Source organism: Polyodon spathula, chromosome 15 (assembly GCF_017654505.1).
Source record: "Polyodon spathula isolate WHYD16114869_AA chromosome 15, ASM1765450v1, whole genome shotgun sequence".
Lineage (NCBI taxonomy): Eukaryota > Metazoa > Chordata > Actinopteri > Acipenseriformes > Polyodontidae > Polyodon > Polyodon spathula.
In genome coordinates, this window is record NC_054548.1 from 34,846,420 (window position 1) to 35,134,777 (window position 288,358).

At 39.1% G+C, this 288,358-nt stretch overlaps 3 protein-coding genes and 1 pseudogene across 9 annotated transcripts; all 4 read left to right on the forward strand.

The window, feature by feature from the left end:
• The first annotated feature begins 4,001 nt into the window (after nt 1-4,001).
• Nucleotides 4,002-36,832, forward strand: LOC121327804 (SR-related and CTD-associated factor 4-like). The gene is made up of 20 exons (XM_041272013.1): nt 4,002-4,163; nt 17,053-17,136; nt 18,187-18,231; nt 18,330-18,491; nt 18,649-18,790; nt 19,234-19,373; nt 20,101-20,250; nt 20,351-20,445; nt 21,082-21,199; nt 23,291-23,476; nt 23,870-23,958; nt 24,493-24,683; nt 24,860-24,960; nt 25,881-25,994; nt 27,131-27,287; nt 28,412-28,518; nt 29,719-29,866; nt 30,810-30,890; nt 33,715-33,921; nt 35,719-36,832. Exons 1-20 carry the CDS (start codon nt 4,134-4,136, stop codon nt 36,594-36,596), a joined length of 3,225 nt encoding a protein of 1,074 aa, XP_041127947.1. The 5' UTR covers nt 4,002-4,133; the 3' UTR covers nt 36,597-36,832.
• Nucleotides 36,833-49,373: 12,541 nt separating this feature from the next.
• On the forward strand, nt 49,374-53,850 carry LOC121328016 (superoxide dismutase [Cu-Zn]-like). 2 transcript variants are annotated; one of them, XM_041272441.1, is made up of 5 exons: nt 49,374-49,558; nt 50,551-50,644; nt 51,091-51,160; nt 51,317-51,434; nt 52,104-52,217. In XM_041272441.1, exons 1-5 carry the CDS (start codon nt 49,487-49,489, stop codon nt 52,128-52,130), a joined length of 381 nt encoding a protein of 126 aa, XP_041128375.1. In that variant the 5' UTR covers nt 49,374-49,486; the 3' UTR covers nt 52,131-52,217. The 2 variants fall into 2 exon arrangements, with proteins under 2 accessions (XP_041128375.1, XP_041128374.1); XM_041272440.1 differs by lacking the exon at nt 52,104-52,217 and adding an exon at nt 53,386-53,850 and having other exon boundaries at nt 49,378-49,558.
• A 52,353-nt stretch (nt 53,851-106,203) lies between these two features.
• On the forward strand, nt 106,204-215,077 carry LOC121327843 (T-lymphoma invasion and metastasis-inducing protein 1-like). Of its 6 annotated transcripts, none has more exons than XM_041272099.1 (27): nt 106,204-106,304; nt 161,777-161,847; nt 164,252-165,224; nt 166,173-166,623; nt 167,172-167,344; nt 167,960-168,184; nt 170,278-170,463; nt 177,621-177,767; nt 178,839-178,910; nt 179,577-179,747; nt 184,196-184,300; nt 185,839-185,920; nt 186,167-186,253; nt 187,090-187,302; nt 188,185-188,285; nt 205,521-205,700; nt 206,356-206,424; nt 206,854-206,979; nt 207,790-207,898; nt 208,913-209,092; nt 209,514-209,632; nt 209,775-209,883; nt 210,671-210,729; nt 210,938-211,040; nt 211,453-211,540; nt 212,691-212,863; nt 213,533-215,077. In XM_041272099.1, exons 3-27 carry the CDS (start codon nt 164,262-164,264, stop codon nt 214,021-214,023), a joined length of 4,782 nt encoding a protein of 1,593 aa, XP_041128033.1. In that variant the 5' UTR covers nt 106,204-106,304; nt 161,777-161,847; nt 164,252-164,261; the 3' UTR covers nt 214,024-215,077. The 6 variants fall into 6 exon arrangements, with proteins under 6 accessions (XP_041128033.1, XP_041128032.1, XP_041128038.1 ...); XM_041272098.1 differs by lacking the exon at nt 106,204-106,304 and adding an exon at nt 145,656-145,791; XM_041272104.1 differs by lacking the exons at nt 106,204-106,304; nt 161,777-161,847; nt 164,252-165,224; ... (10 more) ...; nt 187,090-187,302; nt 188,185-188,285 and adding an exon at nt 201,265-201,511.
• Nucleotides 215,078-273,853: 58,776 nt separating this feature from the next.
• Nucleotides 273,854-274,534, forward strand: LOC121327565 (annotated as a pseudogene).
• The last annotated feature ends 13,824 nt before the right edge of the window (nt 274,535-288,358 follow it).

The window sequence follows — 288,358 nt, forward strand, 5'->3', positions numbered from 1 at the left end:
TTGGAGTCTCATATGGTTTCTGTTGCAAAGAAAGTTGGCGTGTCAACATCGTAGGTGCCGTGCCTTGTGATAAGATGTGACTTCATTGTTTTTCATTTTATGTAGAAATAATAATAATAATAATAATAATAATAATAATAATAATAATAATAAATAATAATAAAAAACAGTGATTAATTTTGTTTAGGAGTATTAAAAAAATAAAAATAAAACATTGACTCATATTTTAAATGATGTAGATGATTTAGTAAAAAAAAAGGGGGACTAAGGACTATCATCAATATCTATAGTCCACGATTTCATCTTGGCCAACCGTGCGGCGAATACAAGATCACTTTGGGACTGCAGCATTGTCTCTTCGGGGACGAAGAGAACTGAGGAGCGGGGGAGCTGTGTAGTGATCTGGGCTATTTGTGTTATGTGTTATATGGTTTGTGTCGCAATTCCGTGTTTTGTCAATGTCCTGAGTGCCTGTGCATGTGAACGAGTGCATCGGTGGGGTGGGCGGGAAGCGTGATCGAGTGGTGGACCCAGTGTGCTTGTGAATGTTGTCCAATAACGTGTCTTGTTCAGTTATGTGGGCTGTGTTGTGGTGTGCTGACCTTCTTACTAAAACATGAATGAGATCTTGCTGAGGTCACCTGCCTCCCTTTTGTTTACCTTGGAACGCTACAATATCGTTGTAGGATTAAGACAACACTTTTCAGAGAAATTAAACCACAGTATGCACAAATGTATTACCACCTTTATTTCAGGGAAATTATTCTTTGAAATGGCTTAGTAGCCTTATTATAATCTTTTAGTATTTGGTCTATTTGTGATTGTAATTAGACATAAGCACTCTGGTTGGACTGTTAGCTGGTGAGTAAGATCTGACTGGGTGTACCGGGTCCATGGAATGGTCCAGGACCGAGTATAAAACTAGATATGTAACAAAGAATAAGACAGAGAAAATTTAACAGTACATAAGAAATGTACAGCATATTGGTTGAGCCAGTAAACTATGGTTCAGAGAAATAATCAGCAAATCTATGACAAGTATTCTGTAATATGTGAAATATGCATTCCCCTTTTGCAAGACAATTTCTGTCAGTGGGCCTTTCTGGAGAGCTGACTGCACTGTACTTTTGGTTTGTTAACGCATAACGCTTACACTTACTCACCAGTACCATTTGGCCATTATAAATTGCGCAGTAGGGCCACACAAAAAACTAAACAAAACAATAAATAAATAAAAGCACAAAAAAATAAAAAAATTAAACGTTGCTCAATTAAATTGGTCCTTAGCTGTCCATCCACATAAAGACACAAAGTCCCACTAATCTGGAGTGAGTCTGACCCCTAATCATATGCCAATGCAATTTAACAGAAAGGCCTATCACAAATCTCACTTGTATTTTTTTCAGTTCTCATTGACACGTATGTGAGTTCCATATGAAAATCCTCTGTATTCTATAACACGAATACGGTATAGCTGTGTGTTCGAAAATGATATTGCCCTACATGCCTGGGGCATGTACAAATATAAATGCTTACATGCCCAAGTCGGGCACCTACAAATTTTCAATGCCCTAAAACAAATGCAAGTGATTACTTTATTACCAATTTAAACTTCCGTATTTGCTCCCACATCACTTTTTTTTTTTTTTTTTTACCTACATCACTTCCAGTCAGCATCTCATGTGTTCTAGTATTGCATCCCTGTGCACCTGTGCCTACTGCAGTAAATGTGATGCCCAAGTGTTTTGAGTTGCTATTGGTTAATCAATTTTGCTGTCGGAGTGATAACGGATTGTATTTGCAATGGATTACCGAAACTGTTGAAAACGCGTTTAATCAGAGATTCAGCAAATGTTGAGCATTCTTTAAAGTTCATTTTAAAATAATGTTATTTTGTGTCATTGAGTACACCATTGTTATACTATTTTACGCGGTTTTTTTTTTCTCTCTCTCCAACACTTCTTTACGCGATAGTATTGTCGCGATCTGGACTATCTGTGTTATGTTTTATATGATTTTGTGTCGCTGTTCCGTGTTTTGTCGGTGTACTGAGTGCCTGTGCATGTGAACGAGTGCACCTGTGTGGTGGGGTGGCGCGTGATCGAGTCATGGTTCCAATGTGCTTGTGAATATTGTCCAATAACGTGTCTTGTTATGTCTAAATGTTACATGTTTTCGTGGGGTTTGGGGGTATAAAGGGCAGCTTGTAATGTTTTGTTGTGTGCTGACCTTATTAATAAAATTTGAATGAGATATTGCTGCGGTGGTCTGCCTCTCTTTTGTTTACCCCGGAACACAGTGAACCGGATATATGCAGTGCTTAATTTGTAAGGAAGTGTCGGGGCGGAAACAATGACAGTAATACCGTCCGAACGGCACATTCAAAATCATAATACGTTTATTTGAAAGACTGTTGTACGTACTAATGTTAGATGTTTACATTCTCGTATTCTACATCATATACAAATTAGTAGTACGTGCAAAAAAATAATTAAAGGCAACCGCATGACAAATAATAAATACATTAAAAAAGCTTGTATACATGTTTTGTTTTGCTTTTCCATTTTAATTGTTTAAAAAACATTCAGAGTACTTCAAGACCTTGAATAAAAATAAGTATGCACCCCAACACGAACATTGGTTTGACACACGGTCTGCACTTATCAGCGATGTGTATGCAGAAGCCGCTGGTAGATTATAAAATAGTGTGTACTAATCATTTAATAAAACCAATTAGTGTAAGAAGTTGCTTGCATCGTTCATGCCGTTTTTTTTCAAAGCTAAAAAAACGACAATGGAGTTGCAGCCAGTGTCATCTTACTTAAAGGCACTCAAGCTGAAATCGTAGTAATTTAAAGGTAGATACAAACGTGGCGCGTGTAATGAATGAGCCGGGCAGGGATTTCCCTTTAGCGAAACTGTAGAATGTCTGCCTTTAGGGCCGAGGATGAGAGATTCAAAACCGCTGAGAAAATAAAAATATAATAAATAAATAAGAAGCATTACAAATGGCGCCCAACTAGTGGTACGACTCACACGGGATGTGTATCTCATTGCTGAGTTCAGATATATGTTGCTCTACGCTCGAGGACGAGCTCTCTAAGCAGGGAGATGGGCACATGTGTGCATAAAGACACGACCTTTAGCGAAACTGTCTGCCCCGAGGGTCAGAGGTGCCAATCCAGACCGCGGGGAAAATAAAAATACAATAAATAAAAGGAATTACACGCGCACGGAAGAAGCTTCAGACTTTATATAGCTGTGCTGAGAATTTAAAAAGAAAACATTTTAAGAGATTTTTAGCTAGAGGTACCGGGAATATGACTCTGCACGTCCACGTGCACCAGGTGCTGTGCCCCGGCACAAATTAAGCACTGGATGTATACTTATTTGATGGGAAAAGGCGACTATGAGGATGTAGCAGTGGAACATTTGATATTTGAGAGTGCTGGCACTAGACACACTGCTGACATGCAGCCCAGAAGTCCTCTATCCGTGTGGAATCACCAGCAGCAGAAAAATGTTTTTCAGTTTCACACTTGGGTGTGTCAAATTTTGGTTGGGAATGTAAAATTAAGAGCTACAAGCCCGACTGGGCATGCTAAGATTTTGACGATTTTCTACCTGTGGTGCATACTGTACAACTGTTGGCAAATGTTGAATACATCTTTATTTATGAGTGGTTAAGTTATACTTTGCAGTAAATTCAAGGATCCAGTACAATAATGAGAAAATTGTTGTCAAAAACCAAAACAAAAAAACCCCCCCAAAAAACCAAAAAAAAAACCAAAAAACTTATCTAATGATGAAACAAACTATTTCAAAATTAATAGGGCCTAAAGTTATTGCTCCTACAACAACCGCCACTGAAATCCCGTCTATGATGATCATTACGTAACATACTCTTATGAACCCTATCTCATTTTTCTGAGGTTGCTACAGTTGATAGCACAAGCTCGCCGCTAATGGAGGGTGGCAGCAGTGCGCTATCCCATGATGCCCCGCGCTCTCTGCCATACCGCCGTGTGTCTACAGCTGAAAGCTATTGGGAGCGGACATGTTAGACCTGCCTGGCCGGGGATAAACATTGCACATACGGGGGTGAAAGGGAAAAATCACCGAGACCGGAAACCATGGATGCTGTTAACGCTTTCAATCAGGAGGTGAGCTGAAATTTTGGACCGACTTTTCATCTAAAACAGGCCTGATATTGAGGCTCTGGTTACCATCACGTGAGCGCGCGAGTGCCTCTTCCTGCAGTGAGCATGGAGGCCGCAGGATGGACTCTTTCCCAGGCCGCAGTAACAAAACACACAATTGTTTAGGGGGCTGAGTTCTTCTAGGGGTGTATATGTGGAAATCGGGATCAACATAGTTTATTTTAGTTCTTGTCTGGTTCACCAGGTTTTGTGTTGTGAATGAATGTCTTACAAGTCAAACGGGATGCGTAAATGAATGGGGCTGCTGTAGAGTAGGTGGTGGAGTACTATGATCAGCACGATGTGGTCCTGTCATAACTGTCATATATGGTGTTGTTTCTAGTATTGTACATTGTGTTTTAGTTTATTTTAAACGATCACTGGCATCTGTTAATGGTTCTTTATTTGTATGATGAACGCAGCATCATGGAGTGAGTTGGGGTCTACCAGGAGGACGTTTTGATAGTTCTATCACTAAATCTATGTCAGTTGTTATACTATTTACTTAAATATCATGTAGTCCGAATGCTTTACTAAAAGTGGACAGTATGAAGGTTTTTTTGATTAAACTAGCCGCTGGCCTGCCATTTTAAGATTAGCAGAGGATTGGTATCCACAGGAGCACCTAGTGCATTTGTTGTTGTTATATTGCAGGATAGGCCCGACCTTTCTTTGAGGAATCCCCACGCAAACCTATTGAATAATCCCCCTTCATCAAAACTAGAGAGAATCCAGTTTTAGATATCTTAACATAAGGACTGGTTTCACATATCAAGATTATCATTACCTAATGTTAATTTAGGTAAGGAGGTCCAAGATTAGAACTAACATGGTCTGTGAAACCGCTGTCCTTACAAAGGTACCACCAAATGTTCCTGTCAGGATGCTGCACTCTGATCAGTTATCATATTTTTGTTAATAAAACAATTAATAATCCTCTCCCAACACTGAAATCTTAAAACTAAGGTCAGTATTCTATACTGCAGCCACATCTAAAGTAGCTCATGTTTGGCAGTGAATAATTGTTTTTGTTACTTTAAAAAAAAAAAAAAAAAAAAAAAAAAAAGTGACTGGAGGTGCTGACTTCCTCCGTTGTCCTGACAGGAACATTTTGTGGTAACTTTGTAGGCACTGCCTGTGAAAACAGCCGTTAAGGGTCTACAAATCAAGTCATGTTTGCATGTTTATTGTTGTTTTTTTTTCATTACTACCTGATTTCATCTTAATTTTTATTTTGTGTTGTATTTAACAGCAGTTAGAAACAAACTTACGACATTTCTTTAAAACAAATTGTCATACTAGCTAGCTAAGATTGTGTAAGATCCCTGTAGCATCTGTACCCCATTTACTGTAGAAATGGAGGAATCGATAACTGTTACTTTGGTTTTAAAGTTCAAATTAGGTTGGGGAAAGTTGATCAGTTTTGTTTACCCAAGTCCTCAACAAAGCCTACATCTCAAAACGTTACAGTATTTGTGGTAAACATTTTAAAGTAAATATTTTATATGTATACTTGTTGAACCTACATTAGAAAGACAAAAGCTTTCATCACAGAAATGGCAACAGGTGTGGGCCTCTCAGTCATTCCTATTTTCTGTCATCCTTTACAGCGGGCACTGGTCTCCACAGAGTGGGCAGCAGCGCTTGGGGAGGGAAACATGACTGAGCTATATAGTTTAACTGACGGATTTGAGCCTTTGCTAGCATTTCTGTATCTGCTGTATACCTTTTATTACGTTTTTAGTCCGTAGCCTTGTACATAGACTACAAACGTTTTCAGGCATGAAACTTTCAAATCGAGAATCTAGATAACTCTCACTTTTCTTTTGAAACAAAAATTGTGCAAATGTTTGTTTTGGCAAGTGCTGCGGTTTCTGATGATGCTTGAGTGAATTGGCAATGAGATTATTATTAGTGCTGGGACAAATATCAGAATATTCAAACTAATTTTTTTTTTTTTTTTTTTTTTTTTTACATGTATTTGGATACAAAAATCAGATGTTCGTATTCACTACAAATGACAAAAATACCTTGCACTTATTTATTGTCTCACCAGAATTTGTGCTACAGTTTCAAAAATGGTAAATGAAAAAGAGCATAGTGATCTCTATGGAAAGCCATCTGGGACAAAAACATGTTCTGCTGCTTTAGAGGGAGTCAGAATCTAATGGGAGAGAAAAAAGGCAAGCACGTAATTCTGAAATGCCTTGCTTAAACAGTACCCAACTTCCTGAAAATGTTGTGTAGTGATTTTTATGTAGATTGTATATATTATTTTTGTTGCAACTTTCTCTTATGTGGAATGTAATAAACGAGAACCAGAATGGTGTTTTTTCACCTTCACTTTACAATGCCATTTCCACGTAAAATAAAATAAAATGCAGTGTCAACTTTATGTACTATTTATTTCGGAAATAAATGAAACAGCGTATAACTTGAACTGCTGTTTGACATCCTTTGTTTTGTAGTTCATTTGCTTGGGTAAAGTAAGCCCTACACAACATATTCATTACTCCTGGAATATTTATATATTTTTCATACATATTGTAAGGTTTTGCTGTAAAACAAAAAGGCAGACACACACACACACACACGCCACGCCCCCCCCCCCCCCCCCCCCCCCCCCCCCCCCCCCCCAGGCTTTCTAAGTCTTCTCTGCTGCTCTCTCTGCCTGCATTCAGAGCAATATAATGGCTTTTCATTACTTTTTGAAAAACGAACCAATATCCAAAAGAATATTTAAATTATGAGCAAATATATTTGTCCTAGCACTAATTGTTATGCAGTTGTTTCCTTGATCAAAAAAAGTAGTTTTTAGCTATCCAGAAGTCATAGCAAAATTATCAGAAAACAGCCATTTGAACAGTCTAAAGTGCATAAATCTCAAATTGGACTGTTACGTTTCTTACAAATTAATTTAGCCTTTCTGTGGTCAATGTTGGAAATTAGGCTGCAGGGTAGCAGAATATTCAAAATACTCAGCAAACAAACCTCCAAACCTTCAGGAAATTAAGGGGGGGGGGAGGCGTAATATTTCTAATTCACTTTGAATCTGATAAGAGAATCAATTGGGGGTGCAAAAAATAACTAACTGAAAAGCACTGTAGTTTAATAATTTTTAAACTTGTTTACAATTATAACAAATAATTTTGACTTAGGACTTACTACACTTGTATATTTAGTTTCAATATATATATATAGGCTACACATTACTCTGAATGCTAACAACCGTTATCTCTTGTATAAAAAAAAAAACAGTATCAGGAAATCTAAATATGATGTCAAACAAAATGCGGATAACATTTATAAGGGGAAGGGTACACATGGGAGTCTAAATATTCACTCTCATGCAGAAAATAAACAGATTAACATTGTGGGAATTATATATTTAAAATATTATTTATCATTGAGCAATTAAACATTATTGATGGATCAGTTTTACAGAATACAGTAAAGTGTAGCACATTTAAGTAAATGTATACACCCATATATACACACACACACACACACACACACACACTGTGTTTGTCGTGAGAAGGCAGTGTAAGATCAATTTATGCCCGTGCCAAAATTACTTTGAGGACCACTGCTCTAAACGGACCCAGTGTGAACAGACCCTAAGTATATGGCAAATGTTTAAAAAAAACAAACAAAAAAAAAAACCACTCCCACACAATGTTACATAACTCCAAAAACTAATCTTTCTGTCTATGAAGATAAACAGCTCTCAACTGTTGTCAACAAGCATAATTCCCTGTACCTCATGTTATCTTATTTATTTAAATGCAACCAGGGCTCGTGAAATTTTGGTACTGGTACTTGCCCTTTGGGCAGTCCATTGTCGACATTTGGTTGTCCAAAAAAATGTGAAGTTGCTCATAATTGACCTATGGACTGTGATTTGTACAAAGTACACTGTACTCAGTATAGGTACAGTAGTATCGCAGGGTTCATATAAGTTTTTCAGATTTCCATTTGTTTTTCCCAGACTTATGTTTTAGTTTCTACTAGTTTTTTGCTAGTTATCTACATAGGCAGGCAGCCGCAGAGCATTGCAGCTTTTTGCTCAAGAGCAGAGGTGCGTATCTAACACTGGAGGTGCATATCTAGCAAGAGACAGTGCAGGTATGCAAAAGAGAAATAAGATACAATCTAAGAAATGTCCAATATTTGAGAACTACGTTGCATTATTTAAAAAAAAGAATATACTAAGTTGTATACTGCAAGTATACTTGTGCCAAAATAGGATAGACTAATGGTACCAATAGTATAGTAAAACCAGACAATTCTGGCAATTCTTGCGGTATGTTACTTTTTTGTAAGGGATGATATTGGATTCTGATTCAAACTTCTTTATACCCTCAGTTAAATGTTGAACATTATGGGTGGTGAAAAGTAACAAAAATGAGCTAACAAATGTGCACACATTTATTAAAATGTGCAAGTGTCATATATTAAGCATATAAGTCAAATACTAAATACAGTACACACTCGCTATAACAACCCGGTTTGGGTCCAAAGCCTTTTGTTTGATATAGTAAAATGACAATCCAAAACTAACAATATAAGTTACTGGAGTAAGTTAAGGAAGTCACATTGGATAAAGGCATTAGCTAAATTATTAATAATATTAGTACTGTTTTATTCTTTGAATTTCTTTATTACAGTATTTGTCACTATTCTGTCACCCCGTGAGCGTCGTCATTGCTCAAGGTTGACAGGCACATTTATTTGCTGTGTGGCAATTAAAAAGGGGTGTGTGAAATTACAACAGAGAAGCATACACAAATAAAGTTAAATAAGACACCTGCTAGACTAACATACATACATTTCTACATTGAAGCTAGCATACATACAAATGAACGTCATGTGGAGAAGTAACGTTAACATAACGCGCACATAGCTAGATAGATGGCGTGTATAAAGAGGCTGCGTTAACCTATCAAACTTAACGTTACACAGAATTACGTTACATATACACGATTTAACTAATAATTTACCAGAGGTAGAAAACTAATTACATGACTGAGTACAAATGAGTGTGCTAGTTAGTTAGCTGACAAGAATGTAACATTAGCTTTTAAGACTTTTTTTTGCTGCTGAAAGATGGCTTGTTTTCAGATTGTCAAAATAGCAACAATGTACCTTGTACCAGAACAGTCATTACTAGCACTAATAATAGCAATGAGATTGTGAATAAAAGTAGAATTACAAGTACAGTACCTATTTGTGGCATGCTGCATGTAGCCATTTTATGGCTATATCCTATTAGTTGAAGAACATAGTAAACCCCCCCCCCCCGTTGTTAATTGAAATCTTGGTTCCTTATTTAAAAAAAAAAAAAAATAATCAGTTGCTTTGTCGTGTCGGTTGCATAGACCTGTACGAGCCAAAATCATCAACATGATTTTTTTTAAATTTTTTTTTAAATCAGTATTTAATAGTATAATTAAGGCCATATAGCGAGGATGTAAATACTGTATCTACACTCGGCTGACAGTTTGGACCCGAGACTATTCGGTACAATAAGTTACAAGCAAGCACCATACATTTAATATAAAATTACCGGTACGTTTTATTAATCACATTAAAGGAATGAAAAAAAGCAATGTCAACATGCTATGTGCTAAATCTGAGATTTTTTTTTTTTTTTTCCCTGGGTTGGGAAATAACATTAACGATTTAATAAAGGTAACACAATGTGAATCTTGGTTAGCATACATACATAGTTTTAGGTCTTTAACATCCTGTAATCAAGCAAACTACAAAATGATATTGCAAAAGCCTACCGGAAGCATAATAGTAGTTGATAGAGGAGAAAAGCGTTTATGGCTCGAGGCAGAAAATATTTTTGTTTTGAATGGAGTACTTTTAATGACTTTAATACATACTGTAACTTGTTCTACATGTCAGTGCAACTGAATGATACACTTGCGAAGTATGTTTGTGGTTCTGGTTAAGAAAACAAAATGAATGTATTATTGTACAACTGGAAGTTTAACCCTTTTAAGGTCTGGGATTGTGTTAACACGATCATACTAAAGTGGGCTTCTAGGACTGTGATCGTGTAAACATGATAAAACATTTTTAAAAAGCACTTTGTTTTTTAGACTTGCAGGGCCATCATACTTTGCAGTACAGGCTTGAAACACACCCTGATGTTTTTTTTTTTTTTTTTGTGACCTGACTGAGAGGGGCATGTGGTGTCTAAAGGGCGGAGACTGTTTACAGCAGCCAGGAAGAAACAAAACATCACAGAAACTTGTTTAGAGCTAACAAAAAAAGGGGAAACACTATAAGTCTGATGTATTTGACTTATTGTTATATTAGAACATTTATTTTAATATATGTTTTTACAACTTTTACATTTAAAAAACATTGGCTGTAAGCATATACTGTTTCATGAACTAAATGTATCAGGTAGGTTTTTTTTTTTTTCATTCTTACTGATAATTAAATGAGTAACTTTTTATTTGTAAATATTTATTTTTAGAAAAGTAGTGTCCATTATTGCTTATAAAGACCCTGAGAATAAACATGTATTATGTCACTGCAGTCACTCAGGTGAAACAATGTCTTGTGATTTGCCCAAACATCAGTATTTTTCAACAAAACTTTCAGGAAGTATTGTAAGGTCCCTCTGGTAATAGAATAACACATTTTTTTGCATGTATCTCAATGTCTCATGTGTTTTATTGGAAGAGAGTCAACTACAGCCAAAAAACACCTGGTCCTGGGGGAGCATCCCACTGAAAAATGCTTGGTCCTGAAAGGGTTAATGCAACACTAAGATGTTTTATTTACTGGTTATTAGATGGTGCACTGTTTTGTTGTTTTGTTTTTTGCTTGTTTAAGTGATGCAAGTAGCACTGTTTTAATACTTTTCTTTAAAATTGTAATTAATACAACAAATGTGTAAAAAGCAATGCAGCTGGAACTGTATTGTCAAGTGTGGTTTTGGAAAGAAATGTTCAGTAACACGAAGATATGTTTTTGAAGTTTTTGGATGCTTGATAAGCTAAAATAAGTTAATACAGATTTGATGTGGAATATATAACTAGATTGTACTTACTGGTTCTCTGTTCATTATTACTTTTTAAATCCATTCAAGTGCCACTTGCCAGTGGTTTACACTGTTAATACTGGAATTTACAGCAGTAGTGTTATGTCTATTTTGTTGTATTTGACATTGTACTTAAATTGACTTGAACCAATTATTTTTAAATTTTGAAAAACTGAATAATTTCTATTAGCAGTTTAAGTAAAAATGAAAAACATAAAATTATTAGTGGAATAAAAAATTGCAAACAAGGGTTATTTTCAACTAAACCTATGTATTTTTCTTTCTGTGTTGAATTGGTGTAGGAAGAGAAAGTGTTTTTTTAAATAAGTCAAAGTGGGGGAGAGACTTTTAAATCCAGTTGCGACCTATAAAACAATTTTTACAGTAATTCTATAGGATGATGCAATACCTTTGGCAGTAGTGTACTTGGCAATACTTTGTTTAGTACAATTTGAAGTGTATAAGGCTGAGGCGATTTATTGATGCGTTCTGTCGTTTGACAGCTGTTGATAGTCCAGCTTGTGCATCGTTTTTGTGTAAGTGGTTTAAGCAAAGGAAAGTTTTTATTTTTTATAAAATTTGGATTCTACAATTTTATTTTTTTTGCATTAAGTGCAGAGCTTCTCTGCTCCCCTCAGGTCTGACTCGCTGAATCTGCATGCGATTGAGCTCACCTTCACCCCCCTGCCCCGCCCCCTTTGATTGTTTACTGATGGGATAGGATCTGTGCAGTCTTCAAAATAACAGAGCAAGTTAAGAGCATTGTGTTAGAATTAAATGCTGTATTGACCAAGCTACAAATACAACATGCCTTCCAATGTTTGCCAGTTATTTTCTAAAGTTAGATGGTGAGAAAGTAAAGAAAAAACAAAGTAATATTTGGGATACTCTGGTAACACAACTAATCTGCGTGACCATTTAATGAGATGGCACCCTACAAAACTTCAAACAAAATCTGCATTTATTCATCTGAACTACCCTGGAGTAAAAATGAAGAAAAACAGCCAGAAGTCTTTGGTTCAGAAGTATTATGCATCCCGGCACAGTCAGTCCCTGGTGAATCAGGTATTCAGTGCCAGTCATCGCTTAAATTAAAACAAAATGTGGATACTAATATGTTCCTTAACACAATTCAAATGTAAGCAATGGACAACACTCTTGTCACTAAACTGCTGTGGACAGTGATAACTTCTTTACATTTTTTTTTTTCCTCTTGATTTGTTGTTACTCTTGACTTGTTACGGATTTTGCTTTGACCCCCAACTGGTACAAATAAATAAGGTAAAAAAAAAAATAGTGTAGTATGTAATTATTATATGCATAAACAGATGTAATCAATTCAATATGCATAGTAGTTTTTAAAGCGTTACTAGCAATGTCACACCGTAAGCTACATGTATTACTGCAATTTATTTTATTTATTTATTTAGTTTACCCTTTCATAATGTCGATAAATCAATGCATCTGCTTTTTTTTTTTTTTTTTTTTTTTTAGACTGTTGTGTTGATAGTGAAAAATTAGGCATCGCAAATTAGGCATTGCAAGCACATATTCCATACATAAGTGTTTCCATGTAGAATCAAACAAAATTTAAAAACAACACAGTAAAGCCAGTTACTCAAACCCCTTTGATCCGAATTGCCTTATTCACTGCACTGCGTGTCCCTGACAAATTCAAAATGGTACTAACTCCAGCTGAAAGTTAGTCAACGGTTGGAAAAGCATGAATGTGCTGTAAAACCTGCTAAAGAGTATGGTGTGGGAAAGTGGGTAAAGCTGCAGAAACACTTGGGGGACGTGGTTCTTAATGTCAGCCACTCCTCTCGCTACCCTACTAGCTACAGCGGTGGCAGTAGGGGGGGAGGTCATGCCAGCATAATCAGTAAACCACAGCTTTGATGTGTTTCTCATTGGATTTGCAAGTACTCTAAATTGGAAGTGCTAGAGTACTCTTTTCATTTGAAATTCAGCCCCTAGTTTGAAGAAAAAAAGTAGGTCTAATACTGTAATGGAGGTTGTGAAGTCCAGAGGGCAAACTATATAGAGCTGTTCAGTGTTAACTGGTGTGTGTGTGTATATGTCTGTGTGTGCCATTTTTGTTTTATCTGTTTTATATTGCGTGCCCCAGTTGCTCTGCAGAGGAGGCATCAGTGTAAGCTCTGCAACATACTCGAGGCATGAGGTTTGCAGTTGTCTGCGTCCTCAGAACACGTGTCTGGCCATCTGACACGGGCACCCCCACTGCGGATTATTATCAAGGATGGAAAATAAGACTCCTGTTGCATAGCAGTTCATTCCTTTCCTGGTTTTACTATGAGTTTAATAAGACACACCTGTGCTTGTTACCAATACGCTGTGGCTGATCGAAAAAAAAAAAACTGCTATGTTTATTTATTTATTAAACTGCTATATATATGTGCTATATTTATTTTCATAACTAGAATAAATAAGTCAGGCTAAAACATTTTATTGCAGAAAATGCATATTTTATAACATTTTATACCAGATAATGATCAGTAAACTACTTACAGTAAATTGTCATTACAGAGAGATGAAAAAGAGAAAACATGCAGTAAGAAAACTAAACTGTTAGGCAACATGCAATACGAACAGTGAATGAACAGAGAGGCAACATGCAAAATTTCTGATTTAAATTCCAAAAACTAACAAAATGTATATCATGCAAACACACTTTTTGGAAAACCTATTGAAATAGCATACTGCACATGTGCACGCTTTGACGCTTTTCTCCTGCACGTGGTTTTAGAAAACAGAAAATAATAATCTGTAGTCATGCATACATCCATTTGTCTAGTTAGATAAAGTAATACATTTGATAAAGTCTGTATGTATTTGTTAATAGCCCATAGTGAAGCAGCAAATGTTTTTCAGTTTTAAAATGATGTGATCATTTTAAATAATGTCTGCAAAAGAAACTGGTAATATAGAACAGGATGAGCTGTTGGAAAGGCTGATTACACATTGTGGGGAATCTGAATAGAGGTATAGTATAGCAAACTTTGAATTTAAGACATGACATTTCAATAAAGAACTAGTTAATGGATTGGTCTCTGTTCTATCGCAGAAATGTCCGGTCTGTTCAAATTGTACTTTGGGCTACAAGGCGTTTTCCGGAAACTTCGATCCATGTATACAGTTGAATTCTAATTAGATTTTCTATTATTAATCGCGTAAACACAGAAAAGTGGCGTTTTAAGAAAATTAGTTTTCTGATTCAGTTTTCCGAAAACATTCGTTTTCGGAAAACGCTTTGTCATGTAAACGTACCGAGTGAGGCAACATTCAATAAGAACAATGAGGTAACATGCAAAATGGTGAAACTGAACAACAAGCACCCTGTTCATGTATGGAGACCTACTTTTTTTTTTAGTTAACAAGAAGAATCACTTTCAGGGGAGTGCCAAATCTGAAAATCCTCCTGTAACAGCTCTTCGTCAAGGAGGTCCTCCTCCTCAGTCAGGGCCCTCCTCATCTTCAGTGACTGAACCAGATGTTTACACACACACACAGTTAAAGTAAACTAATAATACAGTACAGTACATGGCTAAATAATAATGACTACCTCTAAGTAATGTCTCTGTTCTTTACACACACATAGTAAATTAACAATAAATGACTACACTTAATGTCTAATAATAATGTCTTGTTCTTTAAATAGGCTACATACACAAAGTAAAAATAAAAACTAAACCAATAATTAAAAAAAAACAAAATAATTATTGCTCATTCTTTTACACATCGAATAAAAAATTATGCTAAAAAAAGTAAATGCATAGCTAAATAATGACTACAGATAAATAATTAATCGACTAGAAAAAGTAAACAAAAATTAGCTAATACACAGATGTACACAAACCTAGCTTTTTTGACATCGCATGCAAGAGACCTATTTAGTTTTGCCTGCTCTCCTGAGGAGAAATAAGTTCAAAAAATGGAAAAACAAATCTAAAATAAAAACGTATATGTGAAACTAACTATAAGAGGTTTAAAAAAAAAAAAAGAAAAAAGTGATGTTGGTACAGTAGTTACGCTTATCTACAGTCATAAGTTAGTTCTGCCCAGCAAGCATGCAAACACACACACACACACACACACACACACACACACACACACACACAGACAGACATGACACGACACAGTGAAAAAAAAACAAACACTGCAGAAGTACTTGACACAAAAAAACGAATATAAAGTTGAAAAAAAAAAATTGAATTAGCCCAAGTATTTTACCATTTAGATGATGTGTAGATTAGCACTCTTGGAATTGTTATACCGGAGATACACAACTTCGAATCTGCTGTGCACTCAGTCATAGTGGCGCTGGCAATGACACTCGTCTTCATCTTGGAAATATTATATAGTATCTGATATGCAAATTAGTGTAGTCGACTATGCTGTATATTAACTTAAAGCAAATCTTACTCCTGTCACCCCCTGGTATGGGGGTTCTGGTCACCTCGCTATAAAAAAGATATTGCTGCTCTAGAAAGAGTGCAAAGAAGAGCGACCAGAATTATTCCGGGCTTAAAAGGCATGTCATATGCAGACAGGCTAAAAGAATTGAATCTGTTCAGTCTTGAACAAAGAAGACTACGTGGCGACCTAATTCAAGCATTCAAAATTCTAAAAGGTATTGACAGTGTGGACGCAAGGGACTTTTTCAGCCTGAAAAAAGAAACAAGGACCAGGGGTCACAAATGGAGTTTAGAAAAAGGGGCATTCAGAACAGAAAATAGGAGACACTTTTTTACACAGAGAATTGTGAGGGTCTGGAATCAACTCCCCAGTAATGTTGTTGAAGCTGACACCCTGGGATCCTTCAAGAAGCTGCTTGATGAGATTTTGGGATCAATAAGCTACTAACAACCAAACGAGCAAGATGGGCCGAATGGCCTCCTCTCGTTTGTAAACTTTCTTATGTTCTTATGTTCTTATGTTCTTATGTCAAAGTTTTTAGATAGCGCTGTATGACTGGTGCCTTTTATTTAAGCTTGCATGTTATTGGAGAAAGTCTACTGCTATCTGGTGATGTGTGTTGTTAATTGGCTTACTTCGTGATGTGCACATTAGTAAGCATTGGACACAATTGGGAAACTATTGTTTGCAGTTAAGTTTGTTCTTTCTACAATGGACAGGTGGCTAGTTCTAAAACACAGACAAAAAGATTAAAACACAACAGCAGTGACATATAGAGAAGCCAGTTGAATTTTGTTTACGGGTATGTTTACATGTTTGTGGGGGGGTCAAGTACCACAGACAAGAGGAAGGGTGGCATGGTCCAAAAAGTTTGAGAAACGCTGATTTTTTAGATCATTTTGATTATTGTGACCCAATTTTTACCCAGTAATCAATCCCTAAAAAGGTCACAATTGCGCAAACCTAAACCATGGTTGACTTTTTTTTAAACATTTTTTTATAGACTGTCTATCTGAATAAAGAATAGTAAGCCTGTTTTTAGCACAGTGATTTGTAGCTATTATAGGAAAATAATTATTGAAGAAAAATAGCACTATTACAAGGTGGTTGTGTTGGGTGTTCTTGTCTCATACCAAGGTTTGTGTAGCAATGGGTCTGTCCTAATGCATAGAAATGTGAGCATCAGAAAGTCTTGGGCTTGCCAGTAGTTTGTTGGTGACTTCTCATGGAACAATAGTTACATTAAAATGGAATGTCCAAGTATGAGAGATCAGAAAGGTCACCTTCCAAATCAGAGGTTCAGTAAATATATCCAAACGTGCCTTTTTTTTTTTTTTTTTTTTTCTTGTATAGCTTTTCTGCTTGATGGACATGAAGCCCCCGATTTCACGGGCAAAGATGATCGCAATTACAAAGTCAGCAATCAAGGCCATTAAGGTAAGATGAGGGAAAACTAATTATAATGTTGCATCCTCATTATCAGAAAAATAGTATATAGTGAGAAGTCACCCTGCGGGGGGGAATGGTGGTAAAGCAGAGGTCACCCTGCAGGGGGGAATGGTGGTAAAGCAGAGGTCACCCTACGGGGGGTATGGTGGTAAAGCAGAGGTCATTCTGCGGGGGGAATGATGGTAAAGCAGAGTCACCCTGCGGGGGGAATGGTGATAAAGCAGAGTCACCCTGCTGGGGGGAATGGTGGTAAAGCAGATATGTTCCCCAGTTTGGTATTTAGGAGGGCTGCTTGTAAATGTATCAGTTGCTACAGTGATAGCTGGGAGAAACTGGAGTATATTGGATAGCTCTGGTTACCAAAGCTTGTTCAACAATCTTCCTTTAGATGTTGTGTCCATTTGTAACACAGTTATTGTGTGTATAAACAAAATTCAGATATGTAAATAGATGCATGTAAAAAAACAAACAAAAAAAAAAAAAAAACTTGAATGACAGCATATATTAAATAATAGACCAATCAAAAGCAGAATTTGTAGTGACATAATATTTTCAAGTTTTTTTTTTGTTTTAGCCAACAGCTTCTGTTTAAAGGTACAGCAGTCTGTTGCAAACTTACACTACTGGAACAGAGCTGCTGGCATACAGTGTTAAGTGTACTAAAATGTACCTGCCACTATTGCGTATAAGTATGTGAAATTTACCTGCCATAGACCAAATTAAACCGTGTTTGGCGGGTGTTCATTTCGATCCCTGGTGATTTTAGTATTCAGTAGACCAAGACAAGTATTGCCCAAAATAAGACCTGCGACAGAAAAAATTAATTGGCCATGATTTTCTAATTTTTCAGCTCCACTTCATTTTAGCAGGCGATGAAAAGTGTTCAGTTGTCCGATTTTGTCTGAAAAATTTGCAGTGGCATTTGTAACTATGCTATTCTTGATGATCATAACATCTGTCGTGTGTTTTATACCCTTAGCGGGTGTACTGACATATGTGATTCCATTTAATTTATACTTATTCCCCTTTTCTCTCTAGCTTTACAAACATGTTGTCCAAATAGTAGAGAAGTTCATCAAAAAGGTAAGACAATCCAACCCTACTCTGTCTTTAGTTGTATTTTATTATTACATTTAAAGAACTTTTGTTCCTGACTTGTATCCTCCTTTATTTACTTCCAGTGTAAACCAGAATATAAAGTTCCAGGATTGTATGTTGTTGATTCTATTGTCCGCCAATCACGTCACCAGTTTGGACAAGATAAAGATGTGTTTGGGCCAAGGTTTATTAAAAACCTCACTGGAACTTTCCAAAACTTGTACTTGTGTCCTACTGAAGACAAGGTAATTCAGCTGTCATCTGAGGTTTTATAACATTTCTGTATGGTTTTTACTGTACATATATTTATGACTTATGGAAATATCATTGCCTTCTAAAGAAATGTAATAGGCACCTTAGATGCACTAAATTAATAGTACAATTCAAATAATTTCTTTACAGAGTAAGATCGTGCGTGTATTGAACCTTTGGCAAAAGAATGGAGTTTTCAAGATTGAAATTATTCAGCCTCTACTGGATATGGCAGCTGGAACTGGCACTAGTGCTGCGGTGCCTGAATTGGATAATGATACCAGTATACCAGGTGAGTTTTTTAAGTAATGAAAAATGTAACTTATACAGTTTGTTTCTGTCTAGTTGCATGTCTTCAAAACTTTTGTGGCATACTGCAGCCAGACTTGCCCAACATGATCGAAAAGCAGTGGTACTAAAATTGTGTATTATACTAAAATTACTTAATTATAATCAATGTCATGTTTTATAAGCTAATGAAATAATTATCTTCTCTAATACCAAAATATAAAAAATAAAACCTGCATTTTCTACAATAGCATACATGTAATATTATTCTAAAACAAAACATTTAACTGGAGCCATCTTTAAATGAAAAATAAATAGTTGTAATATGGAGGTTTCACTTTAAAAATAAAGAATAGTAATTTTTAATTTCAAACAATAGGAAAGGCAATATTTGTTATTGGTATTTAATGGTTTATATGTTCCTAATTGGCCCATTTGCCTCAATAGAATCACCTCCCTCGCCTGTGAAAGTCCCAACAGAACCTCCTCTGGTCACCACTAACTCGGCTCCCATCGTGCCACAGCTACCCAACTCTGATGCCTTTGCTGCTGTCGCACAGTTGTTCCAGTCGACACAAGGACAACAGGTAGGAGAACTGTGGGGGTGGGGGGGAATCTTAACTCTTGCCATGCTGCAGACCTGCAGTCTTACAAAGACAAGTCCACGGATGACAGGAGACCAGGTAACTGGAGGCCCAATTAAAACATTGTATGATGCATAGTTCTGTATAAGACACTGGACATTTAATTATTTATCAAAGATAATAGTTTCAGGTACAGTAGCTAATACTTTTATAACATTTTATAATGTCCTTATTGGCACAGCATTCTCACAAGTCCCCTTTCCTTACCACTACTTTTTTTTTTAGTAGTAGTTCTAATTCTGTTTTGCAATGTATAAAGTTTTTTTTTTTTTATGTCATATGTTTAATGTACCATTTAAAATGTTAGTATTATATTTTCTCACAGCAGTTGTGAATATGAAAAGAAAGCTTATGTAGGTGGAGATAAAATACTAGTAATTTATATAAGTAGTGTTTATACATCTTCTGTCTTCACCATTATGGTTATGTATTCTTGTTATTGCCAACTGGTTTCACCTACTGCTGTAGGATAATATTGCAAGTACAGCTGTACAATAATAATAATAAACATTTTGTATAAAATCCTCAGCTGGCAGCATGAGGCAGAGTAATCCTTTGCTGCCACCTGCTGTCCTATACTGAAATACACTCTTTACTGAAATTATTGGTAAGAAAAAAAAATACAAATTTCTTGTAATTGCACCTAATCTTCATATTTGGTCTTTTTCAGCTACAACAAATTCTGCAGACATTTCAGCAGCCCCCCAAGCCACAGTCACCTGCTCCTGACAACAAGGTGTTGACGCAGGTACAGGCTATCGCTGCTCAGTTGAAAGCCCCTGTTTCTCAAACTTCAGAACAGAAAGCAGCTTTTGATAAGGTAGCTATTTTGTTTTCTCAAGTCAAATCAATAAATAACCTTAACCAAGCATGAAGTGACATTTTGCTGATTTTAAGTCATTTGTTTTGCTGATCTACAGAAATTGCTTGATCGTTTTGACTATGATGATGAACCAGAAGGAGGAGAGGATGCAAAGAAGGACGATTCTACACCATTTCCTGCTTTACAGTCTTTGTAAGTATTATTGAAGCCATTTTAAAATATTTGAGTTTAGTCAAAAAGAGGGTTTAGTGAAAGCACCAACCATTACCAAAAAAATAAAAGCAGGAAGGTACATCAGTACTTACTCTTCATAGTTTAGTTACCAAACTGAAAAAGGTAAAGTTTTAATAATTCAGGATGTGACAGTAGGTGTATTTGGTTTTATATCTGCTGGTTTTATATCCGACTCCATGATTGAAAGTTATGACTCACTCCAGACTTCTAAACTCTAAACTGATACACAAGATCTGCTATAGACCTTCTCAAGATAGCTGCAGCCACCAGCAGCGCTCCATACCACATAACCTTCTCGACATGATGGCCTGCATAGCTGCTAGATAAATTAATGACATTAGTGTGTAATGATAGTTGTGTGTCTGGTTGTATGTTAAGAAATCAGTGACCAAGTGCAATGTTTACAGAGCTATTAAAAGCTGTATTTTAGGAACCTGTTGCCTGGTTTAGATTAAACCTAGGGATTTATTATGAGTTGCCATTTTACTTGTTTTTACTTGGATTTAGATCCCAGTCACTTTTTCATGGTACTGTTATCTCTGCAAATGGGTTTATATCCCTTTTCATTGTTATTTTAATTGTTTACTTTTTAAGTGGGTTCCCTGAAGGTATGCAGCAGCCTTTGTATCAGCAGCTTACTGGTCAGATTTCAAACATGGAACATTTTCAGCAGCATATGTTAGGAATGCCACAGGAACCGCCCCATCACCAGGTAATTAAACACTACTTCATTTTCAATGTGAATGTATACTTTTATATATAGGGTGATAACTAGACATCTTCACACTACAGTCTACAATGTCTGTGTACGATTAAAGTGGTTAACTGCAGCCATGCTTTCAGTTAGTGTTGCATTTGCTTGGTCATTTCATCTGGAGGGTGACATTGTCTCCACCCCTTCAGTGGCTTTTAGTGGTACCAGACCTGCTGTTTTAAAATTGAAATACATGTGCTGTAACATTGGATGTCCATCTCTACTCATTCTAAACCGTTCCCTTACAGGGGTCTTGGTTCCTTTGCTTGCTATTTTGTATTAGACACGGTAAGGGGCTCTGTAGTTAAGTTGCGTTGACGCTTCCATTAAAAAAACACAATTTGAGAACAACTGTGGTTTAAAAGCCATTAGACGTACAAAATTCAGTGTACATGGAGTCATCCAGATTGAATACGTTCAAATCAACTGCACCCTAATTAGAATGCTGGTATTATGAAAATTCCAAAACCCAATCATCAATCTCAAAACTTTGGTATGCCTGTCATTACACTTTACATAATACAGTATGTAAAGTATGTAATATAGTAAAATAATGTAACACTAAGGAATACCCACTGATAATGTAGGTCTGTTGAACTGTATGTGTAAGATACTACTAACTATATTGCTACGTGCTGATTGAGTCAGTCCGGCACACATGAGTTTCCTGCACCAACAGGAACCTAAGAGGAAAATATAGTCGATAACCAAAAAAATCCAGCGAATAACGTCAGTTTATAATGGTGTGAAGCGGAACCAATCGTACATCGGTCTAGATGGGAGTTATTAAAACAGACACGTACAGTTGTGGTCAAAAGTTGACATACCCCAATGGAAATTTGTAGACATTTCTCGAAAACAAATATAGGAAAAATCTTTTGCAGCAAAAGTTTTGCTTTTGTGGATGAAGAAAAGGTTACAAGAAATAGATCAGCATTTTTTTTTTTTTGGTAAAAGTCCAAAAATGCTAATTCAAAAGTATTCATGCCCTGAAAAGGAAAAATAAATTAGTAGCTAATTGAGGCACCTTTAGTAATAATAACCTCTTTTAAACGATTAGGATATTTGCAATGAGGTTTTTGGCATGATTCTTTAGTGATTTTTTGACCATTCTTCAATGCAAAATTGTTCAGTTTCATTCAAATTCCGAGGACTTCTCTTGTGCACAGCCTTCTTCAACTCATACCAAAGATTCTCAATCGGATTTAGATCAGGACTTTGACTAGGCCGTTCCAGAACCTTGATTTTATTCTTCTTTAACCATTCTGAAGTATGTTTTGATGTGTGCTTTGGATTGTTGTTGTGTTGGAATGTCCAGCTGCAATTTAAACCAAGTTTTGTAGCGGAGGGTTTCAGATGATTTCCCAGTATTTTTCGGTATGCCATGGAACCCTTTTTACCATGTATTGGAACTTGTATTTTGCAAACTTTAATTCTTTTATTCTTGCGACGTTTTCCTAAGAGTGGCTTTTTCCTTGGCCAGTGACCCCCGTCCTACTTGCAGCCAGTTCACTTTGAATATCTTTGGCAGCCAATCTCAGATTGTTGTTAACCTTCATCACAATTCATATACTTGTTCTTGGTGAAAGATCCTTCTTTCTTCCAGACCGAGGGAGCACTGTGACAGCAACATGAGTCTTGTACTTCTGGATAGTAGAAACAATAGTTGAAATTGGGATACTCAAGTGCTTGGTAATCTTGTGTCCTCCTTCAGCTTTGACAATAAATAAAGGTTTTCAGATAGCTCTTTACTTTTTCCCATATTGACTTATTGGTAATGACAGCAATTATCCTATACCTAACCCTTTTATACTCTCTTGGAATGTTCACCTACAATCCAGCATTTTCTAGACTTTTCTAAATTTAGGTTCTGCATTATCATATTCATTTCTAAAACCTTGCAGACAATACTGTGTTGCAATGTTTAGGTATAACACTTTGTTAACATTATCTTAGTTTTTTGCAATGCGTATTTATATTGATTGGCTCTTGGATTACAATTGCACATGCCCAGGAATGTGATTGGAATGTACTGTACTGTCTTTTTAGGGCCCTCTTCCTCCCAATGGACAGCTTCAAGGATATAGCATTATGCCTGCTGCATCTTATCCGCCAATGGTTCAGCAAATGACGCAGTCTATTTTGCCACCACCAACTTCTCAAGTACAACATGGATATCCACCAGGTTACTCCACACAGAACGAACCTTATCCACAACAGTTGGCCCAACAACAAGTAAGTGAAATGATTCACTTTTTAGAACTTCTCCAAGAATCCTTAAATGTATCTAAGAGAAAACATACATAATTTATGCCTATAAAAAATTACGACTTTTTCTTTAAGGTTTTCTCTCTGGTCATGTATTCATAAACCAAAATGTACTTGATATTTTACTTATTTGCTGTATCTGCTCTATTTACAGATCTTATGTGGCGAGATAAGTGCATTAGTTTTGAAATGTACTGGTTTAAAAAATATTTCAGTGCTATAGCCTTCTGAGACATCTACAGATTGCAATTTTCCAGGTGTTTAATTTTGTACCAGTCCTCGTTTTGGATTGCAAATACTGTATATTTTCTGAAACCCACTATTCACAGAAGAAAAACTTTTTTTTTGTTTTCCTTCCAGGATGTATCTATGGAAATTGACCCACCTTTAATGAAAGAAGTAAAACATCGTACAGAAAACAGAATGTCAAGATCTAAGTCTGCCTCCAGGTTAGCGATACAAGCGTTAAGCGTCATGTTGATATTGCCCACTATTTCGTTGTGCATTTTAACTTTTTTTTTTTGGGTGGGGTGGTTGGATAGGTTCTGTCTCCTGTTCTGGCAGTTCAGCACCTCTTATGAATACCAAGATGAATGAATGCATTGCTCGCCAAGTAAAAGCATTGCACTGCACTGCAGTGCGAGTCATGTGAGCGTTGTTTGAATCCTGCTTGCATTTGCATTCATTCATGAGGTGATAAGTTAGGACTAGATCACCTCATCACCCTCCAGTGGCAACTAGGCAGAGAGGAGCTTTGTTGCCTTGGTTTGGCAGGTGAAAAGATGCAATTGGTCCTAATCAGTAGGTGGGCTGCAGTGTTGAGGAGACATTTGAATTAGTTATTTGAAATGGGATCAAATAAAACAGATTTGAAACAAATGAATACAAAGTAGTGTTTGAATTTAAAACTCACAATGTGAATCTGTTATTCCCGTTACTGATTGGTTTGTCTTTTTGCTTTTTGTTTTTTTCTTTTTAAATAGATCCCCAAAAAGGAGACGTTCTCGCTCAAACTCCAGGTCACGAAGGTTGCGGCACCGCCGTTCTCGGTCCCGGTCCCGCGATCGACGCAGACACTCGCCGCGCTCCCGTTCACAGGAGAGACGAGACAGGGAGAAAGACAGGGAACGCAGGCAAAAGGGACTGCCTCAGATGAAGGCTGATACGCTCAGTGGTGAGTGTCTTTTGTTTAGAAATGTAGTAGTTGATTTTCATGGTAGCCTGCTCTGTTTTTCAAGTGTGGTGGCTCCAGTACCTGCATACCCACAGTAAACCACGTATCCTTTGGTATAAAAAACAACCAATACTAGCTATTTTTCCATGTTCCAAATATGTGATTTTTGTCTCTAGTTTGTAGCACTACGTTGTGGGTAGGCCAACTGGACAAGAGGACGCAGCAGCAGGATGTGGCTAACCTTTTAGAGGAGTTTGGACAGATAGAGTCCATCAATGTAAGTAGATTACACTTTGAAATGCTTACTTTTTTGTGTTAAATATGTAGTCTTAGATGATAATTTGTTTACCTTCTTTCTGGTCTTTTTGAGGGAGGCATTGGGGGTGGGAGTACAGTTTTTCACTGCTCGTTTTCTCAGTTCAAATCTTCAGAGTTATTCTTTGAGTATTGTCCATTCAAATTTGACATTTTTACAGACAAAATTACACCAGACACATGCCCAGTTAAATGTTTTTTTACAACCTTGGTACCCACAGAGAATATTTAAATCAATTGAATAAATTGATTAAATAAAAATGTCTGCTTTGATTTGCGTACAGATCAATGTTGACATTTTTGGAGTATTGGGAAGGTTCTTGGTTTTTTGGTTTTTATTTTTGGTCCCTTTTAAAATTATATTGAGCCGACTCTGTTTCTTAATTAAACTCTTGGAAAAACGTTGATTGTGAAACTGATTCTGTTTTAATTGATGAAAAAAAAAAATCGGCGCCTGATTTTTAATTCAAACCGAACACAAAAAGCAAATTCCCTTATTAAATCTTAACGACTTGCTACAAATATGTTATAACCTGTTTTGCAAATAATAGTTTCCATTTTATTAAATTAATTTAACTTCACTCGCTGGTTGTGTTCGGTTTGAATTCAGAATAAGGAGCCGCCTTTCTTTTACATTATCAATGAAACAGAATCATAGTTCAATCAAGTTATGTGAGAAAAAAAAATAGTGAACTTGTCTCACATTACACACTTGTGAGGCAAGTTCACTATTTTTCTGACATAATTTGATTTTGAACAGTCGGCTTTAAAAAAAAAAAAAAAAAAAAAAGAGCCCTGAATAGTGAGTAGCATAGGTCAGATTATAATCTGGCCGCATTAATATTAGTGAACCCAGTTTATGTTGTTTTTTATTTATTGCAGATGATTCCTCCTCGAGGGTGTGCATACATAGTTATGGTTCATAGGGAAGATGCCTACAGAGCCTTACATAAGTTAAGCAGAGGATCTTTCAAAGTAAACCAAAAAGCTATTAAGGTAAGGTAGTGTTTGTTTTTGCTTTTTTTAATTGTAAATCTCTAATTATGTGGACAATGAAGTGTTACTCTGTAGTATCCCTGTCACAGCGGTATGCATTTTAAACACATCATAAATAACCTGGGGAAATATTTCTCAACTTCAAGTGTTTTTATAAGAGAAAAAAGGAATACTCTTATAAACACAACAGTGTATCCAAATCATGCTCCCTTCTGCAATGCTGCGGATGTCTTTCTGTTTTCACAATTCACCATTCCTGTCAATCGAAGCACAAGCATTGCAGGAGGGAGCATGGACTGGATAGCGTAATGCTCATAAGAGAAACTCTTTTCTCCTGTTAAACTCACAAGTGAATGTTGAGAAATATTTCTCCAGCTGATTTATGTGCACAAAAATATAACAAATAGCGGGGAACTGAATGTTTTCACGAGTGAATATGAAATGAAGTAATCCCAGGTTAGCTGCTGCTGCAGTGGAGTAGATGAAGGCAGCAGTCTGGACTTTGCAGTGCCTCCTAAACCATGCCTGCAGTTCAGCTGTAGCCAGCCTAACATTGTATTGCTTTTATTTTTTAGGGGAGACACTTTAAATACTGGAGCATAAAAAGGAAAATCTGTGGCCTAAATTTCAGTTTTTGTTGAAAACAACATACCATATATCCTAATTAACTACTATTAATTGCGTGCATTTTCTACTCTTTTTAGATATGTAGTAACACTAAAATGAGTGTCGGTAATGTTCATTTTTTTTTTTTTTTTTTTTTTTTTTTTTTTTTAAGTATTTCTACAGTTGTTTTTCCTGCTTGGACATAATAATGAAATAATTAATATAAATAACAACCCATTTTAAATACAAAATATATATTGTGAAGAACAAAGAATATGCATTTCTGCTTGTCTGTGCAGCTTAGAAGTAACTACTGGGACATAATCTAAATGTGTTTCTAATTTAAATATACACATGATTTTAACTATATTATACAAACATATTGCTTGCAGAATCTTAACTATTTAAACCTTGATATTTATTGTGCATATTACATTCTATGTAAAAACCCTTTTGTTACTTGCAGTTTAATAGTGTTTAAGGTTTTGTGTTAATTGTCATGCTATACAATTTTATATTCCTTTTTGTAGATTGCTTGGGCATTGAACAAAGGAATAAAACCTGAATACAAGCAGTACTGGGATGTGGATCTAGGTGTGACATATATTCCTTGGGCTAAAGTGAAAACAGAAGATCTGGATAGCTTTTGTGAAGGAGGCATTTTAGACATTGAAACACTATGTCCAGGTAATGCATCTAATTTGTTAGACATGAGCATAGTAGTTAAATTAACTGTTAATAACTAGATTACTAAGAATGTTCTCAAATCTCAGTAAGCTAGTTTATTAATTAGCCAGTTCTATTAATAAACTAAAAAAGTGACAATTGAAATAAAGCTTGACCATTACTGTTGACTAACTGTTGAAGGCTTATATGTTCAAGTTCTTTTCAATGATATGATGGTTTTATATCGTCCTTTTGTCAGCTGCCAATGAAATAGAGGCTCCGGTGACTATAAAAAAAGGAAATTATTTGTATATGTTGTCAAACTGTGTGTGCATATATGTAGATCTATTTGGGCAGATGATCCTGAAAGAGTGGTCTGTATCTTCGAGAAGAAAGTCCCCTCACCAATGGTGAAAATAAATTGGTCCTTCAGATTCAAAATCCGATATTATAAGCAGCGTTACTGTGCAAATTGGATGATCCATTTATATTTTTTAGCTCTGGGTGTATTACATGGCTTACACAGTACTTGAATTCTGTGTTATTTTCAAGTTACATTAGTTGAAGGCCATTAAGCATGGCTAAAAGAGAAGATAAGAAAGCTATGCGGCTTTAGTTTAATTCACTAAGTGCTTTCAACATATGAATAGTTTTAGGCAGAAGTTGATCAGACAACATGAGCGAATGAATCTACGTTGTGATTTTTGCTCTGGATTTTACATCACTAACTGGGGAATTACCAATAACAGTTTCAGGCATATTGTTTTCTGAGAGGTAGTGAATAGGGCTGATTCTTACCCATGCAGCTGCTGGGCTAGTGTAGCGTCACAGACTGTATCATAGAATGCTGCTGTTGTATTATTATTTGGTCACACTGTGATTATCAGAATTTGTGCTTTGCAGGAATTTCAGTTTAGAGGTTCTTTATTGCTCTGCAGGGTTTATGATCCATTGCAGGCAACTGATTAAAGCCCCCCTCAAAAGCATGTGAGCAGGTGGGTTTTCTCAAACGAAAAGTAGGTGCTTTGTTAGGTGTAACTCATACTCCTGATTCCTGTAAGGTTGTAGCTTTATATATATATATATTGGCAGCTCTCTGAAGCTGAGATATTCTTTTTAACTCTGTATTTGATCTCTTTGTTCAGAGTGGAAAAAACATTCAAATGATGCTGAGAAAACTGATGAGGTATCTCAAAATGGAGGTTCAGAAGCTGCACAGGTTGGAGATGCTCCAATAGCTGCCCCAATACAGGTAAAATCTGTACAGTTTAATATTATATGTACTAAAAACCATATTGTGTTATGTTTGGATTATACAAACAGTGGCAGATCTAAACAGTGCTGATATTTTTTGCCTCAGGGTAATTTTTGCCTAGGGTGGATAATTTCCCCATAATCAGCATCACTGATTACAATATTACAGATCAACAGTGTCATTTATATGTAACCTTACAAGGAAGCAACAGAAAGTAATGAGTTTACTGCATACATCAGGGTTCTCCCCAAGCTTTTTCAGCCGGGTGGGCCATCTGGCTAAGTGGCTGTCGCTGCCCAGCTGAAAAACCCAGAACTGCCTGACTTGCAGATGCTGCGCCTTTAACGATAAGGCTGGATTGTGCTGCTGCTAGATCACTTGCACGCGCTGGGTGAAAAAATAAATCTTGGAACCACATGACAGCGGTGTTGCTGTGTTACGTCTTGACACCACCTTGAACCAGTCGGAGAGTGGAAGGGGTGGGTTTTCCATTTGAAGCACTTTAAGAGGCTGAAAAGTTAACTGAAAAAAACAGCCAATTTTCTAAACAAAAATAGTGACAATAAATATGGAAATTACCAAACTGAAATGAATGATGAAAAAGAACAAGAAAATGAAAAAGAGCAATCCAATAGTCAGTGAAGAGCCACCTGTTAGAAAGCGAATCAGAGGAACTGCAAGAGGGGCCAGTGCGTAAAAATAAAGAAACGTTGTGATAGTGGGTAAATGGAAATGGCTTTTTACAGAAAGGAATTGATGTGCAAGCTCTGCCAGAAACACAAAAAAAGATTGCAAAGGATCATGAGGTAAATGGAGCAGTGTAGCATGTGTAAGAATTAGAGTGGATTATTATTCTATTTCTTCTTATTAAAATTATTTGTCATCTTATATATTTAAGGTAAGGCAATTTTATTTTTCTGTAAGTGGTCCTGGATTTAATGCTCTGCCACCCAGTTATACAGAACTCCTGGGGAAAACCATAAGTAATGATGTGCAACAGCATAGGCAAATCGAGGGTAGGAGGGTGGGGATTTGGCTTTTGTTGCAAGCTGTTGTATTCAGGTTTGTCTGTACGCATTAGTGATAAATCAGTGCCTTATGTCTATGTCAAGCCTTTTCACAAAGTGCTAATCATTTACGTGTAATAAATCTTTCCTTTTCATCACTTAAACGGCAAGTTTTTATTTTGAAATTCAGGTTCCTGGAGTTCAGCCAATGCAGGCTGTTGGTGCCCTACAGCCTCCGAGTTTCCCAAGTCACATGGGAATCCCTCCTCCGGGATTTCCACCAGGGGTCCCTCCTCCATTCATGCGGCCTGGCTTTAACCCTCTGCAGATGCCTCCAGGTGCTTTGGTTAACTCATTTGAAAACAAGTTTGAATGTATGTGGCTGCTTATTTAAGGTGCATCTGTCATGGGTTTACTGGATTGTAAGACCAGATGATCGCTTAGTTTAGATGTCTGTCAATGCAGGTTTTTCTGTATTCTGCTGCAAATTTTGCTGATTTGAGAGTAAGAACATTGTAACTAGCATTTTAAGTTTGAATATATGCCAGTCTTCAGGTATTTCTTATTTTTTATGTTTTTATGTTCTTGCTCTGAGTGAGTTGTGAAAACAACACATGCAGATAAGAGAATGTTATTGGATTAAAACTAAAGAAACAGTTTAGTCTAGTAAAGATTGTGGCATGTTTAGGATACCATTAACAATCCATATCTCCACTGACATGTAATCGCTGTAATACCAAGGTTGATTTTTAAAACTTGTCGAGTAAGCAAAATAACTAACAGCCCTGTACCGGGTGTAGCAAAGAAACTAATAAGACAAAATGTAGTGAATAAGCACACCTTCAACTACTTTAGTCAGCCACAACTGGTATAGACCTGTTAGAAAACCTCTTGAGGAGCAATCTGTTTCCTGACATGGAGCCTGGAGAGAATCCTCTATAATGGGAAACCCATCTTTCAGTACTCTCTGTCAATTCCCCAAGTCAGGCATTACTGTTTGTGAAACTGTTATTTTTAAATGGTCTGTAGCTTTGAAAGTGACCCTGCTTTAATTGGAGAATAACTAAACAGAATCTCAACTAGTGCTCCAGATAAGCAGTCCTTTAAACCTATTTCCTATTGCTTTCCATACATGGTTATGGTATTCAATAGTCCTACTCTAGCCCGTCTCCAACTGGATGCATTATTTGGGCTTCAGTTTCCAAAAGAAAATTCATGATTTTGAAGTGAAACTGAAGATTTGTGTTTTTCACTAAGCTGACTTGGTTTTGCTTTCTGCAGGTTTTCTCCCTCCTGGTGCTATGCCTCCAATGGGATCTGGAGCGCCTTTACTTCCTAATCCAGTTGCAAACATCCAAACATGTAAGTTTCCAATTGTGTATTTGCTAAACCAGATTTTGATCAAATGTATTTTTTATAGGACCCACTCATACTATGCATGGTGGCGAGGTACTTAAGAATTTTTTTGGCTGATTTTCGTTATTTTCTGGCATTCTGATAGGTTTCAGGTTATTATAATTTTTTTGGTTGGTTGGGGTTTTGCACAGGGTGCGCCCAGCTCTCTGAAAGTTCTAGACCAAATAAGCGGGAACAGTATTATGCAATAAGGTGATGCTGTTTCAACAGCCTAAATTATCTTTCAGGTACGAAACACTAAACATAAGAACTAAATAGGTTAAAATGATTGTATACTGGTCCTGATCCCTGTTAAAAAAAAAAAAAAAAAAAAAAAAAAAAATATATATATATATAAAAATATATATATATATATATATATATATATATATATATATATATATATATATATATATATATATATATAAACCTTGAAACCAGGTTTTTCATAATTACCTATGCTTTTAACTGTACAAACTTGTCTATAAACATTTAATATTTCATTATATGATACGTGTACTTCACATGTGATGATAATCATAAGTGAATTGCATTCAAAAATGTAATTTTTAAATGAAAATGTAAATCTTGTCAATATCAATGAAATGGTCACCCAAAGCAAGGGGATTTCAGTCTGAAGCCCAAGTCAGTTAAAAGTCTGAAATGTGTATAACACGGTGTTAGAACACTGGCCTGAGTATAAAAGTGTCTTTGTTAGATGTTCTCCGAGTTAACTAGCATGTTACCTAATTAACCTTTTGTCACCAATTATTGTTAACAGGTGAGGGTCCATGATTACTATAAATATAGGTAGCATAGGCAAAAGTCTGTCATTCCTGAATGTATGGGAGCAGAAAATGGCAAAATACGCTCAGTTAAGCAAAGAAAAAAGACAGTCTGTGATTACTTTAAGAAATGAAGGTCAATCTTTAAGACAAATCAAAAGAACTTTGCAAGTGTCTGTAACTGCTGTGGCCAAGACCATCAAACGATTTGAAGAAACTGACACTCATGAGGACCGAACAAGGTCGGGCAGGCCAAGGGTGACCTCAGAATCGGAGAACAAGTTCATTCGAGTCACAAGTCTGCAAAACCAGCTATTAACTGCCCCTGAAATACAAGCTCAGCTAAATGCTACTAGAAGTACAGATGTTTCAACATCAACTGTTAAGAGGAGATTGCGTGAAGCTGGCCTAACTGGAAGAATTGCTGCAAAGAAACCATTGTTAAGAGTGCAGAATAAGAGGACGAGACTTGCCTGGGCCAAAAACACAGAAACAAAAAACAAAGAAAGTTTGAGGAGTGGAAGTCGGTCTTATGGACCAATGAGTCAAAATTTGAAATATTTGGGTCCAACCGCCGAGTATTTGTAAGACACAGAGAAGGTGAGCACATGAGTTCTGCATGTGTGGTTCTCACTGTCAAGCATGGAGGAGGCAGTGTCATGTTCTGGGGTTGCTTTGCTGGTGACAGAGTTGGTCTTTACCAAGTCCATGGCAAGCTCAACCAGCATGGCTATCATATCATACTTCAGAGGCATTCCATCAGGATTACAGAACTTGTATGGGACGAACTGGATAGAAGAGTCAAAGCAGAGTCACCCACAAGTGCCCTACATTTCTGGGAATTGCTGCAGAAGAGCTGGGAAGACATATCGGGTGATTTCCTGCTGAAACTTGTTAACCGAATGCCTCGTGTTTGTGAGGCTGTTATTAAGGCAAAGGGTGGCTATTTTGAGGAATCCAAGATTTAGAGACAATTTTCAATTTTCTTGAACATTGCTTTGATACTCCTTATGTTTTGTTTTGTATATTGTACCATGTGTTTTCATTTTCAAGTACTTACAGAAACTTATACGACGTAAAACATTGTCAATTCTGTAGATGTAACCGCTGTTGTAGTTTATTAGTCAGTAAGAGTAATGAGCTATATATTGTAGTTTATTTTTGATTGGTAACGAAATGGTCAGCAAATATGATTGCGGGAAAGGGAAAACTTACAGGGAACTTCAGGTAGAGGTCTAGAGAAGTAACCAGAGTGTTAAAGTACAGTAACTGTCATGTAAATATTCTAACAAACTGCATAGCCCTGTATGTTCAGTTTGAAATTGCTTGCTGTGAGCACCCAAGACGGCGAGCCACAGTACGCTGCCCTAGGCCAGCCTCCAACATGCCGATTTGCACAAAGGCACTGTTCTCTTGACAGGCATGGCATGTTTTTTTTTTCCTGTGATTTTCTTTATCGCTTTTATTCAAGCTTGCAATTCAACAGCTGCAATCACTCCATATCCAGTGTCCAATCAGCTGTTTCACTAATTAGGTGATTAAGTGCATATGCTTCAATCATAGTCACTCAAGCGTGTCATGGTCAAGGGTGAATGATCATGTGATTAAAAAGAAACCAAAAACATTTTGTCAATGTCCATCATTTCTATATCTTATTATATTACCGAAAATAAATAAATGTGTCATAGTAGTGATAAGTTTCTTTTGATGCTCGGTATATGTGTATTACTATAAGCAGATAGCTAGGCTGCGGTTTATTTGACCGTACGTATTTGAAAAACAGTTGCATAATGTTAAAATGAGTATTTAATAAAAACAGGTACTGTAAGAGAATTAGCCTACCCAATGATCGCTTCAAATATTCGTCACAGATGTCCCCTTCAGTTTAGGTGTTTTGTGTACTATTGACATGCCATGGCAATAGAATATATATATATAATATATATATATATATATATATAATATTATTTTTTTTTTTTTTTTTTTTTTTTTTTTTTTTTCCCCAGCTGCTTCTCTTAGAAGTTCAACAGCAGACCCAAAAAAGGATTCTTCAGGTGGGAACTCAACTGTTCTTACTGGCCCGAGAAATAATGCAGAATCTGCTGAAGGTGCAAAACATTACAGTTCTTTACCAGGACAAAATCCAGGCATGAATCCAGGACTAACTTCTCCCAACCTTCCTGTGTCTTTACCACAACCTATGGGTGCTCTTGGTAAGTTTAAATCAAACAATTTTAAAAAAATAAAAATAAAAGTCAAGCTCCTTCCTCCTATTTTGGTTCACTATCACATTTTAGCATTAAACCCATATTCTTTTTAAAAGTTTTTGAGTATGTCAGAAAATTATCAAACTGTCAAACTTGCCAGGAAAATGTTCACTTAATTTTTGTTCCTGGGTAGTAAGTGTTATTTCCTAATTGCTTATGTCTCAAAAGTATAGAAAATGGCTATTATTCCCCACAAACTTTGCTTTTGTGACCAGGACAGTGGTATTTTGAAATGTACCTATTTCCAGTGAGAAAATGGTCTTTTAGTTCACATAGTCAGAAAAAAACAACATATGAATCCAAATTAACATGCATTTATACTAAAGTAATACAAAAAGTGAGTAGTTTTTCGAGATTTACGATTATACTGTAAATCACTTTCACGAATCAGCCCCCAAATGTAGTCTCCCATCATGTTCTCGTTATACTGTCCTTGGTAGCGGTGTTCAAAGTCCAGTTTATCCTGGTGGAAGCGCTTGCCTTGCTCCTCCGAGTACGCTCCCATGTTCTCCTTGAATTTATCAAGATGAGCATCAAGGATATGGACTTTGAGGGACATCCTACAGCCCACTGTGCCATAGTTCTTCACCAGAGTCTCAACCAGCTCCACATAGTTTTCGGCCTTGTGATTGCCCAGGAAGCCCCATACCACTGCGATAAAGCTATTCCAAGCCGCTTTCTCCTTACTAGTGAGCTTCTTGGGGAATTCATTGCACTCCAGGATCTTCTTTATTTGTGGTCCGACGAAGACACCGGCTTTGACCTTTGCCTCAGACAGCTTAGGGAAGAAGTCTTGAAGGTACTTGAAGGCTGCTGACTCCTTATCTAGAGCTCTGACAAATTGTTTCATAAGGCCCAATTTGATTTGCAGTGGTGGCATCAGCACCTTCCAGGGGTCCACCAGTGGCTCCCACTTGACGTTGTTCTTCCCCACAGAGAACTCGGTCCGCTGTGGCCAGTCCCGCCTGTGGTAGTGCGCCTTGGTGTCCCTGCTGTCCCAAAGGCAAAGATAGCAAGGAAACTTGGTAAAACCACCTTGGAGACCCATCAGGAATGCCACCATTGAAGCCTCTTGATGCCATCTCAGAAAAATGCAGATATGTATCCACTTAGGCAGCTGGAACTAAACTGAACTGGTGGGCTTAAGGCCCCTGTATTTATACTACTAATTATATTACTGGAAAGTTCTAGAAAGTTCTAGAAGTTACTCCAAGTTTACTCAGCACTGAATCTATCTGGAATGTTCTGGAAAATAGGTAAATTTCAAAATATCACTGTCCTGGTCACAAAAGCAAAGTTTGTGGGGAATAATAGCCATTTTCTATACTTTTGAGGCATAAGCAATTAGGAAATAACACTTACTACCCAGGAACCAAAAAAAAAAAAAAAATTGTTACAAGGTGTAATTAGGGTTTAATTGATTTAAATGTTGAAACCATTTAAATTGTAAAGTACCTTTTTTCTAATGTTACATTGATGTTAATAATGCAATAGTATACTATAAATGATTACAATTTTTTTTTTTTCGGATAATGAAAATAAGCATTATGAATAGTAATATGTTTAAAGTAGGAGTACATTTTGTAAAAAGATTCAATGGATTCTTGTTTCACTCTCCCTAGTTTGGGTAAATGAGCTCTTTCAAATATTCAGACGTGTAGGATTTGTTATCTTTGTAATACTGGTTGGTTGGAGGTCAGTCGATATTGAGTGGTCTCACTTTACAAATTGCTTTGCCCACAGGTAACCAAGCAGGAGCTCCTGGGGGGCCAGTGATAGGCCATCATCCTGCATCCGGGGGTCTTTTAGGAGCAAGGCCTGGGATGATACCTCTTCAGAGGCCTCCTGGAGTGCCACCACCTCACCTGCAAAGATTTTCACTCCTTCCACCCCGTCCAAATATGCCCATGCCTCCACAGCTCATGCATAGAGGTCCTCCACCTGGACCAGGAGGATTTGGCATGCTCCCCCCGCCCGGACTCCGGGGCCCCTTTTCACCACATGGTCCTTTTGTCAGACCAGGTGGCCCCGGTGGTCCTGGAGGTGCGGGAGGTCCAAGAGGTCCTGATGGGCCAGAAGATCGGGACGGGAGGCAGTTTAGAAATGATAGACAAGGTTTCCCTCCAGGAAGAGAGCGAGACCAGGAGCGGTTTGGAAGGCGGCCCTTTGGTGGGGGTGGCCGAGGTGAGCCTGAAGGTCGGGATCGCTACAGCAACCGCCATGATGACTATGACCGGCCTGGCGGAGGACGAGACAGAAGGGACTGGGGAAGGAGCATGGAACCCGACAGAAACAGAGACTTGGAGGACAAGAACAGACGGTCTAGTGGGCATAGAGACAGAGATCGGAATTCTAGGGATGGGGAGTCTCGTAGGGACAAAGATGACAACCGTGGAAGGGAGAAACCTGAAATGGCTGATATGGAGAGCACTGACAAATACCGTGACTCAAATAATACAGAGGAAGCAACAGACTCCGTCAAAGAACTGACTGTACCAGATTCTGAGTCAAAGGTTTCTGAGGTGGCTGCTGAGCCAGTGATGTTGTCGGTGAAAGAATCAGCAGCTGAGCCCACATCATCTACTGAACAACCAGAAAAGCCTGACGAGACCCAGTGCTAGAAAATGAACTGTAAGGCGGATGTGGAGCGCTGCCCTTGTGAGCCATAGTGTCCCCTTCTGAGCTTGAATGTTGTATAAAATACTGTATATTTGCTTATGCCACTCAACACCTCTTTGTAGTTTTTTGGGGGAACCTTGTAAGCATTTTGTTTACACCCCCATGTGTTTCAAGAAAATAGGTTCAAAATTAACTAAGAATTAATACAAATTAAAAAAAAAAAAAAAAAAAAAAAAAAAAAAAAAAACACCCATTTGCTGTATTTTTTTTTTTTTTTTTTTTTTTTTTTTTTAAACATAGGAAAGAGCAGTTTCTGTCATTTTTTAATTAAAGGTAAAATCTCCTCCAACGTTTGAGCTTTAGGGATTTGTTTTTAATAAACTATTTTCGTAACAAACTTTAATGTGTGATATTTTTCCTTTGTAACGGCAAAAGCTTTTAAGAGTTGATGTCTGGAAATGCCCTAAAGTTAACTGTTGTTGTTTAAGCCTAGATTAGTGTTGCTAATGCTTTTGTATATAGTTTGCTATGTTTTCTTACCAATCAAAATATCACTTTTTAAAATGAGTTTCATTGAGAGTTGTACATGACATAGTAAGATAACTGACAAGCAAAATGATATAATAGGATAAGTGTTTTATTTTATTGATTTTGTGCTCAAATATTTTGTAAACTTGATGCTAACTGTACAAAAGAAAAACAAAAATTGAATTCCTGAACATGCAGATCAGTTTTGCTTTGAAGTGGCCTGTTGTCTTTTTACTATATAAAATATTGATTTACTACAGTTCACCATTTGATACTTGAAGCTTGTATAATTATTAAAAAGGTAAGTGTTGCTTTTAGACACTACTGCTCAGTTAATGTCGAGCTTTCCTTTTTTAATGCAATGACGTTTGTCTCAAGAAAAGAACCTGTTTCATCTAGTTGCATCTTGCATCCAAATCTTACGACATCCAAACAGTTGTTCTCAAATGAAGGTCAACAAAAAAAATGATCCAAAAGTATTTCCAGGAAGGTTACATTTGCTGTTGTTCAGAGTCCAGGGACAGCTGCACTAAATGTTCAGATTGTGTTAGGTTCCTAAAGGATGTTTATAAGGTGTAATAAGATACATGCCATGCAAATACAAAAAATAGTTACTACAGAATGTTTGAACTGCCCTGACACGTGTGTGAATTAAAGGGAATAGACCATTTAGCACTGCCCACAGCACTCAAATATTTATTTTCCATAAATATTTATATGGACTGTTATATCCCCTGTGTGTCATCTAAATCCAGCCAACTTAGTTGATTCAACAATGGTTTGTGAAGAATTAGAAATTGCAAATATTTGGCCCTTTTTTAAAAATTTTTTTTTTTCTGAAGATGGTAACAATTACTGTGCTCAACATCTTGGCGCACTAACACAGACAGTGGAAGCATTGATATTGATGGCATGTTTGGTAACATACCAGGCTGTTGGCATTTTGAGAGGGCAGTACATAAATATGTAGTGCTTGACAACTGCTACCTGTATGAACCACTATTTGATGTAGGTTGGCAAAGCAGGATAAAGTACAGTATGGTACAGGAGCTTGAACCATCAGGGGTGGGGACAAGCTGTCTGCATTTACAACATCTAGTTTTGGATGCATGGTAATGAATGGACCAAACATACAGTAGTCACAACTGTAAAGTCTTTCATTTCAATCAGACAGGAAACAAAACTAAAGTGTATATTTTGGTTTAATGATTTAACTATTACAGTTCCATAACACAATTCAGGTATGTAACAGACTCACACTTTGCGCTATGATTTTGATCGATGCAGAAACAGGGGTGATTGACAGCTTATTTTGCCAACGTGACCAGGTTTTTTTTTTTTTTTTCATTCATTACCCTAAGACCTCCAACTACCAATCACAAAGATAGTTTGTAGTGATGGGCGCTTTTCAGTAAGTATTGACCGAATTCAACCCGAGAGAGTAGGTGACTTGAGAGGTAATTTGATCTTTTCAGTGTGTATAGTTGAGAGAATGGAGTCGAAACGGAGAAGTTTCCGAGGAATGATTTGTATGGAGAAGGAGGACTCACACTTTTAACAAAGTCGAAGCGTTGTTTTTTGATCCAGCTGAAGATGATCTTGACTAAGAATTACTGAATCAGCAAAGGAGTCATCTGATGAAGACTCGTCCCCTTCTATTTCTGGATGCAGCGCATCCACATCAAGGTTGCGTAAAAAACAAAACAAAAAACTAACAAAACTGAAGTACCGGTGTATATATTCATGTCTTTTGACAAGGTATTCTAGCAATGGTGTTAAAATGTAAAATATGCGTTTCCTTGCTTGCTTTTTTTTTCTTTTTTTCCTGTAGATCAGCTCTGTTTTGGTTGTGCGTTGTAATCGTAACCATTAAAATGCACCAAGCCGTTTACTAATTGTGTTTGAGTAAAGCACGGCATTATACATCTTGGTGGAAACACGCTAGTTTTTTTTTTTTTTTTTTTTTAATCAAATAATACTAAAATATAAATGTACATTAGCTACAGTTTTATTCATACAGTACTACTGTATTTACATAAAAAAATGTGCTACACTTGAGCCGGCATTTTAACTTTAAATGCTTAAACTCAGTGAATATCAAGCCATACAGATGAATAAAATAAGGAAATGCATTACGTTATAAAACAGTTCATTTAATATTATGGGAACCTTTTTTTAGCAGCAGCCTCCGACGATGGTTCCAGTTTGTAACAGGACTGGGATCTTTATGCTTCAACTTGTGTAGCTTCGAATTTTTCTTATTCTAACGAACTTGCAGTTAGTACAGACCTGCCTACTAAGTTGCGTACCAGCTAGTACTCAGGATCATCCCCGGCTGCGTACTGACTTAATACCAATTGCAACGAAAAAAGACGCAGAACAAAGTTGGGGAGTAGCTGATCCCCAGTTTTAGTACATTACTAAGGATTATGGTTTGTTTTGGTGTGCTTCCAAACAGGAATTGAAGAGGGCCCGAGCTCAAAATCTGAGCTAGTGTTACAATTTTTTTTTTTTTACGAAACCTAAACATCTTATTTATTTTAATTTATTCATGCGTAAGTTTGACACTTGAAGGGTATATTTAAGCACAAACAAACAGGCTGAATTGCCCATTGCGGTAATATTTATTTTATTTTTTTATTTTATTTTATTTTATTTATTTATTTTTCCCCCCTAGTAGGCACAGGCGCTCAGTTGCCAGAGAGACGCCAAAGCTCAGCTGAGCGTCGCTTTGAGGATCTTGCTCAGACAGTGAAAGCCCAGCAAACCATGCTGGAGACCCTGCTACGATCTTAGGGTAGACTGCCCCCCACTCCCGCTCTCCATCCCCGGCCCCACCTAGACCCCCAAGCCCTGACGAGCTGTCTTTTACAGCATCGAGGTCGGACGTGTCCAACCCCGCCACTTCAGTTGGGCAGGCTACATACCGCCCATACCGCACACTTCTCAAAGGGAGTTCCAGGCCCTGATGCAGTGTGCTGCTGCTGCCACGAGTGTTCCCTGCCTGGCAAAACAGGAGGCGTAGGGGAACTGCTTCCTGAAGCAGAAAGAGCACGCACAACACACCTTCCCTCTGTGTCAAGACTTTGTCTGCTCCCTCGAGCTCCAGAACTGCGTAGTCCCTGCTGCACACCGCCGGAGCCCAAGAAGTGGACCTAGGCACGTTCGCCAAGGGGCCCATCCAAGCCGTGCAGAAAGACTGACGCCATGCTAAAAAAAGGTGTATGCGTCAGCAGCACTATCAGCCAGGATGGCCATTTCAATGGCTATACTGGTCCTGTACCAGACGCAGCTGGCTGAGAGGCTGTAGGAGCGGGCAACTGAGGCAGACATAGGGGAGCTACTGGCGGTAACAAGAGCGGTGACCGACCTAATGGGGGAGTTAGGTCAGGCAGGTCTCTAGCGGCACAGGTAGCGGCTTGCAGACACCTCTGGCTAACCCAGGCCAAGGTCATCGAGACTGAGAAGTTAGTGCTATTAGATGCTCTCATTACATCGGGGCAGACATTTGGAGCGACCATTGATGTGAGCCTTGAGAGGTCCCACAAGGCCACGGAGGTCGCTTCCAAATTCTCGTGCCTTTCTGCCTATCGCCAGTGCCCTGGGTGGCCTTCCCAGTCTGAACACCACCCTCCACCCCAGACTAAACAAGCAGACAGAGGAAAACCCGGTGGCAAGGGACCACCGCCAGCCAGGGGTAACCGGTTCTCCAGCTAGAGACCGAGGTTGAGGCTTAAAAAACACGTGCCCCCTCCCAAACCAAAGGGAGACCGCCCCTGAGGGGCTCCGGCTGCCACCTTCCCCCTTCACAACAGGACTGACCACTGGACACAACCCATGGCAAGGCTTTACCCAGGACTCCTGGTTGCTATCGACTATGAGACACGGTTATGCTCTGCAATTCTGCTTAGGCCCGTCACCCTTCAAGGGTGTGCTCTTTACCACTGTTGAACCAGCGTGCACGATTCTCCTTCAACAGGAGAACGCTGTGTGCTTGGTAAACCCAAGCAATGCCCTCAGTGGCTTCTACTCCAGGTACTTCCTGGTGCCCAAGAGGGATGGCGGTTTCAGACCTATCCTGGACCTCAGGGTCCTCAACATGTTCCTCAAACAAAGGAAGTTCAACATGTTGACCGCACAGCGTATCCTCCAGTCTGTCCAGCCGGGCGACTGGTTCACATCGATTGACCTGCAGGACGCCTATTTCCATGTCCTGATCCATCCCATGCACAGAAAATATCTACACTTAGCCTTTCAAGGCAACACATACGAATTCTATGTGCTGCTGTTTGGCCTCTCGCTGGCACCCCGCACATTTTCCAAGGGCTTGGATGCAGCACTGGCTCCACTCAGGCTGCAGGGTATTTGGATCTTGAACTACCTGGATGATTGGCTAGTTTGCACGCGTTCCAAAGCATGCGCCAAGGCTCACACTAGACAGGTCATAGATCATATGATGAAGTTACAGCTCTCCATACATCAACAGAAGAGCAACTTCATACCGTCTCAGTCCACAGCGTTCCTGGGGATCAAATTGAACTCTGTGAGCATGCTTGCTTCACTGTCCGAAGACAGGATTCGGTTGTTAGAAGTCACACTCTCCCAATTCAGAGAGGATGCTCTTCTACAGGTCAGAATATTTCAAAGGTTGTTGGAGCTGATGGCAGCTGCCTCGAGAATCCTTCCCCTAGGGCTGCTGAGAATGTGCCCGCTTCAAGCCCGGGTGAATACAAGGTGCACCCTGTTGGAGATCGGTACCAGCTGGTGCGAGTGTCCAGACAATGCCGGAAGACATTGGAGTGGTAGCTCCATCCTGGCAATCTGCACCTCGGATCTCCACCCGGCTCCTCTCACAGAAGGGAAGTGATCACTACAGACACTTCCAGCCTGGGCTGGAGAGCGGTCTGGAATGGGAGGGGAATAAGAGGTCAGTGGAAGGGACATTGGCAGCAATTGCATATGAATGCTCAAGAACTGCAAGCAGCATCCCTGTCGTTATCTCACTTTCGCCAGCAGTTAGCGCACAAACATGCTGGTCCGGACGGACAACACAACAATGGTAGCCTACATAAACCACCAAGGCAGCCTGCCGCTCGTCGGGCCTTCACCACGCAGCACACAGACTCCTGTCTTGGACGCACAGAAACTTGCGTTCCATCAGGGAGGTTCACCGCCTGGGTGTGGACAACAGAGCAGCAGACTTTCTGTCCAGAGGAGCTCCAGACAGCTTGGAGTGGAGACTGCACCCTCAGGTTGTGAAACAGATTTGGGAGAGGTTTCCTACAGCACAAGTCGACCTCTTCGTCACAGCCAAGTCCACTCATTGCCCCCTTTAGTTCTCTATGGAGAGAGACGGGGGCCCCCTGGGAGTAGACACGCTAGCTCACCTCTTGCAACAGGGGCTTTTTTATGTGTTCCCTCCGCTATTACCCCTGACACTAGAGAGGATCAGGGTGGAGACAGCCCAGGTTTTTCTGGTTGCACCCAGATGGCCGAGGCGCCCCTGGTTTGCTCTCCTCTCCAACCTGTTGTTGGGCCAACCGTGGCAGCTCCCGCTCTGCAAGGACTTCCTGAGCCAAGTGGAGGAGTTATTATGGCACCCAAACCCAGCCCAGCTCTAATTCTGGGTCTGGCCATTGAACGGAGTCGTCTATCCAGACGAGGTTTGCCAGAGGCAGTGGTAGAAACACTTCAGTCTGCTAGGGTGCCTAGCACTAGAGCCGAGTAGTCATATAAATGGAAAGTATTCCAAGACTGGTGCATTGCTGAGGGTCATGATCCTGTGACCTGCCCTATTGAGACAATTCTACAACCTTCTTACAACACCTGTTTGATGCGTGAAAATCCACATCCACTCTAAAGGTCTACCTGGCAGCAATATCGGTGTGCTATGATAAAATTGACTCTGTGTCACCTGGGACACACTTCCTGGCAGTGCAATTTCTTAAAAGCATGGTTGAAAAGCATGGTCCCTAAATGGGATCTGGAGCTGGTGCTGGGGGACCTTACGGGTCCCCCATTTGAGCCCATGGCCTCAGCAGAGCTGTGCCCTGTTTCCCTCAAAGTGAAGTTTTTATTAGCTGTTATGTCCATATTAACCAACCAGTGGTTTTTGAAGCTTTCAGACCTCCCCTGCATGAGTCAGAGGAGGACCATAGCCAGCAAACGCTTTGCCCAGTCTGGGCTCTGCGCTGTTACCTGGATAGGACATCGTCCTGGAGACAGTCCAACCAGCTGTTTGTCTGCTATGGGTCCCGCTCTAGAGGTCAAGCCCTATCGAAGCAACGTCTAGCGCACTGGGTGTCAGATGCCATACGCTTGGTGTATGAACAGAGGGATTCCCCTGTGCCGGGGGACATTACGGCCCATTCTACCAGAGGCCAAGCGACTTCATGGGCTCTCTTTCATGGTGCCTCCTTGGATGAGCTTTGTAATGCTGCTACACGAATGTTGCAGGCGGCATGCCCTTAGGCGTCATGAGGGCTCTGAGGCTATCGACCTGAAGCTGTACTGTCGGTAATCTGGAGCCACAACAGCTTTGGTACAACTTCCCATTCGGTAATGGTTGTCGTTCCACTTGAAAGGGAACATTCCTGAAAAGAATGACAACCATTACCCTTTGAGGTCGTGTCCCCAACAAACCTTCGATTTCGAAAATGGCGATATGCTTCTGTGAGGACGTCCATCTTCAGCAGGAGGTGGCAGGGACTTCCTCCTCACAGCAGGACCCTGACAGGGCAGCTTTTTTATATATGCTCAGTGATTTACTGGTCAGAGAGGCTCTTCCCATTCGGTAATGGTTGTCATTCTTTTCAGGGAACCAGGGCTATGGTAATAACCTAACGTTAATAGTTCAAAGATGTTTATGTTTTTGAGACTTAGCCGTATTAAAACGTGTTTTTTTTTTTTAAATGTTTGAAGAAGGTTACGGTTTCGAAAAACTGCCCCAAAGTTTTAAATTGAGTTGTTTTTAATATTCTGATTGGGGGATTTCTTCCAGACAAAGGGGATAAAGAAGTCAAAGGGTATTGTGCATATTTTAAAAAGTTCTGAGTGAGTGCTGTATTGTTCCTTTTGTGGCCAGACCAAAATAAAGAGCTTATCAACCGGTACCGCGGAATATGACACATCGGCTAAGTCTTAACGGCACTGTATGTGCTTTTAAAAAAAAATCAACTATTATATTGTAGCAGCGGTGGAACTGGAGAGCCAGTCCTGTCTGGGAACTGCAGCAGCACTCTCCCAAATAGGGCATCACACAGTAAAAGAGAGCAGAAGGGATTAGAGGGGTGCTAGAAAAGAGGAAGAGTCAGCTCTTCTTAATGAAAAACAGGGGAGGTATCCGCTCTTTTGTGTCCAACCTCAACTAGAGACAAATGGAACGATGCTGAGAAATAGAAGAGAACTGGATTAGAGAGCATGGCTGCAGCTGATAGCAACCGGAGAGTCATATAACAAAGCAGCACTCAATTGCCTGTTGATCAGTTCTGTGTTGGCAAATAAAAATTGAGTTAGCCCTGAATTCCTGTCTCGCCTTGCTCATTTCGGAGAGCGCTACATTGGTGTTTAGAAGTGGGAGATGGAACGTGAGATCTTGTATATGGAGGGGAGAATAAGGGAGATGGAGGAGGAGGACCTCGCGCAGTGACGGTGTTGAATGGTGGAAGCAAGCGCAGGTAGGAGAGGTCCAGAGGAGCCTGTACGCAGCAGCAGCAGCCCGGTACAGGGTGAGTTAGGAGGCTGCAGGTAGAGAAGATGAACATGGCCTGTGGGAGGGGGCAGAAATGGCATGGCAGTGCCGCTGATGGAAAGGAGCACATGGCGCAATGGCATTTTGACTCTGGTGCCGCACCATAAAAAACAAGATGGCGGCGCACATTGTGGATATGAGGGAGGGCCCACAACCCCCTACTATACTACCTCTATACCACTCTAGGGGCGGAGGAACATCAGAGGGAGGCCCGCAACCACCACCGGATATGGCAGTAGGGCTGAATGGCAACCCTATTTACAGATGGATAATAATGAAAATAGGCCAATAGAGGGGCTGAATGCTGCTAGCGGGAGAATAGAGAGACCCAGCAGCCACATTAAGATCCCGAGCTTTGACAGTGCCGGGAGCTGCGAGACCATTAAGGCCCAAACAGAGCGGATGGCTGGACTCCAGGGCTGGAGTGAGAGGGAGTGCTTGCTTAGGCTAGCAGTGGCACTGAAGGGGGATGCACAGCTGGTTCTCTTAAACCTTCCCCTTGCCCAACGCAAGAGTTATGCGGCCCTCACCGAGGCGCTTGGATGTTGTTTTGGCTGTCTGACAGACCAAGATGGCCTCAGGCTGGATTTTAGATGCCGACTGCGCCAGCCTGGAGAGAAACTAGAGAAGCTGGCCTCAACCTGCAGAGAGCAGGAAGACAACGCCTGATACCAGTTTGTCGAGGCACTCAGGCCAGGCCCCTTGTGGAGCTACCTGAGGTTCCAGAAGCCACAGTCCCTATAGAGTACGCTGCAGATGGCTAGGGACTGCGAGAAGGTGGCTGAACAGGGAGGGGCCTACAAGCCTCGGGCTCAGGTGCATCAAGCTGCAGCTGAAGAGGGGACAACAACAACCCCGCCATTCCAGACACTAACAACGACAGACCTGGATGCCCTTTTGCACGCTGTGACTAAGGGGGACTGTGGGCCACGCCGTTCCTTCCCTCATCATTGCTGGACCTGTGGCCAGGCTGGACACCTTCAATACCAGTGTGCTGGGGCCAACACCCCCCAGGTCCCAGGATCTACAAACCCACCCTCGGGAAACGGCTTGGGGACCATGTAGACGGGACAGCACAGGCCCCGTCTTACCTCCCTAGGACTGCAATACAAGCAATACATCTACCAACCACCACCAGTCATCCAGCAACCGTCGGGCCTGCCCCTGCTTTTCAATTAACCTCACCCCCCACAGTAGTCACAGCAGTCGTGGAGTGGACTTCAGTGGGGGATTTTTGCCATGTAGCTGTGCAGGTCGAAGGGGTCTCCTGCACAGCCCTAGTTGACACAGGGTCAACCGTCAAGCTGGTGCGACCGGATGTCCTCCCTGGAACCGTCCGATTGGAAACCACCTCAGTCCAACTGAAGACAGTGATGGGGGAAATTGAGCCAATGAGGGGCAAGTCCACCATGGCTTTCTAGGTTGGTGACTGTTGCACCACCCCGTATGGGTAGCAACAGTCCAGGATCCTTGTATCCTCGGTCTTGACTTTTTGAGGAGCGTGGGGGGACAGCTGGACAGACCAGGACTCTCCACCTCCAGGGGGACTTTATACTACCTCTGGCTACCCCTGTGGAAGTCAACACTAACCCCCCACCTTCAGAGGGAACCTGGGATCCCCGGGCCAGTTTGCTTTCACCAAAACCACTACAGCCGCTGCTGTCGCACCCCGACCTCTGGCGGCCCCTTTGATCAGCTTTGGACTGGAGGCTAGAGCAGACTCGACCACCTCGGAGTCCACCTTGCGACCGTGGTTAAGGGGGGGGGGGGGGGGGGGGTACGGGTGGTTGGTCCCCAACAGCAGTCAGCACCACTGGAGATGCTGCTCTAGCTGCAGTGACCGCTGTCTGGAGCTTGTTATTGTGAGGGGCTTAGCCTGGAGCAACAGGCCCAGCTGTGGGAACTGCTACTAGAGCACCGCTACAGCTTTGCCAACAGCCCTGAGGAAGCCGGCCTGACTCGCCTAGTTGAGCATCAAATCAGTATGGGGGAGGCCGCTCCCATCAAGCTGGAACCTCGCCGCCTGCCCCTGGCTAGACATGACGCCATTGAAGAACTGCTTAAAGAGATGAAAGAAACTGGCCTGATTGAGCCCTCGGACAGCCCCTGGTCGGCACCAGTCGTGAAGGTGCCAAAGAAGGATGGGGCTTGACGGCTGTGCGTTGACTACCGTCGCCTCAATGAGGTGAAAAAGAAAGTTTCATACCCCCTCCCTCATATCAATGAGTCTCTGGACTTGGTTTCGTCCTGGTTCTCCTCCCTGGACCTCAAAAGCGCCTACTACCAGGTGGCCTTGACACCAGCCGCACGTCCCAAGACAGCTTTCTCCACTGGCAGGTCAACGTAATGCTGTTTGGGCTTTGCAACGCACCTACAATGTTCGAGTGGCTCATGGAAAGGGTCTTGGTCGATGTACCGCCTCAAGAGTGCCTGGTGTACTTGGACGATCTGCAGGTCCATGGAGCCACGTTCCAGACAGCCCTTACAGCCTTGCGCCGAGTTCTCCAAAAAGTGACAGCGTCAGGACTCAGGCTCCACCCCGAGAAGTGCCGGTTCCTGTGGAGGGAGGTCACCTTCTTGGGACACCGTGTGGGAGGAGAAGGGATCAGCACTGAACCGGGAAAAGTAACCGCTGTCCAGGAGTGGCCTACACTAACAGACCCACATCAACTCTGAGGGTTCCCGTCCCTGCGATGAAACAAACAACCTTACAATTTGCAGGCCCACTGTCCTGCTACATCTGTTACTATATATATGACAATTTTTTTATTACTCTGTTACAAGCGAGTCTGAATATTAAGTTTCATTCATTGTGTTGGGTTTGAAAAATAATCGGACTGACGAGCACAAATAAAAGCTGTAAACCGGATTCATTCTCCTGCTTCTTTTTGAAACCTCGAAACCGCTCGGGTGCTACCCATATATTTGACACTGTTTTTTTTTTCCAACATAAGCTGGCCAAATAAATGAGGTTGGACATTGCACTAGCTTGTGCTTTAAAAAATGTTATTGCCGATTTAAGCAAATTAGAAAAACAGTAAGAATAACAAGCTGCACTGTTTTTTAAAATCTTTAACTCCGTTAACCTGTTCTGCAGTCCTACAGTATCTATACCAATTTCTAACACCATTTCCATCACTTCACACCAACTTAAATCAATTATTAATACTGACTGTTAAGCTTCTAAACACGCACTTACTATCATATACTCAAAGGGCATTCAACGTATTTCATAGGGTATATTGGCAAAAGAAAAATCTGCACTCTAAACCTTAAACTTTTGAATATCATATGGTGCTCAGATCAGTGGGAAGAATGGATGTTAAACCAGCCAAGCATGTCTCCTCAAATGAAATGCAACTAAATCCTGTATTTTTGATACTGGTGCAAGACCCGAACGACTCCTTTTCACCCCCATCATAGCCTTGTTTACCTGTGTATCTGAAAACTGTCTTTGGTAAGCAAAACCATTCATTCTCATCAGAATATTAAAATAAGTTTTCATATTTAGAGTACATTAAGCAGGCAGATGTGGTTTTCTGCTTTCCTTGCAGACACTTTTTCAAAAGGTCAAAAGACCCCGGTTTCTGAAAATGGAGTGAAGGACTGGAAAAATCTAAAGAAAAAACTTCAGAAACATTCATAATCTGGTGTTCTGAAAGGTGACATTTGTTCAAACAGTCGAAGGAAGTATTCTGACTGTAGTATCACACGCAGTCATCAAATTCTTACAAAATGTGGTGTGTTAAAGCAGTATGTTATGAAAATATTTCAGAACAATTTCTTGTGAGGCTTTGGGCCTATCTAATAGACAGCAGTGGATCGAAACACTGCCTTCATTTATACATGTGATCCTTCTTGAGGTTTTTATTCTTCACATTTTCAGACAAAAATAAACTAGACTAACATGCACAGTTGGATTCATTTCATAACACTGAGAAATTAAACCTCTTAGGACAGATCTACAAATGTGGGGTTGCTCATCCATTGTGCACTATGGGGTATGGGCTTTTCCTCTAGTGCAACAATAAAAGTTTAAAACATAATATAATATAGATGAGGATTTATTTTATATGGCTTCAGAAGAACTACAACACAGTTCAAAGCGATTTCTCATCTTCCGGCTCCAAATCAGCAATATACATCCACAACTAGGGTTGCCAACTACTTTTACAAAAACCTGCCCAAAACCAGCTTAATCAAGAGAGTAAGTTGTGACATCACATCTGATGTTGTTCCCCATTGTAACAAGCAACTGCACTGTTTACAATTGTAGCTTTTATTGTTTTATGTGCTTAATATTATTAAACATTCACTTGAAATACAAATCAATCGATTATTCCTTTTTTTTTTTTTTTAATCAGGTAAAACCCTTCAGAACAAATTCTCATTTGCAATAACACCTGTTACCACACTGTGTCTTTAAGAAAGTGCATTCCACACGCTCCATTTACACCTATTACGCCTGCGCGTAGGCGTAGTCTATTCAAAACCCTGACGATTGGCTGTGCGCAGCTGAAGGTTGAACTTGCTGGTTTAGTTTATACAGTATTGTTTTTCAGAGACATTTGAACGTTGCTAGGCGAAGTTGCACTGGAACTGCAGTCCGAAAATATGGTGTTGAAAGCTGTTTGCGTTCTGAAAGGCTCCGGCGACGTCTGCGGCACAGTACATTTTGTGCAAGAGGTAAAATATTAATAAGAATATAAACAAGAACAAACGTCTGATGTTTTGAGTGCATGGCCTACAAACTAAAGAGCCTTTCATTTCTTGGATAATGTGTCCACACGAGAGCAGCCCAGTACCTGTTTTGTAATTCGTTTAGAGAAAAGTAATGTTATGTGGTTTTATGTACTAGTTTGCAGGTTCCACCCAGTCATACTGGACCACGATCCGTGTGCTCGGGAGTGTTTTGGAATTGGCCTTTTATTTTATTTTTATTTTTTACATTTATTAATTAAAGGGATCGTTTTTTGTTATTTTTAAACTATTTCCAAAAAAAAAAAAAAGAAAAAAAAATGCATGGATGTTTTCAACAGTATTACATCTGTAACTCGTGTAAATGAACTCGGACTTTGAGTTATGAAAGCATCAAACCTGTTTAATTGTGCATAGTTAGTATTGTTGTATCGCAATAATTTGTATGACTCGGGAGTCGTGCACTCTTAACATCTATGTCACGCCCACTGGATTATGTTACATAATTTAGACTTTGGGTCAAAGATCAAAAGCTCTAAATCGTAGTCAAAACGCATTTATCGCACAATATCCTTATTTGTAAAATTAGACATACCGGGATTGTGCAATGATATTGTCCGGTCAGGGGATGGATCTTAAGTGGAATTTTGCTGAGTCATTTTAGAAAACGGTAATACGACGTACCCACAAAATAAACGTTTTTTTTGTGTGTATGGTGCAATCAATCATATGATGTCGGAGACGTTCAAAGTATTCGGAAACACCTGTCTGTTGCATAAGCTTTTTTTTTTTGGGGGGGGGGGGTTACAGTTTGATGTCTTAAATTATGATGGTTGTAAGTTGTTAATGAATACATATAAGCAGGTGTTAAACACATACATTGTAAATCAGATATTTGCTTCAATTTAGTTAACAAATCTGCGCATTACAAAACCTCAACAGTCAGTATTAGCATGCTAACTCGCATTTTGTTTTGACAGGAGAATGGACCAGTGAAGTTAACGGGGCAAATAACAGGTTTAACTCCTGGAGAGCATGGCTTTCATGTTCATGCATTTGGAGACAACACCAATGGTATTTATCCTTATTTCTCATGACAGAAACTTGCAACAGCAGACATCTAGGCAGCTGTTGATGCTGGAAACATCTTGGCTGCTATTGAGTTATTTGCAAAATAAGCTGTATTATTATTATTATTATTATTATTATTATTATTATTATTATTATTTTAGAAATATATCCACAAATACTGCATTTTTCACAAATACTCTGACAGGTTTGTTCATACGGCATGTATGTCTGGGAAGTATGTCACAACATTTTAGTAAGTAAATTCCATACTAAAATCATTTGTAATAGATACATCAGTTACAACAGCACTAATTGTGAACAATTAATATTGTGGAATGAGACCTGAAGTGAGCATTCTGCATCCTTCAGAGTCCAGAGGGAAAACTGAAAAATTAGAAATTTGTGCATTCTAATAATTTTTTACATTTTTTTTTAAAAATTACTTATAGGTTGTGTGAGTGCTGGTCCTCACTTCAACCCACATGCTAAAACTCATGGTGCACCGCAAGATGAAGTTAGGTGAGGTTAATCTGTGTAAACCATGTACAAATATAATTTTTTTTTGTCATGTTTGAGTCTTGATTTTTTTGTCATGCTTTGTCTTTGCGTAATGTTATATAGTTACAGTACATTAAGACTGTATCTTTACAAATGTATCTCTCTGTGTACTTGCAGGCATGTGGGAGATCTTGGTAATGTAGTAGCTGGAGATGATAAGGTGGCAGTCATTAATATTGAGGACAAACTTATAAGTCTGTCAGGACCTCATTCAATCATAGGTCGAACTATGGTGGTAAGTAAAAAGGCCGACCCATATCATCGCCACCTGTATAAACTGTTGTACAAAAATGTAATCGTACTGTATGTTTAGCTGGCTACTATGACAGTGTTTATAGTTCATTTGAGTTTGAATTATCCTAATTACATTGTCATACGCCATGTAGGACCAGTTTGTTACCTGTCCCTTAGCTCGCAGTATAACTGTGGAGGACTGTATTAAGTTACTTATTGCAGGACGTTTTTAACACAACTTACATCTGAGGATCCTTTTTCAAAATAAAACAAGCAGAAAAAAGGTAAAATACACATACTGTATTTCCTCTTTTTGATTGGTTTGGAACCGTGATTAAACATAGCTTGAAAAATAACATTCAAGGTCCTTTACCAGAGATTAAAGCCCTCGTATTGACCAATCAGGTTAAAGGAAATCGCAGCTCCATTTTGTAATGTACCTTAAATTGATTCTGGCTTTCAGCACGTGCATGTATCCAATGGGAATTAAAGTTGCTGTAACTAACTAAATAATGGAATTATTATGCACTGTTAACACTTTCATTCACTATGTATCGCAAATGTGCAGTTTTGAAAGAAACACGTGTTAAAATAAACATTTATTTTTAAAGGACATCTGGTACTACACAAGGTTAAATACATTTATAGGTTTTCTTGTCTTGCCTTCCAGGAAATCTCTTGCTGCTTCACATCCTAGGTCAAAGCATCTTACTGGCTACAATGCATGTCAGTCATTGGGGGAAGCAGGTGGTTGATTACTGACAGGAATGAAGGGCCAGAAGTGGTGGGGACAATTTAACTTTTCAGAAGAAATGACCAAGAAAGTACAAGACTATCAGAAAGCAATGCTTGCAGACAGATTTATTTAACAACCAGATATCACATTTTTGAAAATGAAAATACATATTTGCTCATGTGTTTCTTTCAATGTAGCAAGAGATTGTGTTTGTTACAATCACATGAACTACTTGTGGAAGGATTGTTTTGTTCTTTGTTTAGCTTCTCAGGTGTGACGAGACATGAAGTGATTAAAATACAATATTGAAAAGTTGCGTAAATAAGAAGCAGGATCAGAAGAAAAGATTTTGAACAGTGAAACCTGAAACAACGATACCATAGTCTCCATCATCAATCGTGCATATGTACACTTGAGTAGAAAATGTTTGAATGCACATTTTTTGTTTCCTTCACTCCCTCCTCTATATATGATAGTAGAGGCTCACGAAAGTGACATTTTTACATATAATATGAAGAATGAAGAATACCTAGGGGGCGATGTAAGGATATGCGCAAAGTGGTTTGCAGGTGCAAGACCTCCATGATTCTGCCGGAAATTGTGTTTGGCAGTTGTAAAGTCTGATTTTACCGGCCGCTAAATATGTAAAATATGGGGCTCCCGAGTGGCACAGCCAGTGCAGGATGCGCCTTATACTCTCATCGTCGCCGTTTGGATCCAGGCTACTCCTTTACTGACCGAGGACAGGCGCTCCCAGGGGGCGGCACACAATTGGCTGAGTGCTGCCCGGGGGCAGGAAGGGCTGCGCATCACCGACCCGTGTGGTCTGGCTGGGCGCCTGTAGGATTGCCTGTAAGGTGCCCAGGGCTGCGTTGTCCTCCGACGCTGTTGCTCTGGGTGGCTGCATGTTGAGTCTGCAGTGTGTAAAGAAGTGGTTGGTTGACGGCACACACTTCGGAGGACAGCGTGTGTTTGTCTTTGCCCCTCCCAAGTTGGTGTAGGGGTGGTAGCGTGGGCTGAGCCTAAAAATAATTGGGCATTACTAAATTGGGGAGAAAACAGTAAAAAATAATTGGTGACCAGTAAATTTAAATTTCTGGATGTCATGCTAAAAAGGGCAGGCCTATTCATATAATTTTCTAAGGATACTAGCATAACTGATGTTGGCTGGCTTTTCCAAACATTTTACTGGATATTTTGTTTCTCATTATTTTAGATCCACGAGAAAGCTGACGATCTGGGCAAAGGAGGAAATGACGAGAGCCTGGTGACTGGCAATGCTGGTGGTCGCTTGGCATGCGGAGTAATTGGAATTGCTCAAAGCTAATCTTCAGTGTTTCTGTCTTCATTCCAACTAGTGGCACTTATACTAGAATGTAGTAGACATTAAAGGGCAATATCAAAGCCCACTACAAAGTAAAGCACTTGCTGATTTAATGTGGTTATTCTTTAATGAAAAAAAATTGTTTTGCGTGCTAGAAATCACTACTAATAAACCATAAAATAGCTGTGTAAGTGCCATCTGACAATGTCACAGATTTATATTGTTACAGCCTGTTCAAGTTAATTGCTGTTATGCCATGAAATGTTGCAGCATTTACTTAACATTGAATGTATGTTTGATATGTATTTTGCTGTACGGAGTAACCAAATAAACTGGTTCAACTGGTTAAAATGTTAATTCAATAACTCTTTGTTTCTAGAAAAGGGATCAACTTTGTGGTGCATGCTGAACAGAGAAAGTAGCATACTAAATCACTTTAATGCCATTCATCTCAGCAGACAATTGACATGCTTGGCTTTGTAGTGGATTTATTTATTCTTCAGGATTCAGGTTTATTATCAGCTCTAGATATTTTAATCAATGTATACAATGGAAGAGTCTAGAAGAGACTGTTGTAGAAAGATGGGTTACATTAGATTTTATACAGTGTTACAAGTTCATTTTGTGATAAGTCCTTTTGTTTATTAAATGTGGTTCCAGCTGTGCTGAAGCCTACCAGAACCGATTGTTCTGGGCAGTTCTTTCCTGGGGACAGGGTGTAAATCCTTTGATCTGATGGGGTGTCGACTGTGGTGTAACTTCTCTCCTGTCTCAGGCAATCCTCCGTTATCACAGCACAAGGTAGAATCAGAACAGAGACAGTCTCAGAGTTGTCAAAGTTGGTGTCCTGGGGATGGGGGAACATTCTTGTTCACAAGCCCAAATCGCCAGCTGCAGCTGATGCAATCACTGTTTGCTACAGTCTCAGTCATGTTCAATTTAAATGTATATAGAAATGCAGGATGCACACGTAACACACAAGATTTAAAGTTCATCAGAATTAAATAATTTTACACTTCAGCTTATAGGAGGCCCTGAATGACTGGGATGTTAAAGTCAATATAGAACATAACACGTGGAAGAGTAAAACATTGAAGTAATGCTGCAACAGTGTGGCACATTAGCACTTTTATGTCTTGTGTGGAGGTGTTTCATTTAAACCACTTTTAAAAGGGGGCATAGCAATCACAACAGGAATTATCTGGCAGAGTGCAGTTCAAGGGATGTTGTCTGATATTCCTTCCATTTTTATAACAGTTAATAGGTACTAATAATAAAAGCCATATAAAAAAAAGTGGCCTGGAACCATTGTGAAAAGTATGGTCCCAAATTGGCAAGTACCAGATAATGCCAAGTCAATGCCCAGCTCCTTGGGTAGTCAAGGGAGGCACTGCCACCTCTAAAATTTAAGCAAGCAATAAAAAAAAAAAAAAAAAAATTATTTGCATAAATATTACTTATTTTGCTCGCAAGATGCTCCACAAACGTGGTTGAGTGCAGTTAGAATCAGTTGACAGAAAATCTTGCTTCTTTGTTCTGTAGCCCTACTGCTTCCCATACAGTCACTGGAGGATAAGGGAGAGTCTGCCTACTCCTGCAGAGTGATTAGCCAACCATATTTTTCTACTTTCTCAATGTCAAAAAAAAAAAAAAATACAGGAGGCGGATCTCCTTACACTGTGTCTGCCAGACATTGGTCTTAACCTTTGCTTAAATTCTTAACGTGCAGTGATCGCGTGGAAGGCGGAGTAGAGAGAACGAGAAGTGGTGAACGACGATATCGGTAATTCTTATTTAATTTTTTTTTTAAATAAGTAAATTATTAAATGTCAATATTTTGGAGTAATCAAACATACATATGTGTAAAACTGCTTGATTTCAAATGTGCCTGTCTTGGTTTTCTGTCATTTCTGTATTTACAGTATAATCGTAAATCTAGAAAAACTACTCACTTCTAAATCTTTTGTAGTCATTTTTGTATTACTTTAGTATAAATACATGTTAATTTGGATTCATATGTTGTTTTTTTCTGACTTTATGTGAACGAAAAGACACACATTTGCCTGTTTTCTCATTGGAAATAGTGATATTTTGAAATATCACTGTCCTGGTCACAAAAGCAAAGTTTGTGGGGAATAATATACATTTTCTATACTTTTGAGGCATAAGCAATTAGGAAATAGCACTTACTACCCAGGAACAAAAATTGTGTTACATAGTGTTATTATTATTATTATTATTATTATTATTATTATTATTATTATTAATATTTGGTGTTAGTGTTATTGTCTGGTTCCACGATTGCATATTCAGTTACTTGCGCTTTGCTTTGTTGGTATATTGTATAGTAAACAAACAGAAGTGTTTAGGTAAACTGCAGCATTTGTATTGGATAGCATCATTTGAAATGTTAAAACAGTAGCGAAAAAGTCGGACCAGCTGCCAATATTTTATGCCTCCCCAATTTTTGCGGCCACCAGCCACTACCGATGCCCAGGAGGTGAAATTGGAGGCATAATTGCAGAGGGAGTATTTTTTACATTTGGTAGGTAGAGTACGTTTACAATTAGCCATGATTAAAATTCAAAGATAGAGCACAGCACACAGTCAAGATAAATAATCAAGAAGTGCAGTAAACACAGGCGTCGTTTATGTGCACAAGTCATGACAGTTCCCTTTCAATTCGAAGACGACCACCAGTGATATTACGTATGGGATATGCCTGCCCATTGGGTAGATACGCTGAGCTCTCTATACCAGAGCTGCTGGTAGGCCCCTTCCTGGGATCATGCACTCAGTCCCGCCCACTGAGGGAATAAAACTGAGGAAGCCATTTCTCTTTTTCCTTCTCAAGATGGTAAGGTAATACCTCTGTCTAGCTGAGCGTGTTGATAGAAAAAGAGCTTCTCGAGTCAAATCAAGTCGATTGTATTTCCCTTGCATTCGTGGTGAAAGCTGGCTCTCTGCTTTCCCGGAATCAACGACTTTGAAAAGACAGAGCCTTTTGCCTTTCTGACTTTCAGCGGCCTCCTTGCTTGCGTGGTAGGCCGCTCTTTATTATCTGTCTGTCGTATGTGAGCTGAGCGACTGCCTGTGCAGTCTCCTGCGAGTGGTTGTTTGTTCCTTGAGAGTACACAGTTCCTCCACGGAGCTAGGCCTTTCCCTATCCCCGCTCTTGAGTGACTCAACCTCTCCTGATCATTCCTTAGGACCAGCGGTTGAGGAATTGCTGCAGCGCTGTCACTGAGAACGCAAGGGGTCTTGTCAGGTAGAGAACAAGACCATGGCCTGTGCCGTACTTGCCAAGCTGTCAGGCCGGGTGAATGGTTTATCTCACTGGACTGAAACAATGCGGAGCCCACGTTCCTATTCATCAGGCGCACAGGAAGTATCTCCGCTTCGCCTTTCAGGGGAGCGTCTTTGAGTTTTTCATGGTGTGATTCGGCCTCTCCTTAGTCCCCCTGCAAGTGATCAAGATAATGAACTACCTGGACGACTGATTGAACTGTCCCAGTCGCAGGAAGGAGCAGTGGCCCACACAGCGATTTTGATGTAGCATCTGTTGAGGTTGGGTCTACGTGAGTCTCTGGCTGGATTCCCTTATGAAGTCGCTGCTATTCGCAACTGTCTGGCCCTGTTCAACAAGGGTTTACAGTACAATTGGTGTTGTGTTAAAAACTATTAGTTCTGATGGCCATGGCCTTTATCACCCACCCAACTAGGGTTACTCTATGTGCCCGATCCAAATGAGGCTCAGTTGTTTCGGCTGCACCCTAAGCGCGACAGACACAGTCAGCTGACCGTGTCTTGTCTATGCTGGGAAGCTTTACGCTGTTGGAGGAAAGTCTCTCATCTGAGCGAAGGCATAAGGATGGGAGTGATACTCAACCATAAATTGGTGATGACAGACGCACCCAACTCTGGTTAGCGGTGGTCTGGGCAGGCAGAGGAGTTTGTGGACCTTGGTTGTATCGCTGGACATCCCTGCACATAAATGTGGGAGCTGAGAGAAGCCCACGAGTGGCCCAATGCATTTTATACACTTTCCCGCTGATACCACTGCAGGTCAAGAGAGACGAGGTGACAGTTCTCCTGGTGGCTCCTAGATGGCTGAGGAGGTTCTGATTTTTAACCCTTTGCGGTCCAATGTCAGACCAGGTCCGACATTACGATTTTCTCTTTCCAGTCCAACGTCGAGAAAACCATTCAATGGCCGAGTGAGACCAGAAAAAAGGGGCGTGTGAGCAATAGCCCTAGCAGCTGCATCACACCGAGTTAAGCAGATAGGCACCCTCTGTCACCCAGGACCGGGCAGTCTCCGCTGATTTTCAAAAAAATTCTATGGAGAGTCAACAGAGGCATAAGAAATGTTGTTGGTTTTCGTCATGTAAAGAAAATGCATAAAACTTTTGAAGTGTCTTTCACGTTTGCCAAAGGCCTTTGGAAGAAAATGGTAACATTAGCAAATTGACAATACGTAGTTATTATGAAAAATGCTATTTTCTGAGCACTGTCCCGTTCGTTGGCACATGCACAGAAACATCGCTCTAAAGAAATGTATTAATTAAATCATCAGTCCGGTAACACTGGTTACTTTAGAAATACATAACATTACAACATAAAAATTTATCAAGACACAGCAATATAGTACAGTAAACAAACTACTGGCAGCTCCTTGGACAAAGTAGGTAAAAAAAAAAAGGTAATGTTCATCCTTATATTTGTTATAAAATGATTTCACAAATAATAAGCATACACAAAAATAATAATGAAATATATCTGATATGATATAGCTTTTAAATTTCCCGTTACCCGCTTCCGAAAGCTATCAATAGATATTATCATCGATGACGTGTGCGATTAACAGTAACTGTATTTACTGCACATGCACCAACGAATGGGACAGTGCTCAGAAAATAGCATTTTTCATAATAATTACGTATTGTCATAATTTGCTAATGTTACCATTTTCTTCAAAAGGCCTTGGGCAAATGTGAAATGTACTTCAAAAGTTTTATGCATTTTTTTTTAACATGGCGAAAACCAGCAACATTCCTTATGCCTCCATTGACTCTCCATAGAATGTTTTTTTGCCTAACTCTGTATATACCACAATGCTTTGCACGCAGTGAGACGGAAGTCTCCATTGAAAATCGAGTATCTTGTTAAATAGAATATCTTTTGAAACACTATTAGTTTGTGTTACCATTGGCTAGAAACGTTGCAGTGTTTTTGGCACAGTGCAAGATTGACAGTTGGAAGTTTGTCTGTTGGGAAGATTGTCTGGTTGATTGGAAATTTGCAGGTCCATAGAGCCTTTCATATTAATGAATTGGCTCACTGTTAAAGAACCAAACCTGAACCAAGAGCTGCATTTTAACCATGGTTTCAATGCAAAACAGTATACACACTTATTGATATATTGTTTTTAACTAGTCATGTCATGCTGAGAAGTTAAAATTTCTTGCAGCTATGCAAAATAAACACAATTAATGTTTTTCTCAAACAATGGGAGACAGACTTATTCGCTGATAGTAGTAGGGAAGAGACTTCCAGCCTGTGGTCTGAGGACTTGTGATCTCTGAGTTCATTTCAGGTGATCCCAATAGAAAATCCAAAATTAGGTTTTCACCTAGAGATTCTGTGCTGGTGAATCCTCTTAGATTGCATAAATTAGAGTACGATGAAAAAGTATTTGCCCCCTGTCCTGATTGTCTGCATTTTCGCACATTTTTCACAATGAATTTGGTCAGATCTTTTTGTGGGTTGTAGTAGAGAAAAAAATGACACCAAAGTTTGGTGCTTCTTTCATTTGTTTGGTGTGCAAGGTAATCAAACATGCAATCTTCAGGTGTGAAAAAGTTATTGCCTGCCTAATTAACTCAACCCAATAAAAGGGATAATTAGGGTCAGCTGTTTGAATACTTTGGTTAACAACCAGGCTTGATTTGGTCCAGCCCTGGCCAATATAAATCTGACTAACTTTGGGCCTTACCATCAGAGTGAATTTGTCAGCACACAGGTTCTAGAGGCACATCATGCCATCATCAAAAGAAATTCCTGAAGATCTCTTGTAGGAGGTTAGTGGGCTGAGTCAAAAACAGTGATGATAAAGGGACTGGCAAAACACACAGGAGGCTTGAGTAGTTTTTCCCCACAGCAGGGTTTTTAATTTGTTTGGCTGTAGATGGCCACTGATAAGTATTCCAATCAAAAAGGAAATAAAACAAAAATAATGAAATGAAAATAATCAAAATAAATTCCCCCACCAATATCAACAATGATAAAGGAGGAGGTGAAAATAAAAAGATATAATTAACGAAGTCCCGCACACAATAAGAGGTTAAAACAAAAATAGATATAAGTTTTTGGACGCTCCTGCGCTGGTCTCTAGGGGGCTCCCGGTCCTGGGTAGGATTTTAGCAGCGAGGTCCTGGTCGTTCTTCAATTTCTGAAACACAATACACTATTTAATCAATACAACAACACGTCTCCTTTTGCCTTTCCCAGGACTCAGCAACCGAGCTTATATCGTATCGTCCTTTAAGTATTGTTCAACCCCGCCCTTAGCCTCGGCCCCGGTCGCCGCTGTACCCAATCGGCATACATAGTAACTCCGACTGAGGTATGTGGCGTGGCGGCCGCGGACTTCCGTGTTCGGGCAGAGCGAGCGATCTTTCTGGAATTTCCAGACGGTTCGACTTTTGTCTTTTCGCCGGTTTCGTCCCGTTTTATGCAACGCCACCAGCAATCAGGAGGATCGACCACAGCTCCGACCCGTTGCACCCCCGTCACACCTCTGGAAAAAAGTTGTTGATGTCTGGAAAGGGTTACAAAGCCATTTCTAAGGCTCTGGGGCTCCACCAAACCACAGTCAGAGCCATATTGTCCAAATGGAGAAAGTTTGGGACAGTAGTGAATCTTCCCAGGAGTGGCCATCCTGCCAAAATCTCTCCAAGAGCAAGGTGTAAAATAGTTTAGGAAGTCACAAAGAACCCTAGAACAACATCCAGGGATCTGCAGGCCTCTCTCACCTCATCTAAGGTCAATGTTCATGACTCCACCATCAGAAAGATACTGGGCAAAAATGGAATTCATGGCAGAGCAGCAAGAAGAACATGAATGCTCCTCTCAAGTTTGAACTTTTTGGCCAACATGGGCCCCGTTATGTCTGCATTCCACATTAAGAACCTTATACCAACGGTCAAGCATGGTGGTGGTAGTGTCATGATTTGGGGATCCTTTGTTGCACCAGGACCTGACGCCATCATTGAAGGAACCATGAATTCTGCTCTGTATCAAAGAATTCTACAGAAGAATGTCAGGCCATCCGTCCGTGAGCTGAAGCTCAAAAACAAGTCTACATCAGAATGGTTGAAGAACAAGAAATTTAAAGTTTTGGAATGGCCAAGTCAAAGTCCAGACCTAAACCCCATTGAAATGTTGTGGCAGGACCTGAAACGAGCAAGTTTATGCTCGAAAACCCACAAATGTCACTGAGTTGAAGCAGTTCAGCATGAAGGAGTGGGCCAAAATTCCTCCACGGCGCCGTGATCAATAACTACAGGAAGTGTTTGGTTGCAGTTATTGCTGTTAAAGGTGGCGTAACCAGTTATTGAGTCAAGAGGGAGATTACGTTTTCATACGGGGGCACTGGGTGTTGCATAATTTTAATAAATAAATGAAATAAGTATCCAAATGTTGTGTTATTTGACTCAGGGTCCCTTTTATCTAATATTAGATTTTTGTAGATCTGATAACATTCAGTGACAAAAATATGCAAGAATGCAGAAAATCAGACCTGGGGCAAATACTTTTTCACTGTACTGTACCACTTCCAGGGGTAATCCCAGTTTAACAGTGGGTAGGTGGATTATGAAATCCAGGGGTAATCCAAGTTTAACAGAGAGTAGGTGAATGTTTAATTAAATTTGTTGAAGTAAATTTTTAAGGTAACCACTAGATAGCCTTGAAATGAGACCAGCTGGTTCATACCCTACTGAAGAATCAAAGGGCAGAGGCTTTACCATGACAGGGAATAATCATATCCTAATCGGATTTAAAAATGTATTATTCATTTTTAAAAATTTATTATTATATCTTTGAGCTTATATATATATATATATATATATATATATATATATATATATATATATATATATATATATAAGGACAATCACTTAAAATTTGTAAAACAGCATTTGAGTGCTTAATACAGTGTATAGATTTTCTCTAAAACACAGGACATACTGTTCTTCTTATAAGTCAGTTTATTTGTCTTCTTTGGAAATGTATAATTTAAATAGAGATGGCATAACAGCTTACTGCTTTTTTAAAGAATGAAATGGACATACAGGACAAGTTTTCAAGTCATTGTTCATTTGCTTAAGCATATGACAAAAAATAGAAGCCAGTGTTTGCTGAGGTTAAACTGTACTGAGCAACCTTTAATGTTTACAACAAACTCACGACTTACCATTGCTGCCTCCGGTGCTGTACTGTATGTAGGTCTATTACTGAAAATGTCAACATAATGATTGTTTTGATATTTTTTATTCACATACTCTGGGTCATAAATCTACTGAAGAATGAAACCAAACAAATGCATCAAATCTTTGCTGTGAATTGGCAGAAGATAAAAACAAGGCATTTAAAACTCGTGGTATTGTACCCAAATAAAATGCATTTATTACATTGTGGACGTAGGTTCTCTGCTCCTACACAATTCCTAGCATGTCAAGATGGTATAGTGTACAATAAGGGGCTGTGCTACGACTGGGAAGATGAGTATTAGAAACATTTTTTGAGGATGGCAAAGAAACACTGACTTGGTCCTCAAAACTAAGCTTTGCCATGCTTCGGCTCCGTAGCCCTGGCACCAGCTCCAAGGCCTGGATCCGGAGTGGAGATTGACAGTGTTCTGCATATTATAGTAATACATATCATAAGACATATTAGATACTGTACTTTCTAGAATACTGACTCTACCCATGTAACATATATTTATTATACTGCTGGAATGAACACGGTATTTTCATGTTCAGATATCTGTTCAGGATTCAGACATGTATTTTAATATTTGTACATTTGCAAAATGCTATCAAAGTAATTATATGTAACACTAATAAAGTTGAAAAATATCCCAGACGTAAGAAAGGCCTTACTTTACCTTTGTGAAATAATTACAAAATATAGGATGCCATACAGTAGATATGGTTAAAAAAATGTGAAGACTTTCCAGTGGGGGTGAATACTTCTGCAAAGCACTGTATGAGTTCTGGTCAAAGGTTCTGTGGAGTGATGAAACAAAAATCAAGCTATTTGGTCAAGCCGATAGTTGTTACATTTGGAGAATGTCTGGTGAGGCGTATGAAGAAAAGAACACCATACCTACTGTCAAGCATGGAGGTGGTAATATCCTTCTATGGGGTTGTTTTTCCTATAATGGCACAGGAAATTTAGTTCCAATACATGGTAAAATGGATTCCATAGCACACCAAAAGATATTGGCCAATCATCTGAAATGTTCCGCTGAAAATCTTTGGTATGAGCTGAAGGCTGTGCACAAGAGAAGTCCTCAGAATTTGAATGAACTGGGACAATTTTGTGTTGAAGAATGGTCAAAAATCACCAAAGAATCAGGCCAAAAGCTAATTGACAAATATCCTAATCATTTAAAAGAGGTTATTGTTGCTAAAGGTGCCTCAACTAGCTATTAATTTCATTTTCCTTATAGGTATGAATATTTTTCAATTAGCATTTTTGGAGTTTTGCAAAAAAAAAAAAAAAAATGCTGAAATAAGTAATTATCTATAACTTTTTTCCTCCTCCACAAAAGCAAAACTTTTACATCCATGCAAAATAAAATTGTATTCTCTGGAAGGTTGTGCTTTAGTGATTCAAGTCTTTTTAAAAATTGTGTTGTATCCTTAACATAGCTTGATAATTTCTCAACGTGTGACCTAAGTTGTTTCAGCTATTATGTGTGTTGGATTATCAATCGTGCTGACTATCATTCGCATAGGGTGATTTTCTTTCTATAATTATTTGTTTTTACGAAATTACTAGAAAGTATACATTTCCATTGGGGTATATCTATATATCTATCTATCTATCTATCTATCTATCTATCTATCTATCTATCTATCTATCTATCTATCTATATATATATATAAAAGCTCACAAGTTCACCACCAGGAGGCGTTCATGGCAGGCTTGGTACAAGCCCACAGGTGCTGCCAGTAACGATCAGATAGACCTGTGGGCAGAATAAGTTAACGGGCTAACAGGCTGCAGGCGTGGTTAGGTAGGCGATTATGGTTTCCCCATTGTTAGAGTATCATTATCCTTAATTGGCCCACACCTGTAGCCTGTAACAGCCCAATGCCTGGCTCGTTAAAGAGAGCATGTACCGCCAGACCTGAGAACATCCTGGGTTTATCTATAGTAGAGCCGATATTGAATAACTAGAATCCGTGTGGGATAACGCTGTGGTTATTTGCGTCTGCAATTCCCTGTTCTCTACAGGGGCTACGAGGAACGGCTTGTCCGCTGCTGGGACTAACAAAGGACTCGACTGCCAAACAAGGATAGGAGAAGGGTTTCCTAAAGAAGCCAAGTCAGCTAGAAAAAACCCCAAACCAGGAGGAATTACTTATTCACCAACTGGATGTGGTTATCAGTCCAGTTAGTTTACATCGGCATTCTTTTGGTTGTTTTGTTTGAAATATTGTTTGACTGTTTATTTTCTTTTTGGATAAATCTCTCCAATACTTCTGGCATTTCAGTATAAGAGCGAGCCTTGTTAAATGCCTTGTGAACCCCCCAAAAAAACCTGCTTTATTTTGTAAACCATTGTCTGTTTTCTCTGTGTGCACCTACCCGTTCACAATATATATATATTAGCTCAAAGAACCAGCTGCCCAACGTTTCGATATGTTGTACATATCTTTCTCAAGGGAGCCTGTGTTTGAACCAAAACATTGGAGGTATTTATAGGTGTTTGACGGCATGACAACTACTTGTTGTTGTTTATATTTAAATCCATGATTTATTCTTACATGATGTAATGGTGTGCTATATGTGACATCATTTTTACTTCTTTAAATCTATGTTAATTCTAATTAACATTATTTTATATAAGCTTATATTTATATTATCATGCAATGCTGGCTCTAAGGATCAACCTTGATTTGGTCTCCCCAGCGCATCAGCATGCACAACTTTTGTTTAATTATTTTTAACTTTTATATATTTATTAGAATTAATTAGTTCATTCTTTTCTGTTGAGTCTCGCTGGCATAATCGTGTTCAGTCTATTTATCCATTTACTTTCTTTTATTCTTCTATACATCGCATTGTCTAATTTTAGCAGTGCTAATACTACAAACCTTATATCGTTTATGTATGTCCTTGACTGATGTGCTGTACTATTGGTTCATTCATTTTTTTACTTCTAATTAATGAAAGGTGGCTCTGAATTATTTAATATAAAGTTGTTCCAGTCTCTCCAACATTTTATTTCATCACATTTTTCACAGGCTATTCCATAAACAGCATTGCTATTTTTACAGTAGATATTAGTATTTAGTGGATATATAGTGTTATGTTTAATTATATTTTTACTTTTGTCCATGTATTTACAAACTTTACATGTGCTAGCGCAAGTATTTGTAGAACCTATTTTGTCAATTATTCTTTTATGTTTACTGTGAACTAAAATATCACCTAAATCAGCTTATCTTTTGAATGCTACAAATGGGACCTTAAATACTTTTTTCAATTTTTCTGAATTATGTAGAATCCACAAGTGTTTCCAAACTATCTTAGAAATATTGGGCAAAAGTTTAGAGTACGTCATTACTAATGGGACTCTTTTTTTTGACCTTTTTATCTCTATTATTATAATCTAGTAGATCATCTCTTTTTAGTTTATCCATTTTTCTCTATAATTCTTTCTTTGTATACTCTTTTTTTAAGATTTGTTTTTAATATATGTTTTTGTTTTACATAGTCACTTTCTTTAGAGCTTATTCTTCGTATTCTTATTCCTAGACCCTTTGGGATTGCCCTTTTAGTGTGTATTGGATGTGCAGAGGACATGTGTAAATACTGGTGCTTGTGAGTAGGTTTATAGAAGAAGTCAGTCTCAATTGAACCTTCAAGTTTTACTATGGTATCTAAAAATTCTATTTCTTTTCTTGTCCATCGAAGGTCCACCTTAATATTACTGTGTATTTCATTTGCCATTTTATGAAACTGGAAAAGAGTTTCTTCTCCATGTGTCCAAACCCCCAAAATATCATCTACAAACCAAATTTATTCTAAAGGCTCTCTTTCTGATTTTCTAAGTAATTGTTATTATTGTACTGGCAAAATGCGTTCCTAATTTAGATCCTATTGCTGTACCATCGTTTTGTTTGCAATTTTTATCAACAAATATAAAATAACTGTTTTCTAAAACTACGTTGATCATGTTCAGCACCTCTGCTAGATTTATCTAGTCTATCATCTAATGCTTTTTGACAAGCTTCTAAAGTTTCTTTATAAGGGACACTTGAATGCAAGGATTTCACATCCATGCAAAATAAAATTGTATTCTCTGGAAGGTTGTGCTTTAGTGATTCAAGTCTTTTTAAAAATTGTGTTGTATCCTTAACATAGCTTGGTAATTTCTCAACGTGTGACCTAAGTTGTTTCAGCTATTATGTGTGTTGGATTATCAATTGTGCTGACTATCATTCACATAGGGTGATTTTCTTTGTGCATTTTAGGATTTCCTCTTGCTAGGCCTGTTCTTGCATTATGTGGCTGCATGTATTTTTTTAAATTATTTTGATACAATGCCTTTATTGTGTAGTCTCTTCGCAATTTCCTTAACCTCTTTTACCGATTTATTGATCCTATTGCTTTTAACTTCTTCATATGTATCTGTATTCTTTAATTCACATTCTACAGATTTCATATAGTCGCCTGTGTTCATTATCACTATTCCCGATCCTTTATCTGCTGGTCTTATACTTTATATCATCATCATTTAACAACTCAGTCATAGCTTGTTCTTCAATATTGGTTAAATTAAGTTTACATTTTTTTCTTTAGTCCGACTATAATTTCTAGTTTAACTATTTCAATATACATATCACATGCTTGTACTATTAACCTTAATCCCATGCTCATAATTACCCTCTGAATCTGAGATATTTTCATTGAAAAAATATTCTGCTAATGTCATGCATCTCTCCCAGTCCTTTAATTCGGTGGCCAGTTTATCTTTATTAATGTATTTTTTAGTCGGTATACAGTGCCTATAGGAAGTATTCACAGTTTGTATTACAACCTGAAATCTTGATGCATTTAAATGGGATTTTTTCCCTTTGATTTACCCTACCTACTCAACACTTTCTATATGTGAAAAATAGAGCCAGGGGGGTGAAAAAACAAATCAATTAAAAAAACAAAAAACCTGAAAAGTCTTCATTAGATAAGTATTCACCCCCTTTGCTATGACACTCCTAAATAAGCTCAGGTGCAACCAATTGCCTTCAGAATTCACACAATAAGTTAAATGGAGTCCATCTGTGTGCAATAAAAGTGGTTCACATGATTTCAGATTAAATACATCTGTCTCTGTAAGGTCAAACAGTTGGGTAGTGCATTCAAAGCAAAGATACTACCATAAAGACCAAGAAGATTTCAAAACAACTTGGGATAAAGTTGTGGAAAGACACAGATCAGAGGAGGGGTATAAAAAGATTTCAAAGGCATTGAAAATCCCTTGGAGCACAGTCAAGTCGATCATTAAGAAGTGGAAGGTATACGGCACCACCCAGAATCTGCTTAGAGCAGGCTATCCTCCCAAAATGAGCAGCCGGGTAAGAAGGGCATTGGTCAGAGAAGCCACCAAGAGACCAAATGCAACTCCGAAAAACCTACAGCGTTCAATGGCTGAGATGGGAGAAACTGTCCATGTGTAAACAATAACTGAGGTACTCCACAAATCTAGTCTGTATGGAAGAGTGGCAAGAAGGAAGCCATTTCTGAAAAAAAGCCCATGTAAAATCCTGCTTGGGATTTGCAAAAGAAAAGATGTGGCAAAGATTCTGTGGTCTGATGAAACAAAAATGTAACTATTTGGCCTAAATGTAAAGGGTCATGTCTGGTGCAAACCCAACACAGCACATCACCCAGGTAACACCATCCCTACTGTGAAGCATGGCAGTGGCAGCACCATGTTATGGGGATGCTTTTCATCGGCAGACTCTGGGAAGCTTGTCCGGGTAGAGGGCAAAATGGATGGAGCTAAATACAGGCAAATTCTTGAAGAAAACTTGCTTCAGTCTGCAAAAGACCTAAGACTGGGACGGAGATTCACCTTTCAGCAGGACAATGACCCCAAGCACACAGCCAAAGCGACACTGGAGTGGCCTAAAAACAAAAAAATGAATGTCCTAGAGTGGCCCAGTCAAAACCTGGATTTGAATCCGATTGAGAATCTGTGGCAAGACTTGAAGATTGCTGTACACCAACGATCCCCATCGAACTTGACAGAGCTTGAACAATTTTGACTTACCCCAAAAGATTCACAGCTGTAATTGCTGCCAAAGGTGTTTCTACCAAGTATTGACTCAGGGAGGTGAATATTTATCTAACCAAGACATTTCAGTTTTTTTTATTTTTCATTAACTGTTTCACAATAAAAAATGATCTTGCCTCTTCAAAGTGTTGAGTAGGTTGTTTAAATTAAAGGGAAAAAGATCCCATTTAAATGCATTAAGATTTCTGGTTGTAACACAATAAGCTGTGAGAACGTCCAAGGGGGGTGAATACTTCCTATAGGCACTGTAAACTGAAAATTCAGTCTACGAAATCAAATGTACAACAAAACAGAATTATTAAAATAATTAAACAGTCACACGAAAATAAATAGCAACTGAATGGATTTCAAAGTTGACTTATATAACTAGAAATAGTATATTGAAGTTCTCTTTAAAAATAATAACACAATACAGACTTTCAAGGAAATGCTTGTTGAAATGCTTTTTATAATCAAAGGTACATTCTAATACCTTAAGAAGTGATTTTAGCCACACTATTCAGGTATTTTGCACATACTTAACATTTTCCCAGGTAGCTAGCAGACGTTGCTGTCTGGCAGTTGTCTGTTATGAATACACAGATAACACATGAGCTTAACAATACAACTGAAATCAGCCTAAAAATACAAAAAATGAATGTGGGCCTGTCACAAAGATAGCTGGAGTGGGGGACGTCAGACCAGAAACAGAAACCATTAAATAAACAACAGAGAGGTGGAGTTGGGTGGAGCTGAGTGATTGGTTTCGCTCAGCATTTAATGAATGAACAGAACAGTAAATAAAAAGGTTGTAACAAACAAACAAAATATACAGGACACAGCACTTTTGCCAAAACAAAAAGACAAACAAAACGGACTATACAGGCAAAACACAGTGAGCTTCTATTTTTAACTACTATTATTATTATTATTATTACCTACGTCTCCAATCCCGTTCTCAACTCACCGAACACACAACATACAACACAAAATATACACAGGGGTGGGAACTTTGCCACATATACCCTCCCCTTGTGCAAAACAAACATGGCCTCAATGGCCACCTCCCCCCTTAAAATCCCAAAAGTCTCGTTCAGTCCTGGTCCAAAAATAGGGACTTTAAGGGGTTGAAGGGCAGCAATGTTGCCAGTAGCCAGGCTGCTACTGGCCATGTTGTCAGCAGACATGCTGACAGTGGGGCGAATCTCTCCTCCCGCTGTACCACTGGCAGTGGAAATGCTGCCAATGGTGCGGCTGTCAGCAGATGTGTTGACAGCTCCCAGACTGACTCCTTCAGCTGGGGCAAGTCCAGCAGCTGAAAAGCTGCTGGGATTGGTGGTCTCCAGACCTCCCCCAAGATCTCTGGCAACAAAACTGCTGAGGGGGAAGGTGGTCTCCTGACCTCTCCCCCCTTTTTCATAGCCGGCAGCTCCCTCTGGTGGGGCTCCGGCCACACCTACCCCTGCAGCCAAGCAGAGCTGGCTGCAACCCCTGGCGTAGCAGTTCCAGAGACCCCAGGCGATGCTGAGCGGCAGGCATCCTTGAGTGAATCGAGGCAGGCATTCTTGGGTGAAGTGAGACAGGCATCCTTGGGCGAAGCAAGATAGGCATTCTTGGGCGAATCGAGGCAAGGAGTCAGGACAAGCTGGGGTGAGGGTGTTGGCCCTCTTCTCAGACACTGCGGTCGGGCGCTTCTTCCCCATGCTTCCCTCAGCAGACTATGCAAGGGCTGCTGAGGACCGCCAGCATATATTCCTTGTCCTTCTGGTGCAGGGAGAGGCAGCACCTGCTCCTCTCCCCCTGATGGTGATGGAGGCAGAGGCAGCTCCAGCTCCTCTCCTCATGATGGTGGGGGAAGTGATACCAGCAGGCATTCATCCTCTGCTGGTGGGGGAAGTGATACCAGCAGGCATTCATCCTCTGCTGCTGGGGGAAGTGATACCAGCAGGTATTCATCCTCTGCTGGTGGAAAGGGACCCAGCAGGCATTCACCCTCTGCTGGTGGAATTGGCAGAGGCAGAGGCAGCTCCTGCTGCTTTGCACCTGGCGGGGGCGGTGGAGGTGGGAGCGACGTGTAGTCTCCTGGCGGCGGAGGTGGGAGCGACGTGTAGTCTACCCTTATTACAGGGGACTGGTGTGGCTCTCCCTCACTTGCAGAGGAATGGTGTGGCTCTCCCTCACTTGCAGAGGAATGGTGTGGCTTTCCCTCACTTGCAGGGGACTAGTGCGGCTCTCCCTCAATTGCAGGGGACTGGTGCGGCTCTTCCTCACTTGCAGGGGACTGGTGCGGCTCTCCCTCACTTGCAGGGGACTGGTGTGGCTCTCCCTCCTTCTCGGGAGACAGCGGTGGGACCTCTTCCTCTGTCGCTGGAGACGGCAGCAACGACTCCTCTCCCTCTGCCGCTGGAGATGGCTCCTCTCCCTCTGGCTCTGGAGGCAAAACCAGCAAGCATTCTTCCTCTGCTGGTGGAGATGGGAGCTGCAAGTTGTCTACCTTCAGCCCAGTGAGGATGCAGGTAGGTGTGGCTCCTCCCACTTGGAATTCAACCTGCTGGGGCAGTCCCATATAGGCAGCCAAGTAGTTGATCACCATGGCTGCCGGGTTCATGAAGGGCACTGGGTAGTAATGTTGTTCCCAGCGTTCCCAACGTTCTCCATCTCTGGCCCACAGCAGGTCAACAACCAGTGGGAGGTCCTCCCCGCTCCACTCCATGTCCGACACCCAGTCCAGCATCTCCTCAGAGGACGGGAAAGGCTCTGTCTCCTCCCTCCTGGGCTCTAGTTCCTCCTTTTCATAACTTCGGAAGGGACAGCTTGAAAAGCAATCCCCCTTTCGCAGAGGGGGCACACCGGTGACGGCTGGTTGTATCGCCCTGGATTCCTAGCCTTCAGGCAGAACTCTTCTGTGTCCTCCTCCTCCTCCTGCAGTCATTGCTGCTGCTTTCCTCTCCCGCTTCTTCTCCCCATTTATTTATTTATTTATTTATTTCCCCACGCACCAAAAAAAAAAAAAAAGTCCTTTTATTTTCCCCCAAAAAACTGCGGTCCCTGCTCTGGTCTGCGTCTAGGAGGTGCTGGTAATCTCGGTTCTGACACCACGTGTCACAAAGATGGATGGAGTGGGTGACGTCAGACCAGAAACAGGAACCATTAAATAAACAGCAGCGAGGTGGAGTTGGGTGGAGCTGAGTGATTGGTTTCGCTCAGCATTTAATGAGTGAACAGAACAGTAAATAAAAAGGTTGTAACAAACAAAAACACAGGACACGGCACTTTCGCCAAAACAAAAAGAAAAAAAAAACAGACTATACAGACAAAACACAGTGAGCTTCTATTTTTAACTATTATTATTATTATTGCCTCTGTCTCCAATCCCGTGCTCCACTCACTGAACACACAACATACAACACAAAATACACGGGGGGGGGGGGGGGGGATTTAAACAGGTATAACAAAAACATACATAGTCTGGGAATGACCATTAGGCCTCAAGAGTTTTTAAATCAAGGATTACTTTCTCAGGAAAGAAGGGGGTTAAGAAGTGAAAGAGGGATAGGGAGAGGCTGAGGATCACTTTTACGAGGACACCGGGACAATCGGAAGGATTCTTAAGAATGAAAGGATTAGCATAACATGAAATCAGTTGTGCTAGGGGAAGAATTGAGCTAAACATAAAGCAATGGAATGCCATCATCGAACAGTAAGGGCTTTTTCAAATAAAGTGATACACTACAATATCATAAAGTAAAAACAAATTATGACCATGTTGAACTGTTCACCTCCTACCTGCAATCTCCGCTCACATGATCTTAGATTGCTGAGTGTGCCTCGTGCTCGCCTACGCACTATGGGCGACACGGCATTTAGTTGCTATGCCCTTAAATTGTGGAACTCTCTTCCTATAGATATTAGGGACTCTGCTAATATGAATGTTTTAAATCGAGTCTTAAGACTTACATTTTTAGAAAAGCTTTCTTATGATTCTGTATTTTTGTGTTTGGGTTCTGTGTTTTGATGATTTCATGTATTTTCTTTTGTTAAGCGCTCTGAGATGAATGCTTTTAAGGGCGTTATATAAAATAAAGTTTACTATTATTATTATTATTATTATTATTATTATTATTATTATTATTATTATTATTGTCTTAATATAAAGACCCCTTAACTAATTCACTGTTCTCAATGTTTTCTTTGAATGTAAATACAAAGAATGAGTAGTAAAAGATTAACTAATAATATTATACCTATTTTTAATTTGACTACGTTATTAGAAGATTGTTCATGGGTAGAAAGCTTTCACATGTTAAAAGTTGACCAATTGGACAATAGGGATTAAGTCTTTTTTTCAGTTTTAACCAGGCACATACAGAAAGTATGAGGTGATTAGGTAAACAGCCTTATAATGTAATACTCCTGAAGCCCTACATTAGATACATTTTTGCTTAAAATGTGTCCTGTGACAGGAGTAGTTTAGTTTAATATATTACTGTACTTTTCTTTTTTAAGAATAAAATCATATCTACATTTTTACAAGCTTTCAGTTTACAAAATTGCTATTGCTGACTCCTCACATCTTCTGATACTGTAGGTTATTAAGCCCTCTTGATGAATAGTTGCTGCCTGGGGTCTACTCATGGCCCTAGATCTGTCATCCCTTTTCTTTAGCCACAAGGAGGATGCTGTGTCACAGATGGTCTTGACAACCATTCACTGACTGTCCTTTAGTTCTATGTCTTTCCAAGTCTTGCTTAAAGCCTGTCTGGAGAATTTATTTGATCTGACCTTAGTGGTTACTGTTAGCTGATTTCATGTTTCAGTAACTTGCGTCTAGGTTCTTTTTTCAGACAGGTAACTAAATATGATAAAGTATTACATTTTATGTGAAAAAAAATATTTAGTTACTTTGAAAAAGGACGACAGCTAATAAACAATATGGAAATCAGAAAGCACTTGAAAAAGTCACTGCTTAACCATTTTGAACAAGACTGAGTTGCTTTACTTACATGCGCCACACCATCTGTACACCCTACCACCAACTGCTGGAGATTTGAGGAAGTATTTATACATAGGCATGACCATTAGAACCCTTGTACAATGTGCTATGGAGTTTCTTATATACAAGTCAAATTGGCAGAAAATCTAGTATCCTTGTTTTTTGTTCTTTTACAGGATCTATCATAACATGAAAACGCAACATACCAAATCACCCTAATATGATGCAAGAGTCGACCCTGGTCCAAATGTTAAGAGATTTGTCTGAGGTACTTTATTTTAAGGCCATACTTCAGTGAAGAACAACAAATAGTAAAATTTCTGTACTGTGCATTATCTGTGCATTAAAGCAGAATTAACTCAAATGAATGGCACATTGGACAGGGTGGCTTGGTGGTGACGTCAGACCAGGAAGACACAGACACCAGTACTGTGGTGGTGAGTCGCAACTGCACTAATACTTATTAAATACAGTAAAATATCGGAACAGAAACAGAACAAACAAAACAGAACAGTGGCCAAAATAAACAGATACAATCATTTAAACAAAATAAAACACTGCACAATAGGCATGTTGGCCAAAACAAATAATCAACAGAGACAAACAAGTATCGTGCTGGTCTTAAGCCAGCATGTGTAGCAATTGTTATCAAAGTTGTATCTTACTGTCCCTTTTTCTTTGCTCTATCTCGGTCGTACTCTCCACTCTGATCAACCCTCTATGAGCGGCTGCTTTACTTTTATATGCGTGGCCAACTCTCAATTGGTAATGAGTTCATTAGTTTGGGAGATGGCCATGTAACAGTTTGTTCATTTTTATCATTTTTTTCTGTGATGTACAGTGAATTTATTAAAGGAGAATAAAACAACTCACACTTGTTTTTAAAAAAAGCTCCTCTTTCTGCAGAATGTTATGTACTTTTTAAGTGGTCTATTCTAGCAATCTACACATTATGTACTTATTGTAGAGGCTAAAATAGAAACAATTGTAGATAGGTTTTCAATTGCATTAGCTTTACAGTATGTGCTGTGCATACTACTCAGTGAGCATTCTCCCAAAACCCAATTACAGATATCAGCAAAGTGGCCCTAATACTATTTAGATTTGGAAACTGGGGTGGCTAATCCAGATGCAAAAATATAGCCCAGGTGCATTATCAGCTTGAAAGACATCTTGGGGGGTTAAAACAATTCATAAATAATGCTCAGCAGTAATTTCCCAATCAGTGCAATCTGTAAACCCACTCCATGCGAGCCACCACCACCCTTACCAGCTGCCTTTGAGAGGCTTCACTGGAGCTTCCCCAGACATAAACATGCCTGTCAATTCAAAATAATGTGAAACAGGATTTGTCAGATCAAGTCACCTTCTGCTGGTCTGCCACCTTCACCACTGGATGCAAGCAATCCTATTGACATCTGAAATTTGTGAACTGTGAACAGCAGCTATGGAGAATTGAATGGAGCTGAAGTTTGCAAATTTACTTGTACATAGGCTTTCGTACATTGAAACTTAAATGATCTTATTGCATCGTCAACAGTGTACTAAATCCTTAGGTAAGTAATGGTATACAGTAATGCATAGATATAAGTATATGTTTTCATATCACTATCAAACATGATGTGTGTTCTCTATATACAGCAAATATGGTCAAATTATGTTTTCTCTAATTGTCTGCAAAGTAAATGTCATAAATAAAAATAAAATAATGATCAACTTTGGACAAAGGACATGTGATAATGTGATAGGAGTTTTGCCCTGTTCTGAAGCTATGATCTAAGTTACAATTTATGAAAGTTGCATGGATTCATAGAACCATACATTGCATTGTAACTGCAGCTCATTCTGTAAGTAACTAAACTATAAGAAAACTAATTAATGTTCTTTGCAAAATATAAACCTTCAATTACAGGAACAGCCTTACTCAGTGTTGCTATCATAACACTCTTTCATCCTCAGTATCCACTTTAATCCTAGGCGGCCACAGCAGGCCTCCATTTTAATGAATGCAAGATGTGGACAGGGACTAAAGGGGCAACAGTTCTGTTGAAATATGTGAGAAAGGTTATTTATGGATTTATACGTTTTACAGTTGGGGGAGTACAGGTTTGCACCCTGGCTGTGCGGAGTGGCAGGTCTTCACTGGAGATTCTGGAGGGAGTGTTGCGGGTTATGGAGGCAAAACTTGCATAGACTGTTTGGCCTCATTGTACTACTGGCCAGGCGCCTAGTGAGCTCAGGCGGACAACTGCAAGGCTGTCCTTTCTCCTCCAGAGGTCAGTAATTCATTGCTCTCGGTTCCTGGGTGTAAAAGTGGAAACTGACTTGGTTGTGGGATTGGAGGACCCCCACTGAGCCTTCAGTTCACCTGAGCTGGGTAGGGAATTGCTGCGGTGAAAATAATTGGACGTTCTAAATAGGGGTGAACATTGAGGGTAAAAATAATTGGGTGATTTTGGATAGGGCATGTGGAGTAAAGTGAATAAGTAGGTGTGACAGAGAGTGAATGAATCTTAGTCAACAATCTCCCTCCCGACCTGTGAGGGCACGGTATAGCAGGAACCATGTGCCTCGGACTGGAAGGTTTGACAATTCATTCCAGGGTCAGTTGGAAGTTGGCCGTCCAGAAAGGGGTTGAAGCCACATTACTAGAAGTCAGCACCTTACTGCGGTGTGCCAGTCATGGATTGGAGGAGACGTGATTGCACTTGCTACCAAAGGGGGCGTGACTGAAGGTATATCAGGGGATGTGGTTGAGCGATCTGTTCCTTTGTTATGGTTGTGAAAGACCTGTAAAGGACAGTAAAAGCTGAAAGTAACCGTGAGTTTTTGTGTTGTTGTATCTAGCTGTCTATTAATTGTCACCCTTATCATTCATAGAAGACTAAATCTGGGGGCTGTCGCTATTCAGCCAGCATCACCCCCGGACTGCACTGCACTACTGTTTCACTGTTACTGTATAAATCTCCACTTACACAAGGAGCACTCACTGTTGGGATTCGTCACTGTGTCTGTGTATAGTATGTGCTATTATTATTTTGGGACTGAACCCCATGGTTTTGACTGGTTTTACACATTGCTGTGTATAGTCAGTCTTATTATTTAAGCAACAAAATAAAGCTTTGTTTTCACCACTGGAACTGTTGTTGGACTGTTGTTATTAAGTCCTGCATCACCTCTACACCTGTGCACTACAAACCACTTTTCCACAGTAGGGTAACACATTTTTTTCCAAATACTTGGTGAAATCCATCTGTGATAATTATTTTATTGATTATTTTCTTGTACAATGTCATTGTAGAATCAGTTAACACCTGGTTTTAGACATCACTTGTACAATGGCAGACAGAAACAAATGTACATTGAAATATAATGGTGAGGAAAAATAGATACAATTAAATAAATTACAAATTGAGAGAGAGAAAAAATAACAAAAAAAGAGAACAAGAAAAAAATACAGCAGCTCATCCCCCTCCACGTTTTCATTCAAACATCATTTTTTTGTTTTCTTTCTCTTTGGTGTGGGGTTGAGCTGAATTCATACAGAATGTGCTGTCAAGAATGACCAATATAATTGAGGTACCTAGCCAATCTCAGGTTGTATTTACCAATATAGTGAATTAGGTATACAATTTATTTAGATATAAATTAGTCTCTAGGAGCCCTGTTTAAGAACGTCCAAATGTTAATAACTGAGACATACCATAATAGTTTGGTGATATAATATAGAACTCGGATTCCCTTGACAACAATTGACATCCACACAACATGTCAACAATATAAAATAATAGTTTATTTAAGAATAAAAAGGGGTGCACAACTAATCTAATATTACAGAAAGGAAAAAGGATGTTGGTTAGAGATATGCATCAATAGTGTACAGTTCATTGATTCCATAGTCAAACGATTACAATGACCGTAACATCATTAGAATACATGGTTAATATACTAGTACTGAATATGTTTTATCACACAAAGTGTCTACTTTGCATTAGTATTTTCAATACCAATTTCTCGTTGTAATCGATCATGTCAATACGCATAAGAATTAATTCAACTTCCCATTCAGAACGGAATCCAACACTCCAGTACCTAATTTAGCAAATTAGTTTTATTGTGTTAATTTAGTTTAGACATGATATACCAAACTAATAATATGTTATCAACCTCAGTTGATTATATTTTCATATTAAATCAGAAATGGGGCAATGATCAAATTCTCTGCATTTACGAAGCAACTCCTTTGACTTGCACGTTTTCAATAAATAAAATATATTTCTTATGCACTCTAAAACAGGAAGTTATATTCTATTCCTAAAACAGTTTATCCACTTAAATTGAAAGCATTTGCTTCAGTTACTTTCTCGAGTCATAAAGTATTTAATATTAGACATGTTGAATACTTATCAATTAGCATATAAAGTCAATCTGTGTCAATGAATACTGCAGCTCTCCTGATCCGCAGTTCCAATGAAGATGGTACTTTGCTGTACGCGTTGTATTGCATAAGCCCATAATAAACAAACAGTTCTTTTCAAATGGAGATCAGCTTGTTGATCTCCAAGTCCTGCAGCATTATATTTGTTGTTGGCAGTTTTCCAACTGGAAATAATTCTGTTGATCAGACATAACTCAGTTCAGAGAATAATTGCGATTGAAAAGTTATGTAGATCATAGAAGTGTTCTTGCAATCCTTCTGTACGGCTGGCTATGCTTCCATTTACTGGTTCAGTCTCTCGCAGGGCAAATAGCTATGGCTCTCTTCAAAGCTGATTTTAGCCATTCTTCAGAACACTGGTTCTTCCTTGACTTCCGTGAATTCGAGCACTTATGCTCCCTTGATTCAGAAACTTTCTTCAGAGCAGTTTAGCTTCCATTTTGTTCCTCCGAACTCCAAGCCACTTCTAGCAGGTGGAGCTCACTTCTTTATCTTGCCTGGAGTGCTGTTCCTCTTTGGGGAAAACTCAATCTCTCTCATAGGCAAAACTCATGCCCTGTCATGGGCACACAATCCTGCATGGAGGGCACATGGGCAGCACATCCTTTTGAAAGTCGCAGGGCTGGTTTTGTTGTCCTGACTTCCACCCTGTGATTAGTTAGTTTGGTTATTTTGGGCTGTGCCCGAGTCCACACGGGGTGTTGCTCATTGGTTGTTCTCATTCAGAGACAAATTGGTTTGTGGTTTCGACCCCTGTCGGCTCTATTTGAGGGGTACTGCTCACTGTCCGAGGTGTCAAAACTTGCCTTCTACAAGATACTGCTGGTGACTAAATGATTCATTCAATGATGGGTAAAGATAAAACACTTGTCCAGCAGTTAGTTTACGACTCTTTCTAAAAACATTTTTTGTCAGTGGGGGAGTTAGTAACCAGACCAAGAAGACACAAAGAATGGTTTAAGATTCCCCTCTGTATATTTCAATTCTGTTAATTTCATACACAGAGTGATTTTATGACCCCCTCTGATGCTACACCAACATTATCAATTCATCTGTATGAGAGCTCTTCATATGCAGCTATTTGGTTTAGTTGTACACAACACTCATCAGGGGAAGGAACATGTGTACTTTTCCAGTCCTTCAATATTAATTTTCAATATGGCACTCTGGACTCAGTCGGCAGGAAGATTTGCAGTTGGTGAGGCATCTCTGAGAATATACAAATGAGGGTAGTAGGGGAAATTAATCGTTCTGAAGGATACTGTGAATTTCTGACCAAAGTGCCTGGATTTTAGGGCAGCTCCACTGAGCATGGACTAGAGTGCCTACTTCTGATTTACATTTCCAACATTCATGGGGAATCCTTTTGATTATTTCTATAGAACCTGCATAGTGTAGTATGCCGAAACCTCGTGTCCCTTACCAAATCTACTCAGTATGTCGGTAGGAACATTTATATACTGTGGCGGGACATTGGCTGAGCCAAAGGTTTGTACAAGTAGGTACCGGAGTTGCAAATATCTCCAAAACTGAGATGGGGGTAGGCCAAAATGTTGCTGCAATTTTTTTAATGATTTGATAGCATTGCCTTCATACAGATCTCCCAGCACTAGGATGCCTCTTTGCAGCCACTCCTTCCAGAGAAAGGGTAATTTAGCAAAACATAATGTAGGATTTAACTAGAGACCTGAATAAAGATTAAGGTAGGGATTAAAGCCAATTCTTTTTTCAGACCCATTGTGCATGCAACAGAATAGGGTGAGTTTGACCTGTCTGGGGCAATTTATCAGAGATGCAGCTGAATGGAGTGAAAGAACCACAGGCAGTGCTTTCTATTCCATACCAAGGGAGAGCTTTCCCTGGGGGTATTGACCACATAGCCAAATGCCTTAGACTGAAAGTATAGTTATAGAGTAGCAGTTTAGGGATCCCCAAACCTCCTTGATTCACTGGTCTTTGCAATTTTTCGAATATTTGAGAGGAATCTTTAAGGGCAATGTTTGCAGTAAGTAATTTATCTTTGGTATGCAGTTCATTTTTAAGACATGGGCTTTACCCCACAGAGAGAGAAAAAGAGGGGACCATCTTGAAATATCTGCTGAAATCTGTCCCAGTAGAGGTTCAATATTGTCCTTTACCAATTCACTCAGCTGGGGTAGGATACAAAGAACCAGGTATTGTATGCCCTTTTAGGTCATTGAAAAAAAAACTTGCTTGAAATAAAGATTTGGGGCAATACGCTGTCAAGGGGAGAGTCTCAGATTTTGTTCAATTAACCTTGTAACCAGAAGGTTTAGAGAAAGTGTCTATGGTGGCAAGAGCAGCTGGAATTGAGTTTTCTGGGTCAGAAACAAAAAAATAGGATATCGTCTGCGTAAAGCATAAGTTTATTTGATCCTCTCACTTGAATACCAGGGAAACTGGGATCCAGCTGTAAAGCAGGAGCGGTTCTAAGGCTAGAGCAAAAAGTAAGGACGAAAGTGACTAGTGCCCCTGCTAGTGCCCCTGTCTAGTGCCCCTGCTAGTGCCCCTGCCAAGTTCAAACTGTGGGGATATTAACCTATTAGTCAGAACTGCTGCAGTTGGATGTTTGTATAAGAGCTGAATCCAGCTAATAAAAGGATTCAAAGGTGAGGAATAAATATTTCCACTCTACCTAGTCGAATGCCTTTTCGGCGTCTAATGAAACAGCAGCCATCGGGGAGTTATCAGTTTGGGTACCTCACATTATATTAATAAGACACCTAATGTTGTAAGAAGAATAGCAGTTGTGTATAAACCTAACTTGATCTGGATGGATCAAATCAATGATGACTTTATCTAAGCGGTTGGCCAAGATTTTAGACAGCATTTTTCCAACCGTATTAATTAAGGATATAGGTCTATAGCTTGTACACTCACAAGGGTCTTTATTCTTTTTAAGTATGAGAGAAATAAGGGCCTGAGAGAGTAGGAGGGAGGGAATTATTTTCAAGGGACTCTATATACATATTCAGCAGCAGTGGGGTCAGTTCTTTTACAAAAACTCTGCAGTAAAACCATTCAAAAACCAGGAACCCTGCTTGATGGCAGTGTTTTTTTTTAGAACTTCAGCTATTTCCTCTTCTGATAGAGGGGAATCAAGAAAGTCTTTCTGTTGTACATTCAGCGCTGGTAGGTTCAATTTATTAAAGAAAGTCTTAACTTCTTTTTCAGCTGAAGACTCAGAAGTATATAATTTTGCATAGAATTCTTTAAACACATTATTTATATTGCAAGAATATGTCACTAGGCTCTCCTAGTATAACAATTGGTCACGATCCCCTTCCTCAAAATATTTCTGTCTCGCCCTTAATAAAGCAAATTCTGCCTTTTAGGTCAGAATAGAATTATATTTGTATTTTAACTGTGTCAATATTCTTAAGTTTTCAGTGGATGTATTGTGTTTAAAGTTCTTTTCAGCTGCTTGTAATGTTTCTCTAAATCAAGCTGTTGTGCAGCATTGCTTTTTTCCTATGTTTTCCATATTGAATGACAATTCTAAGAAAAGCCTTCATAGCTTCCCAAGCTATCCAGCAGAGGGGGCGGAAGGCAGATTGGTCTGCATATAAAAGCAAATTTGTGCTCTCAGAGCCTCTTAAACTCCACCTCCAGTAAAAGGCTAGAATTAAACCTCCATCTTGGGGACTTATTAATTTCACCAAAGGAAAGCAAGTAGAGTGACAAAGGGGCATGGTCAGGTACCACAATATTCCCAACTACACGTGAATGAAATAATAGATTTAGATATTAGAAAATAATCTATTCTTGACAATGTATTATGTTCTGCAGATGCCAAATATCAACAAGTCCTAATTCTGTACACAGGCCCTGCAATACACTAACTGATTTAGGAGGGCAAATTGATTAAAGTCTTGATTAAAGTCGCCCCCCATCGCAATAGGCTAATCTCCCATTTCACTCAATTTCCGTCTGAGTTCTCCAAAGAACGCAGGGTCATCACTATTCAGAGCTTAAAAATGAGCAAGAATTACTGTTTGGCCCTCAATTTCAGCTAATAGTATAATCCCCTTCCGGCTGAATCCTTAGTCTCTCTCATGCATTTAAACTGTAGGTGTTTGCTCACTATGATTGCCACACCCTTAATCTTGTTTGTGCCTACTCTAAAAGAAACACATGACCAACACAGTCTCTGCAACGTTTTTGTGACTCCCTTCCAAGAGATGTGTTTCTTGTAAAAATACCAAATCATATTGTTTAGGCTTAAGAGTAGACAGTACGTTCTTCCTTTTAATAGGATGATTTAAACCTTTAACATTTGTGACAGAAATAGAATGATTCCTGGTGTTAGATCTCCCTCCTGACATGTGAGGGCGCTATGTAAAGGGAACAAAGCACCCTGGACTGAATGGCATAACAGTTAATTCCTAGGCTTAGGCAGAAGTCAGCCACCTAGAAAGGACGAGGAGCTACAGTACACAAAACCAATGACCCGGACAGAAAACGACGTGACATCCGTGGATTGGAGGAGTGGATGCGCTCATTGACCAAGGGGTCATAGGTGACTGTATAAAAAGGGGACGTAGTGATGTGATCTGTTCCTTTGTAAATAGTTAGAACAAACCTAAAAGGAGACTAGTGAAAACATTAGTGTTTTGTTTGTTTGTACTGTCAAGTCTAAAAATTGTTTATTTATTGTGATTAGACAGCTAACATGATCCAGAGCTGTCACCAAAGGCCAGCACCAAACCGGACATCACTGCATTTGTATCATGGAGAACTGTATTGCACCGCAATCATTAATTCATTCACTAAGGAACTTGCGTAGGTGTTTTGTGTGGGTGTATAAAGAATGGGACTATTATTTTGGGACAAACCCGGGGATTATAAATAAAGTAATACACACCGCTGTATTAGTTAGCATCATTTATTGTTTACTGTTTGTTTTGCCACACACTCCATATAGCAAAGCCCAACCCCTTATTTCTACATGCCTGCATGTTGTATACCAATACTCTTACACACAGGCATCTGAAAGACAACAACCGCTGTCACGCAATCAACTGAAGTAAATACAAAAAGGCAGAGGAAAAACAAAAACAAATTAAAAAATAAAGTAAATAACAAAGCTCAACAATTTCCTACGGTCCGTGATTCTCCGGGTCAGAACTGCTCTCCAGTCTTCACCGACTTGCTTTGATCTTACTCAAACATTTTAGGGGACTTAATGACAAGATTGTCCTCCACACCCCCCAGCCCACCCAATTTCCATTATGTTTTATTGACTAATTTATTTGTTCAACTGTTATTGTCATCATCGTACTTATTATTATTATTATTATTATTATTATTATTATTATTATTAGTAGTAGTAGTAGTCGTAGTATTAGTATTATTAGTATTATTAGTATTTACTTATTTTTACAGTTATTTTCTATTTATACTTTTGGCAAAATAGTTCTGTAGGGTCGCTGACAGTATTATGGTCTGGGGACAGAGACATGGACACTCAAACAATCTTCAAATGTCTGCCTCCAACTCTTACAAAACTTTCTTCCTCTCTCCCAGACCCTATCGTTGTTCTGCTGTGCGCTGTTAGTATTATAAAATGGGAGAGAGAAGAACCATGCTGTTAATTATTATATAATTCTTGTATTTTGCACAACTTTTTGGATTAACGATCATAAAGTATAACAGAAGTAACAACAACCATAATAAAGCCACTGGCATGTAGGGGGCCCCATTGTTAGTTTCTATTTATCGCATACTGTGGTTATGAGGTTGGTTCCCTCTGTGACACCGTCAACAACACCACCTGCACAGACTGCGGTTTCTGAAACTGAAAAGGGGTGCAGTGGGTTCTAAGCTCAGCAATAGTACCCCTCTTCCTGAAGGATAGATACATAAACTATCAAATCAATTAACAATAACCTAATCATACTGTGGCAGGCTGGCATGGATAGCAGAGACAACTGCAGTTCAAAAAAATAACTAACTGGATTTAGAAAATTCAAAAAAACCACAACAAACAAACACCAACCTGCTTCCTCAGCTCCCTTCTTCCCAAATGAGAAGCAGAGGCCTCCTTTTATATCAGGTGGCTGGGCGCTGATTGATCGTTAATCAACCTAATCAACTAATCAACCCCAGCCACCTGAACATAATAAACCCAGGCAGGCAGGGGAAGTTAACCCCATCCCTGCCAATTTAAAGGGCAGAGCTTTGCTCTGCCACACATACATAAAGCAAACCGTATATACTGTGACTTATTGAAATCAATTTCCTTTTGAATTGTGCCAAGTACAAGGTTGTCCTGGAAGAAAACTTGCTTCTTTCTGCTCTGACAGTGTTCCCCAACTCTGAGGATTGGTTTTCCAGCAGGACAATGCTCCATGCCACACAGCCAGGTCAATCAAGGTGTGGATGGAGGACCACCAGATCAAGACCCTGTCATGGCCAGCCCAATCTTCAGACCTGAACCCCATTGAAAACCTCTGGAATGTGATCAAGAGGAAGATGGATGGTCACTAGCCATCAAACAAAGCCAAGCTGCTTGAATTTTTGCGCCAGGAGTGGCATAAAGTCACCCAACATCAATGTGAAAGACTGGTGGAGATCATGCCAAGAAGCATGAAAGCTGTGCTTGAAAATCAGGGTTATTCCACCAAATATTGATTTCTGAACTCTTCTTAAGTTAAAACGTTAGTATTGTGTTGTTTAAAAATGAATTTGAACTTATTTTCTTTTCATTGTTCGAGGTCTGGCAACACTGCATCTTTTTTGTTATTTTGACCAGTTGTCATTTTCTGCAAATAAATGCTCTAAATGTTTTTATTTGGAATTTGGGAGAAATGTTGTCAGTAGTTTATGGAATAAAACAAAAATGTTCATTTTACCCAAACACATACCTAAAAATAGTAAAACCAGAGAAACTGATAATTTTGCAGTGGTCTCTTAATTTTTTCCAGAGCTGTATATGGGCAGCAAAGAAATAAACTGATAATACTGAGTCTAACAGTGGTTAATCTTACAAATAAAAACATATTTACAAAAGTATTCTAATACAGTATTTCTGTTGCATGTAAACAAAGCATTAATTTTTTCCCCCCTATTTACCCTGGTGGTGCAGGTGAGAAACATGTTAGCTGATATTTTCTACACCTTACTCAAAACCTTGCCACAGGGTCCGGGTTTGAAAATGAGTTGATGCCGACATTCAGTCCATCCGAGTTACACACATTTCCCCCAGTCTTATTCACTTCGGTAACGACTGAATTTAGTCCATGGCTTTCTTTGGATCTTTGAACCACTGTGATCCCTCTGTGTTGTCGATCCTCATGGCAGGATACATCAAAGCAAACTTCACACGCCGTTTGCCTCTGGTCTTGTAGGGCTTTTGAGGGATTGGGGAAAATCATTATACAGTGTCCTTCCCAGTGGATTTCCCCTTTCCCGCTGGACGCGCGAACAATCAACTCCCTGTCCTGGAATCTCAGAAAGCGTGCAATTATAGGCCTTGGTCGCTGATCAGGAGCTGGATGAGGTCCCAGAGACCTATGGGTCCAGTTAATTTCCAACGCCCTGGTAGCACTTATATTCAAAATTGTAGGGATATTTTTTCTCGGAAATGCGATGTCATTGCCAACTTTGCTCCCTTCCAGAAATCTGATGAAATGCAGATTATTGCCATGATTTCTGTTTTCCATATCATCGAGTTTGCTGCAGAAGATTGCAATGTTCCCTTCCACAGATGCTAATGATCTTTTAATGTCCTTGAGGTCGCTCAGTTCCTCTGATATGTTTTTAAGTATTGCATACATATTTCAGATATCTTTCGATACGTTGTTTGGGTCCGAGCCTTCTGCAGATGTAGCCAGTAAAGGGGATCCGTCATCATTATTTTCTTCAGTGTCACGCTTGGAGCATTGTGATTTAATTTTAGTCGTCTTTTTCTTTGAAGCAATGTGGCGGAGTGTCCCACCCCTTTGTGTTTAGTGTGTTTTATGTTATATGTAGTGTGTTAATGTTGGTGTTTATGTATAAAATACACAGGATATAAATATGGGATATGAGCACGAGTGTTTAAAATGTATATTTGTATTTAGGCACGAGGATTGCATAGCGCTTCACGTGCATGTAAAATGTAATAATATGTGAGCACGGGGAATTGCACTTAATTAATTCAAGTGCAGTTGTACCGAGACTCCAGTTGAATGATTGATTAGCAATCAAGTCTTTGTTGATTAAACTGCGCATCAGCGCATTTCATTCACCATTTCACCTCGTATTGCTGTGTGTTCTTCCGGGTCTGACGTCACCACTAGTGTCATGGGCTGTTGTTAAAGAATCCATCAACAATATGGGATAGTTTAGTGAATAAAAACAGACCCCCGTGAATTAAAACTGAGCATAGGGTCCATAGAATCAAGTGATTTTCACAATTTTGTTGTCAACACAAAATAAACAAACAGGGTCTCAGGCTTAAGACAAACACAGACTTGACTATTATTTTTAACACATGGCACTTTTATCAGCTTGCACTACAGTCTACAGCTTGGAATAAGTGTCCCAGTGCTTAGAACAGCCATGTATTCAATCACAGCCATGCAAACACCACTTACTTATGAGAATAGACACTGCTAACTCACACAGTAATTAAACAAACTATTTACAACAATTCAATTCACGGAGTATTTACACTGGGGAGACGATTGTATTTTACAGGGGCAGTATCTTCTTTCCAGCCCATGCAGAATTGTTTACTAGGTAGGGGAACTGTCACCTAGCCACGCCCAACTTGCACAGTTTATGATCGATTCATTTGCTGTTTTTTATCATGGTCTTTTTCCTCATTCTGACCAAACAATTCTAAATGCTTCCAGACAGACTGCAGGTTAGGTTTTAAGATGTTGACAACTGCAAAGAACACAGTGTATCAATCTTCTACCCCTAGAGGATTGTAAAACAAGGTATTAAGTTAGTCCAGGGATTCTTTAGACTAAGTGCTGCACTAACCTGTTATATAGGAATAGAACAATTTGATGTGTGTTTTCAACATATTAAACAAGCAGATACATTGTAATTGCTGATAAAAATGTTACATGATTAAAAGGTTACATGATTTGTTTGCAAACAGCCTGTGCTGGATTTCATTGACTTGTACTAAAATAAAACATGGTTATGCATTTACACAACTGTTTAGACAATAGTTGGGACCGTTTCTAATTTCTGCTATTCTTTTCATCTTCAGGTGCTGAATATCTGCACATTGAGTGTTATATAAATTTAACTGACACCTATATCTCACTCCTTTCAGTGCAGAAAGAGTAACGTAGTATCATCTTTTAAAATGTTTTATTTGAAAATGTACTGTAAAAGGTGCCCGTTAATTTTCATATGAAGTGTACTATTATATTATACACAAATATAGAATGAAGAAAAAATATAAGAAAACATCTAAAATAATTGAAATATGCAGTACAAGAGTGCTGCAGTCCTCTTCCTCTCCAGCTCTATATTTATCATTCGTGCATGCACAAGTATTCCTTTCTAAACCGTGCGTACACAGAAGTTTGTGTCAGTGAGAATGTTCATAGACTCTAATGGTACTGCAAGATAAGATCAAACTGCTATTAAATCAGCAAAAGATCTGCCTTCAGTGCAATATACATTTAAATACACAAGATTGTCCAGTCAGTTGAAAGTAAACATTATTTGTACATTTGTTACTTTACAGTAGTTTTGTGGGTGTCTGTATTTATTTATTACACTGCCTTTGGGCCTGCACACTGTATTCATTGTATTCATTTCAACTTAATGCTCAGAAGTAAGGGCTGCTAATAAGCAGGGATGGGCAGTATTGAAAATACATGTGATGTAAAGCCTAATGTATAAGTATTATTTTAGAAGTATCTAGTTTTTCTGTTCCTGCATGGTTTGTATCTGAAAAAAGTAGACTATTATCTGATTAAAAGCAACATTGTCCCCTAAATTCTTTCTTGTGTGCATATAACTTGTCCAGTCAGGAATTCCCACCAGCAGCCTAAAGAAAACTGTTAATTTGTCAGCACATCAGGTAAGAAATGTATGTTATATACAGTAGTTTATTATTATTATTATTGGTATTAGTAGTCCTATTTAAAAGCCCATGATTGGACTGTCCAATGTGGAGGATAATTCTAATTAGCATCCTCAGTTTGAGGATGCTAAAAGGGATGGGCTTTTAACTAATTTAAAGAAAAGAGGTCAAAAAAAGGACTGCAAATTAAATTAACAAAACCAAAGGGGAGGTGGTACAGAGCACACCCCCTAGAGCCCACTGGTCGACAAAGGCGGCCGTGTTGCCAGCAGACTCCCCGTGGGCGTGCTCCAACTGAATCCGAGATCGGACAAGGGCCCTGAACATGGCCCTGCAGTCAAAGAGACCTTCCCCGCTCATCCTACGCTTCCTGGTCTTGTAAATGGCCAGTTTAGCAAGAGCCAGGAGCAGATTGACGAGGAGGTCTCTCTTCTTGGTGGAGCCACGAACAGGGTGCCCGAAGATGAGGAGGGTGGGGGAGAAATGCAGCCAGAACTGCAGCAGGAGGTTCGTAGTCATAGTAATAGTAGTTGTAGTCGTAATAGTATTTGGTTTTATATATAATTGTGTTCACGTTTTAAAAAAACTATGTAAAAAAAAATGGAACATAAACATGTGTTGTTTGCCAAAATTGTACTTTTAATTTCATTCTAATAATAACAAAGGCCAATGTGAGTTAATATCAATCATGTTCTTTATTAAAAATAATAAATCTGATTACATTCCCTCAAAGAAGGTGGATAGGACATATAAACAGATAAATACATAGATAATAGTAGAAAACTAAAAGACAATGATACCATACTTTGCTCGAGTCCGTATTTCGATTTAAGGAGAGAAAGCTCTGCACAGCTCAAGTGGAATGCATCTGCTAAACCAATAACTTCAGAAATGATTCTGGAAATCAGCCATTGTCAATTAATTAGTCCATGCACTACTCGATGGAATTAATTGTATGGCTGTTTGAATGCACTAATTGATGTCTGTGAGAAAGTTTCCCAGTTGATGGAGTTCTTATGGTTACTATATACCACTCATTTCGCAGGCCATGAACCTACGCCACTGCTCCCATCTATTACAGGTCATCATAACTGGATTCCAGAAATGAGCAGTTTTCTTGAGCTAAAGACTAAGGTTCATGAATTAATTTTGGCCACAATCACCCATACATTTTTCAAGATGCACTGGCTGACATACCATTTTGCTGGAGAAACATTCCATCAACATATGCGTCATGCTGCTAAAGAGCTGGGTCTTGTATCTGAATCTGCTTGTGGGAGCCCAATGAAGAGGAAGAGGATGGCTTCTTTGTTTTCAGTCATGGCAAAGATGTTTCCCAGATAATGACTCCCTCTACAACTAGCAACACCAAAGCTGAGCTGGAGGTCCTTCATTATTTTGAAGACACTAGAAAGATGTGACATCTTTAGAGCAATACCCTTTCATAAAAAAACTCTGTACTCTTTGATACCATTCTTCCTTCATCTACTCCTGTTAAGCGTCTGTTCTCTTTTGCTGGGCTGATTTTCAGACCCCAAAGAGGCTGCCTGTTGGAGTACTTCCTTCAGAAACTTTTTTTTGTAAAAGGAGAATTGATGGAGAACAGACACTTTTTAAATTAGTGTTCCCTGTTTTCCTCCCAATTTTAGTGGTGCCTAAGTCTATGTATATCACTCGAGCAATGCATATTTCTCAGTTGAGCTTCCTCCTGGCAGCCTGATGAGCTCCAGACCGTCAAGGTCCTCCAAGCCATGAGATCCTAGATACACTTTTTCCACCGACAGACTCCAGGTGTTAGGACAGTGGTTCATGGAAAATAATGTTGAAAATTTAAACTCCATCAAACCACTGTGGGATGTTTTGAAATGCCACCTGTCAGCCGCAAGAAGAGCACAGCCTGTTGGTTTCACTAACTGTACTGTGCAGAATAAATAATTTTTCTTCTATGGCTAAATATCCGGACCTTCTTGCAATGCATTGGAATACGGGGCATATGCTAGGAAATCAGGACTGTCCCGACCATATAGGGACTGTTGGCATGTATGTATGGGTAAATATTGGGACTTTCTTCCTATGCATCGGGATGCGGGACATTTACAAAGAAATCAGGACTTTCCCAACCATATAGGGACTTTTGGCATGTATGCAATTATATGTGACAAACATTGATATTTCAGCAATACATAAACCCAATGTGAACATTATTTAACATATTGCACTGATTTCAGATATTTAGCCGATTTATAATAGAAGTTAGATTTATCTTGTAGTACCATTGTTCTATCACATGGAAACAATCGTATGCAAGGTCAGAAGTGTGATAAGACTAACATTCTCATGCAAACTAATGTGTTGATAAATCACACACTGTGCTTTCTGTTGGGCTATGCGAATGCACAGTTTAGAAGGGAACACACATGAACGCACGACTGATAAATGTAGGCCCAGGAGAATTGGAGACAACGCGGAATGCGATTTCTGCAAACAATAAATGTTGTTCTTGGATGAAGCAAAGTGCCCCTCAGCAAAACAGTTTGTTTTGAGATGTATTTAAAACAGTTTGTTTTGAGTAGTATTTAAATAGAATAAATAAAATAAAAAAAATAAAATAAACAACATATGAATCCAAATTAACATGTATTTATACTAAATTAATACAGAAATGACTACAAAAGATTTAGAAGTGAGTAGTTTTTTGAGATTTACAATTATACTGTAAATCACTTTCACGAATCAGCCCCCAAATTTAGTCTCCCATCATGTTCTCGTTATACTGTCCTTGGTAGCAGCGTTCAAAGTCCAGTATATCTTGGTGGAAGCGCTCACCTTGCTCCTCCGAGTACGCTCCCATGTTCTCCTTAAATTTATCAAGATGAGCATCAAGGATATGGACTTTGAGGGACATCCTACAGCCCATTGTGCCATAGTTCTTCACCAGAGTCTCAACCAGCTCCACATAGTTTTCGGCCTTGTGATTGCCCAGGAAGCCCTAAACCACTGCAACAAAGCTGTTCCAAGCTGCTCCAACCTTACTAGTGAGCTTCTTGGGGAATTCATTGCACTCCAGGATCTTCTTTATCTGTGGTCCGACGAAGACACCGGCTTTGACCTTTGCCTCAGACAGCTTAGGGAAGAAGTCTTGAAGGTACTTGAATGCTGCCGACTCCTTATCTAGAGCTCTGATAAATTGTTTCATAAAGCCCAATTTGATGTGCAGTGGTGGCATCAGCACCTTTCGGGGGTCCACCAGTGGCTCCCACTTGACGTTGTTCCTCCCCACAGAGAACTCGGTCCGCTGTGGCCAGTCCCGCCTGTGGTAGTGCGCCTTGGTGTCCCTGCTGTCCCAAAGGCAAAGATAGCAGGGAAACTTGGTAAAACCACCTTGGAGACCCATCAGGAATGCAACCATTTTGAAGTCTCCTATGACCTCCTAGCCGTACTCATCATACTTCAAGGCATTCAGCAAGGTCTTGATGCTGTTGTAATCCTCTTTGAGGTGCACCGAGTGAGCCAGGGGAAGAGACGGGTACTTGTCACCATTATGGAGCAGCACGGCTTTGAGGCTCCTGGATGAGCTGTCAGTGAAGAGACGCCACTCATTCTGGTTACAGGAGATTTTGATTGCCTAGAACAGACTGGTCACATTGTGGCAGAAGCAGAGCCCATCTTGACGGGTGAAGAAGCTGGAAAAAGGTTGGTGACGCTTCCTCTGATCTGCGACTTGCACACTTTCATCCAACAAGTTCCATTGCTTGAGCCCAGACATCAAAAGCTTGGCACTGGACTTGGTGAGACCAAGAACTCTAATCAAGTCGTTGAGGTCTTTTTGGTTGGGGTAGTATGGGTTTCTCTCCTCAGCTCCACCTCTGAAATTGTTATCTGGATCTACAACGTCTTCCTCGCTCTCTGACTTGCTGCTCTCTTCTAGACGGCTGCTCTCTCTCCGGAAGAGTGGGTACGGGGAGCTCATGGCAGTGTGGCACTGGGGCGATGGATGAAGGAAGGTCCGGATACGTGATAGCAGGTGCATTCTTGCCAGTCCGACGTTTGGAAGGGTCCACCATGCAGAAGTAGCAGTTGCTTGAGTGGTCAGTGGGTTCCCGCCAAATTCTTGGGATAGCGAACTTCATGGCTCTCTTTTCCCCTATGTACCATCCTACAAAAATACATTTATTTCACCCATGACTAATGTGTAAGAGATTATCGCAACATTTTTCATATATGATATATTTTTTCAATAACATTGAAAATTGTAAAACATTTTAAAATTAAACACTTTTACAATTTTAAAAATTTTAACAAATTTTATAACATAAAATTCCGAGCAACAATTGTCCATCTTACCTTCCAGAGTTTTTTTGCATTACTTGCAGGTGAAATGAGGTGCCCAGGGTTTGTCTTGATCCCCGACAGGCATGCCGAAATATGCCTTGTAGTACTTTTTCGCTCTTGTCTTGATAAATTGGCCGCAGACATAGCAAAATGCGTCTGCCAGATGCTTGCAGCCTCTTGATGCCATCTCAGAAAAATGCAGATATGTATCCACTTAGGCAGCTGGAACTAAACTGAACTGGTGGGCTTAAGGCCCCTGTATTTATACTACTATTTATATTACTGGAAAGTTCTAGAAGTTACTCCAAGTTTACTCAGCACTGAATCTACGTGGAATGTTCTGGAAAATAGGTCAATTTCAAAATATCACTGTCCTGGTCACAAAAGCAAAGTTTGTGAGGAATAATAGCCATTTTCTATATTTTTGAGGCATAAGTAATTAGGAAATAACACTTACTACCCAGGAACCAAAAAAAAAAAAAAAAAATTGTTACACGGTGTAATTACAATGAACACACATAATATAATACGTAATAAATATTGCATCTGTTAAATGTGGACCATGTGAATTGAAATAGTTTGCCTAAGTGTTTTCGTTTTGTAATTTTTGTCCTGTAAAGATTGCTCTTAACTTATCTGTTATTGTCAGCATTTGTTGTTAAACGTATGCCACATTTCTTGGCAGGTGCCCCTTGAAAATCATATACATATGTCAAGGGTTCTATCCTGGTTAAATGATGACATTTTAATTATAATTTGAAATAGCTGTTCAAGAGTAACATTGCTAGTTTTACAATTCAATAAGAATGCTTGATGTGTTGTGATGCCAAGAGAATTTCTGTTGAAAGCAAACAGCTCTGCCACCTGACAGTTCTTAAATCATACTGAATTCACCCTGTCAGCAGTGAGCTTACTAACATGTGGGGATGTCAGTTTTTATTTTGCTGTTTAACAGGATGAGGGGGCTAGCGCATAGGGAAATTTTAAAAAGTGTTTGCCTTAAAAATCAATGTATATTCTTTAAGTAATTATGTATATGTTAATATGAAATAATTTGAGTATATCTGTTTGGCAAAGTGGTTAACAGTGTGCAGGTGCAAGTGATCAATGAACAGACGACAATTATAATTCAGGTGCAAAGTTGTTTAATGGGTTTGTATGTCCAGTGCCTGAAGGCAAAACAAACAGTAAACAATAAATGATAGTTTGTAATCCCCGGGCTGGTCCTGAAATAATACTCCTGTTTATTGTACCCCCACACAAAACACAAAACACATACACAAGTCTGTTAGTGCGTGAGTTAGTGCTCGTGGTGCAAATACAGTTGTTTGTGATACAAGTGCAGTGCTGTTCTGGGTTTGGGCCTGCCTCTGGTGACAGCTCCACAACGTGTTAGCTGTCTAATAATAACAAGCAACAATTAGACAAAACAAATAAACACTTACTATACAGAAACACAAAACACAGGTCCTTCCGGGTTCTTTTACTCAAACCAAAACAAACAGATTACATTGCTTCATCCCCTACTTATACCGTCACTCATGACCCCTTGGTAAATGATTGCAGCTGCTCCTCCAATCTGAGGCTGCTACATCATTTCCCTTCCGGGTCGATGAGTTTATGTACTGAAGCTCTGCCCTTTTTCTAAATGACCGACTTCCTTTTAACCCTAGGAACGAACTGTCAGGCCAAGCAGTCCAAGTTACTCTGTTACTTAGCACCCTCACAAGTCGGGAGGGAGATTTACCACCAAGAATCATTGTCTTTCTGTCACGATCTACCATATCTAAATAACTCTTATTAATTACATTATAAACTGAAGCAATACACTCACCAGGGGTTTGCAATTTTGCACAGTATTGTACAAAGCATAATAATAACAATACTAATAATTTGCACAAATCTAAAATAATAAATGAATAGCAAACTCTTAAAGTCATTTTCATTATCAGATGAACAAATGGCTTGGTATTTGATGGTCAACCTTTTATTTCCTGACTCTGAAATGCCTATTAAGGTAAAACACTATTGAGCAGCTCTCTCCTCTATGTTTGTATGCACACATTATAGCCCTCCATTCTCTCTTTGCTGGACATAGTGGCCCTTTCAGAGAAAGCATTTAACTTTGTGTCATTCATCGGTCTCAAGTTTCTGTAAAGCTGGATGGTACAGCATGTTTGTCCTGCAAAGAGAGCATGATGGATTGCAATAAGTTCTTATTTTCCATTTAAACATTAAATATTTTTCTCATGGGGAAGAAAAAGTAGAAGTTCAACAGCTCAATGGTAATTGGAGCAGGCTTTAATTTGTTAAAATTGAGGAGAACACTTCTTTTTTCTTTTAAAGGTTGCATGTGGGGTCCCACAGGGCTTGATTCTTGGCCCAATTCTTTATATAAAACATAAAGTTTACAAACGAGAGGAGGTCATTTGGTTGTTAGTAGCTTATTGATCCCAGAATCTCATCAAGCAGCTTCTTGAAGGATCCCAGGGTGTCAGCTTCAACAGCTTTACTGGGGAGTTGGTTCCAGGATCCCACAATTCTCTGTAAAAAAGTGCCTCCTATTTTCTGTTCTGGATACATCTAATCTCCATTTGTGACCCCTGGTCCTTGTTTCTTTTTTTCGGTCGAAAAAGTCCCTTGGGTCGACACTATCAATACCTTTTAGAATTTTGAATCCTTGAATCAGAACACCACATAGTTTTCTTTGTTCAAGACTAAATAAATTCAATTCTTTTAGCCTGTCTGTATATGACATGCCTTTTAAACCTGGAATAATTCTGGTTGCTCTTCTTTGTAATCTTTGTAGAGCAGCAATATCCTTTTTGTAGCGAGGTGACCAGAATTGAAAACAATATTCAAGATCAGGTCTTACTAATGCATTGTACAGTTTTAACATTACTTCCCTTGATTTAAATTCAACACTTTTCATAATATATCCAAGCATGTTGTTGGCCTTTTTTATAGCTTCCCCACATTGTCTAGATGAAGACATTTCTGAGTCAACAAAAACTCCCAGGTCTTTTTCATAGATTCCTGCTTCAATTTCAGTATCTCCCATATAATATTTATAATGCACATTTTTATTTCCTGTGTGCAGTACCTTACACTTTTCTCTATTAAATGTCATTTGCCATGTGTCTGCCCAGTTCTGAATCTTGTCTAGAACATTTTGAATGACCTTTGCTGATACAACAGTGTTTGCCACTCCTCCTTTTTTTGTGTTGTCTGCAAATTTAACAAGTTTGCTTACTATACCAGAATCTAAGTCATTAATGTAGATTAGGAATAGCAGAGGACCTAATACCGATCCCTGTGGTACTCCACTGGTTACCTCACTCCGTTTTGAGATTTCTTCACTAATCAATACTTTCTGTTTTCTACATGTTAACCACCCCCTAATCCATGTACATGTGTTTCCTTGAATCTCTACTGCATTTAGTTTGAGAATTAATCTTTTTTGCAGGACTTTGTCAAAAGCTTTCTGGAAATCTAAATAAACCATGTCATATGCTTTGCAATTATCCATTATCGATGTTGCAGCCTCAGAAAAATCAAGCAGGTTTGTTAGACACGATCTCCCTTTCCTAAAACCATGTTGACTGTCTCCCAGGACACTGTTACCGTATAGTTAATTTTCCATTTTGGATCTTATTATAGTTTCCATAATTTTGCATATAATAGAAGTCAGGCTTATTGGTCTGTAGTTACCTGGCTTGGTTTTGTTTCCCTTTTTGTGGATAAGTATTACATTTGCAATTTTCCAGCTTGTTGGTACAACCCCTCTGTCAAGAGGCTGTTGCGTAATCTTGATTACAGGTTTGTAAATAACTTCTTTCATTTCTTTGAGTACTATTGGGAGGATCTCACTAGGCCCAGGGGATTTGTTTATTTTAAGAGCTCCTAGTCCCTTTAACACTTCTGCCTCGGTTATGCTAAAGTTATTAAAACTGGATAGGAACAGGTTGACATGTGGTGCATGTTGTCCATATCTTCCTTTGTAAAAACTTGGGAAAAGTAATCATTTAACATATTTGCTATTTTTTTCTTCATCTATGATTTTGCCATTTGTATCTCTTAGACATTTAATCTCCTCTTTGAATGTTCTCTTGCTGTTATAGTATTGGAAAAACTTGGAATTGGTTTTCCCCCCCCCCCCAAAAATAGAGAGAACACCGGAAGGCCTTCTAACTTCCTTTTTAATTTGTGTTTTCAGTTTCAAGTACCTTTCTGTGTACTTTGTTCTTGGTCCCTTTTAAACACTCTGAAAATGCTTTTTTTCTCTGAGTATTTTTTTTAAATTGATCTTGTAACAGGGCGAGGAGCCTTGTATACTGAATTATTTATTTTTAAAACGGGGTCTCCCCCTCCTCCCCTGTGTTATTTTGTGTTTGTTTGTTATGATCTATTGGATTTAAATATGATGGCGTACCCGTGAGTTTTGTTTGTTACTGTTTTAAATGTGTTCTGGCAGAGGCGAGGTAGGAAGCTCGTCCTCTGCCTGGAATAATTAAAAATCTTAATGTGTGGCTGTAGCAGGGGGAGATCTGCACTGACTCTGCTGGCGTGTTCACGGTGCTGCAGGAGGAGGGCGGCAGTCGTCCAACAACTGCCTGTGAGTCATGGCAGTGACACGGGGAGGTGGGAAAGTGGGTGTGTGGACTTTCCCCCTCTCTGAATGGCTGAGAGGCGGGTCTTGGGGAGATTGTTAGCCCTATAAGTTAATGCTCTGTTGTTTCCTCAGGTCTGCCCACTTAGATGCGCCGAGAGTGCGGAAGCTCTGGTCCAGGACCGAGAATCAGCCGGGAATAAAAGAAACAGTTTCACAGCGAGACAGTGAGAGCGGGGAACACTTGGGCAGACCCCGGAGTATTGTAATGGAGCAGGCTAGTTAGCCGGCAGTGTAGGACTGTGATCCGGGTCGCACGGGTAGCGGCGACTGGGATATAGCTGTCAAGCGCAGCAACTTTTCTTTGTAGTTTTGTTACTGTTTTATTTTCCCTGTTTCTTCGTGCCTTCTGTTTTGAATTATTGTTTCGAAGCACCTGCAAGGGCGCCGGTATTGTGTACCATCGCTTGGTATTCCCGTGGTTCTGTTTACAATCGTTGGGAAGCAGACCACGGACTGACAGCGCCATCTGCGGGCGAAAAGAAAAAGAGCACCCCAAAATAAAACTGGGCATCTGTGCGGTGTTGCCAAATCCACCTGTCTGTCTCCTGTGTCAGTGAATTACCCACCACCCTTCCACAGTGGCTGTTGGCTAATGCATTGTTAAACTAGTCGGAAGTCACACGCAATTAATAAACTCGTGCAGATTGTGGCCGAGGGGTAATAGAATAATGACCAGCTAGTTAAACCCCTCGACCACAGTCTATAATCCCGCAGCTCTCCCTGCTCTGGTTGGGTGTACAGAGGAGAGTATGAGAGCGAGAGGAGAGAGAACAAACTAAAATACAGATTCTAGGAACAGTGACAGCAACTAGCCAGCCTGACCTAGAATCCTATTATTGTTTGTGTTTGTGATTTGTTTTGTTTAACTCTTTCTTTTGTGCTCTGTGAGCAAAGTATTTTTTGTTTAAATATTTATTTTTGTCTTTAATAAATGGCGCGCAGTGCGTCTTTTTGTACTGCAGTACCTGGTTTGTTTTTGTTCCTGCCTCTGGCCTGACGTCACCACACGCCATCCATCCTGTCACAGATCTATTTAAAAAATAGCCATTATTTTTCTCTGGATGTTTTCTATATGTTTTCGTCAATCTACTTCTGTTAGTCTCTGTTTCATTCCTTCATAGTTTGCCTTTTTAAAATTGTAAACCCTAGCTTTAGTCATTTGGGTTTTAAAAAGCACTTCAAATGAGACCATATTCTCAGTTTGCCAATGGTTCCCTGACTTCTGTTTTAGTTAATCTGTCTTTGTTGTTTGAAAAGACTAAATAAAGGCATGCCTCCCCTCTAGTCGGTGCCTTGACAGATTGAGTTAGGAAGCAGTCATTTGTCATTTCTACCATTTTAATTTAGTCTGTAGTACTCCCCGCCGGGTTTTCCCATTTTTTATGTGGGAAGTTGAAATCTCTCATTAATATGACTTGTTCTTTGCTGCACACATTTCTAATGCCATTGTATAACAGATTATTTTGCTCGGTGTCTGAATTTGGTGGTATATAGCATGCCTCTATTATTATGCACTTTGAATTGTTGTCCATTATTCAGACCCATATTGATTCTAGATTTAACACCTGGGCTTCATTTTTGATGTATAGCACTACCTCCCTGCCTCTTCTGTCTTTCCTATACAGTGTATACCCACTAATATTATATTTGTCTCCATCACTCTTGGATAATCATTTTGTGTGTTTTTTTGTTTAAACTGTTTATTTTGTTAATTATTAAATACCAGTGCAGCAGCACAGTTTTGCCTGTACAACCTGTATTTTTGTTTAATTTCCTGGTTTGACATCACACCTACACGCACCACTCAAGCCATCCTTGACATGTGGTGCCTTGAGTGGGTTAAACAATGCCTCCACCATCAGAAGGAGACTGCCTGCAGCTCCCACTTTTACCATCAGAGGGAGACTGCCTGCAGCTCCCACCTTCACTGTAGAGGGAGGCTGCATGCTGCTCCGTCCTCCATCACCAGGGGGAGAAGTGGAGCTCCCATTGCCGCCTTACTGGCTGGGGACTCCCCTCCTACTGTCATCTTCTGAGAGCCCGAAGCTGTCCGGAGCTATAGCTGTCGGAAGATCCAGAGCTGTCGATGTGGGAGGGGCCGGAGCTACCGCTGTCTCTCCCTTTTATCTCAGGGCCCGGAGCTGTCTCTGGCTGGGGGTCCATAACCACCGCTGTCTGGGGGTCCGGAACCAGAGCTGTCGCCGCCTGAGGACTTGCTCCTACCCTGTCCTCCACCATCCAGGACTACTGAGTTTACTTCGCCTGGGGTCGCCAGAACTGCTTTGTCTGGGGTCGTCTGCTCTTCATCGCCTGGGGTCATCAGCTTTGCTTCGCCTGGGGTTGCCAGTTCTGCTTCGCCTGGAGTCACCTGCTTGCCATCACCTGGGTTCGTCTGCTCGCCATCTCCTGGGGATGTCTGCACGCCCCTGCCGAGAGATATTGTCGGCTTAATAATGCCCGGGGTTGCCAGTGTGCTGCAGCCCGAATTGTCACTGGGAGGCCAAGGGAAGCCTCCATTCCCACCTCTGAACTATAAAAAGGACTTTTGGAGTTTTAAGGGGAGAGGTGGCCGTTGAGGCCATCTGCTGTGCATAAAGGGGAGCGAGATGCCCTCCCCTTTTTTATTTGTTGTTGTTGTTGTTATTATTAATAGATATAAATTGTAATTTTGTGCGGGTGGACAAAAGCCACCCGACGTTGTTTGTTGTTTCAGACGACGAAAAAGTACATGAAACTATAATTTAATTAATACAGAACATACATTTATGAAATTACATTAAAATGAGCTGTCTAACTATTTTTTTTTCTGTCCTGATGTACTTGCTTTATTATGTTTTATTAAATGTCCCTTCTCTTGTTTCGCCATATCTTCTGAAACACATGTCTGTTTTGTTTTTTCCACCTTTACTACCTTTCAATCCCACCTGTCCATTGATTTAAATGCTGAAATGATGTAAAAACTGTAATTTGCATCATTTAACATATTGGTTTCTCATTTAAATACTGAACAGTTATTCTGCCACATTTATGTAAATCTCACCCATTCCACCTGTCTTAAACATCAGAGGAAAAGTTTTTCATTTTATGTTGGAAACAACGTTCAGGATAAAGAGTCAGATTAAAACAAATGGTGCCAGTGAGTTTCGGACTGTCGGAAGACACTTTTGATATTCAGGGCCATCATATTTTAATCACCAAACCGTGAATAAACAGAAATGTCTTGCAATTTCCTTGTGGAAGTGAAACCCTCAAGCATGCGTTGCTGTTTGTTATTTCATCAGCTACAAGCGCCCATCATGCATTTTGTGTCGACCCACATCCTGAGGTGGGCCGCTGCTGACCCGAGTATGGTTTCACACTAGCGCGGGATTGTGCACTGGGCAGCCAGGGTAGGGATGCCAAGTGGAAAGGTACTGTAGAAGGAGGGTTACTCAGAAGCGGACATTCTGGGCATGGATAAATATTGAAGCAGACACATGTCATAGCAGACATATAAAGCTGACCAGCTATATACTCAGAAACAATCTATACTGTAAACTGTTGAAACTGTCTGGTCAGTGACCCCTAGTGCCCCCACCGTGGTATTACATTTTTTTAGTTCCTGTTTTTTCAACTTAGCTCCCTCTTGAGAGTTTCCTGGGTCATTCTACCAGGTTGCCTTTTGTACTTTGTAAAAATTTTGAAAATCACTGTGTATTTAAAAAAAAAAAATAAAGTTTTAGCATAAAAACAACGTTTAAAATGTACCAAAAACACTTTTGCTGAGCTTAACAACAATAAAAACCTTTAAATTAAAAGCCCTGAATTGCTGTTTAAACTATATTTTGCATCAACTCTGTGATGGACACATAAATAACTCTCTGACAAAGTATTTAAGCTTGTAACAATGCAAGCAGCACTGTACAGTATTTATTTTTAGAACTGAGTTTCCCCCTACGCCCCTGTGCAGTTTATTTTGTGTTTTGTATTATGATTTGTTTATTTGTGTTTATTATGTATTGCATTTATGAAGGCGTAGCCGTGCGTTTGTTTTGTTATTGGTTTGGTTTGATTTTTGTTCTGGCGGAGACGAGATTGGCAACCCGTCCACTGCCAGTTGCTAACTGAAAACCTTGTGGTAATGTGTGGCTGTCAGCTAGTGCATTGTTAAACTAGCCGGCAGTCACACAATTAACAAACTCATGCAGATTGTGGCGGTATTTAAGTCTGCAGCTCTCCCTGCTCTGGGTGGGATGTTTGGAAGTGGATAGCGAGAGAGCGAGATTCATTTAAAACTAAAAAGAAAGTATAGAATCAGTGAAGGCGATTGCCCAGCCTGACCTATGTTTGTGATTTTGTTTTTGTTTACATCTTTTGTTTCACTCTGTGAGCAGTATTTATTTTTGTTTAAATATTTTATTTATTTTTGTATTTAAAATAAACGGCCAACATGCGTCTCTTGTTGCACCTGCAGTTCCAGTGTGCTTCCTTATTCTGGCCTGACGTCACCGCAACGCCATTTCCTGTCACATGTGGTGTCCAGCGTGGGATCAACAGCACCTCCTGGACGCAGGCTGCAAACGGTATTCCAGAGAGAGGGTACTGCAGTTTTTTTTTCTCACTTTTTTTTATAACTTTTGATGGGAGGAAAGAAGAGGATGGCAAGGAGACAGCTGCAGCAGCAACAGCAGGCACAGGAGGAGATCAGCTGAGAAGCCTTCCTCCACAGCATAAGCAAGACCTACTGTTGCTGCATATGTGGGGAGTGGAGGCATTTCCCAGTTAATTTCCCCCTCCCCAAAGAAGAGTGGTCTTACAGCTGCTGAAGAGGGGACATGGACCTGGAGTGGGAGATGTCGGTGCATCAACAACCCAAGAGGGAGGAGCCCGAAAATCCTGCGCCTGAGTGGGAGGAGCCCAAACGTCCTACGCTTCAGTGGGAGGAGTCCGAACGTCCACAGCCCAAGAGGGGGGGTCGGTGCATCCATAGCCCAAGAGGGGGAAGTTGGTGCATTCACAGCCCAAGGGGGGGGAGTCGGTGCATCCACAGCCTAAGAAGGGGAAGGCCGAACATCCACAGCCCAGGTACCCGCTAGCAGAGGTAGAATGCCTTCTGGTTCCATCTCCCACTGCCATGGGAGGACTGCTTGTCACTCCCACCTCCACCAGCAGAGGGAGTATGCCTGCTGGTTCCCCAACTGCAGCCAGAAGGGGAGGGGCCCCTGCCACCTTCACAGCCAGAAGGGGAGAAGCCCCTTCCGCCTTCATCACCTTCACTCCTATCATGGCCACTTCCTTCACCACCCCCACAATTACGAGGAGAGGAGCGGGAGCTACCTCTGCCTCCAGCCCCACCAGCAGAGGGAGGATACCATCATCACCACCTGGAAAAGAGGAGCAGGAGCTGCCTCTGTCTCCACCCCTGCTAGAGGGAGAGAAGCAGGAGCAGCCTCTCCCTTCATCATTGGAGGGACCAGGCCAGGATGCTGCCAGTCCTCAGCAGCCCCTGCATAGGTTGCTGAGAGGAGCACGGGGGAAAACTGCTCGGCCACAGTGGCTGCGAAGAGGGCCAACCCCAGCACCACAGCTAGTCCTGGCTCTCCTCCTCCCATCACCGCCCAAGGATGCCTGCCTCGCACCGCCCAAGGATGCCTGTCACGCACCGCCCAAGGATGCCTGCCTCTCACCAACCAAGGATGCCTGCCTCACACCTCCCAAGGATGCCACATCTGCATCGCCCAAGAATGCCACGTCTGCATTGCCTGGGGCTGCCTGTTGCTCCACATCATCTGGGCTGCCTGTGGCTTCGCATCGCCTGGGGCTGCCTGTGGCTCCGCATCGCCTGGGGCTGCCTGTGGCTCCGCATCGCCTGGGGCTGCCTTGTGCTCTGTATCACCTGGGGCTGCCTGTTGCTCCACATAGCCCAGGCTGCCTGCTGCTCTGTATTGTCTGGGGCAGCCTGTGTCTCTCTTATATCCCCTAGGGTTGCCGAGGGTCCCGCTTCACCTGGGGTCGCTGAGGGCTCTGCTTCGCCTTGGGTTGCTGAGGGCTCTGCTTTGCCTGGGGCACCTGCCTGGCTTGTGCTGCCTGGGGCCGCTGCCTGGCTTGTGCCGCCTGGGTCCGCTGCTAGTCCTGCAGGAACGCAGTAAGCACCGGGGCTGGCACCTCAGAAAAGGGGGCTGTCGGCTACAAAGAAGGGGGGAGAGGACAAGAGACCAGCTCCCCCTATTGCAGTGCAGCTGGATGCCCACCAGAGGGCGCGGCCGGCCACGAAGAAGGGTGGGGAGGTCAGGAGACCAGCTCACCCAGTCGCACTTTCGCGACAAGAAGTCCGGTGGCCGGAGCCCCACAAAGGGGAGCTGCCGGCCATGAAGAAGGGGGGGAGGTCAGGAGACCAGTTCCACCTGCTACAGTTCGGCTGGAGCCCCGGAAGAGGGAGCCAGCCAGGAAGACATGGGGGGAGGAGGACCTCCCACCATGGCCACCCCCCTGGATTATTCCAGATCTGTCTTCTCGGACTTTGAGACTGAGGGAGGAGGTGGCCGTTGGGTCTATGTGTGTGTTGCACAAAAGGGGGGGGGGGGGGGGGGGGGGATATGTAACAAGGCGAGCAGCCCTGTACAGTATTTGTTTTTAGAACAGAGTTTCACCCTCCACCTCTGTGCAGTTTATTTTGTGTTTTGTATTATGATTTATTTATTTGTGTTTATTATGTATTGTATTTATGACGCCACAGTCGTGCATTTGTTTTGTTATTGTTTTGTTTTTATTTTTGTTCTGGTAGAGACGAGATTGGCAGAATACCTGCTGTTTCCTTCTCCACCGCCATGCCTGCAGCTCTCCCTGCTCTGGGTGGGGTGTTCGGAAGTGGAGAGCGAGAGAGCAAGATTCATTTAAAACTAAAAAGAAAGTATAGGATCAGTGAATGCGATTGTCCAGCCTGACCTGTGTTTGTGTTTGTGATTTTGTTTTTGTTTCACTCTGTGAGCAGTATTTATTTTTGTTTAGATATTTTATTTATTTTTGTATTTAAAATAAACGGCACACCACACGTCTCTGGTTGTAACTGCAGTACCTGTGTGCTTCCTCATTCTGGCCTGACATTCCCGCAATGCCATTTCCTGTCACAAAGATATATACATTTTAAATCGAACATTTTAAGACAAATACCATGTTCCTAAATGCAATTCTTGTAAAATTATAATTATCAAAGAATTCCCTTTTTTGTTTAAATAATGTTACGGAATCTACGAACAGCTCTTTGAAGCACTGACATTTTTGTATAAAAGTGTTAGATACCAACATAATTTTCACGAAATATTCAGGTTGGATAATTTTCTTCCATTTTGCCAATCTATAAAGCAAGTTAGTTTATTACAAAACACAAAATTAAATATTTTGGAGAAATATATTTGCAAGCAACATAGTTGACAACAGAGTAACAGTGTTGACAAAAGTAACATAATTGACAGGACAATAAGTGCAGTAGTTATTTTGTTTATTTTTAACATGTTCACACAGATATAGAAGTCACAAATGTCATTGTAATACAATTCTACAAATATTAGCATTTATAAGTTGCAATAGACAAAATGTTGTCTTACTATAATATTAGTGCACACTGAATTTTGGAAACTAAACCAAGAACTCTTTAACTATGCAACTGCAATACAGGAAGATAATTAAGATAATTTTTTTTTTAACTATGCAACTGCAATGTTTTTAAACATGTACATCTTAACTGTGAGGAGCTGTATGTATTATCAGTGTTGATGTAGAATACAAACTTTCTAATGTTAACAACAACTGTAACAGCACTGTTAAACATGAAAATTAAAAACATAGCATTTTGAATGTAAACAAGTTCAAAATCAATATTTAGATAGAAAAAAATGTTCAATGCATAAAATGAAGATATCTGTATTACAAATTATTATTATTATTATTATTATTATTATTATTATTATTATTATTATTATTATTGCCATCCAACCCATCAGCAAATTCAGATATAACAAAATTATTTTACCAGTGCATTCAGCAACACAAATTATATCAGTAAATGCCATCAACGAATAAGAGAAGCCAGGCCCTAGCAAAAATAAGGAAGATGTAACATATCACACTGTAGTATAACACACTGTACACATCAGCAATGTTACTGTTATCAAAGTGGAAGAGCTCAACAATGTCTTCAACAAATTTAAACATTGTTTCGCAACCCTAGTCCTGGCGATCTGATGTGTCTGCTGGTTTTTGTTCAAACTGGGATCTCAATTACTTAATTGAACCCTTAATTGAACCAATAATTTGCTTAATTAGACATTTTTTAAACTGTTGAGCTTATAAAAAATTTCAAGTTCCTTGTACAGTTTTACATGTAACTTGAAACCTCCACTGAAGAAGTAATTTAAATGCTCTATTTAGGCAAATTATTAGTTAAATTAAGGGTTTGATTGACTAATTCTGGATCTGCATCAATGTGTGCACAGTAGTGCCATTGTTTTTCTGCAGCAGTCATAGTAACTAGATTTAGGTGGATATTTATCTAATCCCTCTATATACCCAAAATAGATTATTTTATAAAATTAAATTTAAATTTAATTTTATATATATATATATATATATATATATATATATATATATATATATATATATATATATATATATAGATAGATAGATAGATAGATAGATAGATAGATAGATAGATATACACACACACACACACACACACACACAACACAATAATTTGCTTATTTAGACCTTTTTACTTGTTTTCAGCTCTTAAACAGTTGCAGGGTTCAAGTTATTTATCAGATGTTATAGCTAACTTGAAATATGCAACTGTTCAAGAGCTGAAAACAAGTAAAAAGGTCTAAAATAAAAATGACCTAGTTGTTGCTCATTATTTAATTAGCTGAAAAAAGTAAAAATGTCTAATTAAGCAAATTATCAGTTAAATTTCAGGTATAGTTAAGTAATTGAGAGCTGGGTTGAAACGAAAACCAGCAGCCACAGGGGGTCCCCAGGACCGAGTTTGAGAAGCCCTGCTGTATAGGAACTACTTAATAATTTATGATGTATTAATTACTTTGAGTAGAATCAGTTATTTTATCCAAAATATGGTATTGGGACAATAAAGGCCCTCTATTGGTAGAATGACCCTCCCACTGCATTGACAGTTTATTTTTTTAAAGATTCGGACCACTGCAAAATGGTTTGGGGTTTCTGCTTCCACTGTGGCTTTAGGATAGATATTGTACTGTAATAATAACTCATCCACCTGCTCAAATGTCAACATTACTGTAGCTACTCATTTTATGTTTATAAAAAACTACACTCCTCTTCCGCTCCCATTTTAACAAGGGATTTAACTGTGAATGGTTGTCCATAACATTTGGAATGTTGGTGTATCTATAATGTAAGTACTGCCTCCTAGATATGAATAATTTTACATACAAATTGGCCAACAATATTTGCCACATTTTGCTGATTTCTGAATGTCAGATTGAATACTGCAATAGCAGACCCCAGAATTTCAACAAGGAGCTGACGCGCATTGGCTGTTTTACAATGAGTGGCGTGCGGTCTTTCCAGTAAGATTCGGTCTCTAGGGGCCTAGGTTTCCGCCCTTCGTAGCGTTTCCAGAAACAACATGGCAGCTTCTATGAGCCTGATTTTGCAGTAAGCCAGCGGCAGTGGCAGGATCCTATTTCTACAGTGTACTTATTGTCGCGGCTTAGTAAGAGATGAGTGCAGTTTTAGGTAAGTTACATCTCAAGCAGTATGGCTTTTTTTTTTTTTTTATATGAAAAAGAATAGTTTATTGTGTTATATTATACCCCTTGATAAATAAAGAATATCTCCCGGGTCCTAGTGGCAGCCGGATTGATTGGCAGCGTTTTAAGAAGAATGTACATGTGTTTGCAGATGTTTTAAAACGATTCCACATATCCATTGACTTTTTTATTTTAATCTCGCATGGGTATACCATTGGAGGTTGTGATGGTGAGATTGAATTTAACGAAGTGAACCCATTGAGTCATTGTTTTTGAATAAACACAAAATGGCAAAAGCAGTGGAGAGGGCTACAGCAAAGAGTCGTTATTCTTGGTATGCATATTGATGTTTTTATTTATTTATTTTTATAAAGGTGTGATGTTAGCTTATTAAAGTGTAGCGATTTTGGTTATTTGGATATTTATAAAAAATATTCAAGATTCTTAAAGTTCTGGTGTTAAAAAGCGCTTATGTTTTGCTTTGCTGTCTGTTCCAGTATATTTTGGGGTTTCCTATTCATAAAGCTCGCTGCTGTCTCTGATCTGCAAGTCCGTCTGAGGTTTGTTCCTTAGCTGTTTTGTTGTCTTTTTAACTTACACTTTGACAAAGCATTACAAAACTAAACAAATTGTTACCGTGTATCTAATATGTTTTCAAAGTGAATTATATTCACAGTAGCTACAAATTTAAATATGATTTTAGTGGAATGCAGTTGTGAGCTTGTGTTGGAATTCGTAATAAAGAAGGAAACAAATAGGATAGTATTAGTCAAGTAATACAGTTAGTTTTACGGCGGTGATAGTTTTAAGCGATGCACTGAAAAGGGTTTTCTCTTTTGAGTTTCCTTTGGAAATATAACGCAGGCACTCAAGTAAACACTTGCCAAAACAAGCTACAAACATTTTCAAGAAAGTTGCATGTGGGCTATCTTCTTTTCTTATGGAGGTAGGGACTCGGCATGCAGCAGTGTAGGAACGTGCTACTGTACAGCCCTATTTACTATTACTTTTTTAATATGCATCACATACAGTAGCTTTCCGAGCCTTTCTAGTGCCTATGGCATTTGAAAATACTACAGTAATAAAGGAGATGTATGAATTATAATAAACCATGTCATTTGTTTATTGCTTGTCTAGCTGGCTCCAAGACAAGTTTATAAAAAAATACATATTTTGTACTTTATAGGTCTTAGAACCTTTGGCAGACACTTTTAATTTGTTGTTGTCCCAATGTTTTTATTACTTTTTATTTAGTTAAGCCTGTATGCAAGTGGGGGTTGGGGAGCAATCCCAGGAAGTTGGGGCTGCAGAGGAAGTTAAGGCAGGGGAAGTAGGAGATAAAGGAAGAAAATGCATTGATTTGACAGCATAGGACAGGGCGGGGGTCTGTGGGGGAAGGACGGTGTAGAGGATGTATTCCTTTTGTTCCCTTGTGTTTTGTAATTGCAGAAAGTGGAAGTAATAGCAATTGGTTAAATAAGTAAGTTTTAAAACATTAGGACCCAGAGTGAAGAGCTGAAGTCCTTGAATGCGAGAATCCTTTTTTTATGTGAGAATGATATGGCCTAGGCATTCTATTGTTTAATGTATCTTTTTATATTCAGCCAGATGGGTTAATCTGTCATATTTGTACTTTAAAACTGTTAGGATGAAACACTTTATTTTTTGCTGATATTTGCATCTTCTCATCCAGACATGCAGCATCCTCTATATTCCACTCCAGACAGATCGTTTACTGCATGTTGTCATTTTATTCAAGTTCCTTGAACAGAGTTTGAGTTGCTTCTAATGTATTATTTATTCATTTAATCGGGAGTCCTATTTGAATATCCTTTTTTCCCCCAACAGAAGTAGTTGCAGTTTGCGCAGAATCAAAATATGACAACAATGTTTATATATAATGATATATATATATATATATATATATATATATATATATATATATATATATATATATATATATACATATACACACACACACACACACACACACACACACACACACACACACACACACCTCCTATCACATGACATCGGATGCAAAAACCACGTTTTTAGGTAAAGATTTCTGAGATTACATATATAAAAAAAAAAAAAAAAAAAAAAGGTCTAAACATATTTTATTCAGCGTTAGCCCACAACAGAGATGACAACTGCTGATGTGCCACCTTGTATTGAAAACCGTCTGTGGGACAGCAGGGAGTTCTGAAAAGTGTCAGAGGTGTTGTGGTCAGCAGCAGAGCATGAACGACATCATTTTCACTCAACATACAATTGAGGTAGAACTTTTAAACATTGCTATGTAATGCAGCTTTACTTAAATGGGCAAACCCCTGTCATTCTCTAAAGGTTATGGGTTTGTTTAAGTTGACAAAAAAAAAACAAAAAAAAACACAGAGGACAAAGAGAAACACCATGTGCTCGGAGGACATGAAATGGTTTCTGCAGGAGTCACACTGACACCTTACTGTGTCGCATTTGCTTTGCTTGTGTTTTTTTTTTTTTAACACCCCTCCCACCCTCCCACAGTGTGCCTGTGTTTTAGATTGGCTACTAAAATATTGACCTCTACTTTACACCTCTAGGGAAGTACTGTGCAAATCATTTACATTTTTTTTTTTTATTGTTAGCAAAGCCTGAAAAAGCCAACCTATAATGTGAATGGTATGAATACCTGCAGTTCTTCAGTCATATCAAGTTGCACCATACCTTTTGCAGAAATGTGGTCATGAATGCTTGATTTATAACAAAAGGATTATGATGCATGCTTATAAAAAAAATACAGAAAAGTGTGAATTGGGAACAAAACAGAGAAATTGATTTAATATGCATAACATGTACAGTTGATATATTAATTGCAATAACCACCTAAAAAGAAAATGATCCTGCTTGTACCATACAGATGATGGTACTGATTTTAGTTTGTGTTTTTGTTTTTTTCTTAATGTGATGACTAAATATATTTACTTTCTCCTGTATCATTTTTTGGTTTCTAAGCAACAAGAGTTCATTTAGAAGTTTTCAGCAGGGGATCATTCTGGGCCAAGAGCAGAAGAGATACAGCTGTAGAATGTGATGATTACACTTACGTAAGACCTATCTCATGCACTATATCCTTCATTTGGAGGCTATCAAAGTCGAGCAGCCTTTACAGACTTGGGGGTAATAGGAGCAGATTTGCAAACAGAATGCCGCCGTCCCCCGTCCCCCCCAACCCCAGCATGATAGTTCTGTGCTGCTTGAAGATTGAACTGAATAGTGATGGCAATGAGCCAAAGAGATTGAACTGAATAGTGATGGCTATGAGCCGAAGAAGACGTAAGAAGGCATCGAGAGATGATGTACTCTTCATAAATAAATTAATGCTAATAAATATCTGTATAAATATATATGCTGATACAGTTTGTTGAAGTTGCTCAGAACAACGAATTCACTATTTTCCATAATCTGTACAGTATTATAATTTACAGAGAACTGAAGCTAGAGGACCTGTTTTACTTGTACATTTCTTAGCTATTCCCTGGGGCCTGGGCTAAGTACTCTGAACTAAACAGTTGAATATTTACCTAGTCAGAGAGCTATTAAAATGAAGTACCCCACCGATATACAGTTAGAAAAGATTGGGAAGCAATGCAAGTTGATGGCTTTGTCTTTAGGGGGCTGGGTTTTGAAATATAAAGAGCATCCATTTAAAACAGCCTTGTATTGTGCATGATGAACCATTTTCTTTGTTGAAATAGGTCTGTAGGCTACCAATGCCCTGCTGTCCCTGTGTATTCAGGAAGCCATGTCTTAATGTGATATTCACTAGTGCCAGCAGTGAAAGTAGTGGTAACAATAAACACAGGCAGGAATCTCTAGTACTGGTTAGGCTGCTGAGGGGAGTAGATTGCTATGGACAATGCCAAATGCAACTGATTAAAAACCTAAGCCTATTTTTTTTTGTTTTCTAATCAACACCTAGAATTAAAATTTGCCTAATGTGTCATGTGAACTGTATGGCTCATAATAACGTAACACATCTATTTTAAATAGTTTGAAGCGTTGTGAAGAGTATTGGAGCTGCCAATATGAAAGCGAGCGGCTGAATCTTTAGATATTTTTTATTATCTTTGTTACTTTTACATTGATTGCTACAGTATGAATCTTATTTGGTAAAAGACTCAAACTGGGCTCAAGGCATGGTTTGTGGGGATTCTCAGGTTTGCAGTTGTCTGCTTCACAAGCATAAGCAACTGTTCAAGAACCTGATACTGTAGTAGGGCTGTTATTCTTTCCCTGTAAAAAATGGCAGTCTACACAGGTATTTCACAATTAAACAGTGTAGTAAAGCAGAAAAAAATAGTGTCACATTCAGAATTGATAATTATACAACAACTGTTTATACAACAAATATTTAAATGCTTACCTGAAAAACAGTAAATTCTAAATTGTAGAGTATTTATTTAGTTTTTTATGTCCTCACTTTAAAAACATTCTCCAGTATTTTCACCATCAGTGAATTGTCAAACAAAATAAAAACATAAAAAAAATAAGACACGTGAAATGTCCCCTTGTACTGGACAGAGCAATCTTTTAGAAATAATTCCGATCTTTGATGCAGCTGGTGTCTTTCTTTTTTGTTGTTTAAAATGTCAATTGTTCAGCTTAGAGCACTCTTAAGCAGTGTGTTCAGTCATTTACCGGAAGCAAACTAAACCGACTGCCAGGTTCCTAAATGCAGTGTACAGTTACAGGTAGTGCAATAATAAGGCAAACATTTGATGTAATTATTTAAATGATACAAAATATATATATTTGCAGAATTCTTTCAGAAATGGGGATTTTGACGGGGAACTACATATTATACGGTAATGGGTACATTTTACGGAAATCGTGATAATGTGATAACCGTGAAAGTAAATACAGCCCTACTGATGCATTAGATCTCTTTTGGTATGGAGAGCAGTGGGGTGCCTTGTTGAGTAGAATGGTTGGGTGTCCTTTTGATCTTTATAGAATTGAGCTTTTTTGAATTCTATTGCTATGCCTTTTTGTTCTTTGTTCTTTTAGACAGAGAAAACATTTAGTATTTTCTATTCTATTGTAAAAAAAAAAAAAAAAAAAAAAAGTCAAAACTTTATAAATTTGAGGGGGGGGGTGGGGTGTGCGCCAGAACATTAAGACTGCGACTGGGGCCCCCCAAATATCTTCTGGGACCTTCAGTTTGTTTAGTTGAAAGTCCTGGACCCTCAATAGGAAAATGTTTTGAAGAACCCTGTAGGTTTTGTTTTTTATTACAGTCAGTATAACTGCATGATGTAGGCCTAGTTGCTAAGAATTGTAATAGCTCTGCATAGCCATGGATCTTAATTTGAAGCTTAAAAGCAAATCGGATCCTTTTTTATGCAAGTTCTTCAAAAAGAAAGCCAAAAAAAAAGTGCCATTGATTTGAATTACTTTTAGAAATAGCATGCTTAGAATGAAACAGAATAATACTGTGTATTATAGTATAAGACATTTATTTTGCAGCAGGAGTTGTCTTGGCACATTAAATAAAATGAACACATTCTCTGTCAGTGAAAATGACGTTCACCACAAGATCAACAGAATACATATACTGTATATTAGAATCACGATTAACCAAAGCATTACCTATAATTTTATGTTTTAGTCATGATGTGCATTTCCTGACTGAGCCAACTCTTTTCACTGTAGTCAAGAACAGAATGCTGTAGCTCAATTACTGAAGGAGTCCTCCTAATATTGCATTGCTTTGGATTGGGATTCCTTTGTGTGGTATTAACATAGCAAACAATCAGCTGCAGTACTGTACAATTGGGCTACAGTCAGGCACTGTACAGTATCAGGCATCACTGTTGTGTCCTGCTATTGCTGGCAGTGCTGTGGTCTAACAGGTTTGAGCATGCTGATGCACTGGTGTTAAAATGCCGTGTTAACTTGAGAGTGAAAAAGCACTCCATTGTTTTGTACACCAAGCTAACTATTTGAATGTCAGTTATTTAAAGAGCTTATTCAAATGCAGCCCTAGATAGTAGCGTTTCCTATGTGTATGCAAATCAGGACATTGGTACTGATAAAATGTAAGGGTTACTCTAAGCTCTAATGTATCAGCATGCCTTGATGTCCTAATGACTGGTGGCACCAATATGGGGAAAATTGGATTGCTGTGGAATTTTGGGTTTATGTGAAGAACTAGGGATTTACTAGGAGAACACATTGGACAACAGATGCTTCCTGTTTGCAGTAGGTCATTAGGTACACAAAGACGTATGATTGTTAAAGGTGCTACATTTAAACCCAGGGGCTGAAAGAACAAAGAATTGTCTCCATTTACAAGCTGATGTTTGATTATGGAGCTAAAGAATTTCCTGTGAAAGTGGCTATGGGTTTGCTTAGTGTGTAGAGGTGATTGGGAAGATCCTTGCATGCGAGTGTGAGCTCTTCACGCAGGTGGAAATTGCTTTGCAGCAATTTGGAGGAACATGCTGTGACTTGCCAAGTTATTTGTTTGCCTTTAGCACTGAGGTAAAAAGGTTTATTAGAAGAAATAATTTATACCCATTTGCCTGAAGGGGAAAAAAATTAAAATAAGGTGTGTGGTGTTAATCTGTTTTCTAAGGTAAAAGGGAATGGAGGAGACATGCTGTAGTGGTCCCAGACACCTGCCCTCAAATATTTTGTGGTTCTAAAATATTAATATAGTCATTTCATAGGTGCAGTTTGAATATGTATTTAATCCATTTATTTACATTGGAAGTAAGTGGTAAAAAAAAAAAAAAAAAAAAAGTTACCGGATTAGAAAATTGAGTCATGTTTCGCTGGTTTCATGAACTTTGACTGACTTTTTTTTTTATTATTATTATTTATTTTATGAACAAGTAACTTTCACAATATCCTTCAATTTATTTAACTTTCAGAACTTGAGTACAGATGGTTGAAGCTATTTTATATTGTTATTCTGTACCCTCATAACATTTTATTAATTGTCTCTTAAATTTACCAAGTACCAGTATGAAAGGTTTCACAAATGCCTTCACTTCAATTACAGTATTGCTAAAGTCAAGTGGTAACCCATTATTAAAACCTTGCCAGACAAATCTTTGTATTTTCCAAATGGATTTTGGAATCTTTTATTAAAAAAGGTGGCCTAATGTTGCCATCTCGTCTTTAGAAATTAAGCAGTATACCTTGTTTTTGGTCACCAAATTCATATAATTGTTTGAAAATATATGATATTAAAAGCATTCATTAAGCTTTAAATGTAGTTTTTCTTGCACTAAGTATGCAGTATCTCAACCTAAGGTTGCTTCACAAAATATAGGTGAGATAACCATCAGAAGTTGTATCGTTTCCATACCGCCTGCACATTAAACATACATTTCTCTTTAGTTGTTTTTGTGTCACTAGTATAGAGGGCATTCAGCAATGTTTGCATGCTTGGTTTCTGTGGTCTAATACTATTGATGGTGTCTTAACTCCTCAATAGGAGTTAGCTGCTAGATCCTCCTCCCCATGGGGATTTTCATTCAAGTCAAGTAGGATTAATTTAACCCTTGGGACAAGTGATCAACCCACTTCAGAGTTGATTATTTGCTGTGGGCTTAACAGCCCCACCCAAATGATGTGGTTGGTCAGTTAGTATACCATTAGGTTAATGTGTGAGCTGGCAGTCTTCATAAAGTAGACTTTTCTTTGTTCAAGTTTGTTTTATTGAATTGCTATGGTGTAAGCTTATTAAGATAATGAGACAAATGGAAGTTATTTCTGCTGTTATCACTTAAGCTGGAATTAAATTACCTCCATATTGGGCAGATGAGACATCATGCCACAGGCAAGCTTCTTTTGCTGTGACGTGTCAGATGCCATTTTACATGCTTCAGTGTCTTCTACAAATGCTAGGATTTACCGTAATTAAGTTTGATTACAGTGAAATGGGGATTTGGTGGTGTTTGCCTAGATGGTAACACAGTACATATTACACTTTGATTTATTTAGATGTTACAATAGCTAGTATATTAATAGTGCTCTAGAGCACCGTTTCTCAAATGCGGCCACCAACAGCCCCCCAGCAATTTCTCTCTTAATAACACTTCACCTTATCATTGCTGCTGTGCAGCTTTCATTCAGCGCAGTTCATGCTGCTAGCATTGTGATTCCTCATACTGCTTCTCTGTCTCTTAGCTGCTATTGGCCACCAGTAACGTCAGTCATTGCATGTTGATTGGCAGAACTTTTCATTCTGATCAGATTTCATTTTGGCATATGTCACAAATCTGCGTCCATTTCACTTTGTCTGTGCTCATTGGTTAATCAACGAGAGAAGACTTTAGTAGTGCGACATGAAAACAACGGTATGGAATAATATTGTTTTCTTTGGTGCGGAAAAACTATCTGAATATTTTAACAAACATTGGACAAGTGTCCACCATAAAATCCGGGAATTTTTCGGAGTTTATTTTACTTATACTAAAATCGGAATAAAATCGGTAAAGAATTGTTTTAAATTAAACATTGGTAAAAATTGTGTGTGTGTGTGTGGGGGGGGTTTGGGGATAAAATCTCAGTTTACATACTTTACAGGTGGAATATGATGCATACTGGCAGTTCTGGTTTCTGATTAAGTTTAATGTCCCTGGGATGTATAATGAGCAGAATCTGCAAGTCAAAGCCACATTTTCCCAAATTATCTGGTACTCAGCGAATGTTTGGGCAATTGCTGTGCTGGAAATAGAAGGTATGAACAGGACATCAGCACAAAACAAGCCAGGTTTGTTCAGCAGTTGCCACAATGATGAGTCTTTGATTGGCCAACATAATCAGTTGATAATGTGTTTGTGAAGTGACAGAGAACCAGGTTTGAACATTATTTGATCCTCTGATTTCTAAACGCCTGCTGTATCCTAGGATACAGTGTAGGTCTGCTTTATTATAATATCGGATTCAAAATAAAACAACATTTGAATCAAAATATTGTTTATTTCCTAGAAAATAGTACTGGGAAAATATTGAATAATAGACCAAAATCGGGTATAAATCGGTAAAAACCGACGTCCAGTTAAAAAATTCCTGTAATTTTTCAGTAAAATTCAGAATAAACCGCGAATGCGGAACATTATATAGTGCACATGCATTTAGTTCCTTCAGATCTGTAGACTTGTGCAAACTTTTTCAGTACTGGAAACATTATTATTATTAATAATAATATCAATAATAATACTACATCTCTGTTTGAATTCAGTTATTAATGTTAAATGCGCATCATGCTGCGGGATTCTTTGCGACATATATTGGTCATATTCCACTGTTGTTGTTGTTAAAATGGCTGTTATGTTCAGTTTTAAAACTAATGCAGTAGTACAGCACTGGTATTATGTTATGGACTGTCACAATATCTACCGTAAATTGAGAAAGCTGGGTTTTGACGGCAGTCACAGAAGAGACATGTGCGTCTGTTTGGTTGTTACAATAAAGTGCCGTTCCTGATCACTAAATTTTGTCTTGTGAATACATAACAATGGCATCCAAGCAAAGTGTGTGGAATTTCTTTACCAAGGAGGAGAGAACGGAATTTGCAAACTCCAAGGAAATATTTCAAAGGAGGAAGCACACATACTTAATGTGCTCCACATTCATGTTATTTCTGTTTTGTTTATTTTTAAATAAAGGCTATTTTTTATCTTTGTGGTAAGAAACTAGAGGCCCGATCTTCAAAAGGTTTGTGCACCGCACAGCGGGGTATGTGCGTCGCAAATGGCCGTTGTGCTGAAATTGTGTCAAGTTGTCATATCTGAAACTTCCTTTTACGGGTCACAATCCATTCTGTGCTGTGCAGAAATAAAATGTATGCATTGCGCAATATGGGGGGAGTGGCCGACAATATGTGTGATCATGTTATATTCGAAGGTATGCACCAAGCACAAAACCACATTTGTGATGCGCAGAATAAGGATTGTAAAAGGCCTGTGTTAACTCCGCGCACACTACCATTCCAGCACTGACTACAAACAGGCAACAATGGGAAACGTGGGTAGCATGCAGCATGTCCATCTACATTTGGATGTGAATGATGCAAGGCACACCCAGCAACAGCAACCCAGACCCATAGGCTAAGATATGCTGAAAGGGTGTACTGGCCTTGGCACACGTATGAGGAGCTCAGCAATGAGCAAGTCGTGTCCAGGTGTCGTCTCGACCGAGACATGCTGACTCATCTATGTCATGTGCTGCATGATGACCTGGCCAGAATAAACCTGCGCAGTCATGCCTTGTCTGAGCAATTGGTAGTGTCTGTCTCGATGTGTATCCTGGCTACCGGGACCTTTCATAAGGTAGCAGGTGATACAGTGGGGATCACTCAGTCAGCCGTGTCCCGTCACCTCGACAGGTTCATAACCGCGTTTCTGCGACGTGCTGAGGAACATATTAAATTCCCCAGTACCAGAGCAAACAGTGAGGATAATGCAGGGTTTTATGAGTTTACCCACCTGCAGCGCGTAGTAGGTGCAATTGACTGCACCCATATTGCTATCCGGGCACCTGTTTCAGTTGTCCTGTTCTATCAGGATTCCAGTTGTATTCGGAATAGTGGGAAATTTGAATAGCTATTCCATGCCTTGTAAACACGGTATTCTAAATGAATCTGACCGTATTTTGAATACCAGTATTCCGAAAACGTGATACAGAATACCCACTTACTATTAGGATACTATCGGAATACTAGCCCTTCTAAAAACCTTTTTTTTCTAGACACACGAGTCGTCGTTTTATAATCTATAATATATAAGACGACGGCTTGTGTGCCCAACAAAGCGTTTGCAAAAAACTGTGCACAAATATATTAGTACTTGTATGACCCCAAACTGGTTACCAACTATGCAATATCTTCCTGTTTTTTAGTAGATCAACAGTCAATACCAGGATATATATATATATATATATATATATATATATATATATATATATATATATATATATATATATATATATATATATATTAGTACCAGTCAAAAGTTTTTGAGTACACTTGCTGGAAACTAGGTTTTTTTCATAATTGACAATGTTTTACGTCATATACGTTTCTGTAAATACTTGAAAATGAAAACACGTTACAATATCCAAAACATAATGTAAGGAGTATCAAGGCAATGTTCAGGAAAATTGAAAATTGTCTGTAAATCTTGACTTCCTCAAAGTAGCCACCCTTTGCCTTAATAACAGCCTCACAAACACAAGGCATTCGGTTAACAAGTTTCACCCGACATGTCTTCACAGCTCTTCTTCAGCAGAGATGTAGGGCACTTGTGGGTAGCTTTGCTTTGATTCTTCTGTCCAGTTTGTCCCATACAAGTTCTATGGGATTGAGGTCTGGCGACTGAGCAAGCCAGGTCATTAGATTGAGTTGTCCTTCACTTTCCTTCTTTGCCAGATAGTTCTTGCAACTTTGAGGTGTGTTTCGGGTCATTATCTTGCTGAAGAATGAAGGACTGCCCAACTAGCTGTAATCCTGATGGAATGGCATGCCTCCGAAGTATGCTATGATAGCCATGCTGGTTGAGCTTGCCATGGACTTGGTAAAGATCACCAACTCTGTCACCAGCAAAGCAATCCCAAACCATGACACTGTCTCCTCCATGCTTGACAGTTGGAACCACACATGCAGAACTCATGCGCTCACCCTCTCTGTGTCTTACTCGGCGGTTGGACCTAAATATTTCAAATTCTGACTCGTGACACAGTTTCTGTGTTTTTTGGCCCAGGCAAGTCTCTTCCTCTTATTCTGCACTCTTAACAATGGTTTCTTTGCAGCAATTCTTCCAGTTAGGCCAGCTTCACGCAATCTCCTCTTAACAGTTGATGTTGAAACATCTGTACTTCTAGTAGCATTTAGCTGAGCTTGTATTTCAGGGGCAGTTAATCGCCGGTTTTGCAGACTTGTGACTCGAATGAACTTGTCACCCTTGGCCTGCCCGACCTTGTTCGGTCCTCATGAGTGCCAGTTTCTTCAAATTGTTTGATGGTCTTGGCCACAGTAGTTACAGACATTTTTAAAGTTCTTGTGATTTGTCTTAAAAATTGACCTTAATTTCTTAAAGTAATTACAGAATTTTTTCTTTGCTTAACTGAGAGTATTTTGCCATTTTCTGCTCCCATACATTTGGGAATGACAAACTCGTGCCTATGCTACCTGTATTTATAGTAATCATGGACCCTCACCTGTTAACAATAATTGGTGACAAAAGGTTAATTAGGTAACATGCTAGTTAACTCGAGGGAACATCTAACAAAGACACTTTTATACTTAGGCCAGTGTTCTAACACCGTGTTACAGACATTTCAGACTTTTAACTGTCTTGGGCATCAGAATGAAATCCCCTTGCTTTGGGTGACCATTTCATTGAAATTGACAAGATTTACATTTTCGTTTAAAAATTACATTTCTGAATGCAATTCACTTATGATTATCAGCTTATATAAGTACACGTATCATATAATGAAATATTAAGTGTTTATAGGCAAGTTTATAGAAAAAGCGTAGATAATCATGAAGAACCTGGTTTCAAGCAGGTGTACTCAAACTTTTGACTGGTACTGTGTGTGTGTGTGTGTGTGTGTGTATATATATATATATATATATATATATATATATATATATATATATATATATATATATATATATGTATATATATATATATATATATATATATATATATATATATATATATATATATATATGTGTGTGTATATATATATATATTTATTTATTTATTTATTTATATTTATATCCTTTATTTAACTAGGTAGTCACTTTGAGATTAAAACCTATTTTATGAGTGAGACCTAGCCAAGCAGGTAGCAGCAAGTCAATCAGACAACAAGAACAAATACACAATAAAATACATTTAAGACACAGGCAAATCACATTCAGAACAATAATCAAAATACACAAAAGTAGTCAACCATTTAAAACAGTTACAACTCTCATTCATGAAATCATGCAGTTTACTCTTAAATTGCAATAAAGATATCTGCGTCTGCAGCTTTAGTTTGGACTGGAACTCATTCCAGGACCATGGGACATAATAAGCAAAGGATCCTTTACCAGCCTCAATACGCCCATTTGGGATTTGAAAATGCAAAAAAGAATGAGATCTGAGGCTATGGTTGCTATAGGAAGATATACGGTATTCATTTAAGTAAGAGGGTAATTTACATTGAATAGCCTTATATGCCAGAATATACCAGTGCTTCAACCTGCCTAAAGCCAAAGAAGTCCAGCCTACCAAATCGTATAATTTACAATGATGATAATTAAATCTTGTATTTGTAATGTACCTCAACGCTGCATGATATAGCGAGTCCAGTTTACCTAAAGTTGATTGTGATGCAAGCCTATATACTGCATCACCACAGTCAATTTGCAGCAAAAGCATACAAGCAACAAGCCTTTGTTTCCATAATAACATAACATGTTCACAACATAGTGACGTTTATAGCGTATTCCCATGCCCAACAGACGAGTGTGGAAACATGCACTAACCCTGTCCAGCACACTGCCTTCCTTCTGTACCTTTAATACGGTCCTATTAGCATATGGTAATGCATCAGTAATTAGAAACATATGATGCAAATGTATTCTAGGTCGACATTCAGTATGCACAGAGCGCAATCAAATTTGAATTGGGCGAAAGCCCTAATTCCTCTGAATGTACCAGTATCTGCGCGATAATTGCGATGCGTAAGTTCCAATTGCGATGCACTGTTGAACGTACAATAGTACAGAACTCCAACCACCTACCCTTCCCCCCCACTGGATGGGCAGATCAGTTATGTGTTTTATCACTGAGTATTGTATTGATATGATGAACAGCGGTAGTGTGTTTACATATACAGTTATATATGTTCTTCACTGCTCCACAGGCATATCCATCCAACGTGTGCCATCAAAGTATAGAAATGAAGATTGAGAGAAGGATGAAGAGGGGAGGGGGTCGTGCCATCTGTAAATTTAATTGTATAAATACATCATACACCCATCTTGTGGCCCATTGCTTTATTTGGCTATTCCATAGGTTGCTGTGTATTACGGGTGAGGGGTGGGCAGCTGCACTTTGGCGAGCCAATCACCGTCAGGGCACTCTTGCTGTGAAAGGCATGCTTATATTTTCCTAAAGCCAGACCGGTGATACGATCAGCCAATCAAAGACCTGTACTTTCTCTGCAGCAGTCCATTTATAAGTTAGCTGATGCGGGACAAACAGTTCTGTTAACTGTAATTTCTGGCCGTTTATGCAGCTGTCCAGTCTGCTGAATGTCGATGTTGCTAATTGTACAGAGACTGTTCAATTATTTAGAAATCATAGTAGGCTACAATTAACATTTTAGGGGCGTATTTAGAATTAATTATTATTATTACAAAAAAATAAATAAAAAAAAGTCATAACGAAAAAATTCCATTCCGGCGACACTTATACAAAACCTTACAAACTGGGCTTAATCATGATGTTCAAATGGGTGAGTAGAATGAATAGCATAACGCATTTCTGTGTATTGTGTATATAAAAATGCTTGATTGATGTTCAATCAGCTGGCCTTTAAAGAAACCTATATAGTATTTCCTTGTGATACAAGCATTCAATAAAACAGTGGCGTATTCAGTTCTTTAATTTGAAAGCTCGGCACCTAGCTATGGAGCCACTTGTGTATTGTGTCTTTGAATGGTCCATATGTATGTGTGCGCGATATATTGTGTGGTCTCATCTGCTGTCATATCGGTACATACTGTGGCAACACCAATGATAGCAGCTTGTTGGGGTAATGCCATTACTAATGTGTGCAGTTGCTATATTGGTAGTGAATCCGCAGACAGTTTTGCGAGGCACAAACAAGATTTGCGAATTGCTCAAAAAATTGCTATATTCCAATGTCTCGCAACTGCTTTGTGCCATTTTGGAATATCTCTCATTTTGTGCCAAAGCACTATTTTTTTGCGAGGCATAAATTTAACGAGGGGATTGCGCGAAGATCGAAGATTGGGCCCTATATCTGTGCAATAACTGTAGATAAGGCATTCCATATTGGAAGCCACAGAAGTTATTCTGAGAAGAATAGTCGCCACAGTTATTGTTATTATTATTGAGGTGTACTTGCCGCTCGGGCCCAGGCGTGGCGCCGCTCCTGACCTGCACAGTACTTATTTGTTTGAGTGTGTTTGTCACTGTTCATTTGTTTTGGCCATCTTGCCTTTTGTTTCGTGTTTTTAGTTTTTAATAAATATTTCATTTATAATTAAGTACTCGCATCAGTGCTTCAACCCGCAGTACTGTTCTCTTCCTGATCTGTGACATCACCACCAAGCCATCCTGCGACTCTGCCTTTGACCCAACATAAGTAAACATGGCTTTTGTTATCCAACTAATTAAGCAATAATGAAAACAGACAAATAGTTATGTTACACAACTTAATACAATTCTATTATTATTATTATTATTATTATTATTATTATTATTATTATTTATTATACACACTGTCTCCCAAAAACCATCCATCAGCTGTATCTTCCACAATTCACCCAAATGAAACCGCAGTTTACTCCCAGGATATCGAATGACAGCATCTACACTCATTTTATCATCTCAGATGGCTTGAATATTAATGGAATGAAAACCTTTCCTGCATTATGTACAGGTGCTCATTCACAGTCAAGGGACAACATTGGTATTTGAGATCCATCTTGATCTAATAACTAATCTGTGTGACTTATCTCCTCTTTTGGCAATCGATACTTAGATATTAATTCTGAGCCTCCACGCTTCTGCCGTAACGACAGCCAGATAGTTTTATAAGCGGCATGGTATGACCTCAAACAGGATCTACGATGAAAAGTTCTACTTGCGGTTGCTGTCTGGCTGTCGCAAGTTTCAGTGGAAATCTGCATTACTGCAGCCCTGCGAAAGTTTTATGAAACCCAAATTGTAATCTGCGATGTTCCTGCAACTGCACAAATTGCTTTTATGAAATGGGCCTGTGCAAAGGATAGCTTGTGGGTGACGCCAGACCAGGAAATACACAGATTATTCAATGGCCAAGTGAGACCGATAGGAGCCAAGAGATGCAAAAAAAAATGGGGCGGATCTGAGCAATACACATGGCCCCTGTACCACAGAGATAACAGGGACATAAACAAATAAGATAGCTGCGTCAAAGTATTTATTTATAGATTTCATTTATGTAGCGCCTTTAATACCAAAGTATCACTTTATAAAAAATACAACCAAATACATAAAAATAAGAGCCCAGTCATTTTCAGCCTATAAAATATACAAATAATACTAATAAAATAATCATTAAAAGCTTGCAATTACGTTGCATTAAAACCACTACGATAAAAATGCCATTTTATAAAAATGTGTTAAGTTTACACTCGACCGTTTGTCGGACCAGGTCCGAGATTACAATTTTCCCTTTCCAGTCCGATGTTGGACCCTGTTCGACATCATCAAAAAGATGTCAAGCACAGGTCTCTAGTTGTTTTTTCTCCTGAAAAAAACTGAGAAAACCTTTCAATGGCCGAGTGAGACCGATGGGAGCCGAGGGAAGCCGAACAAAAAAATTTAAAAGAAAAACAGCGGATCACGAGAGTGATCAAGAGAGGATTTATCAGTATGCATGACTATGAAGAGGTATGTGAAAAATACAGCGAACAAGTGGTGGGGTTTGGCTGGAGATGCAGTGTCCTTTTGATATGCAGTGCCTTTTAAACCTATTTTACTGGGGGGGGGGGGGATTTTTTTTTTTTAACAATGCATGTGAAAATAAATTGGACCTGACAAGTGCTGAATAAAGGGTTAAAGGGTTAAATACCCACAGACCCAGCTTCCCTAAGAAGTGGAGGTAGAACATTCCATAGTTTAGGGGCTCAAAAAAAAAAAATAAAGCCCTCCCTCCCTTGTTGATTTTATTGACCCTGGGAACAACGAGCAGCCCCGCTTCCTGTGATCTAAGAGTGTGATTTGGGAGATACGTAGTCAGTAGCTCCTGCAAATAGCTAGGTGCTGCTCCATTATGGGCTTTATAGGTCAATAATAAGATTTTAAAATCAATTCTATATTGAACAGGGAGCCAGTGGAAGGAGGCTAAAACAGGGGTGATATGCTAATTTTTTTTTTAGTTTTAGTCAAAATTCTAGCAGCAGTATTCTGAACAAGCTGTAGGTGGGACACCACACGTTTTGGGATGCCAGAGAGGAGAGCAATTCTTAAAGAAACAAAGGCATGTGTTAGTTTCTTGGTGTCAGATAAGGAGATACTAGGTCTCAGTTTCTCAAGTGATAGAAGGATACTTTAGTAGCTTCCCTAATATAAATGATAAATCAGGATCAAAGATAACCCCCAGATTTTTTATTTCAGTTTTAGGATTTGATAAAAGACTGTCAGGGTCAAACTCACGTAATCCTAAATTTTTTATTTGGTTATGGGAGCCTACAAACATTATAAAACCTCTGTTTTATCTGAATTCAACATTAGGAAGTTAAGAGACCTCCAGCACTTGATATCAGTAAGGCAAGCAGCAAGTAACACCATGACAGATGTATCGCCAGGTTTTAAATACAAGCTGGGTGTCATCCACATAGCAGTGGAAGTTCACACCATGTTTCCTAACAATATCACCCAATGGTAACATGTATAATGAAAATAGCAATGGACCCAGAATAGAACCTTGTGGAACACAGCAATCAACTTTAGTCAATTTATACCTATCAGTAGGTAAGATTGAAACCAAGATAAGAAAAGGCCAGACAGTCCCACCAAGTATTTGAGCCGATTTAATAAGATGGAGTGGTCTACAGTGTCAAAAGCAGCACTTGGATCAAGAAGAATTAGAACTGATGGAACTCCCGAGTCAAAGCTTATCAGTAGGTAGTTTATGACTTTCACAAGGGCTATCTCTGTACTATGTGCAGCACGAAATCCAGACTGAAATTTCTCAGATACATCATTTAAAGTTTTAAAAAAAAAAAAAAACCTTTGTACTTGAACTGCAACAACCCTGTCTAAGAATGGAAGATTGGAGATGGGCCTGTAGTTATTAATGCGTTTAGGTTTTTTAATTTTATAGGAATGGGCTCAAGAGAACATACAGTAGTTCTCATTCGCTGAATCAGAGCTGTCAGCTCTTGAAAGGTAATCAAAGAAAAGACCTCCATAGTAGCCTTAGAGGCACTAATAGTTAATACTGTGCAATGAGCCTCCTTAGTAGAATATGTTTGTGGAATCTGATTTCTGATGTGTAGTATTTGTAGTATTTTATTTTTAAAGTACAGCTAGGAATAGAACCAGTGTCAAGGGAAAGAATTAATTATCAATTCTGGCAAAAAGAAATCTAGGATTATTTTTATTAGTTTCACTTAAGTTAGAGCAATACATTGATCTGGCCAGTGCCAGTGTCTTCCTATATTTAACCAGGTGGTCCTTCCATATAGTGTAGTGAACATGCAGTTTCATTACTCGCCATCTCTGTTCTAATTTCCGACCCTCATATTTCAATTTGCGAGTAGCATCATTTAACCACGGTTAGCTTTTTTTTTTTAAAAACACCCTCTGAGTTTTGATTGTGTGTGGGAGTAAGTGAATAATTTAAAAAAACCGGCACAGGGGCCAAAATAAACAGACAAAACAGACACTGAACAAGAAATGTAAAACCAGCACGGGCAGTAATTACTTTCAATATTATTTTTGTATCTCTCGTTCTGCCTCTGAACACACTAACCCCAGTGAGTGGTTTGTGCCTCTATGTATAGCTGTGCCGGGACTCAATTGCTAATCATTCAGTCTGGCCCCGGAACCGTCTGCACATGAACTAATTGTGACTTCCCCATGCCCACATACAAACATTGTAAATCACAAGTGCTACATAACTGCATCTTTAGAACTACATGACATAATCTGAAACTTTGTACAGAAGTACAGTAAGTCAGCTTTAGAATAAAGCTATGTTAATGTACCTATATTTTTATTGTAGAATTTATCGCTCTAGACTACTGTGTTTTTGTTACTGAAGACACCTTTTAATGAAAATACAGTACATTACATGCATTGGAACTGATCCATGATTTGAAAATATTTTACCTGGTGTATTTTCAAACTGTGTGAGAGACTTCATTTAAATTGTCCATAGTTCAGTATACTGTTTTATTGTATTCTGTCTGCAGTCTGTTTTGGCTCATTTGACAACAGACCGGCTTCTGTTTCTCAGTCTGAATAAACCTTGTATAATTTTTTTGAAGACAAAGGGTCTTTTTGTGCATTGTCCCCCACAATAATTCTACTGTAGAGTGTTAGGACCCTTTTTGTATTTTGTTCTATGAAAACAAACAACATTGGAGAGTAAAGCAAGCCATTTTACTGTACAGTTTGCTTAGTGTTATTTCATTTTGTTATACTGCCCTGGATGTTTTAAATCAGACAGACACTCTTTTGTATAAAGTGAATACACGAGATGAGATATTCAAAATTGGAGGATAAATTGTTAGTGCTGGGACAAATATTTGAATACTTGACTGTTTAAAAGGAGGGTCAGATGTAATTTATACTTGTAATACTGTAACATAATACCCTAATATTAAACCTGCCCCTTAAGACAACCTGCGTTATGTTTCTGTATTTACTGACATAACTGAAATATAAAAGTGGCGTTGTTTACATGCACAAGTCATGACAGTTTTCCTCATGACCTGTTTGCTGTACTTTTCAGGAAATGTGTTGCTGTGCAGTTCTGATTTAGGAAAAAAAATCGTCCGTGCCAATGCAGATTAATCGATTCATAGTCGTTTAGGGAGGGGATATTTAAATGTCTGTGTCTGCCTAGTAATTAGGAAAAGAACGACTGAATATCGTGAGGAGAGCATCAAGCATTGCCATGAAGATAAAAACATTTAACAAGAGAAATTAATTCACGTATTGTAGCGCACATTCTGAATTACGCCACGCATTAGCTACTTGTTTGTCTGGTTACCTTTCCAACACACACAATTATATAAAATATAATTTCTACAAGTTTTACTGCTTAAAATGTATGTTTATGTGTGTTTTGTGGAACATCTAAAAGCTACATTTTTACAGTACATGTTTATAACTTATAACAACAATATATATATATATATATATATATATATATATATATATATATATATATATATATATATATATATATAGTATAGGAAGGAGAAGGGGAGATTTTCAAACTAGCCACAGAAACATTTTGATCAGAAAACTGCAAAGCTGCAGCAGCTCAAGCTTGATTCTGTACTGCGAGTGGCACACACGCATGATAAATCATATGCTACTTTGTTTTTTGTTTTTACAGTTTTGTTTGTGCATATGCCTATTTACACACTAGTTTCTTTTGAAATGTTTTTTTTTTTTATTATAGCTTTTCATTTTTTTAAGTAGTGCTTTATATGTTGTAAGTTAGAAAATCAACAATTTTATGTTTAATTGTTCATTTAATACGGTGTTTCGGCTGTGCAGATGTTTGACATGACGTGCTTGAATAAAACTTTTGAGTTGTATTCGATAGTTTGTCTTTCATTTTAATACTAATGATCTTTAAAATGTACCGTTATAATGACTGCCGTCGGCAGGTATGAGTATAACCTTCCTAGCTTTAAATCCTGAAAACAAGTCTGCTTTCCTAATTGTAATCTCATTTTAAATCTTGTAAGCGGAGTCTCCGATAGAAATGTAGGAATTTGCTGCCATCAGTAGTTGGGGTGGGTTTAAAGTATTCAGATAGACTCAATGACAGATACAAGTCAGGAAGAAGGGACATTGCCCAGCTGCACTGGGAAAGGTAGTTTGTTTTTGTGTGTTTGTAGCATTTTTGAAGTTGACGTGAAGGTGAAGTTAACGTGAACCATTTCCAGTGTTTTCCCGTGTTTATTGGCTACACACCGATTGCATTTTTTTTTGTGTGTGTGTCTGGGTTGTTTTATCTTTTTTTTATCGGTTAAAACAGAAAATCAAAAACCCTAATTTATATTACAATTATCACAATGTATTTAACTTTTTAAACCATATTCTTGAAAATATGAACTAGGGCTTGCTTTAGTTTTTTTAGTGATCTGTGTCCCCTTAGTTAAGAGCCAGCGCAACCGATCTCCACCTTGATTTTTAGATCCTATAGTCCAGCAGAATTTGGCACTTCGGCCCGGGGCTTTCCAGGAACTATCGTCGTGGCCCGAAGAGTTATTTTCAGATTTTAAAGGAAATTGATCATTTACATTTTTTACAAGTCAATTTCATTTCTGTTAGTGTTTGACTATAAACGAAATATAAAAATGCTGAATACCTGTGTGGCCTGAACTTAAATCCTTAACTGCCAGTGTGGTGGTGAAGTTTTTCTTTTTTTTTTTTTATTTATTTATTTATTTTAAGGTGACCCAGATGCGCATCGATCTTCAGAGGTGATTGCACGGTCATGTGATCTTGTTCAGCCAATCACAGTGTTTAATGTGTCCAAGCCATTTTATTTGAGATTGTATGGCATATATAAGTTGCTTCACCCTACTCTGAATCCCGCCACACTTCTCATTACGCTACAGATAGTGTTTTTGCAGTACTTTAGTGACACTTAATGGAAATAGTAGGTACCACTGAAGAAAAATGCACAACTTTTTGTTTTTTTTGCTATGCTTTGGAAATTCTGCATGTAGGGGCTGTGTTTTTTTTTTTTTTTTTTTTTTTTTGCTGGCGGGACTACAGTATGTAAAATTGACAACAAATAAATACTGTTGGCACAGTGTAGGTGAATTGATTATTGAGAAGTACAGTAACCAACAGGTAGCATATATTGAAGCAATTCATATTGCTCGACACCCGGGACAACGAGGTTTGTGTGATGAACAACAGGTTTTGCCTTTATAATTCACCCGTCAGACACATGGTTTTTATTCATTTATTTTTCCTATGTTTGTTCTGTTGCTAGAAAGACACTCTGGATGTATTTTATAGAGAGCCACACAAGTTTCTGAAAACTGAATTGTAGAAGTGTTTACGTCCCACCCCTATCACTTCTGATTAGCTCGCTGTGGAAGAAGTTGATCTTCTATTGGGTACAAAGAAACCCAGAAATGGCTGCCTGAGAGATTCTGGCAACGCACAGGCAAATTTTTAAATTTAAGATATTACTGTTATTTGCGTTTTTTGTAAATTAGCAATTAAGTGGTACTACTTTGTTCATACGTTAACCTGATATTTAAATGCAGCAATCTAGTAAAGGTAGAAAAGAACAAAAAAAAAAAAAACACAGTAGTTGCTAAGGTATTAGCGGATTAGAAAGTTGACAGGAGTTAGTTATAATAAGCAGTCTATAATGTGTGTACTTATTCGGATGTATTACAAAAAAAAACTTGCTTTATTGTTTAGAAGCACTAACCTAGTTTGCTGTTTTACCATATTTACATTTTCGATTTAATTGCTTTATTAAAAACAAGCAATATTAATTATTTATTGGACATGCACAATCCATTGATTTTGTGAAACTGTTAAAACATGAAGATTGACAAATATAGTATGTTTACAATGATAGAAATGGAATGCTTATATATACAGTGGTTTGCAGAAGTTTTCACCCCCTGCAAAGTTTTCACATTTTGTTGGCACCTGAGCGTACTCCGTGACACTTTCAAATTAGACTTTACATGTAGACTCTACACAAACTACTCCACCTATTGACAAAGTTAAAACATGCATATAGAATATAAATAAGAATAATTTACAGAGAGAAACAGATTAATCTCAGTTACATAAGTATTCAACCCCTTTGCTATTGCAGCCCTAAATCAGCTCAGGTGCAAATGATTTGTTTGAAAGATAACAATTATTGAAATGGCTTCAGCCTGTGTGTACTCAAAGTGGTTTAACTTGTAGATAATTTCCCCCAGGTAGATAAAGACTTTCAAGCTGCAACTTGCATAGTGATCCAACAAAGCAACCTGAAGACCAAGGAGCTTTCAAAACAAGTCAGGGATAAAATGGTAGAGAGGCACAGAGCAGGAGAAGGGTAAAAGAAAATTTCAAAGGTGCTGATTATCCCTCTCAGCAAAGTGAAGTCTGTCATTAAGAAGTGGAAGATGCATCATACCACCCAGACACTACCCAGATCAGGTCACCCTCCCAAACCGAGCAGCCGGGCAAGCAGGAAACTGGTTCGGCATGTCACTCCTGAAGCCAACAATGACCTTGAGAGATCTGCAAAGTTCTGTGTCTGAGATGGGAATCAGTGTTCACACATCAACAATAAGCCAGTCCCTACACAAAGCTGGCCTGTATGGACGGGTGTCAAGAAAGAAGCTATTGCTCAGAAAGCTTAATCTTAGAGCACTATAGAATTTGCGAAAAAGCATGTAGATATTATTGCAGATATGTGAAAGGTTTTGTGGTCAGACGAGACAAAAATTGAACTTTTCGAACTTTCCAAGCGTTATGTCTGGAGCAAGCCCAACACTGTACATCACCAGTCAACGCCATCCCAATCATGGTGGTGGCAGCATCATATTATGGGGATGCTTCTCTTCAGCAGGGACTGGGAAGCTTGTCAGGATAGAGGGGAGAATGGATGGTGTAAAGTATAGGTGAATCCTTGAGGAAAAACTGTTTTGAATCAGCCAGGACTGAAAACTAAGGAGGAAATTCACATTTCAGCAGGACGATGACCCGAAGCACAAAGCCAAAGCCACACTGGAGTGGTTCAACAAGAAGAGAATTAATGTGCTTGATGGCCCAGTGTGGCAAAATGGTTAATAGTGTACAAGTGCAGGTGATTAAGGAACAGACAGACAATTGTAATCCAGTTGAAAGGTTTGTTTTTATTAGTTGTTTTTGCCCAGTGCCAGATGGTGAAACAGACAGGAAATAATAATGATGGTAAGTAATACAGTGTCGTGTATTACTTGCATATATAATCTCCCAAGCTGGTCCTGAAATAACAGTTCCGTTCTTGTGTCCCCACATTAAACATAAAACACATACACAAGTCTGGTTAGTGCATGAATTGGTGATTGTGGTGCAATACAGTTTTATGGTTGTATAAGTGAAGTGCTGTTCTGAGTTTGTGCTGGCCTCTGGCGACAGCTCTGGAACGAGTTAGCCGTCTAGTGAATACACTCAACAATAGACAGTACAAGTAAACACTTGCAATTTATTTCACCAACAGTACAGGTCCTTCCAGGTCAATGACACAACCAAAACAAAGGAACAGATAACGTTGCTTCAACCCCTATTTATACTGTCACACATGACCCCTTGGTAAACGATTGCAGCTGCCACATCATCTGCTATCCGGGTCAATGAGTTAGTGTCCCGAAGCTCCGTCTTTTTCTACATGAGACTTCCTTTTAACCCTCGGAACAAAGTGTCAGGTCAAGTAGTCAAGAGTATTCTGTTCCCGTTACTTAGTGCCCTCACAAGTCGGGATAGAGTTTTACCACCAAGAATCATTGTCTTTCTGTCACATCCAAGTCCTGACTTGAATCCAATTGAAAATTTTGATCCCCAACAAACTTATCAGAACTGGAACAATTTTCTTGTGACTAAGGTTACGTACACACACAGGCTAAATGCGGTTGTGAGTACCTTTTGCTCTTAATACGGTTTGTATATACACACAGTTCGGTTACAAAGGGCAGTGACAACCACACTAGTTAATCCTTTTCAGAGCAAGTATCGAGAGCGGTTATTAATTCAGTTTGGTTAGTTAATGCGCACTAACTGTGTGTGTGTGTTACAACCGCCCTAATACAGCCACAGTTGGTGCTCCGTGGATTTCTGCCTAACTAATGATGTCATTGTTTATCAGACATTTCCGTGTGAAACATGGTTAAAAAATAAAAAATATATAAATACCATAGAGAATGAGAGATTTGTTGACATAATGTCCTTGATCAAGGTAAAACTTGACTATAGTTCCAGCAGCAATTGTTTCTTTCATACATGTAAAAATTCTGACCAGTAAGTGTGCTGCGGTTGGTGATCGTGAACTTGCTATACGGTGTGAAGGATTTTTATATGAGCTTGAAGAAGGTGCAGAGGTGTTTGTGTGAAGGATTTTTATATGAGGTAGAAGTTGGTGCAGAGGTGTTTGTGTGATTGATTTGAGGTGTTTGTGTGATGGATTTGAAGTAGAAGAAGGTGTAGAGGTATTTTTGTGATGGATTTGAGGTAGAGTGTGGTGCAGAGGTATTTACAAGTAACCCAGAATAAGAAGTGCATTTAAGCAGAGGTGGTACTTAAAGTACTACTACAAAATGCTATGACATACAGTGTTAATATGAAGTACTAAAATATACTGTTGTACTACTATGATATAAAGTACTACAGTATACTATAGTACTACTATGATGTACTATAGTATACTATAAAGTAATATAGTATTACTATATGATGTATTATATTAGTACTATAGTATACTGTAGTACTTTTTGGAATGGGAACAAAGGAGTATCTACCACAGAAAGTAAACAAAAACAAACAATATGGTAGAAAATGTGTTTAGATAAAAACAAGTATATATTAAAAGCAATTATGAAATACCAGTGCAGGCATTTGAAACCAGACATATCATATACCATGTTAAATAACCCATTCAGATGGACGCTAAAGTGCAATAGAATTTTAACATGACATGTTATTTTCGACTTAGTGTGACGATGAATGCATTTCTGTTGGTTATTGATGAAAACACAGTTTTAGGGTTTACTTCATTGTTTATACAATGCAATACCACCCACTACGTATACCCACTACATACTACATACCATGTGACAACGTCAACTTCCGCTATGAGACAGCAGCTGCAGTAATACCCTATTGCCCTTACTAGACCACTGTAGTTTTACTGTCAGTCATTTCATCCTATTCTGAGAGATATTGTTGACTGAAGCAGCGCTAGAATGCTCTCATTTGTTTAAATGACTGTCAGTCATCAAGACCTGCACTGACTTGGCACTTTCATTTGCCAGCTACAATGCCTGTCATTTTAAGCGCCTCTGAAATTAGCAGGTTAAGGTGTAGGTAAGTTTTTGCTATAGGTATACAATGATAGTTACTAGTTTGATTTGAAAATGTGGCGTAAAACACTTAATGAATATAGTGAACAATACCCTGACAGACGGCTGAAGTCTCCACACAGGATGAAGTGGGCAGCTCTGCCTTGTGTTCCATTGAGTCCAGCTGTGCTGAAGCAGGAGAGGAACAGAGCTCAGACTCTGAATATTAAGTACAGGTTGCTTCTGTTCAGCTATCTAATGTTTTGTTCTGTGCATATTATTTTTACTTGTAAGTGTATGCTGTACATTTATGTAGTACACTTTTACATGCTACGTTTTCTTAGTTTATTTGAGACAAGTTTAAATATGTGTACTAGGATCTTTATCTTTACAAGGTATAGCTCCATTGTGACCGATCGTTATATCAATTACAATGTTGGCAACCATGGTTTTGTTGCATGTTGAATGTGATAAATTAGATGTTTCTCAATGGCATAAAAAGTCTGGTTTGTTTTAAAGCGTAAGAGTCGATTTCATCCATTATCTGCTTGAATTGAAAAATAAAAATTGAAAAAAAAACCCTGTAAATTCTTTCTAAAATAAACGTTGATATTAATCATCAATTTCGCAAAAAAAAAGTGTTTTCTGTGTATACTGTGTATTTTCTGTATATTCTGCGTTTTCAGCTAGCGCTGGTTAAGTCCCAACGCGGCCTTGTGTGCAGTGGGAAGCCTGTGGCTCTACTGCCGCCCCTCCTGGGATCTTAGGGCACAAAGTTAATAACTTGTTCAGCTTAAATTTACATATCAGAATATTTTGAAATATATTATTTAATAATTACTAATTTAGTTTGATTTACCGTGTGCTTTCGCTTTGCATTTATTTTTGGTTGTGTGTGTATATACTGTGTTTCTTTCTTTCTTACAGGAAGGGAAGTATTGAAACACGAGCAGCTGCTGTGGGCTTGCCTACTTAGCAGCTTGTTGCTGTTTTACTGCAGCTATCTAAGCTCCACTTTTACAAAGGCTTGTTCGCAAGCAGGCTATTTCTAGTCTCGTGTTTGTACTGACTAAGAAATTAGCCAGTGGCTTGTGCAGGTGGGCATCCCTGCTACTTGCTACATAACAGTAGCTAAGGGACCAAGTTTGCTGTTCTGGTGCAACCTACTGCTAGTCTTGTGTTTGTACTGACTAGTAGTTTAGCCAGTGGTTGACTTGTAGGTGGCCATCCCTGCTGACGTGCCACTAGCAGTAATTGCGTTTATCGCCCCACTTCTCGGTTGCGAATTCAACGTTATTGTTTTGGTACCGAGGGTTGGTTCCGAGTGTTGGTACCGAATAGCAGTACCAAGGACCTGTGTTGGCGTCGAGCGCCCCATGTCTGTATCAATTAGAACATAAGAACATAAAGTTTACAAATGAAAGGAGGCCATTTGGCCTATCTTGCTCGTTTTTGGTTGTTAGTAGCTTATTGATCCCAGAATCTCATAAAGCAACTTCTTGAAGGATCCCAGGGTGTCCCCTTCTACAACATTACTGGGGAGTTGGATCCAGACCCTCACAATTCTCCGTGTAAAAAAAGTGCTTCCTATTTTCTGTTTTGAATGCCCCTTTGTCTACTCTCCATTTGTGACCTCTGGTCCTTGTTTGTTTTTTCAGGTCGAAAAAGTCCCTTGGGTTGACATTGTCAATACCTTTTTAGTATTTTGAATACTTGTGGGTATCGAGCCTCTGTGTTGGTACCTAGTGAATTGGGTCGCTACCAAGGACCGGTACCGAGTGCAACTGGGTCAGTGCCAAATGTTGGTCCTCAGTCCTGTGTAGGTACCGAGGATTGGTACCAAGTGTACTCAATGTCAGTACCTAGTGTCAGTTCTGAGCACATAGTGTGCACACAGCACTGTTAAAATGTCTGGGGGGACGGAGAGCAGCGCTTGGAAGAGTAGAGCTGAGATATGTAGTTCATCGTCTTCTTCCTCTTCATCTTCCAAATCCCCTTCACCTTCCCTTCCTCCAAAAATGGAGAAGGAAGAAAAGCCACTACTCACGTTCGGCATATAAGACAGATGGCTCTGGGAGGTTGTGTCATGTTAGCAGGCAATTTTAACTGAGCTGCTACAAGAGCGCTCAGTGCAACCGGCAATACTGGATCCTCCAGGACCTACTCCCCGGCACCTTTGCAGGCAGTGGCTAGTGGGTTAGAGAGTGACTTAGTGTCTATCTGAGGAGGTTGACGATCAGGACGTGGGGTTCCCATCGGTTGATGCTGAATCGGACATCCTGGTTACGCAGCTTCCTCTGTCGTTGGAGCTTATGCCCTTAATGCAGCAAGCTACTGCGCCGTTAAAGGTTTCTTGGCCTAAAACAAGGGACCTGTCATTGCCAATGATTCTTGCACCATTTATCTCCCCAATTTAGGATTGCCAATTGTGTTCTTATTAATCCCGGTTCACTGCTGCAAACACCTGGCGACTTGGGAAACGGCGGCTGACACACTTCCTCCGAAATGTGTCCTGCCTAGCAGTCTTCCCCCCCCCACTGTGGATCCACAGCGAAGCCATCAGACCTATAGTGCTGGAGGACAATGCAGATCTGAATGGCTCCACTGCAGACCCGCAGGCGCCATATTAGCCACAGGGGTCACTGGTGTGCTGTTATTAGAGGCGCTTAATTTATGACAAGCAGCCCTCTATCAATCCTGCTGCCCCTCCAGTCTACTTGGGCTCACCCAGCTACAGCTGCTGCAGTTTGCTGTTCTGTATACTCACTGTACAGTGTTCAGAGCGGACAAGCTGGGTCTTATCAACTTTTTGGCAGTACAGGCCCTGCTGCAGCACTTGTTCAGCATTCCAACCAGTCCTTACTAGCCAAGGAATGCCCGAATAAGCAGTGTAGAGTGACGGAAGTCATCTTAAAGAAAGCATACGCAGCTAGCGCGTTTACCGCACACCTGGCTAAATACGTGTAGCTTACCAGGCTCAACTTATGGGGTCCCTCTCTGAGAACCATAGACCCTTGTCTCAGCAACTGGAAGAGCTGTGCCTAATTGCCAGGAATCTGCTATGGTTGTCCAAGCATAGCAGACAAGCAATAGGCAGAAACCTGGCAGCATTGGTGGCTGCACGCAGACAGCTCTGGCTCTCTCAAGCACTATTATGTGGACAGAACTAAAAGCTGGAGGCAGTCAGAACAATTTTTTGTCTGTTACAGAGCTAAGCCTGAGGGATAGGCTCTGACTAAACAGCATCTATCCAAATGGATAACAGGTGCAATACACACTACTTATGAAATGGCCAATCTGCCCCGTGCCCGAGAAGCTCACCGGCCGTTCCACTAGGGGTCAGACGACCTTCATGGGCTTTGTTCCAGGGTGCAGCGGTTTGGGCTTCTTCCCATACGTTTGCCAGGTTCTATCGGCTGAACATCATGGACCCGCAGAATCCTGGATTTGGCACGAAAATATTGAGGGTGGCTTCCCAATCCATCTTCACAATAGAACATTAGAGGCGAGTCCTTGTAATGTTTTTCAGTTACAGGAACACTGTTGTAGCACAAGAGTCTTTGCTTAGCTTGTAACTCAGTTTTGTATACCATGTCTTGTGACAGTTAGGTATACACATATACAGTAAGATGGGTCCTTACTGCTGGTAATTAATTCAGGCACAAGGCAGTTGGCTTGTCCTCTGCAGTTGTTATGTATGCTTTATGTCCTTGCAACAGCTTGGGTGTACTGACCCATTTTGTAATGGTTAATATTCCTATTTCAGGGAATCAGGATTATGATAATAACCCAATGTTTTAATAAATGTGTACACTGTCAATCTGAAGAATAATACAGTGATACAGCACATTAATGCAATACTCATTGTTTATGGTTCTAAGGTCTTTAAAACAGAACTATAAATGGAAAAAGACTAAATTTGAAGAGACCATTGAAATCGTAACTGTAGCTAAAACACAGATTTAAATGTCCATGAAAACCTAGGTTAACGTTGTGCTTGTTTTTAAACAAAATGCATTCGTGCAGCTTGCTCAGTCGTTCAGCCTCCTTTTGGTTTGAAAATAAACCTGTGCTTTGTTTAAAACTAAAATACTTGCTTTGAAATCTTCCTCACCTTTCTGAATACATTTGTTGGTACAGTAGTTTTGCCTTCTCCATGACCAGCACGTCACTTATGTCTGAGCGCCTATCTGGTTTCATTCCACGCATGATTGAGTGACTGCATACTTCTGGTTGAAAGAGGGGGTTTGGTTGACCGTCGGTTTATAAGTTTGGTGTTCGTAACTCTGGGGTTCTACTGTATACAATAGAAAGAAACAAAAGAAAAAACATTTTGTCTTTGCAGAATTTGGTAGAGTCTACTGTAAATATTGCGTGCATTTTGGTTGAAAAATAGTGGAAAAAAAAATGCAGAGAAACTTGAAAGGTTATACACAAGTCCTTTTAAAACTCTGGGGTTCACCAGTTACAAAACTGAAAGAGTGTCAACAAAAATCTGAATATCTGTGATGCAACTAACTAAAACACCTGTACATCAGGAGTTGAATTCAGCTTATAAAGACAGGCAGAAGCTATTTTTATATTTGAATAACTCCCAAGTATTGCTTGTTATAGTTGTACTCTTAGTATGTCACTTAAATGTACTAGCAAATGTGTTCCAAATTGCACAGAAAGAAATCCGCTCCTCACTAATTGATTGTATTCACTGTTAAATAAAACCAAAATCCTACAAGTTATATTCTACTTTTTTGTGTGTGTTTTGTGTGATGGGGAGGGGGCAAGTAAATTAAGAAGGACAAGTAGATTTTTCTAGCATTTTTGTCCCTTGGACAATACGTTTTTTTCAAGAATTGCACACCCCTACATTAAATACATTTCATTTGAACTCTTTGTCACACACTACACTGTGAATACAATAACTGCCTTGATTTTGGACCAATCTTTCTTTCTTTCTTTCTTTCTTTCTTTCTTTCTTTCTTTCTTTCTTTCTAGTAATTTAGTTAAGTTAGATACAGTACAGCAGAAGCAAAATACAAGTCACATGTAAATGTCATTGATTACAGTTCTTATTCCAGAGGACATGAAAGGTTATGTTAAAATAACATTTTTCCTTTACATGTTTGTATAATCTTTACACTAGTCAATGTTTTAAAACATAATCTTAATAGTTTTTCATCACATGTTGTTTTTAATCAAATTTATAATTTTTTAATCTTTATTTTTATTATTCCATCCTAGCCTTCTATATATGTTTAGGTTTGTATTTGACAATAGTCTTCCACGTACTGTGTGCTAAGTCTGTGATTTATGAGGACCCTCTGTGTCTGCACTGGTTTGAATATAAGGTAAGAGCTGAAGATACAGAATAATACATGATTCTAGTTCATAATGTTAGCTCTTGATTGCAGCAGGTCCTAACAGACAATCGTTAGGAAGCTTAAATGCACCGTGTGACGCAGGACAAGGGATCTATTCCATTGATTTAAATCCAGCCGCTCCAGTCATTCACACCAGCATTACTGTACCAAGGTGGTGATGGCTGTTGCCAAAGGGTGCTTGTCAGAGTAAGTTGTCATTGGGTTAGATTTTAAAAGCTATGTTAATAGTGCAAAACTGCAATACTTGTCAATATACCATAAGAAAATTCAATAGATTAGGAGGTGAAGTATCTTGATGTGTGGACAATGCAGTATACATCTGATACAGGTGGGAATTTTGACTACCTAGTGGTACTCAGATGCTAACAGACTAAAACTTATTATTAATGGGTTATTCATTTTTCCTTTTTTACTAATGAAAACCCGACCTTTACATTTTCCAGTTTGTAACCAGCATATTCTATCAAAAATGAATGTACAGTGTCAAACAAATAATTGTATTTTGAATACCTTAACGCATATGGATGATACAGTATTGAAAAGCAGGCTGTACGGTAAATCCACATCAGTATTTTTTTAATCTAGGCTTGTAGTCTTTTTGGTAGTAAGTTTGATAAATTATTTTTAAAATAAATGGCTAATGCTGAATATAGATTAGTGGGCCACATATACCCGTTTTTCAGTGCTGACCTGTAATTCTTTCATTTGGCTTTACTTACAGCATGTCTGTCCCCTGGCTACTCTATGCTGCTTGAACTTGGAGAAGTATGATTATCTCCATGAATATGTGTTTGGTAGTTACTGAAAAAAGCAGGGACCTGTGGGATTATTCATAAGAAAACAAAACATTTATCGGTTAACTCGAATAGCTTTTTCTTTGATACAGCTTAATAAATATTTAACCTGAAAGGTTTGAGTTTTAGTCATTCAGATTTTCATTCAAATAAAAAAAAAAAATATATATATATATATATATATATATATATATATATATATATATATATATATATATATATAATAACAAAAATGATAGCAAAAACGATAGCATCTCTTCATACATCATGACATCATTAGACAGTTAACATCAAGGTCAGTATTTTTCTTTTGCCTGGGAAGCATCTGGTTTCCTGCACTGTATTTCAAAGTTGACATACAGTAATGTGCAAAAGTTTTAGGTAGGTGTGAAAAAATGCTGTAAAGTAAGAATGCTTTCAAAAATAGACATGTTAATAGTTTATATTTATCAATTAACAAAATGCAAAGTGAGTGAACAGAAGAAAAATCTACATCAAATTCATATTTGGTGTGACCACCCTTTGCCTTCAAAACAATTCAAAATAATTCTTCTAGGTACACTTGCACACAGTTTTTGAAGGAACTCGGCAGGTAGGTTGGCCCAAACATCTTGGAGAACTAACCACAGTTCTTCTGTGGATTTAGGCAGCCTCAGTTGCTTCTCTCTCTTCATTTAATCCCAGACAGACTCGATGATGTTGAGATCAGGGCTCTGTGGGGGCTACACCATCACTTCCAGGACTCCTTGTTCTTCTGTATGCTGAAGATAGTTCTTAATGACTTTCGCTGTATGTTTGGGGTTGTTGTCATGCTGCAGAATAAATTTGGGGCCAATCAGATGCCTCCCTGATGGTATTGCATGATGGATAAGTATCTGCCTGTACTTCTCAGCATTGAGGAGACCATGAATTCTGACCAAATCCACAACTCCATTTGCAGAAAGGCAGCCCCAAACTTGCAAGGCACCTCCACCATGCTTCACTGTTGCCTGCAGACACTCATTCGTGTACCGCTCTCCAGCCCTTCGGCAAACAAACTGCCTTCTGCTACAGCCAAATATTTCAAATTTTGACTCATCAGTCCAGAGCACCTGATGCCATTTTTCTGCACCCCAGTTCCTGTGTTTTCGTGCATAGTTGAGTCGCTTGGCCTTGCTTCCACGTTGGAGGTATGGCTTTTTGGCCGCAAGTCTTCCGACCAGACTTCTCCGGACAGTAGATGGGTGTACCAGGGTGCCATTGTTTTTTGCCAAATCTGAGCTGATGGCATTGCTGGACAGCTTCCGATTGCAAAGGGAAGTAAGCATGATGTGTCTTTCATCTGCTGCAGTAAGTTTCCTTGGCCGATCACTGCGTCTACGGTCCTCAACATTGCCTGTTTCTTTGTGCTTCTTCACATCTGAAAACCCCTATCTGCCTTGAAATTTCTTCCTGGGAGAGACCTTGCTGATGCAGTATAACTACCTTGTGTCTTGTTGCTGTGCTTAGTCTTGCCATGGTTTATGACTTTTGACAGTAAACTGTCTTCAGCAACTTTACCTTGTTAGCTGAGTTTGGCTGTTCCTCACCCAGTTTTATTCCTCCTACACAGCTGTTTCTGTTTCAGTTAATGATTGTGTTTCAACCTACATATTGAATTGATGATCATTAGCACTTGTTTGGTAAAATTGTTTAATCATACACCTGACTATATGCCTACAAAACCCCTGACTTTGTGCAAGTGCACCTAGAAGAATTGATGCTGTTTTGAAGGCAAAGGGTGGTCACACCAAATATGGATTTGATGTAGATTTTTGAATAAATGAATAAAATGAAAAGCAACATGATCAACTATGGCTTGATTCACATGCATTTAAAAATTGATTCTACAGTCATGACTGTGATGTTGTCACGCGAATACATCGTGAAACAGCAAAAGGATGTCCTTTTGGCAAAACAACTTTAACGGCAGGGTCAATCGCTTTCTCACGATAAAAATAGCTGTAAAAACCATGTAAACCGGAGCAGGAATCATGCTTGTGGCTCACAAGGTTTCAGCAGTCAAGTTCCCTTTGTTCTGTCTTAATCTCACATAATCTCCAGCAGAAAGGCTGTACAAAACACACACACACACACACACACAATGTACATTTATGGACTACTAAAATTAGAAGCGATGCGGTTATACTCATACCTTCAAACGCCAACTGCAGTCATTACAAATGCATTTTAAACATCATCATCAATATCAAAAGTTTTATTCAAGCACATCGTATCAAACATCTGCACAGCCGAAACGCTGTATGAAAAACTACTTCACCATTGCTCCTTCAAAGCGCACTTGGTTTATAAAGACGACAAACGCACAACTCCTTGTGCACACTACCTAATGTATGTCAAAATGTAACTCTAATAACGTGTTGGACTCCAACCAGTCAGTTGAATTCTATATCCAGTCACTCTGATTTCCTTTCAGCAAGTCAGAACTGCAAGTAAAAGCACCTCTTTGAGACAAAGGTTACACCCAGGCATGGACAGTGTGTAACGAGAGCTCAGATACAAATGAAATGGCTCGTAGCAGATAAAACATGATAGACTCTCCATTGTCTGCATTGACAGTAACGGAATTTGTTGAACCCCAAAGGTGTGTTCACCCAATCCTTTTATTAATTATGTACACACAGCAGATATATTCAGTGACATTTCTGCAGGTAATATATATAGTGTGCAGCTTATTTTATGTTTAGTTTTTCATTAGCTTTCTGTAAAGTGGCTAACTTATCTGTTGTACATGTGTAGGCTTGTCTGCTGGGAAAACCTGTTGCAGTACTTTTTGTCCAAGCTATACTTAAAAAAAAAAACAAAAACGAAAAAACAAACAAAAAAACAAAACAAACAAAAAAAACAGGAATGGCAACGTACTGTGTATGTTAGCTGAACATATTTTTGAAAACAAAAACGAGTCAGCTTCTCATAGGAATTGAGTGTGGATAAATTTGGTTTATGCACAAAGCAGCAGTCTGTTCAGTGACAGTGGTTTTGGGTGTCCTGAACTGTAGACTGTCAAAGACCAGGCCACTTATCTACAGGTAATGATCACTGCAGGCAATAGAAATGATATTGTAAACCGAAAAGGTTTTTGTGGATGTTGACATTAACCATTTCATCCAGTTTTACTGGGTGTTGACACTAATCATCTTACTGTATCTTTAAAAAAAAAAAAAATATTCAAACTTCACACATTTGTGTGTAGTGGAAGATGCATACTGTAAAGGACTTGGCCACTAATTTCTTAAAGAATTGTTTTCAACTCCGTTGATTTTAGATTTGAAACTGTTCAATAAAAGCTTGACAGTTCTCTGTGAGAGATCCAGCTGTTCTGTTTACGCTAAACACATTACTTGTGTTGATTTGAGAGAGAAAAAAATATTCAATTTTCTTATTTGGGATAATAAACAATTAATTGAAAACACAAACAAAACCATAACATGCAGTAGCACTAACGTAGTCTGTGCAGTACTGTGTCTTACCACAAACGCCAAAACTAAACGCACAGGTCAGGCTGGCAGATCGCTTTCACTGATCCTGTGTACGGTATATTTTTTGTTTTGTTTTTAAACTGCTCTCGGTCTGAACTCCCACCCGGAACCGAGTGCTGCAGGTTTATATGCAGGTTATTTTAACAAAATAATTACAAACGCTTAAACAATAATTCAAAAAAAGTCAGCAGCCACATTCTCGCGAGATGTCTGGCAGATAAGAACTGCTACCATCGCATCTGCCAGACCTCATCCAAACCAAACAATAACAAAGAAAACATCGTATTTTTAATTAACACAACATCCATTCAAATCAACAATAACACCACAGTCGGCTCTTCACCGTCCTTTATATACAGTGGATACCCATTATAAAATAAATAAACAAATACATGTACAGGGCTTCTCGCCCTGTTAGAATCCCTCAAAAAAAAAAAAAGTAAAAGGGAGTGTGCATATATGCTATTCTGTTTTACCCCCATGAATTTAAAGTGAAATCGTTAAGTCGATTTTGTGTCGTCTTGAAGACGGCACTGAAGTGCGAGTTGTGTTGCTAAAGTAAGATGCAGCGATGCATCCCAGCTACAGCTCTGTATTTAGTCTGGAAGCGCTTGGTGGTTTAGCGTATAGCAACAATGCAAAACCAGTAACTCCAGTTTAATTGATTAACTCCGAAAGCAAAACTGATGAATTTATGTTTGTGATTTTTATTCATTCATTCAGAATCCAGTAGTATGTACCCTAGCTGCTTATTGCAGTGAGGTAGTGTGATGGGCGATGGGCTTGTAATTAGGGATGGGAAATTTTAAACCTGCAAACTCTAAAGAAGTTAGAAAAACGTTGAATAATATGCTAGTAAATCGGTCACTTGACAAATTTCACCAAACTTTTTTTTTTGGTATTCATTTTAGTAATGTATCATCATATACAGCCAGTCCATTGTGTATCTGGTGTCACAGTAAGGGCGGATATTATAAAAAAGGAAGGGGTTTGGCAATTGCCTCCCAAGTAGCAACAAAAAGATTGACAATGGGGTGTTTTTTATTCTTGGTTGATCTGGCGCTTCATCGGTGCACTCTGTTTTTCATTGCTGTAGTGGGTGTGGTATGGTATCAACTCCACTGAGTAATACAGTTAATGACAAGTGTTTTTCTGAAGTTTTATTATATATTTTTAATAAAATGGCATGTATAAACAAAGGAACAAAGCGAAGACACGGTATTTTGAGGAACCAGACGAGAACCGCGGTATGTAAATTATGCCAAACAGAATTTCCATACCACAAAAAGCACGTTCAATGCTTCACCATTTGAAATAAAAACATTCAGAAATTACTGTGGATGGAGTTACTGAATGCAGTAAAAAGCAAACCTCCATAATAAACAGAACGCTCCAGGTGGCGACTGACATTTAGCCCATTACATCCATGTGAACACGTGTAGGACAAGTTTTTTTTTTTTTTTGTTCCCCCCCCAATATTAATTCAAAGAACGTGTACATGTAAATGAATTATGTATAGGCTTTAATTTACCAGAACAATTATTATTATTATTATTATTATTATTGGTTTTGTTTTATTCTTTGATATGAAAATATAATGGGGGAAAAAAGGTTTAGTTTAGTGTATTCACTTTGTGCCCACAGGGACAGCACAGGTACATCTCAGCAGTGCAGCACTAATACAAAGAGAGACATTTACTAAGATAAAAATAATTATACAAGTGCTTTTAAAAAGACCAAATTCCCATTTGGCTTTTTACATTTTTTTTTAAATATATATAGATTCTGTTGGTTTAAGTATTACATGTAGGATAGCTGCTATAAGATCGTTATCTTTATTAAAAATATGCACGGATGAATCTACCGGTTAACCAACTAGTGCCCATTTAACCAATCCAAAATTAATCGAACGACAGTACTAATTTCAGTTTCTAATTTTACATTTATTTTTATTTATTTTTAATTTGTAGTAAAGTCTTTCCAATGTTAAGATATTATTTGCTTATTTAGGGGTTCTTTGCTTGGACAATACTAACCAGAGCTGTCAGTATACATCATAGTGTAATATAAATAGTGTGTGTAGACATGGTTTAAACACTGACACCTGCATGGCATTTAAACATCCATAAAAATGTACCAAAAGCACATTCCTAGGTCTGCTGAAGGTGTGTCTCTTGTCTGTCAGTTTTGGACACAGTGGGCCAGACAGTAGATGGACTTGCTGCATACAAAACTTCTGATGTTTCAATAGTGCTGTGGCAAGTGTCACATTTGTCTGCAGTAACCCCCATATATTTTTGGTTGCTTTTTTTTCTGCTGAGATTAAATTGTTGAGTTTACTGTGGGACAGGGGGCAGGGTCTTTTGATGTTTTAGGGTCTCGTGAGACAAGAAACTATGCTGCTTTCTGGACATTGGAATCCCACAGCTTCACTTACTCCTGCTCCTAGACTGCTCTTCAGTCATAGATTGAGATTAAATGTCTGACTTGTTTTTTTTTGTTTTTTTTTTACCAAAAAAGTTGTCCAAAACCAAGTGTCGAAACATTAAAAAATAAATAATTAAAGAATGCTGCTAAATACGAGTTACAGGCATGATAGTGAGGTCTGTGAGTTTATTTTCCTCCTTTTTCACTGCAGTTTCTGAAATTCTATAAACTGAATTGTTTGGGAGGGGCGGCAGGGGCAGGAGATCCTACCCACACAACCCTCTCTTGCACATTTACAATAAACTAACATCAACACAAGTAAAACAAGCTAAGCTACGGTATGTTTATTAAAATATTTACGGTAAGTCTTTTATACGATGGAACCTCAATCAAGCCAAAAACCTGGATATATACAGTATGTCAGCACAGCTTGCTGGGAGACATTGAGCTACTGTAGTCTTCTTTCTACTTGGCTGGTACACCTTTAAACTGGTCTGCCATGATGTCATCACTGACGGAACCACCTCTGGTGCTATGACAACAATGCGTCATTCATTTGAAGTTTCTATTTAAAAACATCAATCCACTGTGTTGCACTTAGTTTGGCATGAAGATACAGAGCTACAGTATACTGGCAATACAATATAATAATCTGAACAAATACAGCAGTTGCTTTAATCTGCCCATTTCTTTGGCACCTAATCGTGTCTGTAATTAGAGTTCTGCTTTTGGGGTTATTAGTAAATTGATAGGGAAATGGATAATGGGGTTTAAACCGGTTCATTTACGATTATCAAATAAACAGTTTCATGCTGAATCAGTTTTTTATTTCTATTTATTAGAAATTAAATGCCTTTTTTGAATCCTACATTCTACTCATTTCAAGGAACCTGACCGTTTCCCAGTGTTGTTTTTGAGGAAATGTTAAACCTCAATATAAAATGTTAATCCAGGGGTAGAAATCTACAAATACTGAGTGATGCCAAAATGTTTTTCCAGTGTGCCATGGTTGTTTAAAAGGAAAGTTTATTGTTTAAATGGCCTGTTCCTGTTTTTGCTACAGTAATTTCTCAGAATTGTAGGGTCCCAGGTATAGGAAGCTGCCTTTTAACGCTTGCAGAGAGAGAGAGAGAGAGAGAGAGAGAGAGAGAGAGAGAGAGAGAGAGAGATCTTATCCTCACAGTGGAGTTGAAACAACAGTGTTAGAAACAATTGGAATGGAACTTATGCTTCCTTGTTACATCTCTTTTGGATTTACTGTAAACGGTTTTGGAATTGGGTAAATATGTGTCTTGAATTCTACAGTGTAAAGGTAAAGCTCTTTTGATTTATTTATTTTTCACCCTGTGCCTTCCAATTTCCTTGAAAGTGGTTAAATACAGTACAAAGAAAGGCACCACAGTTTGAAAGGTGTATTGATATGTCATGGAACTCAACTGTTACACAATTTACAGTGAACACTGTCGGGAAATCGGAGTTATGCTTTCTAGGGTACTTGCTATTAGCTGTAATTATTACTGTACTTCTTAGTTTGGAACTTGGATGGTCTTTTTAGAGACAGCGTTGACTGCAAAATTTAGTTTGCTTCTTGAATTTTTAGGAAACCTTTCTTGGGAAAGACCTAATGTGAGCATGTGTGGTGTGTTTTTTTTTTTTTTGTTGTTTTTAACCCTCTGCATTGGGAGGGCGGAAGTTCATTTCCCATCTGTGTCTGTCAGAATGGAACCCAGACGTATCTAACTGGTGTGGTATGGCGATACTAGTGGTGTTTTGTATTTGGTTAGTGGTGTAGCTTTCATTGTATTGTTGAGGTAGGGGAAAGGGGGAGGTTAGAAACTTGTAACTGGGACAAAACATGCTTGCATTGCTTCTTGATTTGATGTGATGTAGTCATAACTACTGTAGCAATGAACTACCATACATCACCATAGTTGATTCAAGCCTTACCTACTGTAGCAGCTGATTCTGTAATATTAAGAGCCACCCATATACTGAAGCTGATATTTTTAATGATACTATACTGTACTTATTTATTTTTGTAATGTACAGTATGCCTTGTTGGCTGATAAATTTCAGAACTGTGAAATACAATACCATGATCTAATCTGCAGTACAATCACATTTTTTAAAAATCAGTTTCTTTGTAGAATAGAAGCCAGCATTTAAAGTTTGACAAACAAAATTGGATTAATGTTATTGCCCAACCCTGCAGTGACAGTTGAAAGGCTCACACCCTTCTTTGGGTTGTTGTTTTACTGTGTTATGTGAGTCAGTAAAGATCTGTACAGCACATTTTGTATTTTAAAATATAGCACTATTACTCGCTGTGCTTCATAAAGATTAATATTCTACTGTAAGCACCTGTGCTGTAATTCAGTACAGTTAGTTCAACACCCATTTTTTTTTAAATTTCAGTAATGAAGCTACTGAAGCAGTTTTTGTTTTTTGTTTTGTATTTCAGTTTTGTAATGAAATAAGATGATGTTTCTTTTTAAAAGAACACAGTGTTGGTCTGGTACTATATATGTGTTCAATTCCAAAACAGTTAGTCTTTAAACTCTGCATTGTTTTTACACTGGGCTGTTGGAAGGGTTTGTTGTAGGTATTTGGTTTTGTGTTACAGTGGCCTTTTAACCTCTTCTACTCTAACCTAGGACAAAGCATGTCAGTATAATTATTCTTCCTGCTTGGAAGATCCTTTTAGTTTTGGCTTCTGTATTTGGGAAATTTTATAAAACAAGCCACTTGTGTTCAAGAGTCAGCAGTGCGATTTTTATGGGTTTCATTTTATTGCTCCCTGACCGGAAAGTAATTGAACACCACGTGTAAAGAAATTTCAAGCATGCTTTTACAGTATGAAGCACAAATGAATATGTTGTTAGACGTTCGCCTGTTAAGACCGATTTTAAAGAGATCAATACTATACTCTGTTCATAGCTGTGGTTCATTGTCTCCCAACGTAAAAACAAACAAATTAAAAATAAAAAAACTTGGATTGTAGCAGCTTTTCAAGGAAAAATCTACTGGGAGAAGGAGTTAAAATAAACATATCCTGCAGTGTGTTTTATCATTTTATTTAACATATGATACAATAAAAAATGGTCAGGCTCTTTATTTACAGTTGATAGAACAATTGCTGTAGATCATTTTGTGGCAGTAGTACCTGTCTTGTTTTAATAATGTATATGAATTCAGTTATAATTTTGGATAAAGCAGAGTTTGTTGATACCACAGCTGGCAGTAGTCTGGTGATGAAACTAAAGCCCAAAGTCTTTTCCTAACATGAGAATAATTAGAACAGCTGTTCTGTGTTTTAATAAACAGGCATGTGTAGGTGCTGGAAGGAGTTACTTCCAAGGCATTTTACACGGTTGTCACAGGTTGAACTTTCCTATCTGAGTCTGGGGAGTTGTGTATTTGCGTGAAATGTTACTGACCAGTATATGCAAATCTAGCTATGTCATAGTCAAGTACAAGCACGATCTCCTGTTTGTGATGCAACATAAGATCAGTGCTGATTTACTAGATATATTTATCACATGTTTAAATATTTTTTCAGCATTCCCATGCATCCATAGTTTTGCTTCTGAAGAATGACATGCACAGAATTTTAGATTTTTCTTGTTGTCTGTTTGCATTCCTTTAAAAGTAGATTCAGCTGCAGGGACACCCCACCCCACCTCCTTAAAACCTGTTTGCCACATTATCATTCTAAGTCAAACAAACATGCACCTGCTGGTCCCAACAGCTGGATGGCTTTGAAGGAAAGCCAAATATATCAGGAAGCAAAGGGGAGAAGCAGCAGCATTCATGCTTGTTCTTGTAATGACAGAATGTAAAAGAAATTACCTGTATATTACAATGGGTTAAAAAAATAACATCTTTCTGAAATGTACAGTACCTACAGTTACTGTATGTACAAACTGTCCTATAGTATTTTACATATATTGTACATGGCTTTAAAATGGATTTAAAGTATAGAAGTGTGAACTTCAAAAACACTCAATAAGGTAAAGTACACATGATTAGTTTTTGCGTTGGTGTGAATTGAAGTACATGGATACGGTTCAGTTCATTTGCAGGCAGATGCGAAACATCCAAAACAGCATGATTCACACATGACAGTCAAGAAAATGAAACCTTTAAATGGACACCGTGTTAAAGCATTTAATGGGCATTCACATTTTCAGATTTCCTTTATATTTATGCGTGTGTGTGTGTGTGTGTGTGTCACATTTCTAATGGTAACCTTTGTTTTCAGCCCTTTGAGCTATTTTTATTTATTTTGTTGACGAAAGCCATACTCGTGTTTTAATATGCTGGAAAATTAAATTTGATCTATATGTGGCATAGTATTTGTATCATTTGAAAGGACATAAAATAGTGTCAATCATGGGGTTTGTTTTATTGATTTTTAACTGGAGATTAATGTTTACAGTGTTTTTTTGTTTGTTTAGTTTTTTTTGGTTTAGCAGACACACCTTGAACATGTATGTAGGTTGTAACAGAATGGTCATCTTTGTATTGGAAATTACACATAGTTGTGTTATGTTGTTCATAATGAACAGTACACAATTTAACTGGAATACTTAAATTAAGAGATTAAACAATGTCACCTAGTCAACAGTCACAAAGGACAGTGAGTCTTCAAAAATTGTAAAGGATATCTACTGCATTAGGCTGTTTCAGAGAACTTGTGAATCCTCAGCAACCCACTGACCTGCCCGGTGGTGGCGACTACGTATGTTGTCTGACGTGAACCTGCCTACTGTACCAGTTCAGCAGTGTGTGCTGGAAAAAGCCTTGTCAGAGCATGGGTGAAGTAAGAGCGCAGTGGTGGTCTTACGTGACAATTTCTTTGTCAGCTTTGTCAGCTCTTTTTGTCACTTAAAACAGTTTTTTGTATTTAATTTCCATTGTTTTTTCACTAGAAGGCTGATTTAAAATGCAATGGAAAGTAGGATTGTAGACCTCTATGTGTACCCTATATCTTTATTTAACCAGAAATGGGCTTTTATTCTTTGTAACAGTACATCGCCATTTTACTTATGTCCCAGAACAAGAAACTTCCTGTCAAAAAACTAAACCATGGAATATCTTTGAGTAAACTCTACTTTACAGAGTGAGTCGACTTGCAAAACCCTAAGGCTTCTACAGTAGTATTACAAAAATAAAAGTTACTGTTTCTGTTACAATATACGAATAAAACTAAATAAAGAGGTTAATCTATTAACATAACAATCACACTGCTGGTATATTGCTTAGCATTACATTTCTGCTATAGACTACGATAAACAATTGAGAAATCTATTATTCTCATTAGATGTTAGTGGTTGTTTGTTTGGAGTATTTATTGATAAATCTATTATTATCATTACACGTTGTAGTTAATATTTTGTTTGTTTTGTTTGGAGCATGTACTGAAGCGAGGTACTGCATAGCTTTACACTTGACCGTGTGATCACTCCTCGGCTCGGCTATAGATCAGTGGCTCATTCATAACAAGCAACAAGGGTAACCGAATGTTCTGACATTGACCGAAGTGTGCACATGTATTTTCAGAGTTATGAAAAAATTAACCATGCATGCTCTAATAAAAGTCCAAATAACTCGGAAATTACTTTAGTTTTAATTTAGTTATTTCCACAAAGGCACTCCTCATTAACGACTTCTACAAGCCTACCAAAGTTGGTATTTAATCTTGGTTGTATTTTTTGTTATTTGAGTGCAAAAAATTGTCTGAATAAGTTGTAAAAACTCATTTTTATTAAATTCTCCATGACACGAACACCAAGCATGCCAAATGGCGTCACGATCGGTTTTGAAACGGCTGAGAAAACATACCCCTCAAAATCGGGTTTTAACAAGAAACTGTCAGCCACTGTTACTATAGTGGCTATCGCCTCTCTAATACAGTAGTTAATGTGACGACATCTCAACTCAAAAACAACATGATTATTGACACTGGGGAGTTTTGTGCTGAACAATACAAATACGGTAGACATTTTAGTAAGATTATTAATTTTCTAATTCTCGTACACAGTTTAAGTGTTGCCTGCAATCTGATCTGATTGAACAGCAGGTGACTTAAATCTAGATGTCAATCAGGGATATAGATGCCAGCATGTACTTGCTGTATGTCGGTAGCACTAATGTACAGACTTGTGATTAAACTTTAAACTATTATTTGGCTATTGAATAACAGAATCTGGGGGATGTTTGGCTGTGCCTGTCAAAGTTTGGTAAAAAAAAAATAAAAAAAATAAATAAAACCACGTTTAATTAAGTTGCATTCTAGAAATGTAATTAAATAAGTTGGCTGACCAATGTTCAAAAAACGTTTTTTACCCCGCATTTTTCTCCCCAATTTTGTATGCCCAATTATTATCTGTATCTTCAGCACACTGCTCGCAAACCCCCCGGCTGACTCGGGAAATGGTGGCTGGAGCACGCGTCCTCCGAAACGTGCTCCTGCCAGTCCGTCATTTTTCTCACTGCAAATCCACAGAGAGGCCATCAGACCTATAGTGCTGGAGGACAAACACAGATTTGACAGCTCCACTGCAGAAACACAGGCTCCCTATCGGCCCTAGGGGATGCTGGTGTGTGATGAACCTAAGCTCTCCCTACTCAGGCGGCGCTCGGCCAATTGTGGACTTCCTCCCCAGGAACCCCCAGTCACGGTCGGCTATGACATAGCCTGGATTCAAACCTGCGATCTCCAGGCTATAGGGCGCATCCTGCACTTCATCCTGCACTTTTACTGGATGCACCACTTGGGAGCCCCAAACACTTTTAAAGGATTTCATTATTTGGTTGTATTTGGTTTATCAAAACAATATCAGTCAACAAGTAATGAACACACAGTATTACAGTTTATTTATTTTTTTACAACAGCTATTCATGTGCTTTGTTAAATTACAGATTTTAATTACTTCACTCCCTTGACATTCCTGGGACCTGTAGACATGGACTAAGTGGATCAAATAGAGGGATTTAAGTTTTGGGGCTAATTGTTTAGTGCCTGTTACAAGAAGTCAAGGTATTTGTCAAAGGATGGTTTTAGATAAAATGGTCTTTGGGAACAAAGGGCCTGCAACTTACCTGTCACATACTCCAATCCGTGAGGGATAAGCCTAAGGGTCTGGTGGTGTACAAGTCAATATCTGTGGAGTAGAACTCCAGGGGTTTTCTTCCCATATTGGGTGTGACATGATTCGTAGGTTCATTCGTCTGATTTTATAGTATACTAATGTAATACTGTATGCTGCTGCCACTATTTCAACTCCTCTCATAAACTATTTGAGATGGCAACAACTTCTTTTCAGGCTGCCTAGTTAACTATTCAGCGCCCCGTATATATACTATTTTAACAGTTAAAATAAGCTTTATTTTAAATGTAGTGCTAGGTGCTACAGAGAATGCTTTTCACGTTTTTGTCGTCAGACATTGCTGAGCTTAGTTATCACTGTGAAACCAGCTGCTACGAGACTTTTGGGTGGCAATGCTTGGTGCTGATAGGTTAAAACACTAAGAGCCAGCCCCCCACATGGCAATGCTAATTAGTTGAAACAGTTAATTCATGCCAATATTACAGGCAGTGCAGATGAACCATGCTCACTGTCACTGCTCACATGTTAAGAAGAGAACAGTTGTGAGCTTGGCAGCACTCCCACTTCCTGCATCCTTGGTCACCAAAATAAATAAAAACGGATGCGCCACTAGGGCGGGTTAGTATCTAACCCTGCAATTCCTCCAAACGAGATTTCAGTATTTCAACTCCATATTGATCACTCGGCATTTATTACATTTTTACAGTCATGTCAGGGGCATAATGGCCCTGAATATCAGCTTCCCGACTGTCGGGAGGGGTTTTGTGGCGAGGCTTTCACTTTTACTTTCTGACTGTTTTTCATGTTCCGAGCAAAAATCAAAAACGGCCAGGAAAGATGAGAATAGTCGCGACACCTCAATTTTGACACTAAGAAATGTTATGCAAATAAACTGGGTACCTAAGTAACATACATTTATTTAACATTTAACAAATAACACAACATTTTGATACTTAATTTATTTATTAAAGAAAGTTATGCAACACCCAATGCCCCCATGTGCAAAAGTAATAACCCCCTTAGACTCAGTAACTTGTTACGCCACCGTTAGCAGCAATAACTGTAACCAAATGCTTCCTGTAGTTATTGATCAGTCTCTCACAGTGCCATGGAGGAATTTTGGTCCTCTCCTTCATGCAGATCTGCTTCAACTCGGTGACATTTGTGGGTTTTTGAGCATAAACTGCTCGTTTTCAGGTCCTGCCACAGCATCTCAATGAGATTTAGGTGTGGACTTTGACTAGGCCATTCCAAAACTTTAAATTTCTTGTTCTTCAATCATTCTGATGTAGACTTGCTTCTGTGTTTCGGATCATTGTCTTGCTGCATGACCCAGCTGCACTTCAGCTTCAGCTCACGGACGGATGGTCTGACATTCTCCTGTAGAATTCATGGTTCCTTCAATGATGGCAAGTTTTCCAGGTCCTGATGCAGCAAAGCATCCCCCAAATCATGACACTACCATCATCATGCTTGACCGTTGATATGAGGTTCTTACTGTGGAATGCAGTGTTTGGTTATCGCCAGACATAACTGGGCCTATGTTGGCCAAAAAGTTCCACTTTTGACTCATCTGTCCATAGAGCATTGTTGCAGAACTCTTAAGGATCATCCAGGTGCTTTTTGGCAAACTTGAGACGAGCACTCATGTTCCTCTTAGTGAGCAGTGATTTCCACTTTGCTACTCTGCCATGAATCTCGTTTTTGCCCAGTGTCTTTCTGATGGTGGAGTCATGAACACTGACCTTAGCCGAGGCGAGAGAGGTCTGCAGATCCCTGGATGTTGTTCTAGGGTTCTTTGTGACTTCCTGGACGATTTTATGCCTTGCTCTTGGAGAGATTTTGGCAGGACGTCCACTCCTGGGAAGATTCACTACTGTCCCAAACTTTCTCCATTTAGACAATATGGCTCTGACTGTGGTTTGGTGGAGCCCCAGAGTCTTAGAAATGGCTTTGTAACCCTTTCCAGACGGATAGGCATTGACAACCTTTTTTCCCAGGAGGTCTTCAGGAATTTATTTTGATCGTGGCATGATGTGCCTCTAGAACCTATGTGCTGACAACTTCACACTGATGGTAATGGCCAAAGTTAGTCAGATTTATATTGGGCAGGGCTGGCCCAAATCAGGCCTGATTTGTTAACCAAAGTATTCAAACAGCTGACCCTAATTATCCCTTTAAGTGGGTTGAGTTAACTAGGGGGGCAATAACTTTTTCACATCTGAAGATTGCATGTTTGATAACCTTGCACACCAAACAAATGAAATAAGCACCAAACTGGTGTCATTTTTTCTCTCAGACTCCCTCTATGTACTACTACAATCCACAAAAAGATCTGACCAAATTCAATGTGTAAAATGTGCAAAAATTCAGAAAATCAGACAGGGGGCAAATACTTTTTGATGGCACTGTATGTATGTATATGTGTGTGTGTGTATGTGTGTGTAATATATATATATATATATATATATATATATATTATATATATATATATATAATATATATCTATATATATATATATATATTTAATCATTTAATGAGCTCTTTATTTTATTTCTTTGTCTTGATATACTTGCTTTATGATGATCTATTAAATCTGTCTTTCTCCATATCTCCTGAAATACATCTGTTTTGTTTTACTCCGACTTACTACCTTTCAATCCCACCTGTCCATTGATTGAATTCCACCATCTTTATGTAAATTGAACTCAGCCACTGACTCATTGTGTGACCGTGAGCAAGTCGCTTAACCTTGTGCTCAGTCTTTCAGGTGAGACTTTCTTGTAAGTGGCTCTGCAGCTGATGCATAGTTCACACACCCTAGTCTCGTATCTTGTAAAGCACTGTGTGATGGTGGTCCACTATGAAAGGTGCTATATAAAAATTATTATATTTTCTACTGCTTAATCTGAGTTAAATAAAAGATTTTGGTGAGAATTTAACTTGTACAACATAACAGTGTGATATTCTCTCTTACTTACATTGCTTCTAATGATGGTCTGATGCTCCCTCTTATCCTTTTATTTTTTGGGAGAAATAAAAAAAAAAAGTCTCTCCTGACCGCCTGCCAAGCTCACATTCAATAAATAGTTTTTCTTACTGTGTAACTTTAACCACGGTGCAGACCTTGAGTCAAGCCAATATGTTTGTATAGGAAGAATTTATTGTGAATTAAATGTGTTAGTAAACTGTATATCACAATAGCAATAATTCTAGCTAACTACATATACAGATGTGCTTAATACATGCATTATTTTGTGCAATATTAGTTTATCATACATAAACTCAAGGTTAACGGCTATTTACGGCAATATGATCATATAAGGACAAAAACAGCTTTTACATTTGCATGTTCTTACATTTTTGGGATGTACAGTAATTTTGGGTGAAATACTATAATTTTGAGGCTCCCATACGATATTTTCATTGTTCAGATCTGGCAGCACTGGTACCATGCTCCTTCTATTATGTAGTATCTGTTGGAAGTAGCCCTGGCCAGCTTCTTTATCATCTGAGATCTGGTGGAAGTAGCCCTGGCCAGCTTCTTTATCATCTGAGATCCGGTGGAAGTAGCCCTGGCCAGCTTCTTTATCATCTGAGATCTGGTGGAAATAGCCCAGAACAACTTCTTTATCCAGATAGGAAAAAATAAGCATACAGTAAGAGAAGTTTGGTTTTTTAAAATAAAATAAATAAATAAAATATAAATAAATAAAATATATTGTGACACCATTAAACGTTTCAGATTATTGCCATTTGATTTAAAAGGGCTTTATATTGAAGTTGTTTTACAAGCAAGGTTATAAAAAGTACTGAAGCTACTACCCTTTGTGTTAAAAAATGACCCTTTGCAATAAATAAATAATAATAATTTGCAAAGCACAGAAAGATATTTATTTGTCCTTTAGACTTGTTATGTTCATGACTGGTCATCAGATAGCTGATTTTCTTTAGCCTAGATTTTTCTGTCCCTTTGTCAATAAGATGCAATTCATTGTACACAATCTTTAATTAGCATCTATAGAACCACATTCTACTGGCGAGAGCCTTGCTCTGTCCCTGTGGAATTCGGATTGAGATCTTCTTCTTCTTCATAGTTAAATAGCGCGTCGCATCCCCTAAGAGGACAGTGTGCGTGTATCATCAATTAAGCGGTTTTGAAATCAATGTAAGATTATCCCAGTAATCATCAATTGTGAAACATACATTTTAATATGTTTCTTTGTTTGCTACACGTCGGTCCTAAAATGTTGAAGTATGTTTGTGTGGTTATATGTTTAACAGAGCTCTAGAGGCGCTACAAATCATGAAGACATCGAAACTCGTGATATTGAAAAAATGTACTGTACTAAACATTTTGACAATATCTTTTTTATATTATTAACCTGAAGTGTTGGTATTTTAACTCGGTTCATAGACGAAGGATCAGAATTGCTGAAGCTACTGTTCTGTAGGAAATCTTGTATACAGTATATTTTATGTACGTTTTGTAATATCTGTGCTGTGAAAAAATGTTTAGCAAATACAAGGCTAGTACACAGCTCCTGCTTATGGAATGTGTGTGCTGCTTTTTTTTTTTTTTTTTGTGTAGCACTATATCAGATTTATTTATTTTGTATTACATTTTTGTGGTTGCCAAATGAGGCAGACTTGCACTTGTATGATATCAATGGTCACGCAAGGCCAAATTGTAACTTGGGTAGAATTATTTAAATAGACCCTTACTTCTTTTAATATCAATTGCATTTGGAAGCAGAATTAAAAATATATGAAAATGGGAGTGCTTGGGTGGAGGTAAGGTTGGTTTGGTTTGAGGAGCTGACAATAAGAAGGTGTATTCTTTAGGGGGGCTACAAGCCAGGGCAGGTTATATACAGCACTCAAGTGTCATCATAATGTTTTAGTTTAATTTACAAGGAAGATAATAACCTGTTTTCTGATCTCCTGCAGTACAGTAGTTATAGTACATTGTAGGGTGCAGGTTGTTTTTTATACCTTATTTTTGTATTTCTTTTTCGTAATTAATTTTTACAAGGGTATTCCCTTTTAAAAGGATACCATCTCATTTGCAATGGTGTTCTTGATTAACCTCTGCAACAACTGTATTGTTCCTGTAATAAACAGAACACTCATGGTTACAGTAGGTCAGCAATGTGATCAAAATGTATTGCTGCCCTGTACAGCACCTGTGGAGATTTCTGGTTGTGACGGAGATACAGTAGAAAGGGGTCTAGATTTAGGAAAGTAGTGTAAAATAAGTTGTAATACACAGTGATGAGAATAATGACATGCACCACAATTTAGAAATTCTACATAAATCGCTAGCAAGCTTTTCTCTCATCACTATTTTGAACTAGAAGGGTGTTGAACTTGTGCCCTTGCCTAAGTATCCAGATAAATCATTCTTTCATTCCAGCATGAGGCCAACACCTCATTGCTAATGTGTAGGAATTTTCAAAGGGTTGTCAATATCTGTTGTAGGCTAATCTTCAAATAAATCCATTTACTCATGTGTTTTATCTTGTCTGATTTTTCATTGTTTATGAATGAGCTAAATTGTCGGACAACCTTCATTGTTTTAAAAGGTGTTTAGGAATGTAACAAAGTGCCCGCCCCTGTGTATATTATCTGTTATGTGTTGCGTGTGGTGTGTTTAAATGTTGGTGTATAGACATTGGTACACGGGATATAAACGGGTCTGTGTAACACGAGTGTTTAAAAATGTATATGTGTATTTAGGCACGAGGATTGCACAGCACTTCACGTGCAAGTAAAATGTAGTAATATGTGAGCACGGGGAATTGCACTTTATTAATTCACGTGCTGGGATTCAAGTGAATAATTAATTGGTAATTGAATCCCAGCACAATAGTATATATAGATGCACGTTGTCACATACTGGCGGTTGGGTGTTCGGTGAGCGGAGAACGGGATTGGAGACGGAGGAAATAAGCAGCCGTAGTAATAATAATAATAATAAGAGGAGAAAGTATCCGCTCACAGTGTCTGTCCGTGCACCGTTGTGTTAAGTTTAGTCTGTTTTCGTTTGTCTATTTATTTTGGCGTAGAGTGCCGTGTCCTGTGTTTTTCGTGTTTGTGTAAACCTTTTATTTTGTATTAAACCGGCGCCAACAGGCGTCTTCATCACTTCATTTCATCCGTCCTGTGTTTTGTGTATTTGCATTACCTTTCCTGGTTCTGACGCCGCCCACTTCGGCCGTCTCTGTGACACGTGGTGTCCTGCGTGGGATTTAACAGCGCCTCCAAGCGTCAGACCAGGAGAGGTTTTTTTTTTTGTGTGGGAGAAAAAAAAAAAAAAAAAAAAAGGGGGCGTCTTTGGATTAAAAAAAAAAAAAAAAAGAAAGAAATGGGGAGAAGCAGGAAAGACGATAAAGAGGTGAGGGACAGGGAGGAGGAGTGCCGCCTAAGGGCCAGACATCCCCGGCGATGTAACCAGTCCTTGCCGGGGTGCCTCCTCTGCAACCAGGACCATCTCTTTGCCAATTGTCCCTTCCGCTGCCCCTACCAGGAGGGAGAGGAGGAACTGCCGCAGGAGAGGAAGGTGAGGAGGTGGCAGAGAAGGGGAAAGGGGAAGAGGAAGGCAGAGGTCCCACCGCTGTCTCCACAGCCGCACCAGTCTCCTGCAAGGGAGGAAGAGCCGCACCAGTCCCCTGTATCAAGGGGAGACTACACACCGCTCCCACCTCCACCACCAGGAGACTACACGCCGCTCCTACCTCCATGGGCAGGAGCTGCCTCTGCCTCCGCCACCTCCACCGGCAGGCGCAGAGCAGCAGGAGCTGCCTCTGCCTCCGCCACCTCCACCGGCAGGGGGAGAGCAGCAGGAGCTGCCTCTGCCTCCGCCACCTCCACCGGCAGGGGGAGAGCAGCAGGAGCTGCCTCTGCCTCCGCCACCTCCACCGGCAGGGGGAGAGCAGCAGGAGCTGCCTCTGCCTCCGCCACCTCCACCGGCAGGAGCAGAGCAGCAGGAGCTGCCTCTGCCTCCGCCACCTCCACCGGCAGGGGGAGAGCAGCAGGAGCTGCCTCTGCCTCCGCCACCTCCACCGGCAGGGGGAGAGCAGCAGGAGCTGCCTCTGCCTCCGCCACCTCCACCGGCAGGGGGAGAGCAGCAGGAGCTGCCTCTGCCTCCGCCACCAGCAGAGGGTGAATGCCTGCTGGGTCCCTGTCCACCAGCAGAGGGTGAATGCCTGCTGGGTCCCTGTCCACCAGCAGAGGGTGAATGCCTGCTGGTATCACTTCCCCCACCAGCAGAGGGTGAATGCCTGCTGGGTCCCTGTCCACCAGCAGAGGGTGAATGCCTGCTGGGTCCCTGTCCACCAGCAGAGGGTGAATGCCTGCTGGGTCCCTGTCCACCAGCAGAGGGTGAATGCCTGCTGGTATCACTTCCCCCACCAGCAGAGGGTGAATGCCTGCTGGTATCACTTCCCCCACCAGCAGAGGGTGAATGCCTGCTGGTATCACTTCCCCCACCAGCAGAGGGTGAATGCCTGCTGGTATCACTTCCCCCACCAGCAGAGGGTGAATGCCTGCTGGTATCACTTCCCCCACCATCACGAGGAGAGGAGCTGGAGCTTCCTCTGCCTCCACCTCCATCAGGGGGAGAGGAGCAGGAGCTGCCTCTCCCTGCACCACAAGGGCCAGGACTAGATGCTGGCGGTCCTCAGCAGCCCTTGCATAGGCTGCTGAGGGAAGCACGGGGAAGAACCTCCCGGCTGCAGTGGCCGAAAAGAGGGCCAACACCCGCACCCCAGCTTGTCCTGACTGCCAGCCTCGCTTCGCCCAAGGATGCCAGCCTCGCTTCGCCCAAGGATGCCAGCCTCGCTTCGCCCAAGGATGCCAGCCTCGCTTCGCCCAAGGATGCCAGCCTCGCTTCGCCCAAGGATGCCAGCCTCGCTTCGCCCAAGGATGCCAGCCTCGCTTCGCCCAAGGATGCCAGCCTCGCTTCGCCCAAGGATGCCTCTGCATCGCCTGGGGTTGCCCGCCGCTCTGCATCGCCTGGGGTTGCCCGCCGCTCTGCATCGCCTGGGGTTGCCCGCCGCTCTGCATCGCCTGGGGTTGCCCGCCGCTCTGCATCGCCTGGGGTTGCCCGCCGCTCCGCATCACAGCCGGAAGTACTGTGGCCGGAACCCCACGAAGGGGAGCTGCCGGCCACGAAGAAGGGGGAGGAGGTCTGGAGACCGCCAACCCCAGCAGCAGTTTCGCTGCCGGAGGAGGGGGAGGAGGTCTGGAGACCGCCAACCCCAGCAGCAGTTTCTCCGCCGGAGATCGTGGGGGAGGTCCGGAGACCTGCTCCCTCTGCAGTTTCTTCCCTGCAGGAAGAACGGTGGTTGAAGCCCCACCAAGGGGAGCTGCCGGCGCCGAAGGAGGGGGAAGGTCAGGAGACCACACCCCAAGCAGCCTTTCCGCTGCTAGGACTACCCTGGCAGGAGAATGCTACCCTGCTGACAGCATTACGACCTGTGGGCCCCTGGAAGCCTCTGGTCCTGGCCAAGGACTTTGGGCGGGACTTTTGGGCTTTTAAGGGGGGAGGTGGCCATTGAGGCCATGTGTGCTTTGCACAGGAGGGGGTATATGTAACAAAGTGCCCGCCCCTGTGTATATTATCTGTTATGTGTTGCGTGTGGTGTGTTTAAATGTTGGTGTATAGACATTGGTACACGGGATATAAACGGGTCTGTGTAACACGAGTGTTTAAAAATGTATATGTGTATTTAGGCACGAGGATTGCACAGCACTTCACGTGCAAGTAAAATGTAGTAATATGTGAGCACGGGGAATTGCACTTTATTAATTCACGTGCTGGGATTCAAGTGAATAATTAATTGGTAATTGAATCCCAGCACAATAGTATATATAGATGCACGTTGTCACATACTGGCGGTTGGGTGTTCGGTGAGCGGAGAACGGGATTGGAGACGGAGGAAATAAGCAGCAGTAGTAATAATAATAATAATAAGAGGAGAAAGTATCCGCTCACAGTGTCTGTCCGTGCACCGTTGTGTTAAGTTTAGTCTGTTTTCGTTTGTCTATTTATTTTGGCGTAGAGTGCCGTGTCCTGTGTTTTTCGTGTTTGTGTAAACCTTTTATTTTGTATTAAACCGGCGCCAACAGGCGTCTTCATCACTTCATTTCATCCGTCCTGTGTTTTGTGTATTTGCATTACCTTTCCTGGTTCTGACGCCGCCCACTTCGGCCGTCTCTGTGACAAGGAAGCAGTACTAATCCCAAAAAATAATAACATCGTTATTCCAGTAAAGGTGAAACAAATCCAAGCTGGTTGAAGTAAATGCACAATATCAGTGTTTCAGTAACTCTGATGTCCTATAGTGTATTGTACTTAGCTTTAACTTATTTATTGCTGCTGAAATGAATTTACATAGCAATGCTTGAGATTGACTTGCTTCTTTGTAATCTTGCTCTATAGTTTTCTACATAATCTACACAATCTACATAAATAATTTGAAAATGTATTTTGTTTATTTAGATCTACCACAAGCGTCTCTCAACCCAGGTTTTACTGTAGTGCCTGTTGGTCTCACTGTAACATTGAGATAAAGACAACCAATGAAATACTCGTAATCATACACGTTTATTGCTTTAATCATTTTTCAGTGAAGTGGACTTGGTAGATCATCCTTGCAGTTCTAGTGGATTAATGCTCCATTCTGTGACATTACTGGGTACTTATGGAGAGATGCAGGATATTAAAATATGCATATACAGTAACAGTCATACTGTATGTGTAATTTTGTATTAAGTTTGTTTTGAAAGCTCCCTTTTGAATTTATTTCTAGCCCCCTGCTGTCCCTCCAGAGTAATCTACTGTACAGTATAGTTTCAAAAGTTTACAAATTAAAAACATTATGGGCTGCTGATGTACAGTACATTACACGTTTAAAGCTATATGGCTAGATTATTAAGCGTTTGCTTCACTTTTTGTAAGTGTAATACAAATATATTAATGTTTAAAAACTAGACTGTTTGTGGTGAAAAAATGGTGTTTAACCAAAATATCAGCAAACCTGGCCCTGAATTGTATTATTTCTTAAAATCATGCAAACTGGTTTTTCAGTATTTGTTGTTGATTTTCAGTGTTTTGTATACCTAATTTAATGATGTGACTCGGTATATCATTCTTACCCATTCTGTATATTTTGTTCCTAGGTTCAGTGCTGCAGCCTGCTGATTGAAGGTGCCTTAGAGTAATGGGAAGGATTGACAGACAGAATCATCAGGTACTGTACAGTATTTGTGATTCTTTAAAAAAAAAAAAAAAAAAAAGTAAAAGCTGTACTACTACTATGACTACTACTGACTTTAACATGCAAAATCTGTTATGTAATTCTTGGCTTTGATGGCTGTGGTTAGAGGTTTCTTCCACACAACAAAACATGAAATAAATCACCTATAAAAACCTCAGACCAGTTTCCTGACCATGGGTTACTGCAACTTGTTCATTAATATGAATTGAGAAAAGTTACAGTGAAATGATAAAATCAAGTCCAGAAAAACTTCCTGTCACTTTTAAAAATAAATAGAGCACCTTTACTTTCAAATCAACTAATTCCCAGATTTTTAATCACATTAAAATTAAAACCTTATTTGTATTTCAGACTGGAAGGTGCCCTCTTGTTGGAATAAACAGTGCCAGTAGTTTGTTTTAAAAGTTTCCAAGAAACACTGTATATCCAGTACTACAGTGTACAAGTATAGTATTTACTAACATAAAGTAGGCCACATTTAAGTATAAACTCTTAGTTGTGGTTTTCTGTTATGTTGCTTTAAAATTGAAATGAGTCAATCTGGAGATGACTAATTTATTATTAATAATGGATTTCAATGTCGGTGTTAGAATCACTTTACAGTTCAGGTAGTTTCATTTTAGCAGTCTTATGTGAGCTCCCATGTCGTGGAACTTTTCAGGTCCGCAACTAAAAGAGCCAACTGCACCAGGTGTTCAGAGATATAAAGCTTTATTAGTTTGCGCAAACGAGAACAGCTCAACACATCAGTGTTAGGAAGCCCGAGCAGTGTTCTGCCATACAGAGTTAGCATACAGTTATTATACCTTTACAGAGAGACAGGGTTGTTTCCCTTTCAACCAATAAGCTGGAGCCAGCTCAGTTGGGGTAATTAACAACAGGGGGGACAGGTATTTACGAGGTAACACAATAAAGATCAACACAATAAAGATCAACCGATAAGCTGGAGCCAGCTCAGTTGGGGTAATTAACAGATAAGCTGGAACCATGTTCCTTTTTGTCACACCACCCACAGTTTAGCTCTTTCAGCCACACGTACCTGCAGTTTAATATATTTACTTTATTTCTATAAACTTAATGGATCATAAACTCAAAAGATTTTAAAACATATAACTTGGTGAATAAATGTAGTACAGGGTAGCAACAAACAGGTCTGCTGCCCTACGCCCAGAAAATACTTTTACAACAAATATATTGCTCAGTGTAGAAGTACCAATTGCACAGGCTGTAAGTTCTCTCTTGAAATTATCAACCAGAATTATTCCGGGTTTAAAAGGCATGTCATATGCAGACAGGCTAAAAGAATTGAATCTATTCAGTCTTGAACAAAGAAGACTACGCGGCGACCTAATTCAAGCATTCAAAATTCTAAAAGGTATTGACAATGTCGACCCAAGGGACTTTTTCGACCTGAATAAAGAAACAAAAGAAGCAGGGGTCACAAATGGAGATTAGACAAAGGGGCATTCAGAACAGAAAATAGGAGGCACTTTTTTACGCAGAGAATCGTGAGGGTCTGGAATCAACTCCCCAGTAATGTTGTTGAAGCTGACACCCTGGGATCTCAAGAAGCTGCGTGATGAGATTCTGGGATCAATAAGCTACTAACAACCAAACAAGCAAGATGGGCCGAATGGCCTCCTCTTGTTTGTAAACTTTCTTATGTTCTTATCTTTAAAACCAAGCTGATCGCTTCTCCATTTAGGTGAACATTTATTCAGTTCAGTTCTTCTGTTATAAATAGAAGTGATCACAGTGTAATAAAGTGCAAATTGAAACAATACATTCATCTTTTTACACACCTAAACAAAACCGGGGGTATGATTTGTGTTCATTCCTTCCACAGGGACAGTGCAGGAAGAATATTTATTTAAATCTGCTGAATTTACCTATCCCCCATTAACTTGTGTTTTTCCTGTTTGATAGTTTTCAGTGCACCAGAGCATCTGTATTAATCTTATATATTGTAGAACTCTTAAACTTTGATATTATTGGTTAATACTTCAGATTCATATTTTATTAATTTACAGTTGCTGAGATTAACTACAGTATGAAGTTAATCCTGTGCAACTGACATCCTGAATCGTGCAGCAGGGGTTAATAGAATAGTTCCTATTTAAACTAATATTTTCAGAACAATAGAGTCTAGGTCTGTGCATTTTTACAGGCTCCCTTGTTAACTCACTATCTGACTTTTTTTTTTTTTTTTTTTTTTTATGACACACATAAAAAACTGTAGTACAAGCACAATTTACTGCTAACATGGCCTAATTCATGAACATGAAATATTATGTAGTATTGTATAAAAAAGTTGGATATTCAGGGCCTTCTGCTTTTACATCATGGCATATTTAATGTTTTTTTTTTGTTTTAACAGATTTTTAGTCATGGGAAACGTAGAAAGTCAGAATGGGGACCATGCTTTTTATGGAGATAAACAGGGACAATTGTCCCGCAAGCATATGTCCCGATCACTTCGGATCTCAAGTAAACAATCCCGGCGGTCCAGACATGCTTCTTCAGGAAAAGTTGAACACAGAAACTCAGAAACGAGCACTCGTTCCAGCAGCACCCCCAGCATCCCTCAGTCCTTGGCAGAAAACGGCCTTGAACTGTTTAATGAAACTAACGTCCTAGAGGACTTTGGCAGCCCCATTTGGGTAGACAGGGTGGCTATGAATTTAAGGCCAGTTTCATTCCATACAGAGTCATTAGTTGACTCCAGCATGGATAATAACACAGTACAAACAGCAGCTTCTCTGCCAAGCATGCAGGAGACCAAAGACAGTAGGTTGTTTCAAGGAGAGGTTACTTACTTGCAAAGAACACGCAATGGATCATGTGGAAACGAAAGTGTAAACTTCAAGAAAAAGAGATCCAAATCTGCAGATATGTGGCGGGAAGACAGCCTAGAGTTTTCCCTTTCTGATCTTAGCCAAGAACACTTAACAAGCACAGAAGAAATCATTGATACGACAGAGAAGGACTATCACAAGTGTGAAAGGTTAAAAGCTAACAGCAGTCCAAAAGGTATGGAGACACTGAATTCCAGCCATCGAGCCAACTCATTTGATGAACTGTATGGCCAAAGCAGCCCAAGTGTAATTAATGGTGCTCCCAGGAACAGGTCTGTAAAATACTGTCGGAACCTGGTGTCTCACTCACAGGAGGTTGAAACCTCTGAAGAAACCAGTGATGATAAGGTGCTGTCTCCTTCAGAAGACGATGCTGCCTCTTACGGCGCTTACACTCTTCCCTGCAGGAGATCTCACTGTCTTTCTGAAGGAGCTTCCAGCCAGCAGGTGACCCGTTCAAACAGCATGCAAGGAAGAAGAGCTAAAACCACACAGGTAATTGGGCATGACAGACCTCTTTCCTTTATTTTTAATTTAAAAAAAAAAAATGAAAAAAAAAAAACATGTAATAAACATGTAATAAAAGCCTGTTTCCAGATTCTCAATACAACTGTTTTTAAAAACAAGTCTGTGGGGGCTCCATGAGTGGCGCATCCAGTAAAGGCGCTCCATGTGGAGTGCAGGATGCGCCCTACAGACTGGAGATCCCAGGTTCAAATCAAGTCTATGTCATTGCTGACCGTGAGCGGGGGTTCCCAGGGGGCGGCACACAATTGGCCGAGCACTGCCAGGTAGGGAGGGCTTAGGTCGGCAGGGCAATCCACGGTTCACCATGCACCAGCGACCCCTGTGGCTGATAGGGCACCTGCAGGTATGCAGTGGAGCCATTCAGATCTGTGTTGTCTGGTGTCTTCACTGTGGATCTGCAGTGAGAAAAATGAAGGCTTGATAGGAACATGTTTCGGAGTACGCGTCTTTCAGCCTGTTTCCCGAATTGCCGGGGGGTCCCTCAGCAATTTCTGTATTTTGCCGTTTGGGGATATTCATAGTTTTGAATGTGACTCTTTTTGTCTGAAGAATAGCTTTACTACTAGCTTGTGTCTTTGCAGAAATACCATCCAAGTGCTAAATAAATCCCACTACAATAAATGTGAATTTAATTATAAATTAAATAATGAATAGTCAAATAGTTTACAGTCATCAAGGAGGTGCTACTTCAGTGATATATGGGATGAAGAGCTAGATGCACATGGCACATTTATGTGGCGTTTAGATCTACTTCCTGTGGTTTACGGATGTAAATGTGCAAATCTTCGAGGGCAGAGCTGCAAAAATAATGTTGCATTTTCTTTTATTGAGACTGTCTACAGTGTATTGTGACGCAACATACAGTAAGGAAGATATTGTGTTTTATGTATTACAATATTTTCTTTTTACTCATAGGATGTTACAACATGGGAAGGAAGTGAATATGCAGATAGTGGTATTGATGGGGCAACAACTGATTCGGATCTCAAAACAAGATGCTCAAAAGCTATGTCAGCCACATACTCTCCATCAACATGTACCAGGAGCAGTGTTTTTATTGGAAGTGACAGTGGCAGCAATGTCGGAGATGCCCTTCTTCAAGGGGTCTATGAGAACTTTAGGCGCGAGTTGGAAATGAGCTCCACCAACACAGGGAGCCTGGAAGAAGCGTCTGCAGTGAGTGATGAGCAGAGCAGTGGCACTATGAGCTCGCCTGGGAAGTCTGATATCTTACTTACTGCAGCACAGGGGACGGTACGTAAGGCAGGGGCGCTTGCTGTGAAAAACTTCCTAGTGCACAAGAAGAACAAGAAGGTGGAACTGGCTACACGACGAAAGTGGAAACGTTATTGGGTCTCTTTAAAAGGTGGACATTTTTTTTTTTTTTAACCATGTCTTTAAGGTTATGTTGACATTACTTACTTGGTTTCATTAGTGATAAATTGCATTGTATACAGTAGTGATTAAATGGATGTGTAATTAGCTAAAATGGAGGGCAGTAATAATTGGGGGGTTTACAGTATACCATATCCATAATGTTTTTTCAAGGTGTTAGGGGATTTTGAATTTGAAGATTTACAGTTGTATAAAGTAAGGTCTTTTGTATATTTGATGCTCTAGGACTATGTATGATTCAGAAATTTCAAATATGAATGATTTAGTGATACAGCAAGTTGCTTTTACCTGTCTTTTGTTCATTTTTATTCATATCAACTGACCTCAAAGACATTAGAATTCAACCAGTATGTCTTCAGTTTCATGGGAATTTTATTGTTTTTCAGCTCTTGCATTCTCAGCATTAAGGTGCGTTTTTTTTTAAAATGGACAACTGAGCTTCTTAATCATTCGCAAGGGTTATAAAAGCAGGTTTACAGGATTAAGTGTTTCTGTAACATTGTGTTTCTTCTTTTCTAGGTTGTACATTGTTCTTTTATGAGGCAGATGGTCAGTTGGGAATAGACCATAACAGCATCCCAAAGCATGCAGTTTGGGTAGAAAACAGCATTGTTCAAGCAGTGCCCGAGCATCCAAAGAAAGACTTTGTTTTCTGCCTTAGTAATTCACTTGGGGATGCTTTCCTTTTCCAGGTCTGTACCTATTTATTTTCCTTTTCCTTTTTGTTTGTTTAATTGTGGTTAAAGAAGACTCTTACTTTAATCTCTATCATTGAGCTCTATTTTGTGTACAAGCAATTTAATCAGTGTATTACTAGTAAGAACCGTAATGTAACTGGTCTTCCCTGAAACAATGTCATTTCTTGCTAATTGTATCTTCTCAGAAAATTGCATTTGCTTCCAAATAGCAACTGTTGTGTTTACTTGGAAAGTGTGCATAAGGGATAAGACGGGCAGATTTAAATCAATTTGCAAAACATACCAAAGTAAATCTGTGGAATTGAGGGAAGAAGCCTGGTATTTAATGTCATAATATACTGTATTACAATCCTAGCAAGGCTGTGTCCAGTATGCATGCATTTGGAATTACATAAACAGTACATCCATAATGTTATGTTTTTGCCTAAATACTGTAGTGATTTCAGACACAAAATGCACATTGGAGCATGGTAGCTGTCCAATTCTCCTGTGTTTCCAGAATACTGAAAGACCCTGTATACGTCATTTCAAAATAAAATCCTAATAAAGGTGATCAAAAAGAGTTTAGACAATGTCAAAATGTTGTTTCATTTTATTTATAATCATCAGACTTGTAGTCAGACTGAACTAGAGAACTGGATAACTGCGATTCACTCTGCCTGCGCAACCGCTGTAGCGAGACAGCATCACAAAGATGATACGGTCAAGTTACTCAAGACGGAGATAAAAAAGCTGGAACAAAAAATTGACATGGACGAGAAGATGAAGAAGATGGGGGAGATGCAGCTGTCATCTGTAAAAGACACCAAGAAAAGAAAAACCATTCTAGAGCAGGTAACAGAGAGATCAAAGGCTTATGTAATATTAGAACATATTTTTCTGTCTAACTCTCTACAGGGAGTAAAATAATATAGTCAATACTGAAAAATGTTGATCATTCTTTACATTTCTTCAGTGGGAATCTTCCAAATATATAGGTACAATTATTATTATTATTTTTTTTTTTACAAATATCTAAAAAACTAAGCATACACTTTTGTGTAACTGAGTCGTACCTCGTATGTCTGTTTTAGTTTGGAAAATGACATCCTTGACAAGTATTATATCAATGTTTATTCTCCTTGTTGCAAGTCTGTATTGAGACAATATCTAATAGCTCAGAGACTAGGCACTCTGTTGGCAGGTGCTTCTGTATCCAAGACTGCACAAATTACTGCTGCTTAATGAGAAACAGACACTCAGTTCTAGAGATCAGTCGATAATCATTGAGAAATGATCACGTGTCCTCCAAGATCAATTTAAAAACATTGCAGACTTGTCAAGTCTAATCAGTACTGCCTTGGCTGGTCATGGTTGCCTTACACCGTACTGATACATTACAGCAGACCTTTCACCATTTTGTGTTCAGGGGAGTTTAAATAGATAAAATTATTAAAAAAGAATAGATTTTAAGGGGTCACAAAACCTTTGAGCTTTGGAATTCTCTCCATCAGCATACCCTTTGTCAGAGAGTTCATTCGGTGTCTCAGATTATAATGAAAGACCAAAGCAAATGTTTGCCAGGTCAAGTTTCAATTGCACAATACCTTATGTGTGAAATAGAGGTAAAGGCCCTTAATCGTAGAGGACGAAGCAACAGTTATACTGCCTGTCCTGCTGTTTTTATAACCAAGGTGTGGTCGAAGGTTTCAGTAAACAAGAAAATGATGGTCTAACAAATTCATCCTGAAAGATTAAAGGATTTTCACAAATATTCCATCTGAAATGTTTCCTTGAAAAAAAAAAAACTAACATTATTTTAGTATTTTAAGAGTTTTGGTTAGTTAATTGTTGCAATCTGGTTAATTTGCAGTTAGGTATGTACAGTAAATTGTACATGTTCTGTACGTGGCAGGCTTTATCTTTGGGAACCACTTGTCCAGTTCTGACAAAACTACCCCTGGTTACTTTGCCTGTAATGTATGTATACCGTTAGTGAGGTGAGATGTATGCTTTAACGTTCTTTCTTTCTATTAGAACTCATTTTAAATCTGAAAGTACCACTATAGCAATTTTTGTAATACTGTAATCTCCAACTACAGTATCTAAATGGTTAAAATAAATAATGTAAAATAACATTTTGCTTGCCAAGTGGTGCTAGGGATTTGAGCACTTCCATTACTTTTGAAAGCTGGGCTTTCAATCCTCTGTTGCTCTTTCATTTGAGGGGTCAGGCACTGAAGCTTTCCATCCTATTTGTCAGTTATAAAGTAAATCATTTAAGATCTTGAAAGTCACCTCTGTAACAACAGCAGAGTTTCCAGGTTATTTTGTAAATAGTTTTAAAGCCATAATTGAAGTTGAAAGACTTTCTCTTCAGTTTTATCTTACTTGTACATGTTTAGGCACACAAAGATATACCATACTATCAAATTAGATCTACCATGCTCTCTGAGCATCCCAATATCTCATAATCATAATAGTCTTAACTTGGACTGTTTAAAGAATTACTAATATTTACTAATATTTGCTTCATTTATTTCTGATTCATCTTCCTAAAAAGGTGCATAGAACGATTAGAACATTTTATTCATCAGCATTTACTATCTGCACACCACTTCAGAATCCTACTGTGGTGTTTCACTCACTTTTCCATGTTAAACTGAGATCCCTGGCAGAGTGTGCTTTTCCTAGTGAAAGTATTAAATACAATCTGACACAATTAATATTTTTTTCAGTGGTCATTCCTGGTGTGATTTTATTATTTTTTCCAAATCATGAGAAATACATTTCATTATGTTCTTTTCCTAATATTTTTTCAACCTAAAACGAGCTATGAAAGAGATTCATTGTTATTATGCCGGCTGTTTTTACACTTTTTTTAAGCACCTGTCCCAGTAATTACCAGCAATAAATACTGTTTTTTGTTTGTTTGTGTTCATTGATAGATATTTTTATGGGAGCAAAATCTTGAACAGTTCCAGATGGACCTTTTTCGCTTTCGCTGTTATTTATCAAGTCTTCAAGGAGGAGAATTACCAAACCCAAAAAGGCTTCTTGCATTTGCTAGTCGTCCGACCAAACATGCCATGGGACGCCTCGGGATTTTTTCGGTGTCCTCCTTTCATGCTCTGGTAAGTTTGCTGTTTGTATCTTAGTAGTCATTGCTTTTATTTTCCACACATTTACTGCTGATATATCATACTTTGCAGGTGTGCTGATCCCAGAGGTTAGGAATATAGTTGCGGCGACTGCACATATGTACAATTTGTTACCATTACATTTTGAGTTCTTTCTTGAGAAGCAATCATCCAGTTGTAATGGCACTTTGTATGGACATTTATTAGCACAGTATGGACCCTGAAGCAATGGTTACCTAGGCTGGTTGGTTACATCCTGGATACCTTGCAAACTATATCATGTCACTGCTTATATGTTTTAATTAATTGTTTTACAGGAAAGTAGTATTTAATGGTCTATGTTTGTTTGTTCATTTATCCCAAAGGAACAGTGTTCCTTTGGGACAAATGTATTTTTGATTTGTGAGAATTGTGGCTTTTGGCTGTGTACCATCTTTTAATTATGCATCTAAAAGTATAAAGAATAAACAAGGCGTTACAAAGTTTAAAAATAATGAACCATGTGCAAACAAACCCATGAATATATTTGAGATAACATCAGTAAAGCACAAGCAAGACAAAAAAAAAAAAAAAAAATGCAACAAAAAATAGAAATGTAAACTTTCTGGATGTATGTGTGTGTGTGTATATATATATATATATATATATATATATATATATATATAATATAATATTCAGTAACAATTTCTGAATTGATTAATTGTGAACATATTCTATAACATTGCAGACAATGCCATGACTGCCACGTACATATTTTCTATTAGATCAATTCATTCAGGGATTGTTTTACCAGGTGGCTCTTTACCTTAATTGTCAACAGACTATGCTTCACAAACGTCTTTTAGATTTGCAGCCTCTTGTTTCCTACGCTTACCAGTGTTAATGAAGGGGCTACAGGCTGTTCGGATAAATCAGATGCAGGCAGATCGGTAACTGGCATTTCTTGACTAAACTCATTCTCAAGGAAATCAGGGTCTAAATCAAAACAATAGAATTTATTTCAGACATTTTAAAGTTGCTATAAAACACTTCAGTGGCAGTATTAGTTTGAGCTGCCAAAGCACAGCTCAGTTCTGAATTTAAGCAGCACATCACTGGATTGGAATGTAAACAAAGACATTCAAAACTAGTGCCGGTAAGCATGTTATCCCACTCATGTTATCGCATTCAAAAGGGTTAACAAAAATGTATCCCACACTAGATATACCCATGCTTGTGATGTATATAGATTATAGGGGTGCTGTAGCACCACTATAGTTATGGTTTCAGTTCTTTGATGGATTTGCCTGAAATTTAGTATGCACTGACCCCTTGTGTAGATGTGGACAGTAACATTCCAGTCGCTAGGGCGACTGAGTGTACCTGCATTTTGTTTCTTTTGTTTCGTGTAAAAAATATGAATCCGTTCAAAACGTATTCACATTTTCATCCCCCATTTGTAATGGTATTTGCACTTTTTTTTGGATAGATGTCTGCTAAAAATATTATTTTTTGTGATGGCCACTATTTTTTGTCAGACTCTATTCTTTTTTTGCGAGGTCAGTTGTGGGTCGTTGCATTCGTTTGGACACCCGATGGTTTGCCATGAAATGTTTAGATTTTAAATTATTTTTTTGCGAATGCGAAAGAAGAATTGGACCTGATGAAAAAGGATTTCGCCATCTACTGCCGACCCCTCCCTCTATTCTACAGCAGCCTGCCTGTCAGATTCTGAGTGTGTGTGTGTGTGTGTGTGTGTGTGTGTGACGTCCCCAACGGAGTGGATCCAGATGGGTCTATAGGTGATGAGTGGACGGAGTCAGCATCTCTAGAGCTGAGAGCGAGCCACCCAGTGAATTAAAATCTGTGTATAGCTTTGTTTCTGTTCAAGGAGTTATAGCAGCTGGCCTGCATAGTAATACAAAAAAAAAAAAAAAAAAAAAAAAAAATCGATAGAATCTAAAAAAATAAATAAAAATAAGCCCAATGATAATTTGGTCTTTTTTTGAAGCATTTTTATTATTATTTTAGTAAATGTAACACATTTTCCCTTCTGTTTCTAGCAGAACCTGAGGCACCAAAGATATTAAGCCTTTCGAATCTTGTTACAGGTACCCAAGAATACTGTGACTATTGACAAGTTGTTGCTTAACATGCTGTCGTAGGCAGAAATCAGAGAAAATAAATTCCACAGCATTTTTTCTTACTTGCTTATTGTGATGTATTGTATCCCTATGCATCTGTTCATCCAGTTCAACATGAATCCGGGTTTGTCCAAAAGTTTTGAGTGTTACATTGGCTCGCAAGTGACTTTGGGAATGCTCATTTTTTTGTACTGACTTCCTCGATTGCTGTAGGCAGTGCTGTTCCATGTCACCTTGTTTGTACTGGACAAAATGCAGCTACTGGTAAGCCACAGATACCTTTCATATTTTAATATAAGTCAGTCAAGAAAATAAGTGAGGCTACGTTGGATAGTAAATACAACATTATGTATTTTGTTTAAATATAGTCGATACAGTATACACAAATAAATAAATAGAAAATGTTCATACCGTATAATTAGCAGTTTTTCTGTCTCCTTCTGGTTTGCAGACTGCTGCATAATCCAGTTTGTATCTGAACAGAATCCATATATAGCTGAACAATTAAACAAAACCTGAAATTTTACTTTAAACACTTCAAATAAAACAAATGTGAAAGTGGCATTGTAAAATGAATTACATACAACAGAAAATGTTCAATATATAAAATCTGTCTAAAAATCACTAAACATTTCCAGCAAGTTGGGCACTGTTTTAGCAAGGCATTTCAGAATGACGTGCTTGCCTTTTTTTCTGTCCCACGAGATTCTGACTCGCATAATGTCTTCAGAGCGTTTTTGACCCAGATGGCATTCCATAAAGATCACTATGCTGTCTAAAACTTTTAAATACAGGCTCAAGAGCTGCTGTGTTGATAAATTATATGTATTGTGACAGATTACCTTCTTGTCACAGGTGTCCGCTCTCACCAGCCCATCTTGTTGTAAGAAAATAAAGCACTCGCACAATTGCTTTCCATGAAACAGGACAGGGCCTGTGTGTTTATTTATTTCCAAACAAAATAAACCAAAACAAAAAGCCAAACTAAACTTTTCAGAGCTCTAACTAAACTTTTCCGACTAACCTGACTAACCACCGGACAGCTAGTGCGTTTTACCGGTCTCCAACCAAACAACTCTGTTTTAATTTACCTCATTTCCTTTGTTCAAGTACACCACACCCAAACTCTGTCTCCAACCAGCAGAACACACAAAGTGTGGCCTTGTTATTCACCACCATGATCAGTCATAGCTGATTTAGTATTTTCTCAGTTATCATTCATTATCCCATAAATTATCCAATTTAGAAGGCCTTTAGTAAGATGGCCACCAGATACCTTCAGCTTTCCCAAAGTGGAGTGTTCCCTCCTAATTCCCCAGGGTCCTTTAAGCTCAAGTATTATTCTTGACCCATAATATTTATTTTAAACCACACTTATTTAATTTAAATTTCCCTTGGCTAATAAACCATTATCATGTACAAGTCTATTAATTAACCCATCTCTAGTTTGAATTCTCAAAATGCATTGTCCAGTTAGTTTACATTGTCATTTTACATTTTGTTTTCTTTAACCAATCGCTCACTATATATATATATATAGTGAGCGATTGGTTAAAGTTATATATAATTGTAATAATATTGCTACTGCTAAATGCGACTAAGACTCAAACCATGTTATATTGTTCTAAAAAGAAAAATGGATCGATGAGCATCTTGCATTTAATTATCACATTGATAAACTGCTTTCAAAATTAGGACCTAAACTAGGTTTCTTTTTTAGGAATAAGAAGTTTTTTTCTCAGGCTGGCAGATTAAAGTCAGTGACTGTTATTATTCTGCCGGTTTTGGACAAAGGTGATTTTATCTATCAGTTTGCTTCCAAGCAGCCTTTTCAAACATTTGATGTAATATATAACACTATGTAACACAATTTTTGTTCCTGGGTAGTAAGTGTCAAAAGTATAGAAAATGGCTATTATTCCCCACAAAGTTTGCTTTTTTGTGACCAGGACAATGATATTTCAAAATATCACTATTTCCAATGGGAAAACAGGCAAATGTGTGTCTTTGTTCACATAAAGTCAGAAAAAAACAACATATGAATCCAAATTAATATGTATTTATACTAAAGTAATACAAAAATGACTATAAAAGATTTAGAAGTGAGTAGTTTTTCGTGATTTACAATTATACTGTAAATAGTATACAGGCTTTATCACTGGTATTGCTTTGTTTTTTAAAGTTATTAAAGGCATGGTTCCTGATTCTCTCAGTACTTTGGTGAAAAAGGTCAATACTGGCTCTAGTTTGCGATCTCATGATTCTTGTAGTTTGGTAGTCCCAAGGATATGGACACGATTAGGAGAATTGGCTTTTTCTTATCGACTCCCAAAAACCTGGAACACTTTCAGATGGGTTAAGAGTAGAATTTGATAACCTCTCATTTGTTGGTTGTAAAGTGTGTATTAGGGATTGACTTAAAACTCCTTGCCATTGCTTTTCTTTTAGCCCACATTGAAAGAAAAAAACGCTGTATTACTGCTCCTTTGTTTATTGGCTGTTACTGTCTAAGGCTGGACCACACAAATATAAATTGTGGTGCTTTATGTATGATTGTGGCTGTGTATGACAGGACCCCCTTGTAAATGAGGCCTCAGCCTCAATGGGTTAATTTCCTGTATTAATAAATGAATAAATAAATAAAATTTGCTACAGATTGGCATAGTTGCACACATTGCACAAGATTCACTGGGAATTGTTGACAATGGCCGGTTAATGTCCGAAGTACTTTACATTTATGTTAAGAAAACAACATTGCCCAAAATGAGCGGTTATTGACGTCAATGACAGGGCACTGTTGTCAGAGAGCAATTGCCCAAGAGCAATGGCCAGTGACAGCATTGGCCAATTTTCAGTCTTTGGCCGTAACATATATATATATATATATATATATATATATATATATATATATATATATATATATATATATATATATATATATATATATATAAATAAAATCTATCCTTTTTTTTAAGACCATGAAAAAGTGGTTGTGGAAGGGGTGTGGGTAATTCACTGACCAGGAGACAGACAGGTGTAAGTGAAAACACCACACAGATGCCCAGTTTTATTTCAGGGGCGCGTTGGGTTTCTTTAGTCCACAGAGGGCGCTGTTGGTCCGTAGTCTGCTTACCAACTATGGTAAACAAAACCACGGGAATACCAAGCAAGGGTAAACAGTTCAGGTGCACTCGCAGGTGCTTCAAAACAATACTGCAAAAATCGAAGGCACAAAGAAACAGGAAAAATAAAACAGTAACAAAACTATAAAGAAAAGGTGCTGCACTTTGCAGCAATATCCCGGTCGCCGCTGCCCGTGCGACCCGGATCACCGTCCTACGCTGCCGGCTACCTAGCCTGCTCAGCTATCCTTATTCAGGGATCTGCCTAAGGGTTCCCCTCCCTCACTGTCTCGCTCTGAACCTCCGTTCCGTTCGGTCGTGGACCAGCGTTTCCGCGCACTCTGCACGTTTAAAAGGGCAGATCTGAGGAAACAACAGAGCGTTAATTTATAGGACTAACAATCTAGACATTGGTCTTGTGAGCTGTTCACAAGAAAGGAGTGCAGTAAAGAATTAGAAACCTCAGAATTTTCATCAAATAATTAGGACGTTCCATTGCACCACACAGTAAGGAAAATGAAACAGAAGGAAAGGTAAATAAATTAGAAATATTTAAATATCTAAAATAACAATAAAGGCCCAGTTTACCACTTTCTAATTGCAATAAAAACCTAATTTGTCATGCTTTACCTTGTAATCCTTGTCCATACGGTAGGGTCTTCTCGTATGGCCTGGCTTCATCAGACAGTAATGCCCCCTAGATTTATATTGCTTCAGTAGAACATCATGCCACCTCTCCACTGTCTGTAGCCTGTGCTCTTAAATTTTAAAAAGTCTGAAAGATTCCCAAACACTGTAATTCGTCCAGCACTACTGAAGAATCAAATTTTTCTGGGCCACGTTTTGATACGATGGACTGAGGATTTTGTTTTCATTTTAGTTATTTATTTATCCTACCCCAGAATTGCCAGGTTTTATTATTTTTAGCGAGGCACACCAGGTGAGGTTTGAGCGCTAGTGTGTTTGTAACCACAGGACTCTGTGCTCTCTTGTTGGTTCTGGTTTGTGATCTTGGATTTTGCACTTCTTGTTACTCGAACAGCGCACTGCTAATACTCTTTTGTCCCTTTTTTAGAGAAATGTGCTGGCGAGCCTTCTGTCTCTGGTATTTACAGTACAATGTTTAGTTTTTTTTTTTTCCTATTAAGATTTTTACACAGTAACTGGATTATTTGAGCAAATTGATTTCATAAACAACCCTTTTCCAGCAGTTGCTGTCAACCTGTTTATAATAACTAGGCTTGCTACTATTCGATATTTATTTATTTATTTATTTTTTTGTGAAATTGACAATTAATATTGACACTTATTTTAATAGAATTTTACCATTTTTTCCCTGTTATTTTTCAATTCAAGCAGAGAATGGGTGAAATATGCTTTAAAAAACCTAGACTTTTTATACCATTGAGAGAAGTCTCATTTAGTGAAACCCCTTTATCATATTCAGCATGCAACAAAACCATGGTTACCAGCATTCTAATTGAAATAATGTTTGGTCACAGCGAAAGAGAGTATGGTAGCGCTGCAGTAGCCTACTAAGGGACTACTGAGATGACTGACAGCGACCCTAGCCATTCAGAGTGTAACAGAGACGCGGTAGACAGCTAGTATACAAATTACACAAACTATAGACGATTTCTAAATTATTATTTTTGGTAAGAAAATAAAAAATTGCAAGTGGTTTTACCAACGTTTATCCTGTGTAAATTTATTTGTCGAACTCGTATGTTTTTGTGGAATTTAGATGTTTAACAAGCTTTACCGATTTAAAATTGAAAAGTAGCAAGCCTGATAATAACTTTCTAAAAGTTATTATACCTTTTGTATAGGGGACCCTTTAATTATATTTATTTGAAAAATAATGATTGGTTTCACTGTGTAATGAATTTTATTGTTTTCGTGCCAGGTGGCAGCGCGCACAGAGTCTGGGGTGAGACGGAGGACACAGGTGATGTCTCGGTCGGCCAGCAAACGCAAAAGCAGGTTCTCCTCTCTCTGGGGGCTAGACACTACCTCAAAGAAAAAGACGAAGGGAAGACCCAGCATAAACCAGGTTTGCATGGTTGAAAAAACTACACAAGGCACAATACTTTGGAACAATGAGAGTGTTAAGTCTTTGATGATGAAGTATAAGACACTGTAGAATTTTACATTTTATTTCTTAAATTTAGTACAGAGGAATCCCGTTTTTAGAACCACGAAAAAGTGGTTAACTAGTCTTTTTAATAGAGAACTTTTCATAGAAATTCAACAATGGAACAATCCATTGTTTGTAAGAAAATAAATTCTGTTAGTGTTGGATGTTTTGAAAAACAAAAAACAGAAACTAACAGTTGAAGTGTGTAAGATTAATAACTGTATTTCCTTCTGTACTGGTTCACAGACCTAGTTAAGCACTAATCTTAGCAAACCTTATGTTAACTTAGATAAGGTAGTCACATGTTAGTGCTGATAGGGTCTCTAAAGCCAGACACATGTGTGATTCGGTGTATACAGTGTTTACGATGACTGTGATGAGAGTTCAGAGTGGAATTATCCTCTATTGTCATAGCACTGTACATTAACATGAGCTTTAAGAGCGCCCTCTAGTGTTTTGGAGCTCCAGTTGCACTGTGGGAATTTGAAATCATTTTGTAGTGTTCACTTCTGTGAACTCATTTTCTTTGAGGTGTTTAAAATCGAGGAAATGAAACCTGTTTGTGTGGTGAACTGTGTTTAAAACTAACCCTGGAGACATGAGGTAGATTTCATGTTTATGTTGAAATGGTCAGACTGCTAAAGGGTCCAAATAAATTCAATTTTAGCTTGAAAAAAGTGTTTTTAGGAAACCCTAACCCTAACCCTAAATTAGGTTTAAGAGACAATGTGAATTTATATTTTCTATGAAAGACTTTTTCCAAGTTAAGTTTATTGAATTGGAACCCAGTGGCTGTGAGGAAGCTACCCTGATGCCCAACTGGAGTTGCTGCACAGGCAGTGGTTTCAGGATAGTCAAAATGAAACCCCACAGACTGTATGCAATCTGTGTAAATCCTGGTGGTCAGTTAGCAGTTGAAGAGCAGGTACTTGCAGATAATAGGATTTTATTTAAGGCTGCTTGTTTACAATACCACTTTATTCTCAGGTTTTTGCTGATGGTGAAGACACAGTGAAGAAATCATTAGATGGAATGTTTGACCCTGTAGGAGTTAGCACCGTAAGCTTGTTATTTTATAATTAATACCCTAAATGAACACATTTCAAACAATACATGTTTCTAAAGAGAATTTTAATATAAGTATATGTGTTATGTAAGTCCTGTCCCATGTCAAGAGCTAAGGATTTCAGTCACACACTTCATTTCTAATAGGGTTCTTCAACATTGTCAATTAGTTTAAATGCGTATGTTGATTACTGTAGCAACTGATAAGGTATATTCTCTGGCTTGTATACAGCTGTTAGTGTTCATTCATCAGGAATCATGGTCAGTGATCCCTCCTTTTTTTTGAATTTTGTCAAATAAAAGAATGTAGGAGCAAGAATGTACATATTCAACATGAGGTAGGGGTTTAGCAGGTATTATAGTAGTGTATAAGAAATATGAGCTGCTAAATAGACAATTTGAATAATTACTTCTACCCTTGGTAGTAGACTTATGAATAGTACCCAGAGATACCTTTTGCTATTTACCAAAATCAACTTCTGTTTTTAGTGAAAAGCATAGCAACTGTCCCAGTTAAGAAAAACTATGTTGAAGTCATTAGCCAAAACTAACATGACTTGCTTTAAGGTTTTTATATTGAGTATTTGAAGTTCTAGATTCACAGTGTACATAACTGTGTAGTGAAACAATGTAGAAATAGCATATTATATTTATATGCAGATGGAGACTGAAGCAGCACTGAACACTGTCGAACAGCACAACCCAGACAGTGATATTTGGGTTCCTGAATACCTCACCCCATCCTGGGTTTGTCTCCCAAATGACCAGCCAGTGCTGGCAATAATCCAGCCTGAAGATTTACCAATGGACATTCTTGAAATGATCTGCAAGGTAGGAATGAAACAAATGGCATGCAGTTTGTTTTTCTTTGTCTTTTTATATAATTACTGAAAGTGCTGCCAGAATAAAGAGGCTCTTATTAACACTGCATGCTGAATGCATAATGAGGATGTTGTTTACAGCTTTGCTGACCCAATGAAAAGGGGAATTGTTTGGCTTTTAGCTATAAATACTTTTTATAATTCGTCATTTGTTATATTCAAATTGTTAGAAACACATGTAAAATGATCAGAAACCTTCATGTACAAAGTAAACAATTAAAGATACAGGCCTATAGAAAGTGTATAGCCCCCTGAACTCACATTTTGTTGTGTCAGTGCCTCAGAGTTTCATGCATTTAAACGATTATTTTTTTCCACTTATCTACACACCATACTCCACACTGTTAAGGGAAAAAAAAAGTTTTTATTGAGAAAAAATTATATATTAAAAATACAAAACTGAAGATCATAATTCGATAAGTCTCTACCCCCCTGAGTTAATACTTGGTGGAAGCACCTCTGGCAGCAATTACAGCTGTAAATCTGTTGGGATAAGTCTCTGCCAACTTTGCACACCTAGATTTGGCATTATTTGACCATTCATCTTTACAAAACTGTTTACAGCTCTGTCAAGTTCCTAGGGGAGCGTTGATAGACAGCAATCTTCAAGTCATGCCACCAATTTTTGATTGGATTTGGGTCGGGACTCTGACAGGGCCACTTAAGGACATTTTACCTTTTTGTTCTTTAGCCACTCTAGTGTAGCTTTGGCTGTGTGGTATGGGTCGTTGTTATGCTGAAAGGTGAACTTCCATCCCAGTTTCAGCTTTCTTGCAGAGGGCAGCAGGTTTTCCTCAAGTACTTCTCTATACTTTGCTCCATTCATTTTCCCTTCTATCCTGACAAATGCCCCAGTCCCTGCTGATGAGAAACATCCCCATAACATGATGCTGCCACCATCATGCTTCACAGTAGGGATGGTGTTCTTTGGATGATGTTTTTTTTGCACAAACTGAATTCAAGGTGGGCTTTCTTGAGTAATGGCTTCCTTCTTACCATCCTACCATACAGGCCAGATTTGTGGAGTGCTTGGTATATTGTCACATGCACACTTTGACCAGTCTTGGCCATAAAAGCCTGTAGCTCTTGCAAAATTGCCATTGGCCTCTTGGTAGCCTCTCAGGAACTGCTGAATTTATCCTGAAAATTATGTGAATCACTACAATTTAACACAGGTGGAGGCCGCTTAACTTGGTGTGGGATTTTGAAGATGATTGGTTACACTTGAGCTAATTTACAATTGCTCTTACAAGGGGGTGGACACTTGTCCAACCAAGCTATTTCAGTTTTTATTTTGAATTAATTTTCTGCAAATTTCTAGAATATTTTTTTCACTTGGAAATTATGGGGTAGGATGTGTAGATAAATGGGGGAAAAATAAATAAATAAAAAAATTAATGCATTTTAATTCCAGGCTATAAGACAACAAAAGGTGAACATTTTGCAAGGGGGTAGACTTTCTGTAGACACTGTAAGTTATAAATAACATGCAGAACATACACATTGTAAAGTTTTCTTTTAACATGCCTCAGTATGACCGGCTTTTGTTTTATTAGATTTTGAAAGTGCACAAGGTATCAGGGCAGTTTTAAGAACCTGTAAGAAAATGCAGCGTTCCCCCATTATAAGGTGACCCATAGCTTGGTCTCATAACTATGGCTTCCGACTACAGCGTTATAAAGGTGGAGCACTGTACAGAATCTACTGCAGATAATAATCATTGATGCTACGGCTGATGGTTTCTTTGCCCATTGATATTTATTAAATGCAAAAGAATAAAAAGCTTATTCTGCACTGTGTACATCATCCATGCTTTAAACCCTTTACCTGTATGATGTTAGGATTGTAGAGAAAACTGTCCTATTCTGGGGGAGGATATATCAAGTTTCAGTAATAGATGAGCAGCGTTCATGTTGCATTAGCAGAGCAGGAATTAACCAGCAACAACTCGCTCCTGTTGGCACATTCTACGCTAAAACAAATACCATTTAAACTGGTTTCCAAATTGGGGCTAGTAATGCTGTAGTATTAGTTCTATGACAGCAAGGACACTCATAAATAAAGATGCCGGTGTTTTGCAATAGGCATGAGAAGCAGTACAGTGTGACATTTTGAGTCAGGCAGATCTCTTAAACTCCATTGCAATAGGCTGGTAACTGGTAATCCATTACATAGATACGGCTGCCTACAGTGCAAAATCCATATTGTTATAGACTAGCTCTCAACGACTGTGCTAAGAATTGTTCAGATTTAAAATACTATGTACATGGTATGTAGCCTACTCTTTGTGTAGGTGGAGGGCAACCCATTCATAATGTAAGTGTTAGAACTGCTGTATGACGAGGCTTTGTTGTTGTTGTGTCTTCTCATTCTTTTATATAACATCTTGTACATTGTCCTCTTTCTTTTTTATATCAGTTAATTTGCTTTTTTGTTTGTTTGTTTTGTTTGATCAACATCATGTTACCTCAAATCACCATCAGAATAAAGAACCTGTCAAATCTGGTATGGTAGTTCTCTTAAGTGAATGATCAAATATCAAGCAACATGGGGTTTCTTACAGGTTTCTCTAGTTTCAGCCTAAATTCCAAGTCTGGGAATCCTTAGATTACTAGCTGCTTGTGTGCATTTATAAAGCATAAACCTGGAATGAATGCTAGTTTGCTAGATATTTGATCTTTGTGACTGTTCTGGTAAAATAATAAAAGAAAAAAATAGAAGATAGTAGAAAGTCGTTGTGGTGTCTTAATGCAGTATCAGCACTTTTACTCATACTAGTATTTAAAACCAACTCTTTTCTACACTGAACAAAAATATAACTGCAACATGTAAAGTTTTGGTGCCATGTTTCATGAGCTGAAATAAAAAATCCCAGAAATTTTCCATACGCACAAAAAGCTTATTTCTCTCAAATTTTGTGCACAAATTTGTTTACATCCCTGTTAGTGAGCATTTCTTCTTTGCCAAGATAATCCATCCACCTGACAGGTGTGGCATAACAAGAAGCTGATTAAACAGCATGATCATTACACAGGTGCACCTTGTACTGGGGACAATAAAAGGCCACTCTAAAATGTGCAGTTTTTTCACACAAAACAATGCCACAGATGTCTCAAGTTTTGGCATGCTGACTGCAGAAATGTCCTCCAGAGCTGCTGCCAGAGAATTGAATGTTCATTTCTCTACCATAAGCCACCTCCAGCGTCGTTTTAGAGAATTTGGCAGTACGTCCAACCGGCCTCACAACCGCAGACCACGTGTAACCATGCCAGCCCAGGACCTCCACATCCGGCTTCTTCACCTGCGGGATCGTCTGAGACCAGCCACTCGGACATCTGATGAAAACAGTGGGTTTGCACAACTGAAGAATTTCTGCACAAACTGTCAAAAAACTGGCTCAGGGAAGCTCATCTGCGTGCTCGTCATCCTCACCAGGGTCTTGACCTGACTGCAGTTCGGCGTCGTAACCGACTTCAGTGGGCAAATACTCCAGCATGCCAGTGGCCATCGAAGGTGAGAAGTGTGCTCTTCACGGATGAATCCCGGTTTCAACTGTACCGGGCGATGGCAGACAGCGTGTATGGTCTCGTGTGGGCGAGCGGTTTGCTAATGTCATTGTTGTGAACAGAGTGCCCCATGGTGGCGGTGGGGTTATGGTATGGGCAGGCATAAGCTACGGACAGTGAACACAATTGCATTTTATCGATGGCAATTTGAATGCACACAGATACCGTGACGAGATCCTGAGGCCCATTGTCGTGCCATTCATCTGCCGCCATCACCTCATGTTTCAGCATGATAATGAACGTTTCCATGTCGCAAGGATCTGTACGCAATTCCTGGAAGCTAAAAATGTCCCAGTTTTTCCATGGCCTGCATATTCACCAGACATGTCACCAGTTGAGCATGTTTGGGATACTCTGGATCGATGTGTACGACAGTTCCCGCCAATATCCAGCAACTTCGCACAGGCCACAATCAACAGCTTGATCAACTCTATGCAAAGGAGATGTGTCATGTTGCATGAGGTGAATGGTGGTCAAACCAGATACTGACCTGGTTTTCTGATCCACGCCCCTACCTTTTTTTTATTTTTATTTTTTAAGGTATCTGTGACCAACAGATGCATGTCTGTATTCCCAGTCATGTGAAATCTATAGATTAGGGCCTAATGAATTTATTTCAATTGACTGATTTCCTTATATGAACTGTAACTCAGTAAAATCTTTGAAATTGTTGCATGTTGTGTTTATATTTTTGTTCAGTGTAATATTTCTTAATAGAGTCCAGCATAGTTTTTATTTCATAGTCTTTATAAAGACATGTAGCAGTTTCCTTGTACATGCATTTGGGGAATGGAACTGAAGCTCTTACATTTTTTCAATATTTTTTTTTTAGATTCACCAACTAGATCCTGCCAAATACTATGTGCGCCTGAAGTTTTTAGTTGAAAACCAAGTACAATTCTATATACCCAAGCCAGAAGAACATATTCATGATATGGTAAGCATTAGACGTTTGAAAGCTGATGGGTATATTTACAAAGGATAGTCAATCCCTCTACAGTCTTTCAGCACAATTTTGTAAATGTGAAGGTGGACGGGAAAGAAAATGCAGAGAACTAAACTACTTGCAAGGTGTTTCATGTTAAGATCACACATTTTTTATATTGCTATAGACCTTTATGCAGGAAAAAGAACTCCACATCAAAATAATCTTGTGTATCTCCTCCCTCTCTCTAGGGCAGTGGTCCTCAAAGTGGTGCCACGGCAGCTATTCTTAAATTATGGGTCGTAAACACATTTCTGGCGGGTCGTAGCGTGGGAAAATAAAGCTTTAAACACGTTTTCCAACAAAAGCGTCATAGCAGTCTGTTGACAGGGCTGCTCGCTTATGCTGTGCTTGTACCTACTCGACATTTTTATTTTTTTTTCTTGAAGGGCTTCTGCGATACGATCAACCAATTGAATATCTGCATTGCCTCTGCGGTAGTCCAATCATAAATTAGCTGGATGGGACATAAACTGTCTATTTTAGCTGCAGGTACTGACAGTAAGTTTAACCAATAGGAAAGTCAATATCTGCCAAGTTTTACACAGCTATCCAATCATAAGCAAGCAGAGGGTATGCACAGTATTCTGCATGCAAAGTGAAAGATCTGACAGCTGTCCAATCATTCGTGAGCAGAGACGGGGTGTTACTATGTCGGATAAGCACTGAATTTTGCCGACTGTTATTGAGAAAAATAATACATTTCAGTATTTAGAATTTATTTTTCTCTCTCTATATTTTTTAATTTCACCAGACAAGGGAAACACTGTACTAGATTTAGTTAAGAATCCACTTTCTCTGAAGAATTGTACTGCAGATCACGATCTTTAGAACAGAGTAGTGTTGACAAATTTGCCAAATTGGAACAAAGGGAGACGTTATCTAGCCTCTTATTTTAGTTTATTCATGGTTATCTGTGTAAACATGCTATTCTAAAATATTTGCATTGCATATTTTTATATAAATTATTTAAAAGAATAAGTGCAGCACGCACAATCACTTCCTGAGACTTGTCCTTATTAGAGTGAGCCAAGAATAACTCCCACACGCACACACTGTACTATATGTTGCGGGAAGACAGTGTTTAAGATAAGAACCTATGCAATAGTCAGCGTGCCCACAAACAGACAAGTAAGATCAATTTATGCCCATGCCCAAATTACTTTGAGAACCACTGTTCTAGGGTTACTTTGTGCCTAAACAATTCACTTTTGTAAACTAGCCAACAACAGTTTTTATTATTTGCCAATACTATGCTTTTAACATTTATCTAAGCATTGTTGGAATAACTGATATCAATTAGCTTTCCTAGACAAATGTTTAACCCAGGAAATAAGCCTCTGAAGTTTATATAGATTCCAGGATTAAAAAAAGGTGATGAAAACCCCTTTCTCACTGTGCCTACTCAACTCGTATATGAATTAGTTATGACTCTTTGTTAAATTGCTTTAATAAGTGAAAGAGTTTAATCATAATGTTTATAATTTCAGTTCTACAAGGAGATTGAAATTTGTCCAAAAATGACAAGTTTCATTCAGTTTGACAAGAGCGATTCATCTGCTATTGGTTATGGTAAGTGGAATTTATTTAAAAAGATATAGTGCTCTACTCCATAAACAACAAACTTTTTAGATTTATATTTTATATAATGGTTAGAATGAAAAAGTATGGATGTTTTTATATTATTTATATTCCATAATGTGTAAATAATGTTTCAGTCTCCAGTTTTTGTTGAAAACTACAGTTGATGAATTTTTTGATAAACCAGCTGTTACAGGTGAAAACTAAACTTATTTACAATGTTTTACCTAATTGTAGGTTTTTCAGTCTCAGTGCTGGAAGAGGATGGGGTGCAGCGAATATACATCAATGATGTAAAGGAAGGGGGTCTAGCTTTTGCTAAAGGTAATTATATGCAATAATCAATATTGCTCTCACACACACACACACTACATTTGCTGTTTCTTTCATACATTTTACATATAATATCCAGTTCAAAAGAGCCACACAGCACAATCATATTTCTTTGTGTTTTGTGCCATACTAGGAAATATATTTTGTAACAGAAATCTAATATTTCTGTAAGCTATTGATTATGGTCGCAGATGATTTCAAGGTAACATTACTTTGTTTTTTTTTTTTTTTTTTGAATAATTTCATTCATTTTCCAGTTTTCTCTCAATTTGGAACGTCCAATCATTACTCACCACAGCAACCCCTGTACTAACTTAGAAGAGACGAAGACGAGCGCTCGTGTCCTCCGAAACGAGTGTCGTCAGCCGTCCTTCCCGTTTTTCATTCTGCAAGCCCGCTGTGCAGCCATATCCAGCTTTGGAGAACCACGCAGTTCTGAATTGCATACAGGATAGCCTGCAGCTACCCGGCCAGCCACAGGGGTTGCTGGATTCCCTAGCCGACCTAATCCCGAACCTGCTCGGCAGCACTTGGCCAATTGGGCGCCACCCCCTGTGAACTCCCGTCCACAGTCGCCAGTGGCATAGCTTGGATTTGAACTGGCGAGCTCCAAGCTATAGGGCGCATCCTGCACTCCAGACGGAGTGCATTTACCAGATGTGCCACTTGGGAGCCCAAGTTAACATTACTTACTCATAAAGTTGGCTATTTATTCTTCTTAACATTTGGCATCTCATATGGCTTATGTTTCAGTTTTGACTTTAAATATTGTTGGATAAGATGGGTGTATAATTAATGAAATTCAAATGCTTTTTTCTTCTGCTTAGGTTTAAAAGCAGGCGATGAAATTCTGCAGCTTAATAGCAAAGATGCTAGTCATCTGAATGTTTCCGACATGAAATCTGCCTTCTCTCAGCCCTCGCTTTCCTTGGCCATAAGCACAGTCCCTGTGGATAAGAAAAAGAAGTACTGCTCATTGCCACCTCTTCGCTCAGATGGAGAGGAACAACTGTATAGTGACATATTTTCTCGAAGCCAAGGTATGCTGAATTGTTGAATTGGACTTCTCACTGTCTGAATTTGGCCAGGATTTGAGTTTTGTGATCTTGGTATATAGATTACCTTTTTACTCCCAAGGTTGCAAGTCAGTATTTATTTCTCGATGCAGCCTAACTAATACTCAATAGCTCCTTCTTGTCTTCACAATAGGGAGCAGGTACAGAAGTTAATTTAAACAGTTTATTTTAAACAATTCCCAAACATTGGAATAGGTTTGCTTTTGCGTTTCATTTATCTGTGTTACAGATGATAGTGTCACCACTGTTTTTACTGCAGTACCATACTTGGCTACAATTCACAACATTAGTACTTTTTTTTTTTTTACCTGAATGACGTAAAGGGTATCGGTGTCAAGTGCTAAATATATGAATATTGAACACCAGCCACTGTTGCAACTGGGTATTGGAAAATGTGTCCTGGCTTTTTCATAACCATCTATCCCAGTCCTCTGTTTCTCTTACTTAAATATATTGGAAAACGTAATATTGGAGAGAAATTCTAATTCATTTATTAGAGAGCTGTTTTAGGGAAAATTGGCTCTGCATCTGGTGATAAATCTGTATTTTTACAAAACCTCTTACAGCTCAAGCATGTCTTGATTATACAGAAACAAAAGTACCCATGCATGCCTGTAAGGAAAGGAAATTACTAGACACTTACATCTCCAATACAAAACATACCTTTTGGTACAGATAAGGTCAAATAAGATTTATCATAAGCAGGCATAATTAAGAGGCCTAGAGACAAGGCAACAACATAAATGGAAAATTCGATAGAAAATAATACACTATTTAAGTGTAAAATAACACATTTCATCATTTGAGTAGTTTGTGATTTATTATTTTCATTTTTTTACATTGCAGAAAATATTCTAGATGATGTGGGAGGCATTGGTCTTGAGAGCACTTTGGATGAAATTGAAGTGCAGTTAGAAACTTCTCTTGAGACAGATGATTCAAGCAAGGTAATGACTTGAATTGTTTTACCTTCATATGCACAGGTGGATGTTTTATGAAAGATGCGCCTAACATAATGATGCATACGTATTTAAAGAAAGCTGTGCAGTAGATGTCAGTTTTCCACTAAACAACCTGAAAATTGGTAAAAGTTAAATAAACCAAGGTACAGAATACTACTTTTCACCAAAAAAACCCTATACTTCCTTGGAAGTCTCATTCACAGCTCCTGGTAGTATCCACCACACAGACAATAGATAATGTAGACAATACAGTTATCTATTAATGTATTATATTATAACATTAGTCTTCTGGGAGGATTGCTAACTTGGAGAAATACAGATTCATGTCAACTTCATTTGGTGGTAAGCAGGGCAAACAACAGAAACTTTCTTGAGGAACTTCAAACAAAGTACTTAGTGTTGCAATCCATCAGCATGTGAAATAATGATGAAGTTGACAGAAAAACTTCACAGCATGTACTTCAGGTAATGTACCTTCATGAGGACAATGCAAAAAGGCATCTTCAGAGAGTACATGTGCAGGAGTATAAATTAAGCCACTTGATAAGCATCTCAAGGCCATGACAGTTGCTAAAGGACAAACCAGCAGGTACTCAAAGGAATCCCTCTAGAGTCCAGAGAAATGAAAAGTTAATTGGACAGTGACAGAATAGGATGCTGGTCAAGGACAAAGGCAGAGCTATTCAGGAAGAGAAGTCCTTGAACTGGTTCAATAATCAAAATATAAAACCACAGAAATACATTTATACAGTCTGTGTCTTGAGCAAAGGTTTTTTTTTCTAGCAATCTTCAAGAATCCAAATGTCACCCCTAATGTAAAATAAGTTACATTATCTTATAGTCCAACATAGTTTAAAATTTATATTGCCCGTAATGCCCCGGGGCACATAAAACTTTTGGCTGGGCGTGTAAAAATATAGCTTACATGCCCAAATCGGGCATCTAAAAATTTTCCATTTCCTAAAAAGAAAGCAAGCATTAATTGAATCTATTATGACTGATTTAAACTTCTGTATGTGCGCTCTGTGTGCTTTCAGAATTTCTGGTTTCAGTACACCATTCTCTTAAAATAAAAGGTGCCTGTGTGCAAACAGCATAGAGTTTGGAGTAAAGAGGCTGTTGGTAGCATTATTTATTTATTTGTTTATTTATTTATTTTCAATTTCCTCCTATTAGAAAAAATGGGAAGAAGTAAAACAAAAAACAAAACAAAAAAAGCTTAGAGAGTAAATTTGGAACAAGTTTTTTTTTAAAATAATTTTATGTTATCGAACATTCTTGAACTTTACTTTGACCTTTTTTTTAACATTGTTTGATTGCATAAAGTTTGCTTCAACTTATTTGATTTTAATCTAGGAAGTAAAAAAAGAGAAACAATGGATATTAGCAAGTTCTTTAAAGCGAAGCCTGAACGCATTGAAGAAGAGCAACAAGAAAGGCCATCTAGGCCGACTCATGGCAATGTCGAAGAGCTTTCCACAACCACTCCAGCAACACAAACTGAACAGAATCTGCTGGGACGGAACCTCCAGAAAAGAGAAAGAAAAGTGATTGTGAAAAAGAACTCAAACGTGTTGTTCAGACTAAATGGCTACAAGAATTTGCGTGGCTCGAATGCAATGAAGACCAGATGGTGATGTGATGCAGAATTTGTCGTTAGCTTCCCAATATTGCTGATCAAAGTAACTCATACTTCTTGGAATCCAGGTGTACAGGGTGATGCAGTTCAAGTTGCTTTGTGAGATTACATAACAAAACAAAAAAGCACACCTTGTGCGTGAGAGCAAAAATAGCAGAAGAGAATCCTAAAGCTACAGCCATTCAAAATGTATGATTTGACTGACTGAAGAACAAATGCAGAAAATGAAAATGTTGTTTAACAGTGCATATTTCATCGCAAAGGACGAAATGTCATTTACAAAATTTGAAAAACTGTGCATTGCACGTGAAAAATTAAGTTATATGCAGACAAAACTATTTAAACGACAAAGGTGCCAAGGAGTTTGTTCACCACATAGAAGTCTTAAAGAAAGTGACACAATTGGAAGAAGCAAGGTTTATATATATAATGGCAGATGGGAGCAATGATTGTAATATGGTAGCGGAAGACAATGTTTCCGTTCGCTGCATATATGATGGTAAACCAGTGACAAAATTAGTGGGGTTATTCACTGTAGAAAGCGCTGACGCAAAGGTGTGCATGAGGCCATTATCAAAGCTCTAAAAGAAATGAAAGAAGAACAGTTAGAGAAAATAGTGAGATTGAATGTGGATGGCGCTGCTGTAAACATACGAAAAAAAATGTGGTGTTTCAGCACGAATGACAGAAGACATTATCTCATATGCATTAATTGCATATCATAATCTTGAATTGGCTATTGCAGATGCTGTTAAATCTAGCTACTTAAAAGGAAAGTTCGAGGATACAGTCAACGGCATTTTAAAACTATATCAGTATTCTCTGAAACTTTGGTGGCAGTTGAAGGAGTAGTTTGTTTTTAGAAATTTCTGTGGCACAAATCGGCACATTGAAACAAGTTAGGAGGCTACTTAGCCAATAGCGAGCAGTACTGCCGTGCTGAAAAACATTGTACAGATTGATGCGTACATTGCAGCAGACGGGAGGCATGACAAATCAAAACATTTGAATTGAAGCGAGGGGACATTACTTTGGAATTTTAAAGTTCAGCAGGGATTGATCACTTGGATTGGGGGTATATGTAGAAATCTGTCCATCTTCCTGGTAACCGCATACAAAGATCCTACATCCTGTCATTTATATATCATATATTATATATATATATATATATATATATATATATATATATATATATATATATATATATATAATATATATATATAATTATTAATAATTACATTTTACACATACATACATAGGTATGTGTTTGGGTAAAATGAACATTCTTGTTTTATTCTATAAACTACTGACAACATTTCTTCCAAATTCCAAATAAAAATATTGTCATTTAGAGCATTTATTTGCAGAAAATGACAACTGGTGAAAATAACAAAAAAGATGCAGTGTTATCAGACCTCGAATAATGCAAAGAAAATAAGTTCTGATTCATTTTTAAACAACACAATACTAATGTTTTAACTTAGGAAGAGTTCAGAAATCAATATTTGGTGGAATAACCCTGATTTTCAAGCACAGCTTTCATGCATCTTGGCATGCTCTCCACCAGTCTTTCACATTGATGTTGGGTGACTATGCCACTCCTGGCGCAAAAATTCAAGTATCTCGGCTTTGTTTGATGGCTAGTGACCATCCATCTTCCTCTTGATCACATTCCAGAGGTTTTCAATGGGGTTTAGGTCTGGAGATTGGGCTGGCCATGACAGGGTCTTGATCTGGTGGTCCTCCATCCACACCTTGATTGACCTGGCTGTGTGGCATGGAGCATTGTCCTGCTGGAAAAACCAATCCTCAGAGTTGGGGAACATTGTCAGAGCAGAAGGAAGCAAGTTTTCTTCCAGGGCAACCTTGTACTTGGCTTGATTCATGCGCCCTTCACAAAGACAGATCTGCCTGATTCCAGCCTTGCTGAAGCACCCCCAATTTTCAGCTTTGCCCAACACCTGGTCGTCTAATGGTTAGACGGAGAGCTGGAGAGGCCTACAAGCCACAATGTCTCGCACCCGCTGTGAAATGTGGTGGAAGATCGGTGATGATCTGGGGGTGCTTCAGCAAGGCTGGAATCGGGCAGCTTTGGCATGAATCAAGCCAAGTACAAGGTTGTCATGGAAGAAAACTTGCTTCCATCTGCGCTGACAATGTTCCCCAACTCTGAGGATTGGCTTTTCCAGACCTGAGTTCCATTGAATACCTCTGGAATGTGATCAAGAGGAAGATGGATGGTCACAAGCCATCAAACAAAGCCGAGTTGCTTGAATTTTTGCGCCAGGAGTGGCATAAAGTCACCAAACATCAATGTGAAAGACTGGTGGAGAGCATGCCAAGATGCATGAAAGCTGTGCTTGAAAATCAGGGTTATTCCACCAAATATTGATTTCTGAACTCTTCCTAAGTTAAAACATTAGTATTGTTAAAAATGAACATGAACTTATTTTCTTTGCATTATTTGAGGTCTGACAACACTGTATCTTTTTTGTTATTTTGACCAGTTGTCATTTTCTGCAAATAAATGCTCTAAATTACTATTTTTATTTGGAATTTGGGAGAAATGTTGTCAGTAGTTTATAGAATAAAACAAACATATTCATTGTACCCAAACACATACCTATAAATAGTAAAACCAGGGAAACTGATAATTTTGCAATGGTCTCATAATTTTTTCCAGAGCTGTATATACACAGTGCCTATAGAAAGTCTATACCCCCTTTCAAAATGTTCACCTTTTATTGCCTTGTAGCCTGGAATTAAAATGCACTACAATAGTTGTATTTATTTATTTCATTTATCTACACATCCTACCCCACAACCTCCAAGTGAGAAATATTCTAGAAATTTGTAGAAAACTAATTAAAAATAAAAACTGGTTGGATAAGTGTCCACCCCCCTTGTAATAGCAATCCTAAATTAGCTCAGGTGTAACTAATCGCCTTCAAAATCACACACCAAGTTAAGTGGCATCCATCTGTGTTAAATTGTAGTGATTCACAAGAATTCAGGATAAATTCAGCAGTTCCTGTAGGTTCCCTCTGCTGGGTAGTGCATTTCAAAGCAAAGACTCAACCATGAGCACCAAGGCACTTTCAAAAGAACACCGGGACAAAGTTGTTGAAAGTCACAGATCATGGGATGGGTATAAATAAATATCAAAGGCCTTGAATATCCCTTGGAGCACAGTCAAGATGATTATTAAGAAGTGGAAGGTGTATGGCACCACCAAGACCCTGCCTAGATCAGGCCATCCTTCCACACTGGATGACCGATCAAGAAGGAGACTGATCAGAGAGGCTACCAAGAGGCTAATGGCAACTGTGCAAGAGCTACAGGCTTTTATGGCCAAGACTGGTCAAAGTGCGCATGTGACAACAATATCCCAAACAGTCCACAAATCAGGCCTGTATGATAGACTGACAAGAAGGAAGCCTTTACTCAAGAAAGCCCACCTTGAATCCCATTTTGAAGTATGCAAAAAAACACTCAGTAGATTCTGTAGCCATGTGGGAAAAAGTTTTGTGTTCTGACGAAACTAAAACTGAACTTTTTGGCCTAAATGCAAAGCGTTATGTTTGGCGCAAACCCAACACAGCGCATCACCCAAAAAACACCATCCCTGCTGTGAAGCATGGTGGTGGCAGCATCATGTTATGGGGATGTTTCTTATTGGCAGGGACTAGGCACGGGTCAGGATAGAAGGGAAAATGAATGGAGCAAAGTACTGAGAAATCATTGAGGAAAACCTGCTACCTTCTGCAAGAAAGCTGAAACTGGGATGGAAGTTCACCTTTCAGCATGACCCAAAGCACTCAGCCAAAGCTACACTGGAGTGGCTAAGGAACAAAAAGGTAAATGTCCTCGAGTGGCCCAGTCAGAGCCCCAGCCTAAATCTAATCGAAAATTTGTGGCATGACCTTGAAGATTGCTGTCCATCAGCGCTCCCCAAAGAACGTGACAGAGCTTGAACAGTTTTGTAAAGAAGAATAGTCAAATATTGCCAAATCTAGGTGTGCAAAGCTGGTAGAGACCTATCCCAACAGACTCACAGCTGTATGCTGCCAAAGGTGCTTCCACCAATTATGATTTTTCAGGGTTTTTTTTATTTTTAATATATAATTTTTTTCTCAATAAAAACTTTTTTCCCCCTTAACAGTGTGGAGTATGGTGTGTAGATAAGTGGAAATAATCCTCATTTAAATGCATGAAACTCTGAGGAACTGACACAAAATGTGAAAAAAGTTCAAAGGGGTGTAGACTTTCTTTAGACAGTGTGTGTGTGTGTGTGTGTATATCTATGTGTATTGTAAGGTACCAGGGAGGGGGTTAAAATCCTTCCCTGCTAAAAACCTTGTGAGAATGCACATTTGGGTATTATGGGGTTTAATTGTGTAATTGTTTAATTGTTTAGTAATTCCCTGCACCTGGTGGTAGTTGTAAATTAGAGCCAGGTGCAGGGTATTTAAGAGAGGCAGCCAGTCTGTTCCAGGCTGCTGAGAAAAGAGCCCGACTGTGTGAGTGAGCAGTCGTATCGAAGGTGAAGTACGGAGTGAAGCCCATGTGAGTTTGTATTTGGTGTTGGTGTCAGGTAAACGGCTTAGCCGTCCTGAATGTTTAGTTAGGTTCCCGTTAATGTTAGTTAGAGCTCCAAGAGAGAGCTAGGTGTTTGTTTCTGTTTTGTTTGTTTTGTTTAATTTATTTGATTGGTGTTTATTAAAAGTGCGCGTCAGCGCTAAAGCAATTCCATTTCTGTGTCCTGGGTCTGGTCTTAAAGGGGCAACGAACTCCGTGAGTGTGAGGATCGTTTACAGTATACACACACACACACACACAACATATTATTATATATATATATATATAGATATATATATATATACATTGACTAGCTGCAACTTGCTCTGGTTGTTTACCCCTTTCAATCAGACCCAGGACACACAAACTGGATGTTTTAATGTTATCTGCAGTTGTTTTTGTTAGTGGTTTTTTTTTTTTTTTTTTTTTAACAATAAAGAATTAAACAAAACAAAATAAACTCCTAGCTCCTTAAACTAAACATAAACAGGGAGTTAACTCAAACAGGACAGCTAAGCTGTTCACCTGTTAAAACAAACAAAAAAAAACCGCAAAAGGCTATACACAGTACCTTTTTCTTTCTATACCTTTGAGCACACAATCAAGCGGGCTTCTTCACACACAGCAGCCCAGAGCTGACTGGCTGCACCCTTTTTAAATCCTGCACCTGCCACTAATTTACAATAATTACCCGTTGCAGGTGATAATTAAAAATACATAATTACCATTTTGCTTTCGCAGGGATATTTGAACTCTATCCCTGCCACAAACACACATTTTCCCTGTGCAGGGCTAGTTGCCCTTCTGCTATATATATATAGAGAGAGAGAATAGTAGATAAGTGGACACAGCTACCCCGGCATGCACTCGTTGGACTGTAGCCTGGTGAGCAAGTCCGGGGCAGACTTGAGGCTGGCAGGGGAGAGTGTAGCGTGCATATGGGGGTAGGCGGCAGCAGCAGGGCTGGTAGGTGACGTAATCATATACAGAGACATATGCCTGTTGTACTCTCCTTGCAAGGGAGCTTGCTCTTTTGTACAGCGGTATCGACGCTATGCTTTTGTGCAAGAGGTCCCGGGTTCGCGCCCACCCTCCGCCTGTGTGTGGATTGCCTCTCCTTGTGTGATGCCTCTGCCTGTGGGAACCGAGATCGCTACAGTATATTACTTTTTTTTTCCCACTCATGATTTCTGATTTACAGCATGGCAGGGGGATGTGTGTCACATTTTGTTTTAATAAAACCAAACCCAAAAAGGAAATATAGCCTAATATCACTGTGAAATAGAGCCCAGTCAGTGTTTTCTAGGACCGCTTGTGGCAACATGTCTTTTATAGTTATATCTGCAGAGATTTAGTCTTGCAAGCTTATTCCTGTTTAATTTCCAAATATGTAGAAGTGGTGTTTAAAACAGTGTCATCTTATTAATCCAGAGGGGCTACTACACACAAAGCACTTTATTATTTAACTAAAACATCAACGCATGGAGCCATGTTTTATTTGATGTATACAATATTAACTTAAATAGCAACTTGTTATGGGTCTGAAATATCAGTTGTCTTAACTAACTATTCCTGTTGTTTAGAAACACTGTATTTCATGGGTGACTTTTTTTAAAAGGATCCCTGTGTCCTGGAAGGGTTCATGGTTACGGTGTGGTATTCCAGCTGAAGTTAAAGAGAAGACACGTTTGATAGACCTTTTGGGGCCACAGTGTTTTGAATCAGGATACGATGACTGAACAAAATGATATACACAGTTTATCCTAACAAGAGAAGAATACATTAGTTAAGATAACTGTGATATTTCATAACCATACCAAGCTGTTTTTTTTTTTTTTAACAAAACCGTGTTATCAAAGATAGGCTTGCCCATTGTAGAAAGATTTTAAACCCAGGCAGCAACAATAACCAGAGAGTTCAAGACTCACGCATGCGCATGGTGATTGTAGCAGGGTGAAGGTGGGGTAAGGTTGGGTAACCTGGCCTCCCAACAGGTGGTGACGCTAGAGCAATCAACCCACTGGTCATCACCAAGATGGGGCATTCCATGTGCTTGGGCAGACAGACGGGGAACGCTGCTGGAAGGACCTGCTCAGTTGTTTACACCAGACTTGTACTTTAACCCAGGCTTCTTCCATCTGTCTCCCCAAGCACAACTCCACACAATTCCCTTTTATGTTCCATGCCACCCCCCCGGCTAGCTGATTGTGTCCATGAAAAAACACTGGCTTTGCCAAATGTGCAACTTGAAACACCTGTGTGATTGTCCTTCCCAAGATGGCTGCCACGAGCCAACTCTATACTTAAGGTAAGTCCCATCTTGGTGAGGACCCAAGAGTCGATTGCTCTAGCGTCACCACCTGTCAGGAGGCCAGGTTTTGCCCCACCTTTTTACCTTCACCCTGCTACAGTGATAAAAGAACAGAGTTTGGAATACAGTGTATTACTTTCCTATTCTAACTGAATCAGAGTAGTACAAATGAAGGTAGAAGGATTTCTGCATTTAGTGGTCTATGAATGGCAGATCCTAGAATAAGGGATCCAGAGCAGGCCATCTGAGGTGCATCTCCCTATCTACAGGTCCAGGCTGTGCTTCCAGTTGGAGCATTACATTTATGGAGTGACAACAAAAAAAGAGACAAGGGCCATTTCAGTATTGAGCAAAACTCTTTGATATTTGGACTACACAATTGATAATCATTTTGTTTCTGAATTACTTTGCTTTTTGAAATGGATGGAAATTACAGGAAATAAAAAATAAAACCAGGAAGCAAATAATTGCGAGAAACGGTAGTTCCACACGCCAAGAGAGAACTACTACAGACTATACAGCAAGGATAGTTTACATGTTTTCAGGGTATTTGCTCAGCAAAACTAAATCAGCCAAAAGCATCATTTCCCTTTTAATTTGTAGACACCTTTAGGTCAAATGTAGAAAAAATGTCCTTATTAAGACCCCCAAAAAAAAAAAGTTTTTTTTCATACCCCAGACGGCGCATATGCATATATATATATATATATATATATATATATATATATATATATATATATATATATATATATATATATATATATATATATATATATGACATCTGTTTTGTCAACATGGAAATATACTAGGGAATGCACTTATTGTGACTTCTATCACTTATATTAAGTGGTGTATTTCTGTTTTAAAATGGAACATTTGCCTGCAAAATACATAAATATAAAAAAAGGGGTGGTATGTGTGGGATTTGAAACTAGAACCTTCAGTTTGCAAACATGTTGTGTTAGTGTCAGTGCTACACGATTAGCTGAGAAAACAAGCAGTACTTTGAAAGATGAAGTCAGCCAGCTGAGAATTCTGTGACCTACATTTTCGAGATTTTGAGTTGTCGTCCATCATCATCATCATCATCATCATTATTCTGATCTTGATTGAAGCATTGATTGCTTACATAGGTTTATATAATATGCATAATAATTCTAGGATGGTTGTAACATTTTGAGATCAGAAGCTGTTATTATTCTTATTCTTATTCTTATTATTATTAATAGAGTTTTTATGGTAAATTCTCAGTCTTGGCGTCATAATAAAGTTAACTGTACCAAAAAATAAATTTATATATATATATGTGTGTTAGACACAGACATGGATACACAGGTAGTGGACAAAAAAATGGAAACGCCTGGGTAAATGAGGGACACCAATTATATTGAAAGCAAGGGCTTCCGCACAGGTGTGGCTCATGCATTAATTAAGCAAATAACATACCAGCATGCGTAGGGTCATGTATAAAAATGTCGGACAGGCCTGGTTGCCTATAATTATGGCTAGCATGGCTGCAAGAGGAGACCTCGTGACTTTGAAAGAGGGGTGATTGTTGGGCTGCATTTGGAAGGAGCTTCAGTGACCAAGGCACCTCAACTTACTGATATTTCACGAGCAACGGCGTCTAAGATGTCGGCATGGAACTCCGAGGGAAAAACAGCATCAGCAAAGGAAAACAGTGGGCGGAAGCGCATACTCCAGGATCAAGATATCCGTGCAAAACAGGCGAGCAACTGCAGATCAATTTCAACCTGGGCCGCGAGCAGCCAGTTTCATCAAAAACGGTCCCCTGAGAACTCCACAAAGCGGGATACCATAGTCGTGTTGCAGAGTACAAACCGCTCATCACACCTGGCAATGCACATTTGCGAGTCCAATGGTGCAAAGAGCACAGACAATGGACTACCGAGCAGTGGAGAAATGTGATATGGTCAGATGAATCATCCTTCACCATGCTCTCAACAAATGGACGAGTGCACGTGTGGTGCCAGCCTAAAGAACTCTGCAGCCCTGAGTGCTTGGTTCCAACAAAGAAGGGTTCTGATGGTTCTGAAATATTGTGGGGCTCATTTTCCTGGCATAGTTTGGGTGCACTCATACCCTTAGAAGGCAAGGTCAATGCTAATTGCTACTTAATGGTACAGAGTGATCATCTTCACCCCATGTTACAGCATTTCTTTCCTGCTGGGGGGGAGGTGTCTTCCAGGACAATGACAATGCCCCCATCCACTGACACTGATGTTATCCATATGTCATGGTCTTCTCAGTCAACAGATCAGAACCCAATCGAGCAATTCTGCAACGACGACTGTGACAGCTTTTTTCACCTCCGTCAACCAGGCGTAAGTTGATTGACTTTCCAATGGAAAAATGGTGCCGCATCCCTCCTGTAGAATTCCAGAGTAGACTCTATGCCACGGCGCACACAGGCCATACTGGCCGTACGTGGTGGCCCAACGCCCTATTAAGTGACTTTACATTGGTGTTTCCATTTTTTTTGTCCACTACCTGTGTATGTAACTAGGCAGCCTCACGAGACGATCGCTTCTCAAGTATACTGTAGTAAAATAGGATTCTGCAGCCTTGAGTGAACATAATTGTGATCATATAACATGTTGTTTACCCACGAGGACTTGTTTTGATGTATTGTCCTCAGTGATTGAGTACCATTGATATCTGTATACTGTGTTTAAACTGCTGATGCGCAGATGCACTTTTGCTAATTGTAATGTGACGTGGCTGAGGGCAGTGTAAATAAACGATCAGGCTGGAGTCTTGATTTACAGCTTAAAACCAGTGTTGATTATATTTTTGTTACAGAGCCGTTGGGAAACAACCGGCAATAATACAAACAAACTAAATAAACCGGAAGATCAACACAGCCACTCTTGTTCCCCTAAGTCCAGATTAGGTTACGCGTGCAACACTAACTACCAAATAGTGATCTCTACACACAAATGAAGTTGCAATGGCAGGGATTGTTAAAACTAAATCTGCATTGTCTCCTTTGTTTTTACCTGAAAGGCATATTTATTTATTTTTTAACTGTAACTACTGTACGGCATCCTATATTTTGTAATTCACAAAGGTAAAGTAAGGCCTTTCTTCTGGGATATTTTTCAACTTTATTAGTGTTACATATAATTACTTTGATAGCATTTTGCAAATGTACAAATATTAAAATACATGTCTGAATCCTGAACAGATATCTGAACATGAAAATACCGTGTTCATTCCAGCAGTATAATAAATATATGTTACATGGGTAGAGTCAGTGTTCTAGAAAGTACAGTATCTAATATGTCTTATGATACGTATTACTATAATATGCAGAACACTGTCAATCTCCACTCCGGATCCAGGCCTCGGAGCCAAAGTATGGCAAAGCTTAGGTTTGAGGACCAAGTCAGTGTTTCTTTGCCATCCTCAAAAAATGTTTCTAATACTCATCTTCCCAGTCGTAGCACAGCCCCTAGCACATACCCTTATTGTACACTATACCATCTTGACATGCTAGGAATTGTTTAGGAGCAGAGAACCTATGTCCACAATGTAATAAATGCATTTTATTTGGGTACAATACCACAAGTTTTAAATGCCTTGTTTTTATCTTCTGCCAATTCACAGCAAAGATTTGATGCATTTGTTTGGTTTCATTCTTCCGTAGATTTATGACCCAGGGTATGTGAATGAATAAAAAATATCAAAACAGTCATTATGTTGACATTTTCAGTAATAGACCTACATACAGTACAGCACCGGAGGCAGCAATGGTAAGTCATGAGTTTGTTGTAAAGGTTGCTCAGTACAGTTTAACCTCAGCAAACACTGGCTTCTATTTTTTGTCATATGCTTAAGCAAATGAACAATGCTGTAAAACTTGTCCTGTATGTCCATTTCATTCTTTAAAAAAGCAGTAAGATGTTATGCCATCTCTATTTAAATTATACATTTCCAAAGAGGACAAATAAACTGACTTATGGTAAAAAAAAAAAAGTATGCCCTGTGTTTCAGAGATCTATATATTTAAAATCTTCAGGTGATTAGGTGTGAAAGAAAAAGCAGTTAATTGAAGCCAGTTATTTGCCAATTGAGTTAATTGCCAAGTGATTATTTGGTTGCACATGCCACACCTTATTTTATTGTTTCTAATTTAAGGATGTTTTGGTCAATTAACCAATTTGCTGAAATCAAACCACATGGGGTTATAGTGAGAAGGAATCTGGATCTTTTTGTAAGACTGTTGTTTCTTTGACGATTTATTTCAATTTTATTTTGTAAATAATGAAGTTATTTGAGTCAGAACAACACATCTGCTATGGTGAGGGTGCTTAGTAGTAATGGCATTACATTAAAATAAATGTTTGTTATGAAGTAGTTTTGTGTGATTTTGGAAGGAAAAAGTACAGTCAAAGTGCATATGAAGATTTACAACTAAAGATAAGTTGAATTAAACTGCAGTAAGCTAATGTGCATAGTTTGCAAAGTGCAATTTTAGGCTTTAGTTAACTGATAGTGGTTGTTATCCTATACTGGAGGAAACATCCAATTGTTCCTGTTGTACATGTGATGTAAGCACCCTGCCTTTTCCTCTGATAAGCAGTGGGACTGCAGTTGGTCTTCTCAAAATACTTCTAACAATTTCATGAAATTGTTTTTCAGCAGGACATTTTGAAGCTGGTAAGAACAGTACAGTTTTTGAAAGTTTGCCTCATCTCATATTTGATTCTGAAGTATTGTTCTAAGCAGTTGTAATGTGCCTCCTTATTTAAAATTATTATAAAGTTTGTTAGAAGAGAGCCAAGAATATGTAGCAAAACTGTGTTGTCTTGTCTTAGTTTTAGCTTCAGATTTGTAAGGTTCAGTTCAAGTATGCTACACAAAGGCTTCAAAGTGCACAGTAAATAGTTTTAATTAAAGATGAGGCTCTGAATAGAAATGATTGTCTCTACTTGGAATGTTTTTCTGAAGAATTCCTATCACTTTGGTGCAGGTTTGAGCTTGCTCTCTCCACCCTTTAAGCATTTAGTGCAGCTGTACAAATGTTCACTGTCCTTTGGAGGGATGGAAAAGGTATAGTGGTAGTCTTATTTTAAATATAAAATGAATGTCTGAAATGCTGATAATGTTACATATACATTGTTTAATGGTGATTTGAATTTATTTGGTATTTTTTGGTTTAAAAAGTTTAACTTTTAAACAACTTTTAATCTATATGTGAAACAATAGTAACAAAAAAAGCAAAATCTACAAAAATGTCAGTTAATGTTCTTTATTTGTATAATAAATATATAATGTATGTATTATAGTACTTAAATGTGTAGTACCTTGTACAGTAGTGAGGCAGTTTTTTCTTAATAGGTTAAACTTTGCAAAGTTGGTGCCTAAAGTTATTGGAACAAAGAAAAGAGGATATGATGAATGTATTAACTAATCAAAATTGTTGACATTATGTAAAATGTATTCCTATGTAAATTATGGTATTTAAATATAGCTTTTTAGAATTGTATTTGTATTCACAAGGGATATATATATATATATATATATCAAAATACTTTCCATACAAAAACTTTCTAGCAATATTGTGGTTGATCCAGAAAAGCTAATCCCAGCCGTTCAACATGGTTAACATACCTTTCTCAAAGGAACGTACGTGTGTGTGTGAAAATAAATCCTAGTTGTATTTTTTTGATGACGTGGCAACTGAGTTTGTTTGTTTCAAGTGTAATATTTAATGATGAAATGTAGTTGTATTGCCTGTGATATGTCTATTCCCCCAAAAAATCTGGCTTCAGGCTGTTAAAACTGTTATAGTTTTAAATGTTTTTTTTTAACTATCATAGAGGATGAATATAACATTTCTTTCATTTAGAATGTAACAGTTAATAAATAAATAATAAAACAGTTTAAAGCTGTTGAGCTCATCTCTTATGCAAGCTTAGGTTGCAATGCCTGCATTACATTTAATATTCTGCTGTGGTTTGTGCTTGTCCAATCGCCTGAAGTGTAGCCCAAGATAACAGCAAGTGACACTCCATTGTTACAACTGCCTCCCCCTTCCTGTTTCTTTCATGTCACAATGCGGCTGCTGGATGTGATTATTCCTTGTTTACATTGGGACACATATGCTGTCCTAGAAAAGTTTAAAGTTCTGAGGAAATGCTTCCATCTGTGACTTAAGCGATATGAAGAAGTCTGTGTTTTGTACTTCTGTTGATCCGGAGATCTGTTGTCTGTGCTGTTGGTCTGTTATGATCATGTCTGTTCTCAGGAAAGGCAAACAGAGAGCGAGTTCTCAGAATGTGAAACGGTCCTCTGAATCTTTTTATGAGATGCTTCACCTGGTGAGCCTTTTCCTTTTTTTTTCTGTTTCTAGACAGTATGATATGTACACAAGAAAATGCCAATAATGTTACAAAGGAAGCTAGTCTAAAGTCTACATTTTCAAAAGCAGTCTTGCCGCAGTGCTTCACAAGGTTTTATGCCCTTTTTAGCTGACTTCTAGCTCATATTTCAGAAAGGAGTATTTGATAGTTTACTGAGCTTAAGATCTTAAGTCAAATGAATGTGTTTTTACATAATCCTCCAGCTGTTCTTGATAGTTGACCTTGGATTTTGCATCAGTATTAGGACCTCCTTTCAGATAACAGAAGAAAATATGCTGTTGCATGTGGTGTGTGAGTTTGTCGAGCGGCTGTCATTTGTTGTTGTTTTCTATTGTTAAGCACCATTGAAACTTTATAAAGATCGACATTAAATAAGTCTTGTTTTTTAGAGGAGCCCATCCCTAAGTTCAGACATGTTATATGTAGTGGACTGACTGTATTTTAGGGTCTGAGTTCTACTGCTTAGGGCCTGTTAGGGTTGGATAAATTGCAACGTGTGTTTGAAAGACACATTTGAGGTTTGGCAGATGCTTAGTCAGGTGACAAGTTCACTTGCCTGACCCTTATGGTTTTCCCTATAGTAGATGTTTTAGGGTCAGATTATCTTAGAATTTGAATTGACAATTGCAAGATGAGCTTGTAACAGGTGGGTTTAAGTGTGTAGGTCATCACTGAATAAACATTGACACAGATACAGAGTATTCGGTGTTGACTCGCCGCACAGGTGCGCAGATTTAATAAATACAAGTGCAATGGTACCCCTAGTGTCACACTTAATAAAGAAACCAAAACAAAGCTATAAATAAGCTTGCAACACAAATGGTGAGCGCTAGTTCCACTAAAAGGAAGGTCCCACTCTAGGAACCTGCTGCTTTATGCAATCTCTCTATACACTGTTTGAGATCAACCTCTTTATCTAACCTACTTCTGGCCTTCTCATGGTGACTCCTGCCTCTTGGCACGGAATCAGTTGGGCAGTGCCTTCATGAGAACAGTCTTGCAGTTGCTTCCATAAAGGCACACGTTCACCCAAGAACTAGCGACATGATCTCGCTGTCACAGAGCTCTTTTGATACGAATGGAAATGGAAGTCCAGTCATGCATTCATGCTATATATCTTGAGGTTTAAGAGGATTATCCCTGTGTACTTAAAACAAAACAAAACAAAACCAAAAAAACACATTTAAAATGACACAGGCTGCAAGTCTTAAGAATTCTTCCATCCAGCTTTTATTGTCATTGTAGTCAGAAGCAAAAGTTACCCACCCTGACTCCAAATTTGCAGTTGCCTATTTTGATGAAGATGTAGAGTGTTTGAGATAAAAGATGTTAATATTTTTGATAATTTAATTTACAAAAATGTTCGTCTTATGTGTTTTTTAGATTTTTGTGTTTTTTTGTCCTTGAGAAAGATACTGACCTTGGTTATTCCCCACCCACAACATTGCTTTTCTGAAAATTCACTTATAGTCTAATGCATTATTGTTTATCAGAAGTGGATTTAAAAACCTACAGGAGTAACAAAAGTCATTGCAGAACCAATTTTAAAGTCTGATGCTGAACGGTCTTCACATGGCTAAATTTGTTATCTGGGTGTTTTTATAAAAGGCACAGAGCAACCAGGGAAAAACAAAGAACAATCACTTAATTGTAAATCTGTGCTTTGCTGACCTAATTTAAAGATCTTTTTATAGCATCTTGCACAATGAAAACATGTCGCAATCCTCGCTCTTTCTATATGAACAAAAACATAGAGAAAGTTTAGATAGATGCCGTGGTAGCAACAAACCTTTAGCAAATTAGTTTAATTATCAGAGCAGAGTATTACTGAAATATATATTTACATCAAGTGGCTTTCAGTGACTGTCAAGTTTAGCCTTCAAAAGATTAAAATGAGCCTCTGCTGCATAAAACTTGTTACCAAGGTAACGGCATCCATAGATGGAAATTCACGTGAAAAAAATCTGTTGATTTGGGACGAGTCTGCCAGAAGAATCAGTGCACCACAGCAGGGAAAAGAAAGACTGTTCTTGGAAGAGCTGAAAATAGAACAAAGAGTGCAACTGATTTTATTCTTTAATCCTCACTAAGCAAGGTTTTATTCGTTTTAATTAAACAGTGAGTGAGGTGGTGATGGTAAGTATAGAAATCTACATACTGATTATATAAGTGATGACTGAACAATGCCTACCCTTAGTCAGGTTCAGTAGTTGTTTTGCTCTAGATAGATGTGCTGCAGGGAGAAAAGCTTAAAGTTCTGATAACAATCCGGTACATTTTGAATTTTTTTTTCTTCTCCCCAGAGTACCGAGCAGGTTGCAGCTTTCTGTCGTAGTCTTCATGACATGAATCCCTCCGAGCTCTCTTCCCAGGCTCCAGACTCCTCTGGACCTCAACCTGCAATACTGCGGCAGCTGACCGATGCAGATAAACTGCGCAAAGTCATCTGCGAGCTGGTGGAAACTGAAAGAACCTATGTTAAAGTCAGTGTTTTATTTAGCTTTTACTGTTGTATGCTTATTGGATAAGGTTTATTGTAGATTATTTTACTGTTGTGTGCTTATTGGATAAGGTGTATTGTAGATAATTTATATGTCGTATTTATCACACATCACTGCAGTTTAGGTGCCACATTTTATATTTCTTTTTTTTTTCTTTTTGTGGCTATAATTGTTGTCTGGCAGTCCTGGACTGTGGAAAGGACTAACATTTATTGTAGTCTGATTCACCATAGGTAACCATCAATTTTATAACCACTGGACTCTTGGCTGGCACACCGTTTCAGTAGTTGAATATTCTGTAGTAGTAATTTTGTTTGCATCTTTGCAGTGAGAATTTTTACTATTTTATAAGGCTTCATATGAATTACAGGTCATTTTATTAACATTGAAATACAATATTACCTGCCAAACAGACCTTTTTTGCCCCACGACAGTCTTGCCCAATGTTGCTGTCAATTGATAGTTGGCAATATTCTCAGTTAGGAAGCCTGGCTTTAACATTGGGGCCTGATGACCATTGTAAATTGCTATAGGATGTACAATGTGAATAATAGTGTGCATTGGAGATTTAAACATGGTTTTGATTTGTAAAAACATTGAGTCCGGATGTTATAAAGGATTTTTTTTCTTCTTTCAGGATTTAAAATGTCTTATTGACAGGTATTTAACACCTTTACAGAAAGAAACCTTTCTTACTCAAGACGAGGTATGTTGATGTAAATATTGTGTAAATAAAAATGTTGTTGAAATGGCAAGTGTTTTAGTATTTTGTCTTCAGTGTAGTGTTGATGTTCAAGTGAGGTCTGTACATTAAGAAGACCCCGTTTTTAACACGTCATATAAATGACTGATGTTGGTTGTCCCTAATTGCTCTTCATGTAGTCTATTTAATGTTTTACTCGTTTTATACAATTGTTGGTTTGTTAGAACAAGTACATATGAAATCAAAAGCAGGGGGTTGAATACACCTGTATTTGAAAAGGTTTATACAACCTAATTTCTAACTTTTGACCACTTTACTACATGGTTTATCTATGTACTGTACAATATTAGTTGTGGAAACTTATTTTTCCTGTAAATAGTATTTGTATTGCACTGCAGTCATTTTAACTTGCTGCATGTGTCTCTGTCATAGCTTGATGTGCTTTTTGGAAACCTGGCAGAAATGCTGGAGTTCCAAAATGAATTTCTTCAAACACTTGAAGATGGAACAAGGCTGGTGCCTGACTTGGAAAAACTTGAAGAAGTTGATCAGTTCAAGGTAAGGAAGCATGTTGGTGAACATTAGCCACTAATTATTGACAAAGACCAACATACGCAATTTCTGGTTATTTAACAAATTCTTTATACAAATTGAAAATAAAGCACTTAAGCAATTTTAAATATTTGTTTATGACACCTTTTACAGTGTATGTGTAAAAATGATCTTGGTAAGTGTAGGGTCCAATACTTTTGTCTGCAAATTACTGAACTAGTAAGAAGGGGATTAAGACTTTGACAAAGACTCCTTACACACAATCTTACAATTGCTTTTATAACATAATTCAAGACAACTTCAATATTCAAATGTAAATGTATAAGATAATATTGCAGATATCTTTGTACGTGTTCACTCCACATTGCAAGACAACATTTTCCAAATGCTACTGAAGTCAGTTTTAGTGCCAGATTTACAGTGGACTACTATGGTGTAATTGTGAAGATTTGTATTCTATTCAACATTATGTACAACAGTCCTGTCTCTCAAATTTTGTTTTCCATGCACCAAGTATTTCATTATCTACAGTCCTAAAATACCTATTAGTAATGTTCAAGGAATACACCCAGTAGTTGGTTAAATGCAAAATTTTATGAAATCCACAGTTGGATTTTCCAGTCACTTCAAACAAATTTCAATCTAATGTGATTTCATGCTTTAAACTTACTCTTATGCATGGTCTGTAAATGATTTTGAAATAGATGAAGTGCAGCTTTTGAGGTGCAGTTTCATTAATGGGCTAACTGAAATCCAGACCAGAAGAAACTGAAAGCTGGCTAGTCCTGATATTATTTGCACGTGTCCTGTCTGCAGAAGGTGCTGTTCTCCCTGGGTGGCTCTTTTCTGTACTACGCAGACCGCTTCAAGATCTACAGTGCGTTTTGTGCCAGCCATACAAAAGTTCCAAAGGTGTTGGTAAAAGGTAATTCGTTTTTTTATTTGTTTTTTTAAAGTAATTATTATCAAGATCCCATTATTCTAAAGTGTTTACCTCTACCTCCTAATAAATAAAGCTGGACAGAGACCAAATAGTGTACAAAAGTGAACCCCTTGTCACAAAACCAGTGAAAGCGAAGTCGCATGTAGACATGAATCAGAAAGACACAGATCATGAACTGAACTGTTCTCAAACAGAGAGCAAACTGGAGTCATATGCGTCTTGATTAAAATACATAAAAGCCAGAGATATAGCCACAAAATATTAAGGAATAGATAAATAAAATTGTTTAAGTTAAGTACTTGGCATTATATAGTGATTCCAAAGTCTTTGTGGGTGAGATTGCCAACAGAAGTGTTAACCCTTTCTCCTCATTTACTAAGAAAGGAAGTGACCTTGATGCTCTAAGAATCACTCTGGGTTCTGATGCTGACTAATAATAGCTGAACACCTTTAGTCTGCACATTGGGCTGGGGAAGTAGATTCATGCAGAAATTCAGATGCTTTTCAGAACTTATAAAAAATGGAACGTTTAAATGAAGACCAAAGCATTTTAAACAAATCAATCAGTAACATTTGAAGTTGGTTTCAATTTTTAGTAGATTGAGAACAAACAGTTTTAAACTGAGACTTGTCACTCCCAGTTAGGATTGTGTGCTGGTAGAAAATATTTTCTCCATATTATTCCGGTAGAGGAAGTAACCAAATTAACATAAATAAGAATGACACATAGGTAAATGGCAAACCTGCGTTTTGTAATTTTTTTTTAATCCTGTTGTAACCAGCAAAAGCCCAAATTTGATATGGTAATGAGACAAGATTTACTTTTTATGGTGCATATAGAAAAGTTGGGTCCTTTCCTATTCAAATTTCAAAAAATATATATTACTAACAGTTTTGCTTGTTAATCTTTATTTTTTTTTATTTAAGATTTGTAAATGTAAAATTGTAAACCATGTGTTTTAAAAACCATACTCTTGTATTGTCTTTGTGTATTAGCGAAAACTGACCCTGCTTTCAAGGCCTTCCTTGATGCTCAGAATCCCAAACAGCAGCACTCCTCCACTCTGGAATCCTACCTGATTAAACCTATCCAGCGGGTGCTTAAGTACCCTTTGCTGCTGAGGGAGCTATTTTCCTTAACAGACCCTGAAAGTGAAGAACATTATCATCTTGATGGTAAGAAATGAACATCTACTGGCAGATATCAACTTAATTTCCAGTGACTAGAGCTATGGCAAGTAATTCTCCAGCCAACAGCATGAAACTACTGTTCATAAAATGTAGGTAACTTGAAGCAATTCTCATGAAAACTGTATTAAGGTGAAATCATATTTAGATTTAATAATATTCTTTATTTTTATATAGCTCCTTAGTGGACCATCACAAAGCACTTTACAAGATAGGAGACTAGGGTGTGTGAACTATGCATCAGCTGCAGAGTCACTTACAACATCTCACCTGAAAGACAGCACAAGGAGGTTAAGTGACTTGCTCAGGGTCACAGAGTGAGTTAGTGGCTGAGCTGGGATTTGAATCGGGGACCTCCTGGTTACACGCCCGTTTATTTAACCACTGGACCCTCTTTTTGTTTCTTTAGTTGCAATGAAAGCCATGAACAAAGTAGCGAGCCACATTAATGAAATGCAAAAAATCCATGAAGAGTATGGTGCTGTATTTGACCAACTGATAGCCGAACAAATTGGAGAGAAAAAAGAGGCGAGTATCTGTTCAATATACATTTCTGTGTACATTGTATATTTTTATTTAATTGAAGTCCAAAAGAGTACATTTGTTTACAAAAAATAAGAAAGATTGACCACTGTTTGCTTAGTTAAATAACTCTGATTACATTGTGCAGGTTGCAGATCTGTCGATGGGAGACTTGCTGCTTCACACGACAGTTGTTTGGCTTAACCCCCCTGCCTCTTTTGGAAAATGGAAAAAAGACCCAGAGTTAGCAGCGTTTGGTATGTCAAGTTTTCAGGGCAAAATAGCTGAAATATTGAAACATACTTGGAGGAGTTCAAGAATAAAAGCTTTTTAAATGTGCATTCATTCAGGTTACTTTGAAAAAGATTAACACAACCCACAGCTTGTATATTACTGCAAGGTATCAAAGGCTTTTAAGCACTGTACACATATTTAGTAGTTACGTTTTAGACTTGATGTACACTGCAATTTAATGTTTTAAAACAACTTTCACTTAAATGTGTATTTTATATATTTATGAAAAGCAATGCATTCTTCAGATGTTATGTAAATATTTTTGTGTGTTAAAATATAGCAAGTAACTAATGTATTTGCTTATGCAAAAAAAAAAAAAGCTTTTTAAATGACAATGTTATTTTAATTTAAAGATGTATGACACTTAATGTGGACAAATACAGAACGCAGTCAGAATTATTTTTGTGATCTCGAGCTGCAGTGGTAAAGTTAGGTGATGGTGAAGCTAAAGCCATAATGGGCAAAGTACCATTTGCCACTGTTTATGCTGCCATTAAATATTCCAAGGAATATATAGCAATCTGCAGATTATAGCAATCTAGCTGTTGCCAGCGCTAAGTGGGTCTTGCCTTTGTAACATGAAGTGGTTCACAGTGACACCTAGTGGTAGTCAAATATACAATCATTTATTTTAATTATTTTGCAGTTATGTAAATAGTTGAACTTGTGATTTATATGATGTTAAATAATCAATGTGAACATAAACTACTGGTGCATAAACCTTGTTTTATTTATTTTTTCCTATTTCAGTTTTTAAAAATGCTGTTGTATTTGTTTACAAAGATTGCTCAAAGCAGAAGAAAAAAATGGCAAGTATTACATTCTTCATATGTATTTATATAATCTAGTAAAGCAGTATTCACATCTTACAGCCCTGAGCTTAATTATTACATTTAAAGAACCTATTACACCATTTATTTATACTTGCTGTAGATCATTTGATTTAAAAGAAAACCATGTATGTAGAATTGTAAATATTTCTGAAGCAAAACTGTCACTGTTTTATTTTAATTAAAGGGGGCGTCTCATAGAGCTTCAATCTCAGATGAGAGAGACCCATTTAGATTCCGCCACATGATTTCTACTGATGCGCTCCAAGTTCGTGCACTTGCCAGTTCAGGTAAACCACTTCAAACCTTTCCCACAGCCTGTACATGTTTGATGTTAAATGTTCACTGGACTGCAATTGATTGGGAGATCAGTTATAAATTATATTCCAACTTTTAGATATTTGGAGGCAGCCACACATTAATGTTCCACTGAATACTGCAGGAGTGCTTCAAGCCCCTTGCAATAAACCTGAGAATTCCCTGAACGTGCAGCAGCTTTTCAGATTTAGGTTGCTTTGTCTAGTACAGATGTGTTTTTACAGGCAGGGACCCACCACTAATGTTAGTGATTACTGTAGCCATGAGTTCTTCAGCAAGGTAGCTGCTTGGAGTGAAGCGGAGACAATTGGTCTGTCTTAAGAGAAAATAATGAATACCTAATGTGCTATTAATGTAGAAGTTCTTGTTTTTATTGCACATCAGATGCAGAGGGAGGTGCTGTGTGTGAAGTTGTGCATGTAAAATCTGAGTCTGAAGGAAGACCAGAAAGAACATTCCACCTGTGTTGCAGGTAAGCAGTAAACACACTTGTTTCAGATTCTACATACTAAACCAGTTGCACTGAACGTTTAATGCAGTTTTTACCAAATTGTATAAGGAAAATAAAATTAAAAAAAAAAACAATAAACGTACAGTTATACAAGATGTCCAACATGCTGAGTTTTTGAAACAGGAGCTATTTAGAATGAAAATGTAAACATATAGATCCTAACATCAAGTTTTTATTTTCTCTTTTTCTGGGTTTTCTGCAGCACTAGTTTTAGTTGCTAATGAATACAAATGTTTTCCTCAGTGTTCAATGAATACTGCCGTTTCCATATGTGAACTGGTTGCCCTCGGGCGTCGATATCCCATTTAGAAATGGTTCTTTCAGACCATTTACAAAGTTCCTCAGTATTGTTTCTATACAGAAACTGTTGATCTGTGGGTCCTGGGTTGTATTAGCGGTGGACAATGTCGCGTCATGGGTATTCCCAGTAGCCTAAATAATGAACACCAAAAACAAAAACATCTTTTACATACAATCAGCAGCTCTTTCAGGCAGCTTTATTTTTTAATCTGAGTGCAGGTTAAGTTACCACTAGGTCCTAATGCTAATTTATTACCGAAAATAAAGTTTAATTACATTTCTAGTGACCTACATGTAGATCATGTTGTTTGTTCAGTAACTTGCTCATAAAATGAATTCAAAGCCTATTGTTTGAGAAGAGGGCACATCGTCTGTGTTGTAATCAGTCTGCATCCAGTTGTTTTGATTCCTTCAAGTTGTCATTCAAATCAGATACTGGTTGCTGCTGTTATGGTTACTGTATTACTGCTGACTCACCAAACACTATTCTCTTTTTTTTTAATGCTTTATTTGCTAAACTATATTCAGATAAGATGTATATGACACTGCCTTTAGTCTACATGATTAGAAAGACATGCAGGGGGCGTGTCCTAGAATGGAGCAGAAAAAGATAAATTACAAACAGGAATATTTAGATATTTTCCAGTGGACTGATTTGGAACAGAGATTAAACATATTTTGAGGGAAAACATTCAAGGTCCTTTATTAGCAATTTAAGGACCCCATATTGAGTAATCAGGTTAAAGAAAATCTCAATTTTCTAATATGCATTGTGCAGCATTCTTAAAGTTGTGTTCATTTTTTTTTTCAGTTCTCCAGAGAGTAAGAAAGACTTTTTAAAGACAATCCATTCTGTTCTTCGGGATAAACAGCGAAGGCAGCTACTCAAAACCGAAAGTTTACCACCTAATCAGCAGTATGTGCCTTTTGGAGGGAAGCGGCTTTGTGCCCTGAAGGGAGCAAGACCTGTAATGAACAGAGCAGGTACAAAACATTTTTTTAATACAGCAATTGGTTTAGTCTCTAGAGTGGGTTGTTGGAATGTGAAAATGTCATAAAACAAAATATAGGCAGACAATGTCCAAATGACAGGAAGAGAAGCATGTATTCTAGTTAAACCCACTAGCAAAGCAGAAAGACCTGCCCTCTGGCAAAGCAGACTGGCAACATACAAAAACTAAATATAAAATGCAGGTTCTGAAAAACTACAAAAATAAGAACATTGAAAATCTTTGGCTTTGTATATAGATTATTGTACACAATTAAATGTTCCTGTAATTGTTTGTTTTTGTCCAGAGGATTTGCAAAGTTATGATAAGGTTTTTACTGAATATAAAGTGTTGATGGTCATCTTGTAATAGCTAGTGTCCTTCAGAAAGGTTGCTGGATCCCTCTCAATGGGTAAGACTGAAGTATGTAATGTTTAGCAATTAACTAAGCCTGCTTCTTTTAAAAATACATTCAGATAGAATACATATGCAGCATCCAAGTGAAAACAAGCATGTTTGAAACAAGAATAGCTACAGAAGTAACCACCAACTAGCTTCAGTTAACATGCCAAGCAATATGACAACATTTTATAGGTTGACCTAATTCTGAGGTTTTTTTTTTGTTTTTGTTTTTTTTATAAACACAAAACCTTTTTCTCTCAAGTTTCTGCGCCATCTAGGACTCTTGGGAAGAGAAAGCTAGTGAGGAACAGGTTTACCATTGATACAGACAGTGTGTTTGAGTGCAATCCTGCTACAGAGACTCAGCAACAACCCCAACCTCAGCAAGCTGCCATTAGCGCTGACACTGACCGCTGGGTGGAGGAGCAGTTTGATCTGGATCAATACGAGGATCAGGAGGATGTCAAGGAGACTGACATTCTGAGCGACGATGATGAGTACTGCGAATCAGTCAAGGGGCCTACTGTGGAGTATGACCTGCCAGCCCAGGTAAAAGCAGTCTCTCTCACGGACAATACAAAACCTGAGTGGGGGAATAATCATAAGACTGGGGATTCCCGTGCAATCAAAACGGCCCAGCTTAAGAAACAGTCTGCTGTATCTGGACTCAATTGCGCAATAGAAAACAATGCCGAAGAGGTGATCTGGGTGAGACGGGAAGATTTTGTACCTGTTCGAAACAGTGACATTTAAGGTTCTAAGTGAAACAATACATACTATTCTTATCAAGGCAAAATGTCAATTTCCCATACACCTGTGGTTGGGCGAAGTTTGCACATGGATTCAGGCAGCTATATTGCTCTGAGCACATTTTTGCCAAATGTAGGCTTAGAACTCAAGATGGTGGATATTTTAATAAATAAAGGCTTTTGGGGTTGTATTATACCAAGGGCTCTTATTTATCTGTTAATCAGGGGTTCTAATTAAATAATGAGGTGGGAAATGTTTGCAGCTGTATTGGCACAGTTAATGTACCTATATGCTGTACAACAGCTCTGCAGTAATAGGGGAGTTCTAACACAGTAAACAGTTTGTTTTATTTAATGTCATTCAAAAGTCACTTGGAATGCTTTCTTTACTAAATATATCTCGGTCTATTGTAAACCAAGAATGAGAATAAACTTTATTTCATTTTATTAAGTGTCATTTGAATCTGTAGAATACAAATTGTGGCTGCCGAGAGGTTAATTTGGGGTGCTGGGTGAGGTAATCGCAGATGAAATCATAGTATTTAAATAATGAAAGGATTGTGTTTTAAAGTCCTGTCCCTGAAGACACACAATGACACTGTATAAAAGGAATATGTTTCTAAATGTAAACATTTCTGAATTCACCTGTGATGTGTATATTTTGGTCAGACTATAGCTGTCAATTCCTTTTTTCAGTTTTATTTTAAGACTCCTTTGGTAAGTTTCACTGCTGCTATTGCTAGTAGTTTAATAGTATTTTTTGCTTTCTGCATTTAAACTTTTTTTGCTTAGTCCTCTTAGCCCATGTATAGGAAGTAAGTGTCCAAAAAGAGTAGAATATAGACAACTGTATTTCCACGAGATGTTGTTCATTGTTTAATTCAAGTCTGCTGATGCATGCTGCCATAGCTGTCTGTACATAATGTCATTCTGTAACGCACACATCAGAAGGGTTCTTTTAATATATTTCTTTTTTTATAAGCTGAAAGGTCTATTTTTATGTTTTTAGGAATATGGTTCTGAAAAGTTGTAAATGCTTGTCAAAACGTAATAAAAATGAGGGAAAGAAGCATGGTGATTTGCAATGTTGCTTTTTTAACAGACTGACATTTAATGTTGCGTTTTCTTTCAGGCTGCATTTCTTCCACTAGTGCAGCGATGACTTACAAAATTGACTTGAATCCATTCATCTCTTCAAAATGAGATGCTTTCCTTTCTTACAAAAACATGTTAGGGAAAGAATCCTGACATGACAGAAATTGATATTCTTTTATTAGCTGAAAATGTAGATGCTCCAACCTAATGAATCAAAAGCACAGCTTTCTGAGAAGTAAATGAAGCTTGAATAAAAGTTCAATTCCAACACAACATTAAAGAAGATAAACAAACCAGAATAAAAATACATTCCAGCAGCTGTACAGCTAACTGTTCCTGCAGACCTACTACTTTCACTCTGAATTGAACATGGTATGTGATGGGAAAACAAAACTACTGTTTTTAATTTTTTTAAGAAATTATGTATTCTTTTGTTATGCAAATAGAAAAAAAAACTTTGGTTTAAGATACTAATCAGTTGTAAATTGTAGATTTCTTCAGCAATAGTGATTTTACTGTATATTCACAGGATGTGACACCAGTGATTTTTAGATCCACTTTAGAGCCCCATAAGGGATTTACCATATTCCTTCAAATTTAAGACACTGCCCAAATTTCCCACCCTCAATTTGAGGAAAAAATAAAACCTCAAATAAATGTGCATTTACAAAGATACAACCTCAATTCCGCATATAGAGGCAGTTTGCGGCCATCTGCTGTTACACAGCATTAGTTATGTGCTGCTTCTCATTTCCAACTGTGATTGGAGGCAGTTTGCGCGTACACAGCCATTAGTTAGTGTGCGTCATCATTCACGAATGTCTGCAGGTCAGACTAACGGATCTTTTTTTTCTTCCACTTTGTGAACTGTGGTGTTGCTTGGCATGTTAAATATGGGGCTCTTCAGGAAGCTAATTTACATTGCTTTGAAAATGGCTGCCTGTATGTCATGGATGAGTTGATCGGGCAGTAACATTTTGGTTCATCTTTTCTCAGCAGTAAGTCGTGTTGCTGCTTGTATTCGGGCTGTGATGACAAATAAGACTCCTCATGCTACCTCATTCAGCTAATCAGTTATATTTCACCAATCAGGTAAATTTAGAAGTGTAAGTGTGTGTGTAAAATATAAGGTCGACAAGGGTAGAAAATCCGGAACCGGGTACCAGTTGTTGAAAACACCCGGATACCTGTTTTAACTGCATATTTAACACGTATATATGTGGCAAAGTGCCCTGCCCGCCTGTGTGTATTTTGTGTTATATGTTGTGTGTTAATGTTGGTGTATAGTCATTGGTACACGGGATATAAACGGGTCTGTAACACGAGTGTTTAAAATGTATATTTGCATTTAGGCACGAGGATTGCACAGCACTTCACGTGCAAGTAAAAAGTAATATGTGAGCACGGGGAATTGCACTTTATTAATTCACGTGCAGTTGTACCGCGACTCCAATTGAATAATTGATTAGCAGTTGAGTCTCGGTACAGCTGCATAAAAGCAGCATGTTTTCACTCACTTGGGGTTGTGTGTTCGGTGAGTGGAGAACGGGATTGGAGACGGAGGTAATAATAGTAATAGTTAAAATATTTGCTCACCGTGTTTTGTTTAGTGTTAGTCTGTTTTGTTTGTCTGTTTATTTTGGCTACCAGTGCCGTGTCCTGTGTTTTTGTTTGTCTTAGAACCGTTTATTTTCTGTCTGTTCATTTATTAAATGCTGAGCGAGACCATTCACTCAGCTCCACCAAACTTCACCTCTCTGCTGTTTATTTCCGGGTTCCTGTTTTTGGTCTGACGTCCCCCACTCCGGCCGTCTTTGTGACAATATAGTACACATACGTTTAGTAATTTAGTCCCTTCAGTTCTATAGACTTGTGTAGCCTTTTTCAGTACTGGAAACAACGAAATAATAATAATCTCTGTTTAAATACAGTTAAATGTGTTTCATGCTGCAGGATTCTTTGCAACATATGTTGGCCATATTCCACTGTTAACATGGCTTTTATGTTCAGTTTTAAAAGTAACGCAGTAGTACAGCACCAGTGTTGACAGATAAGAATATTGACAATATTGAATTGGAGGCTAAAAATTATTGTATTTCATGAAATATTATCGTACATGACCAAAATTTAGGAACACGCAAATATAAATGTGTTTTTCATCCTTAATTGGACGATATTGCTGTAAACAACTGTTAACCTTGAGTTTAACAGTTTTTATGGAAAACTAATATTGTGCAAAGTAATGCATATTTTACTCACATTTGTACTATGTTAAATGTAGTTAGCTAGAATTATTGTGGAGCGGTCTAAACAAAGTATTTTGAGCTCAATATGACATAGGCTGTACATAATAGTAAAGACAGTTATACTAGAGAAATCAACAAAAAAACAGAAGGGAGACCACATCAAAACAAGAACAACAACTCAGGTAAGACAACCATTAAATGTGTTTATCTAAATGCTAGAAGTATCAGAAACAAAATTCTAGAACTTGAAGCTACTGCACTAACAGGTAACTATGATGTGATAGGTGTTACAGAAACGTGGTTATCTGAGAGTGATGGGGACGAATATAATATTTGTGGGTATACACTGTCTAGGAAAGACAGGCAGGACAGACGAGGAGGAGGGGTAGCGCTATACATAAGAAACAGTCTTGAAGCCCAGGTGTTAAACCTGGACAAAGAAAATAAAACCGAATCAATATGGGTCAGAATAACAGACAAAAATTCAAAAGGCATAATAATAGGAGCATGCTACAGACGGCCAGATTCAGACGGTGAGCACAATAATCTGTTATACAATGACATTAGAAATGTGTGTAGCAAAGGAGAAGCCATACTAATGGGGGATTTCAACTTCCCCCAAATAAAATGGGAAAACCCGGTGGGTAGCGCGAAGGATGAAATAGAAATGGTGGAAATGACAAATGACTGCTTCCTAACACAATTTGTGAAGGCACCCACTAGAGGGGAGGCATGCCTTGATTTAGTCTTTTCAAATAACGAAGATAGAATAACTAAAACAGAGGTCAGAGAACCACTGGCAAACTCAGACCACAACATGGTCTCATTTGAAGTGTTTTTTAAATCCTCAAAAGTAATGACTAAAGCTAAGGTTTACAATTTTAGAAAAGCAAACTATGAAGGAATGAAACAGAGACTAACAGAAGTAGATTGGGGATTCCCCTGCCGTACGGTGATTAAAACAACTTCGTTTATGCATAATCATCACTTGGGATGTGTATCCAGTCAGTGGAACGTTTAGGTGGGGGTGTCCATGCATGAAGAAGGATGGTTGTTCTTCAAAAATGTAGTACTAGAGGCGCAAAACAATTATATCCCTAAAGTAGACAAATCTAAATGTAAAACTAAATTGCCAAAATGGTTTAATAGATCAATTAAAAAAAAAATATTCAGCGAAAAAAGGCACTTTACAGAGCATTAAAAAAGGACCAAAAAGAAAGTACACAGAAAGAGTACACAGAACTGCAAATGCAAGTCAAAAAGGAAGTTAGAAAGGCCAAGAGAGAAATAGAAATGAACATTGCTAAGGGAGCTAAAACCAATTCCAAAATGTTTTTCCAATATTACAACAGCAAGAGAACATTCAAAGAGGAGATTAAATGTTAAGAGATACAAATGGCAAAATCGTAGAGGAAGAAAAAAAAAATAGCAAATATATTAAATGATTACTTTTCACAAGTTTTTACAAAGGAAGATACTGACAACATGCCCCACATGTCATCCAGTTCCTATCCAGTTTTAAATAACTTTAGCATAACTGAGGCAGAAGTGTTAAAGGGACTAGGAGCTCTTAAAATAAACAAATCCCCTGGGCCGGATGAGATCCTCCCAGTAGTACTCAAAGAAATGAAAGAAGTTATTTACAAACCGCTAACCAAGATCATGCAGCAGTCTCTTGACACAGGGGTGGTACCGACAGACTGGAAAATTGCAAACGTAATACCGATCCACAAAAAGGGAAACAAAACTGAACCAGGTAACTACAGACCAGTAAGCCTGACTTCTATTATATGCAAACTTATGGAAACTATAATAAGATCAAAAATGGAAAATTACCTATATGGTAACAGGGTACTGGGAGACAGTCAACATGGTTTTAGGAAAGGGAGATCGTGCCTAACTAACTTGCTTGATTTTTTTGAGGATGCAACATCGATAATGGATAATTGCAAAGCATATGACATGGTTTATTTAGATTTCCAGAAAGCTTTTGACAAAGTCCCGCACAAAAGATTAATTCTCAAACTGAACGCAGTTGGGATTCAAGGAAACACATGTACATGGATTAGGGAGTGGTTAACATGTAGAAAACAGAAAGTACTGATTAGAGGAAAAACCTCAGAATGGAGTGTGGTAACCAGCGGTGTACCACAGGGATCAGTATTAGGTCCTCTGCTATTCCTAATCTACATTAATGATTTAGATTCTGGTATAGTAAGCAAACTTGTTAAATTTGCAGACGACACAAAAGTAGGAGGAGTGGCAAACACTGTTGCAGCAGCAAAGGTCATTCAAAATGATCTAGACAAGATTCAGAACTGGGCAGACACATGGCAAATGACATTTAAGAGAGAAAAGTGTAAGGTACTGCACGCAGGAAATAAAAAATTGCATTATAAATATCATATGGGAGATATGAAATTGGAGAAGGAATCTATGAAAAAGACCTAGGAGTTTTTGTTGACTCAGAAATGTCTTCATCTAGGCAATGTGGGGAAGCTATAAAAAAGGCTAACAAGATACTCGGATACATTGTGAAAAGTGTTGAATTTAAATCAAGGGAAGTAATGTTAAAACTGTACAATGCACTTGTAAGACCTCATCTTGAATATTGTGTGCAGTTCTGGTCACCTCGCTATAAAAAAGATATTGCTGCTCTAGAAAGAGTGCAAAGAAGAGCGACCAGAATTATTCCGGGCTTAAAAGGCATGTCATATGCAGACAGGCTAAAAGAATTGAATCTGTTCAGTCTTGAACAAAGAAGACTACGTGGCGACCTAATTAAAGCATTCAAAATTCTAAAAGGTATTGACAGTGTCGACGCAAGGGACTTTTTCAGCCTGAAAAAAGAAACAAGGACCAGGGGTCACAAATGGAGTTTAGAAAAAGGGGCATTCAGAACAGAAAATAGGAGACACTTTTTTACACAGAGAATTGTGAGGGTCTGGAATCAACTCCCCAGTAATGTTGTTGAAGCTGACACCCTGGGATCCTTCAAGAAGCTGCTTGATGAGATTTTGGGATCAATAAGCTACTAACAACCAAACGAGCAAGATGGGCCGAATGGCCTCCTCTCGTTTGTAAACTTTCTTATGTTCTTATGTTCTTATAAATTGAAGTCAACATATTTGTAGCAATAGGATACGTTTGGGAGACAATACAAGAAAGATCTGAGGCACTTTCATGCTCCCGGGCAGAGTGCCTCACTGGAAACTATTTATGTTGCATTCACCAGTTAATCTGGGTGTCTATATAATATTACTATAATAAAATAACCTGCAACACAAAGGTTGTATCTCCCATTCCTTACGATAGCACTGCGGCAGGTGTTTTGCTTTCGTGGTCAATGCTGACTCCTCTTCATCCTTGCTTTTCTTCACAGAAGTACCTGGATAATCCACCTCACTCTGAGTCTTCCTCACTGGTCATGATTCCACCATTGAAACTTCCTATCCAAATATGTATTAAATAAAGTAACAGAGAAAATAATGTCCAGCCGTCCATGCAGCTACACAAGCACAGTCAAGCTCACAGACACGTTTAAACATGTCTCCACCCACGAGCGACGACATAAAGACAACCAACAAATCACTGACAACCTGCTATAGCAACGGCCAATCACTGAGGCGATGAAAATTATTCATTGTTGTCGTCTCCTTTCTCCTAGGCTCCCAATGACAGAAGATGAAAAAAATTATCGGATATGTTCCCCCCCGAAATGAGTACTGTATGGACCATCCTGAATTATCGTATATTTTGGCCATTTTTACAATGATCTATTGTCCATCGTCAATGGTATAAATAATCGCATAAATACAATAATTATCATACATCTGGCAACACTGTACAGCACTGCTATTACATTATTGACTGTCGCAATAGCTACTGTAAATTTAGCAAATAATATTTCATTCAAAAGTGGAAGCAATAGCACACTTAATATGCTCCTCAAATATTTATAATTTAACCCAAGATACGTGTACATTCAGAAGTGTGTGAGTAATATTTTTCTCATACTGATTTCATTTTGTGCTTTGCACCGTACGCATTTTTGGAGTGCGTATGCTTTTTCTTAGTTAATCTGCTTCATTAAAATAAAAACTAAAAAATGTTTACGGTTTTCTGGGGTACAGTGCTCACAATACTTTACTTATTTTTTTAATATAGGCTACTTATTTGATCTTTTTGGCAAGAAATGATAACTCTAGATAAAGCATACTGCATTGGAAGCCACACAGTTACTACACTATGTAACACAATTTTTGTTCCTGGGTAGTAAGTGTTATTTTCTAATTGCTTATGCCTCAAAAGTATAGAAAATGGCTATTATTCCCCACAAACTTTGCTTTTGTGACCAGGACAGTGATATTTTGAAATGTACCTATTTCCAATGAGAAAACGGGCGAATTTGTGTCTTTTCGTTCACATAAAGTCAGAAAAAAACAACATATGAATCCAAATTAACATGTATTTATACTAAAGTAATACAAAAATGACTACAAAAGATTTAGAAGTGAGTAGTTTTTCGAGATTTACGATTATACTATAAATCACTTTCACGAATCAGCCCCCAAATTTAGTCTCCCATCATGTTCTCGTTATACTGTCCTTGGTAGCGACGTTCAAAGTCCAGTATATCCTGGTGGAAGTGCTTCCCTTGCTCCTCCGAGTACGCTCCCATGTTCTCCTTGAATTTATCAAGATGAGCATCAAGGATATGGACTTTGAGGGACATCCTACAGCCCATTGTGCCGTAGTTCTTCACCAGAGTCTCAACCAGCTCCACATAGTTTTCAGCCTTGTGATTGCCCAGGAAGCCCCGAACCACTGCGACAAAGCTGTTCCAAGCCGCTTTCTCCTTACTAGTGAGCTTCTTGGGGAATTCATTGCACTCCGGGATCTTCTTTATCTGTGGTCCGACGAAGACATCGGCTTTGACCTTTGCCTTAGACAGCTTAGGGAAGAAGTCTTGAAGGTACTTGAAGGCTGCCGACTCCTTATCTAGAGCTCTGACAAATTGTTTCATAAGGCCCAATTTGATGTGCAGTGGTGGCATCAGCACCTTCCGGGGGTCCACCAGTGGCTCCCACTTGACGTTGTTCCTCCCCACAGAGAACTCGGTCAGCTGTGGCCAGTCCCGCCTGTGGTAGTGTGCCTTGGTGTCCCTGCTGTCCCAAAGGCAAAGATAGCAGGGAAACTTGGTAAAACCGCCTTGGAGACCCATCAGGAATGCCACCATTTTGAAGTCTCCTATGACCTCCCAGCCGTACTCATCATACTTCAAGGCGTCCAGCAAGGTCTTGATGCTGTTGTAATCCTCTTTGAGGTGCACTGAGTGAGCCAGGGGAAGAGACGGGTACTTGTTACCATTATGGAGCAGCACGGCTTTGAGGCTCTTGGATGAGCTGTCAATGAAGAGGCGCCACTCATTCTGGTTACAGGCGATTCCGATTGCCTCGAACAGACTGGTCACATTGTGGCAGAAGCAGAGCCCATCTTGACGGGTGAAGAAGCGTGGAAAAAGGTTGGTGACGCTTCCTCTGATCTGTGACTTGCACACTTTCATCCAACAAGTTCCATTGCTTGAGCCTAGACGTCAAAAGCTCGGCATTGGACTTGGTGAGACCAAGATCTCTAATCAAGTCGTTGAGGTCTTTTTGGTTGGGGTAGTATGGGTTTCTCTCCTCAGCTCCACCTCTGAAATTGTCATCTGGATCTACAACGTCTTCCTTGGTCTCTGACTTGCTGCTCTCTCTCCGGAGGAGTGGGTACGGGGAGCTCATGGCAGTGTGGCACCGGGGCGATGGATGAAGGAAGGTCCGGATACGTGATAGCAGGTGCATTCTTGCCAGTCCGACGTTTGGAAGGGTCCACCATGCAGAAGTAGCAGTTGCTTGAGTGGTCAGTGGGTTCCCGACAAATTCTTGGGATAGCGAACTTCATGGCTCTCTTTTCCCCTCTGTACCATCCTACAAAAATACATTTATTTCACCCATGACTAATGTGTAAGAGATTCTCGCAACATTTTTCATATATGATATATTTTTTCAATAACATTGAAAATTGTAGAACATTTTAAAATTAAAAACTTTTACAATTTTAAAATTTTTAACAAATATTATAACATAAAATTCCGAGCAACAATTGTCCATCTTACCTTCCAGAGTTTTTTTGCAGTGCTCGCAGGTGAAATGAGGGGCCCAGGGTTTGTCTTGATCCCCGACAGGCATGCCGAAATATGCCTTGTAGGCCTCACATATTTTAGCAGATGCTTCCACGGAGTACTTTTTCGCTCTGTCTTGATAAATTGGCCGCAGACATTGCAAAATGCGTCTGCCGGATGCTTGCAGCCTCTTGATGCCATTTCAGAAAAATGCAGATATGTATCCACTTAGGCAGCTGGAACTAAACTGAACTGGTGAGCTTAAGGCCCCTATATTTATACCACTATTTATATTACTGGAAAGTTCTAGAAAGTTCTAGAAGTTACTCCAAGTTTACTCGGCACTGAATCTATCTGGAATGTTCTGGAAAACAGGTAAATTTCAAAATATCACTGTCCTGGTCACAAAAGCAAAGTTTGTGGGGAATAATAGCCATTTTCTATACTTTTGAGGCATAAGCAATTAGGAAATAACACTTACTACCCAGGAACCAAAAAAAAAAAAAAAAAAAAAATTGAGTGCCACGGTGTTTATAATGGATCTTTTGTGTTTACAGCGGTGTTATTAATGGATCACTTGTGTTATCACTGACATAAACCCCACAGGAAGTTATGTTCTCTTTCCATTTAGTTCCTGAGAAGAACAGTCGCCACAGTTATTATTATTGAGGTGTACTTGCTGCTGTGCCTTATTGTTTTCTGTAAAACATTAATATCCTGTCAGTTAAGAAAAGGCTTAATGCCATGCTTGTTTCAACATTGTCTTTATTACACCAGCCAGACACCCATTCTTGCAACTGCATCATCCTGTTTTCTGCATTTTATTTAAATTTTCAAATTAATAATCAATACCCGGGTAGTAAAAAGAGACCTTGATTTGCTCATATGCATAAAGTTTAGAATTGATGCACATGTAAAGCTGTTTTAAAGTAATGCAGCTCTGGCTAAAAGTTTAGCATCACCTAGAATTTTAGGATTGAGACATAATAAAATAATTAAGAGACTATGAACATAATTTATATCTTTTATTTAACATCATGTACAAGTAATCAAAGAAACTACACAATTACATCACAAAAGTGTATCAGAAGCCTTAACAGTAGTACAGTATTTCATGTTAGATTTCAAAATGACAATGTTAGTTGGTCATTAAGTATATGGAAAACTACAAAGTGGTATGCAGTTCAGTATGTTAACATAACATTATTCAGCAGGTTTCATTTGACTTTATGAAGCAAAATGAGTTAATTTATAGGGTGATGCAAAACATTTCACCATAGTTGTAATAAATCTCAATGTCAGTGAAGTTGTTTGCATGTGGACATTTGCATTTAAAACATGAGTGACCACGCATGTATATCATACTAAATATTAAGAATAAAACAATAATAGCATATTAGGCATACAATGATGTGTCAGGGTTGAGGCCTACCATGTAGATAAATATGTATTCGTGATGCGTTAAAAAAATGAGGGTTTTTTTGTATTTATTTAAGTTTGGCAGGGACAGGGTTAAAATCCATCCCTGTCGACTCAACGTGAGCGTGAGGCTGGGGGCATTGATTGAATGCTTAATGATCAATCTACCCATCAGCCACATCAGCTTCTGGTGTCTGGGTATAGCTCTCCCGGAGACTCTGACCGGTATTGCAGGTTAAAAAAAAGGGCCTTAAAGAAAGTGTGTACAGCAGCAGTGCCGGTTGGAGGCAGAAGGGGCTCTGTTATATGAGGAATGTGGGGACTATGGGCACATCTTCGAGGAGTGCTCATGAATAGACCCCCTTTTTAAGGAGGCCCTCCATCGGGACGAGGTGGAAGTGGTGAAGGAATGGCTCTGCCTGAAGGCCTCACAACCTGGTTATCTTCCTCACCTGCCTTGAGGACCAAGGTTGGTGCCTTTTCTGTGCCTATGTTACAAACTTGCAGTTTTATCAATACTTGGATCAGTAACATAAACCTAATGAAAATATTATTAATTTACATCCTGCACTGATTGCTGATCTAATAGGAGCTTCATCTTATCGTCAGTACCATCATTCTAACAGAAGAAAACCACTGTATGCAATGGCCAGAGTGTGCGTGAGTCTACTAACATTCTCACTGACACAAACAAATGGTACTGATAAATCACATACTTTCTGTTTGAATGTGCAAACACACAGTTTAGAAAGAAATCATATCACACATGAAATAAAAACATACATTTTTTTTTGTATCTATAAATATATGCTGTGCTTGTATTATGTATTTACGGGACACTAATGCCATTAGCTGATGAGATTGAAATTCGATCCCCATCAATAAGAACCCAATACTTTGACACAATGGAGTTACATTACAAGTGACTGTACCAACCAACGCATACATATCATTTAAAATTATGATTCAGACTGCAACCAGACAAACAACAGTCAGTAGGTGAAAGAGGCCAAACTGCCATGCACTATGAGAAGTGTAGGAGGAGTTGACAATACTGTTTTCAAACACAGCACTTTCCCTTTCCCTTTCAAGTACAAAATGTATTCCATTACACAACAGGTTAACCTATTGCGTCAGATTCAACTGAACACCTCTACCAAAGGTGCATTTTACACCCAGCATTCGAGAGAGTAAACATTCGTTGTCTTCAAACAGAAGTCTTATTTTATTTCTGCTTGTTTTTTCCCCTTGGGATGAACCGCTGAGGCAAAAAATTGTTTAAATAATTTAATTGTGTTTTTTACCCTGAGTCTGTTTTCGCGGCCTTCTGGCCAGCGGCAGCAGTGGGCTTGCCTGCCCTGCACTCCGGAGATCGGTGACACAGTATTATTAATATTGTTTATTCTCTCTTTCTACGTTAACTCTGGCTGAAGTTTTATTAGTCTTGTTTTTTACAGGCATATTGTAATTATTAAACTATATATATATATATATATATATATATATATATATATATATATATATATATATATATATATATATGTGGTATAGTGTGGTTGAAACTGCTGTATTTGTGTTCTCCCTTTTTTTATTCCATGTGCTGTGCACGTGGCTTACTGCTTAAGCAGTCGCTGCAGTCTGGGCTCAGACTTGCTTGCAAGCCCAACAGTTAGATAGCTTTGCTCTGCTGCCCATGCCACAACTATGGAGTTCTTGCATTGCATCCCTGTGTTGCTGCTTTGGTCATGCACAGTTTGTTTAGGCCCTGCCAGTACCAACCATGTACCGTACCGCATTGTACCGTGCCTCCGTGCACCGTACCGCACCGTTCATGTTAATATGCTGTGCACCGTACCGTGCATACTGTACAGTCCTTCCTCACAGTGTTGCACCATTCACCATAATACACTGTAATGTATCACGCCATACATCATACCATATTCAATACCATGCAACGTATCCTATTACCACCCGTGCGGATTACTACAATATTGCTGCAAATGTGACAGTTTTTACTCTGCCCACCCACTACCTCTGCATTGTGCACTGCTTTTTGATTTGGTGAGGAGAAAGGAATTGACTGTTACGGATCTCCCAGCTTCCAGAATTTTATTTGCTCTGAAAAAACATTAATTGTTCAGTCCTACTTATTTGTATGTCATTCCCTTTGCTCTCACATTGTAAAACAAACCATGAAGCACATGAAAATGAGAAAAAATCCTAGAAAGGCCAAAGAAATTTTACATCAACCACCTGTGCTCACCCCATCTCCATCGGGTAGCCCAAAGATCTTATTGTGGGCTCACGAGCACCTGCTCTCTCTAAGAGCGATACATCTACCAGGAGCAGAAAACCATGTCACAGAACTCCTATCAAGGGGAGTCCCATGTGGCTCAGACGAGGTGATGAGCTTGATTTGGGACAGGTTTAGGAGAGCAGAGGTCAATCTCTTTACCTCCCTGAAATCTGATCATTGTCCCCTCTGGTTCTCCTTTCTAGGCAACGGGGGTCTGCTGGGAGTTGATGCCCTTGCACATGAGTGGCCAAAGACTAACCTTTATGCCTTTCCACTGGTAGCATTGCTTCTAATGTGCCTGTAAAAAGTCAGGCAGGAATGAGCCAGGGTGCTTTAGTGGCCCCGTACTGGCCCAGGAGAACGTGGTCCTCCACGCTGGTGGAGCTATTGCGCCACCAGCCTTGGCAATTGCCCACGTGCTGCGACCTGCTCAGCCAGGCACAGGGGACATTGTTTCAGTTTGGATGCAAGAGGGGTGTGTTCCAAACGTGGTGTTTGGCACTTCAGGTTGATCCCAATTGTGGTGCTGCAGGCACTCATGAAAACACCCTTTGAACCTCTGCATTCTACAGAGCTTAAATACCTCTGTCTGAGCACAGTGTTTTTACTTGCCATCATCTCCGCTAGATGTGTGAATGAGATGCAGGCATTTTCAGTGGCAAAAGCTTGTTTGTTTTTTACGGAGTCTAGGACTAAGGTCATGCTACGTACAAATCCAGCCTTTGTCCCCAAATGCCTATCAACCTTCCATATCAATCAGTCAGAGGAATTGGAGGCTTTAGTGTATTTGACAGGAGAAAAAGTTGGCGGCAATCCAAACAACTTTATTATTATTATTATTATTATTATTATTATTATTATTATTATTATTATTAATTTCATTTCTTAACAGAGGGTGACTTACAGTTGTATACAACAAATACACATCAAGAATTACAGTACAATTAAGAGCAAGATACATCAGTCCTAATAAGAGCAAATACAAAACACAGTACGATTTGATAACGGGGCAGTTCAAGAGCAGATAACAGTGCTGATAGTTACATCAGGGTTAGATACAAGTGCAGGTGAAATACAAAATACTACTGATTGGCTAAAGTGCATTAAAGGCAGATTGCTATATTGTCCAGACAGAAATAGTTCAGTTTTACAGGTGTTGTCTGAAGAGGTGTGTCATGAGAAGGCGCCAAATGGTGGTCAGGGACTGGGCAGTCCTGACATCTGTAGGAAAGTCGTTCCAACACTTCGGGGTGAGGGTGGAGAAGGAGCAGGCTCTGGAAGCAGGGTAGTGTAGCGAATGTACAGCCAGTCTTCTCATGCAGGTGGAGCGAAGATGTCGGGTGGGGGTGTAGGAAGATATAGGTGTCTGGATGTAGCTGGGTGGAGTCTGGTCAAGGCATCAGTAGGCGAGTACAATGGTCTTGAACTGGATGCAAGCAGTGAATAGGAACCAGTGGAGTGAGCGGAGCAGTGGAGTGGCATGGGAGAAGCGAGGCAGAGAGAACACCAGATGGCAGCAGAGTTCTGGGTGAGCTGGAGCGGATGGGTGGCGAACGTAGGGAGGCCAGCCAGGGGGGTTTGCAGTAGTCTAGGCGGGAGAGTATCAGGGCCTGGATGAGGAGTTGCGTGGAGTAGTTGGTGAGGAAGGGTTGGATTCTTCGTATGTTGCTCAGGAAGAATCGGCAGATGCATTTTAGAGTGGAGATGTGCTGGAAGTTGGAGAGGGTTCCAGGGTTACTCCAAGGTTCTTGGCTGAGGAGGAGGGAGAGAGCATGGTAGATTTCAGAGGAATGGAGATAGAGAGATCAGAGGACGAGGAAGATGATGAGGGGAAGGTGGTCAGATTTAGAGAGGTTGAGTTTGAGGTGATGCAAGTGCATCTAGGAGGAGATAGCAGACAGACATGTAGAGATACAGGAGTGGATGGTGGGGTCAGAGGGGGGGAGAAGAGGAAGATCGAAGCATCATTGGCATAGAAATGGTATGAGAAACCATAGGATGCGATGAGGGGGCCAAGGGAGCGGGTGTAGAGAGAGAGAGAACAGGAGAGGACCCAAGACTGATCCTTGGGGGACTCCTGTTGAGAAGAGGTGAGGTGTAGAGGTTGAGCCGTGCCAGGTTACCTTGTAGGTGCGGTCGGAGAGGTAGGAGGAGAACTAGCACAGAGCAGTTCCGGAGATTTCCAGGTCAGTGAGACAGGATAGGAGAATAGAGTGATCGACAGTGTCAAAGGCAGCAGAGAGATCAAGGAGAATTAGGACAGAGGTTAGAGATAGTGACAGACAGGAGATTAAGTGGAGTGAGCAGAGTGGAAACCAGATTGAAGAGGGTTGAGCAGAGAATGGTTAGACAGGAAAGCAGAGAGCTGGCGTTGTACTGCCTGCTCCAGGGTTTGAGAGAGGAAGGTTAAGAGGGAGACAGGACGGTAGGGGGGGGGGGGGGGGAGGGGGGGGGGGGGAGGGGGGGGGGGGGGGGGGGGGTGTGGAAGCTGTGTAGCATCCATTGCCCGTCTGCTCCTTCTGTGGATGCACTGCTTGGGGCAATGCCAGTAAATCCCACTTCTCTGACACCACGTGTGGAAGGGTTGTGGGTAATTCACTGACAAGGAGACAGTCAGATGTACTTGAAAACACCACACAGGTGCCCAGTTTTATTTTTAAGGGTGCCTCATTTCTTTTTAGCCTGTAGATGGCGCTGTGGTCTGATTTATCAACGATGGTAAATGGAACCACGGGCATACCAAGCGAGGGTACACAATACCGACGCCCTTGCAGGTGCTTTGAAACGATAATTCAAAACAGAAGGCACAAAGAAACAGGGAAAATAAAACAGTAACAAAACTATAAAGAAAAGATGCTGCACTCTGCAGCAATATCCTGGTCTCCACTGCCTGTGCGACCCGGATCACCGTCCTACGCTGCCGGCTAACTAGCTACTATTCAGGGGTCTGCCCAAGGGTTCCCCGCCCTCACTGTCTTGCTCTGAAACTCCGTTCCGTTCTCTCCAACTGGTTCTCGGTCGTGGACCAGCGCTTCCGCACTCTCGGCGCGTTTAAAAGGGCAGACCTGAGGAAACAGCAGAGCATTTTTTATAGGGCTAGCAATCTCCCAAGACTCGCCTCTCAGCCATTCAGAGAGGGGGAAAGTCCACACACCCACTTTCCCACCTCCCTGTGTCACTGCCATGACTCACAGACGGTTGTTGGACGACTGCCGCCATCTTCCTGCAGCACCGTGAGCACGCCAGCAGAGTCAGCACAGATCTCCCCCTGCTACAGGGGGTGATAGAGGCTTGTTTGAAGGCAGAGGGAAAGAGGCCAGAAAGGAGAGAGGTGTTGATAAGAGAGGAGAAGAAGGGGAGTAGAGCAGTAGTAGCAGCTTGAAAGAGAGTCCAGGGCACAAGGGGTGGGTTGGTGGCCCCGGAGGAGGGAGGAGAGGTCAGACAGGAGAGAAGGAGAGTGAATTAGTAGGGAAGGCAGAGTGTGTTTGGGTTGGAGCAGGGGTTGGAGTAGAGGAGAAGGAGAAGAGGAGGGAGCGGTAGAGGTCTAGGGCAGCAGGGAGTTGGGTTCTCTTCCATTTCTTTTCAGTGGAGTGCAGTTTGGTTATTGCTGAGCAGAGCAGAGGCGAGCCAGGGTTGGGGTGGGGAGGTGAGAGAACAGAGGTAGTCGAGGGAGGAGAAGAGGGTGGATGTAGCAGAATCTACAGAGAGTTGGGAGAAGGATTCGATAGGAGGGAGGTGAGAGAGAGCAGTGGAGGCAAGGACAGTGGAGGAGAGAGAACAGAGGTTACGGCGGAAAGTGTGTGGTCCCACCCCTTTGTTTATTATTGTTTTGCTTTATGTGTTAATGCGACGGCGAAAGACGTCCGATATTATTTGTATTATTATTATTATGTATTGTTCGGCCGGACGAGTGAGACACCGTCCGCCAGGTTATTTTTTATATTTTTAAAAACCTTGTGAGGATGCGTGACTGATCAGCTACTGATTATTTAACTAGCTGACAGTCACGCATCCTTATTTAATCTCGTGCAGACTATGGCCGTGGGGTAATAATGTAATTTAATTAATAGCTAATTAACCCCTCGGCCAGAATATAAAAGCCCGTAGCTGTCTACGCTCAAGGTTGAGTGTAAGAGGAGAGACGTAAGTCTGGAAAATAAATAAAGAAACAATTGCTATGTATGCTGGTTCCGCAACCAGTTTACTATTTGTTTGTTTGGCCCTTGTGCCTTTTTGTTTTGTGTTTGTTTAAATCTTTTTGTGTATTATTTAATAAAGCGCTGGACGCCTTAGCATCTCAGTTTGCATCGCCATTTCTCACTGTTTCTGGTCTGATGTCACCACTGCAAGCCACCCTTTCACAAGGTTACAGTGGGGGTAGGTGGAGTAGGGAGAGAGAGGAGAGAGACAGAAATTAAGAGATGACATAGTGATCAGAGAGGTCCAGAGGGGTGACAGAGAGGGTGGAGGGACAGCAGGCCCTGGAGAAGGTGAGGTCCAGTTGATGGCCAGCTTTGTGGGTAGGGGATGGACAGAGAGAAGTTGAAGAGGAGGAAGCAATCCAGCAGAGTGAATGGGGTTGGAGAGATAGACATTGAAATCACCTAACAGGACAGTTGGGGAAAACAGAGAGGAAAGGAGTAGAGGAGATAGTAGAGTTCATCGAGAAAGTCCAGGGGGACAATCAGCAGGAGTTGCAAGAAGAGGTTAGTTGTACAGTATGACATTCAAAGGTGTTAACAGAGAGTGAGGAGAGTTCAGAGGGGACAGAAAAGAGTAAGGAGGGAGAGAGAAGACCAGTCCCACCACCCTGTCCAGTGAGATATGGTATGGGACAGGACATGGAGAGAGGACAGGGCAGCAGGAGTTACAGTATTATTAAGAGAGAGCCAGGTTTCAGTGAGAGGGAGGAAATTGACAGAGGTGGGAGGCAAAGGCAGAGATGAAACCAGCTTTGTAAGCAGAAGAGTGACAGTTCCAGAGGGCACCAGACAGAGTACGGTAGGGGGGAAGAGGCAGGGGGGTGAGTTTAGATGTGTTAGGGGAGCAGCACCAGAAAGAGGACAGAGGACGTGAGTGAGAGGACAGAATAACAGGGATGTGAGAGACTGTCATAGCAGGACAGGTGAGACAGATAGGTAGAGTAGTAGTGGGAGCAAGAGGAGTGGGGGGAGGGTACAGACCTGTCTAGTAGTTGGCATCTTCCAGAGTGCTGCTAGGTTTGGAATTTCTCCAACAGCCTCTCCTCACAGGTCTCTCCCCACTGGACTCCCACAGCTTGACCCCCAGCTCTTTGATAAAGAGGCTTTTCGGTTGCCTGCCGCTTCGTGCTGGTGCACAAATAGGCTAGCTGTCTATTATACTAATTAGATGGATAAAAGCTATCTGCTTCTGACTCTACTTACTTATAAACCTGTGAGACAGGGTTAGCTGAGTGATGACGTCAGGGCAGATGCAGGAATAAAATACACAGGCAGTACTGCAGGGCAAAAGACGCTGCAGCGCTGTTTATTTAAATAACAAAAAAAAATATTTAAACAAAACACTGCTCACAGAGCAAAAATAAAAAGGCAAACAACAAATATTGCACATCAACTGACTACAGGTCAGACTGGGCAATTGTCTTCACTGTTCCTATAGGAAATTTAAACAAAACCTTTCTCCTCTCGCTCTCCCGTACTCTCCTCTGTACACCCACTGCAGCTGACCATCTAATTAATTCGGGAGATGGCCACCTTCTGCACAAGGTTTTTACTTACACACTGGCAAAGGATGAGCTGCCTAATCTCGCCTCTGCCAGAAACAAAACAATAACGAAAAAAACACACGGCTATGCCGTCATATATAGAAATAAACAATAACAAAACACTGAAGGACAGCACATCGCTTGTCCTATATGATAATACATAAATCATAAAACACAAATATAAATGAGTCACAGGGGCGGAGGGGGAGATCCCATTCTAAATAAATACAAAATTAAAAACAAAACAATAACGTGGCGGATGGCACCTCGATCGTCCTTCACATACAAAAACAAACATATGTTATGACAGGGCTTTGCCCTGCCCCTTTTCATGTACAGGGCTCCTGGTCCTGTTTCATATCCCTCCACCCCCACCTTGTGCGCAGCACATTTGGCCCCAATGGCCACCTCCCCCCTTAGTCTCAAAGTCCCGGAGGAGGGGAAACAAGGTGTCCATGGAGGCGGCCATAGTGGGAGGTCCTTCACACCCCACTTCTTCGTGGCTGGCAGGTCCCTCTTCCAGGGCTTCAGTCACACAATCTCCCTGGCAGTGAAACTGCTGCTTTCATTGGCTCTTGTAATGCTGAAATTAGCATATTTCCTGACTGGCATTACAAGAGCCAATGAAACCTTTTATTCTTACTATAATTTACAAATAATTTTTTATGGTGTTCTTTCAAAAAAAAAAAATATTTCTGCTCACCTCTTAATAATTTTGTTTGTGCCGTGCAGAGCTTCTAGACAACAGCCACTGCAAGCTGACTGATCCCATTTGTCAGGAACACCCCCCACCCCCCACCCCCAGTCAGAGAAGCTCAAAAAAACCCCACAATGGCTCGGTTCCACCTTAGATTTACTGCAGTCCATCATGGCGGTGCCTTATTACCATTGAGCCTGTGGCCAAACACAGACGTCCATGAAAGATGGAACATAGACGTGACAACTACCCAAAAGCAGGACAAAAGTAAGATTTTACTAAACCGGTGGGGACACCAGGATGTGCTCCCTAAAAAGGGGACTGTCCCAGGAAAATCAGGATGGTTGGTAGCTTTGGGCTGTAGTAATCCCATTGTGACACTGGTACAGTAGTTTAATATTAGACACACCATCACATACATCACACAGGTGTATTAGTCGCTCCCCCCCCTTTTAAGGGCCCTGCAAAAATGCCTAGAAAATCAATTTACACATAATTCTTTACAGTACTTTGTGTATTCTGTATTGCATACACAATGCACTGCCACAGCCACACCAAAGTTCTGAGACCGATAATTGACAGAGTCAATTGGGTTTTACAATTTTCAATTTGGAGGCTGTTGATTTGAATAAAATGTGCATGACCAGATTACATTTTGAAAATCTCTTTTAATTTAAAATGTTTTCACTTCGGATTACCAAAAGGCTTGATTCCTGTATTAGGACTGTTTCTGTGCTGAACGACATGTCTATATACCTCTCCATTTTTAAGTTACGGGTGGCAGAAAAGAAACGTGCCTTTGTGATACATTTTACACTTGTATAACGGTTATACCTACTGTAAAATAACACAAGTCATTCTAGTTATTCTGCACCTCTGTATTTCAAACCTTGCATGTTATGACATCTAATGAGACCTGCTCGTCATTGGCACATAAGGAGAGACAACAAAGTTACTAAACCTCTCATCAAAAGAACTGAAAAATAAAACATGTTACCTAATCGTAGGTGTGTTCAGAAATCCATCCTCAATTTAACAAGGAGTCTGAAGATGTTTTCATAATGTACATTTTTCTTGTTTTTAAATGTAACGAATCATAAGGCAAATTATATTTCATACTGAATATTTATAGTGAATGAAAATGTAATGTAATGCAATGCAAGATTCATCACTGCATATATACATTCTTACGGATGGAGTAATGTGTCAGATTTCTGATTCATAAGCAGTTGACCTAATCAGTACCCATGGTTCAGAAAGAGACAAACTATTTGAGGGGCCTCTTTTCTTGAATGTCCACACAGTCGTACTGCTGCAAAAAACTATTTAGAATTTATTTCTGTTTAAAGAAACACAGTAAGGAGAACTTCTATTCCCTGAGACAAATCTGATCATTACTGTCAGGCTCCATTATTTCCACTACAGTTAGACAGTCGTGGGTGATGGCCCACTTACTTCAACTTATAGATAAGCTTTTTATTATACAGTACTTCACAATCTTGGCAGCAAAACTGATCAAATCAGAAAGATGTGGACATCATTCCTGATTCAATTACATTACTAGGCATGCCTTTATGAACCCAACAATGGTATGAGTGAGTAACCTGGAAAATGGCGCCTGAAGACTGTCAACCTCTATTATTTTTAGAGTAGTCTGAAATTGCAAGGGTGATTTTATTTGAAAGATAAGGGGAATGTGTACATCCTTGCAGCTCAGGTGAAGACATTCTTTTATCTTTAAAATGACCCAATATATAAACGACGCTTTCATAAGATTATCTGCTGCTTAACCAGAAGAGTGGCAGAAAAGGTGACCCAGCGAACTGAAACTTTGTATGTCTCTAGATATTCAAGGGTAAAAACAATATATATACAGTTCCGTGAAAAAGTATTTGCCCCATGTCCGATTTTCTGCATTTTTGCATATTTCTGACACTGAATGTTATCAGATATTCAACCAAAATCTAATATTAGACAAAAGGGACCCGGAATGAACAAATAACACAAAATTTTGATATTTATTTAATCTGTTTATTAAAGAAAGTTATGCAACACCCTATGCCCCTGTGTGAAAAAGTAATTGACCCCTTAAACTCAATAACTGGTTATGCAACCTTTAGCAGCAATAACTGCAACCAAATGCTTCCTGTAGTTATTGATCAGTCTCTTACAGCGCCGTGGAGGAATTTTGGCCCACTCCTTCATGCAGAACTGCTTCAACTCAGTGACATTTGTGGGTTTTTGAGCATAAACTGCTCGTTTCAGGTCCTGCCACAACATCTCAATGGGGTTTACATCTGAACTTTGACTTGGTCAATCCCAAACTTTAAATTTCTTGTTTTTCAACCATTCTGATGTAGACTTGCTTGCTTGTATGTTTCGGAACATTGTCTTGCTGCATGATCCAGCTGTGCTTCAGCTTCAGCTCACGGACAAATGGCCTGACATTCTCCTGTAGAATTCTCTGATACAGAGCAGAATTCATGGTTCCTTCAATGATGGCAAGTCATCCAGGTCCTGATGCAGCAAAGCATCCCCAAAACATGACACTACCACCACCATGCTTGACTGTTGGTATGAGGTTCTTACTGTTGAATGCAGTGTTTGGTTTTCGCCAGACATAACTGGGCCTATGTTGGCCAAAAAGTTCCACTTTTGACTCATCTGTCCATAGAACATTGTTCCAGAACTCTTGAGGATCATCCAGGTGCTTTGTGGCAAACTTGAGATGAGCACTCATGTTCCTCTTAGTGAGCAGTGGTTTCTGCCTTGCTACTATGCCATGAATCCCATTTTTGCCCAGTGTCTTTCTGACGGTGGAGTCATGAACACTGACCTTAGCCGAGGCGAGAGAGGTCTGCAGATCCCTGGATGTTGTTCTAGGGTTCTTTGTGACTTCCTGGACGATTTTATGCCTTGCTCTTGGAACAATTTTAGCAGGACGTCCACTCCTGGGAAGATTCACTACTGTCCCAAACTTTCTCCATTTAGACAATATGGCTTTGTCTGTGGTTTGGTGGAGCCCCAGAGCCATAAAAATGGTTTGTTAACCCTTTCTAGACATAGGCATCAACAACTTTTTTACCCAGAGGTCTTCAGAATTTCTTTTAATTGTGACTGACAACTTCACTCTGATGGTAAGGGCCAAAGTTAGTCAGATTTATATTGGGCAGGGTAGGCCCAACTCATGGCCTGATTGTTAACCAAAGTATTCAAACAGCTGACCCTTATCCATTTAATTGGGTTGAATTAACTAGGGGGGTAATAACTTTTTCACACCTGAAGATTGCATGTTTGATTACCATGCACACCAAACTTTGGTACAATTTTTTCTCCCAGACTCCCTGTATATAGTACTACAACCCACAAAAAGATCTGACCAAATTCAATGTGAAAAATGCAGAAAATCAGACCGTAAAACTCCTTTTAAACGCCCAACGTTTATTTACAATATTTGCCAGTAGCCCCAGTGCCTATTGGACACAGATGTTGTAACCAATTCAGCATCCCATCAGAATCCTGTATCCCCAGGCACAACGCACATGCGTAACATCGGCACACAGGCACAGCTGACTTTTTTGCTGCTCGAGTCTGATCAATTGTGCACACGCTGCCGTACTTATATCTCGCTGTGCTGCATGTTGTAAATCAATCATTGATGAGTCTTAGAGCAATATTAAATTTACATTTTTCTTATATCAAAAGTAACTTTTCTATTTTATGATGTAAGGATACAACTGATTAATGGCAAGATATTTTAAGTTAACTATGTTTTTGTTTCAACGATGCAGTGAAGTTCATGTGTGTACAGTACATAGTGTACATCATACACAGTTTATCTTAAGCCTCAGTAATAATGACTTTTGTAAGTATAGTTATTTTTTAAACTCATGGACTATCTGACTTTCCAATGAAAACACGTCATGTGGCAAAATATGTTTCGTATATGTTAATAATACAGTAAATAAAATGAAAGGTTTTAGAAATAAGATATAATTAAACAGCGATCATGTCTTGATGAATACGTCATGATTGCTAATACTGAGTCCACAACAGGGTTACTCATAAAATCCCCCCTATATTGGTGAACCAATTTCTCCCCATTTGCACAATACCTTTATCAGAAAGAGGGAGTTGCATAGTTAGTATTGGCAATAGGTGAAGGGAGCATGTGTTCCTGCCAGCCCAATTTAGAAAGTATAGGATAACTGTTCAAAACAATGTTAATTATTCATTACATTGCACATCACTCTGATTCGGTTATGTACTCCATAAGAAATGCTATAGATTGAATGTATTTCTAGTACATTATTTGTGATTATATTTATAAATATTAAACAGCGTAAAAGCAACATCCACCTCTTAAACAGGTTAAGTGCTGGACGTGTGTGGATGGATGGTGGAGGAGTCAAGTGTAAGGCAGGACTTACGGTAAAAGGCATACTATTGGCTCTTGCAGTAGTCCATCACTGGCAGAAGGCAAGGTTTATGTTTTTAACAGATCTTGAGAACACAATGGAAAAGTACTAAAGAGTTCACAACAGAGGACATAAAATCCCCTAGTTTTAACTGAAGCCCCCTATTTGAAAAATATTTCCTCACAAGTTTCCCCCAATGCAACAATTCTCCCTGTTATTTTTATTTTCTCCAATTTAAGAAAAGTAAAACTGTGTCAATGTATTGGTATGACATTGAGCTATGACAGACATTATGAACTCCACTTACATTTATGATATGTAATATCCAGTACATATTTTTCTGTTTTTTCAGAGAATAAGTTTTAATATCAAGGCAGCCGAAGAATGTAAACAGAATATTCCAAAAAGTGGTCAGATCTGCTCAAGAAGGTGATGACATCTTCAAAGAACTGCATGGCAGTGCTATTGTTGCTCATTGTGGCATATCAAAAACCAAAGAAGTCATACCCACTCGGCATTATTGGCCTGGGATGTCACTACATAGAAAAACGGTGATTAAGGTAATAATAATAATATAAAATATATATATATATATATATATATATATATATATACATACAGCTCTGGAAAAAATTAAGAGACCACTGCAAAATTATCAGTTTTACTATTTATAGGTATTTGGGTAAAATGAACATTTTTGTTTTATTCTATAAACTACTGACATTTCTCCCAAATTCCAAATAAAAATATTGTCATTTAGAGCATTTATTTGCAGAAAATGACAACTGGTCAAAATAACAAAAAAGATGCAGTGTTGTCAGACCTCAAATAATGCAAAGAAAATAAGTTCAGATTCATTTTTAAACAACACAATACTAATGTTTTAACTTAGGAAGAGTTCAGAAATCAATATTTGGTGGAATAACCCTGATTTTCAAGCACAGCTTTCATGTGTCTTGGCATGCTCTCTACCAGTCATTCACATTGATGCTGGGTGACTTTATGCCACTCCTGGTGCAAATATTCAAGCAGCTCGGCTTTGTTTGATGGCTAGTGACCATTCATCTTCCTCTTGATCACATTCCAGAGGTTTTCAAGGGGGTTCAGGTCTGAAGATTGGGCTGGCCATGACAGGGTCTTGATCTGCTGATCCTCCATCCACACCTTGATTGACCTGGTTGTGTGGCATGGAGCATTGTCCTGCTGGAAAAACCAATCCTCAGAGTTGGGGAAAATTGTCAAAGCAGAAGGAAGCAAGTTTTCTTCCAGGACAACCTTGCACTTGGCTTGATTCATGCGCCCTTCACAAAGACAAATCTGCCCGATTCCAGCCTTGCTGAAGCACCCCAGATGAGTCCAATTTTCAGCTTTGCCGAACACCTGGTCGTCTAATGGTTAGACGGAGACCTGGAGAGGCCTACAAGCCACAGTGTCTCGCACCCACAGTGAAATAAATGTGGTGGAGGATCGGTGATGTTCTGGGGGTGCTTCAGCAAGGCTGGAATCGGGCAGCCTTGCTGAAATCTTGATGAAAACCAGAGAAACTGATAATTTTGCAGTGGTCTCTTAATTTTTTCCAGAGCTGTATATACACACACACACACACACACACACACACAAAGTACTGTGCAAAAGTTTTAGGTAGGTGTGAAAAAATGCTGTAAAGTAAGAATGCTTTCAAAAATAGACATGTTAATAGATTCTATTTATCAATTAACTAAATGCAAAGTGAGTGAACAGAAGAAAAATCTACATCAAATCAATATTTGGTGTGACCACCCTTCAAAACAGCATCAATTCTTCTAGGTACACTTGCACACAGTTTTTGAATGAACTCGGCAGGTAGGTTGGCCCAAACATCTTGGAGAACTAACCACAGTTCTTCTGTGGATTTAGGCAGCCTCAGTTGCTTCTCTCTCTTCATGTAATCCCAGACAGACTCGATGATGTTGAGATCAGGGCTCTGTGGGGGCCATACCATCACTTCCAGGACTCCTTGTTCTTCTTTACGTTGAAGATAGTTCTTAATGACTTTCGCTGTATGTTTGGGGTCGTTGTCATGCTGCAGAATAAATTTGGGGCCAATCAGATGCCTCCCTGATGGTATTGCATGATGGATAAGTATCTGCCTGTACTTCTCAGCATTGAGGAGACCATTAATTCTGACCAAATCCACCATTTGTAGAAATGCAGCCCCAAACTTGCAAGGAACCTCCACCATGCTTCACCACGGACCACGGACAGTCACTGTAGTAAGCACGTTTTTCAGCAAACAGCCAAATATTTCAAATTTTGACTCAGTCCAGAGCACCTGCTGCCATTTTTCTGCACCCCAGTTCCTGTGTTTTCGTGCATAGCTGAGTCGCTTGGCCTTATTTCCACGTTGGAGGTATGGTTTTTTGGCCGCAAGTCTTTGATGAAGGCCACTTCTGACCAGACTTCTCTGGACAGTAGATGTGTAGTAGGGTCCCACTGTTTTCTGCCAATTGTGAGCTGATGGCATTGCTGGACATCTTCTGATTGTGAAGGGAAGTAAGCATGAGGTGTCTTTCATCTGCTGCAGTAAGTTTCCTTGGCCGACCACTGTGTCTACGGTCGTCATCATTGCCCGTTTCTTTGTGCTTCTTCAAAAGAGCTTGGACAGCACATCTGGAAACCCCTGTCTGCCTTGAAATTTCTGACTGGGAGAGACCTTGCTGATGCAGTATAATTACCTTGTGTCTTGTTGCTGAGCTCAGTCTTGCCATGGTGTATGACTTTTGACAGTAAACTGTCTTCAGCAACCTCACCTTGTTAGCTGAGTTTGGCTGTTCCTCATCCAGTTTTATTCCTCCTACTCAGCTGTTTCTGTTTCAGTTAATCATTGTGTTTCAACCTACATATTGAATTGATGATCATTAGCACCTGTTTGGTATAATTGTTTAATCATTTATTGTAGCGGTTTCAGGGGTTGTGTTGTGGATGGACGTTACGTGCCTGCAAGGTTTTTTTTTTTTGACAGCCAGGACCATGGATGGCAATGTAAAGGATTCCACGGAGTCAGGACAATGGACAACCATGGACAACACAGTGGAAACTTCCAGACTGCAGCAGAACAGCCACACCTGTCTCCAGCTGCAATCAAGGAAAATCTGCGGACAGGTGATACCAATCAGTCTGCTCTATTTAACTTTTGTGATCCTGGCAGGTGAAGGAATAGGAGGGCATTGGAGAGGAGTTTTGGAGAAAGAAAGAAAAGGAAATACATTAAGGAATTGTGTAAAAATTGTTACATGGTGTAATCCTGGTGTCAAAGCCAGATGGATCAGTACGATTCTGCAATGACTTTCTTAACTTGAATGCCGTTTCTGAATGTGAGGCTTATCCCATGTGAGAATAGAAGAGATGATAGAAAGACTAGGAGATGCGTGTTTTATTAATACTCTTGACCTAACCAAGGGGTATTGGCAAGTTCATCTGACCCCTGCAGCTTGCGAGAAGACAGCATTTTCTACCCCAGACGGCCTGTTCCAATACTTGCGACTGCCCTTTGGACTTCATGGAGCCCCTGCCACATTTCAAAGGCTGATGGATCGTATTCTGCACCCACATCAATCCTACGCCGCTGCATATCTAGATGATGTGATAATCTATAGTCACACTTGGGAGGAACAAATCTGATTAACAGCAATCATCGATGCTCTTCGGTAAGCGGGACTCACGGCCAACCCAAAGAAATGCACTCTGGGAGTAAGTGAAGCAAAGTATCTGGGCTATTCCATAGGGTAAGGGTTGATCAAGCCACAAGAGAAGAAGGTTGCTGCCAGAATTGGCCTCGACCAGTAAATAAGAAACAGGTACGTGCTTTCCTGGGAATAACGGGTTATTACAGACATTTCATCCAAGATTATACAATTACAATACACGCAGGAAATACAAATGTACATTATAAATATCATATGGGAGATATTGAAATTGGAGAAGGAATCTATGAAAAAGACCTAGGAGTTTTTGTTGACTCAGAAATGTCTTCATCTAGACAATGTGGGGAAGCTATAAAAAAGGCTAACAAGATGCTCGGATACATTGTGAAAAGTGTTGAATTTAAATCAAGGGAAGTAATGTTAAAACTGTACAATGCACTAGTAAGACCTCATCTTGAATATTGTGTTCAGTTCTGGTCACCTCGCTATAAAAAAGATATTGCTGCTCTAGAAAGAGTGCAAAGAAGAGCGACCAGAATTATTCCGGGCTTAAAAGGCATGTCATATGCAGACAGGCTAAAAGAATTGAATCTGTTCAGTCTTGAACAAAGAAGACTACGTGGCGACCTAATTCAAGCATTCAAAATTCTAAAAGGTATTGACAGTGTCGACTCAAGGGACTTTTTCAGCCTGAAAAAAGAAACAAGGACCAGGGGTCACAAATGGAGTTTAGAAAAAGGGGCATTCAGAACAGAAAATAGGAGACACTTTTTTACACAGAGAATTGTGAGGGTCTGGAATCAACTCCCCAGTAATGTTGTTGAAGCTGACACCCTGGGATCCTTCAAGAAGCTGCTTGATGAGATTTTGGGATCAATAAGCTACTAACAACCAAACGAGCAAGATGGGCCGAATGGCCTCCTCTTGTTTGTAAACTTTCTTATGTTCTTATGTTCTTATGTTCTTAATTATTTCAGGACCCATGTGACCTGACCCGGGACGCCCGACCTGCCATGGTACAGTGGAACCCTGCAGCCGAAGAGGCATTTAAAAAATTTAAAACTGTCTTATGTACGGCCATTGTGTTCTTGTCACCGGATTTCTCAAAGCCTCTGATTGTACAGACAGATGCATCAGAGAATGGAATTGGAGCCATACTCTCGCAGGATGTGAAAGGGGAGGAACATCCTGTGGTGTACATTAGCCATAAGTTGATCCCCCATGAAACCAAATATGCAACAGTTGAAAAAGAGTGTTTGGCGATTAAGTGGGCACTGGAGTCTTTGAAATATTATGCTTTGGGTTGCAAGTTTGTGTTGATGACAGATCACGGTCCCCTTACCTTGATGAAGCAGAATAAGGACACTAATGCCTCAATCACCCGTTGCTTACTCAGCCTCCAGCCCTTCCACTATCGGATTGTCCACCGTTCTGGTTCTAAACATGGTAATGGTGATGCCATGTCTCGTATGCATGCCATGTTTTCTTCGACCGCTCTGACCATTGGTCAACGCTGAGGGGGAAGGAATGTATCGGTTTCAGGGGTTGTGTTGTGGATAGTCGTTATGTGCCTGCAAGGTTTCTTTTTTTTTTTTTTGACTGGCAGGACCATGACTAGCAATGTAAAGGATTCCAGGGAGTCAGGACTATGGGCAGCTCAGTGGAAACTTCCAGACTACAGCAGAACAGCCACACCTGTTTCCAGGTGCAATCAAGGCAAATCTGCAGACAGGTGATACCAATCAGTCTGCTCTAATTAACGGAGATCTGGGCTTTCTTGTTTGTCTTTTGCGATCCTGGCAGGTGAAGGAATAGGAGGGCACTGGAGAGGAATTTTGGACAAAGAAAGAAAAGGAAATACACTAAGGAATTGAACCCCGATGACGAACTAGGACTGGATTGGAGAACCCGAATGGCACTTGGACAACACTTCTGGACAAAGACTACCCCTGGTAACAAACCCTGGCCTGAAACGACAAAGAGACTGAATGATCTCCCACTGCTGACTGATAGATTGTTTTTGTTTGCTTCATTACGTTTATAAAGAACACTGCGAAAGCCTGTTAAAATAAACAGGTTTTAAACCTTACTTCCTCTTGTTTTGTGTGAAATCCCCACCTTGTGAAGAACCCGCCCCCGCCCTTTGCAAACCTATATATATATATATATATATATATATATATATATATATATATATATATATATACACACACACACACACACACACACATATATATATAATATATATATATATAATGTGTATATATATATATATATATATATATATATATATATATATATATATATATATATAATATATATATATATATATATATATATATGTGTGTGTGTATATATATATATATAATGATAATATCTATATAATATATATATATATATATATATATATATATTACATTACATGTATTACAATAATGTTGTCCTGGAATATAATGTTGTAGAGGTTGCAGTGGTGAACCTGTCACATAAATGATGTAGGCATATAAATCTGTCCTGGGCTGCCGTTGTCACACAGGGTCTTCCGGATCTTGGGCGGTCATGTGTTGTTCCTCTTTGCTGGTATCAAAGTCGTCCTGTAGTGCTCTGTGAAACATTCATTACCATGGCGGATTGAGATTCACCAGCTTGCAAACGTCCAATAGCATTATTCCATTGAGCCTCGGTAAGTCTAGGCATAACTTCAAATATGTTTACAGCGAACACCAATAAGACATGCAAGCGGTCATGCAAGTCTTAAGCAAATGGTGTTCATTTTGGGAATATTCAAGTGTTTTGTTGTTTTGGCATATGTCACACGTTTTCGATCCTGATAATGTGACACTGTCAGCAAAACATGTTTAAATAAAACACAATTCTTTTGATCAAGTTTTGTTGCAATTTTTAAGAGATTAAATAAAAAATATCTGTTATATTAATTTTTTTAAAGGGTATATATATATATATATATATATATATATATATATATATATATATATATATATATATGGGAAGTTGGCTCTTCAGAAGAGCCCTGTCACAAATGTATATATATTTGTGACAGGGTGGGTCAGCCGGGTGGTGACGTCAGGCCAGATGCAGGAAGAAAACAAAGGCAAGGTAACTGCGGTGCAAAAGGGTGGCGTGCGCAGTTTATTAAAACAACAAAAATAAATCAAATATTTTAACAAAAACACTGCTCATAGAGCAAAATAAAAGTTTAAACAAAATAATCACAAACACAAACAATAATACGATCCTAGGTCAGGCTGGGCAGCTGCTGTCACTGTTCCTAGAATCTTTGCTTTATTTGTTATTTCCTTTCTCCTCTCGCTCTCCTGTACTCCCCACCCAGAGTGCAGAGAACTGCAAGTTTTTATGCAGGTGACCATGTTATTCCTGGCAGAGGATGAGCTTCCCATCTTGCCTCTGCCAGAACACATTTAAATAAAAACAAAACAATAACAAAACACTGCTTTGTCGTCATATTTAAATACAATAAATAAACACAAAACCAATAATCATGGCTTTCGCCATCATTTAAATACATAATAAATCATTAAACACAAATACAAAATAACACAAGAGACACAGTTTTATTCTAAAAATAAATAAAAAATCATATACAGGGTTGTTACAATATTGTATCAGTGCCTTTTATCAAAGCATCAAACATATTGTCCAATAACGATAATTTTTTGCTTTTTTGCTACAATTGCAACTTTTTATCCTATTATTTTGTCTTCACCATCTTCCTGTTCTTGGTCACTAGTTCAGTAGTTCTTTTTTTTTGCAATTACTTTTATATTGTCTTTTAATTATTGTCACATGGTTTTCAGTTATTGACAATTATTGTTTTATTTAAAGGGTGCCAATAATTTCTTGATTTATTACTTTTGATTAATAGCTTTTTAAACAACAGTATATGTATTTGTTTATAAACTTCTTTTAAGATTATAAACTGCTAATTTTTCCTAACATGTAATGTTCTAGTTTATTAACTAAATTCATATACAGGGTGACAGTACTTATATCTGCAACATATAGTAGCAAAACCGATAGGTAGCACTATAGCGGGATCCACAAAGCGGTCTCAAGCACGTGACACAGAAAGTTGAAGTTAGAATTTACAAAAGGGAAAGGAGGTCAGCCCACCACAGACGATCCCAAGCCTGCCCAGAACTACCAGCACACATGCACAGTGCCCCTGTTCTGTGAGTCCAAGCGCTAGTGCCAGCCCTGCACAGCGAGTGTGTGCATGTTACTAAAATGTAGCAATTCCCATAATAAGAAAATTTAAAAAAATACTAAACCACATTTCTTTTGTTAAACATTTAAAAAAAAGCAAAATAGTTAGTTAATATCTAATGAATGCCTGTATTGTTGAGATCATGTCTAATTTTTAAAGCCAGATTATCTAATCATGGTTAAGATATAATAATCATAACAATTATTTGAAGAATATAATTTAATCTACAGAGAAATTATTGTGCAAACAGTGTAGTTGAATGGGTTTTGTTTTATAGTTGAATAGATTATTTTATTAAGTCACTTTCAATCAGTAAATCTGTGCATTCTACTTGGTTAAACATATGACTGACTACTTGAAGGTTCATACTGTTTTCTGTTTTGGTAAATTAAGCATGGGAGTTAGCAGGCATGGATGTGGTTGGCAAGCTGCCAAAAACTGTAGCAGGGGGAGATCTGTGCTGACTCTGCTGGCGTGTTCATAGTGCTGCAGGAAGACGGCAACAATCCAGTAACCGCCTGTGAGTCATGGCAGTGACACAGGGAGGTGGGAAAGGGGGTGTGTGGACTTTCCCTCTCTCTGAATGGCTGGGAGGCGGGTCTTGGGGAGATTGTTAGCTCTAAGATAACGCTCTAGTTTCCTCATGTCTGCCCTTTTAGACGCGCTGTGTGTGCGGAAGCGCTGGTCCAGGACCGAGAACCAGCCGGGAGAAAAGAAACTGGAGAAAGAAATCGAAAAAACAAAAAAAAGATAGTGACAGCAGGGAACCCTTGGGCAGACCCCCGAAATATTGTTTATAGCAGGCTGAGAGAGCCGCTAGTGTAGGTTAGTGATCCGGGTCATGCGGGTAGCGACAACCCGGATAACGCTGCCAAGTTCAGCACCTTTTATTTGTAGTTTTATTACTGTTTTTACTTGAACATAAAATGCGTAGTTGGTGGACGCTCACCGTCTTAGTGTAGCATTATTGCCCCACATTCAATTTGATTACCAGCCTTGGTATTCCCATGGTGCTGTCTATCAACGTTGATAGACAGGCCATGGAAAACAGTGCCCTCTGCGGGTAAAAAGAAATCACTACCTCCACTACCTAACACCACTACCTAAAACTGGGCACCTGTGTCAAGTACCCACCACCCTTCCACAAAAGCACAGAGGGAACATGAGTGTATTTTTGTGGTAATTGATTACTACACAAAATGGACAAAAGCTTTCTCTCTGAAGACAAAATCTGCAGAGTTTGCAGATTGCGGAGTATAATTATTCTATAGATTTGGAGCACCAAAATGGATTTTGACTGACCAGGGGAGAGAATTTGTCAACGAGGTTGAATGTATTATATTACCATGAAGACTAACATTAAACACAAAAATGAGATAGCTTTTAGAATTTCACTCGTATGTTTTCTCTTATTCCCAAGAAGTATAAATATTTTCTTGTAATCTTAAGTAAGGTTAATAGCTGACTATGCTACATTGTAACACTTCACAGTGGGTAGCATGATTATACATGCATTTTATTACATCATTGTGTGTATTTTGTTTTCTGCAGATCAACACAAGACTGTGAAGCTTGCTAAATATAAAACAGAGTCTATCTTCACCATAGCATCTGCAAGCAAATGGCTTAGTGGAGAAAAGGAACTAAAGTGCTGTAATGTTTTGGCAGAAGGGGCATTTAAATATATTGTGTGCCAAGTGAAATCATGTAACATTTTTTAATGTGCCATGGCACAACATTGCAGTATTTATCAACTGACAATGCTGTTGAATACTATATGCATAATGCATATTTTATGATTTACAGTTTCAGCTGTTGTGCTTTTGTTATCAATAACCAATTACTGCACTTGAATGAATACAATAATACATGTATGGACTGGAACCTAGCAGGCTCCCTGGTACAAAATACGTGATACATGCCAAAAGAAAATTGCTGCTGCTTTTGCCTGCATTTTAAAATTTAGGTTAAGAATTCTTTATGAAAACCAACACCTCACCAAAATTGACACTGTTTTTCATAATAACACATTTTGCTGACACAATATAAAGTGATAAACATTTCACTGTTATAAAAGCAAGCTTTAAGAAACACACCATCTTTGTGAAAATTATGAAAATTCTTGCTTTTTTTTCTAGATAGACCACATTCTATATTTACATACAAATTACATGTCATAAATTACTAAAAATTTAGACCAAGAAAAAAACTGATATTGCACAGCATCAGGCCAAAGAGTTATTGGGGTTTGTCTCAACCTGATGGTCCTTAACTTAAGAGTACTGCTTTAGGAGAGGTAAGAAACCCCTGTAAAACATAAATCAATATTTTTTGGGACCCTATGTCATTACAACCATTAGAGGGGTACACGCAGATCTAATGAAAGAGAATGGAAAAGTTTGAACAAAAGTCCATGCAGCTCAATTTAAACACTTCATGCCAAAAACGGGCTGAATTCCACTCAACTTTTAAAGCATTCAAAAGTGATAGGGAGTGATAACAATGAGAAGACTCAGGCAGAGGGTGGAGACAATGAGGAGGCAAAGGGCAGAGATAGTGGGGAGTATAGAAAACCCTGATCAATGTAAGTTGTGTTAATGAAGTAAATATTAAAGTTATTAATAGTAAATGTTAACAAAGTCACATTTTCAAGTCTGCCTTGTCCTTATTTCAGGTCCCAGGCAGCGTGAAGTCTTGGCCAACTGGGGGTCTAATGAGCGCCCCTTTACAGAAGTCTCAGATGTTGGGTACCTCTCTCTCTCTCTCTATCTCCTTTTGTGTCCCGGTCTCTGGGACCGTCTTCATCCCAGGGGCGGATCTCCGAGTCATAACCCTATATATGTATGTGTTTTCGGTTGCTGGATCCTTTGCCCCTGGGCTGTGTCGGCATCGCCGCCCTCAGTCAGCAACCACTTTTATATCCTGTCTCCGGTCGCTGGCATATTAGCATAATATATTTTGTTCTTGCATCCCAGTTGTTTATAATACTTGAGATATGCCCCTTTGGTCCACACAGGAACTGCAGGTAAGTTGAGGTTCAAACACAGTTAGAGTCCTTTCTTTGAATAAATGTACTTTTTGTCTTTTTCAGGAGTTTTGGAGACCTCTGCTAGTGAAGTCTGCCTTTACAACAAGCCCGTGCTACAGTGTCCTGGCTGGTAATACACCACGACTAAATAAATGTTAAAACAGTCCGTGTCGTGTGTTTGCTTTACAGCTGTGATTTTCCCATTAAAGCACACATGTCATTGGGAAATTAAGTTTCTTATTTCAAAAGCTGAGACCCAAAAGCAGTTTCCATGAAACACAGTTTGTAAACACATGTAGTATCTTCACAATTATTTCCACACAGGTCATTCAGTTTATTTGGTTCAAAATGTTTATACACAGGTCAAACAGATTGTTTGGTTTGAAAAATGCTTCCACACAGGTCACACAGATATGCATTTAAACACTCCATTTACAGAGACAGAGCGAGTGTTGCACACCACACAGCAATTTATACAGGTGAGTTAAAAATGCCCTCATTAAACACTGGTCTTCACACAGTACTGTGTTTCAGAATCCAGAACAATAATCCACACAGGATAATTGTCAAGAGGTTTACTCATAGGTGAACAAACTGTGCTTCCTTCTGCTCTTGTTAGACTTTGGTTCACCAACTGGTATAAATACACTGCTTTCCTCCAGCAAAACAATAATACAGCACTACTCGCCCTTTTAAAGTACTTCCACACAGGCACCTTTGGATCTGGGTATTTTAAAGCTGTCTCCTTTTGCAAACACTGCTTCGATCAACTCTTCTCTGCAACCATGCTATTACAGCGCCACCCACTGTTTCTCTCTCAGACTGTTACACCTCCAGTCCACTTCCTTCATCGCTACTGCTATGCTTTCTTTTATGTCCCATAATTCCCACTAATAGGTTATCTGACTTTCTAAACCTCTTCGGGATCATGGGAACTTAAGTTCACTATATACATTGCGCTATTTTACAATGACAAAACAGCTTTTTTCTGTTTGACTGCAAAGGCAATATATCAATATCCCCACATTTCTGATACCTTCTCTGCATTAAAAACGGACCGTTTGTCACACATCCTCTCCCCCAGCACCTACATGCCCAGAAATGTGTGCAACACAAAACTTAATCTAAAGCATAACAATAGTACATGTACATCATTTTATTTTTTGCATGGTTTGTTCAGATCTTGCAAACTAACAATTTTCTTTTTCTAACCAACAGATAGGAAAGGTTCCAGCAAGTCCTAAATGTTAGTAAAGAAACTTAGGAAATGACCAATTTAAGAACGTTCTGTAATATGCCATTTCCTATCTTAAATTAAGATAGGAAAATAAGTTAGGAGAGCATTGTCTGTAATATCAACTATCCTAAACATTAAATCTCTGAAGATAAGATACAAATGTCACTTTGGATTCTTTTGTAATATGGCCCCTGGTCTGCAGTGGAACATGGAATAAGCAATATTCTTGGTCGAACAAGGTTCCAGCTCTCTGTATATTGGATGGATACGGACAGTTGAAGCCTTGTCACATATTAAAAATCACTGTGCTGACTCACAGAACTTAAAAGTACCAGTAGCCATCTTGTTTACAATTACAGTAACTATAAAACCAGAAAAAAATCCCAAAAGTACTAAGCAGACATGCCAATTTGGGCGAAGAGTAATTAAATTAACTGACAGACAGCAAAATGGAAAAAAAAATACCTTTTTTTTCTTTTTTTTCTTTTTAAACTGTCCTTCAGGTCTGGTTGAAACAAAAAAAAAAATCTCAACTGTGGAAAATGCACATCTTAAGAAAATCTTTATAAAATACGATGGGATTTCTATAGGAATGTAAGAAATGCCCAAGGAGAAGAATATTAAATTTCAAGTTACATTAGTCTCTGAGCTGGATGAAAACAAAACTGGGGAGTCTGTCAATACTCACTCTGACTTCGACACTTCAAATAATTTTTGGTAAACAGTACAAAAAAACACGCCTGCGCATTATCAACCCACAAATGATTGAAATCCGAGACGGCGTTGAATTTATTTGCATTCCTCAAGTCCCTCTGTTCTGCAAAACAGTGTCTGCACTGAGAGGAACAATTCAACACAATATCAAAAACAAAGATTTACTTACTTTTGCATTCAATGCATTTAATTTACTCAGCTTAGTGTGTAGTTCAACATTATAATGAGATTATATTTAATAAAAAAAACTAATATTTTTTGCCCTAAACATGATTTATATGTTTTGCTTTCAAATCCACTATTTCACCTGGATTGTAAATGCAATATGGTTCATCGAATATACAGAATTCTCGGGGGGTTGTAGCTCCGGAACCTCAAGGTGCCTGTATATTGGACATATATGGACATCCTGCCGGGTCTTATTGTGTGTGTGTATTAATTACATTCTATGGTTACTTAATAAAGCCGGCCACGCAGCATTTGACAGACTGCACAAAACGTGACAATAAGCAGGTTTGTGAGATGATATTAAGAGAGGTAATTTCTCAAAGAACCTATGGTGCATGGCGAGTGGTTTTTGAAAAATTGTGGTAATAAAACAGTGTCATCTGTGTGTGTGTGTGTGTGTGTGTGTGTGTGTGTGTGTGTATATTATATATATATAATATAATTATATATATATATATATCATAGCAATTACGTTCACATCAATTAGTTGTGTAGTTAGGGTTGATATTAAAATGACAAAAGTAGAGAAATATTTTAATCCTAACTCTGCATTCCCTCCTACCCTACAAGCAGTGGAAGGGGCAAGGCAACACAAGCAACCACAGACAGCCATCATCAGTTAAGATGACCTCCCACCCAGTGCTGGCGCTACGATTTACTGGGCCCTGGTTTAAGAATGTGAAGTAAACCCCCCCCCCCCCCCCCCCCCCCCCCCAAAAAAAAAAAAAAAAAAAGAACAGTACTGCTGCGGCACAACCTAAAGAAACCCTAAAGACAAAATATACATCAGAAGCAAAATCTGAATGTCATTTTTTTTTCTACAAAACATGTTCTAACATTATTTTAAGATTTTAATAAATAATTTGTGTAACAAGATTAATCGATTTGATTAATAACTAGATTTAGTTAATATTGAGACATTAATAGCTTCAAATTAGTCACAACATGTATTAAAACTTATTAAACATAGGCAGCAATTAGATTTTTAAATTAACGTTATTAAGTACGAAAACGTTTCTAACACATGTGCATGTGAAAGCCCGCAGTACAAATGCATTTGTTACAACTCATTAGTGAAAACATAACTATGAACAAACTTATCAAATTAATATGCCTAAAGAATTTTTTTTTTTTTTAATACTGAATTTTGACCATTTGTTAGTTATAGGGAAATAAATTCGACAAATGATTTTTAAATTTTTTTTTTAATCAAAATTTTTTTTATATGTATAAAAAAAAAAGTTAATACAATCTTATAAATATTAGATACAAGCAAGCAAAGAGGCGCAGGTCATAGCACGCCCTAATGTATATGTTTGTATTATAACACAGACGTCCGTGGAGTCAAATCAAAGAATTGACTAATGATTCAAACAAAAACATTACAATAAATACCATGAATATATTAGCATTTCCACCTCATTTCTTATACTCTCTTCCAATCAGTATGGATCCACCCTGCTATCACACACCTTCAACATGCGTCCTGTTAAGGGGGGAAACTCGTCAAAATCTGCAACATTCTATATTGTGTTACATTTAAGCATTTTACAGACTATCTTAACCTAAGCTGTTAGAAACTGTTTCAAACTAGTCCTTTGTTTGTGGTGTTCTGTTTTCACAATGTCTTCACATGTCTTGATTAGACACCTGCTAATTTGGGCTGTCTGCCCAGATGCTAAGATACGAGAGACTGCAAATGTCTTGCTTAGCTAGTTACAGTACATGTGCTTTAAGCTGTATCAAAATATGAAAATTTTAGCATAGAAGTAAAGAAACTTACAGTCAAATACATAATTAATACTTTATGCAGAATGTCATCTCCTACATAGTAATATTCAAAGTTGATGGAATTTTGTGAGGCAGGTAGACTCCGATACGTTCAGCTCGTTCAATGTGGAACATTGTTTGTCACAGGGAGATCCCTGTCACTGGTTATGGAGTTGGTGTGTGCCTTTGAGAAAGCAGCTGCGACGCGCAACAGGAGATGTGTTGCTAGGCGACCAGTTGCGCAGTGGGCTTACCCTGCGCTGAGCTGATCGAGAGGTCCGAATTGGCTGGGAGGGCGTGTCCATGGATGTGGCACAGAGCTCAAAAAGAGGCTGCACCGAAGCTCGGGGCTACTGCAATGCCATGCACACAGACAGGCGTGGAGTAAAAGATTTTGTTTGCATCAAGGAGCAGAGCATCCATTCCGCAGGACAACTACTGCGAAACTCTTCCATTCCAAGACGGTGCTCGTGAAGGCATTGCCCAGCTGAGGCCGTGTGAAGAGACAGGAGTCTCTGTGAGAAAGCTGAGACTCCGGGAGCCCAGAAGTAGGTCAGTTTAGGGGATGTTGATCCCACCACAGTATAGAAAGGGTTACGTAGAGTAGCAGGTTCCTGCAGAGGGGCGCTTCTTGTAGTGGGACTAGAGTGCGCCATTTTGTATGGCAAACTTATTTTTAGCTTTGTTTTTGTTTCTTTAGTAAATGTGACACTCGGGCTATCATTGCTGGTACCCTAGTGTCAGCACTTGTAAATAAATCTGTGTTGCCTGTGCAGCGTGTCAACAGCAATGCTCTGTGTCTGTCTCAGTATTATTCAGCGACGACCCACACATGTAACACATCACCCTGTGTGGCGTTGGCAGATTTTGTTTAGACAATGTAATAAACTATAATATTAATATTATGGGCCAAATATATATATATATATTATATATATATATAAAAATCTCGCTATACAGTACAGACCATCATAAATTGTTGCTACTTTTATTGTGTGTTGCCAGTATTGCATGTACAGTTGTAATTTATCTATTAGAATACAGTGAGTTAGAAGTACAGCTATGGCCAAAAGTTTTGCATCTCCCTATATAATTAAATAATTTTGCTTCACAGAGTCAAATGGGGAATAATGCTATGTTAACATACTGAATTACATACCACTTTGTAGTTTTCAATACTGAGACATTTAGAAATCCAACATGCCTTAAATACTGCTGTAAAACTATTATGGCTTCCGCTAGACACTTGCGATATCGTTCTGTAGTCTCTTTGATTACGTTGTCACAATCCAAAAAAAAAAAATGTAGGGGATGCAAAATTTGTGGCAATAGCTGTACCATCTCTCTCAGCAAAAAACTAAAACATGTAAAAACTTCGCAAGAACGGTTAATTTTACTATATTCATTAAAATATTTAATATATAAAATGTAATACACTGTTAGCATTTTGGATGTTTGCACTCCGTTTGCGGCCATCTGCTATCACACAGCATTACAGTTATGTGCTACTTTTCTTTCCAGTCGTGATTTCTTGCACCTGGTTTTCTCCCAATTTGTGAACCGTGGTATTGCTTGGCATGTCGAAAAATACGGGGGTCTGATCAGCAATTCCGATCTGTACAAGCTGGTACTGTTTGTTAGAACTGAGCCTAATAACGAAACACTGAAATTGTAAAAGCCTCTCTTTGAATTCTTCAGGAAGCTAATGACACTTCTTTGAAAATGACTGGATGATTCGAGATTGAGCAGTAACATTTTTGTTCGTCTTTTCTCAGCGGTGTCATGTTGCTGCTTGTGTATTGCGGCAGTGACATCTTTGTTTGTCTTTTCTCGGCAGTAAGTCAAATTCCTGTTTGTCTACTCAGGTAGTCACGTCTTTTGTTGCCGATTTTAACACACACAGCACTATACTCAAATTTAAGAAGCAGGCCATTTTTGAGAAGAAGAAAATGGTTTAAAAAGTGTGGCCTAAATTCAAACACACATGGAAACTTTTCCATAGATACTGGATAATTATTAAATCACGTGTACACTAAAGAGCAAGTGGAGAACAGACATTAGTTACTGTTAGGATGTGCCAAGAGGCCAAAGATGGTATTGCAGGGAAGCACACAGACAACAGAAGTTTAGTTTGCAAATTCTCTTTTATTTTTTTCTAAGTTCCAGGAACTGAACAGAACGAAATCATAACAAAACAATTTTAAGAAAAACAAAATCGTTTTACAAAACAAAAGAAAATAAATTCTAAGTGCAGGATGATTAAACTGTTTTTTGGCAGGGAAACAGTACAAAGTATATCTATACTTTGCTATGTCTAGCCAGGATACCCATGCAGCACCCATCTCTCTAAACCCTCCTCCTCACAGCCTCCCTTTTATACCCAGGCTGAAATCACTCCACCCCTTGGGAGAAACCACAAATCAAACAATTAACTTTAAAATCTATTTACATACAGTTGGCAACAATTATATAAATATCAAATTTACATAAAATCACTAGGTTTTATATAAAAATTCTACCTAGAATCATTTTCAATAAATGTGCAATTATATATTTTTTTTTTTACAAATCACAACACCTCTTTACTTTAATAATGGCATGGTCTGCCCTTCAGTTACACACCGGTAACAATTAATTTGGCTTGCGCATTGCAAACAGGCTTTACGGTACAGCCGAGGTAATGTCTGCCCCTCACAAACATGGCGCCTCACTGTACTGCTCGGCTCGCACAAACATGGCGCTGCCCATGCACCACACTGATGCTAACAAACAAACCAGTAAGTATTTGCTTTGAATCTCTATTTTAATTTAGTTTTACTTGTATGGACAATTAAGGTTACTGAATAACAAACTACGTACTTGCCTGCGAATGTGCCGCTTCACGGGAGATCACGCACTGAGCATTCAGCACCGCTCCAATACTGATTCTTCTGTTTGTCTTTCTTTTTTTTTGTCATAAGAAAACACATAAGAAAGTTTACAAACGAGAGGAGGCCATTCGGCCCATCTTGCTCGTTTGGTTGTTAGTAGCTTATTGATCCCAAAATCTCATCAAGCAGCTTCTTGAAGGATCCCAGGGTGTCAGCTTCAACAACATTACTGGGGAGTTGATTCCAGACCCTCACAATTCTCTGTGTAAAAAAGTGCCTCCTATTTTCTGTTCTGAATGCCCCTTTGTCTAAACTCCATTTGTGACCCCTGGTCCTTGTTTCTTTTTTCAGGCTGAAAAAGTCCCTTGAGTCGACACTGTCAATACCTTTTAGAATTTTGAATGCTTGAATTAGGTCGCCACGTAGTCTTCTTTGTTCAAGACTGAACAGATTCAATTCTTTTAGCCTCTCCTCCACCCCCACAGGTAAAGTGTAATACTCTGTTATGTATCTACTTTGTGCAACTGTTAAATTTAAAACAATTCATATTTAAATAAACACAGCATACTGTATTATTGTTTTCGTTGCAGTTGTTAATAAGAAACAGTCCCGCTTTATTCCAGGATTCCTTTAAAACACGTCAGCTTGTTAAAATGTAGTTATTTTATAAGGGATGGGACGTGAACCATCAATCACAATGCACATAGATTGGGTTGAGCAGCCATAAAACAACTTCCACTGCAGCCTACAGGGGGCATAATTTACATAATATTGCATAAATTAGAACCTTCTTTGTATGTTTAAAAAGGCAGTGCACCAATATCGTAGTCGTGCCCAGCACAGACTAAATGCCGACCCTAAAACACCAAATAAGCCTGCGTGTTGTGTTAATGACATACATGTAAAGTGTAGAAAGTGGTTAGAGGGAGTCAGATATTTAACACAATTAAACTACAGATTTGCTTATAAATGAATATATAAATATTCTAAATATAAAATATTTTTAGATAAGGGAGAGTTGTGTGCGTGTACAACTGTAAATCTTGTCTCCTGTTTGTGTGACAAACCTTATTCTCCTGCCTCCAGGAAGGGGCGATGCTGCTGGGGAAGCAAAGAGATAACGGCATCTTGGATTGGATTCATTTTCACTGCAAACTACAGTGGCTTGCGAAAGTATTGACCCCCCTTGGCATTTTTCCTATTTTGTTGCCTTACAACCTGGAATTAAAATGGATTTTTATTTGGATTTCATGTAATGGACATACACAAAATAGTCCAAATTGGTGAAGTGAAATGAAAAAAATAACTTGTTTCAAAACATTCTAAAAAATAATTAACGGAAAAGTGGTGCGTGCATATGTAGTCACCCCCTTTGCTATTAAGCCTCTAAATAAGATCTGGTGCAACCAGTTACCTTCAGAAGTCACATAATTAGTTAAATAAAGTCCACCTGTGTGCAATCTAAGTGTCACATGATCTGTCACATGATCTCAGGATATATACACCTGTTCTGAAAGGCCCCAGAGACTGCAACACCACTAAGCAAAGGGCACCACCAAGCAAGCGGCACCATGAAGACCAAGGAGCTCTCCAAATAGGTCAGGGACAAAGTTGTGGAGAAGTACAGATCAGGGTTGAGTTATAAAAAAATATCAGAAACCCACGGAGCACCATTAAAACCATTATTAAAGGGCCGCCCACCAAAACTGACGGACCAGGCAAGGAGGGCATTAATCAGAGAGGCAACAAAGAGACCAAAGATAACCCTGAAGGAGCTGCAAAGCTTCACAGCGGAGATTGGAATATCTGTCCATAGGACCACTTTAAGCCGTACACTCCACAGAGCTGGGCTTTACGGAAGAGTGGATAGAAAAAATCATTGCTTAAAGAAAAAAATAAGCAACTACGTTTGGTGTTCACCAAAAGGCATGTGGGAGACTCCCCAAACATATGGAAGAAGGTACTCTGGTCAGATGAGACTAAAATTGAGCTTTTTGGCCATCAAGGAAAACGCTATGTCTGGCGCAAACCCAACACCTCTCATCACCCCGAGAACACCAACCATGTTTTTCATTGGCAGGGACTGGGAAACTGGTCAGAATTGAAGGAATGATGGATGGCGGTAAATACAGGGAAATTCTTGAGGGAAACCTGTTTCAGTCTTCCAGAGATTTGAGACTGGGATGGAGGTTCACCTTCCAGCAGGACAATGACCCTAAGCATACTGCTAAAGCAACACTCGAGTGGTTTAAGGGGAAACATTTAAATGTCTTGGAATGGCCTAGTCAAAGCCCAGACCTCAATCCAATTGAGAATCTGTGGTATGACTTAAAGATTGCTGTACACCAGTGGAACCCATCCAACTTGAAGGAGCTGGAGCAGTTTTGTCTTGAAGAATGGGCAAAAATCCCAGTGGCTAGATGTGCCAAGCTTATAGATACATACCCCAAGAGACTTGCAGCTGTAATTGCTGCAAAAGGTGGCTCTACAAAGTATTGACTTTGGGGGGTGAATACTTATGCACGCTCAAGTTTTCTGTTTTTTTGTCTTATTTCTTGTTTGTTTCACAATAAAAAATAATTTGCATCTTCAACGTGGTAGGCATGTTATGTAAATCAAATGATACAAACCCCTAAAAAATCCATTTTAATTCCAGGTTGTAAGGCAACAAAATAGGAAAAATGCCAAGGGGGGTCAATACTTTCGCAAGCCACTGTACAACACGGTGCCCACACACAATTACATATTGTGTGTAACTGCATAATACCTGTCTTGGTGAGATCTGAGCCACCATAAGACATTTTGTGATGCCCACATGCCAAAATGAACTAATGAACTGCATCTGTAAGGGTGTTTATTAAAATAATTTTGCATATATTTGAGGAAGAAAACATACATTGATACCTGGAAGTCCATCAATTCTTAATGATACCAAAGCATCTATCAAATTATCTTCATCAGAAGATAAACACATTAGACACAACCGAGTTATAGTTCTGAAACAATAAAAAGCAAACCTGATAACATAGCATATCCCAGCATCAAAAGAAAGCCCAGTATCAAAGAGAAGGCTTTGCAGCCAAAGTAGGTTGAAACAGTACCTGACAATTGAATTAAATATTGGTCTGTGCTCTCTGCTTCATACAGGCGGCCTGGTGGTCCAGTGATTAAAGAAATTGGCTTATTACCAGGATGATCCAGGTTAAATCCCAGCCACCGTCTCACTGTGTGTGACACTGAGCAAGTCACTAAACTACCTTGTGCTCTGTCCTTCAGATGAGACATAAAACCGAGGTCCTATTCTAAGTGACTCTGCAGCAGAAGTTGTGATGCATAGTTAACACCCAAGTCTCTGAGTTGCTTTGGATAAAAGCGTCTGCTAAATAATAATAATAATTATATACTTTTTTACCATTTGGGAACTTTCAAAAGAGTTACTAATACTTTTCTGTCAAACTTTGGCAGTTTGAAAATATCACTGTAGATTTGATATTTTAGCTTCAATAAACTTCAGAAAGCAGAAAAGCATGGGAATGTGTTAATAACTGCTGGGCAACATGCTGAACTCTAAATCTATTCTGAGGGTTTCAACTATTAATTACGACTAAACCATACTGCCAGCTGAATTTAAAGAGGTTCTGTTTGAAACGTAGTGATTGTCTATCGGCAGCAGAGGGAGCACGTTGTCCAGTATTGCCAAGCTTACTTTAACAATTGTTTTATGTTGATGGAGCCTTTTTGTTCAGTAACACTGAACCTATTGATAAATGACGCTGAGTAACTTACATTTGTGACAGAATCATTTAATATTATTTAAGGTTTGTGAGAAATCAGCTTCCTTTGCTTAGGTGTATTTTTTCCTGGGGATATAGGACAAACTTGAAAATGTGCAGGAAAAGGGCGAGGTGTTTATTATGAAGCATACAAGTCCCTCTCAACAATTGAACAGCTTGTGTGTGTTGTATATTATAAATCACATATAAGAAATTAAACCAAACACTTACGAATTTGTCAAAACTCCTGTACATCTTCTACTGTGTACACATTTCTTCCCATGCACAGCGCATTGGGGCACAATTCACAACATGATTAACAGTACTTCCTGAATACAATCTTTTTTTTGTCTTGGAGGGCCATTCCACTCCAGGTTTAATGGGTACAACTATATAATGAACCACATCAAGGTTGGAACAAAGACCAGGACTGGAAGGGTCATCTTTGGCCACCCCTGGTGTAAGCGCTTTGTGATGGTGGTCCACTATGAAAGGCGCTATATAAAATAGATTTATTGATTGATTTATTGAGAGTGTCTCTTATTGTCCCACACAGGGAATGAAATCCGATCCCCAGGGGATATAGTGGATGCGGTTATATGTACGAATGTCCCATTTGACAGATTTCTACATGAGAACTGCTTATCTAAATGTCATGAAAAGTGGTATTACCATTATTTACCACAAGTTATTGAAAATATCTGATTCTGGAAATATAGGGGCTGTCTCTGTCTGTTCATCCATCCACCTGTATGTTATAATTAGATTTTTGTATTTATCTGGAGTCACTCTTCAAATAATATGAAACTTGGTAATTTCTTGCAGTTTGTCTGCCCAAACTGCACTAGATAGCACCAATTATTCTATTTTTGTAAAAAAAAAAAAAATAATAATAATTAGCCTGACTATTGACCGAAAAGATGTAGCACAGCTGTAAAAATCTAATCCAGTTATTTTATTTGGTGTTATTTTTGGGTTATAAAGTGAGACGCCCTTACATAACAGACTCCTATGAAGCCCGGCATCATTAGCATGTACTGTAAACATCTTTCTTTGTAATAAACAAAATTTTTTGATATACATTAACATCTCACTTTAAGGTCAGTAAAAAGACCACCCCTGTATTCAGAGTAAAGGCCACAGTCAGTAGTCCCAAACACTGTTAAAACAGACAAATATGAGATTTTTTTTAAAACAAATTAAAATGTTGTCGTACAATCCAGGGCTTTTCAAACTCGATCCTGGGGACCCCCTGTGGCTGCTGGTTTTCGTTCCAACCCAGCTCTCAATTACTTAACGAGACCCTTAATTGAACTGATCATTAGTTTAATTAGACCTTTTTACTTGTTTTCAGCTCTTAAACAGTTGCAGAGTTCAAGTTACTTATCAGATGTTATAGCTAACTTGAAATATGCAACTGTTCAAGAGCTGAAAACAAGTAAAAAGGTCTAATTAAACAAATTATCAGTTCAATTAAGGGTATAGTTAAGTAATTGAGAGCTGGGTTGGTCCCAATTTATGTCCTGCCACAGGAATCGAATTAACAAGGGGCTACTTCAGGCGACAGTGAGCAGGTAGTCTCCCTCTGGCGGTGCAGGCGGGAGCTGCAGGTAGTCTCCCTCTGGCGGTGCAGGCGGGAGCTGCAGGTAGTCTCCCTCTGGCGGTGCAGGCGGGAGCTGCAGGTAGTCTCCTTCTATCTTGGTTGATGGAGAGAGTGGGGCTTCTCCCTCTCGTGCTGGAGACAGCAGGGCTTTTCCTTCTCACGCCCCCACAGATTGGGCACAACTCTGGTGGAACATGAGCTGTCCCTGGCTTCCTGGCTTCACTCTGGCAACAGCTGCTCCTCCCCTTCTTCCTTCTCTGTGCTGGTCCTGGGGCCTTCAGGCAGAGCCACTCCTTCGCAGTCTCCACCTCACCTCGATCGAAGGCCAGCACAAAAAGGGGGTCTCCATAGGGGCACGTGTCCGGGAGGTGCTCATACTCCAGGCAGACAAGGCACCATGGAGCCCCTGTAGCTTCCAGCTGCAACTGATGCTCATGCCACCACTCCATCCACTCTGTCCTCTTTTTTAAACCAAAAAAACCAGAACAAAAAATGTCTTGGAGGTGCTGTTGTCCCGGTTCTGACACCACATAGAGCCGACCCGAGGAGTTATTTGTGCATCTATATCTACAGCTGTGAACCCAGCACAGGAACTAATTTGTGCAGTCCACTCCGTTCCCCTGCTCCATAAACAATTGGCTCACTCCACTCACACTCTGTCCCCAACGCAGGGCCGGATTTATCAATATGCCAACAACATCATTCACCAGAATATGCATACGGTCCCCAAAATATGGGTTTGCATAGGCCCCCCACCTCCTTTAACCCTTAGCGGTCCATTTATTAGAATAAAAAGAACATCACAAACACACACACACTGCTTTTAGATAAACTACAGGTCTCTTCAAATGGCAGCCTTTTGCCTTCACACAGACTGCAGACTGCCCCGATCAAACATTTCACCCAGTCTGTTTTTTGGTTCTTATTCATTAAATTTTTCGATGTTTATTTTTATGTAGATACCCTGAAATTGGTTTTGTTCAGGGATTTCTCTTTTTAAATACTGTACTGTATTGTTTTCAGTTACTTTTGAAAAATTCTTGGGCGTTTTTTTGTCACAATATGCTAGTAACTTGTACCTTTTGTTTGCAGTCTTCCACAACAAAATCCTTATGGTCACGGGCATATACGTCTGATGTTTTTGTGTGTTTGGCACTGTTTTACATTTCAACACGATTTGCAATTCTATTTTATATTTTGCGAGCAAGCATAATACTGTGTTTCTAATTTTAATCTAATTTTAAATCTTGCATGTGTGTAAATCCTCCCTGTCTGTGGAGTCTCCAATAGAATTGTAGGAATTTGCTACAACTTAGTAGTTGGGTGGGTTTAAAGTATTCAGAATGAATCAATGATACATACAAATCAGGAAGGAGGGTTATTTTATTTATTTATTTTTACGTGGAAAAGGGGTGAAGTCAACGTGAATTAAGTAACCATTTCCAGTGTTTTCTATTATTTATTGGATATACAGATTTCATTATTATTTTTTTTTTTTTGTGTGTGTGTGTTGGGGGTGTTTTATCAGAAATCAGAAGCTCTAAATATAATGCATCTAAATTGAAAGTGTTATGTGGATCAATGTTCTATAATGTAAGTATCTAGTAGGACAAGTATTACTATAATTTACATTATGCATTTCATGTGGCTATGAGGATCCTTTGCATGTGCCTGCACTGATGTTCATATAAGGTCAGGGCTGCAAGTACCAGAATACAGGATTTTAGTTTTAAATCTGTCATTTTAGTTTTAAATCTATGCTGTATGATGCATATCTATGCTGTATGATGCACATGTATCAACATTACAAAAGAGCTATGCAATATTTCAAAAGGAATATAAAAGGTCATTTTTTGTGATAACTACCTGGGGGAAAAACATTTTGAAACAGACTTGCTTATGAACATTAAAAAATTCTGAATGATACATGCAAGCTTAACATCCAAACTGATGTTTATTCATTGTCTTTGGTTGCTTGAGATAATGTCAAAGTAATGCCAACCTGTTTGATAATTATCTTTACTAAGCATTATCTATCAACACATAACTTAAATCTAAAGTGAAGCCAGCACCATGATGGAACATTGTTTACAGCTGCTTAAGACAGATGGCGTGCTCACTGAATGTCCATCTTTTATTAATTTGTCTGGTAAGAGCAGGTGACCACTTAGTTCAAGTCTTACTGTGTTATGCTAAAGAAACTCCTGGCTCACTATAGCTCATTAGAACTGAATTATTTTTTGGAAAATTCTGCCAATTGTTCATGTGACTGAATACAATAAACAGTAGAATAGTTAAATGAACAATACTGGCTCTTAACAACGATTCAAAATTAAGTGGAATGGCATTGGGTGGAACATTTCCAAAAATTACACCGAAATAAAAATAAATACACATACAGATAAACAAATACAATACATTCATCTCTACTTGGGTTTTTTTTTTTTTTTATCAATAATTTGATTAAGAAACTGAGAAAAAAAATCCTCTGTAATAGCCTATGCTATCTTATTTATGATCATAGATTCAGTTTAGGTTTCTACATATTTTGCAGTAACAGCTCTAGAGAACGTTCTGATGTAGCATGCCAACGGTAAAGTTCAACACTAACGCCAAATTTCAATCAGCCACATGGCATGGTTTAACTAATCACATTCGTGTCTTGAGCCATTTTAGAAAACAACATACCTGAAGCTATAAAACTAACCAAGCTGGAAAGGGCAGTCAAAAGTTTCATTTTGTATTCCTGTCTTTCAAATTCAAACACATTCTTAACAGAGGTATAGTCTCTTTTTGGAAAGAGCTGGAGAATTAATATTTCAGCATTTAATACATGCTCATAGATCTATTCAAGGATTAACAAAATGTCACTAACACACTTATTATTTGAATTTAAAACACATAAAAATTTGAACGTGGCAATTAATAAAATATTTTTTAAGGTTAAGGTTTGTATTAATATTATAGTTAAAGGCAATTTGTGGCCTGCTTATTTGAATAAGCTTCTTACTCCTTATGTTCATGGTGAGAGATTTTGCCCCCAGAATTGAAGATCAGTTGAAGCTGGAGGACAAAAGCCATCTCTGCAGGTGTTTGGTTGGTGGGATCACCAGAGCCAGTGCATCACTCCAGGTGGAATCCCAACAAAGATCAGTCATTTTTCACAGCCAGTATGCAAAATTGTGATCCCCTAACTGTGAGACACTCACGGAACAGATACTGTAGTTTGCCTTTTTATGAAGGACAATGTGTGAAAGAGAACAATAGCAATACTTCCAGTCATCAAACAACCTGCTGCTTCTCCTAATGACTGGCATGCTTTGCAGCAAAATTGAAAAAATACAACCAAATAATGGAGTGATCACCAAAAAAGCTGCTTACATGGTTCAGTAGCTGTGTTGTTTTTTTTTGTTTGTTTTGTTTTTGTATTGTGTTTATTTTTTATTTGCCCCAGATTTGGGCCCCAAATCCCACCTTTGTGACTTTTTGATGAAGCTGATAATCCGGCCTCCAGTACAATTAATTTCAGTTGGGACAAGGATCACTGAAACTGGAGCGTCACAGTGGGAAATTCTTAACCTAGCCGAGCAGCAGCACAGGATTATCGCCTCCTCAAAACAAGCTTCAGCCATAGATACATATCTGTTAAATATTTGCCTTTAAAAGACGAGTTGATAATTAACTACCTTTTCCTGCTCTGCTAGCTTAACATTTTCCAAAAAGAACACATCATAGATACTGGAGAATGTAGAATGGTCTTCTGGTCATATGACAATAATCCTTTTGTTCAGATGCTAGACTTTTAAGTCTTTAAATTAATTGCATGCTACTTAAAATGATTGTTTGGGTGCAATGAAGGCTATTCGTGTTTATCAGGAGGCAATGTGGTCTAGTGTGTTAAAGTCCACCCACCTCTGACTACCACTGACTGACCGTAAACAAGGCACTTAACCTCCTTGTGTTCCATCCTGCAGTTGAGATGTTAAATCAATGTCCGATTGTAACTGACTCTGCATATAACGCACTGTTCACAGCCTACCTCTGTAAAACACTTTGTGATGGTGGTTCACTATGAAAGGCGCTATATAAAAAAATAAAGCAAAGTGGCTCTTTTGATAAAAAAAAAAATTAAATGAATAATTGTGGCAGTGTGCCCCGCCACTGTCCATATTTTTGTGTTATATGTTGGTGTATTGTACTTGGTACACGGGATACAATATGGGTTACAAACACAAGTGTTTAAAATGTATATTTGTATTTAGGCACGATGATTTCACAGCACTTCACATGCAGGTAAAATATAATAATATGCAAGCATGGGAAATTGCACTTAATTCACATGCAGTTGTGCCGAGACTCCAATTGAATGATTGATTAGCAATCGAGTCTCGGTACAGCTGCATATCCATTTTGTTTATCTCTTTGTTTTGGATACCAGTGCTGAGTCCTGTGTTTTGTTTGTCCTTCCAACCTTTTATTTTCTGTGCAATAAATGGTGTAGCAGCACCATTTCAAAAACCTGCTATTTATTTTGAATATTAACTTTTAAATATTTAGCCGTGCTGTTTTGAGAATAGGACTATACAGTGTGTATCTTGGTGGTAATATGTTTGTTTTAATTAGTCATGACCCCAATGGAATCAGTATACTCTCATTTGGCCGCGAGAAAAAATATTCTTGATAACACTGTGACCTGCAATGCCTGGATTGTTTTGTTGGATTTGTAAAATATTCAGAACGCATGACCATACACCAACATTAAAACACAAAACATAACACAAAATATACACAGGGGTGGGCACTTTGCCACAATCCGATACACAGTGAAAGAGAGAAAGGTACAGCTACTGACCTTTACCAAATGCTTCACATACAGGATGATGCTCTGGAAGACTGGGGATAAAAACTAGACCTACTGTGTTTCCCAAACTGGTACGCTCATGGAATTCATGTAATGCATGCTGAATGGACGCATCGTTTGAATCCAACAGAGTTTGCCAAAGCTCAGCTTCATTCATGCCATGTGCAATTTATCCTGAATTTATCTTTCACCTGCAGCATCAGGCCAATCTTTGCCAGATTAACAGAGGACCTGGACTGACCTGGGACAATACATAAAGGAGGTGAATGGACCAAGGTTTGCAAACATGCCCAGCAGTGAACTTGTTGCACGAGATCCTGTCAGTGCACCTCGGTTCATGCACAACAAGTTTCTTGCAATCCTGCATTTTATGACATCCCCAAATGGCCCTCTGGGGAAAGTTACACATTACTTGTGGCACAGAGAGTACCAGGATCCTGGAATGCAGCACTTCCACATGCTTCTTTGGGTGGAAGATGCACCACTTATTGGAGTTTTTGATAACTCACAAACTGCACAGTACATTAATCAACATGTCACCTGTATCATTCAAAATGACCTAATAGCACCTGTACTCTGAGACTGTGTCCTGAAAAGTACTGTCTAAGATCCAAGAAAATCAAAAACAAGGTGGTGATAGTTTATCGCTGTGGATTTCCCAGAAAAGAACAAACTGTGGTGGTAATCCGAGATGTGGCTGAGGCCATTGCTGGTCGGAAAGCACTCAAACCTCATGGCAGACTCTATGATCTACCACGGAGTAGTGCAGAAGTCAGAAAATGACTACAATCCAGCCATTTTGCTGTCTTGGGAAGGCAATATGGATATTCACGTCTATGCTATCCTCCTACTTTTCAACCTATGGAAAGACAAAACAGACCTTCTTCCTGAAGGGTGCCATTCCTATGTGGAAGCCTTCCATGATTGTAGCTAATGAGGAGTTAACCTGACTAGTAGAACAGAAATAAAAGGATGAAAAGGACAATGAGCTTGAAACAGAATGACCTGAAAATCAAGCTCACTTTGCTCCTCTGCTGGCTGAGGAGGCAATGGCTGAATCCAGAGATGTGGCAGCACAACTCTTCTACAAAATGTAGAAGACATGCTCAAGTGCCTTAATAAAGATCAGTAGAGTGTCTGACCACATTGCCAAAACTTTGCAACAACAAACTAAAACAAACAACCCCATCCTCTGAATGTTTGTGAGTTGCACTGGAGGCACAGGGAAGACTTGTCTTATTCAAACTGTCACAGCATGGGTGAAACAAATGCTGGGAAAAGAAATGGCAATCACAGCACCCATTGGAGTTGCAGCTTACAATATCAATGGGATGACCACTTATAGGCTACTAATGCTTCCAGTGGAACATGTAAAAACACTGGTGTATCGTAACCTCTCTGACGAGGTACTGCAATGCCTTCATATAGATATGCGAGATGTGACCCGCCTTACTATGCCCATGATTTCCAATGTCACCTTATTGTACATCCAGATCTGTGGATCTGTGGAATTTGTTTGCGTATGATCAACTCACACTTAGTATGTGCCAGAAACAGGACAAGACTTTTGGTAACCTCCTTAACCATACCCGACTCGGAGCCACCAACCAACCTGATCGCACATTGTTGACTTTATGCTTGATACCTATGGAAGAGGAGATATTTCCAGCCACAAAAAACTAATTATCAAACACATGAAGGACTTAGATGACAAAGATGCAAGCTCAACCTGCGTCTGCCTACTCTAAATGCCTGTAAGCAGATCCAGACTGCCGTGCTTGATTGTATGCCTGGAGAGGACATTCATCTTATGGACTATAGACTGCCCTTGTAACTCCCAGAGAAATTAACGCCTACAAGGCTGATTGCAGTCGTACTGGAAATTACCATACGAGTCAAAATAGGCTGCACTGGTCCTTCGCAAGAAAATTGACATTGCCACTGGTCCCATCAATGAGGCAATGGCGAAGCTTTGAATGTTTATGCTCAAAGTTTGAAATCATGGACAGAGTCTACATTGTTCGAGAGCAGTTCCCAGTCATTGGTGCTTATGCAGTCACCATTCACAAATGCCAGGGTATGACTCTAAAAACAATTAAAATGAATCTTGGTAACTCCATTTCCTCCTATGGACAAAGTTTCGTTGTACTTTCCAGAGTTACATACTTAAGCAGTGTCCACCTTATCAACTTTTTGACACCGTCTGCATTTAGGCCCCTCAAACTGCAGATGCACAGTACAATAGGCTCAGAGGGATTTTTGTTGATAAGCTGGAAGGAGACCAACACGCACAAGGGACACAAGCTAAAAGACAGAGTGCATTTCATTCACCGAGCCATCACTACTGTTCAGAAACAGCAAAAGCCTCAATCTTCTAAGAGAACACTTGCAGTTACACATCCATTCAGAGACTTGAGCAACCCAAATTTCATCTCATGCTATGCAAATGCAACATTGCAGTTCCTTCTTCATGTGCAACCTCTGAACGATTTATTAAAACACAGTCAACAAGAGGCTACCAGGAGCTTTGTTCACAACTATGATCACATACCATCCACTGCATCTCTAACTACTGTGGATATTTGTCACTTCTTAGGAGAACCCTTCAATAGAGGTGAGCAGCAAGATGTTGCAAAGTATCTCACCAAATTGTCTGAAATTTGTCCTGAAGTATCTCGCATGGTTTCAGTCACAGTAAATCATGACATTCTATTTACTAGATGTAACTATTGCAAATCAAGCCGATAGGTGTTGCATGTTTACCCTCTACATGTACCTGCTGGTACAGATTCCATGTGTTTGGAAGAACTCATTTACAGAAATGACAAAAAATGGGCAATGATTCTTGGTAGCAAATGTAGACAATGCTAAACTTTTCCAATCATGAAATGTGAACTTATTCAGTCATCAGGAAGAATAATTGCACTCCAACTTATGCTATGGCAAAACCAAACCAGACAGGACCGTTACAAAGTGACACAATGCCAAGTTTACTGCTGTGCAAAAGAGCAAAATTACTGTGGACAACTGGTTTTACCAATTAGCTACCATTATCATACACCAAGGACAGGGTGTTACTTCAGGACACTGTCTCATCTTGCTATGGGTGCTACTGGAAAATGAGTACATGCAAATGATGCACTCATTGAAGTCAAACCATGGCCAAGAAATGCAAAGGACATGGATATGGACAAATGCCTTACATTGGCCTAAGTTCATAACACCTCTATAAGAAGGAGAACAATGTTTTTTTTCAGCATTAAAATGTGTTAGTATACTACCCTTTAGCACTGACATGCATATGTACCTGTGACAGGGTCTTCCTTGGGTCACACGTGTGGGTCGCCGCTGTTCAAGCATACAGAGAGACTGAGGTGGTGTTGAAACGCCGGCACAGGCGCGCAGGATTTATTAACAAAAACAGAAAACGAAAGTAAAATAAAGGCGGTCATGTGACGTTACCAGCGATGGTAACGCACAGAGGACAAATACAGCAAACTGTACAAAAAGTGCAAAATAAAACACAATACCCCAAACTATAACTCAAAAGGTGCCGTGAAAATGACAGGCCTTGCAGCAGCCCCGATCACAGCGATCGCCATGCTTATATTGACGCTCTGTTGAGACATGCCCACCTGCCTGCTGGAACAGCTGATTGCTTTCAGCTGCTGCTCCACGCAGACGGGTAATCGTCCCCAGTGGTGCGCCACAGCAGCTAAACAATTAAATCAATTGTAACAATTAACACAAAAACATACAATAAACTACATATTTCATTGTGCAAGGCTTACGCTTTGCCACAGTACCTTTTTAACCATTCATGAGATTGTAGTTTTGTACCTACGTAAGTATCAATACCTACCAAAATAGACATTGTTTTCACCACTGATGGATGTACATTAGCAACTAAAAGTATACAATGTTTACACTTTCAATATTGTCCAAAAGTCCCTTCTACCACCGCGTGTCAACATTGCAGGCTGGTGGTGGTGGTGTGATGGTGTGGGGTGTATTTTCATGGCACACATTGGGCCCCTTGATAAAAGTGGAGCAACGTTTGAATGCTCATTTCTGTTATATTACTCATTACTCTTGTCTTGTCTGTCTATTTACCACACATATTCTCTAATATCTTTCCCTCGCTTTATTCATTATTTGATGAAGTAAAAAAAAGGTGATAGCTATAAGAAAAAAAGAAGCAACAATTTTGTGAATGTTGGGCCCCAGCACTTTTCCCATTGTGCCTATATGCTTGATGGTTGACAAGGTTGCCCCAGTTGCCCACAGACAAAGGTTGCAGGGAAAATAATGTTTTTATTAAATAATAACATAAAACAAAACGGCACGATAGCCAAACAGAAAATACAAAAACAAAACAAACAACAAAGACAGCAACAAACACTAACACAGCCACTATTCTGCTTTAAACTTACAGTTGTTGCTGCATGCATGGGCCATCGACCAATAAACTGGCCCCCTTTTATGTCCGCCCCTCCCCTTAACTACCTGCAAGGGTTTTTGGGGCACGTAGTCTTTCGGGCCGGTCAGCCATGTCTTAAAGTGGCAGAGCCCTCTGCCACAAATTATACACTGAGTGTACAAAACATTAGGAACACCTTCCTAATATTGAGTTGCACACCCTTTTGTCCTCAGAACAGCCTCAATTCATCGGGGCATGGACTCTACAAGGTGTCGAAAGCATTCCACTGGGATGCTGGCTCATGTTAACTCCAATGCTTCCCACAGTTGTGTCAAGTTGGCTGGTAGTGGATCTCTACTTCGAATAGCTTGTTCCATCTCATCACACAGATGCTCAATTGGATTGAGATCTGGTGACTGGGCAGGCCACTGCAGTAAGCTGAATTTACTGTCATGTTCGTGGAACCATTCCTGAACAATCCTAGCCTTGTGGCATGGGGCATTATCCTGCTGAAAAAATCCATTAGCAGATGGATACACAGCTGCCATGAAGGGATGCACCTGATTGGAAATGATGTTCAGATATCCTGTGGCATTCAAACGTTGCTCCACTTTTATCAAGGGGCCCAATGTGTGCCATGAAAATACACCCCACACCATCACACCACCACCACCAGCCTGCAATGTTGACACGCGGCATGATGGATGCATGTACTCGTGGTTTTCTCCATAATCTAGTCCTCCCATCAGCGTAAAACAGCAGGAAACATTATTCATCAGACCAAGCAATGTTTTTCCAGTCCTCCAGTGTTTTCGTTCCTTAGCCCACTGTAACCGCAGTTTCTTGTGTTTTGCTGAAAGATGTGGAACTCTGTAAGGTTAATATTCATGTCAAGGTACATCAAGTTGTGCCTTCTTTTATGGGTTTTTCGGCACCAATGTTGTACTGGACTGTCAGTTGACTAATTGTAGCCCGTCTGTTACTCTGCACAATTCATATCAGCCTCCTTTGGCCTCTTTCATCAATGAACCATTTTCGACCACTGGCATGCAATTGGCTGGCTGTCCTTTGGTTGGTGGGCCATCCTTGTTGAGCGTGAAAAACCCAGCAGTGTTGCAGTTCTTGACACACTCAAACCCGCGCCTGGCAACTACTACCATACCCCGTTCAAAGGCACTTAAATCTTTTGTCTTGCCCATTTACCCTCTGAATGGCACACATACATAATCCATGTCTCAATTGTGTCAAGGCTTAAAAACCCTTCTTTAACCTGTCTCCCCTTCATCTACACTGATTGAAAATATGCATGTTTCATTATTGAGAATGGTGTTTATTTGAGGGCAGTGTCTACACAAGGGCAGTGGTAATTCAAAGTAATACAGTGTTTATTGCTGCCCTCACATTAAGTGGTGTTCTGAAGACTGTGTATAGTTTATTTAAATGCTCGTTCACCTTGTATTACTGATGGACACATTTTTTATTTTAGTTTTTACTGACTAGTAAATTAGATGGTCTGTTGCGTTTGTGAAAGTATTGTCATGTTGTTTTAATAAAACACTTATCAAGCTGTTTGGTATGCATTCTGGGAGTTGTAATTCAAAATGGAGCATGTGTCAATGTGATTGTATTGTTTACAGGCTCCCTCAAAACTACAGATCCCACAGTGCCCTGATGTCACTTGCACAGTTTTGCTGACCCAATCAGCAAACACTCTTTCAGGGGCAGGATTCCTTGCTGAGAGGATTTCAAAAAGTCACGGATGGTAGCCTGTTATCTTTTTATTATTAATGACTCAGGAACCGTTTCATATTTTCTCACCAAACCTTCTAAATGCCCTACCTCAGCACAGACCACGTGTACGTTACTCAGCTTGGTACAGAAATTCAGTACCATGCAGCCTGTACATGAGAACAAAAAATGCAAAAAAAAACATGTTAAGTATATGGAAAAAAGGGAACTTTTACAAAAAAAACAAGTATCCCAATCTAGAGGTTTAACATTGAGCAGCCAACTCTACCCTAACAGTAATGTTGTTGAAGCTCATATCCTGGGATCCTTCAAGAAGCTGCTTGATGAGATTCTGGGATTAACAAACAAGCAAGCAAGATGGGCCAAATGGCCTCCTCTCATTTGTAAACTTTATGTTCTTAATGCCCGGTACAAAAGGCTCTCCTCTCAGCAACAAAGTCTTTGATCCCGATAGAAACCAGAAACCCGGGAACAAAGTCTTCAATCCCTGAAATAGGATCAATAACAGCGCCCGTCTGCTTTGTCCTCTTTATTGAATCTTTAGCTACGCAGGTAGCAGGGCACAGTTTCTTTTTGGATACTGTGGCTTTTAGGTGTACAGCAGACCCAGACTGGTTTGTCTGATAAAAAGTCTCTTACATTTTTTGGCAGTCCTCTCAGCCGGGCCTCAATCTCATCGCATTTATTCTTTGACTCGCTTGCAGCTTGCTTTCTCTTCTTGGGTCCTGTTCTCAGGCAGACTGCCGGAGCTGCAGCTTCGCTTAGCAGAGTGTCAGCATCTTGTTTAGCAATCGATGTGGAACGCAAAACCTTTAGGTTTTGCTTAGATATTTAGTCTTTTCACTCTGCTAAAGTCACTTTCAGGAAAGTATCTTGCCTCTTTAAAACTCAGTCCTTTTGATGTTTTAATGTCCCTTTTCTGTCGGATATGGATGCTTTATATCTTCCTTGCGTCAAAATGCTTGTTGTTGCAGTTATGAATTACCTCTGCATAATTCAACTGTCCTTTCAGCCTAATCCAGTCCAGACACCACCTAGTCCTGGCACCTAGTTCAGTGGTCACACAGTTCAGGGGTTCTGCAGGAAAGGGACTCTTTCTCTTCAAGACAGCAATTTAATTAATTAGTCCAGTTACATTTCTAATACATGTTCAGGTATTAATATCATTTTCAGGGGATATAGAGATATTTTTTGTATGTTAAACAGATTTGTAAACCATTTTCTATTTAAATAGTTTCCTTGACTATTAATTTAAAAACATAGTATAACATCTAATTTGCAAAATATCTTTAATTGTGTTTTTGTTTAACAAATTAAACATAGTTCAATGAATCCTTAAGTAGGAATGCTTAACAGTTAATAATCTTGTTTTTTAAAGTACGCAATTACCTTACCCACACCATTTACAGATAATGGAGGGTAAATAACTTAACAGGTACAGTGCTCAATGGGTTAGCAATAACGCCTTTTTAAAATTCAAACAATAGCTAAACTAGTTTGTTGTGTGAACTACAGCAGGTCTTATTCCTGTGCTTTTCTTCAGCAAATATTCTCAACGAAAAACCTTGAACCATGAATAAGGGGCCAATACAAATTGTTGCCTTAGTTCTTGGTATCATCGGATTAGTCTGAACTTGTGCAGTCACAGGAATGCCGCAATGGAAGGTATCTGCATTCATCGAAGAAAACATTATTGTCTTTGAAAACAGATGGGAAGGCTTGTGGATGAACTGTATGAGACAAGCAAATTTTAGGATGCAATGTAAAGTGTACGATTCCTTGCTGACTCTCCCCCCTGATCTCCAGGCAGGCAGAGGACTGATGTGTGCCTCTGTAGCGCTAGCCTTTGTGGGACTGCTGATTGCCTTCATTGGAATGAAATGCACTACGTTCATGGATGAAGGTACACAGGCAAAAGGGTTCATACTGATTTCTGCAGGAATCCTTCTGGTCAATTCAGGTATCTGTGTCATAATTCCTGTATTGTGGACTGCTAACACCATCATCAAAGACTTCTACAACCCATTGCTGCTCACTGCTCAAAAACGGGAGCTAGGAGAAGCCCTATACATTGGATGGACTGTTTCTGGATTTCTTTTTGCTTCTGGGATAATTATGATATGCATCTCAGTACCACGTGAAGAAAAGACAACTAGGTTGACTGTGAGCTCCAAGATGAGCACTTACCATCCACCCACACTGCAAAGACAAGCCTCCGTCGTGTACAGCAAAAGCCAATATGTGTGAAACCAGCTAAATAAATGTGCTCTCAAAAAACACAAGGTTAGTGGAGTTTAAAGCGTTTGATAATGTGCTTCAGTCTGTGTTAAGACATAATCAAATCTCCTTTGTGATTGAAACTGTACACCACAGTAAACTGTTTTATTTGGTTTTAAATTGAAGTATTCTTCCTTTTATGTTAACATTGCATTTTTCATACCTAAAATGTTTAATTGGTTAAAATAAGACTCAGACAGAATGGATTTTTTACATTTTTTATTCACAACTTAACATATTGTATTACAATCTGTTTTATAGTGTCTGTAAACATTACAGACATATTTTGTTATATACCTACTGTATATATTGGTTATTGTCAGTTATTGTCCCTAACCCTAGCCACATAATTAGGATATGTATTATATTTTTAAAAGATTCTTGCCATTAACAATAATATTCAATATCACAATGTTGAGGTAAACAATGTATTTTCGTAATGTTTCTGGAACCTTTATCTGTTTGTGATTTATAATCTCCCTTATTAAACTGCTAAAAGCCTAATATTTGTGCTTTGTGGTCTGTTATGAGTTTCATCATTTTTAAATTGTAACAAACAAAATCTGTTCCATATCTTTAATTCGCTCCACATCAATTTTGCTTACATTCGAAGAGTATGGCCCAGATATTCAAAGCGATGTGCAATCCCCTCACAAAATTTGTGCCTCGCAAAAATTAGTGCACAAAAACGAATATTTTCCAACACGGAACAAAACAGTTGCGTGAAGTTGGAAAATAACCGTTTTTTTGCTCAATTCGCAAATGTGTTTGTGCCACCTGCGCATTCATTACCAACATAGCAGAAATGCACAAGAGCTACATGTGAATGCTCAGAATTGGAATACTACATGACAATGGACTGTTAACAATACCTGGCCAAGCAGCTATTATAGGTGTACAGCACATACCAATATTCCTCAGACGAGTCTACACTCAAATGTAACCTGCACATGAATGCAGAATCAAAACTCACACATCGGTAGCATTAGCAACCCCGAAGTTGCATGCCCACCCCATAAATATATAAATAAGGTATTAAATAGAGAAATGAAACAATGGACCACAGGATAGTGTAGGCTATTCAACAACTTAAATAAAAATACATTGTAGTGACTTGTTAACTGGATAAGTGTCAACATGGAGATGGACAAAATATTTCTGTAGCATCAATCTCCACTCTATTTTACAGAAATGTGCCTGTCAGTCTGTTTTCTGAGTAGCTCCGACCCATGCTCCTTACACTATACATAGACATATTTACAGAAGTGAAGACTATAAAACAACCCCATAATGCTGAAAACATTACTCTATTTAGAAGCCCCGAAGACGGAATCTCAGCATGGAGCCAGCCAAGAACATTGCCTGTGGATGCAGCCTGCACATGCGTATCCCTTACTCATACTCCTCCTGAAAGCCCCTTCCAACTGCCCCCCCCTTACCACGTACCCTGCTCCTACCACACCTGTATGGCATAGTCAATAGCATGGAATGCAGATCGTGGGTGTCAAAGTATGCTTCTAATACCAATGAGAAATAAACAATAATACTTAAAAAATAAATACAAAAAAAAAAAAAAGTCAGCTGTGTTCTTATACCCGAGTGTGGAATTACCGGGTGAGTGGCAAGAAAAGGAAAGGGAGCCTTTGGAGAACGCAACAACAGGGATATTTTACGGATTGAGCCCTTGGGCCAGTGTTGCTAAGGATAGAGCACTTAGCTAGATTCATGTAATGTAGGGATGGGGTAAAAGCCAGAACGAGACAGAACGGTACTTTAATTAATTGTATTAAAAAGCAGCATAGAAAGTTACACACAAGTGAGGAGAATATTTTAGCAGTCAGAACCGATTAATAACGCGCTGTCATTAACCCGTTCCTGCCCAGAACCTTCTTTTTATCACTTTTTTAAATCATTATTATTTTACATCCCTGGCATTTTTATTGTGTGTTTGTGTTGTTACTTGGTCAAGACCTTATCCTCTGGTCCAAATAAAATAACCTGGTGCTAACAATCTAAAATCTTAAACTTAATCTGAAGGTAGTGCCTTCATGTGGCGTAGACAGCTACCATAAATTATATTTTAAACCCAGTTTCGCCCTCACAGCAGTATGACCTTTATTGCTAGTAAGTAGCAGGATGTTTAGTCACCAATGAGGTATGTACTGCTGAAGTCTAATTGAATATATGGCTTTCAAATGTGTAGCCATGCACAAAACCTGTGATTTTCAGTCAATTTGCATGGCTTTTTAGTATTATAAGGCTATACAGATTAGAACCCCTGGGGGTTCTTTGGGAGTTTTAGGGTTCCTTCTTAATCCTTTGAGATGTCAATGTTTATTTATGTCTGTTTAGCCTGCTGTTTAAAAAGGTTCTTTGTATACTATTTGAAACCCCTGAAATACAGTTTCTTGGAATAACTTTTTCAAGGAGTGCAAGATTTTTAAACCTCAGGAATATATTTTAGAATATTCCCGGAAGGTATTAGTAATAATCAAACACTTAAGACAAGTGTAGCCAATTGTTGGATAACATGGAAAGAAGTTTGAATGCAATATCAGATACAAGTGTTTGCAGGTTTCTATACTCTTAGTTTTAAAAAGAGATATTACAATATTCGGAACACTGCATGTTTGGATGCTGCGTGACAGGCTAGTCTGTGGAATCAATAACGACCAGATACAGCGGTGCTTGCTGTCTGAGTCCAATTTAACTTATAAAAAGGCATTATAGTTGGCTCAGGGAATGGAAACTGTGGTTAAAAATGCTCAAGATTTACAGAAAGCAATTATGCAATCTAGCACAGTGCACTACATGAACAAGCAGGCTGGCAGCAAGAAGCCCAGTGCAGCTACAGAGTGCTACAGGTGTGGAGGCCCGCACCATGCAGGCAGCTGCACATTTAAAGAAGCAGTATGCCATTTTTGTTTGTTTGTTTTGTTTGTTTGTTTGTCAAGTCAAACAAACCCCAGACAGCACACCATCTGGAGAGCACAGTGCCAGAGGAGGAGTGTTCCTATACTATGTTTAACCTGTTAAACCCCCAGCCTCCCACAGGCAATTTCCGTCTGGAGGGCTATGACCTTAAATAAATCACATTATCTTCCAAAGTACAGACAGCACAGGCATGGTTCAGGGCTTGAATTCAAGGTAACCCCCTGGCCATTAGGACTAAAACCTCAGATTTGATACAAGTCTTACTCAGTACCACACTGGAAAGAGATATCCAGAAAAAAAAACATAAAACAAGAAACGCTTTTCATTTGTTTATATTCTATCGTCATTTTTTTACCTTGTAGCACATGAAAAGAGACTGATTTTTTTCCAGTGCTTCCCCAACATGTCTACTACACTGGATAAAAATCTGAAACTGATTGAATGAAGGGATCAAATTCTACATGAGTTTTTACAAAGCTAGGTCCAAGGGTCCACAAACCTCTCCAAAAATTAATATTGTCTAATCTCTATGGCAGTCATACACTAGTTTCTTGAGCAAGTTCTAAAATGGAGGTTACCTTCTGGCACCTCACATACATTGCCACATGAATTAGATTTTGTAATCCTTTTTTTTATTTATTTGTCCAATATTTCATTCAAAAGGTGGCCTTTTTGGAGAGCTTTGGGGTGCCTGAAATGTATCCATGATGAGTATGCATGACAAATACTCTCAGTTCATACGCCACAACTGTCAGGCACATTGCTCTCACATAACTGTGTGTTTGTGCAGGAGAATGTTGCTACTGAGATTTTTTTGTAGCTCTGAATTTTCAGTACCTGGCTGTATTTTTGTTACTCACTTGCTTGAAAGTATGTAAATGTCAAGAAACAAAATAATAAGATTTATTTTTTTCAAAATAAAGTGGTTACACTCATTCAAGCACTGCTGACAGGTGAACATGTGTTGGTTATTGAATAAAGGCATCTGCTAAATGTTTACAATAATAATAATAATAATAATAATAAGATGGCAGACACCTTTGCTGCTCTAAATCAGGCTGCCAGACTGAAAACACTTCAGTTCCTTTCATATTTACTTTGATTGACATGTGGCAAACAAAGGAACTGAGTGAGTGATTGTTGGAGCAGACAGACAACGTATCTTGAAAGGCTAAGAAACCTACACTGTCTCTAGGTGAGTAACATCACTCCTTGTAATCATGGAAATATAACAAAGGTTTGCTAAACACTCCCATGCAAATATCTAAATCAATGAACATCAATGAGAAAATAATAAAGACTGCCGGGAAGCAACAATTACTTCTTGCAACTTGTATTGCATCGTAAAGATCAGGGACCATATACAGCAGCACAGCACAGATGAGACATGGTGTTGCTCTTTGCTATGCAATAAAAATTGTTAAAAAAAATGTTATTTCTATGTGCCCCTTGAGAGTCAAATGGTTACATTTTCTAATAACATTTACAGTAAAAATGCATATTGAAAATTACGCATAATAATAATAATAATAATAATAATAATAATAATAATAAATAATAATAATAATAATAAATGTAGTGTGGATCCATTATACTTACAAATACTGAAGACGCTCCAATACATCTTCAAATGCTGCTCCACAGACGCTGAATCAGCGCTCTCCAACCCAGAAAGTTTACCATTTTCGTCGTCACTTTCACTATTATCCATCTCCTCCAAAACTTCAAAAAGGCTGAATCGACTTCTTTTGGGATGCTTTGGAACACTGCTTGCGATTTCGTTTGATTATATAAATTTTACAAATTGAAAAATGATCAGAAAACGATAAGAAACCTTGATCCTAAGTGCGTAATACTGCGCTCTCGCTTGCAAATATGTGTCTTGTTTACATATGCACATCGATTACTCTTCAATGGATTAGGCTACAAACAAAGTCAAGGTATGATTGGACAGCTTGTGAACTCCCCTACAACGTGATCAGGGAGATTTCACCATCAACAGATACATGTAAGGCCAGAGCAGCGAAACGTACAGCTAGTCAGTCGGAGTTGTTTTTGAACCGTGAGGTACTAGACACATTGCGAAGGGAATATCTCAGCGGTGAAATGGCGAATTCGAAAAATTCCTTTGCTGTTTGACGGTAGGAAAACAACGTTTCTGATATTGAGTCCGTATTTTTGGCTGTTTTGCTTTTGTAATAATATTACAGATGATTTTGTAAATATAATGTGTAATTGCAGTACCATGTTCCGCCCGTCAGAGGTTATTCTAACTGAACACCGTGTAGTGCCAATGTATGCCAGTGTTAAGGTTGACAATAAAGAGTTTAAAATGGAGACTGATACAGGAGCCTCAGCATCTGTCATAAGTGAGCACACTTACCATGAAACCTGGAGTTCCAGTCAGGCACCAGTACTTACAGGAGACACAAGTATTGCTGCGTACATACACTGGAGAAACAATCAGACTGTTAGGAGCACTGGATGTTGACGTGAAATACAAAAATCTATGAGCGAAATTACCACTTCTAGTAGTTAAAGCACATTCAGGCAGCCAAGTACCAAGATGTTCTGCAAAGTTATCAAGACATGTTCAAAGATGAGCAGGTCACACTTCGTGGAGATACTGTTCTGTTGTTTGTGGACTCTCAAGTTCCACCCCGCTTCTTTAAACCCAGGCCAGTACCATATGCAATGAAGGGCAAGGTTGAAGAAGAGCTGGACAGGTTGCAGAACGCAGGGATCATTGAACCTGTACAGTTTTCCCGCTGGAAGCTCCAATTGTGCCAGTACTCAAAAGTGATGGGACTGTTCGCATTTGCAGAGATTATAAATTGACCATAAACCAAGCATCAAAGTTGGACGCTCATACTTTGCCACGCGGATCTTTTTACTACACTAGCTGGAGGAAAATCTCTCATAAAGCTTGACATGAGCCATGCGTACCAGCAGTTGGATGAGGAGTAAAAGCAGTATGTCACTGTCAACACGCACTGTGGACTATTCAAGTACAACCACTTACCGTTTGGAGTGGCGTCCGCACCAACGATTTTTCAGAGGATAATTGACAACCTCTTACAAGGTATACCCCACGTTGTGGTCTGTCTAGATCAGGGGTGCCCAATCCTTGTCCTGGAGGGCCGGTGTCCTCCTGGCTTTTGTTCCAACTGTCCCATAAATTAGTTAATTGGACCAATCAAGCACTTATTAGAAACTTAATTGGTCCAATTAAGCAATTTAGTGTACAGTTGGAACAAAAACCAGGAGGGACACCGGCCCTCCAGGACCAGGACAATCTGGAGCAGGACTGAGATTAAAACTCAACAAGTACACTTTCCAAGCACCAAGTGTGACTTACTTAGGGCACCAGATCACTGCCCAAGGTCGATGCCTCATGGAAGAGAAAGTGAGAGCAATCAAAGAAGCTCCACCCACAAGAAACGTGTCAGAACTGAAGTCATTTCTTGGGATGGTCAGTTACTATGGAAAGTTTTTGCCAGACTTGTCAACAGTACTAGCACAACTGTACCAGCTGTTGCATAAACACATGCCATGGCAATGGAGGACAGCCCAAGACTAAATCTTCAGTGAAGTCAAAGAACTTCTACAGTCAGCACGCTTACTTGTCCATTTTGACCCAAAAAAGGAGCTTACTCTATCCTGTGCTGCCTCTCCATATGGAGTGGGAGCCGTACTGTCTCATCTGATGGAAGATGGATTAGAAAAAACTGTGGGTTTTGCATCACGTACACCTACCGTGGCAGAGAAAGGCTACTCCCAGCTCGATAAAGAAGGGCTAGCAATTGTGTTTGGTGTGAAGAAATTTCACCACTACTTGTATGGTAGGCCATTTACCATTTGCTCAAGCCTCTAATGAGCTTATTTAATGAGACAAAAGCCATCTCACCCATGGCTTCAGCATGAATACAACGCTGGGCACTTACTTTATCAGCTTACCAGTATACAATTGTGTAGAAGGCTGGCAAGGACAATGCCAATGCTGATGCCCTGAGCCGCTTGCCACTGTCGGACAAACCTGCCTGCACACCGTTACCCGGGGATACCATATTCTTGATGGAACGACTGTCAAGGCCCCCAGTGAATGCAAAACAGATCAAGCTGCAGACAGAGCGGGATCCAGTGATGTCCCGAGTAAAGAAATTCCTTCTACATGGTTGGCCAAACAATGTAGAAGATGGGGAATTAAAGCCTTACGTAAGGATGAGTTGAGCGTGCAAGACGGGTGCAAATTGTGAGGGTCACACGTAGTGGTACCACCGCCAGGGCGCACAGAGATCATGGATGAACTGCATGAAGCTTACCCTGGCATTTCACGCATGAAAAGCTTAGCCCAAAGTTACATGTGGTGGCCAAGCATGAATAAAAAGCCTAGAGGAAAAGGTCAAGTTCTGTGCAGAGTGTCAAAGTAGCCGGAAGACAGCAGCGCAGGCCCCATTACACCCCTGGGAATGGCCAGGCCATGCTTCGTCAAGGCTGCATATAGACTTTGCTGGACCTTTCATGGGTTACATGTTCTTAGTCAATGTAGATTCTTATTCAAAATGGTTAGATGTACATCCAATGAACTGCATTACCGCTCAAACCACCATTGAAAAGTTGCGTCAGTTTTTACTACCCATGGTTTACCTGACGTAGTTGTCACAGACAATGGCACAACATTTACATGGGCAATGTTTCGGGAGCGTGGCAAAGTGGTGAATACGTGCAGGTGAGTGCAGTGCAGAGCGGATTAATCACACAGATAAATGATTTACAGGTGCAAGGCTGTTTATTAATGATTATAATGTCCAGAGCCTTATGGCAAAACCTGCAGACAATAATAATGATAGAAGTGGTACAGCGCCGTATATGACTCCTGTTTGTAATCCCACAAGTTTGACCCATAACCCAAAGTCCTGTTTTTTTCACCCACACAAAACAGAAACACAGATACAGTTCCGACAGTGCGTGATTTTAGTGCTAGTGGTGAAAAGACAATTCCTGTAGTGGAAAGGTGAGTGGTGATGTCCGGGTTTTACGCTGGCCCGCGGCTGCAGCTCCAGATAGTGTTTAGTATTCTTGGTGAGAAGACAAACAACACAAGACAAACAGTGTTATTACACAGACTGACAGAACACTCACGGTTTTGGTACCGACAATACAGGCTCCTTCTAGGTTGTTTGAATTAACCATATGCAAAGGAACAGATCACTGAAGCTATGCCCCCCTATTTATACCCTCGCCCATGACCCCTAGGTTAACGAGCGCATCCGCTCCTCCAATCCTTAGTGAGCTTGGGTGCTATAGCTCCGCCCCTTTCCTAAATGGCTGACTTCCATCTACCCTACGGAATAAATTGTCTTGCCATTTGCTTAAGGTTACTCTGTCCCTTCTTTCTAGTGCCCTCACAGGTCGGGAAGGAGATCTAACACCAAGCGTCATTCGATCTTTGTCACAGGAGTTTATGCAAAAAAATGGAATCCGACATGTACAGACCGCACCTACCATCCATCTTCAAATGGCCTGGCAGACCATCTATCTTCAAATGGCCTGGCAGACAGAGCATACAGACCATCAAGAACAGATTGAAGAGGACGTCTAGTGTGACTGTTGAAACTAAATTGGCACGTTTTCTGTTTAAATACAAGATAACCCCCCAAATAACTACAGGACTTTCACCTGCTGAATTACTGATGGGGAGGAAGCTGAGATCACACTTAGATTTGCTACAGCCAGGCATCAGAGCTAGAGTGAAGTCTAAGCCAGCGAAGAAGAAAGATTTACATGACCAGAATGCCAAGTCCAGAGACTTCAATTCTAGTGACTATGTCTATGTTGACAATTTCAGCAAGGGTCCGATCTGGGTTCCTGGAGTGATTCTGAATAAGAGTGGACCAGTTTTTTTTATTGTGAAGCTGTCGGATGGATGTGTCATTCAAAGACACCAGGACCACTCTGCATTCGCTTTGTTTCTGACCCAACGACCATTGCAACATCTATGGAGTCAAGAGCTGTGTACAATACTAAGTCGACAGACCAGGATAAAATATCTGAGGTAACAGATATCTTGGATACAAGAGGTTGCAGAAACACCACCAGGAATTGAGTTGTCCAGGAGTTCACCACCCACACCCCTGCCTCCTCCGGTGACCCCGGCCCCAGTTCCTGCAGATGTTACCATCCCAGTTTCCTTATGCTGTTCTATTCCAAAAACCTAGCCTGTGTCATCAACATATCGAAGGTATATGATACCGTGCTGTACTCTTGATTCTGTTTTGGGAGTTATTCTTTCAGCACAAAGAAAGCGTACTTGGGAAAGTGATTAGTTTTGTTTCAATCACGATTGCAGCTTCCTTTTTTATATTTTTTAAACATGTATTTTAAGATGCTGCTATCACAATCGTTCTTTTGAATTTAATCATTATATAGATGTGGACAGAACCTTGTATGATCGCTGGGTGTTTTCCATTGCTGTAGTACCTCGGAAAGCACCTGCATTTCACGTCAGTGATTGGGTGAGTCTGTGCTGGAGTGATGTGCGTGGACTTAAGGCTTGCTTTTTAAAAGCATTATTTTGTGCCTCGCAAAACTGGTTTTGTGCTTGGCGCATAATTTCGACTATGGCAGGATCTCGCAAATTGTCGGCCACTCCCGTCAAATTGCACTATGCATACAGTATATTTGTGCACAGCGCAAAATGGATTGTGGCACTTAAAGTTTAGACTATGGCACATTTTGCACATTTGCGCATAACGGCCATTTGCGACAAATATATCTTTCTCTATTTCTTGCTGTGGATATATCTGGTCATACCAAATACATTATGTTTTTTTTTTTCCTTAACCAAAATATATCTTCTTATTTTCAATAGTTGTATGTGTTTTGTTTTTATTCATCAAAATTATTTTGGCAAGCTCTAAGCAAGTTCAGAACCAAGTAAAGGCTGATAATGAGATTGGAGGGAATACGCAATATGAACCATTGAGTTTGATTGCAAATATAATTCACGGAACAGGAGCACAGGCTGTGTGGAGAAAGAACCTCAGGGATTGAGAGTAGAAGTGCTTTGTGAGTACAGGTTTTCCCCTTGGCTCATGGAGAGCTGCCATCATGGAGGTGAGATCGAACCGATCGGCCTCCAAGGCTGGGAAGCAACTGATCCTCCCACCAGGGGAACCTATAGGTGAGAGAATGGGAAATGAAAGGGAAATGATAGGTTTGGTCGAGGGTACCCTGGGGCTTGCGGAGGGAGACTGTTGCTGATGTAGAGCAGCATAATGGAGGATCTGGGGAGGATGGTGGAAAATGAAAAAAAAACGCAAGACAGACAGTGAGGGTCTGACTTGATTATGGATTATGTAACCAATGGATTATGTAACCAATGTCTTTCTTGAATAAACCAGAAAACCGTAATTAAATAATAATGTTTGAATAATGCTGCAGTATAAAATATCTAGAACAAATTTAATTGTCTAAATATACTATTCAATAGCCTAAGCTGTTCCTCACATTCCAAATCCTTGCATTTTTATGTAAGGTGTTTTGTTGTTAATTAGTTAGTATAAGTTCAGATAAACCTAATCAATACAGACTCAACTGCCTTTTTAAATATTTCACACAGAGCTACATCACATCAGGCATGTTTTTTTTATTTGTTAATTTGTTTGCATTATCTAATATCTTATCGATTTAGTTAACTTGGATTTTTTTACGAATAATTTCCCTTATTTCAGGAACTGAAAGTGAATAGTTAAATGCCTCCACAGTGAAAAGGTTTGTTTATCATTTTAATATTATTACACTACTAAAGGTCAATTTGCACACATCTACATGCAAATAAGGATTGTTGAATTTGTGCACTTGGCAATTATTGCCAGCAACTTATATTTTTATTATTGGTTCAGTTTGACTTAAGTTTGACTGAAAAATAACAAGTAGGCCCACATACATAGGTTAAGCAAGCCTAAACACAAGTACATACATTGAAACAATTATAATAAATAAAACAAAATCAAAATGGCGGCAATTACAAGCCATGCTTTCTAGCATTAGCATCTCCAAATATGAGCGAGGCCATTTGTACCCACTAATTTTGTCAATGTTCTTCCAGTTGATTACAATGAGATGTTTCGCAGTCATGCATCCCACTGCTATTAATTGTCCCGTGAGTTGTCACTAAAATAGTTCAAAACACGTATCTTTGGGACCAATGGTATTACAATTCAAGCAATTCTACACAAGGAATCAACTACCAAAGACCAGTACCACCAGTTTTGGATAAGTCCTTCTTACATGTATAAATGGACCAGTCCCTTGGTTTCATTGCCAACACGAGTCCCTTACCCCCATTATATCTACCTGTATGAACTTGCACTGTATTAGTTTATTTTCACAGATTCTATACAAATCCTTCCATACAGTGGTACACATTTTAGGGGTCAACTTTTCTTTAATGTCTCCTTCCCATACTTTCTGTATTGGGCTACAAATTGTCGAGTTTGAGTTTGTATTATTATATATATATATATATATATATATATATATATATATATATATATATATATATATATATATAGGGATGCACCGAATCCAAGTTTTTGGGATTCGGATGAATACCAAACCAAATCATGAAAAACAGACTGGCAGCTACAAGCAAGGGACGCGCACAATCTATAGTTGAGCATTTTAGTTTATAATATTTTTATTACCGAATGGAAATATATCCCTGAATAAGATTTCAGTTCGAAGCTTACACAATTTACCGCTAGCCCCCTCCCCCCATCGTTGCCATAACCAGTGGTGTACTCGAGCCGGAACGCTACAGAAAAACGTTCCGGTACTTTTTTCTATAGGCAGAATCTTGACTTAAGAATTAACGAAGAACATTAACCATTTTTTTCATTTTTTTATTACTTTTTTTTCTCTTTTTTTTTTTTTTTTTTTTTTTTTTTTTTTTTTTTTTTTTTTTCTTTTTTTTTTTTTTTTTTTTTTGTTGTTTTTTTTTTTTTTTTTGTTTTTTTTCTTAGTCGGGCCTTGCTGATGTCGGGGGGGCCAGGGGTACTTTTTTTCTATAGGCAGAATCTTGACTTAAGAATTAACGAAGAACATTAACCATTTTGCTTTATGAAAATGCTTATATAGCGCCAGACCGCTCTAATTTCGGTGGCTGTGCATCAATGAAGCGATATATTTTCTGTCTTTCCAAAAGCACTAGGAACAAATAAATCAATGTCCGCCAGTTTTGATGGTACGTTCAGAATCCGAGTCTCTGAAAAGCGCGTATTTTAAATGTCAAATCTCCCGTACAATTATGATCCAGTTGTCCTTGTGATGCACTGAAGGGGACAGTAGTACTTCTATTACAAACTACAGTACTACTTTAAGAAGGATAACACTTTTTAATTTTTTTTGGTAAAAAAGCTGATGACGACAGCTGACAACAGAAGTGCACGCTCCGAGTGTGGCCATAAACACGGGTTTAAAGCCATTTCTGTTCTTAAAAAATAACCCGTGGTACGTCATTTTGAGCAAACAGATCTTAATACTGTTGTAAAACTTTAGTTTTTTTTTTCCTTTACATTATTATTCTGATTGTCTTTATAGAAAAAAGAAATGTACCAAGTTATTTGGCATAGTAAAATACTAAATACCACATGTTTAAATCATTCCAGGAAAGAAAGTGTGATTTGTTGGTTTTATTTTTGTGAATTACGGTATTTTAAATGATTTACATTAGTCTTTCTTCTTTTGAGCCTTTATTTTATAACTTGATGTACTGTATACCGTGATATTAAGGTTACCACATTTTTTTTTTTTTTTTTTTTTTTTTAACTGTTATCATACCGTGCAAATTTTATACCGTCCCATCCCTAGCTGTTTTGTACATCGGTCACAGACCAGGGGATTGGAGTGAATGACTGCCCCTGCATTTAAGATTTAATATATATTAAAATCACAAATAAGTGCTACACATTTATTTAAAATAAAACACTAATACATTACACCGTGTAACAATTTTTTTTTTGGTTCCTGGGTAGTAAGTGTTATTTCGTAATTGCTTATGCCACAAAAGTATAGAAAATGGCTATTATTCTCGAAAAACTTTGCTTTTGTGACCAGGACAGTGATATTTTGAAATTTACATATTTTCCAGAACATTCCACGTAGATTCAGTGCTGAGTAAACTTGGAGTAACTTCTAGAACTTTCCAGTAATATAAATAGTAGTATAAATACAGGGGCCTTAAGCCCACCAGTTCAGTTTAGTTCCAGCTGCCTAAGTGGATACATATCTGCATTTTTCTGAGATGGCATCAAGAGGCTGCAAGCATCCAGCAACACATTTTGCTATGTCTGCAGCCAATTTATCAAGACAAGAGCGAAAAAGTACTCCGTGGAAGCATTTGCTAAGATGTGTGAGGCCTACAAGGCATATTTCGGCATGCCTGTCGGGGATCAAGACAAACCCTGGGCACCTCATTTCACCTGCGAGCACTGCAAAAAAACTCTGGAAGGTAAGATGGACAATTGTTGCTTGGAATTTTATGTTATAAAATTTGTTAATTTTTAAAATTGTAAAAGTTTTTAATTTGAAAATGTTTTACAATTTTCAATGTTATTGAAAAAATATATCATATATGAAAAGTGTTGCGAGAATCTCTTACACATTAGTCATGGGTGAAATAAATGTATTTTTGTAGGATGGTACAGAGGGGAAAAGAGAGCCATGAAGTTCACTATCCCAAGAATTTGGCGGGAACCCACTGACCACTCAAGCAACTGCTACTTCTGCAAGGTGGACCCTTCCAAACGTCGGACTGGCAAGAATGCACCTGCTATCACATATCCGGACCTTCCTTCATCCATC

Excerpts from the sequence above, each read along its gene's own strand:
- LOC121328016 (XM_041272440.1), top strand. The coding sequence starts at position 49,487 with ATGGTGTTGAAAGCTGTTTGCGTTCTGAAAGGCTCCGGCGACGTCTGC. Across the intron at positions 50,645-51,090 it reads ATTTGGAGACAACACCAATG|GTTGTGTGAGTGCTGGTCCT; the intron begins GTATTTATCCTT and ends AATTACTTATAG. Across the intron at positions 51,161-51,316 it reads GCACCGCAAGATGAAGTTAG|GCATGTGGGAGATCTTGGTA; the intron begins GTGAGGTTAATC and ends GTGTACTTGCAG.
- LOC121327804 (XM_041272013.1), top strand. The coding sequence starts at position 4,134 with ATGGATGCTGTTAACGCTTTCAATCAGGAG. Across the intron at positions 18,791-19,233 it reads TAATGATACCAGTATACCAG|AATCACCTCCCTCGCCTGTG; the intron begins GTGAGTTTTTTA and ends TTGCCTCAATAG. Across the intron at positions 25,995-27,130 it reads TAAACCAAAAAGCTATTAAG|ATTGCTTGGGCATTGAACAA; the intron begins GTAAGGTAGTGT and ends TCCTTTTTGTAG.
- LOC121327843 (XM_041272099.1), top strand. The coding sequence starts at position 164,262 with ATGGGAAACGTAGAAAGTCAGAATGGGGACCATGCTTTTTATGGAGAT. Across the intron at positions 179,748-184,195 it reads TTCTTGAAATGATCTGCAAG|ATTCACCAACTAGATCCTGC; the intron begins GTAGGAATGAAA and ends TTTTTTTTTTAG. Across the intron at positions 206,425-206,853 it reads CCTTTCTTACTCAAGACGAG|CTTGATGTGCTTTTTGGAAA; the intron begins GTATGTTGATGT and ends TCTCTGTCATAG.